This window comes from Pleurodeles waltl, chromosome 6, assembly GCF_031143425.1.
Source record: "Pleurodeles waltl isolate 20211129_DDA chromosome 6, aPleWal1.hap1.20221129, whole genome shotgun sequence".
In the NCBI taxonomy this organism is placed as follows: Eukaryota; Metazoa; Chordata; class Amphibia; order Caudata; family Salamandridae; genus Pleurodeles; species Pleurodeles waltl.
In genome coordinates this window covers 1,305,514,523-1,305,802,880 of record NC_090445.1, presented here as the reverse complement: position 1 = coordinate 1,305,802,880, position 288,358 = coordinate 1,305,514,523, and positions in this window count along the sequence as shown.

Here is a 288,358-nt window from a genome sequence, read left to right as displayed (position 1 = left end):
TTACCCAGAATACTTTACAAACCTCAAAATTTGGCTAAAAAAACACATTTTCCTCACATTTCGGTGACAGAAAGTTCTGGAATCTGAGAGGAGCCACAACTTTCCTTCCACCCAGCGTTCCCCTAAGTCTCCCGATAAAAATCGTACCTCACTTTTGTGTGTAGGCCTAGCGCCCGCGACAGGAAATGTCCCAAAACACAACGTGGACACATCCCATTTTTTGACAGAAGACAGAGGTGTTTTTTGCAAAGTGCCTAACTGTAGATTTTGGCCTATAGCTCGGCCGGCACCTAGGTAAACCTACCAAAACTGTGCAGTTTTGAAAACTAGAGACCTAGGGGAATCCAAGATGGGGTGACATGTGGGGCTCTGGCCAGGTTCTGTTACCCAGAATCCTTTGCAAACCTCAAAATTTGGCTAAATAAACACATTTTCCTCAAATTTCGGTGACAGTAAGTTCTGGAATCTGAGAGGAGCCACAAATTTCCTTCCGCCCAGCGTTCCCCCAAGTCTCCCGATAAAAATGATACCTCACTTGTGTGGGTAGGCCTAGCGCCTGCGACAGGAAGTGCCCCAAAACACAATGTGGACACATCCCATTTTTTGACAGAAAACAGAGGTGTTTTTTGCAAAGTGCCTACCTGTAGATTTTGGCATCTAGGTCAGCCGGCACCTAGGGAAACCTACCAAACCTGTGCATTTATGAAAACTAGAGACCTAGGGGAATCCAAGATGGCGTGACTTGTGGGGCTCTGACCAGGTTCTGTTACCCAGAATCCTTTGCAAACCTCAAAATTTGGCTAAAAAAAACACATTTTCCTCACATTTCGGTGACAGAAAGTTCTGGAATCTGAGAGGAGCCACAAATTTCCTTCCACCCAGCGTTCCCCCAAGTCTCCCGATAGAAATGATACCTCACTTGTTTGTGTAGGCCTAGCGCCCGCGACTGGAAATGCCCCAAAACACAACGTGGGCACATCCCATTTTTTTGACAGAAAACAGAGGTGTTTAATGCAAAGTGACTACCTGTAGATTTTGGCCTCTAGCTCAGCCGGGTACCTAGGGAAACCTTCAAACCTGTGCATTTTTGAAAACTAGAGTCCTAGGGGAATCCAAGATGGGGTGACTTGTGGGGCTCTGACCAGGTTCTGTTACCCAAAATCCTTTGCAAACCTCAAAATGTGGCTAAAAAACAAATTTTCCTCACATTTCGGTGACAGAAAGTTCTGGAATCTGAGAGGAGCCACAACTTTCCTTCCACCCAGCGTTCCCCCAAGTCTCCTGATAAAAATCGTACCTCACTTTTGTGTGTAGGCCTAGCGCCCGCGATAAGAAATGCTCCAAAACACAACATGGACACATCCCATTTTTTGACAGAAGACAGAGGTGTTATTTGCAAAGTGCCTAACTGTAGATTTTGGCCTATAGCTCAGCCGGCACCTAGGTAAACCTACCAAACCTGTGCATTTTTGAAAACTAGAGACCTAGGGGAATCCAAGATGGGGTGACATGTGGGGCTCTGGCCATGTTCTGTTACCCAGAATCCTTTGCAAACCTCAAAATTTAGCTAAAAAAACAAATTTTCCTCACATTTCGGTGACTGAAAGTTCTGGAATCTGAGAAGAGCCACAAATTTCATTCCACCTAGCGTTCCCCTTAAGTCTCCTGATAAAAATGATACCTCACTTGTGTGGGGAGGCCTAGCGCCCGCAACAGGAAATGCCCCATAACACAACGTGGACACATCCCATTTTTTGACAGAAAACAGAGGTGTTTTATGCAAAGTGCCTACCTGTAGATTTTGCCATCTAGCTCAGCCGGTACCTAGGCAAACCTACCAAACCTGTGCATTTTTGAAAACTATAGACCTAGGGGAATCCAAGATGGGGTGACATGTGGGGCTCTGGCCAGGTTCTGTTACCCAGAATCCTTTGCAAACCTCAAAATTAGGCTAAAAAAACACATTTTCCTCACATTTCGGTGACAGAAAGTTCTGGAATCTGAGAGGAGCCACAACTTTCCTTCCACCCAGCGTTTCCCCAAGTCTCCCGATAAAAAATGATACCTCACTTGTGTGGGTAGGCCTAGCGCCCGGGACAGGAAATGCCCCAAAACACAACATGGACACATCCCATTTTTTGGCAGAAAACAGAGGTGTTTTTTGCAAAGTGCCTATCTGTAGATTTTGGCCTCTAGCTCAGCGGGCACCTAGAGAAACCTACCAAACCTGTGCATTTTTTTAAACTAGAGACCTAGGGGAATCCAAGATTGGGTGACTTGTGGGGCTCTGACCAGGTTCTGTTACCCAGAATCCTTTGCAAACCTCAAAATTTGGCTAAAAAAACACATTTTCCTCACATTTCGGTGACAGAAAGTTCTGGAATCTGAGAGGAGCCACAAATTTCCTTCCATCCAGCGCTCCCCCAAGTCTCCAGATAGAAAAGATATTTCACTTGTTTGTGTAGGCCTAGCGCCCGCGACAGGAAATGCCCCAAAACACAACATGGACACATCCCATTTTTTGACAGAAACCAGAGGTGTTTTTTGCAAAGTGCCTACCTGTAGATTTTAGCCTATAGCTCAGCCGGCACCAGGGAAACCTACCAAACCTGTGCATTTTTGAAAACTATAGACCTAGGGGAATCCAAGATGGGATGACATGTGGGGCTCTGGCCAGGTTCTGTTACCCAGAATCCTTTGCAAACCTCAAAATTAGGCTAAAAAAACACATTTTCCTCACATTTCGGTGACAGAAAGTTCTGGAATCTGAGAGGAGCCACAAATTTTCTTCCACCCAGCATTCCCCCAAGTCTCCCGATAAAAATGATACCTCACTTGTGTGAGTAGGCCTAGCGCCCGGGACAGGAAATGCCCCAAAACACAACATGGACACATCCCATTTTTTTGACAGAAAACAGAGGTGTTTTTTGCAAAGTGCCTACCTGTAGATTTTGGCCTCTAGCTCAGCCGGCACCTTGGGAAACCTACCAAACCTGTGCATTTTTGAAAACTAGAGACCTATGGGAATCCAAGATGGGGTGACTTGTGGGGCTCTGACCAGGTTCTGTTATCCAGAATCCTTTGCAAACCTCAAAATTTGGCCAAAAAAAACACATTTTCCTCACATTTCGGTGACAGAATGTTCTGGAATCTGAGAGGAGCCACAAATTTCCTTCCACCGAGCATTCCCCCAAGTCTCCCGATAGAAATTATACCTCACTTGTGTGTGTAGGCCTAGCGCCCGCGACAGGAATTGCCCCAAAACACAACATGGACACATCCCATTTTTTGACAGAAAACAGAGGTGATTTTTGCAAAGTGCCTACCTGTAGATTTTGGCCTCTAGCTCAGCCGGCACCTAGGTAAACCTACCAAACCTGTGCATTTTTGAAAACTAGAGACCTAGGGGAATCCAAGATGGGGGTGACATGTGGGGCTCTGGCCAGGTTCTGTTACCCAGAATACTTTGCAAACCTCAAAATTTGGCTAAAAAAAACACATTTTCCTCACATTTCGGTGTCAGGGAAGTTCTGGAATCTGAGAGGAGCCACAATTTTCCTTCCTCCCAGCGTTCCCCCAAGTCTCCCGATAAAAATCGTACCTCACTTTTGTGTGTAGGCCTAGAGCCCGCGACAGGAAATGCCCCAAAACACAACGTGGACACATCCCATTTTTTGACAGAAGACAGAGGTGTTTTTTTGCAAAGTGCCCTAACTGTAGATTTTGGCCTATAGCTCAGCCGGCACCTAGGTAAACCTACCAAACCTGTGCATTTTTGAAAACTAGAGACCTAGGGGAATCCAAGATGGGGTGACATGTGGGGCTCTGGCCAGGTTCTGTTACCCAGAATCCTTTGCAAACCTCAAAATTTGGCTAAATAAACACATTTTCCTCAAATTTCGTTGACAGTAAGTTCTGGAATCTGAGAGGAGCCACAAATTTCCTTCCGCCCAGCGTTCCCCCAAGTCTCCCGATAAAAATGATACCTCACTTGTGTGGGTATGCGTAGCGCCTGCGACAGGAAGTGCCCCAAAACACAACGTGGACACATCCCATTTTTTGACAGAAAACAGAGGTGTTTTTTGCAAAGTGCCTACCTGTAGATTTTGGCATCTAGCTCAGCCGGCACCTAGGGAAACCTACCAAACCTGTGCATTTATGAAAACTAGAGACCTAGGGGAATCCAAGATGGCGTGACTTGTGGGGCTCTGACCAGGTTCAGTTACCCAGAATCCTTTGCAAACCTCAAAATTTGGCTAAAAAAACACATTTTCCTCACATTTCGGTGACAGAAAGTTCTGGAATCTGAGAGGAGCCACACATTTCCTTCCACCCAGCGTTCCCCCAAGTCTCCCGATAGAAATGATACCTCACTTGTTTGTGTAGGCCTAGCGCCCGCGACAGGAAATGCCCAAAAACACAACGTGGACACATCCCATTTTTTGACAGAAAACAGAGGTGTTTAATGCAAAGTGACTACCTGTAGATTTTGGCCTCTAGCTCAGCCGGTACCTAGGGAAACCTTCCAAACCTGTGCATTTTTGAAAACTAGAGACCTAGGGGAATCCAGGATGGGGTGACTTGTGGGGCTCTGACCAGGTTCTGTTACCCAAAATCCTTTGCAAACCTCAAAATGTGGCTAAAAAACACATTTTCCTCACATTTCGGTGACAGAAAGTTCTGGAATCTGAGAGGAGCCACAACTTTCCTTCCACCCAGCGTTCCCCCAAGTCTCCCGATAAAAATCGTACCTCACTTTTGTGTGTGGGCCTAGCGCCCGCGACAGGAAATGCCCCAAAACACAACGTGAACCCATCCCATTTTTTGACAGAAGACAGAGGTGTTTTTTGCAAAGTGCCTAACTGTAGATTTTGGCCTATAGTTCAGCCGGCACCTAGGTAAACCTACCAAACCTGTGCATTTTTGAAAACTATAGACCTAGGGGAATCCAAGATGGGGTGAGATGTGGGGCTCTGGCCAGGTTCTGTTACCCAGAATCCTTTGCAAACCTCAAAATTAGGCTAAAAAAACACATTTTCCTCACATTTCGGTGACAGAAAGTTCTGGAATCTGAGAGGAGCCACATCTTTCCTTCCACCCAGCGTTTCCCCAAGTCTACCGATAAAAATGATACCTCACTTGTGTGGGTAGGCCTAGCGCCCGCGACAGGAAATGCCCCAAAACACAACATGGACACATCCCATTTTTTGACAGAAAACAGAGGTGTTTTTTGCAAAGTGCCTACCTGTAGATTTTAGCCTATAGCTCAGCCGGCACCTAGGGAAACCTACCAAACCTGTGCATTTTTGAAAACTATAGACCTAGGGGAATCTAAGATGGGGTGACATGTGGGGCTCTGGCCAGGTTCTGTTACCCAGAATCCTTTGCAAACCTCAAAATTAGGCTAAAAAAACACATTTTCCTCACATTTCGGTGACAGAAAGTTCTGGAATCTGAGAGGAGCCACAAATTTCCTTCCACCCAGCATTCCCCAAGTCTCCCGATAAAAATCATACCTCACTTTTGAGTGTAGGCCTAGCGCCCGCGACAGGAAATGCCCCAAAACACAACGTGGACACATCCCATTTTTTGGCAGAAAACAGAGGTGTTTTTTGCAAAGTGCCTACCTGTAGATTTTGGCTTCTAGCTCAGCGGGGCACCTAGAGAAACCTACCTAACTTGTGCATTTTTCTAAACTAGAGACCTAGGGGAATCCAAGATGGGGTGAATTGTGGGGCTCTGACCAGGTTCTGTTACCCAGAATACTTTACAAACCTCAAAATTTGGCTAAAAAAACACATTTTCCTCACATTTCGGTGACAGAAAGTTCTGGAATCTGAGAGGAGCCACAACTTTCCTTCCACCCAGCGTTTCCCCAAGTCTACCGATAAAAATGATACCTCACTTGTGTGGGTAGGCCTAGCGCCCGCGACAGGAAATGCCCCAAAACACAACATGGACACATCCCATTTTTTGACAGAAAACAGAGGTGTTTTTTGCAAAGTGCCTACCTGTAGATTTTAGCCTATAGCTCAGCCGGCACCTAGGGAAACCTACCAAACCTTTGCATTTTTGAAAACTATAGACCTAGGGGAATCTAAGATGGGGTGACATGTGGGGCTCTGGCCAGGTTCTGTTACCCAGAATCCTTTGCAAACCTCAAAATGAGGCTAAAAAAAACACATTTTCCTCACATTTCGGTGACAGAAAGTTCTGGAATCTGAGAGGAGCCACAAATTTCCTTCCACCCAGCATTCCCCCAAGTCTCCCGATAAAAATCATACCTCACTTTTGAGTGTAGGCCTATCGCCCGCGACAGGAAATGCCCCAAAACACAACGTGGACACATCCCATTTTTTGGCAGAAAACAGAGGTGTTTTTTGCAAAGTGCCTACCTGTAGATTTTGGCTTCTAGCTCAGCGGGCACCTAGAGAAACCTACCTAACTTGTGCATTTTTCTAAACTAGAGACCTAGGGGAATCCAAGATGGGGTGACTTGTGGGGCTCTGACCAGGTTCTGTTACCCAGAATACTTTACAAACCTCAAAATTTGGCTAAAAAAAACACATTTTCCTCACATTTCGGTGACAGAAAGTTCTGGGAATCTGAGAGGAACCACAACTTTCCTTCCACCCAGCGTTCCCCTAAGTCTCCCGATAAAAATCGTACCTCACTTTTGTGTGTAGGCCTAGCGCCCGCGACAGGAAATGTCCCAAAACACAACGTGGACACATCCCATTTTTTGACAGAAGACAGAGGTGTTTTTTGCAAAGTGCCTAACTGTAGATTTTGGCCTATAGCTCGGCCGGCACCTAGGTAAACCTACCAAAACTGTGCAGTTTTGAAAACTAGAGACCTAGGGGAATCCAAGATGGGGTGACATGTGGGGCTCTGGCCAGGTTCTGTTACCCAGAATCCTTTGCAAACCTCAAAATTTGGCTAAATAAACACATTTTCCTCAAATTTCGGTGACAGTAAGTTCTGGAATCTGAGAGGAGCCACAAATTTCCTTCCGCCCAGCGTTCCCCCAAGTCTCCCGATAAAAATGATACCTCACTTGTGTGGGTAGGCCTAGCGCCTGCGACAGGAAGTGCCCCAAAACACAATGTGGACACATCCCATTTTTTGACAGAAAACAGAGGTGTTTTTTGCAAAGTGCCTACCTGTAGATTTTGGCATCTAGGTCAGCCGGCACCTAGGGAAACCTACCAAACCTGTGCATTTATGAAAACTAGAGACCTAGGGGAATCCAAGATGGCGTGACTTGTGGGGCTCTGACCAGGTTCTGTTACCCAGAATCCTTTGCAAACCTCAAAATTTGGCTAAAAAAACACATTTTCCTCACATTTCGGTGACAGAAAGTTCTGGAATCTGAGAGGAGCCACAAATTTCCGTTCCACCCAGCGTTCCCCCAAGTCTCCCGATAGAAATTATACCTCACTTGTTTGTGTAGGCCTAGCGCCCGCGACTGGAAATGCCCCCAAAACACAACGTGGGCACATCCCATTTTTTTGACAGAAAACAGAGGTGTTTAATGCAAAGTGACTACCTGTAGATTTTGGCCTCTAGCTCAGCCGGGTACCTAGGGAAACCTTCAAACCTGTGCATTTTTGAAAACTAGAGTCCTAGGGGAATCCAAGATGGGGTGACTTGTGGGGCTCTGACCAGGTTCTGTTACCCAAAATCCTTTGCAAACCTCAAAATGTGGCTAAAAAAACAAATTTTCCTCACATTTCGGTGACAGAAAGTTCTGGAATCTGAGAGGAGCCACAACTTTCCTTCCACCCAGCGTTCCCCCAAGTCTCCTGATAAAAATCGTACCTCACTTTTGTGTGTAGGCCTAGCGCCCGCGATAAGAAATGCTCCAAAACACAACATGGACACATCCCATTTTTTGACAGAAGACAGAGGTCTTATTTGCAAAGTGCCTAACTGTAGATTTTGGCCTATAGCTCAGCCGGCACCTAGGTAAACCTACCAAACCTGTGCATTTTTGAAAACTAGAGACCTAGGGGAATCCAAGATGGGGTGACATGTGGGGCTCTGGCCATGTTCTGTTACCCAGAATCCTTTGCAAACCTCAAAATTTAGCTAAAAAAACAAATTTTCCTCACATTTCGGTGACTGAAAGTTCTGGAATCTGAGAAGAGCCACAAATTTCATTCCACCTAGCGTTCCCCTTAAGTCTCCTGATAAAAATGATACCTCACTTGTGTGGGGGAGGCCTAGCGCCCGCAACAGGAAATGCCCCATAACACAACGTGGACACATCCCATTTTTTGACAGAAAACAGAGGTGTTTTATGCAAAGTGCCTACCTGTAGATTTTGCCCTCTAGCTCAGCCGGTACCTAGGGAAACCTACCAAACCTGTGCATTTTTGAAAACTATAGACCTAGGGGAATCCAAGATGGGGTGACATGTGGGGCTCTGGCCAGGTTCTGTTACCCAGAATCCTTTGCAAACCTCAAAATTAGGCTAAAAAAACACATTTTCCTCACATTTCGGTGACAGAAAGTTCTGGAATCTGAGAGGAGCCACAACTTTCCTTCCACCCAGCGTTTCCCCAAGTCTCCCGATAAAAATGATACCTCACTTGTGTGGGTAGGCCTAGCGCCCGGGACAGGAAATGCCCCAAAACACAACATGGACACATCCCATTTTTTGGCAGAAAACAGAGGTGTTTTTTGCAAAGTGCCTATCTGTAGATTTTGGCCTCTAGCTCAGCGGGCACCTAGAGAAACCTACCAAACCTGTGCATTTTTTTAAACTAGAGACCTAGGGGAATCCAAGATTGGGTGACTTGTGGGGCTCTGACCAGGTTCTGTTACCCAGAATCCTTTGCAAACCTCAAAATTTGGCTAAAAAAACACATTTTCCTCACATTTCGGTGACAGAAAGTTCTGGAATCTGAGAGGAGCCACAAATTTCCTTCCATCCAGCGCTCCCCCAAGTCTCCAGATAGAAAAGATATTTCACTTGTTTGTGTAGGCCTAGCGCCCGCGACAGGAAATGCCCCAAAACACAACATGGACACATCCCATTTTTTGACAGAAACCAGAGGTGTTTTTTGCAAAGTGCCTACCTGTAGATTTTAGCCTATAGCTCAGCCGGCACCAGGGAAACCTACCAAACCTGTGCATTTTTGAAAACTATAGACCTAGGGGAATCCAAGATGGGATGACATGTGGGGCTCTGGCCAGGTTCTGTTACCCAGAATCCTTTGCAAACCTCAAAATTAGGCTAAAAAAACACATTTTCCTCACATTTCGGTGACAGAATGTTCTGGAATCTGAGAGGAGCCACAAATTTCCTTCCACCGAGCATTCCCCCAAGTCTCCCGATAGAAATTATACCTCACTTGTGTGTGTAGGCCTAGCGCCCGCGACAGGAATTGCCCCAAAACACAACATGGACACATCCCATTTTTTGACAGAAAACAGAGGTGTTTTTTGCAAAGTGCCTACCTGTAGATTTTGGCCTCTAGCTCAGCCGGCACCTAGGTAAACCTACCAAACCTGTGCATTTTTTAAAACTAGAGACCTAGGGGAATCCAAGATGGGGTGACATGTGGGGCTCTGGCCAGGTTCTGTTACCCAGAATACTTTGCAAACCTCAAAATTTGGCTAAAAAAACACATTTTCCTCACATTTCGGTGTCAGGAAGTTCTGGAATCTGAGAGGAGCCACAATTTTCCTTCCTCCCAGCGTTCCCCCAAGTCTCCCGATAAAAATCGTACCTCACTTTTGTGTGTAGGCCTAGAGCCCGCGACAGGAAATGCCCCAAAACACAACGTGGACACATCCCATTTTTTGACAGAAGACAGAGGTGTTTTTTGCAAAGTGCCTAACTGTAGATTTTGGCCTATAGCTCAGCCGGCACCTAGGTAAACCTACCAAACCTGTGCATTTTTGAAAACTAGAGACCTAGGGGAATCCAAGATGGGGTGACATGTGGGGCTCTGGCCAGGTTCTGTTACCCAGAATCCTTTGCAAACCTCAAAATTTGGCTAAATAAACACATTTTCCTCAAATTTCGTTGACAGTAAGTTCTGGAATCTGAGAGGAGCCACAAATTTCCTTCTGCCCAGCGTTCCCCCAAGTCTCCCGATAAAAATGATACCTCACTTGTGTGGGTATGCCTAGCGCCTGCGACAGGAAGTGCCCCAAAACACAACGTGGACACATCCCATTTTTTGACAGAAAACAGAGGTGTTTTTTGCAAAGTGCCTACCTGTAGATTTTGGCATCTAGCTCAGCCGGCACCTAGGGAAACCTACCAAACCTGTGCATTTATGAAAACTAGAGACCTAGGGGAATCCAAGATGGCGTGACTTGTGGGGCTCTGACCAGGTTCAGTTACCCAGAATCCTTTGCAAACCTCAAAATTTGGCTAAAAAAACACATTTTCCTCACATTTCGGTGACAGAAAGTTCTGGAATCTGAGAGGAGCCACACATTTCCTTCCACCCAGCGTTCCCCCAAGTCTCCCGATAGAAATGATACCTCACTTGTTTGTGTAGGCCTAGCGCCCGCGACAGGAAATGCCCAAAAACACAACGTGGACACATCCCATTTTTTGACAGAAAACAGAGGTGTTTAATGCAAAGTGACTACCTGTAGATTTTGGCCTCTAGCTCAGCCGGTACCTAGGGAAACCTTCCAAACCTGTGCATTTTTGAAAACTTGAGACCTAGGGGAATCCAGGATGGGGTGACTTGTGGGGCTCTGACCAGGTTCTGTTACCCAAAATCCTTTGCAAACCTCAAAATGTGGCTAAAAAACACATTTTCCTCACATTTCGGTGACAGAAAGTTCTGGAATCTGAGAGGAGCCACAACTTTCCTTCCACCCAGCGTTCCCCCAAGTCTCCCGATAAAAATCGTACCTCACTTTTGTGTGTAGGCCTAGCGCCCGCGACAGGAAATGCCCCAAAACACAACGTGAACACATCCCATTTTTTGAAAGAAGACAGAGGTGTTTTTTGCAAAGTGCCTAACTGTAGATTTTGGCCTATAGCTCAGCCGGCACCTAGGTAAACCTACCAAACCTGTGCATTTTTGAAAACTAGAGACCTAGTTGAATCCAAGATGGGGTGACATGTGGGGCTCTGGCCAGGTTCTGTTACCCAAAATCCTTTGCAAACCTCAAAATGTGGCTAAAAAACACATTTTCCTCACATTTCGGTGACAGAAAGTTCTGGAATCTGAGAGGAGCCACAACTTTCCTTCCACCCAGCGTTCCCCCAAGTCTCCCGATAAAAATCGTACCTCACTTGTTTGTGTAGGCCTAGCGCCCGCGACAGGAAATGCCCCAAAACACAACATGGACACATCCCATTTTTTTACAGAAAACAGAGGTGTTTCTTGCAAAGTGCCTACCTGTAGATTTTAGCCTATAGCTCAGCCGGCACCTAGGGAAACCTACCATACCTGTGCATTTTTGAAAACTATAGACCTAGGGGAATCCAAGATGGGGTGAGATGTGGGGCTCTGGCCAGGTTCTGTTACCCAGAATCCTTTGCAAACCTCAAAATTAGGCTAAAAAAACACATTTTCCTCACATTTCGGTGACAGAAAGTTCTGGAATCTGCGAGGAGCCACAACTTTCCTTCCACCCAGCGTTTCCCCAAGTCTACCGATAAAAATGATACCTCACTTGTGTGGGTAGGCATAGCGCCCGTGACAGGAAATGCCCCAAAACACAACATGGACACATCCCATTTTTTGACAGAAAACAGAGGTGTTTTTTGCAAAGTGCCTACCTGTAGATTTTAGCCTATAGCTCAGCCGGCACCTAGGGAAACCTACCAAACCTGTGCATTTTTGAAAACTATAGACCTAGGGGAATCTAAGATGGGGTGACATGTGGGGCTCTGGCCAGGTTCTGTTACCCAGAATCCTTTGCAAACCTCAAAATTAGGCTAAAAAAACACATTTTCCTCACATTTCGGTGACAGAAAGTTCTGGAATCTGAGAGGAGCCACAAATTTCCTTCCACCCAGCATTCCCCAAGTCTCCCGATAAAAATCATACCTCACTTTTGAGTGTAGGCCTAGGGCCCGCGACAGGAAATGCCCCAAAACACAACGTGGACTCATCCCATTTTTTGGCAGAAAACAGAGGTGTTTTTTGCAAAGTGCCTACCTGTAGATTTTGGCTTCTAGCTCAGCGGGCACCTAGAGAAACTTACCTAACTTGTGCATTTTTCTAAACTAGAGACCTAGGGGAATCCAAGATGGGGTGACTTGTGGGGCTCTGACCAGGTTCTGTTACCCAGAATACTTTACAAACCTCAAAATTTGGCTAAAAAAACACATTTTCCTCACATTTCGGTGACAGAAAGTTCTGGAATCTGAGAGGAGCCACAACTTTCCTTCCACCCAGCGTTCCCCTAAGTCTCCCGATAAAAATCGTACCTCACTTTTGTGTGTAGGCGTAGCGCCCGTGACAGGAAATGTCCCAAAACACAACGTGGACACATCCCATTTTTTGACAGAAGACAGAGGTGTTTTTTGCAAAGTGCCTAACTGTAGATTTTAGCCTATAGCTCAGCCGGCACCTAGGTAAACCTACCATACCTGTGCATTTTTGAAAACTATAGACCTAGGGGAATCCAAGATGGGGTGAGATGTGGGGCTCTGGCCAGGTTCTGTTACCCAGAATCCTTTGCAAACCTCAAAATTAGGCTAAAAAAACACATTTTCCTCACATTTCGGTGACAGAAAGTTCTGGAATCTGAGAGGAGCCACAACTTTCCTTCCACCCAGCGTTTCCCCAAGTCTACCGATAAAAATGATACCTCACTTGTGTGGGTAGGCCTAGCGCCCGTGACAGGAAATGCCCCAAAACACAACATGGACACATCCCATTTTTTGACAGAAAACAGAGGTGTTTTTTGCAAAGTGCCTACCTGTAGATTTTAGCCTATAGCTCAGCCGGCACCTAGGGAAACCTACCAAACCTGTGCATTTTTGAAAACTATAGACCTAGGGGAATCTAAGATGGGGTGACATGTGGGGCTCTGGCCAGGTTCTGTTACCCAGAATCCTTTGCAAACCTCAAAATTAGGCTAAAAAAACACATTTTCCTCACATTTCGGTGACAGAAAGTTCTGGAATCTGAGAGGAGCCACAAATTTCCTTCCACCCAGCATTCCCCAAGTCTCCCGATAAAAATCATACCTCACTTTTGAGTGTAGGCCTAGGGCCCGCGACAGGAAATGCCCCAAAACACAACGTGGACTCATCCCATTTTTTGGCAGAAAACAGAGGTGTTTTTTGCAAAGTGCCTACCTGTAGATTTTGGCTTCTAGCTCAGCGGGCACCTAGAGAAACCTACCTAACTTGTGCATTTTTCTAAACTAGAGACCTAGGGGAATTCAAGATGGGGTGACTTGTGGGGCTCTGACCAGGTTCTGTTACCCAGAATACTTTACAAACCTCAAAATTTGGCTAAAAAAACACATTTTCCTCACATTTCGGTGACAGAAAGTTCTGGAATCTGAGAGGAGCCACAACTTTCCTTCCACCCAGCGTTCCCCTAAGTCTCCCGATAAAAATCGTACCTCACTTTTGTGTGTAGGCGTAGCGCCCGTGACAGGAAATGTCCCAAAACACAACGTGGACACATCCCATTTTTTGACAGAAGACAGAGGTGTTTTTTGCAAAGTGCCTAACTGTAGATTTTAGCCTATAGCTCAGCCGGCACCTAGGGAAACCTACCATACCTGTGCATTTTTGAAAACTATAGACCTAGGGGAATCCAAGATGGGGTGAGATGTGGGGCTCTGGCCAGGTTCTGTTACCCAGAATCCTTTGCAAACCTCAAAATTAGGCTAAAAAAACACATTTTCCTCACATTTCGGTGACAGAAAGTTCTGGAATCTGAGAGGAGCCACAACTTTCCTTCCACCCAGCGTTTCCCCAAGTCTACCGATAAAAATGATACCTCACTTGTGTGGGTAGGCCTAGCGCCCGCGACAGGAAATGCCCCAAAACACAACATGGACACATCCCATTTTTTGACAGAAAACAGAGGTGTTTTTTGCAAAGTGCCTACCTGTAGATTTTAGCCTATAGCTCAGCCGGCACCTAGGGAAACCTACCAAACCTGTGCATTTTTGAAAACTATAGACGTAGGGGAATCTAAGATGGGGTGACATGTGGGGCTCTGGCCAGGTTCTGTTACCCAGAATCCTTTGCAAACCTCAAAATGAGGCTAAAAAAAACACATTTTCCTCACATTTCGGTGACAGAAAGTTCTGGAATCTGAGAGGAGCCACAAATTTCCTTCCACCCAGCATTCCCCAAGTCTCCCGATAAAAATCATACCTCACTTTTGAGTGTAGGCCTAGCGCCCGCGACAGGAAATGCCCCAAAACACAACGTGGACTCATCCCATTTTTTGGCAGAAAACAGAGGTGTTTTTTGCAAAGTGCCTACCTGTAGATTTTGGCTTCTAGCTCAGCGGGCACCTAGAGAAACCTACCTAACTTGTGCATTTTTCTAAACTAGAGACCTAGGGGAATCCAAGATGGGGTGACTTGTGGGGCTCTGACCAGGTTCTGTTACCCAGAATACTTTACAAACCTCAAAATTTGGCTAAAAAAACACATTTTCCTCACATTTCGGTGACAGAAAGTTCTGGAATCTGAGAGGAGCCACAACTTTCCTTCCACCCAGCGTTCCCCTAAGTCTCCCGATAAAAATCGTACCTCACTTTTGTGTGTAGGCCTAGCGCCCGTGACAGGAAATGTCCCAAAACACAACGTGGACACATCCCATTTTTTGACAGAAGACAGAGGTGTTTTTTGCAAAGTGCCTAACTGTAGATTTTGGCCTATAGCTCGGCCGGCACCTAGGTAAACCTACCAAAACTGTGCAGTTTTGAAAACTAGAGACCTAGGGGAATCCAAGATGGGGTGACATGTGGGGCTCTGGCCAGGTTCTGTTACCCAGAATCCTTTGCAAACCTCAAAATTTGGCTAAATAAACACATTTTCCTCAAATTTCGGTGACAATAAGTTCTGGAATCTGAGAGGAGCCACAAATTTCCTTCCGCCCAGCGTTCCCCCAAGTCTCCCGATAAAAATGATACCTCACTTGTGTGGGTAGGCCTAGCGCCTGCGACAGGAAGTGCCCCAAAACACAATGTGGACACATCCCATTTTTTGACAGAAAACAGAGGTGTTTTTTGCAAAGTGCCTACCTGTAGATTTTGGCATCTAGGTCAGCCGGCACCTAGGGAAACCTACCAAACCTGTGCATTTATGAAAACTAGAGACCTAGGGGAATCCAAGATGGCGTGACTTGTGGGGCTCTGACCAGGTTCAGTTACCCAGAATCCTTTGCAAACCTCAAAATTTGGCTAAAAAAACACATTTTCCTCACATTTCGGTGACAGAAAGTTCTGGAATCTGAGAGGAGCCACAAATTTCCTTCCACCCAGCGTTCCCCCAAGTGTCCCGATAGAAATGATACCTCACTTGTTTGTGTAGGCCTAGCGCCCGCGACTGGAAATGCCCCAAAACACAACGTGGACACATCCCATTTTTTTGACAGAAAACAGAGGTGTTTAATGCAAAGTGACTACCTGTAGATTTTGGCCTCTAGCTCAGCCGGTACCTAGGGAAACCTTCAAACCTGTGCATTTTTGAAAACTAGAGTCCTAGGGGAATCCAAGATGGGGTGACTTGTGGGGCTCTGACCAGGTTCTGTTACCCAAAATCCTTTGCAAACCTCAAAATGTGGCTAAAAAACAAATTTTCCTCACATTTCGGTGACAGAAAGTTCTGGAATCTGAGAGGAGCCACAACTTTCCTTCCACCCAGCGTTCCCCCAAGTCTCCCGATAAAAATCGTACCTCACTTTTGTGTGTAGGCCTAGCGCCCGCGATAAGAAATGCCCCAAAACACAACATGGACACATCCCATTTCTTGACAGAAGACAGAGGTGTTTTTTGCAAAGTGCCTAACTGTAGATTTTGGCCTATAGCTCAGCCGGCACCTAGGTAAACCTACCAAACCTGTGCATTTTTGAAAACTAGAGACCTAGGGGAATCCAAGATGGGGTGACATGTGGGGCTCTGGCCATGTTCTGTTACCCAGAATCCTTTGCAAACCTCAAAATTTAGCTAAAAAAACAAATTTTCCTCACATTTCGGTGACTGAAAGTTCTGGAATCTGAGAAGAGCCACAAATTTCATTCCATCTAGCGTTCCACTTAAGTCTCCTGATAAAAATGATACCTCACTTGTGTGGGGAGGCCTAGCGCCCGCAACAGGAAATGCCCCAAAACACAACGTGGACACATCTCATTTTTTGACAGAAAACAGAGGTGTTTTATGCAAAGTGCCTACCTGTATATTTTGCCCTCTAGCTCAGCCGGTACCTAGGGAAACCTACCAAACCTGTGCATTTTTGAAAACTAGAGACCTAGGGGAATTCAAGATGGGGTGACTTGTGGGGCTCTGACCAGGTTCTGTTACCCAGAATCCTTTGCAAACCTCAGAATTTGGCTAAAAAAACACATTTTTCTCACATTTCGGTGACAGAAAGTTCTGGAATCTGAGAGGAGCCACAAATTTCCTTCCATCCAGCGTTCCCCCAAGTCTCCCGATAGAAAAGATACCTCACTTGTTTGTGTAGGCCTAGCGCCCGCGACAGGAAGTGCCCCAAAACACAACATGGACACATCCCATTTTTTGACAGAAACAGAGGTGTTTCTTGCAAAGTGCCTACCTGTAGATTTTAGCCTATAGCTCAGCCGGCACCTATGGAAACCTACCAAACCTGTGCATTTTTGAAAACTATAGACCTAGGGGAATCCAAGATGGGGTGACATGTGGGGCTCTGGCCAGGTTCTGTTATCCAGAATCCTTTGCAAACCTCAAAATTAGGCTAAAAAAACACATTTTCCTCACATTTCGGTGACAGAAAGTTCTGGAATCTGAGAGGAGCCACAACTTTCCTTCCACCCAGCGTTTCCCCAAGTCTCCCGATAAAAATGATACCTCACTTGTGTGGGTAGGCCTAGCGTCCGCGACAGGAAATGCCACAAAACACAACATGGACACATCCCATTTTTTGACAGAAAACAGAGGTGTTTTTAGCAAAGTGCCTACCTGAAGATTTTGGCCTCTAGCTCAGCCGGCACCTAGGGAAACCTACCAAACCTGTGCATTTCTCAAAACAAGAGACCTAGGGGAATCCAAGATGGGGTGACTTGTGGGGCTCTGACCAGGTTCTGTTACCCAGAATCCTTTGCAAACCTCAACATTTGGCTAAAAAACACATTTTCTTCACATTTCGGTGACAGAAAGTTCTGGAATCTGAGAGGAGCCACAAATTTCCTTCCACCCAGCGTTCCCCCAAGTCTCCCGATACAAATTATACCTCACTTGTGTGGGTAGGCTTAGCGACCGCTACAGGAAATGCCCCAAAATACAACGTGGACACATACCATTTTTTGACAGAAAACAGAGGTGTTTTATGCAAAGTGCCTACCTGTATATTTTGGCCTCTAGCTCAGCCGGTACCTAGGGAAACCTACCAAACCTATGCATTTCTGAAAACTAGAGACCTAGGGGAAGTGTGTACTTTGATTAGAGAGAAAATGTTTCCCACGTCTTCTCACATCGTGGATATCAATGCTACGCAACGTGTCAGGTCTAAATCGATAGAAGAGAGAATGTCATCTCGCTGGATCACTTGCTCCTTCTAAGTCGCCATCTGCTGTTATCCGCCAGGACCACCTTGGCTACTCTGGCAGTGGTCGTTGCAATGGGCGCCCTACCTCACGGTGGCTCTAAAGTAAGACAGAGTGGATTGTGCTCACTGTCTAATTGGGTCCCGACTACCATATCATCTACCAAGTGCCAGTCCATCAGTATATAATCGTTGCAGATCTTCTCCTGTGTGCCAGTGAACGTGTGGGTGGCATGCTTATCAAATTTGGTTCTTCCATTTACAGCCCTCAGGCCATGGACGAGGGTCAGGGCAGCCGAGTGCCACTTCTTGACGTGGAAAGCTCCAGCCTAGTATGTGCCATATATTATCTTCTTCCCTGAAATCGCCCATGTGTTCCAGACCAAGGGGTTCGAAGGTGGTATTGAAGTCCCCCCCTACAATGAGGGCATGTTTGGAGGGTCTTTCACCCAATTGGGTCTCTAGAGACTGCAAGGTGACAGAGTGGTTGGGCTTCATTGTCCCTCTGACATAGGTGTTAAAAATGTCGGTGACAGTGGACCCTGTTCCCTTGAGACTGATACCAAGAATATCAGGGCTATCAGTGGGTATCGGTGGGTATCAGTTTCACTACACACTGTAGTGCGATTTTCACCCTTATTAGGAGGCCCCCCGATGTGCGGCCTGCCTTGCTGGGAACAGCAGGTATGTGGTAGTGCATGGCCATGTTTGTGGGCAGGTTTAATTAGCCAGGTCTCCTGAAAGATACATATGTTGTGGTGGTTGATTAAGGTGTTCCAGTGAGGCAAAGGGAGTTTGGATTTGATACCTGCCCCATTCCAGAAGGCAATCTTTATTTTCCAACTGATGGTCATGGGGTTGGGCGATGGGAGCGGGTTTGCCTGGAGATCTAGGGTGACTGGTGTCACAATATTGAGAGAAGTGGTGGGGGCCATCCTAATTCTCTGATCTGAGATGTCCGCTGGGTGGCTGATTGTGCGGAGGCAATTGTTAGAGCTTGGGCCTCTATCAAGTCTATCATTGGAAGCCTGCGCCTTGATCTCTGTTGGTTAATCTATCTTGGAACAGACTGTGTCATCATCTAAAGCCACTTGGGATAGTGGCACACAAAATGGGGTGGGTGACTCGAGTTTGAACTGTATAGTGGACCCGTCCGGGGGGTTAGTTCTTTGGTCTAGGGCTACTAAGTCATAGGATAGCTGCCCGTTGTCTAGGAGAAGCTCGTTGTAGTCAAACAGAGTGCTCAGAGACCTGTGACGCATGACCCTAACAATATCTTTCCTAACTACTGAGAGACATTCTCTACTGTGTTGAATCCAGTGTGTGACTTTTTTAATCACAGAGTCTACCCCTTCCCTCCCCCCCTGAGAGTTAGATCTGGGCATGTTGGTCATAAAGATTTTCCGAGGAGGAAGAGTGGTGGTCTTGGGAACATGTGTATTGCAAAGGTTACAATCCACCCCTAGTGTGAGAGGTGTGAAATTGAAACTTTTGTTCTGGGAGTTGGTGAAGGGCGATTCAATTTGCACACCTACTGGTGTATGGGGACCCGATGTACGGTCTCCTACTGAGGTCCTAGAAAAGGAGTCCTCATGTGATAGACGTGAGTGGCCTCCATGGTATTTTGTATGATGGAGCATGGTGGAAACAGATGGTGCCAGAGCAGCGATGTTGGTCAGAACTGAGGTGGCCGCACTTTCCCTAGTTATTCTCGCTCTCTCTTCCATAAGATGCCCCACTGTAACCGCAAGTTCACCTATCATAAACTTAAGGGCAGCTATTTCTGCCGTGAGTGTTTGTATGCAACTTACCAAGTTGTCATTTGGGTGGGTGGCTGGTTACTTGGGAAACCGCCTGCCCTAGCCTCAACAGGTGAAGTTTTGAGATCCTGAGTTGTGGGTGGGCCTGAGAGACGTGAAAACAGAAGAAAGCGATTGGTACAGGGGATGGGTGAGAGAGGATGCACCATTGCTGAGTCATGAGGGGAGCTAGGAACTGAGTCTGCTTGGTTGTGGGGTGCTGTGCTGATCTTGGTCCTCATCCTTACCCTGGCTTTGTTAAACAGATTCAATATGCTTTCCTGCTTGCTGGTCGATGATTGGGTTGCAGGGCAAGGTTTGGGACTCAATGGTTGGTCTGCACCAGATGGTAGAACTAATATTTCCCCGCAATCAACTAGGAGGTCATCATTGCGGTCAAGTACTTTGTTGCATCCTGACTTTTTGGAATTTTTCTTATGCTTTTTCCCCTCAACCACAGCCCCGCCCTTGGTTGCTTTTCTTTTTCCAATATCTATTGTAATGTATTGGGCGGGACAAGGGGCCTGGGATGGTGTTAGGGGAAGAGCTGGAGGGGGACAAAACTATTCGGGTTGCAGAACAAGAGAGTCAGACTCAAGGGGGTGGCCCTGCCAGGCCTCAGTCGGACACAGACGGGTCTGCCCTTGGCCCGGGCTTTGCCGGGACGTGGCCTGCGAGAGTCCCATGCTGTGGTATGCCCCCTCACGCTTTACAGCAAGTGGGAGCAGGTGATGCACAAGATGGCCACCTCCTGAGGTAACAAAGCAGTCAGGGATATGGAGTCCCTCTGGTCCTGGTAAGCGCGACCCGCATATAGTGTTTGAGTGGTAGATTCTGATGTTTCATTGCCTAGGGAACACGCTCCTTGTCAGGTATCTGGCATCATCATTTTATTACCGAGATGTGTCTTCAGGACACCACATTTGTCCCTCTATGTAGTTTGCTGGGGAAGAACTCACACCTGTAGCCCACCGTGAATCAAACACACCAGGTCTCCTTCCTCAGAGTTGGAGTTGGGACTGAGCGTCAGCCGAGCATCATGACGTTTAATGTCCTTGGCAACGCGAAGTACGTCCTCGTGTTGGAATTCTTGCACGTATGGCACCATGCGGTTCCGATGGGCGTGACCACCTTGTTTTTTTTACTTGTTATGGTGCTTGGGCCTACTTTTCTATCCCTCTACATCTCTCCCATCCCTCTGTTTTAAAATCGATTTTCCCTAGTTTCTTTTTCTTACATTACCTTTTCCCTTTCTCTGTTTATATTTTAACTTCACATTTTTTGGTTCTTTTTTGCAACTTTTTTAATTTTTCATTTTTTTGCTTGACTTTTTTTCCCTTCATTTTTCTTCATCCTTCCTTATCTCTTCCTCACCAAATCCCCAGTGCCATGGCACAGAAGGGGAGCGGCAGCACCACGACCCTTAACCACAAGCGTCAGCCGCCTTTCTTTGGGGGCGGCGGTGGCATCAAGGGGTTCAGCCCGCGCCATATTTTATGAGTTGGCTGTCTTGGTGTTCTATGTGCAGGGCCACCTTTCCTCCACCTTGGCAGCAGGCAACAGGCCTGGTCTGAGTATGAGCTCCTGGAATGCCTTCAACGATGTACTCCGCAGCTCTGTGGTCCAGCGCACCCAGCAACAGCTGACACACTGGTGGACAGACAACCTAGATCAGGAGATGGACATGCTCGACCTGTTAGGTGTCGAGGTTGCAGGGCTCAGTTTAGTTGTGTTCTATGCTAATAGTTTATTCACAAATAGCAAGGTACGTTAACTTTATGCTACAAATATAATATTATTTGATTATTATCTAGACAGGTGCCCGGCGCTACCTAATTGTACCTGTTTTTAGCACTGGCATAGGCTGATTAAGAAGTAATGCAGATACCCCTCCTGTGCCCTGTCTAAGATAGTCATTGTTAATATGTTAGTACTCATTTGTGAGTTTTCATGTTCTCTCACATGTCTGTGCCTTTACTTTTTGTAGCTTGTACAGTGCCAACTACCAAGCAATTTCCCAGTGAGGTGTAGTAGTTTTGCATGAATCCAATCTATGCATTGAGAAATTGAGAATTGAGAATGAGATGAGAACTGTAGAAATTATTCATTGCAATTTATTAGTAATTACACAATGTAATTTAGGAAATTTGGAATAGGATGGTCCATGATAGTAGTATTATTATTATACAGGCGTGCTGAACCTCTGATGTAGAAATGTTAATACTTTTGCCTTTTCCTTTAAAAATAATTAATATTCTTGGAGAGATTATTTATTAATAGTGCCAGTAATAGTTTCTATTTTTTTTTCTTACATCATCCAGCAACCTGGGGCAGGACGATGGCTGGTGGTGACAAGGCAGGCGAAGCAGCTGAAGGTGGACTCTTCACAAGTGCTGGGGCAGATGGCTCTGCTAGCCCCAGTAAGCCCTCCTGTCTTTGCTAATATAGATATATATATTTCCCTAACTTTTACCGCTCCACAAATATTTTCTACCTTTTTACTGTGCTTCTCTCCTAATTTTTCTAACTCCACTTCGATTTAACTGTTTCTTAAATTCTTCTTATTCCTGCATTATCCTATTTACGTATTTTCTATATTTCACATTTCTTTACTTCAAACTGCCTGGCTGTACTAGTCTGTCTGCAGCTGCCTTTCTTCTGATTTGTCAGTGCGCTTTCCCTCTCCCCTTATGTAGCTTATCTTGTGGAGTGGTGGTAAGGCTCAGAGAACACATGTACTGAAGATTGCATGCCTATGTAAGCTATTCTACACATGTTTCGTGAGAAGGCTTTCTTTTTCATGCTCCGGGCTCCAACTCAATCATTAAAGAAAAAAAGTTGTTTTTGAACATGGTCATGTAATTGTTTGTACTCTCAAATGTTGTCTATGTGTTCTTAGGGGCATTTTTATACCCCATTTGCACCAAATTTGTGTCATTTTATTTTTACACAAATTCAGCACAAACGTAACTCAAAATTTATACTTTGGTGCTAGACCCGTCTAGCGCCAAATTTTTTGAGTTAAAGTCATTTTTTGTCTGCGGGAAACTACCTTGCATCAATGAGATGCAAGGCAGCGTTCCGGGGGAAAAAATGACAAAGTGGCCTTAGCACCATATCTATCCCCCTGTGCTAAAATCAAGCACAGGGGCCTCAAATAATGGTGCTAAGCTTGCTTAGCGCCATTATTTAACGCCTGGGTCGGGCAGGCGTTAGGGGACCTGTGGGCCTATTTGCATGGTCAGAGACCATGGAATGGGCCCACAGATGCCCTTCCCTAGCCCCAGAGACACTCCATCCGACACCAGAGTGATGCCAGAGGGTGGGGGGACCACATCCTCTGGTGAGTAAGGTAAGTACATATGTCCCGTGGGCATGTCCATTAGGGTGGTGGGCATGACTCCTGTCTTTACTATGATAGGAGTCATGTCCATGGGGGTTGTGTGTCAAAGGATGACGCTAGTCTGGTTAGAGGCATTATTTATGTTTCTGCCCATGCTAGCGTCATCCTTTGATGCACAACCTCCTGTTCCCCCTACACCCTCCCCACCCGGCCAGCATCCTTTTTTATGACACTAGCCGGCCCTTATCGCCGGCTACCGTCATACCATAAATATGACGACTGGCCGGCGTCTGGGGATGGCGCTAGACGGCGGTATACTTTTTCAAACAAAACTGCATTAGCACAGTTTTGCGTGAAAAGTATAAATCAGGGCCTTAGTATTCTAGCAGTTGATGACTGTGCACCATGGTTGGAAGTGTGAGGAGGATGGCCCCATTGCATTAGCCAAACATGACCATATGTCCTTCATTGACCAATTCGTGCACCCTTTTATTTCTCTAGCAAAACTTAGGTTCATCAATAGCTAGTTCTGCCCCTCCATTACAATTTTTTGTACTTGACTTCCTGGCTTTTAAAAAGTTGGCAACCAACAGAAGGCCCAATTGATATTTTGACAGAAGAGAATTTGTGACTGAAATATAGTGATTTATTGCAGTTGTATTTTGCTATTACAAAAAAACAATAGGGGGGAGGATGCGTTGCATCTAAACTGTTTAATGTTTTTTTCTAGCCGCACCGACCACCAGTGCTGGGTAAGCAGTGACAGCGCCAGCACCAACACGGATTGGGAGCAGATAGGGGGGAATCTCCTTGGCAGCAGTGGCGGGCGGTGGTAAGTCCTATTGCTTGCTTATTGACAATTAGTAATATAGTCACTGCAAGGGTGTACAAGTGTTGTTGACTCACTTGCCACCACCCTGCTTTTGCAGATGCATTGAGAGTTAAATATGTTTTGCCCTCTTCTCTCTGCAACTCAGCAGACTAAGGTTTATAAAATTATCTTGAACTATGATGTGTTTTGGAAAATTGAAAGAAGGATGGAAGTCAAATGGATGGGTGAAATATAATATGAGTGAAGGGATGTGTGTGTGTATGAAGGAGTGCATAATTATGATCATATAGGTGGGTGATGAGGAGGATGATAAGATGAATGAGTGGGTGAAGGAAGGATGAAAGGATATATGGGTGAATAATGCCAGCCCAGGTGGGTGAAAGGGTGTCTATCAAGCGCAAGGGTGAAAAATAAGAGTACTAGAAGAACACATTTGCAATGATTAATAGATAAATGCTTGGAATGAAGAAACAAGGGAACGCTTCTGAATACGGATGTTCTTTACTTGGAATGTTTTTTTATCAAAGGCAGATGCAAAGGTTTGGATGGTATTTCTGAATATCCACTTGAGTTAATGTGTCAAACACTTTTTGATGCATGACAATGCAAAACAAGGTGTATTTCCCTTTCCTCCAAGTGCCACTGTGACAGTCACTTCCTATTACTTCACTCCTTTAATCTTTCATAAGTTCTGTCCCAAACTTCTAAATTATTTGAAAAATCCAATCTTTGCTTGTGCCATATTTTTCAAGCCAAGTAACAAATATAATTCATTATGGCTTGCATAATGGATTTACTTCTGTTCTAATTTTTCCCTCTCAACATTTATCAACCACAGTGAGTCACACTACTAGCCAAACCTTAGGCACATGATGATGATGATGAGAAATTGATTGATCTGTAAAGTGTTTACTCTACCTACCCATCCTGACCCCCTCTACCCTACCCTGCAATTGAGTATGTTAAGACAATTCCTTTCCGTACTGCAAAGCAAATGTATTATTTTGGAACAAAAGTAGTTATTACAAATTGTGGTGGAGGAGGGGTATAAGAACAGTGAGTAAAGTGGCCCATAAGTAAGTGCCTTGATTTTCCTGATTGGATAGTCTGTGACGATGTGAGTGCGCCAAATGCAATCTATATCCCATTCCTTTATCTTTTCCCTATACTTCAGTGCATTGCTTTTCCCACTGCCTACTTGTGGTAGACAGGATGTCTGCATGATTGCATATATTATACCATGTGTCGTGTTTCCTTCTTAGTATTCACCTGACATTTAGTCCAGGTACAAAGAAGAACAGGGCCATTGGAATAAAATAATTTTCTAGTACAGCTGCCCCAGCTGCAGATAGTAACGCGTATGACTAGGGTGCCAGCTGAGCTAGCAATGTCACCATTAATTTAGCACAACAGGAGAGAGAAGAATACTTGTACTCCATAGTACATATTATGGCTGTGACAGTGGTCACCTTAAAATTGAAGGTCCTGAGGTTACCACCAAATGTGCTGCTACTGTGCCACTACTTGATTTTAGACAAGTGTTTTACTCAGAGCATTGTTTACATTTTCTCTTTTTTCTTTCTTGATATAGCTATTCCTGATGGTCCACCATCAAGGCAGGAAAAAGCGGCCCAGCTGTGGTGGATGAAGCTGGAGGCAATGCGGGCTGAGTACCAGGGGCCGGTAAGTTCTTGCTGCCAGTACTCAGGGTCGCAGACACGACACAGCACCTCCAACAAAACAACACCTCCGCCGCAGAGCCAGGGCAGCAGCCCGCTGTTGTATAATCATCCCTGCTGCCTCCCCCTTGGAGACCGTGTACCAACACTGTGTCCTCTGGAGCCTGGTGCAGTTAGAGGCCCATCAGGCATGTGTAGAGGGACTCCTGAGGAGAATCCTGGCCCACCTTTAGTGCCCTCCTCTTCCCCTTTTTTAACCTTTTATTTTGGTGTGTTGGACTTCTTGTGGGTGGAGAGGGTGGGAGTGGTTTCTGCGGGACTTTTAACTATTTATTTTTTCTTCTTCTTCAAGTAAACGTGGATATTTTTTTGGGGAACATTGGTTGGGGAAAGGGACACTTGTTTGGAGATAGAGGTGGCCTGTTGTGGGTGGAAAGGATGGGTATGTATTCTTTTTGTTAGGGACAGCGTAAAATAAATAGTTATTTACAGTTTTTTATGCCTAAAATCTTTTTTGTGGTGTTTTCAAAATCTGCTGATAGTGTATTTCTTTTCGCACAGCATGTTTTACAAATCTGCTGATAGTGTATAACAATTATTTATGCAGTTAGGTAACCTTGTCCTAAAAGTCTTCAGGTCTCTGCAGTGCATTTTGCAAAATGTGACGCATAGGAGTGGGGCAGAGAGATTTGACATTGCCATTTATATTACCTAAATTAAAGGTACAACAATGCTCCATAAATCTCTTACCTGAATGGATGAAGCAAGGGCTGCATGGTTTCTCAAGGTACAATGGTGATGTAGTAGTAGTAGCATGCTAGCGCACTAACAATGAAGGCATCAGAAGTGAGGTCCCACTCCACATAGGTGAACTCACATGAAGATCCTGCACACTGAGTTGGGGTTGTTTCTATCACATCTGTCCCACCAAGTGTGTGATTAATCAGTGGGCTAAATTATTAAATACCTCTTCAATTAATCACACAACCCATGGGAAGAAGGTTAGGGATTTCATGAAGGGATGAGAAAGGGATTTTGGTAAAAGGTGTGACAAAAAGACAAACACAACACAAACACAATTTTCATCTGGGAAATGATCAGAAGCCTGTTATGGGAAGAATAGGAAAACATAAATATGTATGACACAGATAACTTTACATTCTATCAGCCCCGGTGAGATCCAAGTTGTATATATCTAAAAATGTTCAGTCAGTTATGTTTGAAAAATAGTACATATAATCAATCTTGGGGTGAAGCTAACACAGTTCTAAAAAAGAATATTGAAAGAAAAATGATAGTATTCTGTATTGCCAAGTTGAGTGGCGCATCTGCAGTCTTCTTAGAATGCCTCATCAATCTTCTTGGGTGCCTGCCTGAAGTGGTCCGATAAGGTAAGCATGAGTGTTAAGGTGCAGGAGAAAAGAAGGCCTGTGGATTGTAAAACAGAAATGATTATCATTATATTGTAAAATCAAAAAGAATGTAATGGAATGTAAGCTTCATGAGAAGTGGTGTGCCAAGTTGACTCAAAGGTGGCATAGCAAGAGCATTGAACTTTGCGATCATCCATCAACAATCACAGAGAAGTGTCAGCATGTATCAGGATGATCAAACTCGCAAGCATCATGCTCATCATAGCATTTAGTCTAGAGTACTGCATAATGTGATATTATCATCCATCACATCCCTGTCTCCTCTAGTTTCCTACAACAGACCCCCCCACCCAACCACATAGTTTCAAGTTTGGACCAGACACCCACAGCAGAATTACAATTCCCAAATCAATTAATTGACACACCTCTCACCATCAGTCCACAGATGGAGTAGGACTCTTAGGCTCATCCTCACATCACCCATGTTGATTTCCGTGAATTTGAAAACATCCTTCTTCTAGCAAATGTTTATGTTGTCAAATCACTCTCTGATTCCTTTCACCATTCTCCAGACTCTGATTAAAGATTATTATGTCCAAATCCATACCAACTGCTCCTGAGAGTCACATTCTCACTACCCATTTGAGATAGAGCTACCTGTAACTGTTTAATAACAAGCGTAACATTGAGCTTTTTTTTCTGGACTAGAATTTTGTTTGTTAGCTAAATGTACTGGCCTTGTCTTCTTTGACAAATGTGAACCAGAAAGCAGAGCACCAGATATCAAAGCAATGTGAAAACACTGGCAAACAAATTTCGGTAAGTGTCAAATGGAAAGGGGAAAAATCATCTTCAGGAAAAAAATTACCACCCATTATTTTTTTTATGGTACCAACATTGTAAATCGATCACAACACAAACACAAACCAGCGTAATATACTTAACAACAACAACATAAACACCCACTCTCACTATCTGCCACCACTAGACATGAGTCACACGAACCATCTCAATTATCAAAATTGAAACAAGTATTTTCATATCAATCGTTGAGGTATATATGTATATATATATATATATATATATATATATATATATAAAACATTACTTACCTGTTCCAACCAAGTGTAGTGGCACATTGCTGATCCTCTTCGATTCAGGAAAGGAAACACACATTGGCCAGTAAGTTGGAAAGCAGGTATCTGGGGCAGTCCTGCTAGGGGACAAAAGAAAGGATAGGCACAGAATGGAGGTAGGCACTGTTTCTCAATTCTCATTGAAGTTATTTTGGGGTTTTGGGGCCTTTTTCAATGCACACTAGTCCAACTACAATATTGGCCATACATATGCCTAAAACAGCTGCAGTTCATTAGTCACTTAGACAGAAACAAATATGCAGTAATAAGGTTCCCACAGTTAATACTTTTTTCCTCAAAGCAGTTCATAGTAGAAAGGAGAAAGTTCTATGGTGCCCCTGGTCTAGTCAGGGAAGTAGAGTTTGTCCTCAAACTCAGATAGTTCACCCAGAGGTTGGTCAGCTAACACACTACATGGCCTGAGTCCAACCAATCATCACCCTCATCCACCTCCTGTTACATTTCAAGTATGCTGTAATTCGATGGTTTAAAGTGCTGATTCATTTTGATCATGGTCAATCTCTTGATCTTTTGGGGTGAGAGACTAGTCCTTCTCACTGTCACACTGCACCAGCTGCACTGAACACATGCTCAGCAGACACACTGGCTACAGGGCAAGCCAGATATGTTATTGCCGGCCTGCTGAGCACTATCCATTGGCGCTTCTTACTATACCAATACACCAATGGGCTTTCTTCCAGGTAGATCCCTGTTGGGTCATCCAGGCAGACTTTGACCATCCGCTCAATAGTCATTGGTTCTCCACCTTGCTCCAGCTCCTTTGCCTGCGCCTCTGCAGTAAATTTGAGCCCTGCCTTTGGAAATCAATCAAATGTAAATTTTGGGGCTAATGTTCCTGTTCCTGTTGTTGTTGCTGGTGTTGATTTTGGATGCTGTGATCCAACAGTACTGTCCACAGGCTCTATAGAAGTTGTAGACTGCACTCCAGAACTACTGCCCGTGACTGGGCCTCTAATTTACAGTTGTTCTTTTTCTAGGTCTCTGGCTTTCCCAGCAATCCATTTCTTGTAGTTTGAAACATCCCCATCTGAAAAAGGAATGAAATTGGGCAGTAATTGTTTGTACTGTGGGTCAAGAATTGTGGCACAGATGTAATGTTTGGATTACACAATGTCTCTTCGAAGCCTTGTATTAACAAAGAAACAAAGGATTAAGCTCTCTCCCAACTCTTGCACATTTATTTTTTCATTCACACCTGTGTTCACTAGAATACCCACTCCATCCACAAACAAAAAGGTAGGAGGTCTAACTAACATTTTAGCCAACTTCCCATTGTACAAACATGCCATTGGGTGGTTGCATTTGTACTACCCCTCCTGGCTAAACATGTCAGTCATAGTAGCCTGAATTTCTTTCTTTGTTGGTGTCACTGATGCAGGAAACTTAGAAGGTGGTGGTAGGCTCAGAGTGTGTCTCAGGGAGGCAGCCACTGTAGGTTCTTGGCTTGGTGTTTCAACCTGACTCTGAGTCTTCCTGTGCCATTGCGATGTTGCTGATATGGGGTACAAAACTACTGCACTGCTAGGGACAGGGACGATTTGTATCAGAAATGTCACCCTCTTTTTTACCTTCACCTTCCACCATGATTGGATCAGATTCCCTGCTTTCAACACCTTCATTAACACCACTTGCCGGCTTTTCCTTTTGGCAGCTAAGGTGTGCCTCCTAGAGGATTGTGTGGTGTTTTCTCAAATGGGTTGTTTGTCCTCCATAGTTTGTACCAAGCTTAACCCAGCTAACACTTGTTCTGTAAATGGAGCATATGGCAATGTTTGGCTCCTTTTCACTAACCGTAACAACGTCTCAAGCTGGGAATGTCAACTTTTTAACACTGGTGCCACTGCCAATGTCTGAAGAATTGGAGGTAGGTGGATGTTGTTTTGATGACATTTGCCTCGCTGCTGTACCTTCTTCTACTGAGGTGGGTGTGGATGTAGGTCACACCTGGGACCTTGTAAATGTGGAGTCTGGTGGAGGTGGTGGTATTGGTGTCACATCTCTTAGAGCAGGCTGAGAAGGTGGGGTAATGTATGACTCCACTGGGGCTGGGCTAACATCCATGATGACCAGCTCATCCTGAGACTTGTCATCCTCCTCTTCTTCATCCATAACTCTAAGGGTTTCAGGATCCTTCCTTTTCACTCCTTGCCTCTCCTGGCATGTTTCAGACTGAGATGACATCCAAGTGGAGTATTCATCCTCAGAAGAGGGGCTTCAGGCAGAAGATGGCAGAGATCTGGAAGACAGTGGATCTTGTGAAGAGGGGCTTCTTCAGCTTTCTCTGCACGAAGCTCAACATCCTGGTGTGCTCCTACTTCGGGAGGAACTGCTATAGTATGCTGTGGCTGTTGTTGTTTACTGGCCTGAGTTTCCGCCAATGATTGGGTACTACTTTGAGAAAGAGATATGTCCAATTGAAAGTGACTGCTCATTTGTGTACCTGTGTTTAGAAAGGCTGCCTCTGTGCCAGACTTGGGCCTACTTTGGAACAGGATCACTGATGCAGGAGTGGTGCTCCCAGCTTGCTCCCCAGAGGCTGGTGCGGCAGGCACAAGTCTTTGCCATAAAAAGTTCGGAGGCAACATACCAGTGGTGGGAAGCTCCTTCTTATCACTGGCCGCTTTCTTGATTGCAGCTTTCTTTAGCGCAAATGCCTGCACCAAAGTCCAGTCGACAGCGTAGGCTTGTTTTACCGCTTCTGGAACAAGATCTGAGAAAGAAGGCAAAATTACATTTCCCCCATGTGGGAGCTTATGGAAATGATCAGGTGCCCAGTCTCTTTCTGCCAATAGGATGTCACAATTACGTTTTTCGAAAAAAAATAACACAAATATTAACCATGTCAGGTGGGAGAACATGCCCTTGCAAAAGTCTCTACTGCAAGAAAGTCATCAGCTGCCGTCGCATCCAGATGATTTTTCAAATTCTTGTGACATATTGTGACTTCTGCCACGCTGTTCAGCAGGGTCACTGCCCACGTCTTGTTCTTCAGCAATGTTCTCGAGTTTGCTGGCATCTTTAATTGAAATTGCTGCCACCTTTTTCTTTTTGAATTGTGGCTTTTGTTGTGGGGATATGTTTTCTTTCTTGTCTGAAGACTGCTGTGAGTCTTTCCTCTGTTTCATGTAGGCAGGATATTGCACTGACCCACCCACTCTCTTGCTTGTTGCATCCACTGTGTCCTGAAAGGAAAGAGGGGGATGTGAATCAGTATATCTGTCAGAAGACTTTAAAGTTTCTCTATTTCTGAGATTATCTCTCCTTTCAGAGCTCTCCGGATGCAGAGAATCTGCTGTCTGACTTTTTCTCTCTTTATTTTGTTTTTGTTTATCCCCACATTTTTTAGAACCCTTTTGTGCTTGTTTAGAACCATTGGTAGGGGTGGTACTCTGAAATTCACGTTTCATTTGGCTTGACTCCCAAACTATCCAATACTATACTAGTATAGGTGTCAGAAATAATTTTCAGTAGTAGGCGCACCTGTTCCAACTGTGGAATCTCCCAGAGCCGCTGGGATATGGCCAATGCTACTGCTTCCCCTTTAATATTACTGAGTATTATTGATGAAACTGTGTTGAAGTTGCATATCAGTTTCATCTGCAAATCCAGGGCTGGAGCAGCCCAGTGATCATTTTTTATTTGTTTTAATACTTCTGGTAAATTGGCAAGTGTCAGCACCATGTGTGGTGTTGTAAACTGCAGCGAAGACTGTACCCCATGTGGTGCAGTCATCCACTGAGGGAACCATTCCAAATAGCAAGCACATTGTGAGAATTCTATGTTTATTAGTGAATTGTACTAATTGTCTGTACATCTGTACTAGCTGTGCTCTGTTTGTGGCAACATGGGCCACATTGGTCTGTCATTGCTTAAGGACCTAATCTCATGGGTTGTATTACATGTGGTAGGGCATCATTGAACCAATTTTGATGTTCTTGGTAAGAGAGCAGTATTTCTAAATATCGCTAAGCTTGGTACTGCTGTGGAACGTTTGTTACTTTGTCTGTGTGGAATGTATGTGTTCTGTCATTTTTTTTCAGGAATAGAATGTTTCTGTTTGGTAAGCTTCATGAGCTTCCACAATAAATGTGACATCCCCGTCCTCATCTCTTAAGCCATGGGCTTCTAAGTGTTGTGTTAATGCATGTCTGACATTTTCAGAAATTTCTTTGGCAGTAGCCATGTTGAGTAAAGGGTGCAGAGATGGAACACCAAATAGGGAGAAAATATTTTAAAGAGTTAAAGCTTGAACAACCTACAGCCTAGTTAAGTGTCCCCTGTTCAATTGAGGAGGATTATCCCTAAGGCCACACATGTCTCCGTATAACTGTACTTAGGGTACCTGCTGTGTGTGAGACAGAGATACTCAGGATATCTGTAAAGTAGTGCCAAAACACCATCGTTGGTGGCACCATGTCAGAGTTGGACTCTCGCTCCTAGGCGAGACTGATGATTTAGGGATGACAGCACTTTTGTTGGTAGGCAACTGAGTCACTCCTACAACAAATTGCAAATGTTGGCCCACCTCTCCTGGCTCTCTAGCAGTACTTCACCAAATACCCAAACAGCAAAAGGTGATTTCTAGCAGCTTTTACGTATGGACTGTAGATTGTGACATCTCAGGGGAGTCGTGGTGGGATGGAGATTTCCCATTTCTCTTGTTAGCAACAAGTCTCAGTCACACAAAGGCAATGAAGGAGATGCAGGAAAGTTTTCAATATATTTATTGAAAAGACTGCAATCTATGGTAAAATGCACAAGCTGCAATGATTAGGAAAATGAACAATAAAAGAAGCATAATTGTGAAGATGAGAGTTGTGAATACAAATACCCTGTAGGAGGCCGGTATCGTAAAGAATTAAGGGTAACATGGACTGTAATTGGGATTTCAAAGCATTTTGGTTTTATTTCTTATGAATGTTTATAGAGATATGATTATTTCACTCTACTAAAGTTCTTTCTTCCTGCTTTTCTTTTCCTAGTTTGTTTCTTCAGTCCTCTGGATTACCTTGGGTTGGAACTGGTGAGCCTCAGGTCAAGCACCTGACCGATGTGCCTCAGAGGGAAGAGATGGAAACGAGGTATCAGTTAGGTGATTTTTATAGAAATATAGGGTAGGGTTCACTAGGGAGTGAGTGAGTGGAGGATGTGACATTAGGATCACTTCAGGTGCATCACGCGTGCTTTGCATGCATAGGTGGTTTTATGGTGCCTTCCTTTTCCCACCTGACCCACCGTATTTATGAAGTTATTCCCCCTCGTTGTTTCCTGACGCTCCATTTGTGTCCCATAATCAAAAAATAGGAGTTCTTTTACTCAAATATAATCGTACTTGGTGTAGCCACGTTCCTCCAGGAAGTGGCGGGGTCTTCCCGAGTTGGGCTCCTCTCTGGGTGGTTCCCGGTCTGTCTCTGCCTCTGTTGATGTGTCTTTTTCTGTTCTCGGTTTTCCTCTCTTCTCCCCTCCATCTTCACTCTTCTTTGTGGTGTCTTCCACTACTCTGTTTTATTCCCTCTCCTCCTTTTCTCCTGTCTCTGTCTCCTCGTTCTTCTTCGAGTCTTCTCTCTCCATCACCTGCCACATCTCCGTGTCTTTGCTCCGGTTCTTGATCTTCTGACCCCGGAAGTGGTCTGTTGTCGATGGTTCTCTCCCTATTGAAGCGCCCACGGGGTACTTCTTTGCTAAGGCATCTGTGGTTGCCCTGGCAATAGTTGCTGTAGGGCGTAGCCCTGTAACGGGACTCCCATTGCATAATACCCCTCCCAGGATGGCCGATCGGGCCATGATGAATCTGGAGTGTGGGACAAATAGTCTGCCATGACCAGTAGAAGCCCGGAAGATAGGTTGCCTAGAAGGAGAAAGGTTGAAGAGCTAAGAACAAATGAAGGATCCTAGGATTTGTGTCCTTGTGCTGGGACAGCCGGATTAGCGGAGCATGGTCAATGAGGATGGAAACATGACAACCCAATAGATAATATTGAAAAGTTTCTACTGCCCATCTTATGGCCAAGCATTCCTTTTCTATGGTCGGATACTTCTGTTCACGAGGCAACAGTTTATGACTAATATAGACCACTGGGTGGGGTTCATTGTGGTCATCAGGTTGCAGTATTACTGCGCCTAACCCTTGATCAGAGGCATCTGTCTGAAGCAAAAAGGGCTTGGTGAAATCCGGACAACATAACACTGGATGGGTGCATAGACTCTGTTGCAGAGTTTCAAAACTAGTCATTTGTTGAGCCGTTAGGGCAAGAATGTGATTGGGGTTTCTCCCTTGCAACAAATTGGTCAATGGGGCACCCTTCTCTGCAAAGTGGGGTTAAATCTCTGGTAATATCCAACCAATCCCAAAAACAGAGTGTATTTGTTTTTTTGTCATGGGGTATGGATGTCTTGTATCGCTTGTATTTTGGCTACCTTTGGGCAGATGGTACCCTGTCCAATATCATACCCGAAGTATTGGATGGAACCCTGGGCTAGTTTACATTTACTGGGATTCGCAGTGAGATTTGTTTCCCTAAGTGTTCTCAGTACCCTGTCCAAATGCAACAAATGGGTATCACAAGAGGGACTGAATATTACAATGTCATCTAGAAATGCATCTGCATGTTCTTTGTGTTTTAAAAGCAGCCTATCCATAAGCCTTTGTAAGGCGGCAGGGGCTCCATGTTATCCAAATGGCATTACCTTGAATTGATACAGACCCGAGAGCGTAGAGAAGGCTGTTTTGCATCTGTCCTCTTGAGATATGGGTATCTGCCAATAACCTTTTGTGAGATCCACAGTGGACATATTCTTTGCTGCACCTAGTTGTTCTGTCATTTCATCTACCATAGGCATGGGGAAAGTATCAAAGGTCGAAACTGCGTTTAATTGTTGGAAATCTATGCAGAACCGGAGGCTGTTGTCCGGTTTCAGTACCAAGACAATGCGAGAACAATTATGACTTGTGGAAGGGTTCTATAATATCGGGATCTAGCATTTTGATCACTTCTTCCTCTAAAGCTTTTCTCCAGGCCTAGGGAATACAATAGGGTTTCAGACGGACATATTTTCTGGGTTCTGGGTGAATGTGGTGTTGTGCTAGTGTCATTCGTCCTGGTTTAGGGGAAATACATAATGATGACGATTGACGAGGGACAGTACTTGTTCCTTTTGATTTGGCATAAGATCCATACCAAGGGCGGGAAGGGTTCCTACTTCCCGCCATTTAAGGGGAGAAACTGAATATTTAGTGTCTGTGAGTTGGTAATGAAGGACACAGGGGTCGGCGTTTCTGTGTCTTTCCACTCTTTTAACATATAAATATGATATATCTGTTCACAGTTTTTTGCATTTGGCACTGCCACTCTATAAGTGACCCGGGTAACTTTTCCTGTGATCATTAAGGGTCCTAGCCATTTTGCTAACAACTTATTTTCAGAGGACGGGAGTAAAATAAGTGCTTTACTTCCAACTTGCAGATCACTTATTTTACAATTCTGATCGTAATATTGTTTTTGTTTCTTTTGGGTGTTCGCCATCTGTTCATGTACTGTTGCAAATAGTGCCCATAGTGTATGCAAAGTGTCTTTAAGACTTAGGGTATACTCTAAGAGGTCTCTCCCTTCATCGTCTTCCTCCTCCCACTCTTCTGCTGCCATGTCCAATAGACTTCTGGGAAGTATACCAAAGACAAGTTCAAAAGGGCAGTATCCGGTGGAGGATTGTACATGACTCTGAATAGCATAAAGGGCTAGAGGTAGCTTCTTATACCAATCCCTACCTGCCTCAGTAATGGTTTTCTTTAGTAGTGACTAAATGGTGCGGTTATATCTTTCCACCAGGTCATCCGTTTGAGGATGATAAACAGATGTCCCCAACTGTTTAATACCTAATAAGTCACAAATCTGTTTCATTAGCTTTGACATGAGGTGGGCCTCTTGGTCGGTTAATATTTCTTTGGGGAATCCTACTCTTGCAAAGAACTCAATCATCAATTGGGCCACCAATCTGGTGGTCATGTTTCTTAAAGGGATGGCCTCAGGATATTTGGTGGCGTAGTCCACTAATACCAAAATGTACCAATAATCTCTAAAGGATGTTACCAAAGGTCCTACTGAGTCCAAACCCACCCGGGTAAATGGGACATCAATAATCAGTAAGGGATATAGTTGGGCTTTGGGCTATTGTGGGAGATTGGTAAGTTGACACCTGGTACAGGTGGCATAAACATTTCTAATGTCAGAAAAGACACCTGGCCAATAGAAGCAGTTTGGCAGATAGGCTTCTGTTTTTTCTCGACCATAGTGCCCTCCACCACATTGACTACATGCCGAGTGTAATACCTGAGACCTAAAGGGGCTCGGTACCAGCAATTGGGTTTTCACTTGACCTTGGGTTTTTACATTTCTAGAGAGCAAACCTTGTTTAACAGAAAAGAAGATTCCTACCTTGTCTGGTGTTTCTGGAATAAACTGTTCCCAGGTGTTTTAAAAGGTGAGATCTGCTCTTTGACAGGTGCGGAAGCTCCCTGTTTGGCTACTCTGGGAAGGTACTGTGGGAGAGAAGGAAACAATATGAGATAAGGCTCATTAATAATGCTGTTTGCTAATCTCTCTCTTTTGTTTTCAAGTTAGCTTCCCCTTCGCCTTACCTGGCTCTAAAGCCTCCCCAGGGAAAGGTCCCTCTAACAACCATTGAGAGGACTTTTCTTCGGTGATAGCCTTATCCAGCAAATAAGACAAAATCAGGGTAATCGGTTCCAATAATAAGCTCCTGTATTAAGCCTGATATCCTTCCCACCTTAAGTATTTCTATGCTACCTCCTCATTCAAGGGTTACTTGGGCAAGGGGATATGCACGGGTCTCTCCATGTTCACAGGTTATGGCCGGTTTCTGGTTGTGGATCCATTGCTCAGGTGCTACTCTTTCGGCTTTGATAATGGTTTGGCAACACCCTGAGTTTATTAATACTTGGATGGATTGTCCATTGAGTTTAATAACAATGTCATATTTCGTAGGGATTCCCTCTAGGCATAGAACCCTTCCTTTAGTAAACCAGATTTCCATGGGTTCTGGACTCTGTACCTGCCGGGGGAAATTCCAGGCGATGTGACCCCGCTCGGCACAATTATAGCAATGGGGATGGGTTCCGATCTCTCTTCCCCCGGGTCTTGGGAGCCTAGTAGTAGATGGTATTTCTACAGTTGGCTTCCCTGTTGGAAGCAGGGCTCAGCTGTTCCGGGGAGGATAGCATTTATAGTCAATGGTTCTATAATATGCGTTAGCTAATTCAATACCCCTCGGTAGTAGTTACATTTGGGTGTTGTTTTATTGAATGTCTAGTGGTGCTGGATAGAGCTTCCAAATATTGTTCTAGTAATATCTTTTGTATTATTTCCTCCTTAGTGGACTCATCAGGTTTTAACCATCTTAACCCCAGATCTTGAACTCGGAAAAATAAAGCTCTGGCATTGTCTTGGGAAACCCATTTCTCCCGTTAAAACTTTACCCTGTAGTGCTCACTATCATATTCTAATCTTTTGAGTATAGCCTTTTTGATCTTGTCACAGAGAGTAGTCCCACCTGGGATGGCTGCCTGATAGGCGTTTTGCAATTCGCCTGTCAAGAGGGGCGCAACATACTGATCCCAACATTTGTTGGGCCACGTAGCAGAGAGGGCAACCCTCTAAAAAGTTAGTAAAGAAAGAGCCAGAGTCTTCTCCTGGCACATATTTCTGTAGGACCGAGCTGGTAACAGTTGGGTGTACCGTGGAAGTTGAAATTATCTCTGTCAGCTTTTGTATGGCTGTTTCATGAACTAACTGATTGTTAGTGGTTATTGTTGCCTGGCTTTTTAATGCCACCTGCAATTATTCCCGGTCCTTTTCACCATTCTTCACTTGTTCTTTGAAAACTAACTGTAAATGTCTCTGTAATTCAGCTAATTGGCGTATCATATCCACTAGACTGGTATCGGTGTCCATTTTCTAGTAGGTAATGACCTAATATCAACAACGGCCAATTTAAAATCCCACTACTGACACCACTGTAGGAGGCCGGTATCGTAAAGAAATATGGGTAACTTGGACTGTAATTGGGATTTTAAAGCATATTTGTTTTATTTCTTTTGAGTGTTTATAGAGATATGATTATTTCACTCTATTAAAGTGTTTTCTTCCTGCTTTTCTTTTCCTAGATTGTTTCTTCAGTCCTCTGGATTGCCTTGGGTTGGAACTGGTGAGCCTTGGGTCAAACTCCTGACTGATGTGCCTCAGAGGAAAGAGATGGAAACCAGGTATCAGGTAGGTGATTTTTATAGGAATATAGGGTAGGGTTCACTAGGGAGGGAGTGAGGTTAGGATCACTTCAGGTGCATCACACGTGCTTTGCATGCATAGGTTGTTTTATGGCGTCTTTCTTTTCCCACCTGACCCACCGTATTTATGAAGTTATTCCCCCTCGTTGTTTCTTGACCCTCAGTTTGTGTCCCCTAATCCCAATAGAAGTTCTTTTACTAACATATGATCATACCCGGTGTAGCCACGTTCCTCCAGGAACGTGGTGGGGTCTTCCCGAGTTGGGTTCCTCTCCGGGAGGTTCCCGGTCCGTCTCTGCCTCTGTTGTTGCATCTTTTTCTGTTCTCGTTATCCTCTCCGCTCCCCTATGTCATCACTCTTCTCTGTGTCATCTTTCGCTACTACGTTTTCTTCCCTCTCCGTCTCTTCTCTCGCCTCCAACTCCTCATTCTTCTTCACGTCTTCTCTCCCCGTCATCTGCCACATCTCTGCATTTTCTCTATGATTCTTGACCTTCTGAACCCGGAAGAGGTCTGTTGTCGAAGGTTCTCTCCCTGTCGAAGTGCCCCCATGGTACTTCCTTTCAAAGGCGTCTGTGGTTGCCCTGGCAACAGTTGCTGTCAGGCATAGCCCTCTAACGGGACTCCCAATACAGACCCCGCCTTCTTGGAATAACATGAGATGTACAATCGCTAGCACAGAGAACCTAATTTCTAACCCAACGAGAGCTAGGTGTGATAAACCTAATCTGCCAGTACCATGTCCATGAGAAGCGCCCCCCCCAACACTTGTTATCTTGGAATGGGATCTTTAGGTCAGACCCCCTGGTAACACTAAGGCTGGGATCTGCAGCAAAGTGACGTGCAGCATAGATGGCTTTGATGGGATCTGGTTGGAATCCTTTTGATAACCTTATCTGTGTGAGATATAGTTATACAGATCGTGTAGGACTGATGACACAAGTATGTTCCCAAACAATAGACAAGGAGGCATAATTGTGGTGACAATTGTGTAAGCAATTCCCAAAAGTGTGCATTTTGTTCCTGTCACACGTAAGTGACAAAAGGACATGATATGAATACCCGTGTACATCACTTGACTATGACGCTGATAGTGACGCCTTCACAGAGTAGCACTGATAATGCAAATCAAAACAACTCACTAACTATAAACAATAACAGCTATCTTAAAATAAATAATAAAATAAATGGGCTAAAACAGAGCACACTAAGCAGGTTAAAAGTCACTAGGTGATGGGTGCACAGGCCTGCAAGCAAAAAGGCTGAGCTAACCTTCTGAGTCCCAATAAACTACTAGGATCCACAACACTCAAACTTAACAAGAGACAATGCGAAGCAACTGCCACTATGGGAGGAGAAAAGGATTAGAACAGTGGGGAATTTTTAGGACAACAATAGATTTAGACAGAATATTGCGAACAACACATTCACATAGATTAGTTCTTGCTTTACTAAGTCATACTTAAATTATTAAAAGAAGTGTGCGGCAAGGGAGAGGCCTTGCCACCTACCCACAATAGTCTACTCATGATATTCAGACTAGGATAAGGGAAAAAGGGAGTGTGCGGTACTACATCAAGCACTTCTAGATATGTTGAAGTGCCCTCTAAATGATCTCAGAGAGAGGTGGGCAATGGATATTGGAAGAGAAACTGGGAAAGAAGAATGAAACTAAATATTTAAAAAAATACTCTGAATCTGTAGAAATGTCTTATTTAAAGCCGATCAAAAATTAACATTGTTCACAGAACTAATTTCATGTGTTCATGCTACGGAGTCTTTGCTGACGTAACGAGATGTGGCTCTACGCTGTGCGCAGAGACCGCGGAGCGAGGATTGAGGCAGCAGGGTAGCAGGGCCCCTGGGCTTCTGGGCCACTGGATCACAGAGCCGTATGGAGGCCGCTGGGAGGCCGAAAGCTGTGGTGGCATGAAGTGTGGTGCTGGGCCGCGGCAGAGGAGTCAGAGGAGTCACTAGGGAGCTGAGAGTAGCAGCGTCTGGGCTCGTGGAGCAGGAGAACGGGAGAGGGAGAGGTGAGCAGCTTCAGCCTTTTGATTCAAATCAGCTGAGTGCCAGTCAGGCTTCGATTGCGCTACTTGCCCTGGCTGGTCTTCGCAAATCTCATTCTACTCTCCCTTCCTCACCACTGTTTACCTACATGCTGGCCAACCCACCTGTCTACCTGCCTGACTGCGCACCTGCCTGCCTCTCTGCCTATCTACTTATCTGCCTTCTGACCTGTCTCCCCGACTGCCTGCCTCCTATTCCACCTACCTGGTCTGCTTTTACACTCTTCACTCTGCTCTGCCCTGATGCTGGAGGCAGGGTTAGACACGGAACCGGACATTCTACCCAGCACAAGGCACAACGACCTCGATGTGGGGCAAGTAAGTATGAGAGCTCTTCACGCCCTCAGAGCTTGGAGCTTGGAGTCTGGAGCCTGGGTCTGGAGCCCGTAGCTTGTTGTTTGGTTTGCATGTAGCAAGCGGGATGCATTAGACAGAGGGCAGCTTGTTAGGAGCAGAAGTAGCAGGAATAAGGCCAGTGCGGCTTGCCACACATTGCTGTCCTGCTCCGCTGTGCTCAACCAAGGACTTCAACAATTATATCTGCTGGACGCAAATGCAGGGGAGCGCTTTGGAAAGTGCCCTAAGAGTGCATTGTCTGTGGTTTACCCTGTTTAGCTTGCTTTCTGAGATCAGCGATTTGGGTCCATCTCAGAGAAGAACGTGGGAGGTCGGGCCCCTAAGTCCACATTGGAATATCGGAATTAGTACCCTATAATAACGGGGGAGTCTACAACTTTTCCCCTCCTGTTTGTTTTGGTGCCAGTGGCTCATCATTGAGGCAAAATTATGACCTTAAAGAAGTTATGTTTAGGGCATTTGCTCCCAGGAAGATCATGTGTAAAAACTAAATCTAATCCTCTACGGAATAAGGTCAATCCGGGCTTTCAGTTGAAGGGCCAGAAGGAAATATTCACTGTCTGGGCTAAAGAAAAAATCTACCATGAGGAGTCAAAGCGAGTCCCTCCTCCCCTGGTAGGACAGATGGTATGGAACTAAGTGGTACTCCATCCAAGGGGGTCTCAAAGGAGGCCTACTCCATCGATGAAAGCCAGGGGAGGGGAGTAGAGGAATTGGCCCTACTGGAGTCCCCCTTAGAGATCATTCAGAACATTCAGAGCACTCAGAGTTTGTCCAGGACACAGTCTCATCCTCCTTTTCCCTCCTCACCCTTTTGGCTAGTTAGCCCTCCTTCACCAGTCGAGTCCATCAGAAGACTCTTTACATCAGCAGAAGTCCCCCAAGAATTCTGTGACCATCTGAAGGCTACAGAGACCCCAGCTGCCAGTCCTCAAGACTTTACCTTGCCTGATTTGTCTTTAGATCTTTGCCGGAGGTATGGTTATCAGCCTAAAGATTACTCTCGACCTCCTGAGGATTCCATGCCCATGCTTCCATCCACAGGTCTACATCTGTTTAATAGTACTCCGTCCTTACAAGACTCTGTGTACTCTCATCTATCTGTGACTCCAGCTCAAGAAATAAGCGGTATCCTGCCCATATAACCTCCTGACCAGGAGGTCAGGCTTTCTGCCTCTTTGAACAGATTGGAAAATCTACTCTCATCAATTTGAAAACTTATGGAGAAATTCGTAGGAGGGTTGGACTGTATTCTATACTCTGTGACAGCCATTTTAAAAGAATTGACTAAAGATAACAAAAATGGGAGTCTGAGCATAGATCCATCGGGGACACAGGCTGTCCCCTTGCAGTTATTAAATGATCAAGTGACCCCCAGGGTGTGTTCAAGAGTGGAGGTGAACACACAAGCTGGCAAACCCCAGTGTAATAGGACTTGTGATAAAAGGGCACCGTTGGATAGCCCAGTGGACTTTATCCAATTTATTTTTGACACTCATCCAGTCAAGTGTAAATGATAAGTAAAGCCTAAACAACCTGCACAAGAGGTATTCCCAATTTTTTAAATCTCGTCTGACCAAAGAAATTGTCCCAAATAGTCACCTGCTCTCTCGGTAAGAGGAGGAGAGAAAAATAAGGGCAACAAATCTAAACGTCTGAAAAGACTGAAAAGATCAATTCGGCCGATCAACAAGAATGGTAAAAGGAAAGTAAATTTCCCTGAGATGACAGATTCCTCGCAAATATGCCCGGAGACACCGAACATGACCCCTCATTCTACCCTGGTGTCACGGCCTGCACCTGGGTTAATTGGTGCATTCTCTAGGGAGCTTGAAAGGGAGCACAAGAATTAACTTGCCCCCACTCTCCCTCTTAGATTGCCTTCAGCTTTGGACCCAACAGCTCTGATATTTTTGCCTCCCAGGCCGGTGGGAGACTTTAATGACTTTAATGACTTCTTATCTTGGAAGGGCACTTCTGCAATAGGTCACTCATATAGTAGACTTTATTCCAAACTTAGATGCAGATTTAATTTTGAACTGATCTACTTTGCTAAACTGTTTCTCAGAGCGCAGTTTATTGAAGTCAATCCAAAGTCATGATATTGCTCTTGTTTTTCTATTGGACTCTAATGTCGGACGTAAGTCTAGGATCACATTTCGCTCTAACCGCTTGGCAAACTTGGTCCTTCAAAATGCTGATGTTTTGCAATGTCGTGGGATTGATGTGGTTGCTGGGGAAAGGGTAGTAGAACAGACCATAGATTGTTGCTCATATTCTGAGTCTTCCAATGATACCGACCAGTATGTGTTTGACCCAGCACAGATTTTCAGGCCCTCAAAGTTTCCCTAGTAGGGAATGGTAGGCAGGTTCTAAGGCGGAAAACATGATTCGCACCTGAGCAAAAAAATATTAATGATCTGGACAGGTGAGGTTGGCTCCTGAGTGCCCTAAATCAGGTGGAAGGGTCTAGGTTCCTGACTCAACCGTCTAACTAGTGTAGGCCTAAACATTATTTCCTGGAATGCAGCAGGGGTAAAACAAAGGAGGGAAAAATTATCCGGTCTTAGGCCCTCATTATGAACTTGGCGGTCATCACCGCCGACCGCTGTGGCAACTGTGAACAGAAGACCACCAGTGGCTGTGGACTGCACACCGCCGAATAATGATGCTAAAAAGTCAAACTTCCCAAAAGTTTGCAACCTCCACCCACTGCCAGGGCCTATAATGGCAGAAAGGCAGTACACCCCACCCCGCCACTGCCATGGAGACAAATCCTCCGCCCACCAAATAATGATGCGCAAATCAACGTGGCAGATAGTGAAGGCCAAACGACCATTGGCAGTATGCACTGCCATAGCCAGTAATGGGACCCACCAACAACGAATGCACACATTGGCAAGTCTGAAACCCACACACCTGACACACATCCACAACAATATAAAACACTCCCATACACACCCCACAATCCTTTGCATTGCCAATAGCATGACTGAGATTGACAACACAACACGCATACACTGAACCCAACATCACACAAGTCACACACACAAATACACCAACAAAACACACATATACCCCAAACATCATCACAAGCCACACACACAACCATACAACAACACCCTCACCTATACACCTACAACACACCACCCACAACACACACCATGACACCCCGCTTCACAGACAGGGAGCTAAGGACCATGGCATGGTGGACGAAATACTCAGGGTCGAGCCGCAACTATTCGAGGCACAGGTGCAGCGGACACCCGTGGCCAGAAAGATGGAGCTATAGCAGCAGATAGTCAACAAGGTCAACGCCGTGGGAAAGCATCCGCTCACTAGGGACGACATCCGAAAGAGATGGAACGACCTGTGCTGGAAGGTTTGGTCAATGGCATTCAAGCACAACATTGGCGTACAGAAGACTGGTAGTGGTACCCCACCTACTCCTCGCAAATACACCAACTAGGAGGAGAAGGTCCTGGCTATCCTGTACCTGGAAAGCCTCACTGGACTCCCTGGAGGAATGGACTCGGGTAAGTCAACTACAATACCTTAACAATCACCACACCTATAATGCAAGTATCACCCCACCCCTCTCACTACCACCAGGACCCTATTCCCTACTCAGTCCACAACACCCACATCCAAGTTCCCTGCACGCCCACAATCTCACAAACAGATCTCCATCCAGTCCCCTGTGCACAGTCACCTACCCCTGCACAGAACCCTAGTGGCACTACAGCACCCATAATGCACCTCCACCCCCCACACAAAATGCAACTAAATGTACACGAAGGGACCTGGCATGCCACAACAGGGGAATATAACCATCAAATAGTGCAGAGCAGTGCAGCAATTGCTGATAAAGTACCTGACACCCACCTGTCTATTCCCCCACACACAGGCACTACCACCCATGCCACCTGGATGGAGACATCAAGGAGTGCCAGCCCTCCAACTGAAGAAAGAGGCCCCACTCAGGAGAGTGCAAATGGATTTCTGGAAATAGATGAACTCCCTGGCCCATCACACAGTCCTGGACTGTCACCCTCCAGAAGCCCCACCCAGGATACCACTGACACCCCTACCACCCAGCCAACATCATCAGCTCAGGCCAAATGACCCCACACCACTGCCTCATTGCCACGAACTGGCGGCCCACATGTACCGAGGCCAAAGTCTCCACCCACCGACAGACAGGATGATGAAGGGCCAACTACAAGGACTGCCAGACCTCTGCAGGGGACACAGCCACAGGGGGCTAGGGCCAGTCAGAGGGCATCAGTTGCCCAGGGATGTGGCCAAAGGATGGATGCTGCAGCCCAGGAGGTGATATCTGAGGTCCTGGGAGCAACCACCATACCCAGGACAGGATGGGCCAGACCCTGGCCACCCTGGAGCAGAATCAAAGCCTGCAGATAGCATACCACCAGGAGGCCATGGAGCAATGGAAACAGCTCAATGCCACCATGGCCTCCATTGCAGGGGTGCTGCAGCACTAGTACCACAACCAGCCTGAGTCCTCCACCCACCTCTAAGCCTCTTCCACTAGCCAGGACACTGCCCCGCCATCTACATCTGCAGCAGCTTCTGGATTGGTGGCACTGCCAGAGGACACACAGGAAACCAGCACACCTAACACTACAGCCTAGTTGTACCTTCACAAACATGCCCTCAGACCCAGATATGCCACTGAAACACCAGCCAAGACCTATCCCACCGCCAGGAAGTGACTCTTCCCTGAACTGCCTCCTTTGTGTGCCACTGAGCTATCTTTTTGACATGCCACTGCCATCACACCATCTTCCAGTGGCCACATGGACCAAATCCCAGTGCTACCAACAGCTGAGCATGTGTACCTGAGGAGGTATTCGCACCATGTGCCCACTCCCTTTCACTGTCCCAACACTTATGTATATTTTGCGATACAATAAATACACCTATGCACTCAAATCATGTGTCCCTCGTCAATATGAGATATGAATTGTGAGTGTGCATGCATTAGCCAGTTAATATCATAATCACATCCTTATTACAGGAGGGGATCCAATGGCCTGTATTGTCTGAAGTATTTCACACTGTACATAATATTGGGTTCCCTGGCACATTCCACTTCAGTTATCATTTAGCACTGTCACTGACAAAAGACACCACAGTGCTTATTACATGAGTCAGACTGTAAGTATGCAGTAAATACTTTAGCATCATTTAACAGTACCTTAGAGTCACTAGAAGTATAGGCAGATTAGCTGGGTCCTGGAGTTGAGATCTTCTCTTTCTTCTTCATCCCCATCACTCTCATCCCCTCTCTGAGGTTGCAGGGCTGGTTGGACAGCACCCTCCTCTTCCAGAAGTGGGATAGCTTTACCCACAGCCAAGTTGTGCAGCATGCAGCAGACCAACACTATCTTACACACCTTGTCAGGGGCATAGCACAGGGATCCCCCTGAGAGATGGAGGCAACAAGATCTAGACTTCAGGAGACCTATAGTACGCTCAATCACCCTCCTAGTACGTCCATGGGCCTCATGATAATTCTTCTTTGCATCTGTCCTGGGATTCCTCACAGGTGTCAGGAGCCATTGCAAGTTGGGGTAGCCAGAATCACCTGCAAAAGTTTCTGAAAGAGAACTTGAACAAACTGCCTTTACTTGCATACAGCCTGTCTGTCAACTATGTACTGTGTCTTACATACTCACCTAAGAGCCAACCTCTCTCCCCTTGTAGTTTTACCATACTTTGTGGCACACTGCTGTTTCTCAGGACAAATGAATGATGGACTGAGCCTGGGACCCTGGCATTGACATGTGATATGTACTGATCAGCAGTACACATCAATTGTACATTCATGGAGTGATAGTTCTTACGATTCCTATAAACATGTTCATTCACTCTTGGGGGTATGAGAGCTATGTGGGTTCCATCAATGGCACCTATCCCATGGGGGATATTAGCGAAAGAATAAAATCCAGATTTGATGACAGGGAGTTCAGCCCTTTGGGGAAACTGGGCATATGTTTGCAGGTGTTGAACGTAAGCGTCCAGGAATTTGGACAGGATTTGGCTGAACATTGGCTGTGTGACCCCTGCACCCATGCCCACTGTCACCTGAAATGAGCCCGTAGGCAAAAAATGGAGCACAGATAGCACTTGCCCACTTGTAGGAATGGCATGCTGATTTCGATTTGTTTCAGAACGAACAGGATCCATTAATGCGCAGAGGTCATGGATTGTAGCTCTATTGAGTCTGTAGGTAATAATGATGTGACGTTCCTCCATAGTTTCCAGATCTACCAGGGGTCTGTATACAGATGGGGCCCTCTCTCACCACAAGGGACTGTACCTGTGGGAGAGGAAAGAGCACATTCTGAGTGTCAACTTACACTTGCATCCCATGATGTCACTGTATTTTTCAAAATGCAACACGTAGGTAACACACACAAACGGAAAGAATGAGGTACAATGTCAGGCAAATGTGTGCTGAGTTAACTCTATCATAATGGCATAACAGTGTGGATATATTTCCAAAGATGGGTACTTGTGAAGATTATAGAATGATGTCAGCAAGTGACAAAGGGGAGAGAGATTGGGGCCCTGGATGAGGCCCCTGGCCAGGCTATGGAGACGTGTTGGTAGCAAAATGGCAGCCTCCTGCCATCCAGGTATAATAGAGTGGAAGTGACTTCATTCCACTGGCGTTAGTCGTCATGGTGGAAGGTGGTGTTTACCACCGTGCACCTGATCATTGGATTACATGGTTGTCAATAGGGAACCTGGGCCAATCACGATCCCTGCCGGGTGGTGAAGGAGCACACCGCCTCGGTACCTATGCCATTTTATGAGACCGTTGACACTTGACTCCTGATTCCTGTGAAGGGTAGTACTTCACTGCGTTTGCTGCTATGTCCTGACTCTAGTTCATGAGATGGCGCGTGTTACATGGGTACGGGACCCGGCCTTCACCGCGGAGGAGCTGGAGAAGCTGCTGAAGGGGGTCTTACCCCTGTATGTGAAGTTTTATGGGTGACCAGAGGAGCAGGTGAGTTGGCATCTATCATCCTTATATGTATGTGATTGTGGCGGATGCCTGTATGCATGTGGGTTTGATGTGTTACTTCCCAGCTGCAGTTTGTCTGGCACATTCTGCCTGTGAGTGGAAACCATGCATGTCAACAATGTCCATTCCATATGGAGCGACATGGCATTTTTTTCAGTACACACTTACTGACATCTGTTTCTTTGCTCTGTGTGTCCCATGCAGGTCAGCGCCCATCAAAAGAAAGGCCTGTGGCAAGCCATCGCCAAGGAGGACCCCGGGGGGTCTACAACTGGCGGAGCACCCACTGCAGGAAACGGTGGGAGGACCTGAGGCGCTGGGCCAGGAAGACTGGAGAAGCCCAGCTGGGGAAGGCCTCCCAATAAGGAAGGGGTACCCGTCGGACCCTGGCCCCTCTAATGGCCCGCATCCAGCACAGCAGCCGCAAGGGAGTGAGTTGCAACACTGTTGTGATACCACTTTGATTAATGTATTTGGCTGCAGTGGGATGTATGCATTGTAGTGCCAGGCACTTAGACAGGTGTGTCCCTGCAGTCCTTCCCCCTCCAAGTCCTTGGGATGGTGTAAGGGCTAGTATTGGCAGGCTCTATAGGCCTATGAGGTGTCCCCTTTCTGTCATCTGGTATTAGTTGTGGCCTTATGGACTTGTAAGTGCATTGACTGGGCATGGTCTCTCATGGGTGTAGGTCACACAGTGTATCAGGTCTGTGTTTCATGAGAGTTATTTGGTGTATTCCGGGGTCATGCCCACTAGTCAGGGGCACATTCATTACGTATGTTGTGTGTGCTGAGGGTACGTGCATGACCTGGGTGGGAATGTGTGAGAGTCAAAATGAACATATATTCAGGATTTGACATAGTTCTCACTTGTTCTGTTTCCCCACCCCTGTGCTCTTGTGTCCCTTGTTTCGTTTCCCCACCCCTGTGCTAGCCAGACAATGGAGCTGTGCCAGTGCCTCAGCTCCTTCGTCTGACGAGGGAGCTGATGCACTGGCGAGTGGGGATGTAGTAGCCCACTGTTGCAAAGAAGCAGAGTTGAGTGATGCCAAGGGGACCAGTGTGTTGGAGGATGAGGGGAGTACCATGGGGAAGCAACTACCACTGGAGGTAGTGACTCTGATACCTCCTCCGATGGCAGCTCCCTGGTGGTGGTGGACCCTACTGGGCCCACCCATTCTTTGCCATCTTCCGTCACCACCCACACCTTCAACGCCCTCCCAGTTGCTCCCCACCCCGTTGCCCGTGCCCGTTTACCCAGAAGGGTGGGCGTCTCCTTCGCCCCAGGCACCTCATCCCCTGCCTCAGTCATCCCTGCTGCCTTCAAGGAGGAGGCTATTGAGCTCCTGAGAACCATCTCTGTAGGGCAGACAACCATTGTGAATGCCATCCAGGGGCTAGCATCCCAGATACAGTAATGCAATTCAAACCTGGAAGGCATTCACGGTGCCATGTCTGGCCTACAGAAATCTTTTCAGGCTCTGACCTCTTCTTTGATGGCAGCCAGTGTCCCTGGTCTTTCTCTCCCCCCTCCCACCACCTCTACCCCTTCTAGCACCCCACTCCCTTCACCCATCCCAAGCACATATACAGACAGCCATGCACACAGATCAACACACAAGAAGCACACTGAAAAACGCAAGCACCACACTTTCCACCCTGTTATGCTGCACACAACCAACATACAAAAGCACACACAACAACATCCACTTCTCCCAGTGTGTCGACCTCCCCCGCCACCCTGTCTGTCACCTCGCCATGCACACCCACATGCACTGCACCCTCAGTCACTGCTGCTGCCCCCATTCATGCAGTCACAACATCTGACATCCAGACATGCACCCCAGATACCACACCTGGACTCACCACGACTATATTGACAGACACTTGCAGCACACTCACCAGACCTGCAGACACCCAGACAACATCCATGTACACTGGCAGCCTGTTTTCTCCCACTGTGTCCAGCCCTCCAAAAAAAACACAAAATAAATTCGCACACATCCACACCACACACATCCACCACAGATAAGTATACTTTACAGGCACCTGTATCCACGTCCGGCACACCTACACCTGGTACGAGCACACCATCAACCTCCACTCCCAGACCTGCCTCCAAATCCTCTCCAACTACACCTAAGAAGCTTTTCCAACTGTGTTGACCTGTTTGAACTCACTGGCCCACCACGTCTTGTCCCTGAATGTGCCCATGTCCTTGCCCAGTTCACTCCTTCCTCGTCCAAGTCTGCCCCAGTCCACCCTTCCCATTCCTGTGCCACTTCCCCAGGGAGGAAGAGACCCTGTGTTGTCCCAGGTCCCTCTGCCACCCCCCTGGTCCAAGCCCTCTCCCCCTTCTTCCATGGGCAAGCCCAAACCCCCACCACCTCCCAAACCTAAGCCCAAGCCCCCCATTCCAGACTTAAGTACCCACCCCACCTCCCCCTGCCCCTGTTCCCTGAGGTGCCTGGCTGCCCCATTGTGGCCCCTTTTGAGTGGAGTAACCTTTGCACATGTGGGAATCAAGTTCAGCCTATATTGGCCCTTCAGGGACTTTCAAATAGACTGGCCAATGGCCTTATTTGGACATTACTTTTTTTCATGTAAATAACATTTCAGTGCCCAGTAGTGCTGTTGGCACAATATAGTGACATTGTTCAGCATTTCACTGTGTGGGGGGGGGTGTGTGTGTGCACATGTGTGTACTTTTGTGCAGTTCTTCGTTGTCTTGTGTCTGGTAAGTACATCTTGTTTTGATATGTCTGGCTTAGGATGCGGGAGAGGTTAGGAGTGCGTTGCAGGGTTGGTGGGGTGATTTGTGTAACTGTGCCCTTTCTTCCCATGTGTACTAGGCTGCTGTACTGGCATTATTTTCAACTCTCGCTCCATTTCTGCGTCAGGGTTTTCTGTGTGCCTCCGGTGAGTGTTTCCTTTTATATTGTTCATTTCTGCCACGCTTTGCCTGGTGGTGGTTCCCACCCCGGGAACTGCTGGCGGTCTGGTGTTCCATTATTTGGTAGGCGGTATGTCCTTTCTGCCGGCCTGTGGGCGGCCCTCTCAGTCCTCATTGGGACTACAAAGATGGCGGTGTGTGGATGGACCACTACTTGTTTTTCATATGCTTCATTATTTGGTGGTCCGGACCGCCAGCCTGGTAGCGGTAGTTACTGCCATGTTCATAATGACCGCCTTAGTTCTTTAAATCCCAATTTGTTCTGCCTCCAGGAGAGTTCGTCCAATATGAATTTATTGGGGATTACTATTTAGTTATTGACTGTAAGGTCACCCCCTCTAGAAGGGGCCATGCTAAAGGGGGAGTTGCTTGTTTGTTGTCAACTGAACTTAAGTAGAATTTTGATTGCTATAAAGAGCCCAGTAACCACTTTATGGTCTTAACCCTTCAGATGCATAATACTCCTCGGGGTTCTACCCCCCTGCTAACTGTTAATGCTTATATTCCCCCTAAACTGCCTTATGAGGCCTTATTGCAGAAGGTTTTTGCCTATGTAGAGAAGGCATTAGACATTGAGTTCCCTCCCTTTATAGTATTAGTAGTAGATCTAAATTGTAAGATATCCAACCATGCCCTGTGCCAAGTTCGTGAAGCTGAGAGAGATGCAGCCCTGTGAATTCCAGCCTGCATCTTACCCCCTCCGATAAGAACAAATAAAAGAGGGAAACTCCTGCTTAACCTTCATAGGAAAAACAACTGTATTATTGCCAACGGAAGGTCCCCCTCTGATTCTCCTGACTCCTTTATGCATACTTCCTCTGGGGGAAAGGCAATATTAGACATTTTGGTGTGAGGTTACTCCGCTTATTTTTGGGCTGGAGATTTAAAGATTATAAATAATTCTGTCAGTGACCATAACCCGCTTCTCTTTACATTAGAAGTGAACTTGCCAATGATGGGGTCTTGGGAATGGGGTGGGTCAATCCCGATCTTTGATAAAAAGACAGGGAGATCCCAGTGGGATCTCAGAAGGATTTCAGGTGTATTGGAGATTTTAGAGACTGTGGTCACAGACCTGGATAATTGAAAGGGGAATGAATTGCAAAACTATTCGAAATTCATGAAGCAGTTGTTAATCAACTCTTCTTCCAGAGCTCCTAAATATAGCCTGAGGGTGATTCCTTGCCCATTACTTGACCTGAATAGGGAAATAAATAGTTTGGTCGGGACCCAGTATTTAGACTATTCAATTGAAAGGAATTCCAGGGTGGCTTTGTTAAAAAGGAAGAGGAGGTGCTTGAAGACCTGCCTTGCAAGAGACTCTTGGGATAGGCTATGGACCCACCTTAGGGAAGCAGTGGTAAAGGGTCAGGCCAGGTGTTTTTGGTCAGTGGTGGGTGAAGGCTGAGGTTCTAGAGTTCGATTGTCCCCCATTGTCATAGCTGAAGCCCCTTGGTCTGAATTTGTCACCTCCCTGTATGCTTCAAATGGGGTAGAACTATTTTGCCCCCCTGATAGTAATGGGATACATTCCTTCACCTCCCTCTCAGTAAAGGAGATAGAATTGGCCACACGCTTTATGCCTCTTTCTGCCACAATGGGCCCTGATGGACTCCCCATTTCTGTAAAAAAACAAGACATTTTATCTTATTTGTGGTCTTTAGAAGGTGCTCTGTCTCCAGAAGCATTCCACCCTCCTGGGTTGCTAGTATTATCGTGCCTTTATATAAGAAGGATGATTGTAATTGTTCTGCCAATTATCAGCAGATCGTCCTTCTGGGCGCAGTTGGGAAATCTTTACTAAATGTCTGATTTCCAGACTTACTGCTTGGGTATGGGAGAACAAAATGTTTCCCCTGGAGCAAACGGGGTTTAGGCGCAATCAGAATACTCTTGATAATATTGCAGAGATACAAGTTATTACTGAAAAGTATGTGAAATTAAGAGGTGGAGTGGTCTAAGCCACATTCATCGACTTTTCAACAGTGTTTGACAAAGTGGTAGAGATTTGTTATGGAGAAAGCTGGCCAATTTGGGTATCCCTACTATTCTTCTTGAGTTAGTGATAGCACTTCACTCCTCTACTTGGTGTAGTATTCTTCAAGGGGATGATAATAGCTTACCCCAAGAGATATTCACTAAGAATGGACTAAAGCAAGGATGTCTCCTGCTGCCTTTGTAGTGAATCCTAGTTTATTTTAGCGGGATAACAGGAGTTAGCTTAGCCGTAGGCTTGTGAACTCGTGCCCCCGTCACCCAGTGACTTTTAACCTACTTAGCTTGCTCTGTCTTAGTCCATTTTATTATTTATTTCCTTTAAAATGGCGGCCTTGTTTATAGTTAGGCCACTTGTTATGGGTTCTATTATCAGTGTCATTGCGCCAAGGCGTCAAGATCAAGCACGAAAGACAAACATACAGTAGGCATTCACACTTAGGGATTTTCCATCTCTATACTTTCGAGGGATTGTTGATATTAATTGCCGTCCCAAGCATGCCTGTTATCTATTGCTGTGAATAACACTTATGTCAGGGGACCTTGTAGATCTGTATAAATACAACACACTTTTAGACAGATAATCAGAGGGATTCCGACCAGAGGGCATTACCACCATCGCTGATACCGATGCTGCAGTCATCTTGACGCTGAGCCAGTCTTCGTGTCCCTGCGGAGTCTGAGATAGAAACCTCATTCCAAGGTAACGAGGGTTGGGGGCTCCTCTCATGGACACGGTTTTGGCAGATTAGGTTTAACGAACCCAGCTCTCCTTCTTTATGTAGGAGGTTAGACCTACTCTCCTTAGGGTATTAGGGCTTATTACATTTTCATACCTATACATATATTCCTGTTATATATTGCATAATGGTAGGGGTCTTTATAACAACGACTCTCCTCTTCACAATACTGTTGCTTGGTATATTCATTATCGTAATCATTGCAATTCATGCAACTTATAACAAATTGCAGTTATGTTAAATAAAAAACTATTATAACTTCACTGCATCTGTGTTATTGCCTTTGTTTGTATGAGACATAATAATCTGTGAGAAAAGGGTAATTTCCGTTTAACCACGACAACCCTGAGAGATCTTATTTTGAGTCCATGCGTAAGCGACTGCTACAAATCACCTCTTTACTATTGTGTTTCTGGTGAAGTACTGCTAGTAAGCCGGTAAGGTTTGGACAACAGTTACAACTAGTTGTAGGAAGAAACTTAGTCACCTACAAACCAAAGTACTGTCATCCTGAGACCAGCAGTCTTGCTCAAAGCAAGAGTCCAAACTACGACATGGCGCCACCAACGATGGTGTTTAGGCACTAATTTACGGTTACCCTGATTATCGCTGTCTCACAGACAACAGGTACCCTCAGTACCATTATACGGAGACGTCCGTGGTCTTTGGGAGAATCCTCCTCGGCCAAACAGGTAACTCCTGTAGGCTGTAGGTTGTTCGAGCTCGCTTCCCCTATTTTGGTGTTCCGCTTCTCTAAACAACTATGGCTAATACCATAGACATTCCTGCGAATGCTAGACATGCACTTACACAACATTTATTAGCACATGGCCTTACAGAAGAGTGAGGGGAAGTTACTTTGATTATAGAAGCAACTGAAGCATACCAAACGGAAACATTTTACTGTTGGGTTGCCTTTCCTAAGGCTGACCAACGAACGCACACGTTTCACACTTATGACATTGCGGACGTACCCGTAAGGTACGAAGCATACCAGTATCATGAAATATCGCTCACATATCAGGAGCATCAAAACTGGTTTGAAGGTGCCCTACCACATATACTGCGGCGGGTGAGGCTAGGTCCTTTAAGTAATGAAGGGCCTACGTGGCCCATGTTTGCCACATATACACCTTTACCCAGGCATACAGACTATGCCGCTTGTAGAGTTAAGGATATTATATAATGAATTAGTGGCATTATATAGACGATTGGTCCAGTTCGTAATGCGAACATTGAATACTACACCAGCGCGTCCAGCACCGCCAGTAGCTGGTGGATATCAATTGGCCACTGGGATTAATCCACAAACGGTGCATACCATTATGGGTAAAGTGCCCTCGGATCGAGAAAAAATACCGTTCTGGATTGCTCAGAAAACAAATCAGCTGGAAGCTGTGTTCCCCCATACGGGGCCACAGGAGAAACATAGATTGCTCACTATGTGCTTGCCGTTCGGGATGGTTCCCTCGGTGGATGAATGTGCCACTTGGGGTACAGTCTTCGCTGCCGTTTATACAACCACGCATGGTCAATTTACCGGAAGTGTTGAAACAAATACAAAATGAGCATGGGCTGCACCGGCCCTAGATCTGGGGATGAAATTGATGCGTAACTTTGACGCCGTCTCCTCGATAATATTAAGTAATATTAAAGGGGAAGCAGTAGCACTGGCGATACGCCAGCGTCTCCGGGAAACTCCACACCAGGAACAAGAGAGACAGCTACCGAAAATAATCTCTGATACCTATACTAGTATAGGACAGGATGGGCTGGGAGCCAAACCTAAAAAATTGGACATACCAAGTACCACCCATAAGGAAGGTACAAGGCAGGCACTAGAGGGGTCTAAAAAGCGCTGGGACAAACAAAAGGATTTCAAGGATAGGAGAATTAAAAGAGCTGATTCTCCGCATCCGGAGTACTCCGACAGGAGATATAATTTCAGGAATAGGGATAACATTAGAACTCCAGACAGATATACTGATTCACGTCCTTCTCGTTCTTTTCAGGATGCACCGGATAAACGTAGCGAGAGAGGGGGGCGTCAAGATCGACGTCCGGAATACGTGAAAGAAAAGAAAGACTTGCTGCAGTCTACCATTAAAAAAGAAGAAAAGACTCCTCAGCAAAAGCCACAGTTTAAAAAGAAGAAAGTGGCAGCACTGACAGTTAAAAATGCCAGTAGTATTGAGAACACTGTTGAGGAACAAGAGGTGGGCAGTGACTCTGTTGGACAGCGCGGCAGAGATCACGATATGTCGCCAGAGTCTGAAAGATCATCTGGATGCGACAGCAACTAGCGATTTTATCGCAGTTGAAACGGCGGATGGCCGCGTCCTCCCACCCGATCGGGTTTATGATTTAACAATTCAGATAGAGGGAGACGTGGAACGCATTATTAGTGTAATATTCTGGGATGAACTTACTAGTGATATCCTGTTGGCCGAGAGAGACTGGCCACCTGAACATGTCCTCAAGCTCCCACATGGGGAAGATGTCATTTTGCCTTCTTTCTCCGATCTTGTTCCGGAGGCGGACAAAAGAACCTATGCTGCGGATTGGGCTTTAGCGCAGGCACCTGCATTATACCGTAATCATGTAGGTTGGGACAAGGACTCTCCTTGTCATGTTATTCCCGTTAGGTCTACACCACACCCGCAGCCACAGTACCCTGTTAAACATGAAGCAAAAGCTCCAGTGACGGAGATACTGTCACAACTTGAATACCAGGGAGTAATTGAGCCCTGTACATCGGCAATTAATAATCCGCTATTTCCCGTTACAAAACCTGATCATTCATATAGAATAGTGGTTGATTATAGACACTTAAATAGTCATGCACGCACTTATGCTATACAAAATTCACACAGCACAGCGCTGATTAATAATATAGTGCGTAAAAAATACAAAACTACGTTGGATATATTTAATGGATTTTTCTGCCAGAATTTAGCTTTTCACTTTGGCTCTCAGAAACGCTTTTGTCGTTTACCACAAGGCTATAAAAACAGCTCAGGACTGTTTTCGGCCCGTGTCACATCAATCTTACAGGAACTTGATTCCGAAGCGTTATCATATGTGGATGATATCTATCTCACTGATGACACCCTTGACATTCATCTTGCAAGGGTCGATCGGATAATTTTGGGATTTGCCGCCTTCGGATATAAATTTAATTTTAAGAAAAGCAAGATAGCCTTTCTTAGTGTATTGTTCCTAGGATATGAACTATCACGCGAGGGGAAGAGCCTGACCCCGCACTTCTTAGAGAAGTGTGCTCAGCTACAGCCTCCAAACACGCTTAAGAAATTACAGTCATTACTGGGTTTCTTTAATTTTGGCAGAACATACATTCCAGATTACGCCGAACAGGTCAAGCCACTATATGACTTAATTCAGCCCAATTTTTCTAGCAGGCGATGGACAATTGCACACACACACATCCTTAGGGATATACAACGGGACATGCTGGAGGCTAGACACTTGTACACACATGACAATAAAACGAATTTGGTCATCAGAATAATAGCTGGTGCCCTTGGGTTTACCTATGTCACCTTTAATGAGGGTGACACGGTGCCGATAGCATACAAATCACATTTGTACTCCAATGCAGAGAAACGTTTTGCTCCTACTGAAAAAATTCTGACAGCAGTTCAGATGGCCGTCATAAAGGAGAGGCCACTTGCCCAAGGGAAGCGCATTATTGTTGTCTCCCCGGTACCGGCCTTAGAGGCTGTCACCAAAGCGAGCGTTCCAAACGCTAAGGCATTACATCCACGCTGGATTCAATGGGCAACATCTCTGACCGCCACTGATGTAGATTATGTGTTTGACCCAAGACTTCAGACACAAGAATTTCTCCAGTATGAACAGGAGTACCCCGCTCCCTTACATATATTGCCAATAGACAGTTATGATACCATCATTTACACTGACGGATCGGCACAACCGGCTGTGGGTACTAAACATCAATACTCGGCAGCTTGCGCAGCCGTGTGCGGGGTAATGGAAGACGGAGTTTTCCACCCTCATAATACCTACACTCAGACCTTAGGGGACTGCACAGCCCAGTTGGCAGAGCTTAAGGCTCTTCTTCTAGCGCTCGAACATTCAGAGCCAGGAACACAGACTTTGATCGTCTGTGATTCATATTACTGCGTCCAGTCATACAATGAATACCTCAATCATTGGATACTGAACAGGTTTAGAGATTCTAAAGGGAACACCATTAAACACAAAATATTGTGGGGAAGGGTGGCTGATCTTAAGGATAAGCTGCCATGTGTCCATGTAGTTCATACATTGGGGCACCAACGTGTAGGAATACATGTTGCCGGTAATACATTGGCTGACGAAGCAGCCAAAGCTTCAGTAGCTACGGCTTCTGTGGCTGCAGTGACTCGTTCTCGGACGAGGTTGGATAGTGAAATACTGATTGCCGTTAAAGCCTCGGCTGCAGGCAAGCCCCCTCTGAAAGGATACCCTGCCAACTATACATATCATATCAGTGCACAGAATGTTGCTTTTGCAACAATTCCTGATGTTGGTGATCGAGTGATCCCAAATGAAGATCAAAGATTGGGGCTGATTACAGCTGCACATGAGGGTGTCGCTTCTGCACATGCTGGTATACAGGCCACTATCACCATTCTACAACAATGGTATTGGTGGCCTGGTCTATGCAGACGGACTAAAACGTATGTCCTTTGCTGTGATATTTGTCAGCAGATTAAGGGCTCAAATATCAGACGCCCTCCGCAGACATCTCTCTTAGTGTCAGACAAGCCACTCCATTGTGTGTACCTGGACCACTGTGGTCCCTTGCAACCTGATGGTGCATACAAATACATTTTAGTGGCTGTAGATTCCTGTTCTAGATTCCTGTGGGTATGGCCACAGCGGTCGGCTGACGCCCGGACTGTTATAAAAGATTTGCTGATCTTTATCGGTACATATGCGGTTGCAGCATTCCATTTGGACCAGGGCCCTGCATTTGCCTCTAAGGCTTTCAGGGACACCATGAGGACGATGGGTGTTGAACTCCATTACTCCTCACCATACCATCCCGAGGGAAATTCGGTCGTGGAGAGGCGGAATCGTGATCTAAAGCAGTCCTTAACAGCTCGAGTATTAGGTTCAGGCCGCAGTTGGTTACATCACCTATATGGGGTCCAGAGAGCACTGAATAATCTGCCAAGACGGTCCTTGGGGGGAAAGTCTCCATATGAGGTTCTCTTTGGGTCGACTATGTATGTCCCCGATCTTGATGCCCCTGGTATGGTGGCAGCAGAAACACCATTTGACATAAAAGAACGTCTCGCTGTTTTGCAGGAGCTTCAACAATTCAGTGATGATAAATCATCTGCAAGTGCTGCCACCTTGGGAATAAGGGACTTGGCGAAAACTTCGACTGGCTGGATTCCTAACATTGGGGATCTGGTTCGTGAGAAGATCGCTGTGAAAAAAGAGTTTGGTCCATCATACAGAGCGCCTGTACCGGTCTTGGGGATAAAAGGCACCAGGACTGTCATCCTTCCACCGTTGTCTGGTTCCAAATCCAACAGATTTATCTCCATTGATGACATCAAATTACACCATGTGGCCGATTCTTCACAGTAGACCAGGAGGTCCCTTGGGTAGTTCCCGATCCCCTCTCACTACCCAACAGGACGTCCCTCTACATGGTAGGATGACCATCGCTACTTCTGACTATGCAACTATGTCAGCTGTTGTTCCGAACACTTCCTCAACAATGGGGAGGGCGGACAATGAACTTTTGTTGGTTCCAGTAACACCTTCGGAGGACTCCCCGCTGCAGGATTTGGCTGTATTTTACACGAACACTTCCACGACTAACAACGTTGTCTATCAAGAACTTCCACGAGCAGTGGATGAGCGTTCCATGGGTCCTGTGTTTGCGGAGACTTCCTCTGGCTATTTTATAGACATAGATGATTTTTCTTCTGATTCATCCTCTACTGAGACTGGAAAATGTTCGAGAGGTGGCCAATTCTATCGATGGCTTAAGCAGAACTATTTGATATATCCATGGAACTGTCTCTGGTTTTGTTTGACATTTATTGCATTGTTTTTATGGATTGGGTTTGTGACTGTTTTCTTTTAACTAATTAATGGTCACTATATTGCTGATCGCTCCTCAGTGGAGCCTGTTGATGTAATTTTAACACCACATCGTTCATCACATAAGGTCCGTCGTGATTTGTCCCCTGTCAATATTACGGCTATTCCAATTCCTGATGGGATTGTCTGGGATAAAGTTCCGTTCGATATCTACGGGCCTACAGAGATAATTCAAATACCATACGTGTTCAAGATTTCTATGTCTGATGTTATTACACCTAATGTTGTCTCTGATGATTGGGAAGTCCAAACAGTTGATTCTATGCTAACTGAGATGAAGGACTACTCCGCTTTTGGGAGTGATGATGTATATGATTATACAATGAATTATGGGGAAATGTTCTGCTATAACAATTGGGGACATCACTACCTGCACCGTGCAACTAGATATAGGCCTCTCTTTAACTACACACAATGGGAACACTGTTCAACAACACGGGTGGGGAGTCCAAAGTATTACAGTGACAAATTCACATACTTTTCTGGGCATGATACGAAGAAAGCTGAATCATATTATTTTAAATTAACTACAACACAATTTAGAAAACTCTTGCTAACAGATACAAAACTGATTTATTCAGACCCCTTTGTTTCCCGACTCTCGATTGAAGGATATGAATATTGGAAGAACACTATCGATTTGAAGAGTGTATGGGGAACACAAGATTGGCAAATTCAGGGTAGAGAAGCTTTGTTTTGAGCTTGCTTGATTTCTGTACAAATGATTTTCTTGAATGACACTGTTGAGCAGACATTGGGGGTCATTCTGACCCCGGCGGTCTTAGACCGCCGGGGCCAGGGTCGGCGGGAGCACCGCCGACAGGCCGGCGGTGCCCCGCAGGGCATTCTGACCGCGGCGGTAAAGCCGCGGTCAGACCGGCAACACTGGCGGTCTCCCGCCAGTGTACCACTGCCCTTTTGAATCCTCCAAGGCGGCGCAGCTAGCTGCGTCGCCGAGGGGATTCCGACCCCCCCTACCGCCATCCAGTTCCCGGCGGTCCGCCCGCCGGGAACCGGATGGCGGTAGGGGGGTCGCGGGGCCCCTGGGGGCCCCTACGAGTATTTCACTGTCTGCTTGGCAGACAGTGAAATACGCGACGGGTGCAACAGCACCCGTCGCACCTTCCCACTCCGCCGGCTCGATTACGAGCCGGCATCCTCGTGGGAAGGGAGTTTTTCCCTGGGCTGGCGGGCGGTCTTTTGGCGACCGCCCGCCAGCCCAGGGAAAAACTTAGAATACCCTCCGCGGTCTTTCGACCGCGGAGCGGTATTTCGGAGGGGGGAACTCTGGCTGGCGGCCTCCGCCGCCCGTCAGGGTCAGAATGACCCCCATTGTGTCTGGGGTTAGCAAAAATTAAAGATTTAAACACGCCCAATATTCCGACACCGACGAAATTTGGAGATTGGCAACACTTTCTTAATGTTTCAGAGGACAGGCTAGATGCATTGGTTAGGACTGGTAATTATAATTCTTCACTTTCCCGTCCCGGGGGATGGTTGGTATGGCCCACGGACACTGATGAGTGTCAGAAGCGGTTTTTAAACTCTTCACGGGGTTTTTCCATTCATAGGCCTGACCCTCGCTTTCTATCAGGTCAACATACTGGTATCATTACAACATACAGTGTGGGCAAGCTGTGTCAGCAATGGGTGCAGACAAACACTTTAACAGCGGTTAAACAACACCTGAACACTCTTTCAGAAAGTATAGATTTACAAGATTTCCTATTGGGTCCTAGGAAGCAGCGCTCGAAACGGTTTTTATATGCTATGTATAATGAAATTTGGAAACTTTCTCAAATTGAGGCTGCTGCACGTTTACGGCAACTTGATAAAGAGAATTTGGAAAAAACATTGGCTGTTGTCGATAATGGCATGAACACCCTATCCAACAGGATATACTCACTGTCGAATATAGTGTCATCTGCTATTGATATCACTCAGACTGATTTGTCCCGCTTATATCATGGGCAAACACAGCTACGTTCCATCATGCAGCTGGGTTGGGCATTGCAGACACTGAGAAGTGGCCACATTCCATGGAAATACATTGATGGAAGCGAACTGTTCGCTGCTTTGAATTTTTCCAGGGAACAAGAGACAATGGCTAAAAGGGAGGCTCGTTTTACATTGCTTCAAGTAGAAAAATTAGATAAGTTGCCCTTCACAGTAGCAGAAAGTCCTTCAACTATCTGGCTCCTACACGGCATTATTAATTTACCGTTTTCGACCTTTCGTTTCTCGAACTGCCTGAAACATCTTGCATTGGGACGTTATGAACAGCTAGGAGATAGCTTTATTAAGGAAGAGTGGGAGTTACCCTTTGAGTATCGATGTCTGAACGGCGAACAGGAGGTCTTTCTTAGCGGAAGTGAATGTGAGACTAATGTTCGTCATTCCATGATATGCAAACAGGTGTCTCTTCACGGTCTTTGCAATGCGGGGGTCACAAATTTGGCCTGTTTTCTGAAGGGTACTCCTGTCCCCTTGATTCGTTCAGTGTTTCATGTACTTTCTAATGGGAGTTATGTTCTACTGAGCGATGACAGCTGTTGCGGCTTGCGACCTGGAATTGCCTACGCAATCTCAGTCACGAAGGTCGTTACGTGTTGTGGCCATGTTTTGTTTCCCCCCACACGAGAGATACACATATCTGTAATGTGGCCCCACATTGATACTATTAATGTGAACTATGAAAAGTTGAGTAGACTGAAGGCGCTCTTGTTTCAAAAACAGGTCACCTTGACATCCGCAAAAGAGACGTATGCTCTCCAGGTTTGTGAGATCATCAGCCGAGATACAATCCCTTTTAAATACCGATTTCCCCATACACTTTGGAGAGTTGGTATCCAGAATATTTAATGCTTCATGCACCACTGGGATTGTTCATTTCTTTAAGGCTGTCGGGTCTGGTTTCGTGTCCATCTTCCAGACTGTCTTCGGAGTCATCCCATCAGCCATCCATTCTCTCTTTTCCAGTGTGTTTGGTGGCTTACCAATTATTTTGGCTTTAATTGGCGGACTACTACTGCTATTTTTTCTGATTCGCAGTGGTTGTTTTTTTCCAGCGACACAGAGCAATGGAGCCGCTCCCGTCAACCCCGCTGTGCTGTGAACGCATGGTTCGGATCTTCGGTACACCTTTGCTGGTGGAACTAGAGTTTGACTGGTCATTGTCATTCCGGCCTCTACTCTGGTGTGTACAACCGGTGTTCCGGTGCATATGGTGTCTCTTTGAACATCTGCCTATGGTCTGTCTTGCTGTTGCACCAACATCTCCTGTGGACCACGAACTGCTGATGTCCCCGATGAGGGTTCATACACGGTCATGCCCCTTGAGACTGAGGTTGCTCCGCGAGGCCACCTATGAGCCTTCTGTTATTCAAACTAACATGGATGAGGACGCTGCAGCGAGTGTCGATACACCGATGAATATGGCTCACTTCTGCTCTGTGGATCCGTTTGTCCGTCCAGCTCTCAATTTCACTTCAGACGATGTTGACTCATTTTTAAGATCCTTGAATGGTGACTTCGATGACATTCTTCAAGATCCTGCATATAGCACATAATTTGGTGAATTCGCTTGCCAGTTCCTGGTTCTAAAAACTAGCAATTTAACTGTAAGTTTGCTATACTTGTCATAGTTGATATTAACATCTCTGAATGTTTTTTTAAACGTATTTTAATACACAGCATTTATTTTTGTCATTACGTACATTTTTTTAGCTTGAGTTTTCATTTTCGTTTTTTGGCTTTTTGGTTCAGTAGCAGCTTTTTTAGCGCTTGGGTTTCCTTACCTTCATCATACCTGTTACGGCAATGGGGAGGGTGTAGTGAATCCTAGTTTGTTTTAGCGGGATAACAGGAGTTAGCTTAGCCGTAGGCTTGTGAACTCGTGCCCCCGTCACCCAGTGACTTTTAACCTACTTAGCTTGCTCTGTCTTAGTCCATTTAATTATTTATTTCCTTTAAAATGGCGGCCTTGTTTATAGTTAGGCCACTTGTTATGGGTTCTATTATCAGTGTCATTGCGCCAAGGCGTCAAGATCAAGCACGAAAGACAAACTTACAGTAGGCATTCACACTTAGGGATTTTCCCTCTCTATACTTTCGAGGGATTGTTGATATTAATTGCCGTCCCAAGCATGCCTGTTATCTATTGTTATGAATAACACTTATGTCAGGGGACCTTGTAGATCTGTATAAATACAACACACTTTTAGACAGATAATCAGAGGGATTCCGACCAGAGGGCATCACCACCATCGCTGATACCGATGCTGCAGTCATCTTGACGCTGAGCCAGTCTTCGTGTCCCTGCGGAGTCTGAGATAGAAACCTCATTCCAAGGTAACGAGGGTTGGGGGCTCCTCTCATGGACACGGTTTTGGCAGATTAGGTTTAACGAACCCAGCTCTCCTTCTTTATGTAGGAGGTTAGACCTACTCTCCTTAGGGTATTAGGGCTTATTACATTTTCATACCTATACATATATTCCTGTTATATATTGCATAATGGTAGGGGTCTTTATAACAACGACTCTCCTCTTCACAATACTGTTGCTTGGTATATTCATTATCGTAATCATTGCAATTCATGCAACTTATAACAAATTGCAGTTATGTTAAATAAAAAACTATTATAACTTCACTGCATCTGTGTTATTGCCTTTGTTTGTATGAGACATAATAATCTGTGAGAAAAGGGTAATTTCCGTTTAACCACGACAACCCCGAGAGATCTTATTTTGAGTCCATGCGTAAGCGACTGCTACAAATCACCTCTTTACTATTGTGTTTCTGGTGAAGTACTGCTAGTAAGCCGGTAAGGTTTGGACAACAGTTACAACTAGTTGTAGGAAGAAACTTAGTCACCTACAAACCAAAGTACTGTCATCCTGAGACCAGCAGTCTTGCTCAAAGCAAGAGTTCAAACTACGACACCTTTGCTTTTCGCCCTATACATCTCAGATTTTCCCTATTTTCTTTCTCAGAGTAAGGGCTTTCCCCTGTAAATAGGCAGGCACTCTGTTTGTTATCTACTACATGCCAATGACATTATAATCTTCGACTTAACTCTTAAAGGCCTCCAGAACCATCTCCAGTCTTTGTCAAAGTATTCTGAGTCCCACTTTTTGAAAGGTTAACACCTCGAAAAGCAAGGTTCTATGCTTTCATTGGAATAAAAAGATGAAGTTTACTAATTTCCTTTGGTCATTAGAAAATCAAAAACTGGACATCTTGAACTCATGGACCTTCTTATGGTAAATAGTCAACGGGAATCTTAGTGACACAGCTCAAATATCTTCCAACAAATCGAAAGTCACTTGTCAAGCAAGAGGCTTAGAGGCTGTGTATGTGCCCACGGGAAGAAAGCATTTTGTACACCTCTTAGCAGTCTACCAAGCTAAAATTCCTGCATCCCTTCTCTATGGTTTGGAATTCCTTGATGCCTCTAAACAGGGGGTTTTGAATCAGCTGGAAGGTAAAATCCTTAGAAATATTTGTCTGTTAATACAGCTGCCTCCGTGGTGGCATTAAGGCTGGAAATGGGTCTAAGAAGTGTATTTGTCCAGGGATTAGCTGGGGCTATACGTTGGGCCACTCCCTCACAAGGAGCGAGGATAATACTCCAAGGTCTGTGTCAAGGAAAGACATTTTTGAAGATAATAATAACGTCAGGTACTCCTTTTGCAAGAACGTTTACTATGCTCTAGAAAGGTTGGAATTAGACTGCAGTCAGGTCTTGGCAATATCCCCCTTGCAATTCAACAAGCAGACTTTATTTGGCTTTCAACCAGCCATAAAAGTATCAGATAATAGCACATTTAGTATTAAATAAATATATATAAATTAAATAAGTAGTAAAAAGAGGGATCAATAATAAAACACATTCTAAATTAATTCAATACAGGTATATAAACCCCTAATATATTTACACAAATGCCAGATCAAGTATCCTTGCAGTTTTTTGTGTTTTTTCCTTTTTGTGTTGTCCATAAAATACAAAATTCCAAACAATCCAATAAAATTAGTAAAGAACTCCCATAGACTTCCTTGCAGTTAGTACTGAGCATAAAAAATTTGCTAAAATTCCACACATTTCAATTGAGGATAAAAGCTGTAAGCTAAAATACGCGTCGCGGCACCGACGCAAATTAATCAACCTTAAAAAGGGCAGTAAGATCCGTTTTCTTTGTGAGTGGTAGAATTTGCAGAAAAGGACCACATTCATTGTAGTTTAGGGGGCCTTCGCATCACAAGAACAAACTCAGCAGTTATACTCCAATCATTCATGGTTGGGAAAGTTACTAACCGATGGAAGATATCTAGACGGAGTCTTGTAAGAACAAATCAGTGTCGAGGATTTGCCACGCTTACAAGGTAAGGCTGGATGGCATCCGTAGACAAAATTAGTTGATTAGACATTACGGTGGATTTTCTTGATTCCTCATCCCACCTCTGATCTTCCAAATGCTTCAATGACAAGGCCCTCAGTTCTCTCCTGGTTATTTTTTCCAATGATTGTGGATTTAGATAATAATCTTTGCAACCCATTTTTTAAAAAAAGGTCATGATGTAACTCAGCCAGGGAACTCTGAGTGAGTGTGTTAGTCTTGTACAATCAGATAGAATAGCCTTGTTTAGACCAGTATGCTCGGTGGTCCACACCTGGTGCCGTAATAATAATGACTGAATTTTTATCAGATCAATTACATAGTGGACCCCAAGTTCAGCATGACTAATGCAAGATGATGTGCTATTTGGTATCATTAGCAAGTGTCTAAGGAAATCGTTTTCCACTATCTGAATGCCATTGCAGTTAGTATACCCCCAAATACTTGCTCCGTAAGTGGCTGCCGGAATGCACTTGGCCTTGTAGATCTTTACCATATTTGTCGGGGTAATCCCCCATATCTTTTTAGAGTAGATCTTCAGGGCCGCCGTTGTTTTAATAAGCTGATCTTTTTTTGTTTTCACACAGTGTGCCCAAGTGACCTGTTTGTCAAACATTATGCCCAGATATGAAAAGGTAGGGGCTATCTTCACCTTCTCCTCGTGAATGGTAATATTATAGGACTTACTCAGTTTCCTGCGACAGTTCATTATAAAGGTTTTTGAGCGGTTAACTGTGAGTCCCAAGTCTGTCATGTAGTTTATGCAAGTGGTTAAGAGTTTCTGGAGGGCTAGCGGTGTCCTGGCCATAAGTACTGCATCATCAGCATAAAGAAGTGTAGGGACGGAGCGATTACCTATTTGGGGAAGGTCTTTGCAGTTATTTATGTATAAAGAGAATAGAAGTGGAGCAAGAACGCAGCCTTGATGCACCCCTCTGTGTATTCCAAAGGACCTGGTACATTCCCCTCTCATCCCATACCTTACTCTTGCTGTACACCCTGTATACAAATCCCTTATAAAATGAACTATTGTTTGTTCGACCCCCATTCTTGTTAGAATGTCCCATACCTTCTCGTGCAGGACGCAGTCAAATGCTGACGATAGATCTATAAAGGCCAGGTGCAAGTTACCCTCTCGGATCTTCGTATACTTCCCCACTAAGATGGTTAAATTCAGAGCCTGTTCAACGGTGCCTAGTCCTGTACGGAATCCATACTGCACTGGAGATAAAATATTGTTTTCTTCCGCCCATGTTTGGAGTCTGTTTCAAATTATTCTCCCTGCTAATTTAGCTGATGTATCAAGGAGAGAATTAGGCCTATAACAGGCTGGATTGAGGTGATCGCCTTTTTTGTATATGGGTATAATAATAGAGTCGCGCCAGGTCGGTGGAAGGCCTTGTGAACAGAAAGCCCTCAATACCTGCGTCAATAGTGGGCCCCATACGTGATTGTTAGCTTTGTATAAATCAATTGGAACCTCATCGGGCCCCGGCGATTTCCCAGCTTTGCTTATGTTTATGGCTTCCGCTACCTCCTCTAAAGTAAACTGAGGTGATACTGCTGAGTATAAGACCTCCTGGGAGTGTGAGGCCTTTAAAGGGTCCAGGGGGTCTCTGTCGTTGGATTGACAGAATATCTTAGAAAAATACATAATCCAGTCCTCCTCCAGGATTGCGATTTCCATTCTCTGAATATCACTGTTACCTAGAACAGGTGTATTTATTATCTTCCAGAAGAGGACATTGTCTTTCATAAGGCTTGCTCTGTGTAGGTTGTCCCATAACTCCCCTCTCAGAGCAAGTTTCCTCTTTTTTATGGCTGTTTTGTATGCCTGTCTGCAGGGTAGTATTTCAGTCGAGCATCTTATAAGAGCACTTAGGGCTTTTTAAGTCTTGTATGGGCTTTCGTGCAGTCGTGGTCAAACCAGCCAATTTCCTTTTTTTTCCTTCCCCCTGCCCCTCCCATCCTGGTTATAAGAGTTTCTTTCACGGCTTGCGTTATCTGTAGGAAAGCACTTATGCATTTTCTGGGGCCGTATCTTCGCCGAGGCAATCAATGAACGCTTGATTATGTTCACTTAGTATATGTTTCAGTACTATCTGTGAATCAATCCGAGTCCATCTTAGTGTATAGCCATTACCCGGAGTTAGTTCAATATCGTTTGCCATCGTTACCTTTACATCCTTGGACTCTAGGGCAGGGGTTAGTAACAGATCCAAACTTTGGGGGTAGTGGTCACTTATTGCAATATCGTGAATTGTGTAGTTAGAAAAATAATGTGCAAAATGATTTGACATTAGGATGTAGTCAATCACTGTATTGGCACCCCTTCCATTGAAGGTAGGTTTAAACTGTAGCTCTTTTGAGGGTAAATCATATACAAGGGACAAGTTGTGTTTTTGGGATACTAAGTTCATTGCGTCTCCTTGTATACTGTGTGAAAAGTGCAGCCCTGTGCAAAGGTATCCCAACCACACACCCTTCCCGTGGGTTCCTTACAAAGATGTACATTAAAATCACCCCCCCATATGATCAGAGTCTCACATCTGTTACTTGCACATATTCTCTCTAAATTCTCGCTCATCTCTGTTAGGATTTTAGAAACTTCTCTTGGCAGTGCGTTATTATAGAAGTTAATAAGTACTAAGTGAGTATTCTGATCGAGGTTAGACTCTATCAGTTGGTAATAAGGTTTCATAATTTGCATTTTTGGGTTGTGTAACCACGCCTTGTTAGAGATATATGTACATAAGCCTCCTTTTGGCCTGCCATGATTGGTCTGTACAGCTGGTGTATGAAATGTCTTATAGCCATTTATGTGGACAGGATTTAATGTCCAAGTCTCCTGGAGACATATGCAAGGAAACTCCTCAATGAAGTTCACCCAGAGTTCGTTATTAATCTTATTAGTTAAACCTGCCACATTCCAATAGAGTATAGCTGTTTTCATATGTTGGAGGGGTTGAGGACACTCCTTCTCTATGCTTGATGTGGATAATCCATCATCTAGAGTGTAAATTATTGGAGGGGGAAGATTTCCCGGGTTCAAATGGATGTCTGTGATGTTCCTGTCAGGTTCCGTCTCACGGAATACGTCTCCCCTATACTTGGTAGGCTTTTCTATTTTTGCGACCGGAGCCTCCTCATGTGGGGAATCTCTCTTGATCTTAATTAGTCAATCCAAGTCTTCTAGCGTGTTAAGTGATTGAAATCTGTTGCTAAGGGGAATAGGGTCCTGGGCGTTTAATGCTTGGTCATTTACAGATAGCAAATTCCTTGAATTACGCCCCCAGGGTCTTGGGTAAAAGAACCCCAGGGGTAGTAGTGAGATTCCTTGACAGGTGGCTTGCCTGACGCCTAGTTTATGGATAATACTGTGCACCAGTTCAGGGGTCTTGAATGAAAGGACCACACAGTCTCCTTCCACTGCTTTCTCTCTATTTCCTACCCACTTGACTCTTCTGGTCATTTTTATGTCATCGAAAAGGGCCCCAACCCTCCCAGGACCCAGGCGTGTTCCTATCCAATTCAGGGCCTTGTTCCTCAAAGCCGGCCACGTTTGCCGATATTGGTCGCCTATGGGAGGGACGTTTGCCAGGACCACAACGTATGGAATTGCCTCTGGAGGAAGATGTAGAAGGTCACTTGGTAAATGTATAGGCTTCAGGGTCTTGTTCCAGTACAATGGGTCCTCCCTTTGACTGTCTGGGGGTGCTTTGTCCTAATTGGTGGTGGAATATTAGGTGTTGTTGTAGCTGATTTGTGATTAATGGTTGATGCTTGTGGGAATGATTGTGCTCTAATCGGAGGCTTGTGAGTCAAATGTGTATGAATACTGCTTGAAGATATAAGTGGTATCTGTGGATTAATCAAGATCTTTGGGATCAAGGGTAAGTCATCGGCCCTATCCTGAGGGAAGGGTTGAGAATTACACTCTGAAGTTTGAATCAGCTGCATTGCCCTAAAGTCTTGTTTAGAATCATGTAAGGGCTCTGTGTTTAGGGACTTGATAATTCCCACACCTGCATCGACCTTGCACTCCACCGCTTTTAAGCGTTCCGACAAGGAGTCCAGTGTGGCCCCAATTGCTGATTTCATACTATTTATCAGGTCATAATGGTTTACGAGGAGGGTTTGGGTCGTATCAACTGGTTTGATCGAAAGTTTCTTTCAAGATGATTTCTTTAAGGGCTTTCGGTCAAATGTGGGTACCAGATCGTTCTTGGGAGATTTTTTAGAGATATTATCTACCTTCTCTGGGGGCGGCTTTCTTCGGTGTTGGGGAGCAGGTGAGAGGTCATCCAATATAAATATTGAATCTGAAGTATTTTGGATGCATCCATTTTTATCTAAGGCGTCTCTATTCAGTGTATCATTATTACATTGAGTAGAGTCGTCAATTGTCACCATGTTCGTTGGTGATTGTGTGGTATGATCTTTGGATGTCAGGATTTTCTCCTCTACATTGGCGATTTGTTTGTCTATCATCCCCATAGCCCCAGAGATGTACTTTAGTATGGAAGTACTATCTTTTAAATTTGAGGGATGGCTCAATGTTGAATGCTTCCTTTTCCCCATATTTAGTGTGGTGTTGGTCTAAGTATAGTATAGGGGGATGAGGGTGTGTAAGGTGTACTGATTGATTATGTTACCTGCGCCGGAATAGTGCCACCCCAACTAGGTTAATTAAATGGCTGTCCAGGGTAAGGTACAAAGAGAAAGCACTTTACCACCAAGTAACAGACTACTCAGATTTCAAGACAGGATATGAGAGATAAATAATAAAAAAGAAAAAGAAAAGAGAAAATTGTCACTTGGGTATCCAGCGTATGGTAGATCCTAGGGTATTCCTGAGGCTGAATCCCGCCAGGGGTAGAAGTAAGTTCCAAAGCTTCCCAAAGGGGCCACCGTCCAGCCCAAGACAGGCAGTAGTTCTTTTGACTTATCAGGTTAAGATGTATTTCTCTTCTCCTTTGTGGCCGGATGATCCTCAATGGCAAATGAAAGAGGGGGGGCCCAGCCCAGCCTCCTCCTGGCGATGACGGGCGAAGGACGGGCCCGCCAGGTTATATTTACAAAATAAATTTAAAAAAAAACTGAAATTCACATTCTGAAAAAAGGCAATAACACAAGCTTGATATTCACCGAGGGGCACCCTTCTTGATCCTTCAGCTCCTGCAGCCCCTTCCAGCCGGAGGAACTCCTCCTGAAAGCAGGGCCTCTCACCGGCATCTGTTTGGACCAATTAAAAATTGGCATGAAACAGGCAACGTGGTCCTTAAGCCTTCGACTGGACTTAGACAGTTGTGTAAAAAAGAGGTCCTTCTCAAATTTAGCAAATTCCTTAATAGTAAAAAAAAGCACAACCATACATTACATGGAATATCCCACATAGGGTTAGTCGTTTTTGGATGCTGCTTCACCAAGGATTGCTACCCTTGGATGTTCTTTTGGTGAAATTACATGACTCAGCTAAAGAGCGTAAGTTTTGCCTTGTCAAAACCCAAGATTTAAACCATGTTTTATTTGTTTGTCCATCCCTTGCCCCACTTCAGAGTAAATGGCTATAGCCTATTTGTCTTCAGCTCTCTTTGCTGTCTGCACCAGAGTTTATTCTAAGTACATGCATTGTAAAGTTGGTGTACTGGTCTCTAAGGAAGCTGGGTAAGGGGAGTTGTACAACTTTTTTAATGCAAGTAGGTGGATCTCCTGTTATGATGCACTTTATTATAATTGCACTTTATGGGCAGATGGGCAAGGTATGTGTGTGCTTTTCAATATATTTTATTATGTGTTTTTACGGGTGGATGGGCAAGGTATTTGACGGTTTTTGCATATATTTAATCTTATTGTCTTTTATATGTAGATCTCGTTTTGATACACTTTATTATAATGCACTTTATGGGTGGATGGACAAGGTATGTGAGTACTTTTTCATGCATATTTAATGCTATGTTTTTATGGGTGGATGGGTAAAGTACTTGATTGCCTATGTACATAATTTATCCTTTTTGTTTTTATATGTGGACCTCGTTTTGAGTTCCTAATCCTATATAAAACTTGACTTGATTTGACTTGACTTATTTCACCCCTCAAAAGATTGGCAACTTCTTTTAGAGGCAAACACATCTTGCTAAGATCTAAGACCACAGATGTTGGATTTTTTAATGGAAGTGTACATTTACCTGGCTGCCGGACAAATAGTATAAAATCTCTGCTATTTACCCAGTGGCTGGCAAAATAGTAAATAATCTCTGCTATTTAGCCAGCCATAGACTAAATAGTAGTGATGATGTACAATTAGCCCAGAGGTTAGATAAATAGTGTGAATGACACCCTTAATTAGCAGGCCACAAAGAGAAAAGGACTCAAGGCAACAGTAGCATAGTGGCCATCTTCTAATACATGAAGCATTGGAAAGTGCATATACAAAATTACAATAGTTTGTTAAAATGTAAGTGCACAAATTAAGCTAAGCTTTTTTGCAGACAAAAAAAATTATTTAAATTTTGAATAAAAACATTTAGGTTGTTTTAATCTTTAAATAAGGCATGTAGAAATCAAACAGAAGCGTCAGGATATGACACACAGACTGCACTTCTGTCAGGGGTACTTGGCCATTAACAAATTCTGAGTATGGGTTTAAAGCGTGATACATAAACGTTTTATTCACACATGCAAATATATTGTTTTTAAATATTCAAGGTGCTCCTTTTGCGGTTTTTTGAGGGCTGGGCTCTTTTTGGACTTCTTACGGAAGGCCTTGTTCTAGGTTTAGGCTTCTGTTTACGAGGGGTTGTTTTGGTTAGTATTTCAAATCTGGCAACACAGCAGCAGTCAACGCGCAGGGGTAAACAGAAGGAGGGATATGTACAGTAGGTCTTGATGTTTGGTAGCACAGTGCTTTGGGACACTTGCAGGAGGTAACTGAGTTAGTCACTGTAATGGGGCTTCTATCCAATGCGTAAGTGAAAGCAAGATACAGGTAAATAATACATCTGGGTAATTCACAGGAGAAGTCCACTGTGTTGCCTGTGAATTCACACACTATTAATTGGGCAAGGTCCTGTTTCTAGGGAGTCCTCATTTCTGTACTTGATAGTTCTGTCACAGAAATTTGGAAGCAAAAAAAATAAATACATACAAATCGGTGTGACAGGCTTGGAAGCTGCACCTGACCAAAGTCATTATGAAGGGGTTGCTGAGGAAGGAAGCAGCAGGAGGAGGATGATGAAAAGTAGGACAATAATGGCCAAGAGTTGGACCACTAAGAGGGCCAGGGTGACCAGAGTCAGGAGGACCAAGATAAGAAGGTTTAGGACCAAAGAAACCTCATCTATCAGGACCCGGGTTACTAATGCCTGAGGGGAACGGCAACAAGTAGACAATGAAACAATGAACAAGGTCAATGTAAACCAACACTGGGGTACCGGGAACAGGGTGAGAAGGATCAGGAGAATCAGGAGGATGTGGAACAGGGGGATCTGGACCCAGTGGACAAGGGCCTGAAGAATCGGAAGGACCAGAAGTAAAAGGAGAAGAGAAGGCTCTAGACATACAACAAGAAGAGTTATGAGGGTGTATGCACACTGACCAGGACCAGAGGGACAAGGACAACCAGGGCCAGGAATAGTAGACCAAAGTAGACAGATGAAAAAAGACCAGTACCAGGAGAACAATGGAGAGAAGGACCAGTGGCAGGAGAGCCAAGATCACAGACCTCACATCAAGGAGGACTAAGGTGCCAGAAGCAAAAGGACTGGGACCGGGAGGATCACATCCAGAAAAAAACAGGGCTAATTGATGTGGTGACCATCAATTAGAATGACCAGGGGGTTATAAATTACAGGAAAATCTAGATCCAGTAGGACAAAGATCTGGAAGCCCAGGAGTGTGAGACCCAAAGGGATCCTAAGCCAGGGTGAAAAAACTACAAGAATCAGGCTAACCCACAACATAGGAATTGGGGGGGACCAGTGCCAGAGGGATCAGGAATAAAGGCAAACCAGGACACAATAAGGACTCGTAGGAGTAGGGTCCAACAGTGGGAAGGAGGACCGGGGATTAGAAGGGCTTAGAAAACCAAGGCCAGTGGAACTTGCATCAGAAGACCTGATACATGAGGGCCAGACAAAGAAGTACCAGAACTAAGACCAGGACTATATGGACTAAGGTCACCAGGATCAGAAGGATTAGAAACAGGTGAATGAAGGGACTAGATAAACCAGGGGAGCTGGGCCAGGAGGGTTGATCAATGAGAATTAGAGTGAGAAGGATGAAAAGGTCCAGGACTGGGAGCTTATGAAACATGAAACATAAGATACAGACAACTAGGGGGCTGGAGTACATGGGAGCAATACCCAGTGAAGCCTGGAAGTACATGGCCAGGAAATTCTTAGATTAGCATGAGCTGGAGGTCCAGGAAAATCAGAACTAGAAAAAGCTAGGTTGATCTGCAGGACATGATAGTTATTGAAGAGCCATCTGCTCAAGAAGTAGGAGGAAGTGGACCAGGAGGACCAGGACTAGATTGAAGAGGACTATGAATATTACGACTTGATTGGCAATGGCCAGTATGTCTGGTATACTAGGATAAGCAGCACAGAGACTAGGTAGTCTTAGGGGGCAGTACCAAGAGCACCCAAAAGACCAGAGCAAGAGAACTAGGAAATCTAAAAGGTTCATGACCAGGAGGACCAGAAACGGGGCTAAGGGGGTCATGAAGATCAGGACCCAGAGGACCAGGTCTTGGACTACAAAGTGAGACAGGTGAATCATTTTACAAGTAAGAAGAACAGGGTGAGGATAATCTGAGGTAAGTAGGTCAACCAGCACCTGGACGACCAAATGGAATGGATAGTGGTGGGCTGAAGGGCCTGGATCAAAATGACCAGGCTCAGGCAGATTCAAACAAAGGGAACCCAGATGAAAAGGACCTGTATCAATGGCTGAGTGTCAGTAGGACTAAATGGACAAGGGGTGGATCCAGGAGAACATGGAGAGCCCAAAACACTAAGGCGGTCATTCTGACCGCGCCCGCCATGCGGTCAACGCCATTTGGCCGCTCCGCGGTCAAAAGACGGCGGAGTCCATTCTGGCTTTCCCGCTGGGCTGGCGGGCGCCCGCCAAAGGAGCGCCCGCCGGCCCAGCGGGAAAGGCCCTGCAACACAGAGGCCGGCTCCGAATGGAGCCGGCGGTGTTGCAGGGGTGCGACGGGTGCAGTTGCACCCGTCGCGATTTTCACTGTCTGCTATGCAGACAGTGAAAATCATGCTGGGGCCCTGTTAGGGGGCCCATGCCAGTGGCATGGGCAGTGCAGGGGCCCCCAGGGGCCCCACGACACCCGTTCCCGCCATCCTGTTCCTGGCGGTAAAAACCGCCAGAAACAGGATGGCGGGAAGGGGTCGGAATCCCCATGACGGTGCTGCTTGCAGCGCCGCCATGGAGGATTCTCCCAGACAGGGGAAATCCGGCGGGAAACCACCGGACCCGGCTGGGCGACCGCGGCTGGGTTGGAATGACCCCCTAATAGTGTCAAGAAACAATTAGATGGACCTGCACCTGTGGTACGAGGGGCTAGGAGTTTCATAGTGTGGAGAACCAAGGCATGTTAATGAGGACCAAGAGGACCACAAGGCAACAGGTCCAGATTGGGGTACCAGAAAGGCGTATAATGACCAAAAAAGGCAAGTTTTATTTTAACAAGTACAATAGAACAAGGACCTGGATAATCAGGACCAAAGAGATCCCAACTATGATGGCAGGCAGGTCACGTCCAGGACGACTATGTCCAGGAGAATGTTTCAAAGAAAGGGAAAACACTGCCTACACTACAGCAACAAACACTTGCTGCACCTACTAAGGTGAAAAACTACAGTTTACTTTAGGATTAAAACAAACTTTGACTGCATTTACCATGACACATTGGGGCTGACTGCATGCTGGAGTGTGAGGCAGGGTGCTCCCTTTCTGGTTTTCCTGTTTAAGAAGGTTCCCTTGAGCCAACAAGCTGATGAGCTCTGGTTGAGCAGCTGTGTGCCAGTGAGTGGTACATAAACCTGAGAGGACTTTTGCAGCATTTCCAGCAACCCCACAGACAAAGCTGCTCTCTGCTGATGAAGAAACACATGTCCAGAATTTTACAGCACTTGCTGCACCTTCTAAGGTGAAAAACTACAGTCTACTTTATAGATAAAAAACCAACTTTGACTGAATTTACAACGATGCATTGTGGCTGAGTGCATGCTGCATTGTGAGGCAAGGTGCTCCCTTTCTGGTTTTCCTTTTTTATGTCATGGAGAACACAAACTATGAGGAATGGGACCAAGAGGATCAGGGACAATGGGCACAGAATTTGGAAAAGGGCAGGGACTATACAGAACAAGAATAACATGACATTAGCTAGTATTGCCAGGTAGCTGAGAGGAAGGACACAGACAGCCCGAGTCAGAAGGAAAAGTTCTAGGAGGACCAGGAAACAAAGGACTAGGTGAAACATGAATATCAGAGCAAACAGGATAAGGAACTTGAGGAACAGGGCCAGGGGCCTCAGATTAAGGTAGAAAGGGGGGATAAGAGAAAGGAACATTAGGACCAGGATATTCACAGCCCGGAGGACCAAGCCACAGGATGGCCAGGAAGATTAGCATCAGGGTGTCTAGGCCTAGGAAGAACAGATAGAGGAGGACCATGATGAAATTGTATAGGAGCATTAGTACAAGCAGCAGGAAGAGCAGGGCTAAGATAATCAGAACCAGATCTAGAGCAATAGGACCGGATTACTGACATAATATCAGAAAAAAAAATATTGTGATCAAAAATATTGATTACGAAAATATGGTTTTCCTATACTTACAATGGTAAGCACAAAAAGATCAGAAACAAATATAGTTTTACACTAATATCTATACAAAACATGAACAAATATCATTTTTAAATATATATATATATAGTTCAAAATACTAAGTCTTCACTATTTTAATATATAACATCAAAATTATGTTAATTTACAAAATTTAACTAATGATAAATAATATATAAAAATAGTTATTTATGTAAACACACACATGTGTAAACACACACATGTATAGTTACACTATTACTTTTTAATTGTTTAACCACTTCGCAGCCAGGCCTTTTCCCCCTCAGGTGGCAGGCCTTTTTTTCGCTATTTGGAGCAGTTCGTGCTTAGGCCCTCATAGGCCCTCATAACTTTTTGTCCACATAAGCTTCCCACACTAAATTTACTTCCTTTTTTTCCAACATCATAAGGATTCTAGAGGTACCTAGTGGGTTCTCCTGAAGGAGACCAAGAAATTAGCCAAAAGACAGCAACAATTTCATTATTATTTTTTTTTAATTGGGAAAAGGGCTGTAGAAGAAGGCTTGTGATTTTTTCCCTAAAAATGGCATCAACAAATGTTCTGCGGTGATAAAATCACCATCTTCTCAGCGTTCAGGAACAGGCAGACGTGATTCAGAAAACCACATTTTTCTACACAATTTGGGCATTTTACTGGGACATACCTCATTTTTTAAAAAAAAATTGTGCTTTTAGCCTCCTTCCAGTTAGAGACAGGAATGGGTATGAAACCAATGCTGGATCCCAGGAAGCTAAACATTTCTGAAAAGTAGACAAAAATCTGAATTCAGCAAGAGGTCATGTGTGTAGATCCTACAAGGCTTTTCTAAAGAAAATAATTTAAATTGAGTTAAAAAAACAGCAATTTTTCTCCAAATTTGTGGGAATCCAATGGGTAGCTCTAGACCGAGGCCTAAGTCTGGCAGTGTTGTCCCTCAAATACTGCTACATATACAAATTAGTCTGCTCAACAATCTCTTCCAAAAATACAGTGTCCATAAACAAATCAAAGAAATTGACAGGCAAAATGTTTCTGTATTTACTCTACACCCTGGGAGACTAGTAAAGGCAGGCAAATGTGGCTCCTCCATGTTTGGGGCAACCCAGGTGTCAGGTCTTCCAATGGGAAGCCGTTCAGCTGGTGGCTGCTGCACCATTGGCACGTCAGTGTCCTCCTCGAAAACAGGCCCTTCATCTGCACTGAGAGTGGCTTCCTCATCAGAAGACTCCTCTTGAACAGAAATACCAATGCTGGAATCTCTCTATTCATCCTCTGCCTCAGCTGCAGGGTCCGTCTCATAATCATGATCAGAAGATGACTTAAAAAGCATGCCAGAAACCTGATGAGTGGTCACTGCGGCTAGCCATGATCCTTTCTAAGAAGTGTAACGTGACAAATGAACCAACAACAACCAAGCACTGTCTAAAATAAGTAATAAACAAAGTCTGGCTTTATCACAAAGAGTTATGTACTCAAAAACTATACCACTCACTTGCCTGAAAAAGCCAGACTCACCAGCAACTAATCTGCACAGACACAGCAATCACCAATGATATCCCACTAAAAAGAAAAAAAGAAAAAAGAAAGGCATAGTAGACATGAGACAACACAAATGTCATTGAGCGCAAATCTAAGGACAAATTCAAACACAATCCTGCATATAGTACACCACCTACAAACATGTCATTCATGCTTGGCAACAATACTCCTTTGGAGTAAATTTACTTACCTAAAACATGCAACTGTGCAAACCGCAGTTCAACCACTGCCAAAACGGGCCACAGCAAAAGAAGCAAAAGCTTTGAACTAGAACAAAAAGAGAAATAAACCGTTATAATCACAAATGCAAATACTTTGGCAGTTGAGAAACACCCTGCCACCAAACATTTAGAAATTTTCCCTGGTGCCTAGTGGTCTCCTGGGGAGATGGGCCTAAGAAAAGTACTAGGCAGATCTGCCCCCAAGGGGGCAGAAATGGCCACCAGTTCTGTGCTGAATCCTTTGCCCAAGGGCCACCCCCCCCACACAAAGCACACACACAAGATCCCTGGTGTGAAGTGGATTCTGCCCAAAAGTGTTTCTCTGCCTTTGGTGGGCGACCCTTGCCCAAGGGGCTGCCCCCCCACACAATAAAACGCAGAACATCCCTGGTGCCATTGTGGCTTCTTCCTCCCCTAGAGGCAGATCGGCTTAAAAAAAATGAGCCGATGTGCCCCCAAGGGGGACATAAATGGCATAAAGTACTATGCCCCCTTGGGGGATCGGCCCTTGCCGAAGGGGCCACCCACCACACAAAACACACACACACACAAAGAAAATCCCTTGTGCCTAGTAGATTCTGCCCCCATTGGGGGCAGAAGGACCCAAAAAAAAGGCTGATCAGCCCAAAAGTGTTTCTCCCCCTTTCCGCTCCACACACAATAAAAACAAACAGCAGCAGATCCCTGGTGCCATTGTGGCTTCTACCCCCTCTGGGGGCAGATCTGCTTAAAATAATGAGCCGATCTGCCCCCGGGGGGCAGAAATGGCATAAAATATTATGTCCCCTTGGGGGAGCGGCCCTTGCCCATGCGGCCGTCCCCCGCACAAAAAACATACACACACACAAAGAAAATCCCTGGTGCCTAGTGGATTCTGCCCCCCTCCCCCAAGGAAAGATGGGCCAAAAAAATAAAGGCTGAACTTCCCCCAAGGGGGCAGAATGCCCAAAAGTGTTTCTCTCCCTCTGGGGGGGCGACTCTTGCCCAAGGGGCCAGACCCCACAGAAAACACACACGCATACAAACAAAATCCCTGGTGCCTAGTGGGCATTCCTGCTGCCCGATCGCATCGAAGTCAGGCAGCAGGAATGCTAAAAGAGGCATTGAGGGAACCGAAAAACCCTTTCCTTTCCCCCAATGCCTCTTTTGAAGCAATCCCCCCTCCGCCCGGAGGAGAAACTTACCTTCTTTTCTGTAGACGCGATGGAAGCAAATGACTTCCAGCGCATCGGATGGCCTCTAATGATGTCAGCGCGCAATCGCGTGCTGACGTCATTAGATGGGTCAGGGGTGGGAGTGGAAGGGAAAGCGATTCCCCTTCCTGCCGTGCCGGGGAGGTGGGAGGGAGGCTCTCGGGGGGAGCGCCAGCGCATCCCCAGAGGGCCGGGTGCAGTACGTAACGGTTACGTCGTGGACACCCGAATGGAGCTGCCCAGGACGTAACGGTCACATCCCAGGCACCCAAGGCATTAATGTACTGTTATACAAACATATATATATATATATATATATATATATATATATATATATATATATATATATATATATATTTATGATACAAAATATTAAATGTACTGTTACAAAACATTACCAAATTATTAAAATATAAAATAAAATAAAAATTACATTAAAATCCAGAAAAAAACTTTACTTTAAAATATATATATATATATATAATACTAATATATGTATGTATATACATATATATATATAGATATATATCTACCTATCTACATTTATATGTGTATTTGTATGTGTGTATATATATATATATATGTATATATGTATATATATATATATATATATATATATTGTATGATTTAAAAGTGAAAAATAAATTAATAATAATAACAATAATGGATATATTTTGACAACATTAGGAAAAGTCTAACAATAGTAGATGTACTATTCCCACTCCACACTGTAGAACATTAAGGAACGTGTTGGACTTCGAAGGGGTAAGATATACTATTCACACTCCAAGGAAAATTTGGGACTTCAGAGACTACAATTTACTATTCCAACTGCATTCTGTATAACAGTAGATAAAATGTTTGACTTTGGAGGAATTAGATTTACTATTCCCACTGCAGTCAATCAACAGTGTGAAAGCATGGGACTTTGGTGGGGTAAAATGTACTATTGTCTCGCTAGTTGCTGCAACAGTAGGGAAAGTGTTATACTTCGGAGGGTGAAATTTACTAATCCCTCTCCAGTCTGTGCAAAAGTAGTGCCAGTGTTGGACTTTTGAGGGGTCAAATTTACTATTCTCGCTATCATTCGTCACTTTTAGTGACGCTCCTGTGGCGCTAAGCACAGTGCTGTATTTACAACGTGGTGTTAAGCCACTTTTTGTGACTTAACGCAGCTTGTAAATACGGCCCTTTCCCACACGGCACTGTGCGTGGAAGGTGCATGCAATGAGTGTTGCTGTGGTGCACCCACAGCAACACCCATTGCATTTTGATGCTGCCTCTGATGAATGAATTTTCGTAAACCTGAGGCAGCACTAAAATCTAACGCCACCAACAGGGGTGGCATTAGCAGGGCGCAACGAGGAGGAATACTTAGATTCCTCCTTGTTTTTTGCTTTTCCTGTGTGTGCTGCCTGCTGCCGCACGCATAGAAAAAAGCAAAATGGCAGAAATGATTGTTCATGTGTGGGAAGGTGTCCCTTCCTGCACATAAACAATCATTTGAAAATGATGCTTTGGCACCTCTGTGTGTGCTGCAGTGTGCAGCACACACAGAAGTGCCAAAGTGCTATCAGTGATTGTTTATGTACAGGAAGGAACACCTTCCCGCACATAAACAATTACACCCCTCATCACAGACCTCTTTGCACGATGGTGCAAGAATGCCTGCGTTGGCAGCTAAATTTAGCGCCAGCTCAGGGGGAAACACAGAAGGGTATATTCCGTTAAACAAGGTGCATTCCTGCATTTCAAAAGTAACAAAGCATGGTGCTGCCAATTTTGGTGCAGCACTGCGCTGCAGCACTTTTCTTTAAGTCTGGCCCTATGTGCCTTATGAGAGCGTATTATTCTTAGCCAATGACAACAGTCATCGAATCCAGGTGAAAATCATTTGAACACAAAATATTTGGCCCCTAAGGACTTTTGTTTGTATTAATATAGGCTGTAGAACCTGCAGGTGATTATTATTCTAAAATATGATGCTTAGATGTGACTGTAAAATTGAACTAATCCATGACATCCTCACTCGACGATAAGAGTGTATTAATGAGTATTCTTCATTAATATTGTCATTTATTGTTTTAGATGTCTGTTCCTCCTCATCATCACTATTAGCGAAAACCTCTATTTCAGTAGTCGAACAGCTTATGAAGCACGTTGTCTTACACAGTAAGTCCCTTCCCAGTAGGGATACTGGACTTGAGTCACAGACTACAAACCTATGCAGTCCCTGGAAGTTACTATTTTCAACCTCTACTGGATCTGTGATTGGATTTGTCAACTGTCTGTTCTCTACTCCCACAACCTGAACTGTTCTGCCTGAAAGAGGTAAATTCGGAACGTCTGCACTTCTCACTGTAGAGCGTGTAGCTCCTGTGTCCACTAAAAATGAGACTTTGTAACCCATCACCTTTCCCTTCACAAAAGGTCCTCTCTGATCTACTTCTAAGGACGCTGCAAACATACACGGTCCTTCATCTGAACTGGTACTCATCCATTCATCGTTTATTTGATCCTCACAATGACATGGGACTTGGTGCACTGTGTCATTACTTCTGTTTTGTCTCTGACCTGTGACCTGCTGAGTAAGCATCATCTGTTGCTGTTCCATTGGGGCTTGAGGTATCTGCATTTGATGTCTAGGTACTATGGGAACCTGCTGCTGCATTAGTTGCAACTGTGTCAATTGTGCACACAGCACTTGCACCTGCTGAATGGGTTGGAAATTCTGCACTTGGTTTTGGACGTTCAGAATAGGTCCCCTCATTCTTGGGACTTTCGCAGTTTAAAATGTATTGACATCACCACTTTGCTGAACAATACCATCCTGTACCATCAACGGACACTCCTGCTTCCAGTGTCCCACGTTTCCACACAGTTGACATGGTAACATCTTTTTCATCCCCTGCATATCATTCTGAACCACTACAGTACTCAAATCCGGACCATGAGTCAGGTTGACTCCACGACCCCAGCCTCTCATTTGAGGTTGGAACATGACAGTTCCCTGCTGTTGCGGCATCTGTTGAACCAAAGCGCTTTGCACTCCTGTTTGAGCTGCCTTAAATTGCAGCACCATCTCTTTATCTTTCAACTTCTTCTGCTTCAATTACATTTCATCACTACAGTATTTTGTGTACTGCAACACCTCATCAATCGGCTTTGCTTGCAAACAAATCAAATGACTCTTAATCATCTGTCCTATTTATGGTCTCAATCCTTCAACGAACCTGAACACAAAGTGCAACATGTCTTTCGGCTCAATTGCTTCCTTGCCGCTGTACTCCTTGAATGCTTTCAGCAATCTCTCATAGTAGGTATGTACCGACTCTTTAGTTTCTTGCACTGTCCTGTCAATTCTCTGCCAATCGATATTTTCAGGAGAAGTTCTTGTCTTCAGGAATTCAATCACCTTATAATAATGTTTCATCACTTCAGGTGATGGTGCACCTTTAACTCTATCCCTTTCCGGTTCACTCATTGGCCAATCCACTGCTCTGTTACATTCAACCCACAAATCAGCTGGAACCACTATTTCCAACAAAGTATTCAAGTCTTCCCACAGACATTTAGAAATCTACACAAATCTATCTGTCTGCTGATACCACTCAACTGGTTTTTCCCTCAGTTTCGGATAATCATTTGTGAATGACAGTATATCACTCCTGTGCCATGGAACATGAACAAACTTCCCTCCTGAAATTTCTCTCATCAGTAACATTTTTACTGGATCTTTTTCTTTCTGAACACCTTCAGACCCTTCTTGTGAATCCCGTTTCCATTTATCCTTCTTCTTTGCCCATCTACCTTCCTACTTCTCTAGTGCTCCCCAAATGTAAGCGCTCTGCAACAACTCTTTCAGGTGAGCCTTCATCCCTGCTGAACTCATGTGCTAAAAATCCTTTGACTCAAAATCTAACCTGTAACTTTGTTTCAAATGTTTTGTTCTCTCAATCACTATGTCATGTTTGTCTGCCAGCTCTGCCAATTTCTGATGTATCTTACTCACTTCCTTTGTAATCCTTGGGCACAAGTACCTCAGCTCTTCTTCTGTGTAGGATTCTAACCTGTTTACTCCCATCGTTCACTGAACTAGCTCAGTTACTTCTGTAGCTAGTCTTACGCGATTTATCTGCTCTTCATTCTTGGATGTAACTAAATGTTACTTGCATTTGGCAATGGCACTTGTTGCATCACTGCACCTGGAGTTTGCGGCATCCAAAGTTTCAAACTTTGACTTACACTCAGGCCATTTACTGCATCTGGAAGTGCAACAAGTGGACTAAGATCCATTAATGGTCTAGATCCATCAAAGGTCTGATCCATAGATGATACTACCTGCACATGATCACTCACTCCCCTCCTCATGAGGCTCTGTGACATTTCATCCTGATCTCCTGCAACTGTTTTCTTTTGCGCAAATAATGGTACCACTGGTCTAACAGTAATCAGTAGCGATATTGTATCTGGAGCAGTCCTGATACTCGCATTTTGTGGAAGAGCTTCTCCCATAGTCTGATTCATTACTGGTGTCACATCTGACTTTGTCCCTGTCATTAGGGTAAACTTCTGCAAACCCTGTGACTGTGCCTGAGGCAACAACATTGTAGTCAGCTCAGTCTGAACTAACATTGGAATCAGAAGCATTTACTCCGACGGCACCACTAAGTTCAAAGTTGTCTCAAGAACTGGTACATCTGGATAAATTCTCTGTATCAACGGTGGGTGCACCTGAGCTTGGACCACGGAAGTAGTCACTGCATTAGGAGTACTCTGCACTACCCCTTGTACCTGTCCATTATTTGGCTGCACTGGTTCCACTGTTCCCGATGCTTGCGCTGGAGCAGTTGGGTCAGAACTAGTACCTGGACCCCCTACATGCGCCACATATGGCGGAAGTCGGTCCCTCAACAATTGTGTGATACGATCCCCAACATCTGAATCTTCTTCTACATAGGTCTTTTTCCTCTTCTTAGTCCCTGAATTCTTATCACTCTTAGCAACATCTTCTTTTTCTGACTCATCTTCCTCTGTAATTGCAGGAAACAACTTAATACCCTGTAATGTCTCTGTTCTCCACCTTTTCTGTTCCCAATCCCACCTTGCTTCTGCAAAGGACTTTTCTACTTTTGTTATTCTCCTCTGAAATTTCATCTCTTGTTGCTGTATGGCTACTAGCTCCCAAACCGCTAAAGCCTCAAACTGTGCTGGCCTCGGTAATGGCTTTGTCTCATGTAATGTAATTCACAATTCGTCCAAAACTCTTGAATTAAATGTTCCATGCTCTGGAAATTCTAGAGATGCCAATTTATTTGTCATCTTGCACCACTGCTTTAACCAAAGACATGGCACGACACCTCACTCCTCCATCACAATATATGCCGGAGGATTTTCCGGTGGTGTCGGTTCCCCCACTGTCACCTCAATGTAATGATGACCCTTCATGGCACTTCTAAACGCTTTGAAAAAGTTCATTTTCTCAGTTGTATTTATTTTGATTCAATAATGAAATGGCTTTTACTCCCAACATTCCTTTCACCTGCTTACTCAACCAATTGCATCTTATGGACGGCTGCCAATCCGCTCGCGACTCTTCTCACTAACCAACCTATCCCAGCCCAGCACACTTCTGACGTCACACTCACACACTGTGGCTGACAAAGTCTTGGGGCTTGTCCTCCTAATCTCCAATTCACATGGAACGAATGCAAAATTATTGCGAGCACTTAACTTAAACCCAATAACCAAAGACAAACCTGCTCGATTACTACAGGAAGGTACACAATCGCTTCAGAGACCTTACGGATTTTCACTAATGGCCCTTTTGCTCATGTAGCTATTCCTTGTTCTCAGTCTCCCACATTCACAAGCAAAATTTGACCCGCAAATTTCACTCTCAATTGATGAATGGGTCTGTCCTGGTGCACATAGGACTCCCCTAATCTTAGTCGAAAAATTTCTCTTACTCACACACCGACTTGTTGACCATGCCCGATCAACCTACTAAACCGGACAGATTATGACATATAACCAAGTGTCTCCTGCACTTGTCAATATACTTCGGAGTCTTAGACTACATAGGGTCCGTACATCATCAACAACCATCTGGACTATTTTTTAGCACAAAGCGCCACACACATATGAAGTTCGCGACTTTCCTACTTTCCTACTGCGGAGTACACAAACTCCTACTAAACCTCATCTGGAGTACGCAAACTCCCTACTTTATCTCACAAACATCACAATTCACCTTCGATTTGCTTAAGCCTTTGCAAGCGCAATCCTACCACTTCACACCATCATAAAACACGCTGAGAACATACCCAACTTTACTAGTGGGATCCAGGATCTCGGAAAGTCATTTCTGGGCTTAAGGGGACATCCTCTTTGCTAAAATTGCCATTTCAAAAAAACAAAATTCAAACTCATAAAATATGAACAACTAGCACTGACTGAAACTTCTAGCATAACCACTAATCACCACATAACTAGTCTTCCAAGGAAACTGACCATCAAGCTGCTACAAAAAAACTGCTAGCGCGCCTGGTCCTTGGTAAGTAAACTTACAAGGGGACGTGTATAGGCCGATGAACCTTTGGAATCGCATGGAATGTCCTAATTATGTAGCGACTAATGACATCAATAATTAGCATAACCCATGAATAACATTAAAATCAAAACAACTATAACCATCAATTCATAAATAACCACAACTCGATAAAGCGTTTTAACAATTTTTATTTCCCTATTAGTTACAATACTAAGTCATCAAGTTAGATCAAACTTCATTTAATCCACAGAGAATTAGTTCATTAATCACCATCAATACCATAAACTAATCAGAAACTGAGAAAACCTATGCTAGAATACTTCAACATAAGCCAATAAAGATGAATACAACGACATTTGTAGCAGACTTCAGCATGCAGTTCATCAGTCATTTGTCACTATCAAACGTCACCCTTAGAAGTCTACCTAACCCAGATTAGCATCAGCATGTTGGGCTTCATGCAAAACAATTTAGAAAACATGAATTTGGAAAAACATCTTGCTATGAGAAAAACTATAAAACAGCGCAGTTGGTACCTAGAAGAAAAGGCACAAGTTAATCAGTCACATTGTCATAGCTACCTATCCACGGAATGGATCAGCAACAAAGTCAGTCTTGGTCTTCAGGTCAGCATTAGGTCAGCAATGCATTAGGCTCTCAAGAGTATGAGCCCAACAACAGAATCTTGAACCGCATCTCCTGATGTCATCAAAGTCTCACCCCTATTATCCTGCATCTGCCTAAATTCTGAAGTTTTAGCCCCTTGTCATGACTTTTTATTAGAGTCTTCCAGTCCATCCCCCTAATTCCCAGTTGGTCAGTCAGACAGCAGATACGACTCTAACGTATAATACAAATTCTTTGAATCTATGAATTTTAATAGTGCTCCTTTCACAGCACATGGATTGGTTCACTATATGATGTCCTCATTGTCCGTCTCTTCAGGTATCGAAAATGTTGCATGTTTCTCTTCACTTAGTGCTCTCATTGTTCGAGTCCTGGGAAAGTATGTTTAGCCTACTCTACTCATGATTGTATCAAATTGACTTCATCATCTCCTGTTCGCCGGTACATTGCAGAAAATTCTAGCCAAGCAACCTTCACATCAGGTGGTTCAGGGTCAGGTTATGCACCAGCTTCTCTGCAGTGCCTTAGAAATCCAGTTGCATGTGTGAGGCCTGGAAAGAACTAGGCCTTAACCTTAGCTAAGTTAATTCTACAAATGTATGCAAAACATATGTTATACATCTTAATATGACATATTATTACATTATTCTTTCACATTTTCATTATTTCACACATCTTTTAGTTATTTTAGTGCAACTTGGTATAAGTGGCTGCCACTTCCCGCGGTCACAATTTCAAATGTGCACTTTATTTTCTCTACAATTAATTTCTCTACAAACTTTTTATTAATCAAAACACAAACATTCATTAATAATCTTTAATTAGCATTTTTGTGTCAGTCTCGAACAAATGCCAGAAGCTTATCTCAAATTTAGAAGGAATAATGAAAGAGTAGGTTTCTCACTTTTAAAAAGTATTTTATAATCAGTAAAAAAGTGACTACTGTGAGGCCTAGGTTCCACATCTGGGTGTACACATATATTTATTACGACAGTATGGATTTCCTTCTGATTTATCCGGTTGAGTTAAAGGAAGCAATGAAAGTAATATATTTATATATATATTTTTTTCTTTTTGTAGATTTGTATAATAGTGACCTGTTGGGTTTTCAGAATTCTATTACTAGGCATAGTTAGTAATTTTTCTGAGTTTTTCCAAATCTTAATTCCATCTTATTCAATTCTGTCAAAAAAACATTATCATTGCTACAATTCTGTCTTAGTCTGCAAATTTCCCCAAATGAAACGGCTTGATTTTGGGAAACAGGCAGTGAACTAGAGGCATGTAAAATTGCATTGCAACCTCGTGTATTTTCTAAATAATTTGGAATACATTCTATTGCCTTCTATGAACAAAATAATATCAAGAAAATCAATTTGATATTTGTCGTTGTGGTGAGAAACAGATATGTTAAACCTATTGGTATTGAGATTTTGTATAAATAGCTTCATTTGGGATTTATTACCTGACTAGAACATCATAACATCATCTACTTAACAACCCCAATAAATGATATATTCAATTCAATGGGCAGTTTGACCAACTATGAGTTTCTTCATCGTGAATGAAGATGTTTATTACCCAAAGCCAAATTGATCAAGTCATCAACAATTCAGTGTGCTCATAGAGTGTGACATCTCTTGTATCAAAAAACAGTTGTACAACCAAGAGTTCTTTGTCCTTGGGGATGCAAGTGTAAAGGAATTAATGTCTAGTGTCACCAAGAGACCATCGGCTGACCATTCAAAGTCTGTCAACTTGTTCAATAAGTCTTTAGTGTATTTTATGTAGGCTGGCAAGTTCTGTACAAAGGATCACAAGAATAGATCTATATACTCAGAAATTTTCTATGTGGGTTAACTTATACCTAATATGGAGGTTCTACATGGGGGATAGTTGTAGCTCTCCTTATGAATCTTAGGTAAAACATACATGTGTGGTATCCTAGGTGTAGGGTTAAAGAGATATTGATATTCTGCTTCAGAGGTTAAACAGAGATCCTTCCATGCCTCTAATTTTTGTTTGATAAGTTTGTCACCTAGGATTTCCTGTCAGTTTCAAACACGCTTTATCATCTAAGAGTTGTCTCTTTACCTCTGATGTATACTCCGAGGAATTTGTAACAACAATATTACCTTTGACCTAGATTTTGCAACTAGGTCTGGCCATGTATCTTACCTCTGTAGCACATTCAAAGTTCCAGTTATAGCATTATCACTAACATTCATGCAACCTCTTTCACCTTTTAAGTGTCTACCCCTACTCTCATACCTTTTGCTTTTGTGAACCATGTTCTCATTGTCCTTCTATGTTCTGTCCCATTCTGTGTAATTTGTGACCCCTGTATGAGTGTGGCTTCATTGCTGATGTCAATACTTAAATTATGAATTGCTTATCTTACTTTGCAGCTCTACTCATGCAACATCAATACATCCGTCACCACCACTATCTGGGGGTACTTGTGATTTAAAAGGGGCTAGCCATGCTTCACTAGCAGGGTCAAGTACATTTCTCAATGTCATGGTACCACCCACACCATCTCCGTTGTAATCCCACACCTGTGCATGACACTTTTTTTCCACAAAAGACATGCTCACAGGTAATGTCTTCCCTATCATAATACTACACTGTTGAAACTAGGTAGTCCGCTTCAGAATGTGTATGTGTCACTAATCATACAACCATTGTGTATCTAAATTAGTAGCTTTAGTCTTGCATATTGTACTGTAAATTGCCTTCTCCTCTAGTGGGAGTTTAACGATAGCCTGAAATCTGTGGCTGAGCCAGCTAGTTACCATAGTTTCATGACATTACCTACATTCCGTGTATCCTTTCTTGTTGGAAAGTGGATTATTGGTAAGGGCAGGTAAGTACCTCTACTTAGCAATAGGCCACTAACCCCTACTAGGTCCAGTAAGGTCTCAATAAATGAATCCCAGATCAACCCTTGGTAGCTTGGCAACGAGCAACAAGGCTCAACTTGGGAGACAGGTGTGTAAAGAATTTAAAAATCACAAAACAGTAAATAAGTAAAACACAAAACACAATAAAAATCCAACACCAATTTAAAGCCATGGAAAGGCTGGAGGTAAGGGGAGTCGAAATCCCCAGGGCAGCGCTGCCCTGGCGGATTAAGACCGCCAGGACCACCATGGTGGTATTCTGCCGGTCCCTGCGGTATGACTGTGGCTCTTTCGCCACAATCAAAATACGCAGTGTAATACCACCAGCCTGTTAGCGGTACTACCGTCACATTTCCCCTGGCGGTCACTGACCACCAGGGTTGAAATAAGGGCCGAAATATTTTTAGCACATTGAAACTAAAAGTGCCACTCGGGATATCTGGTCACACCTCGACCGGGGCAAAGCCAAAAGTTGAAGCTGACTGCGATGGAGCCCTGCTTGGCTACAGCAAGCGGGAGGCCTAGGTCAAAAGTTTGGTCTTTTTCTTGAAGATTTTTCTCACTGGGACAAAGTCACTAATCCGGTAGGACCTCCCTCGAGCCCTCTTTGGAAATGCGGCACTGGAGACCTCGGTGAAGAATTCTACTTTCGGATTTAGACAGTTTTTCAGGACGGAAATCTTCATTGAGGCCGAAGTTGAATTTGGATCCAACGTCCCTGGAACCCTCCTAGGATATCCTGTGTGGGAAGTCCCGGTCAACTTTCTATGTTCTGACTTTTTCACTTATTTGGAGCTTTTTCTCTCTGATGGCGGATGACCCTTCACAGCAAGAGGATTTTGAGTCAACATTGTCGACGTTGTTGGATTGCCTTTCCAGGAGCCCCTGGTGAAATCCTGGAAGTCTGGGGCTCTGGAGCTTTTCAGTGGGACAAACTTGCAAGTCAAGCCGGATCGACGTCGACATTGGTCGGCTTGGCTCATGACGTCAGGTCGGTCCCTTTATGGAGCTTTTTTCAAACGTTCTCCAATCTTCTCTAAACTTCTGGATCTCATCCCAAGGTTCCAGAAGCTCTGAGTTGCTCCTTGAGATTTAGGACTAAAACTCCAAGAATGCACCTGGTTCAAATCCAAATATGACCAGTGGACAGTGGTCAGCTGCTCAGTTTCTTCAGGTTTTGTTGTAGGGAACTCTGGTTAGCTGTTTTTCACCTGTAGCAAGTGGGGAGTCCCTTCTTGAACCAGTTGAAGCCTGGCTAAGTCCTTTTTGTGGTGAAACTCAATTGAGCAGCTGGTGCAGTCCTTCAGAGTACAGTGTCCAGGTGCAGGTCAGGGGTCCAGCAGGACAGTCCTTCTTCTTCTGCCGTTGTTCCTTGTAGGGATCTGAGGTGTGGGTGCAGCTCTGCCAGATTTATCCTTGTTCCTTGGGTGGGAAGCAGGGGGGGCACCTGTCCAATCACATGCAGTCCACCACCCTCCTGGATGACCACTTCCTGGGAAGTAGGGTAAACATCGATTCCATGGAGCAACATTCTTTAAACATCCAAAATGGTAGAATCTGAATTTTGGAGGTTAGGTCTGACAGAGTCCACCCTCTGGTTTGGCTAAGATTCCTTAACACACCCATTTTCTACCCTCTCTTAATCTAATCAAGGAGGTACCTGGTTGTTTGGGTTTCCAGGAAATGGGGAGGTCCTGAGCAGCTCCAAGTGTCCTTCCCTCCTTCGAAGACCAGTTTGGCGGCTCTCCCTCATACTGTTTCACCATCTGCTGAGGCAGATCTCTTCCCACAGGCACTTACATTGTCCTCAGCCCAGGCCGCTTCACACCTCATCAAGGCAACCTGACCAGGCTGCCGGAGGCTGGCCAATCAGAGAAAGGCACTACAGAGTTGTAGTTGGCAGCATTAAGGTAGCGTTCTAAAACTCTTTCCCGGAATTAGTTATTTTAAATTCAACAATGATAAATTGTTGGATTTATTAGAACAATTTAAAGAAACTGTTTAAAGCAACAAAATTGGAACATTGCTATTCTTTCTTCTTCTTTGCTTTTCAGCTTACAATCACAACCAGAGGCAACATTTTTAGAAATGGATTCTTTGGTTGGCAGTCAGGTTACCCCCATCCAAGCAAGAACCCTCACTCTAGATAGGGTAAGTCACACACAATCCAAATTATCCTGTGCCCATCCTCTGGTAGCATGGCATTGAGTAGTCAGGCTTAACTTAGAAGGCAATATGTAAAGTATTTGTGCAATAAATCATGCATAAACACAGTAGAACACCACAAAAGTACAAAGCACAGTGTTGAGAAAAATATATAATATTTATCCGGTAAGATGGAAGTCAAACGATTAATATGCAATAAGTACATTTTGAAATATCACTGTAAAAAAATGACATAAAGGCGGTCATTACAACATTGGCGGTAAAAGGTGCTTACCGCCGTGCAGAAGACCGCCAATACACCGCCGCGGCCGCAGAATTCCGCCACAGCTATTATGACACACATCTCGGAATCCGCCAAAAATCAGTCACCCACACAAGTCCGCCACACCAAAGGTCAGTGTTAAACTGTCAAAAACAAAACCTCCACCTCCACGCCAACAGAAACACCCCCATGCTATTACGACCCACGAATCCACGCGGCGGTCTTTCAACTGCGGTATTCCATTGGCGGTACACACCGCCGCGCTCAAAATACACACACATCTCCAAAACACCGCCACATTGGACAATCAAAATACACACACCTGATACACATACACACACTACCCCCACACACCCAATTCAATATAAAACACACACCCACATCACCCACAAACCCCTACGACCAACAATTAGAGCCAGAGGCCAGAGAGACAGCACTGATTAGACAATCCCACCACACAGAGGCACACAACACCATCACCCACACAACATTCACGCACAAAACACCACACACCACAACACATCACTACACTCATCACCACATACACCACCTCACACATCACACACACCACCCCATGGCACGCCAAAGACACCCCCGCTTTTAAGATGAGGAGCTCAGGGTCATGGTGGAGGAAATCGTCCGGGTAGAGCCACAGCTATTTGGCTCACAGGTGCAGCACACATCCATAGCCAGGAAGATGGAGCTATGGCGCAGAATAGTCGACAGGGTCAATGCAGTGGGACAGCACCCAAGAAATCGGGAGGACATTAGGAAGAGGTGGAACGACCTACGGGGGAAGGTGCGTTCAGCGGTCTCCAGGCACAACATCGCGGTACAGCGGACTGGCGGCGGACCCCCACCTTCTCCCCCCAACTAACAACATGGGAGGAGCAAGTCTTGACCATCATGCATCCAGAGGGCCTCGGAGGAGTCGGTGGAGGAATGGACACTGGTAAGACAAATCTTAACTATCATATCCCCCACCCTACCTGCATGCTATCACACACCCCCACCCTCACACCCTCCCCTATCACCCCAAATCCTCAATAATGTACTAATAACACAAACCACTCATCCCAACACCAAGCCCTGCATGACACAACTAAGCATGGTCACCCCTCACCAAAGCATGCTCACTGCACATACCCAGAACAACCCCCTAACCATCATCACACAAGCCCCCACACAGGAATGATAGCACTGGGGTACACAAACACCCACCTATTGCACACCATCGCACACATACATGCAATAATCATGCTCTTATGCCCCTGCAGGATCACGAAGGACCGTCACCACAACGGAGGGTCCAGACATCTCCACTCCACCCACAGAAGAGGCCCACAGTGACGATAGCAGCTCTGCCCTACTGGAGCCTGATGACCAGCCCGGACCATCGTGGGCCTCGGGACAGTCGGTTCCCCTCGCACAGGCACAGGCCAACACTGACCTTCCACCCTCTGGTAACATCAGCACAGCACCCACCCAGCGGGCCCAAACCTCCGTACCCAGGACAGGTCAATCAGCTGTGTGTCCACCACTACAGGGAACCCAGGATAACCCACCCCCCCAACAACAACAGGGACCTGGGGACAGTGGTATTGGGCACATGGTCCAGGGGACAGAGGCACAGGAACACAGGGGAACTGGGAGGGCTGCTGTGCGACAGGGGGCGGACAGGCCAAGGGAACCCACTCTCCACGAGGCCCTCTCCTCCATCATGGGAGCATACCACCACTCCCAGGAGACGATGGCGACGGTCCTGGACAAGTTTCAGGAGACCCAGTGCATGCAGGACGAACTGTATTTGGGGTTCAGGGGGCAGCTCAGGACCATAAGCTCCGCCTTGGGCACCATCGTAGGGGTGCTGAAGGACATACACCAGACCTTGAGGGACACCGTGGCACTCCAAGGGGCCCCTGACACTAGCCAGGACAATGAACTGCCCACCACCTCCGCCGGCGCTAGTGGACAGGACGCCCCGCCACAGGACCACCACACCAGCACCCCACCCCCTGCAGACAGACAACCACCCCGCAAGCGGTCCCTGAGATCCAGGAACAGGACAGAGCAAGATGGCATGACCCCACCAGGAAATGAGACCACCCTGATTGTCCCCCCACTGTCTCACTTTGTTACCCTGTCCACACTTAAACTGCCCCAGCTCCACTTCCTATGCCCAGATGGGCAGTGCACCTGTGAGACTAATAAACTGGACTCTGCCATGGACATTCCTCCACCATCACCCCTCACCATTTTAGAACCCCTTTCCATTTTTGAGCACTTAAATAAACAACCTTGAACCACAAAACATTCTGGAGCCAGTCTATGATATTGTAAAATGTATTATCAATGACATTGTCAAAATGCTTTTATAGTTGTTAAGGCAACATACCAATGTCACACATCACAAGTCCTTGAAGGATGCATGCAGATGACACACGTTGGTAACCACACCTGTGAAACCGTAATGGAAAGGAACAACTCAGTTACCAAATAATCCCAGTAAATTACACACAAGATAGAGTTAGACGTGTGACAGTGAAGTAATGTAAAAAATGAAAATGTTCTCATCTGTGTGTCACTGGAAATATTGCTGTATGACTGACTCCCTGTTGTCATTGTCTTCTTCCTCAGCTTCCTCCTCATCGCTGTCCACAGGCTCCACAGGCTCCACAGCTGCCACAACACCGTCATCTGGACCATCCTCCTGCAGAAAAGGCACCTGGCGTCGCAAAGCAAGATTGTGAAGTATCGAGCAGGTGATGATGATCTGGCACACCTTCTTCGGTGAGTAGAATAGGGAACCACCTGTCATACGGAGGCACCTGAACCTGGCCTTCAGGAGGCCGAAGGTCCACTCGATCACCCTCCTAGTCCGCCCATGGGCCTCATTGTAGCGTTCCTCTGCCCTGGTCCTGGGATTCCTCACTGGGGTCAATAGCCAGGAAAGGTTGGGGTATCCAGAGTCCCCTAATAGCCACACACGGTGCCTCTGGAGTTGACCCATCATATCAGGGATGCTGCTATTCCGCAGGATGAAGGAGTCATGCACTGAGCCAGGGAACATAGCATTTACCTGGGAGATGTACTGGTCTGCCAAACAGACCATCTGTACATTCATCGAATGATAACTCTTACGGTTCCTGTACACCTGTTCACTCCTGTGGGGGGGGACCAGAGCTACATGGGTCCCATCAATAGCACCTATGACGTTGGGGATATGTCCAAGGGCATAGAAGTCACCTTTCACTGTAGCCAAATCTTCCACCTCAGGGAAAATGATGTATCTCCTTACGTGTTTCAGCAGGGCAGCCAACACTCTGGACAGCACGTTGGAAAACATAGGCTGGGACATCCCTGATGTCATGGCCACTGTTGACTGAAAAGACCCACTTGCAAGAAAATGGAGCACTGACAGCACCTGCACGTCAGGGGGATTCCAGTGGGATGGCGGATTGGTGACATCAGGTCTGACTCCAACTGGGTACACAGTTCATGGATTGTGGCACAGTCAAACCTGTAGGTCACGATTAGATGTCTCTCCTCCATTGTCAACAGGTCCACCAGCGGTCGGTACACTGGAGGATTCCGCCATCTTCTCAAATGTCCAAGCTGACGGCGCCTAGGAAGGACAACAGCGAGGATTGGGTCAACTTTTTTCCAGGTATGTACCCACTGTTACACAGAACACGACACCAAACACAAAACCCTTCCTGTATGTGTGTTGAGTGTAGGCCTAGCTATGTGTGACGCAGAAGTAAATGAAGACATGTGGGCCCCTGAAATGGCGGCTGCCTGACCTCTAAACTGGGACAATGGGATTGTGGGGAACTGCGTTGCTGTTTCACACCGTCGCGGTAGACGGTCGTAGACCACGGCGCAATGCTGCATTGGTTAACATTGGACCCCATGGGTCCCACGAGCCAATGAGGAAGTGCGCCGGCGGTGATGATACGCACCGCCGCGGACGTCACCGCCATTTTCTATCTGTTGAATCACTAGATACCTGATCTTCGACAGGAGAGGACCTACACTGCAAGTGCTGCTGTGACCTCGGTCTGGAAGAGACAATGGCTGCTGCGTCTGGGGAAAGGGCCCCTGCCTTCACTGCTCAGGAGTTGGAGAGACTGGTAGACAGAGTCCTCCCCCAGTACACGCTACTCTACGGTCCTCCAGACCAACAGGTTAGTACACAGGTAGCACGTTGTATGGGCTAGGCCTGGGTGGAGAGGGCTGGTTGTAAGAGGGAAGGGGGCAGAGTTCAGGGAACATTAATGCATGTGAATGAATGTGCCACATGGCTAGGGTAGGGAGGGGGGCCATGCCCATTGACGGTGCGGTTGTTAATGACTTCTCTTCTTCCCTTGTGCATGTCATGTAGGTCAGCGCCCACCAGAAGAAGGACATTTGGCATGCCATCGCCAACGACGTCCGGACCCTGGGGGTCCACCAGAGACGGGGCACCCACTGCCGGAAAAGATGGGAGGACATTCGCCGCTGGAGCAAGTAGACGGCGGAGGCTCAGCTGGGGATGGCCTCCCAACGTGGGAGGGGTGCCCGTCGCCCGATGACCCCCCTGATGTTCAGGATCCTGGCGGTGGCCTACCTTCAGTTGGATGGGCGCTTGAGGGCATCACAGCAGACACAAGGGGGTGAGTACAACATCATTCTGCGGACTTTGCGCGCAGTGGAGGGGTCTGGGTGGGGGAGGAGGCCTGTGTGTGTACCTAGGCCAGGCAGAAATAGGTAGACTAGGCCCCTCCGTAATGCAGGCCATGTGGCACCCTACCCCACCACAGTAGAGTGCCATGTACAGGGATAGATGCCCCTGTGGCATCCATGTGTGCAGATGTCCACCACAGCCATGTAGGCCAGATCCCAGGAATTGCATCTGTAGAGGCCAGGAGCACGGCGTAGTGCAGGGGGCTGCTGTGTCTGTATTGTCTGCCAACGGTCGCGGTATGCCATGCACTCAACCTGTCTTTCTTCTGTCTCCCCCCCTTTTTGTGCTCTCCCTGTTCTTTTGTGCATCAGCATCATCAGGCGGAGGTACAGTGGTACCGGGGCACGAGGGAGCTGCATTCCACATGGCCATGGAGGGCCACACCACGGACTCAGAATGCACCAGTGGGACGGAGGGTGAGGGGAGCTTCACGTCGGCCACCGGATCACCAAGCAGCGACACAGACTTGTCCGCCGATGGGAGCTCCCTTGTGGTGGCGGCACCATCTGTGAGCTCCACTTCTACAGGTACAACCGCCACCTCCCCTACCAGCACCGCCCTCCCAGCAGCCCCTCAGCGTTCGCCCCGTGCCCGCTCACCCAGGAGGGTGGGCATCACCTTCGCCCCAGGCACCTCAGGCCCTGCCCCAGTCACCCCTGCTGCCCTCAGTGAGGAGGCCATTGACCTCCTCAGGTCACTCACTGTTGGGCAGTCTACCATTGTGAATGCCAACCAGGGTGTATAAAGGGAGTTGCAACATGGTAATGCATTCCTGGAGGGCATTTATTCTGGTCAGGCTGTCCTTCAGCGAACCCTGCAATCTCTGGCCTCAGCACTGATGGCAGCCATTGTCCCTGTCTCTAGCCTCCCCCCTCCAACATCCTCCACCCAGACCCAGTCCCCTGTACCCCAGCCTATCCCAAGCACACCATCAGACCAGCATGCACACACCTCAACACACAAAAGTAGCTCAGGCAAACATAGGCACCACACAACCCACAGACACACACACAAGCATCACGCACGTGCAGACACAGCAAAATCCACTGCCTCCACTGTGTCCTCCTCCTCGTCATCTCCCTCCTCCCTCCCAGTGTCGTCTACACTCTCACCTGCATGCACTACATCTACAGGCACTAGGACTCGCAGCAGAACACCCAGCACTACACCCCGCTCACCTGCACTCACCACCCCCACTCCCATTTACACGTCCCCTGTGTCCTCTCCCAGTGTGTCTGTGACGCCCCCTCCCAAAGTACACAAACGCAGCCACCCACACACCCAACATCCATCCACCTCACACCAGCCTCCAGTCCCTGCACCTGCACCCAAAACACCTAAAGTGACACCTCCTCTTCCTCCACTCCCAGACCCCCTCCAAGTAGCCACCCCAGTGTTCGTCAGAAACTGTCCCTGTGTAAAGTTGACCTTTTTGCCCCCCCCCCTCCAATTCATCAGTCGCGTCGTAGCGCCTCAGCCAAAAAGCCTCCAAAACCAGTGGTGCCTGTTCAAGGTGTATGGAGTGCACCGGCCACCAGGGCAGGCAGTGTGACCTGGGGCCAAGGCACTGGCAGCCCACCCCCTGTAAAGGCTCTGAAATTGGAAAGTGGGCGACTGGACCCTGTGAAGACTCCTGGAGGCAAAACAACTCACAGGGGCTCCAGGGGGATTGCAGAGTCAGCTGTGACTCCTCCAAAGGTGGGGAAGGGCCAGAGGAAGTCTGCACAGCCTAGTGTGAGCAGCACAGCGTAGAAGGGCGGCATCCTTCCCGGCGGTCGGGACACCACCGCCAGCACCGTCCTCACTGGTCAGGAGACCACCGCCACCGCTGGAGTCAGTGCCCAGGAGGGCCCTAGTATTGTCACAGGTCAGGAGACCACCGCCAGAGTCAGTGCCCAGGAGGGCCCAAGTATCGTCACTGGTCAGGAGACCACCGCCGGAGTCAGTGCCCAGGAGGGCCCCGGCTGCCACAGCCCCACTAGGCAATGAGGGAACGTCATGCCACACACCAATGCCCAGTCCAGAGAACGTCATGCCACACACCAATGCCCAGTCCAGAGAACGTCATGCCACACACCAATGCTGTAAAGCACCGCTGAACAGTCCAGACACCGCCATGGCAAAGCACCACTGAACAGTCCAGAACCACCATGGCAAAGCACCGCTGAACAGTCCAGAACCGCCATGGCAAAGCACCCCTGAACAGTCCAGACACCGCAATAGCAAAGCACTGCTGAACAGCCCAGAACCGCCATGGCAAAGCACCGCTGAACAGTCCAGAACCGCCATGGCAAAGCACCGCTGAACAATCCAGACACCGCCATGGCAAAGCACCGCTGAACAGTCGAGACACCGCCATGGCAAAGCACCACTGAACAGTCCAGACACCGCCATGGCAAAGCACCGCTGAACAGTCCAGAACCGCCATGGCAAAGCACCGCTGAACAGTCCAGACACCGCCATGGCAAAGCACCGCTGAACAGTCCAGTCACCGCCATGGCAAAGCACCACTGATCAGTCCAGAACCGCCGTGGAAAAGCACCGCTGAACAGGGCATGCACCGGGGAAGAATGAAAAGGCTGCCACTTCAAGCATCGTTATCCCATGTGCAGGTGGGACAGTGACGGGACAGGAACTTCCACAGGGAGACCAATCCAGTCTGGGCACCAGTCCCCCTCCAGAACCAGTGGAGGCTGTTATCTACTTGCAAAACTGTGGCTTTGCACTCCCCGAATTGGTACAGTGGGCACACCACCCACTGTAGAGACTTGAGAGACTGTGGCTTAGCACTCCCCAGGATGTAACAGTGGGCAACCCACCCACTTGTGAGACTTGAGAGACTGTGGCTTTGCACTCCCCAGGATGTAACAGTGGGCAACCCACCCACTGTAGAGACTTGAGAGACTGTGGCTTTGCACTCCCCAGGATGGAACAGTGGGCAACCCACTCACTGTAGAGACTTGAGAGACTGTGGCTTTGCACTCCCCAGGATGAAACAGTGGGAAAACCACCCACTGTAGAGACTTGAGAGACTGTGGCTTTGCACTCCCCAGGATACATCAATGGGCATGGAGCCCCAACGTGGATCTGGCTTTGCACTCCTCTGGCTGAGGTGCCCCCCCTTCCCTTCCCCCTGAGGTGACTGTAGTATTTCGATCTGATGCCCCGGCAGTGTTCTCTCCGTGTGTGGACAGGTATCTTTTGTGGGCCTCGCCCATGCATTTTTGGACTAGTGGTGCACTACTGTATTGTAATATATCTGCACTACTTCTCGGAATGTATATACTTTTTTATGAATTTCTAATATATGTGTATATTTTTGAGACATGTATATTGATACATTACAATGTTTGGACTGATTTTGTTTTGTCTTTGCATTCTTACGGGGGGGTTGTGGGTTGTTACTGTGATTTTTTTTAATGCATTGGTGTGTGTGTTGTAATATGCGAGGGTGGGGGTGGGGGTGTTACGTGTGTGTCCCCCTGACTTTTGCCTCCCCCCTCCCCTATGTCATAGGTGCAGTACTCACCGTTGTCTTCGGTGCCTACGTAGATGGTGATCGTAGAGGAGCAGAAAGACAAGCGCAGGGAGTATTTGGAGTTCCGGCTCCATGGAATCCTCCTTCCTTGTGGGATGTGTTCAGGTGAGCGTTTTCACATTGAAATGGCTGTTTCCGCCGTGTTTTTATCCACGGTGAATCCGCCCCGGAAAAGGTGGCGGATTGGCGGGTTGTGATACTATGGGCGGTACATTGTCTTCCGCCTGTCTGTTGGCGGTGACCGCCGCACTGCTTGTCTGTACCGCCGTGGCGGGCGGTGTGTTAAAGTGGCTGTCTTTGTTGGCGGTTTCCACCAGGGTCATGATTCCCTTTTTTGGTCCGCCGGCCTGTTTGCGGTATTACCGCACCTTTAACACCGTCCGCCAGGGTTGTAATGACCCCCAAAGTGTCTTTAGTATCTTATAACCAACAGATGTCTCTCGCAAGCAAAAAGTACCTAGTTTGGGTTAAAAATATCCGCAAGGAACCGCAGAGGAGGAGATGCTTGGAAAACAGGGAGGTGTGCATCGATTTCTCTGGCCGCACACAGCAATGTGTCATTTATTTTTCACGCAGGGAAGGCTTTGCGTTGATTTCCAGAGCTCGGACTTGGATCCTCTTTGGGTTGCGGGGTTTTCAGACACCCCGGGTCTGATGTGTTGAAATCCGGCACTGGCAGGACGAAGTCACAGGAACTGCGTCGATCCGGTGGGCGTTTCGTGGAATTTTCTACTGCATGGCAGGCGCTGCATCGATTCCTCTCAGGAAGTCAGGCTGCATCATTCTGGCTTGGCTTTGCGTAGATCCAGTGGACGGTGCATCGAATTTCCAGTCGCTACGCTGGCGCTGCATCGATCTTCTCCTTGCGAAGTCGGGCTATGTCATTCTGGATCAGCGTGCAGTGATTTTCTCACCATGATGCAAGCTGTGCTTTGTTTCTGGCAGGCTGTGCATTGATTTTCGCCGCACAGGGAGTTCTTCTTGCAGGAATGAAGTCTTTTTGGTCCTGAGATTTCAGGGAACAGGAGGCAAGCTGTATCCAAGCCGTTGGAGAGCACTTCTAAGCACAGCCTGAGAGCAGCAAGGCAACAGGGCAACAGCAAGGCAGCAGTCCTTCTCAGAAAGCAGTCAGGTGAGTCCGTTGGGCAGACAGGCAGTTCTTCTTGGCAGGTTGTAGGTTCTGGTTCAGGTTCTCTTCTCCAGGAAGTGTCTGAGTTGGTAGGGGCAGAGGCCCTGTCTAAATACCCAAATGTGCCTTTGAAGTGGGGGAGACTTCAAAGAGTGGCTTAGAAGTACACAAGGTCCCCTTTCAGTTCAATCCTGTCTGCCAGGGTCCCAGTAGAGGGTGTGGCAGTCCTTTGTGTGAGGGTAGGCTACTGTCCTTTGACATGTAAGTGTCAGGGCCTCCACTCTCCCAGCCCAGGAAGACTCATTCAATATGCAGATGTATGCAAGTGAGGTTGAGCAGCCTGTGTTTGTCTGAGTGAATGCACACGGGAGCTGTCAACTGAACCTAGCCAGACGTGGATTGTAAGGCACAGAAGGATTTAAGTGCAGAGAAAGGCTAACTTTCTAAAAGTGGCATTTCTAAAATAGTAATATTAAATCCAACTTCTCCAGGCAGCAGGATTTTGTATTACCATTCTGGCCATACTAAATATGACCTTGTTACTCCTTTCAGATCAGAAGCTACCACTCAAACAGTATATGAGGGTAGCCGTAATGTTACCCTATGAAAGGAGCGGGCCTCACAGAAGTGCAAAATGAATTTAGGAGTTTTACAATACCAGGACATGTAAACAACACAGGTACCCGTCCTGCCTTTTGTCTACACAGCACCCTGCCCTATGGGTTACCTAGAACCTTCTTTAGCGGTGACATATATAGAGAAAAGGGGGAGTTTTAGGCTTGGCAAGTACTTTTAAATGCCAAGTTGAATTGCCAGTGGAACTGCACAGACAGGCCTTGCAATGGGATACCTGAGACATGGTTAAGGGGCTACTTAAGTGGGTGGCACAAGCAGTGCTGCAGGCCCACTAGTAGCATTTAATCTACAGGCCCTGAGCACATATAGGGGGTCATTCTAACTCTGGCGGGCGGCGGAGGCCGCCCGCCAGAGTTTCCCCCTCCGAAATTCCGCACCGCGGTAAGTAGACCGCGGAGGGTATTCTAAGTTTTTCCCTGGGCTGGCGGGCGGTCGCCAAAAGACCGCCCGCCAGCCCAGGGAAAAACTCCCTTCCCACGAGGATGCCGGCTCGTAATCGAGCAGGCGGAGTGGGAAGGTGCGACGGGTGTTGTTGCACCCGTCGCGTATTTCACTGTCTGCCAAGCAGACAGTGAAATACTTGTAGGGGCCCTCTTACGGGGGCCCCTGCAGTGCCCATGCCAGTGGCATGGGCACTGCAGGGGCCCCCAGGGGCCCCGCGACCCCCCCTACCGCCATCCGGTTCCCAGCGAGCGGACCGCCGGGAACTGGATGGCGGTAGGGGGGGTCGGAATCCCCTCGGCGGCGCAGCTAGCTGCGCCGCCTTGGAGGATTCCAGAGGGCGGCGGTACACTGGCGGGAGACCGCCAGTGTTGCCGGTCCGACCGCGGCTTTACCGCCGCGGTCAGAATGCCCTTGGGAGCACCGCCGGCCTGTCGGCGGTGCTCCCGCCGACCCTGGCCCCGGCGGTCTTAGACCGCCGGGGTCAGAATGACCCCCATAGTGCACTTTACTAGGGACTTATAAGTAAATTAAATAAGCCAATTGGGTATGATCCAACATCACCATGTTTCAAAGGAGAGAGCATGTGCACTTTAGCACTGGTTAGCAGCGGTAACGTGTGCAGAGTCCTAAAACCAGCAAAAACAGTTTCCAAAAAGTGGAGGGAGGCAGGCAAAAAGTTAGGGGTGACCACCCTAAGGCTGTCAGGTCGAACAAACATGTTTAGTTTTTACACTCATTAGATAGAGAAAAACTAAAATCTTGCTGTATGTTTCTACAAATTCTGAGCTATTGCAACTTTTTTTTTTAAATGACTTCTGTTGAACTGTTTCTAATATCTGTTTGCTCTGAATAACTAATGTTTTTTTGATGTGCCTAGTTTTGCTCTAGGGGTTTTATTTTTGTTCTTCATGTTTGAGAACATGCTCGCTGTTTCATATGAAAGAGCTACCCACCAAGGTTTTAAGTGAGGGTTGCGCTAAAGGTGATAGTGTGACCATGTATTATATGGGATAATGCAAACCGTGTTGTACATTGGGTCAACACCAGAGCAGTACGCGCTCTATTGGCGACTAGAATGCAAAAACCCAGCACTCTCAAAACAACGTAATTTATGCATTGTGCTGATATGTTGTGGTTTAAACTTTTGCATTGCAGAGTTCAATCCTGAAAACTTATTTTGAATATGTTTACAAATACTGTTCCTTTGCAATGTATTGCTGCAGGTTTTCAGAGTGAGTTAAGGTGTGGCCCCTTTCCAGGGCCTTCCAGAGACTTTCCCTGCAACATGCCTGGGCGTGGTTGTGGGCTGGGCCAAGACTCTATTAAAAGAGCCAGCCCAACTCCCAGTGCTCACTATTCAGAGGTCCTGGTGCAGAGCAGCAGCTTCTTCTTGAGCTCCTGTCCCGGCGGCCTATTGGATCTTCCAGGCTTCTGCCCTTCATCCTTTATTGGTGATCATTGTTCCAGGCGGTAAGACGGTGGTTGGACTGTCCCAACACCGTTATCAAGAATTTTCATATTCTTGGATTAATTCTTTAAATGATTAACAGATTACTTGCGCGCTACCATTTCTTGACATTTATATGGTGATTTACAAATCGGCAAGACGCGCGATTTGTTTCATAAAGGACTGACTTTGTTATTCATTGCGCGCTACAATTTTTTGACATTTGTGTGGTGGCTTACGAATTGGCAAGACGCGCAATTCGTTTTATGGTGTTTTAACATAGTTGGCTATTGCGTGCTACTATTTCTTGGTATTTACATGATGTCTTATGAATCGGCAAGACGGGCGATTCATTTCATGAGGATTTAACTTTGGTGTTCATTGCGCGCTACCATTTCTTGACACTTACTTGGTGGCATAAGAATCGGCAAAAGACACGTGATTCGTTTCATTGTACTTTGATCTTGTTATTCATTGTGAACTGTTATTCCTTGGCATTCACATCGTGGTTTACGAATCGGCAAGACGCACGATTTGTTGAATGATGATTTGACTTTAATATTCATTGCGTGCTACCATTTCTTGGCATTTTACATGGTGACACTCGAATCGGCAAGACGCATGATTCTCTCCTCAAGTTTAATTCATGTTGTTTATTGTATGTCACTATTCTAAGATGTTTATTATGTAATATTCGAATTGACAAGTTATGTGATTTGTTTCCTGAATCCATATTGTGTTATTCATGGTGCACAATCCTTTTATGGTGTTTACTATATATATATATATATATATATATATATAAATCTGCAATATGCGCAATTTGTGTTGAAACATTTTAAGAGTACACAGAAGGCCAGAGTTTCTAGATGCAATATTGTATGGTCATAGTATGCATTCTCAAAAAAAGGATTTATATGGCTGGTTTAAAATTTAGTCAGAATGTTTTTCTGATTCTCATGTAAAGGAAAGTACTTGAATAAGAAAGTTTTGATTTAATCCATCTTGATTCCTTTGCAGGTATCCGGCCATCTTGAAACTTAGTCATTTTAAGCTTAATTCTTAGATTGTTCATGTTTTCAGAATGTCTAGGCTTAGAATCATAGTCTAGTACTAATTTCAGGAGATATAATTTTCATATTGTGTGTTCAAACCTTTTTCTTACTACAGGTCTCCTTCCCAGCTGTTCCCTTCCTAATCCCCTCTTCCGCTCTTGAACTCTCTTAGCCTCTGTGATTTATCTATCAGAGTCTTGGAGCTGTTCAGTGGTGGAAGTGTTGGGAACGTGCGCAGACCCTGAGGATCTGGTGACTCTGACACATTGCAAGGGTATTGCAAGTCACCTCCAAGTTCCATAACCTTATCAAGGAACTCAGGCTTCTGACTCATTCCTTTATATGGTTATAGAACTTCTTAGTGACTTGCAATATCCTTATAATGTACAACAGGGGATACATTATCCCTTATATATTGTCTCTCACTTTAAAAAAAAATATATATTTACCTAGAATTTATATTTATGACAACAAGAACTTAAACATACTAAAGCAATCCAGACTAATCAGTTAACATCATTGTTGGATAACTATTACATTTTCTTAAAAAAATATTTGAGTAGAACATGGTAAGATAGAATATATTTTTTACATTTTTTAAAGTGTCTAGTTAACAACCCTATTGATAGTCAAGACAGTGTTAATAGATCATCATTTACTATCAAAATACAGCAGTCTGTTTCTAGCAGTGAAGGTGTTTTTTTTCTGATATGCTAATAGATACATTTCATTAACTTTTGCAAAACCATCATGTTTCTAAACAGAATTATTTTTGCCAGTCGGAATTCTTTTCTGAATCCTGAGTCACTGTGATGATTGGTTATTTGCATTCTGGATGTATCGTTATTATTGTTGTGCTTTTTATACACTTATGTATGTTCTCCGAGAATATGTGTTATCTTATTTGCAGCTTGGTCCCAAACAAATGCTGCTTTGGGAAATACCAATAGCATATGCTATTAGTCTCCCACACATTTATATACTTACAAAATGTATCTGATGCCATTGAGTTCAATTTCTATATTTGTAATGTTGTACAATATATTTACAGCATTTTTATTGCCTAGATAACCTAATAGGCATATTTACCAATGCTTCAGGAGTAAATGGCAGAAAGCTACCCCATTCCTGTTTGTTAAATTCACTCTTAATGCCACAGATCAAACCACACAAGATTTTGAAAATAACTAAATTACTATTACTCATGTCATTATATGAGCTGGAGATTGGCTATAAAAAAGTTTCACACTTAAATATCCATTTGATGATTAAATTATATATGTTAGTTTTGAGATCAATGAATTGAGCACTCCACAGTTTCTTATATCAGTTTTATTTTGTGTTCTCTTGCTTTCTCAATTTCTTCCTGCTTTTCTTTTAGTTTTAATTCAGAAAAGGGCTTTATTTGTGACTTTTTTGTATTTCAATAATATGAATGAATATCATAGCACTTCAACTATCCAAATGTATTACCACACTTTACAGGACGATCTCAGGGATATTCCAGATTGGTAAGATGCCTCTTCTTAATATTCTCTCTACTAGATTGCACTACTGAATATGGACATAAAGAATACTGACATACAAAATATTGCATACAGGGAGGTATAGATTTACTTACCCGTCGATGTTTGTTTTTCAATATTTTGTCCTCAATATTTAGTCCCCTCGACATTTCGAATTTGGTCAATAAATTGAGCACTCCAAAGGTTTCTAATATCCGTTTTATTTTGAGGTCTCTTGCTTTCTAAATTTTTTCCTGCTTTTGTTTTAAGTTTATTTCAGAGAAGGGCTTTGATGGTGACTTTTTTGTATTTGATTAATGTGAATGAATATCATAGCACTTCACCCATCCAAATGTATTGCCTCACTTTACAGGGCGGTATCAGGGCTATTCCAGATTGGTAAGGGGCCTCTTCTTAATATTCTCTCTACTAGATTGCACTACTGAATATGGACATAAAGAATACTGACATACAAAGTATTGCATATAGGGAAGTAAAGATTTACTTACCTGTCGATGTTTGTTTTTCAGTATTTTGTCCTCAATATTTAGTCCCCTCGACATTCCGAATTTGATATTTAGTATGTACACAGCTCCACTCATATAATATGTTATAAAGTACATGTTTCATAGAAATTAAAACTGAATGCAGTTAACCATCTTTTTTGGACATAGACTTTTACCAAGAAACTGGTTGACAACCTATATTTTTTACAGTTAATCATGTAGTAATCTTTGCACCATGTGCTGCACATTTTTTACTTTTGCTTTATTTTTTTAATATATATATATATATATATATACACACATTTCACATCATTGGACAACATCTAAATGTTATGAAAATCATAAATCATCAATACTAAAATAAGCACCACTAATCAACTCAAATATAGTTGAGTAATAAACATATTTAAAAGTAATATTAAGTGTTTACCAGACCGCTATCTTTATATAGAACTTTATCTGCATCTATCACAGGGGGGAAAGTGTGAGGAGACACAAGGGTCTAAGTTTGTTTCTGGTATGTTATTCATAGCTGGTTGTTTTAGAAATCAGGGGCTTGATTTAGAGTTTACCACATTGGTACTTCATCACAAGCATGCCGAAAATCTTGTCTACCTTATTGTAAGTGCCATAACATATAATGTGCTTGTAATAAGGCAAACAGGATTTCCATCACACTTGTGACAGAATAAACTGTTTGCCACCATCTAAATCAAACCGTTAGTAGATAGAAATCCTTTTTACCTAAAAGGCCAGTTGATTCCTTCCAGTATGTAGATTTTGTGAGGTAATCATTCCCACCGTTGCATACCAATCCACAGTGAAACCTGATCATTTCCTAAAACAAAAACACTAGGACATAAATGAATTGGCTCAGATATTAACAGGAGCATATCATCTGCATAATAAAACGATTTGCCACATTATTACTATAATTGAAACCTTTAAAATGTGCATGCCTTTGCAATGTATTAGGTGGAAACTCTTGTGCAGTATAAATAGTAGAAGAGATAAACAATATCCTTGTATTGTATGTTATGGACTGTAAAGGATTTGAAGTTGTTCCATTTATTACTGAGCAAGCTCAAGAGCCTATGTATAACACAGCAATTACATTAATGAGCTTTTGACTTAAGCCCACTTTCTTCAAATTTGTATGTAGGAAATTACAATTTACATTGTCCAAGGCCTTTTCATCTTCAATAGATATTGCCATAATTTTGTTATAACTTATTCCTAATATGAACTGAAATTAAATGAAGGTTATCATGGTCAGATCATCTTTTTATAAAACCTACTTAGCAATTGTTAAGTAAATGTTTGAGAATTGGTTCTAACCTGAAATCCAGCGTTTAGTTAATAATCTGCCTTCTAGTTATAATATTGATGTGGGCCTATAATTCATAAAACACTAAGGATCCCTAGCTTGTCTTGTCACTAAGGGCAATGAGAAATTATTTGATATTTAGTAGGGAACTTTGTGTTTGTCATGCTAAATTAATAGACTTTGATAAGTGTAGGTATTACCTCTTTGAAAGTGAAATCATCCAAATGGGGTGACCCCCACTTGAAGTTTCTAATTAAATCTCTTATTTCTATTTCTGCACTTTTGGCTACTGTATCTTCTCTACTTAGTTCATTGCCAGTAGTAGAAGAAGTCAGATTCATAACATAGGTATCAACTGCATTCTGTCTTGGCTATTTTGATGTTTTTAGATTATTAAAAAGGCATGAATGCATCACAAATGCCTTTGTTTGTTCCCAATGTCCATTCTCCTTTGTTGCCCTAAACGCCCAACACAGATTTTCCTAGTCCTGCTTTTTTAATACTCTATGCAAAGGGCATTTCACATCTCTCTCTGCGAATCCAATATTTCAGATTTAAGATGAACACAATTAACTCAGCTGATCTTCTATAGTGTATGTTTAATTGATATTTTAGTTTGACTACTTGCTTCCACATCCTTTGGGTCCTCTTATCTCTGAATCGCTTCTTTTTAAAATGTTCTTAGATCCATCTCTAACATTCAGAGTTCTTGTGTTTGTTCCTTTTGTCTGCTATGATGTTTTTGCTATGATAATACTTCTGAAGTAAGAATTCAGAGTTTGCCATAATGCATTTGGCACATTCACAGAGTGTTCATGTTTGTTCATACATTCTTGGGTTTCTGCTTTTAATTATTCTACAAATGTGTAGTTCTTTAGCAGTGATTCGCTAAGTTTCTATAGACACAGTTGTTTACCACATGGAGTCATGCTTTCCATTGGGAAACAGGGGCATGATTAGACATGTTGATACTACTATGCGTTACAATAATCATGTCTTCCAAAACTGTGATAGACTTAGAGGTAATCCATAAAATACCAAAACTCTCCCCCTATTAAATTAATTGGGTAACTATTTATGGGAATTTTCGTGGACTACTAGACTGATAATCCATTAACAGCAAAAGGTGCCAGGATAAGGAAGAAGCTTGAAAATCAACTACAGCCTCAAGAGGCTTATATAATGCTCATAAGATACTCAGGGCCCAATTCATGATGGAGTCTCTGCACTAATGGCAAAGTCTCTGAACTCATGGTTGAATCTCTGTAATAAGAAACTGCAATACGGAGATTCTGCTGCTAGTGTGGAGGCTCCTCAGCCATGATTGTGGAGCCTACATCATGACTGAGGAGAGTCTTTTTGAATTGGGCCCTCAGTGAAGGGTTTTTGAGTCGGATATACAGTACTGTTTTGCTGTTGCAAACACTTTGATTCCGATTGTGAAGTAGCAAAGATGTTTTCAACCATATATCAATGCCACTTTAGAAGTCGATAAATATTTACCCACTCCTTAAATGGGATTGTAGCTGAATACTGATTACGTTTTTGGAAGGGCTGTGCTTTATCATCACTTACAAATGCTTAAACATTACCAGCTACAACAATGGCTTGCAACCATACTTCCAGCAGGAAAACATTGGAAACTAACTGACTGCTAAATTGGGATGGAAACCTATTCACACAACAGAAGGAGTCCCCCTTGCACCCTTCCACTTTTGTGAATTGCAAAAACAAATTTAAGAGAAGTAGGCAGAGGTCCAAGGGACCACTCTAAGCTATCATTGAAATATTTTTAAAACAATTTTTAAAAACAGCCCTATTTACTCTGTCACATAATTCCAGTGGCCCTGTTTATTGTTAGGTGAATGTCAGTTAAAAAATACCATTTTAAACCTATTACTTTTGCCCCTGCCATGCACTGCTTATGACCAAAGATATTACATCAGTCATGACATGATTAATGAAATCATCAATGATCTCTCTGATGGCATCTCAAATGGTATCATGTTTGACATCACTGAGGATTGTGGGTCTCTTTAAACTACATCTCTTTACAAACATCCCCAGCTAGGACAATCTTTGCAGACTCAAAACTTTAATAACCTGACTTATATGGGGTGGTAGTGTGCCCCATTTGGCTTTGCGGTCCTCGACCATGAATAACACTATTTTGCAGCACAGGCCCATTATTTCATTTAATGTATTAGCACTAATTGCACAGCCCCCATCTCCTGATTCAGACGTACCCGGACAGCCTTGTCTTGACTCTAAGGCCCATATTTATACTTTTTGACGCAAACCAGCACCGGCACTGGTTTGTGTCAAAAATGTTACCGCGGCTAACGCCATTCCTACGCGTCATGCGGGGGCCTTTTTTAAGGAATGACATTAGCCGGCGCTGCGGACTGGTCTGAGTAAAAAAAAATGACTCAAACCAGGCAGCGCTGGCGTAGGGTAAAATGGGGGTTGTATGTCAAAAAATGGTGCAAGTCAGGTCTGAGGTAAAAATCAGCCTTCAAACCTGACTTGCGCCATTTTTTGATGCACAACCCCCATTGACATGACTCCTGTCTTAGTAAAGACAGGAGGCATGACCCTTGCCCAATGGCCATGCCCAGGGGACTTCTGTCCCCTGGGCATGGTCATTGGGCACAGTGGCATGTGGGGGGGCCCACATTAGGCCCCCCAAAGCCACTTTAAAAAATGTTTTTAAATACTTACCTGAACTTACCTGTACTTACCTGGGATGGGTCCCCCCATCTATGGGTGTCCTCCAGGGGTGGGTGAGGGTGGCAGGGGGTGCCCCTGGGGGCAGGAAAGGGCACCTCAGGACTCCTTCCGAGCCCACAGGTCCCTTAACGCCTGCCCTGACCCAGACGTTACAAAATAGCGCACATCAGGCTGTGCACCATTTTTTAAGGCCCACCCCTTCCTGTGCGTCAAAATGACGCTGGAGTACAAATAAGGCGCACAGGCCTTAAAGTAATTTTTTGGGTGGGAACCCCTACCTTGCATATCATTAACGTAAGGCAGTTTCCCACATCCAAAAAATGACGCACACAGTGGAATTTTGACGTCCGCGGGCTCGGGTGTCAAAGTTTAAATACGGGGCACGGTTTGCGCCGAATGTGCGTCAAAATGTTTGACGCACATTTGGCGCAGACGGAGTATAAATATGCCCCTAACTACCTTATTTCCTCTTTTTCACTTTGTCAGCCTCACCTTCCTCTAAGTACCATTTTCCTCACATCTAACCTTCACCGTGAGTCATTCTCCATCCTTTCATCATCTTTTACTCTCTCTCTAGTGCTCTTTCTCTTAACTCATCCCTTGTTGACTCTCACACTTTTCCAATGTACTGAAAACTCACCATTTTCCCGATTGATCACTCCTTTCGTCTTCCTCTGTCTATTGCACTCCTTAGCACACATCTAGCTCAGCCCACCTCTCGCCATCCCACCTCCCCAGTAATTTCACCTTTCGCAAAACCCAACCTCTGCTTCACTTTCTTATTTTCATTTTTCTCAAACACCACATTTTCTCCACCTTTGCCCTCTTTCCCTTTCTCACACTCTCTTCTTCATACCTAATGCACACCTCTCTCTCGCTTACCTGCTTGACCACCTCTTGGTGTTCCAGAACACCCCAATTTTTCATCCCCATCACTATTGCTTTCCCTTCCCCCATGAACCTGTCACAGGCCTCTCTTTGATTCTTCCTCCTATCCAGCCTCTCACCCTCCATTTCCCCACTCACTCTCGTTTCTTGCTGTTCCACAGCCCGCATTTCATTTGCTTAGCTGAGTGCCTTCACAGAATTGTTTGTATAATTGGTAAACAGATACCCTAATTGTTCCAACAAACAATTTAAAAAAGAATACATTTAGAAGGTACAGAAAACACAGAAAGAAGTGCAGAGGACATGGAGTTGCATGTGCTCCCACAATGCCAGGTGTCAAACCCAACAAGGCTGGCAGAGAATAAATTACACAATGCTAGATTTAGAAGCATTAAGTCAAAGAAAGCTAACATTTTTCTAATGACCAAAAAATATAATAAAAATGTTCTGTTCTTGATTATAACTACCAAGCATTATTTGAGGAACTGATTTACTAGTAATATTTCGGAGCTGACTAAAAACCTATGCAAGTGCTGTTGAAAGTACGTGCATTTTGAGTGATTCTTGTTCAGAGGGTTCAATCTCACAGACAAGAAATGGCTCTGTTGCAAGGCATGCCAAAATACCTAGTGAAGCAGTCAAACTAACACATGCTCATAAAGAGATAGGAAAACAAAGAGGCTGTGTTTTGGCTATGGATCTGGATTTAACCCCAAGACTTTGGCCCATATTTATACTTTTTGACGCAAAACTGCGCCAATGCAGTTTTGCGTCAAAAAAATTAGCGCCGGCAAACGCCATTCTGAAGCGCCATGCGGGCGCCGTATTTATTGAATGACGTTAGCCGGCGTTAGCCGCCGGCGCCGTCTGGTGTGCGTTAAAAAAAACGACATACACCAGGCAGCGCCGGCGTAGGGGAAAATGGAGCTTGGGCGTCAAGAAATGGGGCAAGTCAGGTTGAGGCAATTTTTGAGCCTCAACCCGATTTGCGCCATTTTTTTTCCACTCCCAACCCCCATAGAAATGACTCCTGTCTTAGCAAAGACAGGAGTCATGCCCCCTTTCCCAATGGCCATGCCCAGGGGACTTCTGTCCCCTGGGCATGGTCATTGGGCATAGTGGCATGTAGGGGGGCACAAATCAGGCCCCCCTATGCCACAAAAAAAAAAAAAATACTTACCTGAACTTACCTTAATGTCCCTGGGATGGGTCCCTCCAGCCTTGGGTGTCCTCCTGGGGTGGGCAAGGGTGACAGGGGGGTCCCTGGGGGCATGGGAGGGCACCTCTGGGCTCCTTCAGAGCCCACAGGTCCCTTAACGCCTGCCTTTTGCAGGCGCTAAAAAACGGCGCAAAAGCGGCCGTACGTCATTTTTTTTGACCCGCCCACTCCCGGGTGTGATTTTTGCCCGGGAGTATAAATCCGACGCACATGCCTCAGAGTCGATTTTTTAGACGGGAACGCCTACCTTACATCTCATTAACGCAAAGTAGGTGTCCACCCTAAAAAATGACGCTAACTCCATGGACTTTGGCGCTAGACGCGTCTAACGCCAAAGTATAAATATGGAGTTAGTTTTGCGTCGAAATTGCATCAAAAAAACCGACGCAACTCCGGCGCAAACGGAGTATAAATATGCCCCTTCGTTTTTTAATGTGAATTGAATAAAAGAAAATTGATGAGGCTAAGAATATCGACTCTAAGTGAAATACCTCCTTTGAAGTATTTAATGCTTGTATTACCTTGTGTCAGGCGTAACATGGGTGGAGCATTGGAGTTCCCATGGAGACGCCTATGTATTTTTACACAAATCCATATTCACGAAAGTCAGTACACATCAGTTTGCATCAACATGGTGCACCTTCCAGAGGCTGGTGTAATAAGAAGAAATATCTTTATTTCTCCTTTTCGCTTCCTCTGCATGTGTGCTGCAGTACACATGCAAAGATAAATTGTTCTATAAAAATAGCTTTTGTGTAGGAAGGTATTTCCTTCCTGCACAAAAACGATTCTGACAACAATGCAGGCCCCCTTGTGTAGTGTCCCAAGGGTGCCTGCATTGGCCATAAACAAACAGAAGTGCACCAGGACTTCGAGAGAGCAGAACTGTGCTATATCTTATTAGAAATGACGTATTTTTGCTCCTTCTTTGATGCAACGTAGCGCAGCAAATTCCATTGCTGTTTTACGTTGCTCTAAACTTTAGCAAATATGCACTTCCTTACACACTGCATTTAATAACAAGAACCAACGAGATGTTATTTCTGAGGCTCTCAATTGAAAATCACAGGTTTCGGAAAATAGCTAATTAAGAGGCATTTATGCTTCTGTAAAAATTGAATATGCAAGAAAAGAGTAAAACAATAGAAACACAACAGCTCTACAGGGTGACTATATTTAAAACTTTGATTCACTACGCAGAACAAATAAGGTAAGACAAGTACTAGAACGTAAGCATTCATGCAATAACTATCTAAATGCCCAATTTGTGTATAGTAGCTAAAACTGTTAGCCTGATTCTGTGCACTCTCAATTTTATCGTATTAGGTAACACAGGCAGAGAGGGAAACCTCACATATTGCCCAAGATCACACCAGCTGGTAAGGGAAGCTGGGATTAGAATTCAGCTCTCTTTGTTTAAATCCGCTGTCTAATCACAACAGAAGATCCACCCTCTCTTAAATGAATATCTATAGTACATGAGTGGTTTAGTCATTCATCGGCCGGCCAAGTAGTACATTATCTATTTTGTTTGGCCATGACTTTACAACAGTTAAGCTGCATGCAAGTCCTAGCATGGTCTCTTCTCCGTGAATCGAGCTTCCAAACCCGGGGAGTCTGCTTACCAATTAAATGGTTTACGTTTTACAGGTTGACCCTTCCAACATACGTGTCTGAATAACAATGACTTGCTGCTCCGAGAGTTCAATCCGTTTTCCTATGAATAGCGCATTCCGCTTCTTGTAATTTCCCTGCTTCCTTTTCACTCATTGATTCAAAATCTCTGTGGGGCATATTTATACTCTGTTTGCGCCGGAATTGCGTCGTTTTTTTTTTACGCAATTCCGACGCAAAACTATCTCCATATTTATACTTTGCCGTTAGACGCGTCTAGCGCCAAAGTCCATGGAGTTTGCGTCATTTTTTAGCGTGGACACCTACTTTGCGTTAATGATATGCAAGGTAGGCGTTCCCGTCTAAAAAATTGACTCCGAGGCATGTGCGCCGTATTTACACTCCCGGGCAAAACTTACGCCCGGGAGTGGGCGGGTCAAAAAAAATGACGTCCAGCCGCTTTTGCGCCGTTTTTTAGCGCCTGGACAAGGCAGGCGTTAAGGGACCTGTGGGCTCGGAAGGAGCCCAGAGGTGCCCTCCCATGCCCCCAGGGACACCCCCTGCCACCCTTGCCCACCCCAGGAGGACACCCAAGGATGGAGGGACCCATCCCAGGGACATTAAGGTAAGTTCAGGTAAGTTTTTATTTTTTATTTTTTTGTGGCATAGGGGGGCCTGATTTGTGCCCCCCTACATGCCACTATGCCCAATGACCATGCCCAGGGGACAGAAGTCCCCTGGGCATGGCCATTGGGCAAGGGGGCATGACTCCTGTCTTTGCTAAGACAGGAGTCATTTCAATGGGGGTTGGGAGTCGAAAAAAAGGGCGCAAATCGGGTTGAGGTGAAAAATTTGCCTCAGCCTGACGCCCCATTTTTTGGCGCCCAAGCTCCATATTCCCCTACGCCAGCGCTGCCTGGTGTAGATCTTTTTTTTTCACGCACACCAGGCAGCGCCGGCGGCTAACGCCGGCTAACGTCATTGAATAAATACTGCGCCCGCTTGGTGCTTCAGAATGGCGTTAGCCGGCGCTAATTTTTATGACGCAAAACTGCGTTAGCGCAGTTTTGCGTCAAAAAGTATAAATATGGCCCTTAGTGTATATCACTGTCATCCACTTCTCTGAAGTTTTTTATTTGAAAGCCTTCGAGGAATTGCAAATTGAATTTTATATGACAACATAATCTCACACATTTTTTACGACATACTGGGGCCAGGGGTCGCAAGAAAAAGTATTCTGGGTCACAACATGTTGCCTAGGGTTCGCAGATGTGACCCCATGGCGACCACCAATTGACGCCCATGCCTGGCACGTCAGAAATATGTGGCTGGAGCCCTATCATTCACAACCTTCCTCCATAGTCATTTTAGTCGAAGGTGTGATGTGGCAATAATGAGGGGGATTTTGCTGTTCCCTCTAGTGCATTATGCAGCAATAGGTTTATCGCTGAGCTATTTTTTTTATTTAATCCATATGTTGAGAAACATAGGGGGATATTTACAAGCGTCTTGCACCATTTAGCGCTGGCGTAGCATCATATTTTTTACGCTACAGCAGCGCTAATTTACAAAGCGCTAATTTGCAAAGTGGCACAATTCTAGCATTGCGCCACTTTGCAAACTCTTGCACCAGATTATACCTGCCCCTGATATAATGTGTGCAAGGGGGCGTTCCCCCGAATGGAGGCCCAAAAACAGTGTGCAGTGAAATTTACAAGATTTCACTGCACCATTCTAGCGTCAATTATTAATGCCTGTCCAGAGCAGGCATTAAAGTGACGCTAGGCTATTTCCTATGGGCCTCCCCGAGCGTGGCTAGACTCATGTCAACATTTTTGGCGCTAGTCTAGCAAAGTGCCACAATAACATCAAAAATATTTATGCTATTGTGCTAACGTGCGCCATGGTCGCTGTATTGTAGATACAGTGCTATCATGGTGTTGTTGGTGGGGAGCAGGGTGACACAAGGAAAAAAGGTGCTCTTATCCAAAAACAAACATGAAACACTGTTTCGACCATTTTGATTGGTGTAGCAGTGTTTGCGTCGACGGAATGACATCTCATTTCCTTTGATCCTTTTCCTTGCTTCTGAACATTTTCATGATCACAATCATATGTCATGGGATCAAGTTAACTGTTTTCAATACCATTAACCAATATCCTTTACTTCAGGATTGGCCAAAGAAGATGTACATGGGCAAGATTACTAACCCCATACGAAGTTTTAATTAGAACTTTGCAATTTGCGTAATTTTCAGTATTTCCCATAATTGTAGGTCCTCAGGTAAAAATACTATAGAGGAGAAAAACACGATCAGCCAAAACATAAGTGGCTCGTCTTCATGGCACTTGTTTTTTTTACTTATAATTAAAGGATGAAGAGCATACTTGTGTAAATTTTTGATGCAACAAAGCATGTTGAACTAAAAAAACACAAAATGTCAGATGTACATTTAGCATATTTCCACAGAATTTTTCTGAAATTTCTTATAAATATGCAAAAGGAAATTACACAATTTACAAATTAATCTTTATTCAAACAATCCAGTGATCATGAAAGGGTCTTTGATTGACAGTCAGGTTACCCCCTGTTCAAGCAAGGACCCTCACTCTAGTCATGGTAAAGGAGAATCACCTTCAGCTAACCCCTGCTTACCCCCTTGGTGGCTTGGCAGAGCAGTAGGCTTAACTTCGGAGTGCTAGGTGTAAAGTATTTGTACCAACACACACAGTAACTTAATGAAAACACTACAAAATGACACAACACAGGTTTAGAAAAATAGGAAATATTTCTCTAAACCAAACAAGACCAAAACAACAAAAATCCACCATACACAAGTCAAGTTATGAATTTAGAAAGATTAAATCCCAAAATAGCGCTTAAAAACACAAAATGCTTCCATGAGGTGTTAACACGGCGTCGTGATGGAGTCGTTCACAACAATCCGACACCAGCGGCGCTGGCCACGGAGTCACATAGACCCCCAGGTACAGTACCTTGGTGAAGAATGGAAACAAGCCGATGCGCAAAGTCGGGGATCACGGTGTCTGTGGGAAACATTGAATCTGCGCACTTCGAGTGGCATCAGTCACAGCGTGATGCAGTGACTTCCACGGAGTCACGGACTTCGGCGGGACTGCAGTGATGTTGGGCCTGCGAAGGTTGTCACGTTCCAGCGAAGATCACAGAGTTGGTTGCAGGCAGCGTCACCGGATTCAGCAGCGGCATCGGTCCGGATTCGTCTGAAGTCGATTTCCTTGAATTTTCACCAGCTTTTCCTTTCAAGGGCCCAGGGACTGGATAGGGCACTACTTGTCAGGGCAGGAGTCTCAGCAGAGAGTTCAGGTGCTGTTAAGGGAAGTCTTTGATGGCCCTGGGACTTCAGAACAAGGGGCAAGCTCAGTCCAAGCCCTTTGAGATTCCTTCTCAAGCAGGAATATACCACAAAGTCCAGTCTTTGTCCCCTTGCACAGGCAGAAGCAGCAACTGCAGGGTAGCTCCACAAAGCACAGGCAAGGCAGCACTTCTCCTCAGCTCTTCAGCTCTTCTCCAGGCAGAGGTTCCTCTTGATATCCAGAAGTGATCTAAAGTCTGTGGTTTTGGGTGCCCTTCTTATACCCATTTTCTCCTTTGAAGTAGGCCTACTTCAAAGTAAAGTCTCTTTTGAATGTGAAATCCTGCCTTGACCAGGCTAGGCCCCAGACACTCACCAGGGGGTTGGAGACTGCATTGTGTGAGGGCAGGCACAGCCCTTTCAGGTGTGAGTGACCACTCCTCCCCTCCCTCCTAGCACAGATGGCTCATCAGGATATTCAGGCTACACCCCAGCTCCCTTTGTGTCACTGTCTAGTGTGAGGTGTAACCAGCCCAACTGTCAGACTGACTCAGACAGGGAATCCACAAACAGGCAGAGTCACAGAAATGGTATAAGCAAGAAAACGCTCACTTTCTAAAAGTGGCATTTTCAAACACCCAATCTTAAAATCAACTTTACTAAAAGATGTGTTTTTAAGTTGTGAGCTCAGAGACCCCAAACTCCACATGTCCATCCGCTCCCAAAGGGAATCTACACTTTAATCAGATTTAAATGTAGCCCCACATGTTAACCTATGAGAGGGACAGGCCTTGCAACAGTGAAAACTAATTTAGCAATATTTCAATGTCAGGACATATAAAACACATTACTATATGTCCGACCTTAACCATGCACTGCACCCTGCCCTGGGGGCTACCTAGGTCCTACCTTAGGGGTGTGTGACATGTAAGAAAAGGGAAGGTGTAGGCCTGGCAAGTGGGTACACTTACCAATTCGAATTTACAGTTAATACTGCACACACAGACACTGCAATGGCAGGTCTGAGACATGATTACTGAGCTACCTATGTGGGTGGCACAACCAGTGCTGCAGGCCCTCTAGTAGCATTTGATTTTCAGGCCCTGGCACCTCGAGTGCACTTTACTAGGGACTTACCAGTAAATCAAATATGCCAATCATGGATAAGCCAATTACATACACATTTTGTAAAGGAGCACTTGCACTTTAGCACTGGTTAGCAGTGGTAAAGTGCCCAGAGTTACAAAAACAGCAAAATCAGAGTCCTGCCCACATCAACAACCTGGGGAACAGAGGCAAAAAGTTAAGGGAGACCACGCCAAGGATGAAAAGTCTAACACGTGTCCCCCCCAGCTGAAAGTGGGGAGCAAGTTCCCAACCTCATGGGAGTTCTCATCACTAAGGCGTAAGAACCTGGACAGACCATCAGCATTGGTGTGCTCTGTACCAGGACGGTGTTCCACCGTAAAGTCCATCCCCTGAAGGAAAATGGACCACCTGAACAGTTTTGGATTCTCACCCCTCATCTGCATTAACCATGATAACGCGTCAGAACCTTGATAAGTAAACTTACAAGGAGACACGTCTAGGCCAATGAACCTTTTGACCATGTTTGGAGATATCCCTTGACATCAAAATCAATATATTAATAACCCCATCAATATTTCACAATCACTAATCATTTAAGCTAATCAATAACATTTAATATAGATCAATACAACAAACGCACCATGACCTTTCAGCCATGAATAACCACACAAATCTAGTAAGTGTTAGGATATTTATTCCCTATTAGTTACAATCTAAAATCATATTTATTAGTTTCAATAGCAACAAGCACATCAAAACCACTATGACTTGGTAATAAGAGCAAAACTTTACCAAAGAATAGATCATGAACATTTAGAATAAACAGTATTATGAGTCAACTTTAGCAGAGTAACATTAGTACATTATTCAACAAAGCAAGATCTTAGTCATTTGTCTATTTGCATCCGGTATTAGTGAACTCCTTAACTAACCTCAAATTAGCATCAGCATGTTGGGATTCATGCAAAACAATTTAGCAACACAAATTTGGAAAAACATCCAACTATGGCATCTATCAAAAGAGCAGTTGGTACCTAGAAAGAAAAGGCAAACAGACAATTACAATTATCACCAGATAGATACCCATCCAAATGAGTCAGCAAACAGCATCAGACTTCGTCCTCAGGACATCAGTCGGTTCAGCATCAGCAAGGATAGAACAGAGCAAAGTCTCAGTATGGCATAGCTAAGAATAGGCCCTTTCCTCATAAGGAGGAGAAGTCAGTATTAGGTAAGGATTCAAAAGAGGATGGTTAAGATATCAGAACGGCAAAGTCTCAAATTAGAATGGCAAAATTATAGCTTGATCGAATGTTCGGTAATGGCTCGCTTCTCCTTGAGTGATTCGATTATATTAAAACAGTCGAACTAGCCCATAATTCCCCATTGGATCAATTTTGGTGCATCATTATCTCTGTCCAATAATCCTCCAAGCACCTTAGTAGAATTTTCACCTGACACAGTTCTCAGGCAGTTTATTGGCTCCTTTGATTGACATCTTCATCGGGTGGAATGTCAGGTAAGAAAAGTTACACTTTACGCTCCAGATAGTAGTTCTATTGTATTCTCCTAGTCCAGGCGACCTTGCACCTGTTGCGAATTACACTGTTGCATTCGTCAAGAATGTCTCCTTGAGCAAGTCGGGTCCCATGAGAAAGAATTTACTACGGCTACACACACATCTCTAGCTTCTGGAAAAGTACAGCTTCGTGTCCTTCATGAAAGCAGCACATTACACGTTAGAAAAACACAGTTAATATGAGACCAGGCAGCTAGGCCCAGACCTTTGCTAACTAAGGTCTAGTGATTAATTTAGCGAAACCTAATACATAATTCTTAATGCCAATACAAAGTCATACAATAGTACATTGTTAATTCATCATTAGTCAGTTTCATTTATCATCATATACATTGCTTGCCCCTCTGCGTGGGCACATTTCAAACGCATACATTATTCCCTAGGTTAACACATTTTCTATGCGGTTTCACTACACATTATATTGCAAGATTCTCATGTTAATATTAATTTTAAAATCACAATCTAACAATCCCTCCTCTGATGACTCTTGTCATCACACAAACCTTTTCCCTTACAATTTACATCCTAGAATTCCCTCATTTCTATTTCTTCTCCCAATCGTTCCCCTTCTAATTTTGCCCTGAACAATTTTTCCCTTTTCCTTTCTTCCCTCCTCTTATTATTTTCAACCATTTTCTATTTAATTATTTTCCTAATTATGCATGACAGCTATATTCCAAATAAGCAAGCTATAAGAATCAATATTCCCTGTATTATTTTTGCCAATATCCCATGCCAAATTCTACTAAACCAACCCCCCACTTTAGCAAGTCCCTTTCCAACCTTTTCCCAAACTCCTGCCTCTTTCAGTTCCTTCAAATCTGTACTATCTCTTGTTAAGTTAGTAAGCATACTTCTAATTTTGTTACTATTATCAGGTATATAGGCACAGCAATGACGCTCATTAAGCATCTTACAGACTCTGCTACTTTTCACTAAAAGAATGTCTAAAGCAAGCCTGTTTTGAAGAGTCATAGCCCACTCTTCAGTATCCATCAGGAGCATAGCCCCTGTGAAATTTGTCAGCATGTTATCCACAATAGTAGACAACTTTCGAATCTTTATGGAGTTCAAGATAACTCCCACTAAAGGAATTATCACCCCAAATATGTCTCCTACTACACCAGAAGCAGTCTCTCTCCTTTGTCTAGTGCGATGTAATTCAGACAATTTCGGAAACCTCTTCAGATCATCCAGTTGATATATCTTTGAGAGAACTATCCCCAAATAACATGTCCCATACCATCCCTTTGGAAGACGGTAATAAGCATTAAGTCCACATATATAATAGATCCCAGGGATCGCTGGATCCTGTCCATTTAACATGAACGTCCACTTACTCTGAGACAAAAACACATGCTTACATTCACTCGTTCCCACAAACACATTGTCATAATATGACTTTGGTCGTGTTATGCAAAGCTTACCTACGTGTAGTGCGTCTAAAGCTAATTTCCCTTGTTCACTAATTATACTATATCTCTCACTACTAACAAAAGCTTGCTGCTGCAATCCTTTCTCCAATTTCCCTTTCAGAGCCCTTCTTCTATCTTCCGTGTGATCTAAAAAGCTTTTCTCTACGGGTGTAAGCAAACATGTCAAATTACTGTGGTGTGCATAAGATGTACTAATGGTTAATGTTGCCTCAAAGAACCCCTTAACTAACTTTATGCTATAGTATTTAGCCACACTATTCAAATCCTCTATGATAGGCACATAAGAAAACACAAGGTCATGATTTGAATACAAATATTGAGGGGGTCATTCTAACCCTGGCGGTCGACGACCGACATTGCTAAAATGACGGGAGCACCGCCAACAGGCTGGCGGTGCTCCCATGGGCATTCTGACCGCGGCGGTACAGCCGCGGTCAGAAACGGGAAACCGGCGGTGTCCCGCTGGTTTCCTGCTGCCCTAGGGAATTCTCCATGGCGGCGCTGCTTGCAGCGCCGCCATGGGTATTCCGACCCCCTTACCGCCATCCTGTTCCTGGCGGTTTTCCCCGCCAGGAACAGGATGGCGGTAACGGGTGTTGTGGGGCACCCTAACAGGGCCCCACTAAGATTTTCAGTGTCTGCATAGCTGACACTGAAAATCGCGACGGGTGCAACGGAGCCGGCATCCTCGTGGAAGGGGTTTTCCCGCTGGGCGGGCGGGCGGCCTTCTGGCGGTCGCCAGCCCGCCAAGCTCAGAATCACCCCCTGAATCTCTTCCTGGTTATAGAATCTTGTTAGTAACACACTACAGCTTATCCCATATGTTAGAGGCAAGCTATGATAGGTAACTTCCTCTTGCACCGAAACAGGAATCTGTGTACACACAGAACAATCTTTCACATCCATGGTGTCAACATACTCACTTAGCAAGCGATAGAAAACATTAGTCGATAATTCCCCTTTAGCATTAGTTCCCTCATGCAAATACTTCGTATCTTGCTCAAACCTCTCCCAAGCTGTTAGTGCAGCGGCAGTCTCAGGAATTGTAGCATTGTTAGTTCCACTTTTATCCACAAATGGCATTCCCACAATCACAACTATGATGAATATCACCCCTTCGACACCCAAACCAACACCAAACATTTACAATGCCTACTTCCCCTATTATCATCTCTAGTGTTAGCCATTATCTGTAAAGAATCAGAAAGTGAAGTAATATTAGTTCAAACAACAACCAACAGAGGATGGTTGAAACTTATTAGTAATAAAGTATATATATTTTTTTTTCTTCAGCAACTTTAAGCAAGCAAAGTCTTTATTCCGCAATTATTTACAGCTTTCACATTCACTTCTAAGATCCTTGTCAATTCAGGTTAGCAGCCTGTCAAAATCTGGTTAACAGTGTCACATCCGGTAAGATATCAGGCTCCTTTTCTCAATTTCTCTTAACACAGTTTCGCGTCAACACAGTCTTTCGACCAGACTCAGGTACCAAAGTACTGACCTGGGACCTCTCGATCAAAACAGAATGCTAAGAATTCTTGTTGCCATTCAGCTGACGTTGGGTATGCCCATTCAGGACCTGCATACCTTCTGTTTGCTACTCTCTTTCTTTTCAACTTGCGATCACCTTGCAACCCTCCTTCACTCAGATCTTCTCTCCTTGTTGTAACCACCTCTTCCTCTATTGCATCCTCGACAACCACTTTTCCCTTAGTCACTTGCAATTCTGGCCACTTATCTCCTTTCAGTGTCTCTTTAGTCTCTGCTCTTCCTTGTGGCAACTCGTCACCCTCCTCTGACTCTATTGTGTTCTCTCTTGATGGACCTGCAATTCGCTCAGGAGGAGTCTGGACAGTCTGACTCTCTTCTGCCTCAACTCCTTCGCCTTCTGGGTCTGTCAGGTACTCTATTTCATTTCCATATTCGTCTGCTTCTGGGAGAACCTCCTTCTGACTCGGTCCTCCTGGCGCCTCAGTTGAGATAGGCTCACCGTCACCCTTCTGGGTCTAGTCTCCTTCGTCTCTTACTGGAGTGACCAAGCCGTCCTCAACGGGCTCTCCTTCTGTCTCAGTTCCCCTTTGATCCCTCTCTGGTCCTGAGACTTCCTTCTCTGTTGTTGGTACTTTTAACAACTGAACTTCCTCGTTAGTTGGACACGTCCCCTTTTTCGTGTGACTGGCATAGATCCAGTTCGGAATTCCCGCACACTTCACAGCAGTAGTAGTCGTTAGTATTACTTGATATGGCCCCTTCCAAAGTGGCTCCAAACACGACTTCCTTACGTGTTTCTTGATGACAACACAGTCACCAGCTTTCAGGTTGTGACCTGGATCATTTATCGGTGGCAGTGTGGTAGCTTCCACCTGGTGAGAGAAAGACAATGCATCAGGCCATTTCAAATTTGTGGCTGCACACATCTTTGCCATTCTCGACTTCAGGGTACCATTCATCTGCTCCACCAGTCCTGATGCTTCAGGGCGGTAACTACAATGCAACTTCTGTTCAGTGTTCAATGCTGCACCCAATAGCTTAACCACCTCATTGTTGAAGTGACTTCCCCTATCTGATTCTAAAGAGATCCGAAACCCGAAACGTGCTATCAATTCCCTAAGCAGCAGCTTCGCTACTGTGAGGCTGTCATTTCTACGTGTGGGGTAAGCTTCAATCCAGTGACTAAATATGCACACAATCACTAACACATACCTCAAACCTCCACACACAGGCATCTCAATAAAATCCAACTGCATTATGCTAAATGGACCGCCTGCCCTCCCAATGTGGCTCAAATTCACCACTGTCCCTTTCCCCACATTCATCTGTTGACAGATGATACACCTATGACAGATCACTTCTGCGGCTTGTCTGAACTTCGGATTAAACCAGTCAATTTTGAACAGCCTGATCATGGCGTCTCTCCCAATATGTGCTTGCCTATGGTAAAATCTTGCAAACTGTGACAGGAGACTGTTCGGCAAAACCATTTTACCCTCATCTGAAACCCACAATTTATCTGGTCGTTGTACACATTGCATCCTAACCCAAGAACGTTTCTCATCTTTGCTGACACGTCCCTGCAACAGTCTTAATTCCTCCAACGTGTCAACCACCCTCAAAGCGTAACCTGTGCATGTCTCATTTTCTGTTTTAGGTAACAATTCCCACTGATCCTTAAACGATATACAGTTCAATGCGCAAAACCTTGGGACTTGATCCGCATACCCATTTCCCATTGAAACAAAGTCTTGTGATTTCAAATGAGCGCTGCGTTTCACCATGGCAATTTCATGAGGTAACTGAATTGCGTGCAACAACTCCTTAATTCTTTCACCATTTTTCACTGGCAAGACAGAAGAGCTCAGGAAACCCCTCTGTGACCATAGTTGGCCAAAATCATTAACAATTCCAAATCCGTATCTGCTATGAGTATAGATAGTGACTCTTAGCTGGGCAGCAGCATGGCAAGCCCTAGTAAGAGCAACCAATTCAGCCACTTGAGCAGAATATACTCTCTCAAGCCAAGACGCTTCCAGGATACCAGAGATTGCACATACAGCGTATCCAGCTCTCAGCACTCCTATTGAGTCTCTTAAACATGAGCCATCAACAAAGATAATTTTGTCATTTTCCTCCAATTGGGTATCTTTAATATCAGGCCCCGGTTTGGTGCACATTTCTGTTACCTCAAGACAATCATGTTCTACATCTTCAGCATCCTCAACTTCTGTGTTTTCATTTGGGAGCAAAGTTGCCGGGTTCAGCACTGTACATCTTTTCAATGTTACATTTGGTGACCCCCAATATAATCGTTTCATATTTTGTCAGTCTTGCATTTGTCATGTGCTGCGTCTTTGTTTGTGTTAGCAAGATCTCAACTGAGTGAGGGACCATGACTGTTAAAGGATGTCCCATCATCAAGACTTCACATTGGGCAAGGCTCTGACCAACTGCTGCACGCAGACAAAACGGTAAGGCTGCTGCAACTGGGTCCAAAGTAGCTGAAAAATATGCTACTGGTCAGTTTACACCTTAATGGACCGGTGTCAGGACAGACAAAGAACATGCATCACGTTCATGACAAAACAGAACAAAAGGCTTCGTGTAATCAGGCATACCTAAAGCTGGAGCCCTGCACATTCACTCCCTTAGCTCGGTAAACATCTTAATTTCTTTCTCTGACAAAGTTATGACACCTGGCCCATCCTTAACAGTCAGTCTCACCAATGGCTTGGAGATGACTGAATAATTCGGGATCCACTGACGACAGTAGCCCACCATTCCCAGAAACATCCTAACATCTCCCTGTGTCATTGGGGGATTCATCTGTAACAGGGCGGTCACTCTTTCCCTGGACAACTTCCTCGACCCTTTCTCAATTTGATGACCCAAATATTTTACCTCCTTCTGGCAATATTGCAGCTTCTTTGGGGACACCTTCTGCCCGTTCTTTCCTAAGTGGTTCAGTAAGGCAATTGAATCATACTTGCAGTTATCCTTTGTCTTGGATATGATCAACGAATCATCAATGTACTGCACCAGAGTCGATTGAAAAGGCAACTCCAATGACTCCAGATCCTTCTTCAGTATCTGATTGAAAATGGAAGGTGATTCCGAAAACCCTTGAGGAATTCAACACCAATTGTAAACCTTATCCAGGAATTTGAAACTGAAAAGAAATTGGCTGTACTCATGAAGAGGCACAGAAAAGAACGTTTGGGACAAATCTACTACTGTAAACCACTCTGCATCACATGGAACCTGGAACATGATCACAGCTGGGTTTGGCACTACTGGGCAACATTTCACCACTATGTTGTTAATCTTTCTCAAGTCTTGGACAATGCGGACCTTCCCATAAGGCTTTCTCAGTCCCATTATTGGTGAATTACATGGACTGCTCATCATTTCTTTCAAAACTCCCTGCTTCATTAATTGCACCACTTTTATAAGGACAGCTCGCGCCATGTGGTACTGCGGTACCTGGGGGAACACAACATTTGGCTTCACACTGACTTTGACTGGTTCCACTCCTTTTATCAACCCTACTTCTTTCCCTGTCAAGTCCCACATTTTGTATTTGACTGTCCCCTGCAAATCTGCTGGCAGATCAGTCACAGTGAACATTGGGAAGAAGTTAATCAGAGGATACTCCTAATCTGTTGTTTCTGTTTCAGGCTCTGAAACCTGCCCTTCATCTCCTTCATCGTCACTGTTTGTCTGCACCTCAATCCCCTCATTTGAGCAGGTGATCGAACATCTTGTCTTGCATAGTAAGTCTCTCTCCAGTACGGACACGGAACTTGAATCACAAACCACAAACCTGTGCAACCCCTGGAAAGTGCCAAGCTCAACGTGAACTGGATCAGTGATCGGGTTAGTCAAGAGTTGATTCGCCATTCCTACTACTTTGACTGTACGTCCCGAAAGGAGCAATTTCGGAACCTCTGCACATCTGACGTAGAGCGTGTAGCTCCTGTGTCAACCAAGAATGAAACCTTGTGACCCATCACTTTCCCTTGCACATAGGGTCCCCTTTGATCTACCGCTAAGGACGCTGCAAGCCTACACTCCTCACTGTCTGAGCTTTCACCCAACCATTCGTCATTTATTCCATTCTCACCACGCAATGGGAACTGTTGTACTGTGTTATTTTGACTCATTCTTTGACCTGTGACTTGTTGAGGAAGCATCACCTGTTGCTGTTCCATTGGTGCTAAGGGCAACTGCATTTGCTGTCTAGGTACCCTAGGGAACCTGCTGTTGCATCTGCTGCATCTGCACCGGTTGTACACGTGGCATCTGCACTTGTTGCATGGGTTGAAGACCCTGCATCTGAACCATGTTATTCCCGAAGTTCGGATTTGGACCTCTCATCCTTGGCCCTTTAACATTTTGGAATGCATTAACATCATTGCTTTGTTGAACAACACCTTCCTGCACCATCATCGGGCATTCCCGCTTCCAATGTCCGACGCCCCCGCAAGCATGACAAGGTAACACCTTTTTCATTCCCTGCACATCATTTTGGACTATTACGGTATTCAAATCTGGACCACGGTTCACAAAACCTCCTCGACCTCTGGCTCTTATTTGTGCCTGAAACATCCCATTTCCTTATGGTTGTTGCACCATCTGCTGTAGACTACCTCCTTGCAATCCTGACTAAGCTGCCTTAATTTGCATCACCATCACCTTTTCCTTCAACTTTCTCTGCTTCAACTCAATCTCGTCACTGCAGTACTTTGCGTACTGCAACACCTCGTCAATCGGCTTTGCTTGCCAACAGATCAAATGATTCTTAATCATCTGACTAATCTCAGGTCTCAATCCTTCAACAAATCTGAACACAAGGTGATTGATGTCCTTCGCCTCTATAACCTCTGTACCACTGTAGTGCTTGAACGCCTTCAACAACCTCTCATAGTAGGCATGTATCGACTCCTTGGCCTATTGCGCTGTACAATCAATCTTTTGCCAATCAATATTTTGCGGCGATACCTTCTGTTTTAAGAACTCAATCACCTTATAGTAGTATTTCATCACCTCAGGCGACGGTGCTCCTGTGACTCAATCTCTTGCTGGTTCCGCAGCCGGCCAATCCACACTCCTCTTGCACTCAAGCCACAAATCAGCTGGAACTATGATCTCAAAAAGAGTATTCAGGTCTTCCCAAAGACACTTCGCAAGCTTCACGAACCTATCTGTCTGCTGATACCAATCTATTGGCTTCTCCCTCAGCCTGGGGAAGTCATTCGTGAATGACAGAATATCACCTCTGGACCACGGTACATGGACAAGAACCCCTCCGGCCATTTCTCTCATTGGCAGCATCTTTATTGTACCGGTATCCGGCACGGCTTTCGCCTGCTGCTCTGTGCCGTCACTCTTCCTTTTATCTCTTTTCTTCGCCCATCTGCCTTCCCGCTTCTCTAATGCTCCCCAAACTTGTGCACTCTGCAGTATCTCTTTGAGGTGTGCCTTCATCCCAGTAGACCTCATGTGTTCAAAATCTTTAGGTTCAAAATCTAACCTATAACTTCTCTTCAGATGTTTGGTATTTTCTCTATTCCATATTTATCTGCCAGGTTCGCCAACTTCTGGTGCACCCTGCCACTTCTTTGGTTATTTTTGGGCACAAATACCTCAATTCTGCTTCAGTGTAAGACTCTACCCTGTTCACTCCCATGCTCCCTTTAATTAGTTAATTTGTCTCCATGCCCAACCTCACAAAACTCAGGTATTCTTCTCTTTCTGACCGCTCTGCTGTCGCAGGAGTGGTCTGTTGTGAATTTAACTTGTCTAACCATTCATTCAGTTGTTGCACAGTTAAACCTTGCAAAGAGATATTTCCAGCCTGCATCATCGTTGTTTGCGGTACATTTGTACTTGGGATCTGCGGAGTCAGCAGTCCCAAACCTGATTGTCTCATGGTATCTGGAGGAACCCCAATCGGACTGAAGTCTAATAGAGATCTAGGGGCCAGATGTAGCAACTTCCCAAATTGCGACTTGCAATTTGCGAGTCACTGCGACTCGCAAATTGCAAGTCGCAATTTGGGATGCAGAAAGGTGTCTCAGACACCTTCTGCGAGTCGCTATGGGGTCGCAAAGACCCACCTCATTAATATTAATGAGGTGGGTCGCAATTTGCGACCCCATAGCGAGTCAGGGCACTCACGGACATGGAGGCCTGCTGGGAACAGCAGACCTCCATGTCCGTGACTGCTTTTAAATAAAGCAGTTTTTTTTTTCAAAGTGCAACCCATTTTCCTTAAAGGAAAACGAGCTGCACTTTGAAAAATAAACCGAAACCTTTTGTTTCGGTATTTTTCAGGGCAGGTAGTGGTCCATTGGACCACTGCCTGCTCTGAAAAATTAATTTTTGGTCCAGTCACAAAGGGGAAGGGGTCCCATGGGGACCCCTTCCCGTTTGCGACTGGGTTACCATCCACTTCAAGTGGATGGTAACTGCGAGTCCAATTGCGACCGCTTTCGCGGTCGCAAATGGAATTGCATACCAGTGCGACTCGCAAATAGGAAGGGAACACCCCTTCCTATTTGCAACTCGGAAATGCATTTTGCGAGTCGGTTACGACTCGCAAAATGCATTTCTACATACCAGATGTGCTTTAGCGACTCGCAAACTGCGTTTTTCGCCGTTTGCGAGTGGCTAAAGCTTTCCTACATCTTGCCCTAGATCTTTTGAATGTCGGTTCCACTGGAGTCACCCCTTGAGAGCTCCCTACGAACCCTCCTCTAGTCACCTTTTGTGTCATAACTCTCTGTTCACATACAGTAGGCTTCGCCTGTGCATACATTGGTACTGGTGAACCAACTGTAATAGGCAAGGATATGGCGGATGGCGTCTGCCTGATTCCCAAAACTTGTGGAGCATTAACTCCCACATTCTGATTCATTACCGGTGCTGTTGCTGACTGCGGTCCTGTGACCGAAGTATAATTTGGAACCATCTGTTGCGGTGTCTGGGGCAGTAAAAGTGTTGTTGGCTCAGTCTGTATCAGCTTTGGTCTCGTATATGCCTGATCAGACGGTACCATCAAATTTGTGGTGGTCTCTAGTACTAGGACCTCAGGGTAGAGCCTGTGAACCTGTGGTGGCTGCAGCTGTGTTTGCATCTCTGGAGCAGTGGACACACTGACACTATTCTGACCCGGAACTGGTCTCGCATCGGTATTAACCTGTATTGTATTCGTTGTCCCCTGGTTTTGGGTTGAATTTATCGGACCTGCACTAGTACTTGGTCTATTGTCATCTAGGGCATATGGTGGTGGTTGATCATTTAGTAACTGATTAAGGAACTCATCATCATCTGAGTCATCTGCTTCTGCCCAGGACTTCTTAGTCTCCTTCTCTTTGCTAGAACCATTATCCGTCTTACAAGTGGCTTTCCCTCCTTGGGTTTCGCCTTCTTGAGTTATTGCTGGAAACATCCTAACTCCATCTATTATTTCTCTTCTCCAGACTCTCTGCTCACTGTCCCACCTAGCCTTCACTAGTGTCTTTTCTGCTTTCCTCATTCTCCTTTCAAATGTCTGTAGCTGTTGTCGTATTGCCATCAGTTCCCAAATTGCTAGCGCCTCAAACTGTGCTGGCCTCGGAGGTGGCTTTAGCTCATTTAACACCCTCCGCAAATTCTCTAAAATCCTTATATTGAACGTTCCATGTTCCGGATATGCCAAACATCCTTCTTTCTCTGTCTTTTTACACCATTGCTTTATCCAAAGACATGGCGCTACTCCCCTCTCCTCCATTACGGCATAAGCTGGTGTATCTTCTGGCAGTGTAGGCTCCCCTACACTCGTGGTAATGTATATGTCTCCCCTCAAAGCACTCTTTAAAGCCTTGAAAAACTTAATTTTTGCGTCTTTTATTTTGTTCACAATCGAATCAGGAACTGACTTTAAGTCCCAGAACTCTCTTTGCTCACTTTCTCAACCAATTGCCTCTCACGGATGGCTGCCAATCCGTGCGCGAACCTTCTCACTAACCGACCTATCCCAGCGCGGCTCCAATGACGTCACACTCACACACACTGCGGCTGACAAAGTCTTGCGGCTTGTCTTCCTCACCCTCAATTCAACACAAAATTAATGCAATATATTGGGGGCACTATCGAAACTCAAATTTGCCAGTTTACTACAGGAAAGGGTAACACAATCGCTTCAGAACTTAACAGAGATTTTGCTTAGCCTCGGTCACTACTCTCTCCTTCTCAGATCCCGCACTCGCAAGCAAAATTTTAACCACAAATTCTACTCTCGACTTGTCAATGGTTTGTTCTAGTGCACTTTAGAACTCACCAAATCTCCATCGAAGTTTTCATTCACTCACTTTGACTCAAACTTGACTCATCAACCACGCCCAATTGACCTATTAAACTGCACAAATTACAACATAAACCAAGTGTCTCATACACTTATCAATATACTCCGGAGTCTTAAACCACGAAGGGTCCATACATCACCAACAACCACGTGGATAATTTTTTAGCACAAAGTGCCACACTCACATGAAGTTTGCGGACTTCCCTACTCTCATACTGCGGAGTACGCACACTCCTACTGAAACATTAGCTGGCCTAAAATTCTCACAAACTTCACAATTCACCTGTGATATGCATAAGCTGTGCAAGCGCAAAACCCTATTTCATTCACACTATCACTAGAACGCCGAGAACATACCCAACTCATTTCAGCAAGCTCCAAGATTCCGGGAAAGTCATTTGGGACATAGGGGCACATCATCTCTCCAATTTGCACTACGTTAAAACAATGTTCAAACAGTGGTCCCTCGTCCTGGGGCCCCAAAGGGCCAAACCATCCTCTGCTACCAAAACTGATAATGCGTCAGAACCTTGATAAGTAAATTTACAAGGAGACACTTCTAGACCACTGAACCTTTTGACCACGTTTGGAGACTTCCCAGAACGAGATATCCCTTGACATCACAATCAATATATTAATAACCCCATCATTATTCCCAATCACTAACCATTTAAGCTAATCAATAATATTTAATATAGATCAATACAACGAACACAACATGACCTTTCAGCCATGAATAACCACACATATCTAGTAATTGTTAGGATATTTATTCCCTATTAGTTACATTCTAAAATTATATTTATTAGTTTCAATCGCAACAAGCACATCAAAACCACTAGGACTTGGTAATCAGAGCAAAACTTTATCAAAGCATAGATCATGAACATTTAGAATAAACACAGCAGTGTTATGTGTCAACTTTAGCAGAGTAACATTAGTACATTATTCAAAAAAGCAAGATCTTAGTCATTTGTCTATTTGCATCCGGTATTAGTGAACTCCTTAACTAACCTCAAATTAGCATCAGCATGTTGGGATTCATACAAAACAACTTAGCAACACAAATTTGGAAAACATCTAACTATGGCCTCCATCAAAAGAGCAGTTGGTACCTAGAAAGAAAAGGCATACAGACAATTACAATTATCATCCGATAGTTACCCATCCGAATGAGTCAGCAAACAGCGTCAGTCTTCGTCCTCAGGACATCAGTCGGTTCAGCATCAGCAAGGATAGAACAGAGCAAAGTCTCCTTATGGCATAGTTAAGAATAGGCCCTTCCCTCATAAGGAGGAGAAGTCAGTATTAGGTAAGGATTCAAAAGAGGATGGTTAAGATATCAGAACGGCAAAGTCTCAAAGTAGAATGGCAAAAGTATAGCTCAATGGAATGTTCGGTAATGGCTCGCTTCTCCTTGATTCATGCGATTATATTAAAACAGTCGAACTAGCCCATAATTCCCCATTGGATCAATTTTGGTGCATCGTTATCTCTGTCCAATAATTCTCCACGCACCTTAGTAGAATTCTCACCTGACACAGTTCTCAGGCAGTTTATTGGCTCCTGTGATTGACGTCTTCATCGGGTGGAATGTCAGGTAAGAAAAGTTACACTTTACGCTCCAGTTAGTAGTTCCATTGTCTTCTCCTAGTCCAGGCGACCTTGCACCTGTTACGAATTACACTGTTGCATTCGGCAAGAATGTCTCCTTGAGCAAGTCTGGTCCCATGAGAAAGAATTTACTATGGCTACACACACATCTCTAGCTTCTGGAAAAGTACGGCTTTGTGTCCTTTAGGAAAGCAGCACATTGCATGTTAGAAAAACACAGTTAATATGAGACCAGACAGCTAGACCCATACCTTTGCTAACTAAGGCCTAGTGAATAATTTAGCAAAACCTAATACATAATTCTTAATGCTAATACAAAGTCATACATTAGTAAATTGTTAATTCAGCATTAGTCAGTTTCATTAATCATCGTATACATTGGTGGCCACTCCCCGTAGGCACATTTCAAACGTGCACTTAATTCCCTAGGTTAACACATTTTCTATGCAGTTTCACTACACATTATATTGCAAGCTTCTCATGTTAATATTAATTTTAAAATCACACTCCAACAACCATCTGAGGGGCCTGTGGTCGGTCTAGACTCGGAAGTGAGTCCCGAACAAGTAGGGTCTTAGCTTCTTCAGTGCCAAGACCACAGCAAACGCTTCCCCTTCTATAGCACTCCACCTACGTTCCCTGGGTAGTAACCTCCTGCTAATAAAGGCTACCGGTTGATCTAGGCCCTCTTCCTTAAGCTGTGAGAGTACTGCTCCAATATCATGCCCTGAGGTGTCTGTTTGCACAACATACTCCTTGGAGTAGTCAGGTGCCTTCAGCACAGGTGCTGTGCACATGGCCACTTTTAGGGCATCAAAAGCGTTTTGGCAAGCCTCTGTCCAGATCACTTTCCTGGTTGCTTCTTAGAAGTCAACTCGGTACCATCCCTTAACAAATCTCCTGTAATATCTTGTGAGACCTAAAAAGGCTCTCACTTCAGTCTGGGTCTTGGGAGGATCCCAAGCCAGAATTGTATCAATCTTAGGCTGTAGGGGTGCCACCTGGGCACTCCCCACCTTGTGTCCTAAGTACACCACAGATCCCTGCCCTATTTGGCACTTGCTCGCCTTAATAGTGAGGCCTGCCTTCTGCAGGGCCTCTAACACTCTCCAGAGGTGTTGCATGTGTTTCTCCCATGTGGAACTAAACACAGAAATGTCATCCAGGTAGGTGGCACTGAACTCATCCAGTCAGGGAAAACAGTGAGGAAAACTGTCCCAACACGTGGCAAGTCACCTAGCTGCTCCTCAGTCAGGGAGGGTGAGAGGATCACTCCTTCCACTGACCCATCTTTTTCTCCTGCCGACAGGTGGTCAGGAAGAGGCTCGCTCTCCTCCTCTACCCCATCATCTGATGCAAGGAGCATTGACAGCTCAGTCCGCTCAAAGTGTGGCTTGAGGCGGTTGACATGTGGGACCCTTAAAGGGTTCCTTGGAGACCGCAAATCCACCAGGAAGGTGACTTCACACTTGCATTCCACCACCTCAAATAGCCCAGTCCACTTATCCTGGAGCACCCTAAGCTCCACTGGTGCCATCACCCACACTTTTTGTCCTGGTTCAAACTCGACTAGAGTGGCATTCTGGTCATACCAGCGTTTCATGTCCTCCTGGATTGCATCCAGTTTCTCCTGAGCGAGACTCCTGAAGCGGGCAGTCTGGTTTCTCAAAGCCAGCATGTACTGAATACATCCTGGGGGGTTTACTAGGAGCTTTCTCCAAATCTTCTTTAACCAGACTCAAAGGTCCCCTCACAGTGTGGCCATAATTCAGCTCAAAGGGACTAAACCCAAGTCCCTTTTGATGCACCTCCATGTAGGCAAACAAAAGGCATGCTGGGAGGATGTCCCACTTCTGCCTCAAGGGCTCTGACAGGCCCATGATCATCCCTTTTAAGGAGTGGTTGAATCTCTCAACCAGACCATTACTTTGGGGGTGGTAAGGGGTGGTGAACTTGTAGGTTACCCCACACTCCTTCCACAGAGACTTCACATATGTGGATATGAAGTTGGTACCCCTATCAGATACCACTTCCTGGGGGAACCTCATGCGGGTAAAAAAAAACATCAAAGCACGACCCACCACAGGGGAAGTGATTGATCTCAAAGGAATGGCTTCTGGGTACCGGGTGGCATGGTCCCCTAAGACCAGGATAAACCTGTTGCCCATGGCTGTCTTGGGATCCAGAGGCCCCACAATGTCAACGCCTGCCCTCTCAAAGGGAGTACTGACAACAGGCAAAGGCTGGAGGGGAGCCTTACATTTCCTCCCACTCCTGCCACTTGCCTGACAAGTCTGACAAGACCTGCAATGTGCATCTGAGTGCCTGCGCATTAGGGCCAATAAAAGTGGGTGACAAGCCTCTCAAAGGTCTGGTCCTGCCCCAAATGTCCAGCTAAAGGTACATCATGAGCCAACCCCAGTAGGAAGGCCCTGAAGCACGGGGGTACCACCAGCACACGGGCTGACCCAGGCTCAGGAACCTTAGGCTCTCTATACAGGAGGTCATCCTCCCAATAAATCAGGTGTGATCCTGGCTCTTTGCCAGCTGCCTGGTCTGCAGCCTGCTGCAGCAAACCCTCCAAAGTAGGGCATGTCTTCTGTGCTGCACAGAATGCTTCCTTGGTGGGCCCCCCTTCCTGCTGCCACTGCGACAGCTCAGGGTCCTCCCCCAGTTCAGCCACCTGTTCCCCTGTAGGTTCTGGGGCATCAACCTCAGGCTCCGCCTCCTCCCAGACCGTGGGAAGTTCTGGGGCCGGTTTCCCAAGCTCTCTGCCCTTCTTCTTCTTGGCGGTCCGCTGGGCCACTGTTTCAGACTCCATGGGCTCTTGATTACCCTGAGGGGCTGCCATTGACGGGGTGGATATGCATACCCACCCAGGCAGACTCAACATCTCCAAGTGAGACCTGTGTTCCACCTCTTTCCAAGGGGAATCCTCCAGGTCCTTGCCTAGCAAACAATCAACAGGCATGGTTGGACTCACAGCTACCTTCAAGGAACCTGAGACCCCCCCATTCAAAGGGAACCTGCACCACTCTGCACAGGTGTTCTGAGTTGTCCACTGCAACTACTTGGTGAAGTACACAGAGATCAATCTGCTCTTCAGACACCAGTTGACTCCTCACTGTAGTCACACTGGCTCCTGTGTCTCTCAGAGCCTCCACCCTCTGTCCATTAATGGTCACCCACTGCCTGTACTTCTTAGTGTTTTCAGGCACTAGGGTTCTCTGGACCATCTCACTGTCCCATAGTGAGACAAGGGTCATCTCAGCTGGTTTCTACCCACCTGAAACCAACTCCTCCCAAGCGCTACACTGGCCAAACCCTGGGATGGCACACCAGTGGGTGCTGGTGTACTTTTGGGGCATTTGGGGTCCCCCCTCACATGACCCACCTGGTTACATGCATTGCACTTATGTGGAAGACCACCTGCCACTGGCTTCCCTTTGGAGAACTATGGCTTCTTTTCACTGGGGGGGTTGGAAATCCTTACCTTGGGAATCAGTTTGGGGCCCTTTAGAGAACTCACGCTGTTTACCCTTACCCACCCCTTTCTTCTGAGAGGGACCCTGCCCACCCTTGGTGTGGTCTCCCCAATACCTCTTTTGGACCCTGGCGCTCTCCCAGCAGTCCGCTTCCTGCGCAAGCTTCCTGGGGTCAGTCAGCTTGCTGTCAATCAGGTGTTGGCGCAGTTCTGGAAAACATAAACTGTACAACTGCTCCCAAGCAATCAGATTGTAAAGCCCCTCATACGTAGTTACCTTACGGCCCTTCACCCAACCATCCAGTGACCTGCAATAAGAATCAACGCATTCCAACCATGTTTGGGATTCCTTCTTTTTGTAGGATCTAAACTTATCCTTGTACTGCTCAGAGGTAAGACCATACTTTGTAAGCAACCATCCTTTATGCTAGAGTTGGTGAGATTCCTAGCATCCCCTAAGGCTATCAGGGTATCCCTACCCTATACCTCAAAGTGCTTCCACAGACCCGCCTCCCAATGAGCTTCAGGGACCAGATTCATATGGAGAGCAGACTCACACGCCTTAAACCACAAGTATATGTTGTCCTCCCTTTTATAATCCTTCACAAGATCTTTGGGAATGTGCACCCTCATTTCAGGCTGCACTGTGATGTGGCTGCCACCATCTCTACTAGACTGGCTCCTCTGATCCAGCTCCTTCAAGCTAAGCTCATGAGCCAACAACAGCTTTTTCCCTTTAATGGCCATCCTGATGTTCTCCAACTCCCTCTGGTACTCCCTCTCTGCCTGTCTGTCCTGCAATTCATCAGGGGTCTGACCCACTGTTGAGACACTGCTAACTGCCCTGGAGACTGTCTCCCTGGAAATAACAGGCCCACCCACAATACCATTGTGTATGGACTGCCCTTCCTCCTCCTAATCCTCTGTGTGCCCGTCAGTGCTCTTGGCTGTCACCCAGGCCCTCAGCGCCTTTTGCAGTTTCTCCTTCTTGGATGAGCTCTTAATGGGACAGTCAAAACTTTTACAGAACTACTTTAGCTGAGCCTTGGTATAGCTATCCAATTTCTCCAGGTCAAAAGCAGCTCTAACTGATGCATCTCCAGATTGGGACATGATGAAAAGTAACAAAAAAAGTGCAAGGTTCCAAAAAGCAGAAAAGTTCCCAAATGAAGTTCAGAAGTCAATCAAAGATTACCACAAAAATGGATGTAGGGAAAAATCCAAACAAAAAGAGAAAAATCAAAGATAACCAAACAAGTAGTATGTGGTCACGTAGTGGTCTGCACTCAAAATAGTAGTGTACACTTAATCACTGGATGTCAAGTACAAATACAAGTCCAAATCCCAACCGCTGATCACCAATTTTAGGAATGGGGTCTTTGGTTGACAGTCAGGTTACTACCTGTTCAAGCAAGGACCCTCACTCTAGTCAGGGTAAAAGAGAATCACCCTCAGCTAACCCCAGCTTACCCCCTTGGTAGCTTGGCAGAGCAGTAGGCTTAACTTCAGAGTGCTAGGTGTAAAGTATTTGTACCAACACACACAGTAACTTAATGAAAACACTACAAAATGACACAACACAGGTTTAGGAAAATAGGAAATATTTATCTAAACAAAACAAGACCAACAACAAAAATCCACCACACACAAGTCAAGTTATGAATTTATAAAGATTAAATCCAAAAATATCGCTTAGAAATACAAAATGCTTCAGTGAGGTGTTAACACGGCGTCGTGTCGGAGTTGTTCCCAACAGTCCGACACCAGTGCGCCGGCCACGGAGTCACATAGACCCCCAGGTACAGTACCTTGGTGAAGAATGGAAACAAGCCGATGCCCGAGGTCGGGGATCGCGGTGTCTGTGCGAAACGTTGAATCTGTGCACTTTGAGTGGCGTTGGTCATGGCGTGTTGCAGTGACTTCCACACAGTCGCGGACTTCGGTGAGGCTGCAGCAATGTTGGGCCTGCGAAGGTCATCACATTCCAGCGAAGATCACGGTGTCGTTTGCAGGTGGCATCATCGGATTCAGCAGCGGCGTGAGTCCGAAGTCATCCAAAGTCGATTTCCTTGAAATTTCACCAGCTTTTCCTTTCAAGGGCCCAGGGACTGGATAGGGCACCACTTGTCAGGGCAGGAGTCTCAGCAGAGAGTCCAGGTGCTGGTAAGTGAAGTCTTTGATGGCCCTGAAACTTCAGAACAGGGGACAAGCTCAGTCAAAGCCCTTGGAGAGTCCTTCTCAAGCAGGAATATACCACAAAGTTCTTTCTTTGTCCCCTTGAACAGGCAGAAGTAGCAAAAGCAGGATAGCTCCACAAAGCACAGTCACAGGCAGGGCAGCACTTCTCCTCAGCTCTTCTCCAGGCAGAGGTTCCTCTTGATGTCCAGAAGTGATCTAAAGTCTGTGGTTTTGGGTGCCCTTCTTATTCCCAATTTCTCCTTTGAAGTAGGCCTACTTCAAAGTAAAGTCTCTTTTGAATGTGAAATCCTGCCTTGCCCAGGCCAGGCCCCAGGCACTCACCAGGGGGTTGGAGACTGCATTGTGTGAGGGCAGGCACAGCCCTTTCAGGTGTGAGTGACCACTCCTCCCCTCCCTCCTAGCACAGATGGCTCATCAGGATATGCAGGCTACACCCCAGCTCCCTTTGTGTCACTGTCTAGTGTGAGGTGCAACCAGCCCAACTGTCAAACTGACCCAGAGAGGGAATCCACAAACAGGCAGAGTCACAGAAATGGTATAAGCAAGAAATGCTCACTTTCTAAAAGTGGCATTTTCAAACACCCATTCTTAAAATCAACTTTACTAAAAGATGTGTTTTTAAATTGTGAGCTCAGTGACCCCAAACTCCACATGCCCACCCGCTCCCAAAAGGAATCTACACTTTAATCAGATTTAAAGGTAGCCCCAATGTAAACCTATGAGAGGGACTGGCCTTACAACATTGAAAAACAAATTTAGCAATATTTCCCTGTCAGGACATATAAAACACAGTACTATATGTCCTACCTTAATCATACACTGCACCATGCCCTGGGGGCTACCTAGTGCCTACCTTAGGGGTGTCTGACATGTAAGAAAAGGGAATGTTTTAGGCCTGGCAAGTGGGTACAGTTGCCAAGTCGAATTTACAGTTAAACCTGCACACACAGACACTGCAATGGCAGGTCTGAGACATGATTACAGAGCTACTTATGTGGGTGGTACAACTAGTGTGGCAGGCCCACTAGTTGCATTCGATTTGCAGGCCCTGGCACCTTAGGTGCACTTTATTAGGGGCGTACCAGTAAATCAAATATGACAATCATGGATAAGCCAATTACATACACATTTTGTAAAGGAGCACTTGCACTTTAGCACTGGTTAGCAGTGGTAAAGTGCCAGAGTAACAAAAACACCAAAATCAGAGTCCAGCCCATATCAACAACCTGGAGAACAGAGGCAAAAAGTTATGGGAGACCACGCCAAGGATGAAAAGACTAACAGTCATAAAACCAAAAAAACTTAAAAACATTCAATTTATATACATTTATAAAGGAAAATTTGTCATCAAATAAAACAGATGCCCTCTGTCATATTGCACATTGAATAGAAGGTGAAGTTAAAAAGCAGATCCACTCTGTTGTCAGTAGTTGCCAAATTGCTAAAGCGGCCGCACAGCACCTTATAATAACTGTTTTAAAAAAAGGTAAAATGTACAGCTCTCTCAGTTGCACAGAGAAAATTACACACATTTTTATATATCCATAAAAATAACCACAGCCTATGAGAATTCATTCTATAGATTCATTTGTTGCAAATATATTGTTTGTTGTTACCCTAAAAATGGCATCAAACTATGCCTCTGTTGCCAAATATGGGTGACTTAGTGTTAGAAATGGGGTCTTTAGTTGGCAGTCAGGTTAACCCCTGTCTAACGTTACCACCCAAGTCAGAAAAAAGGAGAAACACACCTGATTAGCCCCTCCTTACCCCATTGGTAGCTTGGCACGAGCAGACAGGCTTAACCCAGAACCAACGTGTAAAGTATTTGTAACAACGCAACAGTGAAAACACAATAAAATGGACACCACACCAGTTTAGAAATATACGTAATGTTTATCTAAATCAGACAAGGCCAAAATGACAAAAACCCAGCATACACAATTAAGACATGAATTTTCAAAAGAATAAGATTCTTACTCCATAGAAAACAATCGCGAGCGTGTGTTGGAAAAGTCAGTGAAGTGTTAATTTCTCAGTCGCAAGTGAGGCAGTGCATTGTTTCTTCTCTGGTTCTCTGGTCGGGTAGGCGATGCGTTGTTTTTCTCCCTCTCAAGATAGCGATGTGTTAATTTCCGGACAGGGCAGGGCAATTTGCGCAGGTTCATGATGACTTTGATGCCCATGGATAATGTGTGAGAAATTGGGTCACACACTGTTAGAAACACTCACTGTGTGGAGTTTGCATAGTTGTCAGCAGCCGCAAGTGGGTGTTGCGTTGTTTCTCCAGCTGCGATGCTTCGATCTCCCAACTGCGATGAAGGTGGAGCATTGATTTCAGCAGCGAAGCGGATGGCGCTTCGTATATGAGCTGTGTTGCAGATGGTGCATCGGAAATTTTCCCGCACGGCGTTCTCTGCATGAATTTCAGTTCTTGTTCTGCCAACTTCACCTTTCAAGGGCCGAGGGACTGGATAGGGCACCACTTGGCAGGGTAGAAGTCTCAGCAGAGAGTACAGTTGCTAGCAGAGGAAGTGTTTGATGGCCTTGAGACTTCAAAACAGGAAGCAAGTTCAATTCAAGCCCTTGGAGATTCTTCTTCAAACAGGAATGCACAACAAAGTCCAGTGTTTGTCCCCTTTCACAGGAGGATGCAGCAACTGCAGGATAGCCCAACAAAGCACAGTCGCAGATAAGGGCATCACTTCTCCTTAGCTCTTCAGCTCTTCTCCTTGGCAGAGGTTCCTCTTGGTTCCAGAAGTGATTCAAAGTCAGGGGTTTTGGATCAACTACTTCTTCCCCTTTCTGCCTTTGAAGTAGGCAAACTTCAAAGGAAAGTCTCTGTTGTTCACAAGATCCTGCCTTGCACAGGCCAGACATTAGACACACACCAGAGAGTTGGAGACTGCATTGTGTGAGGGCAGGCACAGCCCATTCGGGTGTAAGTGACCACTCCTCCCTCCACTCTAGTTCAGATGGCTCATCAGGGTATGTAGGCTACACGCCAGCTCCCTTTGTTTTCACAAACAGCCCAACTGTCAGTCTGTCCCAGACAGGGAATCCACAAACAGGCAGAGTCGCAGAATGGTTAAAGCAAGAACATGCCTACTTTCTAAAAGTGGCATTTTCAAACTAACAATGTAAAAAACAACTTCAGTACAAGATGTATTTTTAAACTGCTCTCAAAGGGAATCTACACTTTAAGGATGTTTAAAGGCAGCCCTCATGTTAACCTATCATAGAGATAGTAGTTGCACAGTGAAAAACGAATTTGGCAGTATTGCACTGTTAGAACATCAGTACATGTCCCACCTTTAACATACACTGCACCCTGCCCCTTGGGCTAACTAGGGCCGACCTTAGGGGTGCCTTACATGTATAAGAGTTTATGCCTGTCAAGTGGGTGCACTTGCCAAGTTGAACTGTCAGTTTAAAACTGCACACACAGACACTGCAGTGTCAGGCCTGAGCCATGTTTACATGGCTCCTAATGTGGGTGGCACAACCAGTGCTGCAGGCCCACTAGTAGCATTTCTATTTACAGGCCCTGTGCACCTCTAGTGCACTTTACTAGGAACTTACTAGTAAATCAAATATGCCTGTCATAGAAAAGCCAATTATACATACACTTTACACAGGAGGACTTGCACATTAGCACTGGTCAGCAGTGGTAAAGTGCCCAGGGTACCAAAAGCCACAAAAACAGAGTCCAACACACAGTCAAAACATGGGAAGCAGTGGCAAAAACGACAGGGGAGACCGCTCCAAGGATTCCAGGTCTAACAGTAACTATAGATATAGAGGCTATGAAATAACTCAAGTTTTGCCTCATGTTATGTTCAAATCAGTGCTAATCACACAGACATTACAAGCTGAGAGCTGACATGTTTTTTTTTATTAAATGCACTACACTAGGGCTTTATGCTTAGTGCTCTGCCATTGCAAAGAATGCATCAGACCCTCCCACAAACCTATATGAATAACTTGAGAAGCAGGCATCAGTGATTTTTTTAAATATATATTGAATTCATAAACTGCTGTTGTTGTGCTAATCTCTAAATTAGAGAAACAGAACCACCATGTGGCAAACTGTCTTAAGTGCTAATGTTGACAAATAAGTTCTGATGACGAGCAGGACAAACACTGTCTCAAATTTAGCACTGCTTTCAAGGCATCCAGACGATCACTCCACTTCTTATACCCGTGAATGTATATGTCTGGGCGCTGACCAAGTCTTCACACATCCAATTAATTTCATGGCTGGGGAGAAATATATTTTAAATGGTGTTTGAAATGTGGCTGCCCTTGCCGTGCACTGCTTCATACTTTGGCTGGCAGGGGCTCAGCACCTGATTCCTTTGCCTAATCATGACATTTTTTACGCAAGGGAACCATTAGGGCAGTTGGGGTGGGGGTGTCATCAGGTCTCCTCTGGGATTGGCTTTAGTGCTGCAGAGACGCATATATACCTACCACTTGTTGCCCCATCCTCTTTTCTGGTTTTCAATGTCTATATAGGAAAGGCAGGCATGCAAAATTGCCAAACACTGCCATATGCATTCCAGAAATTAGCAGCAAGGCTAGGTGTCTCTCCAACTCCTGAGAAGACTGAAGTCCTTTCCAGGGATGTAAACAGACACAAATAGGAGTATCTTCAGAATGCCAGACAAGAAAGTCAAAGCACCAAGGTGAAAGATTGAGTTGGTTCGGGCAGGTGAAAAGGCATCTCTAGGGATAGTCCAAAGTCTGTTGAGAAAGCTAAATTTTGCAGCCAAGAATATCTTTGAGAGGATAGATGTCCTGTTGTAGGAGGCTGGCCTGGTTTGTAGTGGGTACCTTGGGTACTTACACCTTACACCAGGTCCAGTTATCCCTTATTAGTGTAATGTAGTGGTGTTGTACCAGCTCAGGCTGATGGAGGTAGCTATAGCAGAGCAGCTTAGGCTGAACTAGGAGACATGCAAAGCTCCTGCAATACCACTTATAGTCACACAGTACTTATACACAAGTAAACACAATACTCAGTGTTACCAAAAATAAAGGTAGTTTATTTGGGTGACACAGTACCAAAAATATTTTAGAGGCAATACTCCTTCTGGAGGTAAGTATTATACACAATATATACACTAGACACCAAAATAAGGCAAGTAATTAGACATAGGATAGTGCAAACAATAGGAAATGCTATAGAATGCAATGGGAGAAAATAGGTCTAGGGGCAACACAAACCATATACTAAGAAAGTGGAATGCAAATCACGAATTTCCCCCTAGACAAGTGCAGTGTGTGCAGAGTTGCTGGGAGAGTAAGAATACAGTAAAGGTAGGTAAATTACCGCACCCAGAGCCCAGAAAAGCAGGAGTAAAGTACTGCAAGTTTCCTTAGGACACACTAAACGTTGTGATTAGAGTTATTGCAAGAACCAACCAAGTCTGCAAACAACAAATGGTGAATTCCTGGACCTGAAGACCTGCAATGGGAGAAGACCAAGTCCAGAAGTCGAAAGAAGTTCCAGGAAGGACAGGAGCCCCGCCAACCCAGAAGAGGGTGCAAAAGAAGAGTCCCCGGTTGGATGAAGAGTGCAGAAATGCACCCTAGGAAGATGTCAGTGGGTTCCTGCATGATGCACTGGATGTCTCACGTCGTGAAGTTGGATGCAGGTGAGTTTTGGCACTGGATTCCTCCAACAAACCTTGGTTCTGTCAAAGTTGTTGTTTTGTGTCAAGTAGGTGCTACCTGGACCCAGGAGAGACCTGGGGGCCTCATCTCTGGGTGAGGAGAAATAAAGGCTCTCAGCACTTCAGAGAGCCCTCAGAGCACCAGATAGCCCCCACGGGAGTCCCAGGACATGGGGACAAAGGAGGTCCAAAATGCAGTTGATTCAGCATTACAAAGGAAGGTCCTACGCTGCCAGAGAACAACTCAGCGAGTTGAGCGTCACAGGATAGAGTGCTGGGGACCTGGGCTAGGCTGTGCACAAAGGAATTCTGAAAATAGTGCACAGAGGCCTCAGGAGGTGAAGAAGATGCAGTGCACAGGGATACTGTCGTTCTGGGGGAAGGCAAGGTCTTACCTCCTCCAAATTGGGACAGCAGGACCTCAGGACAACTTGTGTTGATGGGGTCCACACTCTGTGCTCCAAGGAGCATGCTTGTCACCAGGAGAGGAGTCCAAGAGAACCGGTTGTCAACTTAGAAGGTGCCTGCTTCAGCAGGGGAGTGACTTTGTTACCCCACGGGAGATTTCTTCGGTCCTTCTGGTGCAGGGTGAAGACAGGGAGTCCTCAGAGTGTGCACACCATGGAAAATGTTGCAGTTGCTGGCTGGAGCTGAAGTTGCTGAGGAAAAGTATCCCTTCTGGAAACTTTGTTGCTGTTATAGCTATTCCTGGAGTAGGCTGCGGTTGATCCGAGGTCAGAGGATGAAGTAGTAGTTGCAGTGGATTCCTGCTGGAAACTTGCAAATAGAATCTGAAGAAGGAGAGACCCTAAATGGCCCTGAGAGGGGGATTGGCTATCAGGAGGGGTCTCTCACGTCACCTGCTGGCACTGGCCACTCAGAGGCCTTCAGAGTGCCCCCATACCTTGCAAAGCAAGATGGCTGAGGTCTGGACACACTGGAGGAGCTCTGGACACCAACCCTGGGGTGGTGATGGTCAGGGGAGTAGTCACTCCCCTTTCTTTTGTCCAGTTTCATGCCAGAGCAGGGACACTGAAGTGGTGTAGACTGGCTTATGCAAGGAGGGCACCACCTCTGCCCTTCAGAGCACTTCCAGAGGCTGGGGAAGGCTACCCCTCCCTAGCCTGTAACACCTATTTGCAAAGGGAGAGGGTGTAACACCCTCCTCCCAAAGGAAATGCTTTGTTCTGCCTTCCTGGGACTGAGCTGCTCAGACCCCAGGAGGGCAGAACCCTGTCTGTGAGGTGGCAGCAGTTGTAGCTGCAGTGCAAGCCTCAGAGAGCTGGTTTGGCAGTATTGGGGCTCCATGGTGGAGCCCCCAGGATGCATGGAATTGGCTCCCCAATACCAATTCCATGATCTTAGACACCTTACATGGCCATATTTTAAGTTACCATTGTGAAGCTACATATAGGTATTGACCTATATATAGTGCACACGTTTAATGGCGACCCCGCACTCACAAAGTTCAGGAAATTGGCCCTGAACAATGTGGGGGCACCTTTTCTAGTGCAAGGGTGCCCTCGCACTTAGTAACTTTTGCACCTAGCCTTCATTAAGGCCCTCATTACAACCCTGGCATTAAATGCCACCTACCGCTGTGCTGACGGGCACCAACATACCGTGACCGCTGCGGTATACTGCTACGGGTATTATGACCAACACAGAGAAATCCGCCACTATACAGACCCCCACACAAGTCTGCTTGACCAAAGGTCAGTGATAAATTGGCGGTACCACACCATTATGCCAACAGGAATGCGCCCACAGTATCAGGACCCACGAATCACCACAGCGGTCTTTCAACCGCAGTAAACCATTGGCGGTACACACTGCCCCGCTCAAAACACACACACACACAACAACAAAACTACACCACATTGGACAATTCAAAATACACACACCTGACACACATACACACATCACACCCACAACACTATAAAACACACACCCACATTACCCGCAACCCTTTCAAAGAAAAAACAGATTGCCAACAGAGAGAGAGACAAGCCAGGATCACCCACCCAATCTGAGTCACAGAACACCATCCCCATACACTATCCACGCACCTCACAGCACACACCACAACACATCACCCCACACATCACCCAACACATCCTCACACATATCACTCACATCACATCCATGGCACCCCATAGACGTCCCAGGTTTTCAGAGGAGGAGTTTGTGGAGGAAATCATCTGGGTAGAACCACAGCTATTCTGATCACAGGTGCAGCAGACGTCCATTGCAAGGAAGATGGAGCTATAGCGGAGAGTCGTGGACAGGGTCAACGCCATGGGACAGCACCCCAGAACAAGGGATGACATCAGGAAGAGGTGGAACGACCTTCGGGGGAAGGTACGTTCCGTGGTTGCAAGACTCCTGGTAGCTGTACAAAGGACTGGCAGTGGACCCCCACCTCCTCCCCCACAACTAACAACATGGGAGGAGCAAGTCTTGGCAATCATGCATCCTGAGGGCCTGGCAGGAGTAGCGGGAGGACTGGACTCTGGTAAGTCAAATCTTTACTACTTTATCCCCTCTACCTGTATGCCATCACAACCTCCTACCCCTACCCTCACCCCCATCACTCCACCACCTCAAATATACCCCACTATCACAACCCACCAAACCCAATACCAAGCCCTGCATGCCACGCCAATCCATGGACCCCCATCACAGACCAGCATGGACACCCATCACCATAGCATGCCCATTAGAGAGAATCACCTAGCCCACAAAATAACCACTCACACAAAGCAAAGCTGACAGGGCAATCACAACCATACAAGGAAACACACCCATGCACATGATGGCACACACAGATACAATAACACTGCATTTGCATCCCAACAGGACCCATACTCACCATCACCGGAGAGGAGTTGCCAGCTGAATCCAGCCTCCCCAGAAGAGGCCCACGGTGATTACAGCAGCTCTGCATGCCTGAATCACGATGACCAACCTGGCCCATCAGGGACCTCTGGACAGTCGGTTACCCTGCCACGGTCCCATACCACCACAGAGCCTCCTCCCTCAGGAAACACCAGCACAGCACCCACCCAGCGGGCCCATGCTACTGTCCCCAGAACACATCAATCAGCAGTGGGTCCACCACTACAGGGACCCCAGGCAACCCCATAAACCCAAAACCATCAGGGACCTGGGATCAGTGACAGTGGGCACACGGTTCAGGGGACAGAGGCACAGGAGAACAGGGAAGCTGGGAGGACTGCTGTGCGACAAGGGGAGGACAGGCCCAGGGAACCCACTCTCCAGGAGGCACTCACAAACATCCTGGGAGCATACCACCATTCCCAGGAGATGATGGGCCAGATCCTGGCCAAGTTGCAGGAGACCCAGCAGCTGCAGGAGGGACAGTACCAGGGGATCAGGGAGGACCTCAAACACATCTACACCATCCTGGTCACCATTGCAGGGGTGCTGGCTGACATGACCAACATCATGAGGGAGGCAGTGGCACACCAACGGGCTCCTGACACTAACCACACCGATGAACAGCCGTCCACCTCCGCCGGCTCTGGTGGCTGGAGGCCCTGCCACAGGACCAACAGGCCACCAGCACCCCACCCCCTGCAGATGGAGAACCACCTCGAAAACGGTCCCTGCGATCCAGTCTGAAGACAGAGAACATTGGCAAGACCCCCGCCAGGAAATAAGACTCTCCTGATTGTCACCCTTGTGTCCCACTCTGTCACCCTGTCCACCTTGAACTGCCATTATTCCCCTACCTCTGCCCCATTGTACAATGCACCTGTGATACCAAGAGACTGGACTCTATCCTGGACATTCTTCCACCATCACCGCAGCCCATTGCACATCCGCCTCTACTTATTAGCACTTAAATAAACACCCTTGGAACAAATACAAATCTGGAGTCTGTCAATTGATTGAAATATGTATTAGTGCAACATTCTGAAAACATTGAAATTCATATGTACAGTAATAATACATTGGTATGACCTTTAGTGGGCAGCAGTAAACATACCAGGAGTCAGAGTAGGCCACATAGATCTGAAAATAGAGATGCCAAATGGTACAGTAAGTGGCCATAGACATAGGGAAATCAGGCTGCCATGTACAATGTCCAACAGAAAACTGAAAAGTAAAGTGAAGTTACAGTGTCTTACCTGTGTGTCACTGGAAGTACTGCTGTATGATATTACTTCTGTTATCCACATCTTCTTCCTCTGCCTCCTCTTCCTCACTGTCTACAGGCTCCACTGCTGCCACAAGACCATCTCCAGGCTCATCCTCCTGCAGAAAAGGCACCTGGCGTCTCAAGGCCAGGTTGTGCAACATGCAACATGCAACGATGATCTGGCACACCTTCTTGGGTAAGTAGTATAGGGATCCACCTGTCAGATGGAGACACTGGAACCTGGCCTTCAGGAGGCTGAATGTTTGCTCAATTATCCTCCTTGTTCGTCAATGTGCCTCATTGTAAAGTTCCTCTGCCCTTGTCCTGGCATTCCTCACTGGGGTCAGTAGCCATGAGAGGTTGGGGTAACCAGAGTCACCTGAAAACAATGAGGGACAAATGTTAGACACACACTAACCCTTAGGGACAACCTATACCCAGACACCAAGATATACTGGGTGGGGACCTCAGGCTCACCTATTAGCCACACCCGGTGCCTCTGGAGTTAAGCCATCACATATGGAATGCTGCTATTCTTCAAGATAAAGGCGTCATGCACAGAGCCAGGATACTTGGCATTCACATGGGAGATGTACTGGTCAGACAAACACTCCATCTGCATATTCAGAGAGTGATAGCTTTCCCTATTCCTGAACACCTGTTGATTTCTCCGGGTGGGGGGGACAAATGCTACATGTGTACCATCAATGGCACCAATGATGTTGGGGATATGTCTCAGGGCATAAAAGTCAGCTTTCACTGTGGCCAAATCCTCCACCTGGGGGAATACTGTGTAGCTGAGCATGTGTTTCAGCAGGGCAGACAACACTCTGGTCAACACTTTGGAGAACATTGGCTGAGACATCCCTGATGCCATGGCCACTGTTGTTCGGAAGGAACCACTTGCCAGGAAATGGAGCACTGACAGGACCTGCAATAGAGGGGGGATACCTGTGGGCTGGAGGATAGTTGACATCAGGTTTGGCTCCAATTGGGCACACAGTTCTTGGATTGTGGCCTGACCAAGTCTGTATGTTTGTATGATGCGTCTGTCCTCCATTGTCGCCGGGTCCAAAAGAGGTCTGTACACTGGAGGATGTCTCAATCTCATATTCATCCTCAGCGGTTGAAGCCTATGGAGGAAAAAGGTGAGCAGAGGGTCATATTCACACATCCATTGCAATAATGATGCATTTCTTCATTTACAGAACCAGTATGTGAATCCGAGAGTAAATTGCTGTGCCAATGTCTGCTGTGATTCAGTTAGGTGCTATGGCCTGTGCCCACCTGAAATGGTGGCTGCTTGACCTGTGAGGAGGGACAAGTGGAAATTAGATAATTCCACTTGCGTTGTGTGCTGTTGTGGTAGGTGATCGACCGCCGTACAGCTTCACATTGCTTATCATTGGCCCTATGGGTTCCAGGAGCCAATGACGATGTGCGCCGGCAGTGACGGTACGCACCGCCGTGGACGTGACCGCCATTTTCTATCAATTCACTCACTCACTTGCGACCTGACCTTCAACAGGAGAGGACCTATACTGCAAGTGCTGCTGTGACCTGTGTCTGGAAGCGACAATGGTTCATGTGTCTGGGGAAAGGGCCCCTACCTTTACATCAGAGGAGTCGGAGAGACTGGTGGATGGGGTCCTACCCCAGTACGCTTTACTCTACGGTCCTCCAGACAAACAGGTGAGTACACTGTGAGCATGATGCGTGGGCCATGAATGTATAGAGTGCTGTGTGTGTAATCCACATGTAGGGGGGGCAGAGGCATCCTGGGCAGAGCGCTGCATGTATGGTGGTCAATGTATGTGCATCAGGGGATGGAAGGGATATGGTGGTCCATGAGTATGACGGTCCAGACGGTTAAGTAATCCCTTTTCTGCTGTATCATTCCTGCAGGTCAGTGCCCATCAGAAAAAGGGTATTTGGAGTTCCATCGCCAATGAGGTGCAGACCCTGGGGGTCTTTGACAGGCAGAGAACCCACTGCCGCAAACGGTGGGAGTACCTGCGCCGCTGGGCAAGGAAGGTGGCAGAGGCCCAGCTGGGGCTGGCCTCCTAACGAGGAACGGGTGCCCGTCGTACCCTAACCACCCTGATGTTCTGCATCCTGGCAGTGGCCTATCCGGAGTTGGATGGGCGCTTGAGGGCATCACAGCAGCCACAAGGGGGTGAGTACAGATTCAGATTCTTGACTTAGCGCGCGTTAAGGGGTTACCTGGGTGGGGGATGTGGGCTGGGGTGCCCCTAGGCCAGAGCAAACATGGCAGGGTAGGTCCCTTGTTGGTCAGGCTCTGATGCACTCCAAACCCAATGGTATTAGTGGGCATCTACTACTGGGCAGGGTCCTGTGGGTTTCAGGTGTGCAGCTGATGGCGTTCTGCCATGTCCCCCAGGGGCTGGTGACTAGATTTGTAACTGGTAGTGCATGGCCTAGTGCACAGGGCAGCTCACTGTGTGTTGTGTACGCCAACAGTAGTGTTGTTGCTGGCATTGACCAAGTGTTATCCACTGTCTCTGCCACCCCCTTTTTGTTTTGTTACCCTGTCCTTGTGTGCATTAGCATCATCTGGCAGAGGAGCAGAGGCACCGCGACGGAGGGAGCTGCATCCAACATGGGCCTGGAGTCCGAATCCACCCACTTGAGGATCCCAGTGACACAGTAAAAACACACTGACACACACTCAGAAACAGGCCAAAAGTGGGGGTAACCATGCTAGAAAGAGGCTACTTTCTCACACCTGTCATGTGGTCTCATTCTTGGAGCAATTCAACAGTTCTGTTTTCTGGTGATCGTCATCGATCTGATTTGAGCTTATCTATGGATGACTCGGGCAGAAAAGGCATTGGGGCAGATTTATGTACCTAGTGCAGCGCCACTTCTCTTGCGCCACTTAGCACCCCCCTAATACCACCATGTGTGCGCCATATTTAAAATACGGCACACCATGGCGGTATGCAGGGGTAGCTAATTTTTTACGCTAGTCCAGCCTTTTGCAGGATCAGCGTCAAAATGTTTGACGCTAATCCTGCAAAGCACTCAGAGGCCCATTGTAAACAATGAAGCCTCTCTTTAATGCCTGATCTTAGCCAACCTTAAAAATGCTGATAAAAATGACGCAAAGAAATCTCTTAGATTTATTTGCGCCATTATTTCTGCCCCCTTAGCTCCGGAACTCCCCCCTTGCATACATTATGCCTGGTGCAGGCATAATGTATGCAAGGGGTTACAAAGTGGTGCAATGCAAGCATTGTGTCACTTTGTAAAAATGGCACAGCGTTTTTTGCCTTCCAACACCGCGTTAACGTAAAAATAAATTAAGCTAATGTGGCGTTGGAATGGGGCAAGGCCCTCTGAAATCTGGGCCTTTGTTTTTTATATCTTTATATAGATTTAAAAATACAGTGCAAAAATACAGAGCAATACAATAGCGGAACAACACAAAGAGTCCCAATCTGAAAACAGTACACAGTAAAAGGAAACAACATAGGACATAGTAAGGCAGGACGGCACTCAGAAGCAGAGAAAACGTCACATCTATCAGGTACAAAGACTACAACCAGAAGAGTCCTCTTGGTTCAGAGTGCTGTTCGCAGGGGGAATATGAATTTAAAGAAACAAGAAGAATAGGAATGATAAAGGGAGAGGTTGCCCACATTGTCAACAATGTGAATGGTGCAGCAATCCTTCATGTTCCAGTTTTACGGGGATCCAGTATCAGTCTTGGAAAGTACTAAAGAGACAAAATTTCATTCTAGTCTCCCTCACCCCACGGTCCAAATGATCCAGAATCTCAGTCCAGGCTACCTCTGTATAGTCTATTGGAGTCTATCGTGCCACATGCCTTGTAATCTTGGTGTCTGGGGTTGAGAGCGTAGATCTTGTATCAGCATTTTGAAAAAAACAGACATTACCCCCTTACACAGCCCTGCAATGGAGATAGGAAACTACCAGGGAGGATGGTACCACCCATGATGATGAACTCAGTCTGCTGAAAAGGTCGGAGTTGTAGAAATCTCTAATCCTAACTTTACAGGATAGGGAACTCCTCCTTCAGCTCATCAAAGGGTTTGAAAGTATCTTGTTCCTGTCTATTGAGCACATGAGCAACATAAGGGCCAGAAGAAGAAGCATGACTAAAATATATCTAAATCTAGGGAGTACCAACATTTTGACAGCTTGTGTCCTTCCCCAGTGTGACAGATCGAGCTGCGATAACTTGGCATAGTCAGCCTTGGCTTGTAATATGAGCGGATCAAGGCTATCTAATACCATGCTTTCCAACCCTCTGTTAACCCCTTCGCTGCCAGGCCTTTTCCCCCTCAGGTGCCAGGACTTTTTTTAGCTATTTGAGGCAGGGCGCTCTTAGGCCCTCATAACTTTTTTTCCACATAAGCTACCCATGCCAAATTTGCATTTTTTTCCCCAACATCATAGGGATTCTAGAGATACCCAGACTTTGTGGGTTCTCCTGAAGGAGACCAGGAAATTAGCCAAAATACTGTAAAAATTTTGGGGGTGATTCTAAACACATCACATTTTCTCAAAGAAAACAGAGGTGTTTTTTACAAAGTGCCTACCAGTGGATATTGGCCTCTAGCTCAGCCGCCACCTAGGGAAACCTACCAAACCTGTGCATGTTTGAAAACTAGACACCTAGGGGAATCCATGATGGGGTGAGTTATGGGGCTCTCACCAGATTCTGTTACCCAGAATCCTTTGCAAACCTCAAAATGTGGCTAAAAAAAGTTTTTCCTCACATTTCAGTGACAGAAAGTTCTGGAATCTGAGAGGAGTCACAAATTTCATTCCACCCAGCATTCCTCCAAGTCTCCCTATAAAAATGGTACCTCACTTGTGTGGGTAGGCCTAGTGCCCGCGACGGGAAATGCCCCAAAACACTATCTGGACACATCAACATTTTCTAATAGAAAACTACCTGGTTTTGCAGGGGGGCACCTGCATTTTTGGTCCTGGGCTCAGCAGCCATCTAGGGAAACCTACCAAACCGAGACATTTCTGCAAACTAAACACCTGAGGGATTCAAGGGAGGTGTGACTTGCGTGGATCCCCCAATGTTTTCTTACCCAGAATCCTCAGCAAACCTCAAATTTAGCTAAAAAATAAAATTGTTCCCACAATTCTGTGTGGGATCACCGCACCGGGACAAATTTCCTACCACCCAATGTTCCCCTTAGTCTCCCAGTAAAAATGATACCTCCCTTGTGTAGGTAGGCCAAGTGTTTGTGACAGGGAAGAACAAAAAACACGTTGAAATTGAGGGGAACCAGAGTGGGTCCAAAAGGACAGTTTGAAACAAAACATTTTTAGGCTGACAAGTGCAGCAGAAATTTTTATCGGTATAGATGAGAGAATGCTGGGTGGTAGGAATTTTGTGGATTCCTGCAGATTCCAGAATGTTCCATCACAAAAATGTGGGAAAAATGTGTGCTTTCCAGCAAAGTTGCAGGTTTGCAGGGCATTGTGGGTAAGGAAATGGTGCAGGGTCCATGTGAAGCACACTACCCTGGAATCAACTAGATGTTAAGTTTTCAGATGTGTGTAGGTCTTGTAGATTTTTCTACATAGCAGCATCCCAAAGTAAAAAAAAGTGCAGCCCTCACCATTCCAAGTGGGATGATTTTGAGAGTTACCAAGCTCTCATGGCCCAAATGTAAAACAAAAACCAAAAACATCAAATGTCTTCTTGCTTGCCCTGGGATAAGATATTTTAGTGTGCAGGAAAGAGCTGAATGACTGCTAGCCCCTTCAGTTCGGGTGAGGGCATAACCAGGCACAGACTGGTTGGTAGTCACCACCCTACTATTTTTTTATTTTTTTATTTCATGGCGTCTAGTAGACTTTCTGCCCCCCGGGGTGTGGATCGGAGTAATTGCCCCATCTGCCCACTGGTGGGCAGAACAACTTTGGCCCCATTTATTTGGGGTGGGGGATGGCCATAACCCCACCCTCTCATTTTGAAAAAAAACTCTTCCCCAGTCTCTGGTGAGCTTTCTGCCCACCATGGGGGCAGATGGGCCTTCCAAAAATATGCCAATATGCCCCTAACAGGGGCAGATATGGCCAACAGTAATATGTCCCCATGTGGAGCGACCCTTGCCCAAGGAGCTGCCCCCCCAAACAAAACACACACATACACACAAACCAATCCCTGGTGTCTAGTGGTTTCTGCCCCCCTTGGGGGCAGGTTGGCCTAACAAAAGGGGGCAGAAATGGCCTAAATACAATTTGCCCCCCAGGGGAGTGACCCTTGCCTAAGGGTCGCTCCCCATACATAAAAACATAAAGTAACTAAAAATATAAATATATCCCTGGTGACTAGAGGTTTCTGCCACCCACCGGAGGCAGATCTGCCTAATTATATTAGGCTGATCTGCCTCAGGGGGGCAGAAATGGCCCAATAATAATATGGCCCCCTAGGGAGTGACCCTTGCCCAAGGGGCCGCTCCCTTTATTAGAAAACACAAAGAAAAGAAAAATCCCTGGTGTCTAGTGGGCATTTCTGCCCCCCTGGGGGCAGATCAGCTTAATTATAGTAGGCTGATCTGCCCCCGGGGGGCAGAAATGGCCTAAGCACAATTTGGTCCCCCGGGGACCGACCTTTGCCTAAGGGGTTGTTCCCTGCACATAAAAGAAAAAAATTAATAACAACAAAAAAAAATCCCTGGTGTGTAGTGGTCAGAAATGACCTACAAATTATTTGCCCCCCTAGGGAGTGACCCTTGCCCAAGGGCCCACTCCTTTTATCACAAAACACAAAGAAACAAAAATCCCTGGTGTCTAGTGGCCATTTCTGCCACCCCTGGGGGCAGAAACGGCCTAAGCTCAATTTGGCCCACCAGTGACCGACCCTTGCCTAGGGGATCGCTCCCTGCTCATACAAGAAAAAAAAAACTAAAAAAATGATTCCCTGGTGTCTAGTGGGCATTTCTGCCCCCCCTGGTGGCAGATCAGCCTAATTTTATTAGGCCGATCTGCCCCCTGGGGGCAGAAATGACCTAAAAATTATTTGCCCCCCTAGGGAGCGACCCTTGCCCAAGGGGACGCTCCCTTTATCACCAAACACAAGAAAACAAAAATCCCTGGTGTCTAGTGGGCATTTCTGCCCCCCCCTGGGGGCAGAAATGGCCTAAGCACATTGTGGCCCCCCAGGAAGTGACCCTTGCCTAAGTGGTCGCTCCCTGCACATAAAAGAAAAAAAAAGAAGAAAAAAAATCCCTGGGGTCTAGTGGGCTTTTCTGCCCCCCCATGGCGCAGATCGACCGAATTATTTTAGGCCGATCTGCCTCCAGGGGAGGCAGAAATGACCTAAAAATTATTTGCCCCCCTAGGGAGCGACCATTGCCCAAGGGGCCGCTCCCCTCATGTAAATTTTTTAAAGAAATGAAATTACCTGGTGTCTAATGGGCATTTCTGCTGCGATCGGGAATGCTCAGAAATGCTCAGAAATGCTCAGAATGACATCGGAAGAAAGGAAAAGCCTTTCCTTTCTTCCGATGCCTCTCCCACCCCCCCTCCTCCCTGAGCGGAAGAGAAATGCTAAGCATTTCTCTTCCGCATCGCGCTGGAAGCAAGCTTCCAGCGCAATGGGAGGCGACCTCTGGTGAGGTCAGCACGCAATTGTGTGCTGACGTCATCAGACGTCACAGGGATCGGGGGATCGGGAGGTCGGGGGTGAAAGGGTAAGTGATTCCCCTTTCATCCCTGATGGGCGGTGTGGGTGGGGGGGGCCACAGGGGGAGCACTAGCGCTTCCCCCATGGGCCCGGTGCAGGACGAGGTGGTCACGGGAACCGTGTGCTGGGACGAGACCACCTCATCCAAGGCACCCAAGGGGTTAATATACATGCCTAGTATTTAAGGTGGATAGTTTCCATTGAAACTGATAGCCCAGGATGGCCACCTTTGTTGTTGTCAGTGACATGGGCAGACCTTCGCTTTCTCCTTCTTGACCCTGTATGTGGCTATCGCCACCCAGGCAGCAATAAGCCTCATAAGGGCTGAGAGAAAGGTTGCCTCTACAATTCACTTGGGCTGTGGGGGAATCTTACAGTCATTTGATCATGGCAATTAAATCATCATTGAGTCCAAATCTGTGGAATGTGCCATTTGATGAGGTCAAATGCCTATTTGTCTTTGAGAGATAAGGTTAGCACATCCTCTGGCATATCCTTGGTGAGCCATAATAAGTGGGCCTGAGTGTGGAGGTGGTTAACGAAGCCCACCTGTGTATGATGCATGATGGTCAGAATGGCCTGCTTAAGAGAGGGTGCTAGTATCCTGGCCAGGATTTGATATCACCATTGAGCAGGGATATGGGTCTGCAACTGCTGCAGAACAGTGGATCCTTACCTGGTTTGGGAATCACAGTTATCAGAGCCCTGTTGGGGATTGGGTCCAGACAGTCTGTCTCGTTCACTTCCCTTGTATTCGGCATACAGGGAATCTTTGATTTTGGTCTTAGTCCATTTGTGAAATTCTTCTGGGAAGCCATCTTCCCCTGGGGCTTTGTTGTAAAGCAAGCTGTGAATAGCTAGCTCTATATATTTTTTTTAATCTCACCCACGAGCCTTGACCGACCCTTCGTGATAAGGCTGTTTAATAACCTGTCAATTCTAGGATCATCTGAGGAGATTTCCAGGGTATAGAGGTCCCTGTAGTATGAAGAGAATGTGTCCCCTATTCCCTATGGGTGTCTAAAAAAGTGACCAGTCTGGTTTCTTATGGGTGTGATGACTATTGTGGTCTACCAGTGCCTGAGCTCCACTGGAAGTAATCTAACAGCATTCTCGACTTGCTCATAATAAGTCTTAAGCATATGAGGTTCTACCCTTCAGTGGAAGTGAAAAGTGTGTTCAGCTCCAATTTTGCTATTTTGAGTTGTTACCTGAGGGCATTGGAGGGGCAGAGTGGGTATAGCCCATCTGTTCCCTAATCGCTGTGTCAAGGGAGACCTGTTGTGCTGCTCTATGTCTGTTATTAAGAGCAGCATTGTGCTTGAGTTTCCCCCTGATTGTGGCTTTTGCCCATAACATCTGTGTGGACTAGACCAACCCTCCATTGTGATTCAGATATGTCTTAAAATGTGTTTTAAGGAGCTCTTTCTCAGCAGGCATCTTGTGATGGGAGGTGTTAAGGTACCGGGGCTTGTGAATCAGCTTCACCAACCCCAGATTAACTGGTAAACATGCCAGAGAGTAGTCTGAGAGTGCACTTTTAGGGACCATGGCATCCTGGGCCAGCCTAGTCAGGGATTAGAAAATAAGAAAGTAGTCCAATCTAGACTGGGTACCATGGACGAGAGAGATAAAAGAATAATCCCTTTCAGATGGATGAAGAGGGCACCAGACATCAAGGAGGCCTTGGCCCCTCAAGATGTCACATATAGTCGTACTGTCAGGATTATTGCCCACGTTGATCAGGCCTCTATGTTCAAGATAGCTTCAAATGCCAGATTACATTCAACTACAATACACATCAGCATGGTGCCTAGTTCTGTCCGACGGTGATTGAGTCAGAGGAAGAGTGTGCCTTTGATTCCAGTCAGTGTGTAGAATGAATCTGCACTTGCTACCTTGACATCTATTTGGAGCCTTGCAAACACATACTTACCTTTAGTGTAGGTACATATTTTAAGCACTGTGCAAGAGAGTGTTTTCGGCAAAAGAATGCTTAACTTGCGTTTCCCAGGTGAGGGAATGCCACCTTCTCCCAACTGAGATGCTTGGCTGCTATGAATGACCTTGCCCACCCTTTCACATTTGAGCTTGCCTGCTTCAACACTGGTGAGGTGGATTTCCTCCAATAGGATCATGTCAGAATGCTTGGAATTCAGATATATTAAGGATTTCTTATGCTTAATAAATTGTATTAGGCCATGCACGTTCCACAACAGGATGATCAAAGGCCTCACTGCCAGTACACAGAAATAATGGGCGTAACCAGCAGGAGGAGATGCAAATGTTGGTGCTCCTGTACGTACTAAGCACAGATCAGAACAAAAAGTAGAGGGGGCATGGACGTGAGGAGGGGTGGGTGGAATAGGCATATGTGTGGGACCTAAGTATCAGTGGGTATGGAGCTGAAACTCCTGTCAATGTGAATCGGCTGCATATCTTAGGCCAATGTAAGGGGGGTAACACTCTGGCCAACTTATAAAATTGAAGAGTAGATGTAGAAAGGGGGTAGGATATGTGGGTGTGTTAAGAGGGGTGTCTATATGGGGGAGTGAAGAAGTAGGAGGAAGGAGAAAGGACAGGATGTCTGAATGGTGGATATATTGGGAGTGCATTAGAATAGTAAAGAGAGCAAATCATAAAGGATAAGGTGGATGTGTTGCAAGTGGGTGGGAATTGCCAACAGAGACTTTCCCTTGGCATGGCAGAAACATCTGAATAGTACAGAGTGAAGGTGCATGCCCTTGGTCCTACCTCCCAGGAGTACCAGCACATGTTAGGACTCTCTGCGAGTCCACGGTAGCGCATGCAGGAATGGAGAATAACGTGGGGTATAGGGGGGATGCATGCAAACAACAGGCGGGATTCAGATCAAATGGAGCAAAACACAATATAAATTGAATCAGTCAAACATTATGAACAGTACAAATTACAAATGCTCATCTGCTGGTTCAGGACACAGGTATCACCAGTGGTTGTCTTTGCATCAGTCCAAGTCAAGGCCGGTCTTTAGCAGAGAGTGACATTTGTCTGAGCCTGTGCCTTTTGTGAGGTCCACCACCACTCTGATCATGCTGTTCTTCCTGATTTAGGATCTGAGTGCTCTGACCTGCAGTCAGTCTGCACAGTGAGACTTCTCATAGTCTCAGGGGGTGGTGGTGTGCATGGCAGAGGTGGTAGGTATTTCCAGAACGATTCGAAGCGCTCCAAGATACAATAACTCATTGGATTTGCAGTAAAGTGTGATCCAGGTCCATGCAGGCTCAAGTAGCCCATGTTTAATTTCCCATTTTTGCAGCATTCGCCCAAGGGAGAGAAAGGTTTTCCATTTATCACTTGCTTCTCTGGAGAAGTCAGTTGATATGGGAATCTTGTACTCATCATAATCAGTAATCATAGGGTCTGTGCTTAAAGACCGCAGTCGAGACCTCGCAAACCTGATTGTGTCACAGGAAGCATGATCAACTGAGCTTGATCCCTGTTGTCAGGTCTTCATGGGTCCAGTGATGGCGAGAGAGTGAGGCCCACGGGGAAGAAGGTCACGGAGGAAGCCCTTGACATCAACCCTTTCAACCTGTTCGGGAAACCAAAGATGTAGACATTGCCCCAGTGGCCCCTGTCCTGAAGGTTGATAATTGTATTCCGTAGATGCTAGATCTTTGTGTTCCAAGAGTCTGAGTAAACCATTTGAGTTTGAATTGTGAGACCATTGTCTATGCCATAAAGTTGACTGAAAGTCTCCACTCTCTTCTTGGATGGATTTGAACTTGGTGGTACTGTCTATTTTCTTAGTGTTCATTGTTTCTAGTCATTGCTGGACTGCAGTCAGTCCCTTGAGGACCAGATCCATCATAGACTCCTGATATGTAGTTGCTGATGTTGCAGCAGATTTGCTTTGCGCCACAACCTCTGTGAAGAGCAGTTGTCTGAAAGGCTTCCCAGACACAATATGCAAGAGTAATAGAGGGCATCTGGGAAAAAAGTCCTGTCCTAGCAGGGTGCATCAAGTGTAGCAGCGGTTAGGCAGACCAATGTCAGGCTCACTCAGGTTTGCAGAATAAGTTGAGAGGGCAGACATCAATATGCCTCATGGTCTCACTCATCCTTGAATCACTCAGTCCGCGCCTAATTCACCACTTGTTTTTTGATCTCAGGTTCCCAGTGCCTGCCCCTCCTGTAATGAGGGGGTGTTCCTGTGAAAAAAGCTATTAAATGAAGTAAGAGAAGCAGCCCCCCCATCAGATGTGAGCATTGCTGGTGCTAGGGTTCATGGTCTACAGGCCAAAGAGGGCTTCCTAGTCCAGGCAGTATGAAGGGGATGGGGAGGGTGGGGAAGCCCCCCTATCGTGGACTAGAGAGCTAAGGCTGATGTCCAGAGTCTAAAACTGAGGACCAGACTCCCAGGTCACTGTGGTCGAAAGCACATAGGTTATACAGGGTCCCCCCGGATAGCAATGTTGCAGCACTGGTCAAGAATTAAGCATCCAGGGTCTATGTGTATTGCAGAGACATCAAGCAATAAAGTCCAGAGCTCAGTCAAGCATCGCTGTTGCCCACAGTTGTTGTCTTGTTCTGTGGGTTCGGATACCCATGTTCCTGTGGGGGCAGCACCTAGTGCCTTCCCGCAGTGAAAGGCAGGTCGCAATCCTGATTAGGGCAGGCCACAGAGGCTCCATGCCATGTGAAGTAATGGAAGGAGGTAGGGATTCACTCTGTGCCTCTTTCAATCCACTATGGTGCATAAGGGGTGGCCCCACTTGCAGTCCTTCCAAGGCCTAGGACAGCACCCCATCCACCTCCATTGTTCAGTGGAGTAGGGCATGTCTCATTGTCATGCTGGGTCCCGGGTGCTAGGACCAGGCTGTCACATCTAGTCTCATGGAGCCTCAATGGGAGTATGTAGTGGCATCTGGTCGTACCCTCAAAGGTTACCTTGCTATCATCATAAGGTGAGCAGGCACTCACCATGGATCATTCCTTCAGTTCTCTCTAGGCCTCGTGGATCTCTGGAGCCTCAGCATTACAGGCCAGACTCATCTGCAGAGAACACTCTGGGGTAGCACTGGTAAAGTAATGATGTGTGCAGAAGTGGCCCAATGTTTGCTGGATATAGAAGGGCACAGTGTTTCCAAGGTGATATGATTTTATCTACACACCACAGTTTGCCTGATTAGAGGATCTGACTGTGGTCTGATAACATAGAGGCGGTACAATCCATTAATTCCCCATCTGCTCCCTGCTCTTTAGTAAGGTGTCTTTTGAGATGGCTGGTCCGGGTGTGCTCCTATAGGAACAGATCCCAGGATATAGAGGGCTTCAAAAACAAGCAGCTGATGTATTATTTTCTTTCCATTGGGAGTGCTTCCTAGTACCATGACCACTAGCAAGTCCATTGATGACACCTTTCCCTCCACATCTCTGGCACCTACTGCATTGGACCCATAGCACTCGGAACTACGTGAGCTATCGCTTGCCTTGGCAACATGGATTCATTACACATTATAGTTGCTATGTCCACACATTTCAGAGAGTGTCTTCCACTAGAAGTAACCATGTCTAGCCCTTGGAAGTAAAAGTTTAACATTTTGCCATATGGAATGGGTATAAGAGAAATGCTTGATTTTTTTTTTTTTTTTAAAGGAGGAGTGCCAGTACCTAAAGCTCTGATCAGAAGTCTGCTTCTGGAGCACTGAATACCAAAGCTGAGTATCCATGAGTCAACCCTAGGCCTTGTTAATCCACTGCCAGACATTCCTGTATCTCAATACTCTGGGCTCCTGCTTTCTCCCTTTGTGACAGTTTACACTTCTTTCTCGACTTCCCTCTGTCCCTCTCTTGCTCTTTGAAAATGAGTGAAGAGGAAAAATAAGTACTGGTCCCTAAAAATGAGTTACTGTGGCTGCAGCCAAAGGGCTGCTGCAGTGCATGTACCTCATCAAATGTACCTGGCCTATTGCACATGTATGTTAAAGATGAAAGTGCCTCTAGGCAGTTTTCCTCACACTCTGTCTTGTATCTTAGGGCGAAATAAATGTATATAACTGTCATTCAACATTTCTTTGTCAAAGTCTTGTGCTCGTCCCTACAATACAAAGAGAAGAAAATCACATTGTTAATGGTAAGGAAGTATGTCTGTACCATTTGAGTGAAATCTTTCCATAGATGGAAGTTGTTATTTTATGTTTTTAACATAGCGCAGTGGTTCCCAACCATTTTGACTTTTGTGGTCCACACTTTTTTCATTACTGGAACCCCGGGAGCCCCACTGAATCATTATTGGAATCCGGGGACCACACACAGAGTCATTATTAAAAGTTGGCGACCTAATCTGTTAATATCTATCTTTCTAAGCAATGCGCCACTTTAGAAACCCAGGGATGCAACTTACTTCTAAAATACTGCACAACCCTGTGTTTCCCCCTATACCTGAGCTAAATTTAGCTGCCAATGCAGGCACCCTTGCACTATTGTATTGAGGGGAATGATTGTTCATGTGGAGGAAGGAGTTCCTTCCCGCACAAAAACAATCTACAATGGTGATTTGACACTTCTATGTGTGCTACAGAATGCCGCACACATAGAAGTAGCAAATCGTCATTTTTATAAATGTGTCGCACTGCACAGCGCCACCGGAGCGTTGCAAAAAGTGATGCTCTGGTGGCGCTCGGGCCTTGTAAATCTGGTGCATTGTGTCTCTAGCTGAGCCTAATCACCTGTTTTCAACTATACATTTAATGTGTTTCTAACCCAGAATAGCTGAACAAGATATGCATCTAGGCACTCACAGCTTACCCTCCTGTATTATCAAGTAGTATATTACCAAGGGCTGTACTCCTGCAGAAGCATTACATTCGATTTTTTCCAGGAATTGGCCACCTGCGATATAGTATTATATATTTCACCTATTATTTAGGAGTCCACTGCCAACACTTTTAAAATACAGGGTTTCCAAATTCCACGTTTATTAGGCTCGTGTTTTCTTTTTCATCCCTGCTTTCTGTTGTCACTGATTCTTATCTTCCCTTTTACTGTTTTCCGTTTTTCTCTCAAGCTCTTATGACAAAATATAACTTCGGATCCCACAATAAGTGTCAGTGTCCACCACTTGCAATCACCGGATCAAATTAATCACAAATTCTTGCCTGGATCCTGAAGCACTTCCTGAGATCCCAAACTGTAGGGTTTGTACTCTTCCCTGTTCTCAGCACTGCGCTTATTACTGTGCATGAACCTGGCAGGATCTGACAGCTTTGAGAAATATCATGCAGCAGTTTGGTAATGAGCATCTGGTGTGTGAAAGCAGTGACAGTGAGGTAAGGAAGCCCACTTCTGCAAAAGGCCTTCGCTTGCGTGCTTTACGAGTGGGTGTTTTTGAAAGTCATTTAGTGAACGAACGCGGCTTACTAGCGACGGATGCCTTGCAAGAAACAGGTACAAATTGCAGCCAACCATACGCTGCACTGTGAAAGCTTTGGTCATGAAAGTGATTCACAACAGTATCAGTAGAAGAGCACTTGGCATTTTTGAGACAACAAGCTTATGTGTCTGCCTAGGTGCTTATTTGTAAAATGTTCTTTCTGACAACGTTCTCCATACTGCAACAGATACTTTTCCATCGCATATCAGTGCCTCCCTGGTAAACACACGGGCCAAAGAATGTCAGTCATATGTGTCATATCTGGAAGGCGTGGCAGTGAAGAAATGGACACCAGGTATGGTACGACCTTCTTTACTTTCACCCTCATATATTGTGCTGTGTCTCCCAACATTTGCTGCTTTTCCTGTATTTATATTTGTATTTATTAAGCGCATGCCTGCAGTAAGCATCGAAGAACTAATACGTGGATTAAGCAGAACACAGTGAATATCATCGTAATTTATTGGGAGAAAAGCCAGGTTTTAAGTTGTTAACGAAAAGATATATGAACATTCAGCCTCCTAATCACTCCTGTCACTTCTCGTTTCCTGTCCCCCAAACTTTTCAGTCGGCATGGTTCTAGATCCCTGTTAGACCTGTCAGTTCTTGGCGTGGTTTTTCCTATCTTTTTGTATTCTGTCCTCCTGTTTTGATGGTGTGCTGAATTACATTTTTGCTGGCTTTAGGACACTGGCACTTTACCACTGCTGACCAGTGCTAAAGTGCAAATTCTCTCTGTCTAAATGGTATTGGTGATGGTTTATCCATGATTGGGATATTTGTAGTTTCTAGTAAGTACTTTGTTCAGTGCACCATTTGTGCCCATGGCCTGTAAAACGCTTCACCACCAATGCCTCAGGCCCTCCCATGCATCCATAAGGAATCAATGCCTCATCTCCCCTGCCTCACAGTAAGAACGAACACCTCACCTCCCCGGCAGCAGTAAGAAACTGATGGTGCACTGGCTCCAGCGACACCTCTCCTCCCCGACTCCGTGCAACATCTCTGTTTCATCATTTCCAAAAGGGACTGTGCCTGGGGTAACATTGGTGGTAGCTGTGGGAAAGGACTTGTATGTGAACTTGGCATACAGTGATTGGTGTACACTATTTCCATATCGTAGACCATTACGCAACCACATACTGTTTTTCTCTTGGCCTTCTATTCTTTTTGCCTTCTTGAAACTTTGCAGCGTCTGGATTATCCGCAATAATATCTCAGTCTGGGTAGACGTCAGCAGTTGCTGCTGATTTGGTATTTGAGCAGGAGAGAGTGGAAACCTATTCTGAGCCTCATCTCAAAAAGTTATTTTAAGGTGGCTCAAGTGTCCTGTTAAAGACCTCACTAGAAAGGAGGAGCTGCAAAAAGCACTCAGAGCCTGGTTGGCAGCAAAGGAGGCTGATGAAAACACAGAGGAAGAGAAGGTTGTTGAGGAGGGAGAGGAGGAGAACCTGCATGAGGATTTGATGGATAATCAGGATCTGCCTGGGAGGAGGGCACCTTAAAGGGCAAGCAGCAGTGTCTTCACAAGAGGTCTGACCACAGAGGAGCTGGAGGACAGGCAGGAGGCTAGACTGCTCCAGATGGAGTTGGAGAAGCTCAAGCTGAAGTGTTAGATGGCACTTCATTTGGAACTAGCCCGGTTCAAAAGGGAAGCAGAGAAGGAGAACCATGCCATAGAGGAGAAGAAAACACTTTTAGCTCAAGAGCTGAGCTTGAAGGAGCTGTTTCTGAAGAGCAGGTCCAGCATAGAACGGGGCAGCAGTAATACAGTGGGATCTAAGGGGAAGGTGCATATACCAAAGGGTGTGGTAAAGGATTTTGTTGTGGCGGGTGACATAGAGCAGTGGTTCCAGGGTTGTGAGGTGGTGCTGAGGATGCACAGGGTCTCTGAAACATATAGGGGGCAGGCCTGGTGAAGTAATTCTAAGTAGAGGGGAGAGAGGGTGGGGACACCTTGTTGGCCTTTGAAGTAGAGGATCAGATGTAAAACCCTGCCATGAAGGATGCCCTGACCAGAAGTTATGGTCTCAACCTGGAGAGTTACCGGGTAAAGTTTAGGGAGAGTGCTAAACTTGGTTTTCAAACTTGGGTGGAATATGTTGATTCTTTCTGCAGAGCACTGGATGGTTTGGTGAAGGACAGTGAGGTAACCGAAAATCAGGGGCTGTACAATTTGATTGCATGTGAGTACTTGTCTAGTCGTTGTTTTCCAGAGCTGCACCAGCACGTGATTGACATCAAGCTTACTGACCCCAGGAAACTTGCCAAGGAGGTGGACCGCTGGCTCAGCACCAAGATCCAAAAGAAGTTGTATGTGGGAGACTCAGCCAAGGGTGTGCAGGGTTCCTAATGGAAGAAGGAGTAGGGGGACAAGAATAAAAGTAAAGAGTTCTCAAAAGGAAAGGGCCCCAAACCAGTTCCCAGTGTAAGAGTTCCCAACCCCCTGTTGAAAAAGTTGGTTCCCTTCAGGAAATCCTGCAGGGAAGGAACCCCTGAAGTGTTTTGCCTGTGCAAGGAAGGACATTTCAGGGGGAGTTCCAAGTGTACCTAAGCACACACAGCCCCCCACAAGTGTAGCGCTTCAGGAGGAGTTGGCCCCAGTTAGTGATATGGAACCTTCTGAGGTGACCCTAGTCTCCCTGGGTGAGGGTGATATAGACCAGAGAACCCTCATGCCTGACAATACAAAGGAGTAAAGGAAGTTGGTGACCATCAATGGGATGCAGGTGGAGGCGCTGAGAGACACAGGAGCCAGTATGACAACTCTCCACTGTCATCTGGTGTCTCAGGTGCAGGTGGTCCCTAATGCGGACCACCAGGTTGTAGCCGTAGATAACAGTGAGTGCCAATGCTCGGTAGCTCAGAATCCCCTTTGTATGGAGGGGTCTCCGGTTCCTTGTGGGTAGCTGTGAGTCCATCCATGCCTGCTGACTGTCTGCTAGAAAATGACCTGGAGCATACAACTTGGAAGGAGGTGAAGCTCAAGTTGCACTTGTAGATGTTGGGATTGTCAAAGTGGGTGTGCATTACCACGTGGTCCATGGCCACCAGAGAGGGTGATCAGAAGGACCTAGAGCCTGAAACAGTGGCCCAGGTGCCTGCCCAGAGAAGGAGGGGCAAGGGGGGGTGGGAAACCTGCTCCTGAGATTCTACGGTCCGGGAGGAGGTTGACCCAGAGTGGGGTGCCCTGAAACCTACAAGGGAAGAAGTGGCGGAAATAGGGGACCTACCTGAGCAGACCCAATAGCAGCAGGAAGGAGGGCCCACCAGAGGGGAGTTCTGCGCAGTGCAGAAAATGTGTCCCACTCTTGAGGGTCTTTGGAAACAGACTGAAGCACATGCAGCTGGTGATACCTCTGGATCTGACCTGATTTACTGGGACAACAAACTCCTGTAGAGCGAGCTTAAGGTTTCTAAGCCTGGGGCAGCCTGTGTGCTGTGGGTACCCCTGTGTTTCAGAGCCTTCCTGGGTCTGGCTCATGATGTGCCACTGGCAGGTCATTTGGGGCCATAACAATACCTTTGACAGGCTTGTCACCAACTCTTATTGTCCATATGCGGATGGCCTCAGATGCATTCTGCAGGACTGGTCAAACCTGCCAAGTGAGTGGCAAATCTGCGAAGAGGTGGAAGAATCCTCTTTAACAATTTCCTGGCATGAGTACCCCTTTCAAGTGGGTGGGCATTAACATTGTGGGGCCTCTGGATCCCAAGACTGCTGTGGGCAACAGGTTTATCCTAGTCTTGGTGGACCATGCCACCTGTTATCTGAAAGCTATCCCTCGGAGGACAGTGACTGTGCCCACTGTGGCCATGTCACTTATGGGGATCTTTACCCTTGTGGGTTTCCCCAAGGAGGTGATATATGGCCAGCGTACCAATTTCATGCTGTTGAACATGAAAGTCATGTAGAAGATGTGTGGTGTTACTTACAAATTCACCATGCCATACCACCCCCAAAGCAATAGGTTGGTTGAATATTACCCTAAAGGGCATGATTATGAGTCTCTCAGAACCCATGAGGAGTAAGTGGGATGTTCTGTTACCATGTCTGTTGTTCCCCTACAGGGAGGTACTTCAGCAGGGGGTTGGCTTCAACCCTTTCAAACTTCTGTATGTGCACCCTGTGAGAGGGCCTATCAGTTTGGTGAAGGAGGGCAGATACCAAGCTCCCACGAAGCCACCCCAGTATGTATTCACTTTCATGCTGTCCTTCAGGAACCAGACAGCCTGCTTCCAGAAACCCACCTAAGAGAATCTTGAAGCTAGCCAGGAGGACATGAAATATTGGTACAACCAGAATACCACTCTGGTTGAGTTTCAGCCTGCCCAAGTAATGGTGATGGCCCCAGTAGAGCGCCATGCTCTTCAAGACTGGTGGTGTGTTGAGGTGAAGTGCGCAAGAGCAATTTCACTGCATGCTGGACATGCAGACTCCTAGGAAGCCTTTGAGGGTCCCTCATGTGAACCATCTAAAGCCACTTTTTGAGAGGTCTGAATTGACCATACTCTTGGCCACCGATGATGAGGTGGAAGAGGAGAGTGAGCCTCTCCCCGACTTCCTGTCTGCCAAAAAGCAGGATGGGTCAGTAGAGAGTGTGAACCTCTCCCCTACACTGACCCTAGAACAGCAGAGGGACTATCCCTAATTGCTGGGACTGTAGTGGATCCTATTTAGTTTTAATTGGAATCAGGAGTTTAGCTTAGCCTTCTGGCTTGTAAGCCTGTGCCACTGTCACCTAGTGACTTTTAACCTACTTAGGCCTTCATTATAACCCTGGTGGTCGATGATAAAGCAGCGGTAATACCGCCAACAGGCCGTCTGTAAGAAATATGAAATTATGACCATGGAGGAAACCGCTCAGACAGACAGCTACTTTAACACACTGACCACCAGGGCGAAATCAACAGGCAACCACGGTGGTTACCACCAACAGCTAGGCTGAAGAAAAAGTACTGCCCACAGTAATATGGCCCACCTGTCCGCCACGTTTTGCGGGGCGGTACCAACGACATCAAAAGCCTGGCGGAAACACTGCACAGAAGGGAAACGACTCACCTCTGGACACTCAAGGAAGAACCACGCCGCCATGGCGCCCGAGTTGCATGTCTTCCCCATGCTCTTCTACCTTCTGCTCCACTATGAACACCAACACTGGCGAAGACAACCACAGTGAGTACTTCCACCTAGAACACAGGGGAGGGGGAGGAAAAAGAGATTGACACACACACACGCAACACCCCAACACCACACACACAATCAGATGCAATAACAAAACAAATTCACCCCGTACCCCTCAGGAATAATGCAAGGACAACCACAATAGAGTAAAAAGAGGGTAATAAAACAAATATATTAGCAATACGTGCATCCCAAACAAAAAGTATTTACATATTTACAATGCAAGGGACACTGCCCAGTCCTCAATGTCCGTGGGCCACAGGGCCACATCACAAATTTCAAGGCCCAGCCTCACTCCTGCAACAACACGGAGAAAACACTGCAGGGGCATCAGGTCGAAAATAGACAGGCAACTCAGGGGGAAGGGGAATGGGGGGGCACCTCAGCCGGAATATGGTACAACGCCACTAGTCCTGGAGGGGGCAACATGCCCATCACTCTGTCCTGGGGAGTGCAATGCCACAGTCTCTCAAGTGGGTGACTTACCCACTGCTTGGTCCTGGGGAGTGCAAAGCCACAATCTCTCAAGTGGGTAGTTTGCCCACTGCTTGGTCCAGGGGAGTGCAAGGCCACAGTCTCTCAAGTGGGTGATTTGCCCAATGCTTGGTCCTGGGGAGGGCAAGGCCACAGTCTCTCAAGTGGGTGATTTGCCCACTGCTTGGTCCTGGGGAGTGCAAGGCCGCAGTCTCTCTAGTAGATGGCTTCTCCACTGGTTCTGGAGGTGGCATTGTGCCCAATTATCTTCATTCTGGGGAGGATGTGGTGAGTGGATGGTTTCTCCACTGGTTCTGGAGGGGGCATTGTGCCCAGTGTGCTTCATCCTGGGAAGGATGTGGTGAGTGGATGGCTTCTCCACTGGTTCTGGAGGGGGCATTGTGCCCAGTGTGCTTCGTTCTGGAGGGGGCATTGTGACCAGTGTGCTTCATCATGGGAAGGATGCGGTGAGTGGATGGCTTCTCCACTGGTTCTGGAGGGGGCATTGTGGCCAGTGTGCTTCATCCCGGGAAGGATGCGGTGAGTGGATGGCTTCTCCACTGGTTCTGGAGGGAGCATTATGCCCAGTGTGCTTTATCCCGGGAAGGATGCGGTGAGTGGATGGCTTCTCCACTGGTTCTGGAGGGGGCATTGTGCCCAGTGTGCTTCATCCTGGGAGGGATGCGGTGAGTGGATGGCTTCTCCACTGGTTCTGGAGGGGGCATTGTGCCCAGTGTGCTTCTTCCTGGGAAGGATGCAGGGAGGAGATGGCTTCTCCACTGGTCCTGGAGGGGGCATTGTGCCCTGTGATGCAGATCTTAGAGAGTGCAATGTCACAGTCTCTCACCTGGGTGTCAGACCCACAGGATTTGCAGGGACCAGGCCGCACAACAGTCCATGGATGCAGGACTACACACTGTCCGCCGGCGGTGACGGCTGCTCAATGGTGGCAGTGGCGGTGCTGGTGTCAGTGCTAGCAATGGTGGGGAGATGCTCCAGGCCTTCCCCTACAGCCTCGGACGACTGCTCACTAGGGCTGCTGCTGCTGCTGGTAGTGGTGCTGGTGGCAGTGCTGGCAGTGATGGGCGAAGGCTCCAACCCTTCCCCTGCAGCCTCGGATGGCTGACCCAACATCATTGGTGGAGGGGGCTATGACTGAGTCAGAGCACCAGGCCTCTTGTCCTTTTTGCCTGCTGGTGCAGGCCCCTTGCCCTTCCTACCAGCAGTGTGGTATGGCTCCGTGCTCCTCTGGGCAACAGCTGGGGACTGCTCCTTGCCCTTCCTTTTACCAGCTGGGGGTGCCTCCTTGCCCTTCTTTGCAGCAGCTGGGGGTGCCTCCTTGCCCTTCCTTGCAGCACTTGGTGCAGGCACCCTATCAATGTGGCTGCCTGGTGCCCCGGATCCTCTCCCACCTGGTGTAGCTGTGGACACTACTGTGCCCCTGGACTGGGTGGCTAAGGTCCTCGTCTGTGTTCTGACCACCCTGGCCTGACGTGAGGGACCGGGTGGGGGAGGGCTAGGGAAGAGGTCAAAGGAGGAGAGGAAAAGCTTCTTAGGGACATTGGGGTGGGACGAGGGAGATGGCCTGGGAGTGGAGGAAGAGGGAGTGGTTTTAGGAGGTGTCTGTCTGCTGTTATTGGGTGCAGATGCATGGGCTGTATGCTGTTGTGAGGTGGATGGCTGTTGGATGTCTGAGTGCTTGCATTTGTGTACTTTGGGAGGAGGGGGCACAGACACAGTGGGAGAGGACACAGGGGATGTGTGCATGGATGTGGGGCTGGTGACTGCCAGTGAGGGGCGTGTGCTGATAGGTGTGCTGGTGATGGGGGTAGTGGATGAGGATGTAGTACATGCAGGTTTGAGTGTAGATGCAACTGGAAGGGACGGAGGAGGACAATGAAGAGTAGAGGACCACAGTGGAGGCACTGGATGGTGTTTGTGTGAGTGCCTGTGGGATGAAGTGTGGTGCTTGTGTTTGCCATGTCCACTCTTGTATGTTGTCCTGGGTGCATGCTTGTCTGACTGTGTGCTTGGGATAGGCTGGGGTTGAGGGGAATGGGACTGGGTAGAGGAAGTTGGAGGGGGGAGACTAGAAACAGGGACAATGGCTGCCATCATAGAGGAGGCTAGAGCCTGGGTTGATCTATGTTGGGCCGCCATGCCAGTGTAAATGCCCCCGGGAATGCATTTGTCTGTTGTAATTGGGCTGCCAGCCCCTGGATGGCATTCAAAATGGATGACTGCCCAACAGAGATGGATCGCAGGAGGTCAATAGCCTCCTCACTCCAGGCAGCAGGGCTAACTGGGGCAGGGCCTGAGGTGCCTGGGGCGAAGGAGATGCCCACCCTCCTGCGTGAGCGGACACGGGAAACATGCTGAGGGGCTGCTGGGAGGGCGGCGCTGGAACGGGGGTGGCTGCTGTACCTGTAGCTGGGGTGGGCAGAGAAGTGTCTGCCACCACCAGCGAGCTTCCCTCGGAGGAGGAATCCGTGTCAGTACTGTCCCCTCCTGTCTACGCCTTGGTGCTCCCCTTGCCCTCCGTCCCACTGGTGACCTCACTGTCGGTGGATTTGGGCTTCTGGGTCCTGTGGGATGCAGCTCCCTCCATCGCCAGTGCCTCAGATCCTCTGCCACATGATGCTAATGCACATAAGGACAGGGTGACAAAACAAAAGGGGGTGTGAGACAAAGGATACACTTGGTCAATGGCGCAAAAAACACCAACGTTGGCGTACACGACACACACACACACACACAGGGAACAGCCCTACGCACTATGCAATGCACTAGTTGCAATGCTAGTCACCAGCCCAGGGATAGGGACACCTAACGCCACTTGCAGCATACCTGAGACCCACAGACCCCTGCCCAATAGTGGATGCTTACTAGCTTGTTTGGAGGACTTTCACATCTGAACCCTGCCCAACATGGGACCTACGCTGCAATGTCAGGCCTGTCCTACGGGCACCCACAGGCCCACATCCCACAACCGGATACCACCCCACCATGCCCAAGTTGTATATTGGGGCACAGTACTCACCCCCTTGTGGCTGCTGTGATGCTCCCAAGCGCCCATCCAGCTCCAGATAGGCCACTGCCGGTATGCAGGCCATCGGGGGGGTCAGGGTTCGATGGGGACCCCTTCCTCATTAAGCGGCCACCCCCAGCTGGGCCTCCGCCGTCTTCCGTGCCCAGTGTCTCAGGTCCTCCCACCATCTGGGACAGTAGGTGCTCCGCCTGCCGTAGACTCCCAGGGTCCGCACATCCTTGGCGAAGGCACACCCTAAGCCCTTTTTCTGATGGGCGCTGACCTGCAGGAAAATGGACACAGGGAAAGATATTAGTCCAACCGTCCTGCCTGTTACACTCATGGCCCACCATGCCGCTTCCCATCCCCATTAGCACAGACATCGCCCACAATACATGCAGCACGCTGCCCAGGGCTCATCCACCAACCCAACCTACATGAGGCCTTCACACACAGCACTCCATGCATTCACTCCCCATGCATCATACTCACGGTGAATTCACCTGTTTGTCTGGAGGCCCATACAGCATTCAGTACTGGGGGAGGACCCCATCCACCAGTCTCTGCAACTTCGCTGAGGTGAATGCAGGGGCCATTTCCCCAGTGACACGAGCCATGGTCAGTTCCAGACACAGGTCACAGCAGCACTTGCAGTGTAGGTCTTCTCCTGTTGAAGGTCAGGTAGCAAGTGAGTGAACAGATAGAAAATGGCGGTCACGTCCGCGGTGGTGCATACCATCACCGCCAGCGTACATCACCATTGATCACTGTAACCCATAGGGCCCAATGTTAACCAATGAGGAGTTGCACTGCAGTTTTCGACCGCCTCCCGCAACGGCGCAAAATGTCAGCGGAATTACCTCATTTACACCTGTCCCTCCAAACAGGACAGGTCGGAAGCTATTTCAGAGGGGGGGGCAGGCCATGGCTACTTACTGCGTCACAATACACATATGCACCATTTGGACCTCTCCAACAAAATACTGTTACAATCACAACATGCATTGAAGTGTAGTGGTTGGAAATAAGAGATACTAACCAGCTCCTCACCATTTTGCCCAATAGTTTGCAACCGCTGCGGATGAATAGGAGATGGAGACGTACCCCTGTTTACAGACCCCTGGTGGACTTGGCAACAATGGAGGACAGGCACATTATCCTCTCCGATAGACTGGACAGGGCCACAATCACAGAGTTGTGTGTCCAATTTGAGCCTGACCTGATATCTGCTATTCATCACCCCACTGGGATCACCCCCTATTGTGCAAGTGCTATCAGTGCTCCATTTCCTGGCAACTGGCTCCTTCCAAGTGACAGTGGGCTTGGCAGCAGGAATGTCTCAGCCAATGTTCTCAATAGTACTGACCAGAGTGTTGTCTGCCCTTATTAAACACATGCACACCTTTGTTGTTTTCCCCCAGGTGGAGGATTTGGCCACAGTGAAAGCTGACTTCAATGCAATGGGACATATTCCCAACATTATTGGGGCAATTGATGGTACACAAATAGCATTTGTCCCCCCTCCGGCGAAATGAACAGGTGTTCAGAAATCGAAAGAGATTTCACTCCATAAATGTGCAGATGGTGTGCCTGGAGGACCAGTACATCTCCCACATCAATGCAAAATATACTGGGTCTGTGCATGAAGCCTTTGTACTGAGGAATAGAAGCACCCCATATGTGATGGCTCAACTCCAGAGGCACAGGGAGTGAATAATAGGTGAGCCCTGGTTCCAACCCAGTGGGTGTTGGTGTATGGGTATGGTATGGGCCCTAAGGGTTGGTGTGTGGCTTACAGTTGTCCCTCGATATTTGCAGGTGACTCTGGTTACCCCAACCTCTCATGGCTGCTGACCCGTGAGGAATCCCAGGACAAGGGCAGAGGAGCATTACAATGAGGCACATGGCCGAAAAAGAAGAATTATAGAGAGGACCTTCTGCCTCCTGAAGGCCAGGTTTCATTGCCTCCATCTAACAAGTGGATCCCTGTACTACTCACCCAAGAAGGTGTGCCATATCATCGTGGCATGCTGCATGTTGCACAACCTTGCCTTACGTCGACAGGTGCCTTTTCTGCAGGAGTATGAGGCTGGAGATGGCCGTGTGGCAACATTGGACCCTGTGGACAGTGAAGATGAGGAGGCAGAGGATGAGGACAACAGAAGTGCAATAATTTGTCAATACTTCCAATGACACACAGGTAAGAAATTGTAACTTGACATTTAATTGGCATTTTTGTGTTTTACATTGATGTTTTTCTCACTTCTATGGCCACTCACTGTAGCCTTTGGCATCTCTATTTGCCGATATTTGTGCCCCACTGTCGGTACTGGTGTGTTGACTGCAGCCAACTACAGTTCGTTCCTATGTTTACATTTCTGTAAGGTTGATTTTCAATGTTTAAACCTTGTTGAACTAATACATACTTAAATCATTTGACATACTCCAAACTTGTATTTTTTCAAAGGGTGTTTTTTTCAGTTGTAAGAGGTGGAAGGGGATGTGCAATGGGATGGGGTGATGATGGAGGAAAGTCAAGGGTATAGTTCCAGTCTATTTGTATCACAGGTGCATTGTCCAAGGGGGCATAGGAAGGGGAGCAATGACAGTTCAAGGTGGACAGGGTGACGGAGTGGGGCACAAGGGTGACAATCAGGAGAGTCTTATTTCCTGGCAGGGTCTTGGCAATAGTCTCTGGCTTCTCCCTGGATCACAGGGAACATTTGCGGGGTGGTTCTCCTTCTGCAGGGGGAGGGGTGCTGGTGGCCTGTTGGTCTTGTGGCGGGGCCTCCTGTCCGCTAGCGGCAGCGGAGGGCCGTTCATCAGTTTGGCTAGTGGCAGAGGCCCGATGGGGTGCCACTGCCTCCCTCATTGTGTTGCCCATGTCTGCCAGCATCCCTGCAATGGAGACCAGGGTGATGTTAATGTTCTTCAAGTCCTCGCTGATCCCCAGGTACTGTCCCTCCTGAAGCTGCATGTTCTCCTGCAGCTTGTCCAGTATCTGGCCCATTGTCACCTGGGAATGGTGGTATGCTCCCAGGATCGTGGTGAGTGCCTCCTGGAGAGTCAGTTCCCTGGGCCTGTCCTCCCCCTGTCACAAAGCAGTCCTCCCAGCTTCCCTGTTGTCCTGTGCCTCTGTCCCCTGAACAGTGTGTCCACCGCCACTGACCCCAGGTCCCTGATCGTCCTGTGTTTGTGGGGTGGCCTGGGGTCCCTGTAGTGGTGGACACACTGCTAATTGATATTTCCTGGGGACAGAGGTATGGGTACCTTCCTGCACATTAACAATCATTAAATAGTGACGATTTGCTACTTCTATGTGTGTTGCCGAATGCAGCACACATAAAAAAAGCAAAAATGAGGAGAAATAAAAGTATTTCTCCTTGTTCTGCCACTCTAACACTACCCCTGGAGTGGCATTAGCTTTTGGTGCTGCCTCAGAATTACGATTTCTCATAAATATGGGCCAGTGTCAAAAGCAATGGGTGTTACATGGAAACGTCCATGGCAACATCTACTGCACACCCCCCTGCTGCAGAATACTGCATCAGGGTGGCCCATATTTACAATGCGATGTTAAGCCACGCAAAGTGGATTGGCTCCACCTTGCAAATGTGGAAATAGGCACAGCGCCACTGGTGCGTCACTGAAAGTGATGCTCCGGTAGCACTAGGGGCTTGTAAAGAAGCCCCCAAGTGTATCAACTCCAGAGTGATTTCAGAACTGGCACCGGTGTCTGACTCCATGCTGCTGCCGGCACCAGTGCAAGAACTATGACCAACACTCTAGGCCAGATCCCATTGCAGTGCCTCTGAAGTCCTGCCACAGCATGAGTCTTGCGTGCTGTGTCCCTGACATCTGGGACATCACTGACTGACTCTGCCACAGCACCTGTGGCCCCGTGGTGTGATCATGACACTACAAAGTCAATACCTTGTGTCTTGACTTGATGGAGTCATCCAGCATGCCGAATCATAGAGAACGGAGCCTTGCCATTGATGCCGAATCACCTCCCCTGCAACTCTAAAGAACAACCCCTCACCTCCCCTGCCTTGCAGTAAGGAACCAATGCCTCATCTCTCTGTCAGCAGGGATCAGAATATGCCACGGCTTCTTATATTGCAGTCTTGATGGTACTGAAGCTTTGTTTGCATCCCAGTTATCACTTGAAGTTAGTGTTTTGTTTTATTAAGTCTCTGACAGGTGCGCTCAGGGTGGCGTAGTCTTTAATATAATGAGCACAGTAGCTGACCATACCCAGGAAGCATCTCAGTCTGCTTACATCTTGGACTTGCAGTGGTTAGTCTCTTGACTTTGTCTCGTTTTCTGAGAAGATGTTTCCAATAAAACTTCAGTCTGGTCTTTCAAAATTCGCATTTCCCAGTGTTGAAGATGTCTCTGAAGCCCACCTGGGAATTGCCATACTAGATATAGCACAAGGTTATGTGTATTTGTGGTGCTCCGAACAAAAGTATGTCACTGCTGTAACTGAGTGCATTTGCCACTGGTTGGACAGTCTGCCAAATTACTTCTTGAAAGATTTCTGCAGCCGATAAGATGCCAAAGTTTAGTCGCTAGTAAAAGAAAAGTCCAAGGTGTGTGGAAAACATTGGCATGTGGCAACATCCATCTTTCAGCCCTATCTGATGTTACCCTTTGAAAGGTTTGAGCGTTGAAAAGAGCTTTGATCCACTTAGTTGTGTGATCATGTTTAAAATGTGTGGGCAAGGCTGTCTATCTCATTTAACCACATTGCTTGATTGGCACATGTTGACACAGATTTGCACATCTTCTTTTTTGTCTTTCTTTGGCCCCACCATGAATGGAAACACCCCGGGACGATTCTTTGCAATCATTAATGATGTTTACTTTCAGCAGGCTCCTGATTTCCTTTCCAGCACTTCAAGGAGGTGAAACGTCACTTTACTGTGGCCGTGTGCAACCAGTTGAAGAGTTTAATCTATGTGCAGTTTTATGCAGATGTCTTTCATTTTTCCTCGTTCTCTGAAGAGTGTGTGGAAATGCTGTGTCACCACAAATCTGTCCTATAGTTGATAATTAACCAATATCAGCCCCATTTTTGCTGCTGTTGCAAAGCTGAGGATGCATGCTCCTGACACATTTCCTTGTAGCACGTGGATAGTTGCTTCAGTGGTTGTCTTTTTCCTACAGCTGTATAATGGCTTTGATGCAGCCCACATTTAGATCTGTACATCAGTTTAATTTAGGGCTAGGGCTGGCTTGTTCTGTCTGGATTTCTTTACTACATGGTATTGATCAAGGCTCCACTGTCAAGAAGGAATGTTGTTGGGTTGTTGTTCACTTTCATGTGGGCTATTGGGGATTTGCTTTCTGCCCCTCTTGATTTCAGTAAGTAGGTCTTCCCTTGACTAAGTTACAAAGAAGGAGGGAAAAGAAAAATAGAGAAGGGGAATGATACAAGGGAGGGGAAAAACTAATAGGAAACAGAAGCTAAAAAGGAATGAGATCGAGCAAAAAGGTAATGTAAACAATTTAGAATGAACGTCAGGAGCAGGAACTAATAAGAAATGGGTAAAACAGAAAAGTGTAGAAATAGAGGCAAAGTGAATGAAGAAATTAAATAAAGAAAGGGAAGAAACGAAAAATAATAGAACAGAGAACTACAGAAATATTAAGGAAATAAAAAATGGACTAAAGGAAATGAAAAGAGTAGAGCAACAATGATAGAGTATTTAATTTTAATTGTCTCAGCTTCATGCCTTACAATATATATGAGAAACATAGTACACACAATAATAAAAATCATCATTACATGAGATCATTGTTGATTCTTTAAAAACAAAAAACTTAAAAGCAGTCATCAGCTTCATCTAGGCGTAACTAATCCCCATGAAAAACCCACATACACTCATGCAAGTAAATAATTTACAGTTCCCACTCCTATTACATCTGGGGGGTGGAACATTTCCAGGTGATAACATCCTACACAAAGGGGCCTCAGAGAATGAAATGTGAATGCTCACAATGATTAATATTAACAACAATAATTTTGATAGCAAGCCATATTCGTTAATATTAGCCATCCTTATGCAAGTGCTAGTGCAGTTTTAGTGCAATTAACTCATTTATAAAGGGTTAAAAGGTGGAGTAGCCAGCTATTGCATGCTACAAAAAGTTTTTTTTACAAGACAAGGTGAAGTGAGCCATGGCATCCTATGCACAGGGCCTCAGGAAGAGTGAAGTGCAAGTACTCATGATGGTTAATATTAGCAGTGGTAGTTTTGATATATTTTTATATATTAAAAAGTAATACATTTATCTAATTTATGTAACAAAGAACTGGGTTTCTCACAGCAGCAACTATAACCCTATAGATCTTGTGAATCAAATGGATCTACTGGTCGGATCAGCCATAGTTTCATTGGTAACTCTCTCAGCCAGGGCCAAGCGTCCCATTTATATGAGGCTATCAAGTTGTGTTTGTTAATATTGGCCGGTCTTGTGCAAAGTGCTAGTGCATTTTTAAAACAATTAACTCCTTCAGACTTCAAAAGAGGGTGAAGCCATCTGCGCCTTGCTACAACAAATTTCTTGCAAAACAGGGTGAAGCGAGCCACGTTGTCCATCTCCCACAATGACAGAGTACACACGAGAAAGAAGAAAGTTAAGAAAAACTAAGAGGGAAAACACCAGAGAGAGAAGTGGGTAGAGCTGTGCAGATTAAGGTGTGTAAGGGAGTAGTTTTGGGAGGTCGACACTGAACAGGAAGAATGGAGAATACACTTTCACACCCACTTTGCAGACCCTGCTGGAAGACAGAAAGTAAGTCTGCTTGTGGAGGCTGGATGGAGAAATATCCTGGCTACAGTCTATATGCAGGCTTGAGCTGCCAAAGTATCTGTGGCTGAACTGAGAACTGGCCCTGTGACACAGATTAGTTAGTGTGGGCCATTTACAGACATCTGCCTGCTCACCCACTAGTGGCATGTGGCAACCAAGATGGAACACTTTGCAGCACATTGTTACTGACTCAGATACATAGCTTATCCACCCTAAACACGATGCAGAAATAATTGCTTTGTGGAGGGGATTAAAATGCTGTACACACAACTGGTTCAGTAAACTGCAACAAAATATTCTATTCTTCCCCTCCCAGATTCCCCTTTCCTTCCCCATCAGTTACCATTGGATATGTCTGTGTAGTAACTGCTGTTCTTTCTGCTACCTAATACTTATACACTGAAGTTTCATTTCTTTGTGTGTGAACTAGAAATACTCTTCCTAGGAGCTGGATTCAGACCACGGACTATGACAATGTGCTTCTCCATTCACTGAACAAATATGGGGGTAATTATGCCTTCCCTTTACCATCCTGCCCATTTCCTCTCTGGAGCTCATCCCCAGTCTACACCATCTTAATTGTTGATTTTGTAAATGAAATATTTCTTAATGTAATTCATCATATTGTCAAGGCACTACTTGCTTGTATCACCATCGCTGGAGATCATGGTTCACTATGAGAAAGGAAGGCCATGGTTCACTTTGTGAAAGGAAGAGTCAGCGAAACATTTAAATAGAAAGCATGATGAATGATAGAAGAACCAGTAATTCACGAATATTGAAGGGAAAACTGTACAATGTTGAGTCTGACTAGGATATATTAAGGTGACAACCCAAGAGAAGGAGAAGAAAGTAAAAATATGAATGTCACAGAACGTTTGGGACTGGATATGTGCATCTAGGTATCAGTATGTACGCACTGGTAAGGTTTGACTTGAACCCTGCACTAACATCCCAGTATTGGACGTTTCAGAAAGCTCTTGCAGTCAGTTCTTAAGTTGTAAAAGAAAAAATGTTGATCCCAAAGTTTTACTCAGAAGCCTGAAAACAGTGGTAATGAAGGTCAGTGTGCTAATACAACGGCTGGTAAGTTTTGATTCCACCTCATGGCTCTTTAATTCCCCAGCAAGACTTCCCTGTTTCTCTATCTCACTCTTGCAAGTCCTTTTTCACCTGTGCATTCTCATTTTGTCATTGGTTCTCTGCCTTTCTCTTCCTTCTTTCAATTGTATGTGAATTTCTCTCTCTTGCTCTTTATCAGAGTATGTAAAAATGTAAGTGCAGATCCCCAAAACGCAGTGCCAGTTGGCCTACCTGCAGCCATCAGCTCAAATTAAGCACTGCTTGTGGTTTATCACAACATTGGCCTGCACCAAACATCACTTTTAGAGTACTGAGGACTTAAGATAAGTTGGTAATTGCAAAATGACCTGATCATGTTGTGAAGAACTATTAATCTGCAGTGTACAAGTTAAATTCCAATGAAGTAGTTTGCAGGGTTAACTGTCAAGATTAAGAGATCTATGAGAACATTTACACGTGAGACACTGCAGTAAGAGTAAAATACCTTGTATGGTTAATTTGTCGACTGCTGAAATCTGCTAGTCCACAGCACACAAACATATACATAGCAATGTTATACCGAAATGCATTAACCCTTGCAGACGATTTACAGGTATTATATCCTCCCAACTGGAGGTTACACACAGAATCTATGTACTGCAAATTTAACCGTTCTAGCATATTGGGTAACCTACAAGTTGAGTCAAAAGGCTTTATTAATAGTTTATGATGCTGGTGTTTACTTAAATCAAAACAGATATGTGCTGTAAGAGCTCAGCGGATCTTTATTGCTATGTTTCTGTTGTATGAAAATCAGGACTGAGGGGCTTTTAAGGAACCGTTTACATATTTTGATACTATGATAATAGGGTGAACTGATAATTAAAGTATAGTTGCACTGTGAAAGCTATACTACGTTCTAATGTGTTGCTACAAATGTATTCTGTGGGATACAACACAGATTTTATAACTCATCAAGTCAGAATCAGAGACTAGAGCACAGTGCAAACTAAGGTGGATGAATTGCACGAGGTTTGCAAATGTCTTGGCACAGGTGATGCATGTCAGGATTGGGGTACTTTGTAATAACTCACTTGATGTGCTATTGGTAGGAAAAATTAAAATAGCTGTGCATAATAACAGCTCAAAATGGTCTCAAGACTGAAAATTAATACATGATACATGTCAAAATGAGATGGTTGTGTCTGGGCATTTGAGGCATTGTCTGCTATGTATAGACACTAATTAGGTATGTTTGCATATATGAACTTGTAACTGGACATATAATAGATAATCCTGGACATTTGAGATTTCACTTGTGTGTCAGTTTCTAATCAGGTATTAGGTTTCAGAAATTTAAGATTTAATTTGGGCATGTCAACTTCTAATCAGGCATTTACGTTTCTACAATTTTGCATCTGGACCTGGCCAGGATATTGATTTAGCTTTAGCATATATTTGCAGCTCTATTTGTAATGTTCAGCTTAACTACTCCCTTGTCTGTTTTAGTTTCATTTTCAGGTATAAAATATTTAATGGATTTGGAATTTGTTGTACTTTTTGCCAAATAGGTCACTTCATGTGATGGATTCATGAACAAATGCCATGCCATGACATCAGAGTTTAATGATGTTATTTCGCACATTCCGTGATGTTATCAGGTTCGAAGAGCATGTCATATCACTTCTGTTTCCACCAACATTTTGCTGACTTAATGTCCATGAGCTTAGATGACATTTCTGAGGGAACCTAGGATGGGGGGCACTAGGAGACAGCAGGAGAAGTTGGCAGGAACAGAACAGTTGCAGGCAAGAGGGCACTGCTGACAGGCATGCTCTTCCAGAATGGAGGAATGTAAAACACTGGTACACATGCAGCCAACACACCAGAAGTCAAGAGAGTCCATCGTGTTAGCAAAGGGAGCCATTCCATTGCTGCCTGGGGTCCTACCTAAGGCAAAAAAAGGCCATGTCCTGTATGATACCCATTCTACGTTCAGCAATGTGTAAGGGCTTTTGCCACATGTTGCTCACTTCCTCTTTCAGCAGGGTCATAGAGTATAGCCTGTAGTCTCCCAGCTTGCCATCTTATGCTGCACGTTGATGTCACAGTTTCTGCTGAAAATCTGCATCTTATCTTCATCTAAGTGGGGGGGAGTCCCAGCAGACCAATCGATCTCTTCTCCCACCTGTAGTACAGATATGGAGATCAGGTGTCCTTCCAGGCACTAGATAAGCAGATTGAGGGCTACCACTGCTATTGCTCTCATGTAGAAACTTAGTAGTGCAGGTAGGGATTTTAGACTCACTACTGTGACAGTATGGTGGGGATTTGTATTTGTTTAACTTTCCTAGTCACCACTCTAATGGTATTGTGTTTCCTGATAATCGCAATTCATGCCTTTTTACATAGATTTAAGTTGCCTTAGTAAACATACTGAACCAAATCCTGCTTCTTTTTGTCTGCATTTATCAGGCATGTATAACTGAGAGAAAGGGGTAAGATACGTTCCACCACAACATCCCTGAGGAATCATAGAGTGTTATGCGATAGGCTGCCACAAATATACTTTACTTTTTGGTTTGTGGTGAGGTGCTGCTAGCTAGCCGAAAGGGTTAGGCCAACAGCTGTCACATAGTATGGGATTAGACTCAGTCCACCACGCTCAGTGGTGCTGCCACCTAAAATACAGCAGTCTTGTTTGTACGACAGTCCTACAACCATATTTCTGCACCTAAACTGAAGCTATCACATATTAAGTTTAATACGGTAACCCTGTGCTAATCTTTTGGAGAGAGAGCCATACTACAGTGAAAATGTATTTGAGTATTTCTTTACTGTCAGGACATGTCAAACTTAAGCACACATGTCCTACTTTTTAAATTCAATGCACACTGCCCTATGAGCCTTTAGGGCTCATTACAGGGGTGACTTTTAACTATTAAAAAGAAAGGTTTAGATCCAGCTAAATGTTTATTAAGTCAGTCAGAAATGGCAGTTTAAAACTGCACTACAGGCTTCAGTGGCAGGCCTGAGACATATTCCTGCAATGCTACTTTAGTGGGTGGCACAAGGGGTGTGTCAATCCACTAGTAGCTAATACTTTGCAGGTCCTAGTAATTCAATAATTAGGTGTAGGGCAGTTTTGCCATGTTTAGAAGGGTGTACACAAGCACCTTACGTGCTGGTTAGAAGGAGTAAAGTGCACAGCATCTTAAAGGCAACGGAAACTGGTTCAGCAAAGGAAGGCAAAAATATGAGATGACTGTAGGAGGCTGGCCTGGTTTGTAGTGAGTACCTTGGGTACTTACACCTTACACCAGGTCCATTTATCCCCTGTCAGTGAATGTAGTAGTGTTCTAGCAGCTTAGCCTATTAGAGGTAGCTATAGCAGAGCAGCTTAGGGTGAACTAGGAGACATGCAAAGCTCATGAATTATCACTTATAGTTACACAGTGCTTATACACAAGTAAAGACAATACTCAGTGTTACCAAAAAAAAAGGTATTTATTTGGGTGTCACAGTACCAAAAATATCTTAGAGACAATACTCCTTCTGGAGGTAAGTATTAAACACAATATATACACTAGACACCAACATTCGACAAGTAAATATTCATAGAACAATGCAAGCAGTGGGAAATCCTACAGAATGCAATGGGAGAAAATAGGTCTAGGGGCACCACAAACCATATACTAAAAAAGTGGAATGTGAATCACAAATTCCCCCCTAGACAAGTGTAGGGTGTGCAGAATTGCTGGGAGAGTAAGAATACAGTAAAGGAAAGTAAATTACCCCACCCCAGAGCCCAGAAATGCAGGAGTAAAGTACGGCAAGTTTCCTTAGGACACACTACACCTCGTTTTTGGGATTTTGCAGCAGCCAACCAAATCTGTAAAGAACAACTGCTGGATTATTGGATCTGAAGACCTGCAAAGGAAGGGGACCAAGTCCAGAAGTCAAAAGAAGTCCAAGGAAGGACAGGAGCCCCTGCCAACACAGAAGAGGGTGCAAAAGAAGAGTCCCTGGTTAGTTGAAGACTGCAGAAATGCACCCTAGGAAGATGCCAGCAGGTTCCTGCATGATGCAAAAGATGGCCCAAGGCATGAAGACTGTTGCAGATGAGATTTCGTGTTGGAAGGCGCTGCAAAATGGTGCTGGATGAACCCAGGAGGGGCCTGGGGGCCTCAACTCTGTGTGAGGAGGACGAAGGGGCTCTCAGCACTTTAGAGAGCCCTCAGGATGTCAGCCAGCACCCCCGGAAGCCGCAGGATCCGGGTTCAAAAGAGGTGCAAATCCTGGTTGATGCAGCACTATGAAAGAAGGTTGCATGCCGCAGGAGAACAACTCAGCGAGTTGAGCGTTGCATCGTGGAGTGCTGGGGAGGGACCTGGGCCAGGCTGTGCACTAAGGAATTTTGCAAAGAGTGCACAGAGGCTACAGGAGGCGAAGAAGACACAAAACACAGGGATACCATCATTCTCGGGGAAGGCAAGGTCTTACCTCCTCCAAATTGTGTCAACAGGACCTCAGGATAGTCTATGTCGATGATGTCCACCCTCTGTGTCCTTAGGAGCAAGCTTGTCACCGTGAGAGGAGTCCCAGGGTACCAGTTGTAGCCTTGGAAGGTGCCTGCTCTCAGCAGGGGAGTGACTCCTTCACTCCACAGGAGATTTCTTCGGTCCTACTGGTGCAGGAAAAAAAAACAGGGAGTCCCCAGAGCATGCACACCATGGACGCTGTTGCAGTTGCTGACTTGGAGCTGAGGTTGCTGAAGAAAAGTGTCTCTTGTAGACACTTTGTTGCAGTTACAGTATTTCTTGGAGCAGGCTGTGGTTGATCCGAGGTCAGAGAATGCTGAAGTTGTTGCAGAGGATTCCTGAAGGAAATTTGCAAGCAGAATCTGAAGAGAACCCACAGGAGAGACCCTAAATAGCCCTGAGAAGAGAATTGGCTACCTTATCAGGTATGGGCCTATCAGGAGGGGTTTCTGATGTCACCTGCTGGCACTGGCAACTCAGAGCCCTCCAGAGAACCCCCACACATTGCAAAGCAAGATGGCTAAAGTCTGGGACACACTTGAGGAGCTCTGGGCACAACCCTTGGGGTGGTGATGGACAGGGGAGTGGTCACTCCCCTTTCCTTTGTCCAGTTTCCCGCCAGAGCAGGGGAGAAGCGGTCCCTGAACTGGTTTAAACTGGTTTATGCAAGGAGTGCACCATCTGTGCCCTTCAAAGCATTTGCAGAGACTGGGGGAGGCTACCCCTCCCCAGCATGTAACACTTATTTCCAAAGGGAGAGGGTGTAACACCCTGCTCTCAGAGGAAATGCTTTGTTCTGCCTTCCTGGGACTGGGCTGCCCAGACCCCAGGAGGGCAGAACCCTGTCTGTGAGGGGGTCCATGGTGGAGGCCCCAGGATGCATGGAATTGTCTCCCCAATACCAGATTTGGAATGGGGGACAATTCCATGATCTTAGACACGTTACATGGCCATATTCGGAGTTACCATTGTGAAGCTACATATGGGTATTGACCTATATGTAGTGCACGCATGTAATGGCATCCCTGCACTCACAAAGTCAGGGGAAATGGCCCTGAACTATGTGGGGCACCTTTGCTAGTGCAAGGGTGCCCTCACACTTAGTAACTTTGCACCTAACCTTCAGAAAGTGAAGGTTAGACATGTAGTTGACTTATAACTTACTTAAGTGCAGTGAAAATGGCTGTGAAATAGAGTGTGCAGTATTTCACGCAGGCTGCAGTGGCAATGCTGTGTAAGGGTTTGTCTGAGCTCCCTATGGATGGCAAAAGAAATGATGCAACCCATATGGATCTCCTGGAACCCCAATGACCTGGGTACCTAGGTCCCATACACAAGGGACTTATAAGGGGGATCCAGTGTGCCAATTGAAATTGGTAAATGAAGTCACTGGCCTACAGTGACACATTTAAAAGTAGAGAGAGCATAAGCACTGAGGTTCTGATTATAGGTTCTATAGCCATACCTAACCCTGAAAGTACTAGAATATGTTTCAGCCTCTTTGTACATGGCCTATGGCCTTTTAGCATGTTTACGTTATAATTGACCATTAAAATCCAATCTCTAATCCTAGTTTTTCAACAAAAAAAATCACAGAGGAAATCTACCCTAAACCTTCTTTGAGGAAGGAAGACACACGTTGCAATTCTGGCTGCAGGCAATGGCAGTGGTGGAGGAGGCCATACTTATGGAGGATGTTAACAGTACATTAGTGAAGCATATGTCAGTTTACTAAGAAAAAAATAGCGCGGGCAAAGGTATCACAGAGTCGCACCTGGTCAAAGGCAAGCATACAGTCAACTAGTGATAAAGGTGGTAGCTGGTTATTAGATTCTTACTGCATTTTGATGCAGTGTCTTATGGAGGTGTGTTTTCAATTCTTTCTTAAATTGGATCAGAATCAGCATTAGCTGCAATCCTTATGAATATGGGGATGTTGTTCCAAGACTTGTGTGCATATATGGAAAAGGCCTCCTACCTTGCTTTTTTTTCTTAAAACCTTTTAGTTTTCAGTCTGATGGTGACTGGTTGCAGTTGGACCAATAGATAATTGGGGGTACTGGCCATGATGACTTTGTAAATAATGCAGCTGGTTTTGAAGATAGTGCAGGCTGGCAATGAGAGACAATATATTAACATCAGGTTTGGGTTAATGTCATCCTATTTCTAGTGGCTCTGGAGGAGTCATGCTGGGGCATGTAGAATGCCTGTAGGTAGTTCCAGTATGGAGTTTGATAGGGCAAGGATCAGGGCATTATCACCATACAGATGAAAACATATGCGGTATTGAAAAGCAGTTCTGAAGTTGTGTTCTGGGAAAAACAGTTTCATTTTCTTCATAAGTGAGACCTAGTACCAGACCATGTTTGTTTTTGTGGCAATTTGCTCTTTGATGGCGAGGCTGGTAATCAGGTGAATACAAGTGACTTTGCTTTTGAGGAAAGTTGGAGTTGTCATCAAGGATCATGTTACTAAGAATTAGGCCTAGGCGAAGTTCATGGAGTTCTCCTAGCGGAACTCCACAAGTGACCAAAAAACTCTGCCACTCAATGTGAAGTTCTGCAAGTAGCAGTGTGTGTGAAGTCACGCCACTCACACTGATTTTTACCGCCGGTTGTTTGTCCAGTGCAATAAAATCAGAGTGAATGGTACCACATGCAGAGCAAGAGGGCGCTGCTTCTTTTCTGCTGCTTGAGTAGATTTTCTACTCAAAAGGCAGCTTCCTCAACGTGAACAGAAGGTTTCTCAACTCAAGCAGTAGGGACCATCGTGACTGCCGCATTGAGAAATCTCGCCGAGAGGTGGTCTGGAGTAATGTTTTCCTTGATCGCGGTTGCCAACTTAACAATGGTGAGCATGAATGAGGAAAAAACTTTGTTACGCTACGGGGAGATTTGCGCAAGTCCACGCTCTAAACGAAGATGAGTGGGAAAAAGCTCTGCAAACTCCGCGAGCGGATCAGAGTTTACAACCCACTGCTATTGTGTACTATTTCTTAGTGTTTTCTTGCCAAATACCATGAATTTCATCTTGAATAGTTTGGGGTTCATGTAGAGGCTGGACATCCTGATCTGGATAAGGTAAAAGCAGTGTCTAAGGTGTTGGATGTTTAGAGCGGAGGAGGCTTTGACACAGAGATGTGTATTAGTAGGTTGGTGAATCTTAATGCTGTGATCATTAGTAGGACCACAAGGGGCTTTATGTAGAGGTTGAAGATACCAGGAGAATGTATTGAGCCTCGGGGGAACTGAGCAGAAGATAGGAATTGTTTAGGGAACCAGAGGAAGGGATGTTTAGAAACTGGTGCTGTGGTCAGGAGGGAGTTGTTTAGGATGTGTTAGGTAGTGATCTCCATCCTGAAGTGTGATCTAAAGCCAGGTTGTAGTCATGCAGGAGATGGTTAGAATTGATATGATCTTGTAGTTGAGAGTAGGCAATGAAGGGTAGGTGAGTGACAAGGCGGTAGTTGGTGAGGTCATTAGGATCTAATGCAGGTTTCTTTTGGAGAAGTGGGATGATCTGGCTTTTCTTGAAAGCTTCTGTGAATATGCCTTAAGTGATGGAGGTGCTGACAGTTGTGTGTAGGGATAGCAGAGCTTTCCTGTAGAGAGTTTTAGTGAAGAATCTGGGCACAACATCATCTTTAAAGGAAGTAGCTTTGAGTGCACTGAGAATGTCAGCTGGATCTGTGAGAGACAGGGCTGGGAAGTGACCATTGTCAGATTCTATGAGAAGCTGTGGGAGTAAGAGGAGAAGCAGGCTTGGTGTTGTATTGTCTTTATTTATTTTTTTACCTAAATAAAGGTTGATAGCACCCTACATGTTTATGGAGTACAGAGTATGTATGTTGGGCAGGGGGTTGATGCAGTGGTTCATTGTCTTGAACTGTGTTCAGTTCTGTTGGTAACTACATTTATAGTGTTAGTATGGTTTTTTGCCATGTCCAATGTTATGAGCTGTCTGTATGCTGTGCAGCGGAACTTCAGTTTCATGAGGTCACCAGGAGTTTTGTTTTTCTTCCATTATTGCTCTGCAAATGGAAATTGTATTTTCAGAGAGGTCTTTAAAGTATCAGGGTGCTAAAGGATATGGCTTGCACTTGCATGGTTTTGTTGGATTCTGGATTGTCACAAAGTTTTCCAAAAAAAGCACTGATGCTTTTTAGTAGCGTGCAGACTTTGGACATGAAGTTGGGAGGGTGACAGTTTAGGTAATGCATTACGCTGTCAATGGAGCAGCCTGGGGGGCAAGATGGTGGCGTGTGATCTCGGCTTCTGATGGCTTCCTGATCAACCTCAACATGGAAGTGGTACAAATCATCCTTCCTCGCCTGGTGAATTACGAGATTGAGGATGGATTGAGCATGGTTTTTTTTTCATTCTTTTGTGTCGAGGCTGATGGTCGAATGTCAGAGGGATCAACTTGTAAACTTATTGGGACTCCTGGGGCTTCTTTCTCTGCACTGTGTTTATGGGCTTCCCATTGGCTAATCAGGAAGTGAGGTCAGCATACTACTCCTCAGCTGTATGTGGTGTCTTCTAAGCCCGAGAGAGGAGTGAAGGTTTGCAGGCTGGCTACACTGGATAACGCTGGAATGCAACACTGCACTACAGCTCCAGCAGGCAGGAAGCAGTGGGGGTGCTTTTCTCAGGCTGGTTGTGGCGGTAACAACATTGGAAAGAAGCTCAGCATAACAAAATTCCTCACCAGGCCCCCCCCAATGAACAGAGTTGGCTGCCAGTAATGCTGACAAGGTCAGTGAAAAAACACTGCAGCACTCTTTGCTAGACGATGTAGATGAGACCTTGGGGGGATTGGAGGAAGGACAGATATTGCCATTTTCCCTCAGCGAATGTATGCAGGCAGTGAATGATCCCAAAAGGGTAACTGACATGCTGGAGCCAACTGACGTGGCTGTGGAAATGAGAGAGGATTCTGGAATGGAGAAAAATAGGGATGTTGGGGATGCTTCTTAGAGCCCTTAAAAAGTGGTAATAAGTGGAACACTTATCCATCCAAATTGGAGTAATCACGACAAGCAACCCCTAGACTAATGCTGACTAATCCTGGAACTAGAGCAGGGGCTGAAACAGAGCCTTGAGAAAATATATTCTCTCTCTTGGACATACTGAGTTGGTCAGGGGGGATGAAATGTCGGACTCACGCAATCCAGTGATGAATATGGTCAGCATACCCCAGGTTCTAGTGTTCAAACCTTGAGGCTAGTCAGTCAGGTACAGACAGGAAGAAGAAAGGCCAGGAGGTTGATTCCACTGGTACGGGAGTCCCTGGTGGAAAGGTCCTGCTCTGGAATTACTCCACAAGCACTGCTTTGGGGCCCACTGACTCAGGTAGAAAACCAAAGAGTGTGCTGGATAGTGAAGCAACAGAGAGCATCTTATTAGGGACAATCTATTAAAGTATTATGACACATTGAGATGAAACTAGAACTGAGAGCCGGAAGACACAAGCTGCTTGCCACAAAATGTAGTCAGCTATCCCACAGGTAGCTAAATCTTGTGCAGAACTTGCGGAGTGGAATGGTGAGGGGGATATCTTCGCATTTCTAATGCAGAAGAACTAACTACCCAGAAGAAAGTTTCTAATTCATTAGGAGCACAAGTAGAAGACAAACAATGGAAACTCCAAGCATTTGAGAATAGACTGAGACTCAACAATGTTCATGTTCTTGATGTTATGGAAGGGGTTGAGGAGTTGGATACAATGCAGTTCATGGCGGAACTGTTTAAGGAGGCCTTTCCTGAACTCTCACAACGGTCTTGGGAAAATGAAATTCAAAAGTTGCACAGATTCCTCCTTATACGGAGGCCCAGAGCAGGCAAAGGATCAGATAAACCTAGAGCCATACTTATTTATGTGGGTAACCTTCTGTTGCGACAATCCCTGTATGACCTGGTGCAACCAGACAGGAAGAGATCTGCTAAGGGACAACATACCAAACTTTTGTCAAATAACTGTGGAGAGAAAGTGGCTGTTACACCTGACAACCTTAGGGTGCTCATCCATCAACTTTTCCCCTGCCTCCCTCCACTTTTCTGACACTGTTTTTGTTGGTTTCAGGACTCCTCACACTTTACTACTGCTAACTAGTGCTGAAGTGCATATGCTCTCTCCCATAAACATGGTAACATTGGATCATTCCCAATTGACATATTTGATTTACTTAGAAGTCCCTAGTAAAATGCACTACATGTGCGCAGAGCCTATAAATTGAAAGCTAGTAGTGGGCCAGCAGCACTGGTTGTGCCACCCACATAAGAAGCCCCTTAACCAAGTCTCACGCCTGCCATTGCCACTTCAACTTGGCATTTAAAAGTGCTCGCCAAGCCATAAACTCCCCTTTTTCTACCTATGTCACCCCTAAGGTAGGCCCTAGGTAACCCTAGGGCAGGGTGCTATGCAGGTGAAAGTCAGGACAAGTACATGCGTGGTTTATATGTCCTGGTAGTGGAAAACTCCTAACTTAGTTTTCCACTACTGTGAGGCCTGCTCCTTTCATAGGATAGCATTAGGACTCCCCTCATATACTGGTTGAGTGGTAGAGTCTCTCCCACATCAAAGGCATTTTTGGGTATGTAAACTGGGTCTCTGACCCCACCAACTCAGACACTTCTTGCCTGAACCTGCCACCTGTCAAGAGGAACTGCCTGGCTGCCAAAGGACTCATCTAGACTACCTTGTTGAGCAGGACTGCTACCCGGCTGCCCTCTGCCTTTGCTGAGACGTTCTCTCCAAGGGCTTGGATTGAGCTTGCCTCCTGTTTTATGAAGTTTCAGGACCAATAAGAATTCATCCCTTCAGAACAGCCATTTTGGACTGAGAAATCGCAGCAGAGCCAAGCCAGAACAATGCAGCCCGACTTCCTGAGTGAAAATTTGATGCAGCACCTGCCTTGGGACCATACATTCGACGCACAATCCTACCGGATCGGTACACAGCTGCACCAAAACGCACAGCCGATTCCCGAGTGGAAAATTTATGAAGTGCCTGCCGTGTGACATAAAATTCGATGTATCACCACACCCAATCAATACAACACTAGTGACTTCTTCCTGCACGCCCAGGATTTCCCCACATTGTTCCTGGGTGCCAAAAATATCCCCTTATCGCAGTAAGGGACCAAGACTGGGCACCGAAAAACGCTGCAAAGCCCCGTGCAGCGTGGAAAGAAATGACACATCATCTATGCCTCATCAGGAAATCTGAAGCTCACACTATTTTTCCACGCATCTCCTCCTCTGCGGTCTCCATTCATGTTGCCAGGTACTTTGTGTAATCAAGAGACAGCTGCTGATTTTTAAGATTTAAGACTCTTTTTAAACTTGCAAAAGTGCTATCTCAACTTGTGCTTATTGAATCCTTATAATTTTGACCTCAATTTAACCAGATAAATACCTTATATTTTTCTAAATCTGTGTGGTGTATTTTTGTGGTGTTTTCACTGTGTTACTGTATGATTTATTGCACAAATACTGTACACCTTGCCTTCTAAATTAAGCTTAACTGCTCAGTGCCAAGCTACCCAAGGGAGAGCACAGGATAATTTGAATTGTGTGTGACCTATCCTGATTAGGAGTGATCTCCCTATTTGGACAAAGGTGTATACCTCTACCAACTAGGGACCCCATTTCTAACATTGGTGGCAGCGGTGGGATAGGACTTGTATTTGTGCAGTGACATACAGTAGCTACGTGTACACTACCTACCCACAGTTAAAGGACAATTAGATTTATTTATCTTTTGCTGCAATTTTTCTGCTTGACATTTTAACCTAATCCTCTACAACATGTTTCTGGGTATGTCTCAAGGAGGAGCTGGATAGTTTGACCTAGTTAAGCTGGAGGCATACATTGTCAGCCAGCTGAAAGCATTCTCCAAGGGGATGAGAGTACCTACCTGGGGTGCCAACAGGAAGGAGGAGTACCAAAAGGTGCTGGGGGGCTGGGCAGAAGCCCGTTCACAAAAGAATGTTGGGTTGGGAGAGCAAGTGAATGGCTCCACTGGGGATTTGCCAACAGTAGTGGGGGATGACACCTCTGGATTTGTGACCCCTGAGAAAGCAGGGAGCAGTGTCTAAAGTCACGGCCTGCCTGCAGGGGAAAGGAGGGGTGAGAGAGAATTCAGGCTGCAGTTGATAAGGTTAAACATGGAAGGAGAGGAGAGGAAAGCTGAGAGAGAAGCCAAACAAGCTGAGGCTGTAGCTGAGAGGTCCTTGGCTGAAAAGAAACTACTTCTGGCTCATGAACTGAGTCTAAAAGAGCTGGACCTCAAGTCTAGACAGTATGAGTCCAGCAGTGATGGTGGCAGCATACATATAGTGCCTGTTGGAGACAAAAAGGTTTGCATACCCAATGATGTGGTGCCAAGTTATGTGGTGGGAGATGACATTGATAAGTGGTTTGCTGCATATGAAGTTGCACTAAGGTCTCATTGGCCTTCTGCAGGGCAATGGTAGGTGGGCTTGTGGAAACACATGCTAATACTTGGGAGGGACACACTTCTTACACTAGAGGTTGGGGATCTGAACAAGTATGTCCCTATGAAAGCCATTATGACTGCCAAATTTGAACTGACCCCTGAAAAGTATTTCCAAAGATTCAGGTACAGTACTGAGCTCCCCAACCAAACCTGTGTAGACATTTTCTTTACTTTTCTAGTAAGGCACTGAATGTTTAGGTGCAGGACAATAAAGTAAATGATTACATGGGTTTGTGCAATTTGATTCTGAGAGAGCATATGCTCAATATTTGCTTTACAGAGTTGCTCCAGCGTCTGATTGACAGTAAGCTGACTGATCTCAGGAAGCTTGCTGAGGAGGTTAACCACAGGGCTAACACCAGAGTGTCCAAGAAAGTATCTGGAGGGGGGACACACTTAGGTGGTCAGGGTTCCCACCAGAAGAAAGAGGGGGAAGAAAAACTTAAAAAATAAGGAGTTCTCAAAAGGCCCCCAAAATAATTCCCTAGGGAATAGTGCTAACCAGTCCCAGTCGGAGTTTAAGAAGAAAGGGTTCTTTGACAGTAAGAAAGGGAGGTTTGTACCTCACTGCATAGAGTGCACTAAGTATGTTCACTCTAAGGGTGACTCCAAGTGTCCCAAGAGGGCATAGCCCCCCCACTGGAGGGCAGACACCTGGGTTGGCTAGTGTAATGCTCAGGGAGGAGGTAGTCCCAGTTAGCTTTGGGGAACAGATGGAGGTAACCCTAGTGTCCTTGGGGTATTCAGAGGTGGTGCCAAAATCCCACGTGCCTGGAAATGCTTTCAAGCAGTGGGTCACCATTAATGGGCAATGGGTGGAGGCTCTGCGTGACAGAGGACCCAGCATCACTACTGTCAAGGGTCAGCTGGTGTCAGCAGAGCAGGTCCTCCCGAACACATTCCACCAAGTCATAGTCGCTGACAATTGTGAGCCACCTACTGGTAGGTCTGGTTTCCTTTAAGTGTGGGAGGGGTCTCTGGTACTCTAAAATTAGCTGTGAGTCCTGCCATGCCTGTAGATTGTCAGTTAGGCAATGACCCTGAGTACACTACTTGGAAGGAGGTAGAGCTAAGGTCTCACTTGGAAATGTTGGGTTTTGGTGAGCGGATCTGCATGACCACAAGGTCCATGGCTGCCCGGTAGGGGAGTCGAGTGCATCTGGACCCTGGAAGAATGGCCCAGACAGCTGCCAAGGAGAGGGGCAAGGGGTGTGGGAAACCAGTCTCAGAGGTTCCCGTAGTGGTTAACAGGGTCCCTGAGGAAGAAGCCCCTGAGCCAACTGTGGAGGACAATGCTGCCCTGGGTGACCTAACAGAACTTGCTGGCCAGCAAGTTAAGGGTGGGCCCACCAGGGAAGAATTCTGCAAAGTGCAGAAAAAGTGCCCCACACTTGAGTGTTTGAGGCAACAGGCCTCAGCTCGAGCAGCAGGTGAAGCTTTTGGTGAGCACCTTATCTATTGGGAGAATTATCTCCTTTACAGTGAGCCTAAGGTACCAGAGGCTGGGGCACCATTTGTGCTGGTCATTCCCCAATGTTACCGGGCCTTCCTACTGGGGCTGGCTCACGACATTCCCCTGGCAGAACATTTAGGGCAAGACAAGACATTTGCCAAACTTGTCACCCACTTTTATTGGCCCCGAATGCGGACAGCCTGAGATACATTCTGTAGGTCCTGTCCTACCTGCCAGGCCAGTGGGAAGACAGGAAAAATGATCAAGGCGCCCCTGATCCCACTCCCCGTCATTGGCACCCCCTTTGAAAGGGTGGACATCGACAAAATTGGTCAATTGGACCCCAAAACTGCCCTAGTCAACAGGTTTATCCTGGTTTTGGTAGACCATGCCACCCGCTACCCAGAGGCAATCCTTCTGAGGACGGTGACTGCACCGGTGGAAACCAGAACTCTGATGGGAATATTTACCCATGTGGGATTCCCAAAGGAGATTGTGTCTGACAGAGGCATAATCTTCATGTCTGCATACTTGAAGTCCATGTAGGATGCTTGTGGGATGAACTACAAGTTCACCAAACCATATCATCCTCAATCCAATGGTCTTGTGGAGAGAGTCAACAAGACCTTGAAAGGCATGATCACAGGCCTCCCTGAGGCCATGAGGTGTAAGTGGGACATCTTCTTACCATGCCTTGTCTTTGCTTACAGAGAGGTATCCCAGAAGGTGTAGGGTTCAGTCCCTTTGAACTTCTCTATTGGTACCCTGTCAGGGGACCCTTATGCACTGTGAAAGAGGGTTGGGAAAAAGCTCCCTAGGAACACCCTCAGCATGTTGTAAGCTACATGCTGGCCTTCCGCTACCAGATGCAACACTTCTGGAAAAAGGCCAAGAGCAACCTCAAGGCCAGTCAAGAGGTGATGAAATGCTGAAGACCATCCTCGTGGAGTTTCAGCCTGGAGACAAAGTTTGGGTAATGGAGCCAGAAACCTTAGGGTTCTCTAGGACCACTGGACTGGCCCATTTGAGACCAAGGAGGGTAAAGAGGAGGCCACTTACTTAGTGGACCTCCAGTCCCCTAGGAAACCCCTAAGGGTACTTCACCTGAATAGACTGAAGCCTCATTTTGGGACAACTGATGTCAACATGCTTTTGTGACAGATAAGGGTGTGGAAGAGGAGAGTGAACCTCTCCTCAACCTCCTCTCTCCCAAAGAAGGTGATGTGTCAATGGAGGATGTCAATCTCTCTGACTCCCTGACCCTGGACCAGCAAGGGGACTGCTACCAGCTATCTGAAGAAGTACTTCTCCCTGTTTTCCCTCACCCTGGACTCACACACTTGTATGTCCATGATATTGACATGGGAGACAGTCCCTCTGTAAAGAACAACATTTACAGGTTATCAGACATGGTGCAGGCCAGCATCAAGGAAGAAGCTGCCAAGATGCTGGCTCTTGGGGTGATTGAGAAGTCCAGCTGTCCCGGTCCAGCCCTGTGGTGCTGGTACCCAGGGCTGCCGCACCCAGTGCCAAGCCAGAACTTAGGTTCTACGTGGACTACCAGGGTCTCAATTCTGTCACAAAGTCAGAAGCTCATGCCAACCCCTGAGCTGATGAGCTCATAAACAGGCTATGCACAGTAAATTCCTCAATACGTTTGATCTCACATCAGGGTGCAGGCAGATTGCCTTGAATGAGTGGGTCAATAAGGGATCTGCTTTTTCTGCTCTTGAGGGACATTACCAGTTCACAGTAATGCCCTTTGGATTGAAAAATGCCCCGATACCTTCTAACGGTTGGTTCACGGGGTCCTAGCTGGTAAGGATGAGTTCTAAGCTGCCTACCTGGACGACATTGCTGACTACAGATCCAGCTGGGAGTTACAGTTGCTCCACCTCCTAAAGGTGCTCCAGGCCCTGCAACAGACTGGCCTGACAATCAAGGCCAGTAGGTGCCAGATTGGGCAGGGTTCTGTGGAGTACTTGGGACAACTTGTAGGTGGTGGCAAGGTGCAGCCCCTCCAGGCCAAGTTTGAGACAATCATGGCCTGGCAACCACTTAGAACCCAAACCAAAGTGAGATCCTTTTTAGGCCTCACTGGATACTACAGTAGGTTTGTTAAGGGTTATGGTGTCATAGTGGCCTCCTTAACAGAACTCGCATCCAAAAAGCAACCTATTTGGTGAATTATACAGAGGCTTGTCGAAAGCCTTTACCTCTCACCCGTGCTCAGGGCCCCTGACTAACAGAAACTTCAGAGCATGGCATAGGGGTAGTTCCAGAACAACTGAATGAGAAGAGCCTAGACCATCCAGTAACCTTTATTGGCAGAAGGCTATTACCACAGGAACAGAGGTGGAATTCTATTGAAATAGAAGCATTTGCTGTGGTCTGGGCACTGAAGAAGCTGAGACCATACTGTTTCAAACTCACTACCGGCTTCAGACAGACCACAGGCCCCTCAGATGGCTCATGCAGATGAGAGGTGAAAATCCTAAACTCTTGAGGTGGTCCATTTTTCTACAGGGGATGCACTTTACAGTGGAGCATCGCCCGGGGACTGACCACACCAATGCTGATGGTCTCTACAGATTCTTCTGCCTAAGCGATGAGACCTCCCAAGCAGTTGGGTAGTCTCCCCACTTTCAGCTGGGGGGGACACATGTTAGACCTGAAAACCTTAGGGTGCTCATTCCCCAACTTTTCACCTGCATCCCTCCACTTTTCTGACACCGTTTTTGCTGGTTTTAGGACTCTGCATACTTTATCACTGCTAACTAGTGCTAAACTACCTGTGCTTTCTCCCTTAAACATGCTAATATTGGGTCATTCCCAACTGGCATATTTGATTTACTTATAAATCCCTAGTAAAGTGCACTACATGTGCCCACAGCCTGTAAATTGAATGCTACTAGTGGGCCAGCAGCACTGGTTGTGCCACCCACATAAGAAGCCCCTTAACTATGTCTCACGCCTACCATTGCCATTTCAACTTGGCATTTAAAAGTACTCGCCAAGCCGCAAACTCCCCTTTTTCTACATGTAAGTCACCCCTAAGGTAGGCCCTAGGTAACCCATAGGGCAGGGTGCTTTGTAGGTAAAAAGCAGGACAAGTACATGTGTGGTTTATATGTCCTGATAGTGGAAAACTCCTAAGTTTATTTTCCACTTCTGTGAGGCCTGCTCCTTTCCTAGGATAGCATTAGGGCTACCCTCATATGCTGTTTGAGTGGTAGGTTCTGATCAGAAAGGGATAACCTTATTTACGTCATATTTAGTATGGCCATAATGGCGATAGAAAGTCCTGTTTATTGGTGAAGTTAGATTTCATATTACTATTTTAGAAATGCCACTTTTAGAAAGTGAGCATTTCTTTGCACCTAAGATCCATCTGTGCCTTACAGCCTGTCTCCAATCAATGTATGAGCTGGGCTGGTTGACAGCTTCCTTGTGCATTTCACCCAGACAACCACAAACACAGGACACTCAGTCACACCTGTACCCATCTGCATACTGAATGGCAGACCTGTCCTGAAAGGGGAACCTGTGCACTTCAAAACCACTCTTTGAAGTCTCACCCACTTCAAAGGCATTTTTGTGTATATAAACTGGGTCTCTGACCCCACCAACTCAGACACTTCTGGACCTGAACCTGCAACCTGTCAAGAGGAATTGCCTGGCTGCCTAAAGGACTCATCTGGACTGCTTTGCTCAGAAGGACTGCTGCCCTGCTGTTGCCCTGCTGCCCTCTGACTTTGCTGAGAAGTGCTCTCCAAGGGCTTGGATTGAGCTTCCCTCCTGCTTTCTGAAGTTTCAGGGCCAAAAAGACTTCATCTCTTCAGGAAACCTCTTGTGTGCTGAAAACCGATGCACAGCCTTCCGGAAATGATGCACAGCCGTCTTGTGACCGAGAAATCGCTGCACAGCCAAGCCGGTATGATGCAGCCTGACTTCCTGAGTGAAGATTCAACACAGTGCCTGCCTTGCGAGCAGAATTTTGATGCACACCGTCACCAGCTTGACACACAGTCGATCCAGAGCAATGCAGCTGATTCCTCGAGTGGAAAATTTATGCATCGCCTGCTGTGCAACAAAAAAATTCGGCGCATTACCACACCGGATTGACGCAACGCTTGTTACTTCTTCCTGCACACCCAGGATTTCCCCACATTGTCCCTGGGTGCCAAAAAGATCCCCGCTTTACAGTGAGAAACCAATACTGCGTGCTGAAAGACAACGCAAATCCCCATGCAGTGTGGAAAGAAACAATTCACACCCTATTTTTCCACACATCTCCTCCTCTGCAGTCTCTGTGCATGTTATTTTTGACGCAAACCAGGTACTTTGTGTAATCAAGAGACAACTGCTGATTTTTATATCTCAACTTGTGCTTATTGAGTCTTTAACGTTTTTACCTTAATTTAACCAGAAAGATATCCTATATTTTTCTAAACCTGTGTGGTGTATTTTTGTGGTGTTTTCACTGTATTACTCTATGATTTATTGCACAAATACTGCTACACATTGCCTTCTAAGTTAAGCCTGACTGCTCAGTGCCAAGCTAACAGATGGTGTGCATAGGATAATTTCGATTGTGTGTGACTTACCCTGACTAGGATTGTAGTCCCTATTTGGACAAGGGATTATACCTCTGCCAACTAGAGACCCCATTTCTAACAGTGGCGATTGTGCAAGCTGATCCGGCCCTTTAGGAGAAGGGCACTCAAGCATTTCCCCTTAATCCAGCCAAACCTAAAGTTATAGTAAAACATTGGTCATATTTCTTAATCTCTGAAACCAAGGCCAAGTAATTCTTGGAAGCTCTGACGTCTGACTGAGTGTGGCTTTAGGATGTTAAATTCTTAATGAATTGATGACATAGCATTGCTGAGTGGGGAGGTGAGGGGTAGGGGCAGAGAATCCACTGAGTGCACTGGGGGTGCAGGGATTGGGTTTTGGGAGGAGAGGAATGGGGCACAGGGACTGTGTAGGGACACTTGGGTATCGGGGGGAAGAGGGGTAAAAAAGCCCAATTGGAAATCTATTTGGACAAGTCAAGGTCAGTGCCTCTTGGAATGGTAGGGGTGGGCAAAAAAAGAGGAGGGATAAATAATCGATGATGGTTGAAAGTTGAAACCTAACTCGGAGAAGTATGTCATAATGAAGCTATTTTACAAGCTACATGATGATGGGGGATAAGCTCCGTATCTACACCGTTAACATCTGCGGTCTTAATGATAGGGAGAAGAGGCAACGTACCAGATTAGGGTTTAAGGTCATGCACACAGATAATTGTATGTATCCAGGAAACTCATATTCCTTGGGGGAAGTGCAAGGTTCTTAAGGACCTAGGCTTCTTGTTATTAGCTTGTTCAGAGCAGAGGATTACCGCTAGAGGGGTAGCAATTCTCGCCAAAAGCTCTCTCTGTATGCCTGGTCACTCATCTGTAGACAAGTTGGGACAATGGGCTATTGTGAAATGCATAATGGGGACTGCTCGGTTAACGCTTTGCACTATCCATGGGTCGCATGTAGATGAACCCACGGTCTGGGATACACTGAATGGCCTGATGTCTCAATGGCCCCTGCCTCTGGTTGTATATGGGGACTTCAATATTAATTTGGGGGTTAATGACCAGCCTTTTGGAGACCAGATCTATGTGGGGCAAAAGCCAAGAACTTTTAGAGCTCTAGGCCGATTGTTATCCGACCAGGGGCTGGTGAATATATGGGCTAGACAAAAGGCCCCTGACCCAGGGTTTACTTTCTATTCTGCACCACATAATACGTTGGTCCGGTTGGATTATATTTTCATGTCCCTCTCTGGAGTTGTGGGAACCAATAAAGAAAAATGCCCCTGAGTTTTATTGGATTGTAATCCTTTGGGACTTGCTTGCATGTGCAGAAGAAGAAGCAGAAAGAGCTGTGGCATCTTTATAGGGAGCTGGCCCGGGTTGAAGAAAAGTTAGCTAGGGAATTGTCGAAGGAAAATCTTGCTGGTGAAACTCAGGCACAAACAATAAAATGCAAGGCAAAAATTAATCAAGGTTTCAAAATGGTAATCGCACAGAAGTATCAGGTATTTAAGGCACAATGCTATGAGTATAGGGCAGCCAATGGTCAGCTACTAGGAATCACGATCAGACAAAAAGAGATGAGGTGGCTGATAACTGCAATCAAAGATTATAACGGCCACATCATAGAAGAGCTGCAAGGGCTTGTCAGGATTTTTTTAGACTATTATCAAGATCTCTATTCTGAGGAGGTGAGGACTTCACTGGTGGGTGTAGCGGAGTATCTTCAGGGGACAGACAGGGCTAAGTTGAGTGAGGAAGACCGGGAGCGATTGGAATCACCTAATACATCTGATAAAATACTTCAACAATAGGTTCCTTGGTGGTGTGGAAAGCAGCAGGCCCTGATATGGTACTGTTGGAGTTTTATAAAAAAGTTCTTCCTGGAACTATAATGGGATATGTGTCAAGTATTCTGCAAGGTTCAACAGGGTGTTGCCACAGCTTCCTGGGGCTTCGTAAATATAGTTATATTCAGGAAAAAAGAGAAGTGGCCCCTACTGTTTGGGTCTTAGAAGCCTGTATCTGTATTGAACGCGGATGGGAAAATCTATGCAAAGGTCCTCGCATCTAGACTGGGTAGTGTTATTTCCTCTCTAGTATCAAATAGACAACATGGATTCATACCAGGTAAAGGGACAATAGATCAATTCAGGAGAGTGGTCGCATTATTTGTTGCAGCAAGAGTTCATGAAACCCACCTGGGCCTGATTTTACTGGATGCAGAGAAAGCGTTAGATCAGGTAGCATGCCCGTTCCTTTGGCCAGTGATGAAGCATAAGGGCTTCTGGTGGATATATAGAAACCATAAGGACATTATACAAGAATCTGACAGCCAGGTTACGTATCACAGGAATAGGGTCGGAGCAGATACATGTTGCTAGAGGAACGAGGCAGCAGTGTCCTTGCTCACCTCTACTCTTTGTCCTGTATATTGACCCTTTTATTGCTAATTTAGAACAGACCCATGATGTTAAATCCATAATTCAATATCATATACAATATAAACTATTTACATGTGTCAACAATGTGGCAGTAGTTTCCACTGATCCGCGGCCATTATAGGAAATTGAATTCCTTACAGAGAAGTAAGGTGAATATTCATTGTACAAACTTAACACTGTTAAAACTCAGATTATCTAGAGAGCTACAGCGGGATCAGTGGATCTGCAGGTCACTTGTGAGGCTGTCTATCTGTTGATAAGAATCACTGCTATAGAGGATCATCTGGTAGACATCAATTTGGTTCCCATAATGAGTAATGTTATGTGAGAATTGGTAAGAATAAACTGTCTGCATCTCTCTCTTATGGGCAGGAGCAATGTGATCAGGATGGTGGTATTACCCGAGGTACTGCATCTATTTCAGGCCCCTAGAGATTGGGAAAGGGTGACTCAGGAAGCTGGAGTCAATATGCCTTAGCTTTGTGTGGGGCTAAAAAAAAACAAGGAGAGTGGGGCGGTATATGATGCTACCTCGGTGCTGAGGGGGTTGGGCGGTCCTGAATTTTACATTGTACTACTGGGGCTGTATGTTGCAATATATGGCTATATTGTTAACTGGGGACACGGTGGGGCTAAGCTTAGCAGAGGCCCCAACTATATACAAAATGGTGATAGGCGAAGAATCAAAGGCAAGTTTTTTGAAGATGCTAAGCCTAGTTATTACAAAAAACACTCTTTAAGGTTTTGAAGGCTGCCTATAAAGTGTGGAGCCAGGTTAAGCATAGACTAGCACTTAGGAAAGTTAATTACTATACACCTACTTCTGCATCGTACCTGCTGCCTCATATTTTTCAAGGTCCTGTTATGAATAAGAGGAGACAGAAAGGGCTGACTATGATAGGGGATCTATTTCATGATGCTCAGATTCCATCTTTCTCAGAATGTTATGATTTACTGAAAAGAGACTTTTTCAAATATTTACAAATTATTGACTTTTTTTTCAAGAATCCTAAAGTGTGGAATGACATGACTGAGTGGGTCATTATGAACACGGCTGGAAACCCCGCCGTGTTCATGCTGGCGTTTTTTTATAGACCGCCAGCCCCCTTGAGACCCCCCTGGCCGTATTATGGACCTTTTGCTGTGCCGGGGGGTGGAAACACTGTTTTTGCCCACCAGCCCAGCAGAATGCAGGGCCAGGACATTGCCGACGGCTCCACGTGGAGCCGAGGTCAATGCTGGAGTGCGGTGGGTGCAGCAGCACCCGTCGTGCAGATCACCGCCCATAAATCAGGCAGTGACCTTCCAATGGGGCACTGGATGGGGGCCCTGCACTGCACATGCCAAGTGCATGGGAAGTGCAGGGGCGTCCATGGGGTCCCCAGAGCACCCCTTCCACCAGCCTTTCCCTGGAGGGTTCCCCCACCAAAGAAAGACTGGAGGAACAAGGGTTCTTTATCCACAAGGCAGCGCTGCTTGCCTCGCTGCCCTGTTGGATAAAGTATTCTGCCATCGTCAGGCTGCCTGTCGGCGGTAGCCTGGCGGTGGAGGAGGGCCCCCACAGCCGGCCCTCCCTGTGTTCATAATATGGCGGTTCAGATCGCCATGCCAGTGGCGGTATTTTCCGCCACCGCTGGCATGGCGGTCTGAACCCCATGTTCGTAATGAGGGCCTGAGTGTCCACTGAGAGTCAGAAAACTAAATGGGCAGTTAGAGTTTGCAAGATCCAGGTGATAATACTTGATTCTCTGGCTCTTTGTGACAAGATCCTACTCACTGCTAGTGTGAGAAGTCAGTATTTTAAGACTATCTTTGATCTAAACTACATGCATGTAAGGCTGGCTAAATGGGGACGGGACACAGAGGGCAGATGGAAACTATTTGGTGTTAACTGGTTGGTATTGTACATATTTCTTTCACCTGTGCTAAACTGGAACCCCTCCTGCAGTCTATCGCAGGATTTGTGAGTGCTATTCTTGGGCAACCATTGCAGATAGACCCTCATATGCTTCTGCTAGGTTTGGTAGATGATAGCAATGCCCACACCGTAGCTAAGAATCACTCTTGGTTGATATTTATTTCAAAGGCAGTCACGTGTCTATACATAGTATGGGTTCATGTTTGTATAAACTTAAGGGCCCAAGAAGTCGCTTTCGGGGCAAAGCAATATGGGAACCAGTGGTAGGTGGTTAGCAAAAGGATAGCAGCCTGGCTGGGGAGCAGGGCTTGTTTTCTGTTTCCTTCACGGCAATTAATATACTAACTCAGTTGTGCAGTGAATAGCCTATAATCCGCTCTCTGTTTCCCACTGCTCATCTGCTACTATGTTATATATGAATTATCAAAATCATTTAATTCGACTATGACTCTGTCCAGATTTAATTTACTGTTTTTCTTTATTTCTAATGTAACTGGCTATGCTCTGTCTTGTATACCACTTATGTATATTTATGAATAAAGTGGCGAAAAATGTACAAAGATATTAAAAAACAAAAAAAAGGTTAAAGGTTGTCAATGGAGATGTCCTTGAAGTACCTAAAGGTTTGATCTTCTTTTTTGGGGAGACCTCCATTAGTTTGAAGGCTGCTGAACAGAAAAGATAGATGGCAAAGCGGTTGGTCCAGTCCAGGAGTATGGGTGGTTTGTATTGGATGATCAATGATGTTGAAAATATTAGATAAAAGATAAGATCTAAACTAGATCTGTGTTCGCTGTTTGACATGCTGAATCACATTGAGTCTGTTGATGAGCTTGAAGAGGGTGTTTGGTATCTTTCATGAGCTTGTGTAAAATGGTAGGTTAAAGAGGGTGGTGTGTGTGTTTTAGTTGGTGGTGAGGAGGAAGCGGTGAGGCGATTCTTGAATTCATCAGTGAAGCCCTTGTTCTTCACAGGAGGCCTGGAGGTGAGATACAATGTGTGAGTAGTGGCATGTCAGAAGCTCCATATAGTTACATTTCACTTGCCTGGCTAGGCTGCATCCCACACGGAGGATTGGAATATAGGCAGTTCAATGTGTTCTAAGGCTTGGATGGCCTTTGAAGTTTGCGAACACTCACAAACAAGTATATTTTCGAGCAGTCAAAACTCCATTCGGTCACCTTTCCAAACTGGAAAGTGTTAGATTTTTGTTCCAATCAAGGAAAGGTATAAATCCCTGTATAGAGTGGAAAGGAGAATGGATCACTCAGATTTGATGGAGATGTAGAGGAAGGGGTTGCTCCAAGGAAAAAGGTATTTACCCTGCTAAGAAAAAAAGTGTGTATTTGTCCAGTTTATCTTATTATCCTTGTTTGGAGTTCACTACTATGCAGAACTCTGCTAAGCAACATATGATCCTGAGGCGAATGTCACATGATTTTCCTAGGAACGCATCTTGTGAAGCTTTCCATGAGGATTGGTGACATTTATAAATACATTCTCACCACGCTCACCACACGGTACATCTGCTAGTGCCAATTCACAAATATCTTTGTGAATCAGTCCTTTCATTTCAAGATCTGAGGTTGCTTTTGTTCCCATTCAGGGAGATCTGGCCTGGGCAGTTTTGGAGGGATTCTTCCTGTTGGAGCAGTGTCAAGAATAATTTGTGCATGTCTGCTTTCTGTTTGAGGTGGTGTTAGAAATTGGGATGTTGGATGACAGGTGTGTGAACCCTAGTTAAGTAACTGCTAGAATCCTATGCAGGGTGACCCACAAAAATTCACTAAATTAACCTGTGATTAACCCTGGGTAGCTTGCCACAAAACAGGCAGGCTCAATAAGAGGCAATGTGTAAAGTAATTATGCAACACACAAACAGTAATAAAGTAAAATCACAACACAAGAAAAATCTCAAACCAATTTAGAAAACAATAGGGTAAATTTACCAAATTGATTGACTCTAAAACAGTGAACTTTCAACCAGTAGAGCCAGAGTAATTTTTTTTTTACATTTTGTAGTGAAAAATAGCACCTAAAATATCAAAGCGCTAAACAAGGATATCTAGTCGCATGAGACTAGGGCAAACATCAAAAAATATTGCTGACTGTGATGGAACATGGTTCAGATAAAAAAGTAGATTGGAACCAGTCTGCGCTTACCTCTGGACTTAGAAGAAATTCTGAGAAAAAGTGTCTGAGAAGGTAAAGTTCAGTGGTGAACGGAGGTGACCAAGGAGAGACCATCATTGTCTGATGATCTTGCAGTTGAAACCACAGTGAAGATTTCAACATTCAGGCTTAGTCATTGAAATGGAAATGGAAGTCAGAAAACTCCAGAGGGGTAATACAGAAAAACTTAAAGGGAGAAGCTGCAAAGTCAATCCAACCAGTGATGTACCAAGTGCCCAGGGTGGTCCAGTTCTCCTGGTTCTCTGAGCTATTTTTGGTCAAAAGTATCAGTTTGGGGATTTGGCTATCTGGGCACCTTTAGCACCACAATAAAGGGCTCAGGACTTGTCAGGCACCTCTTGGGGGTTCAGGACTCACTCAGGCAGGGCACAGATGTGGGTTCTAGTAATGTCCCTGTGGCTCTGAGCAGGAGGCTCAGCAGGGCTGGCTTCTTTGGGTTCAAGGCATGCTCCAGGCAGTAAAGCAGTCCTTCCAGGTAGAGCAGCAGTCTGACAGAGTGACACACAGGTCACAGCAGCAGGCAGTACTGTGAGAGTCCTTTCATAGCTCCAGAGGTGAATTGGAGAGTGGGTGCCAAGGACCTATTTTATACCCTAGTGCCCTTCTGGTACCGGTAAAGGGAGTTTATCATTACAATCCCATAGGTACTAACCTTGACTTAGCCACCTGCACCTAATTGAAAATTACTGCTTATTAAATGTAATACCAAGCACAAAACATTATTGTGCTCAGTCAAGATAGGAAACGACAATAAAATGCAACCTTGACATTAAAATACATAAAATGTTTTTGAGTTACAAAAGATAAAAATACAAATGCTCATTAGGAATTTTCAATTTGACAGATTACACAATCAAACCACGATCAAACCAAAGGTCAACCACACAATTATTGAAGGACATCAAACAGGTTAAAAAAGTTTGTTTGGTTCACAGCATTTTAGTACCACTAAAGTGCAGTTAAATCTTTAGAAGGCAGCAAAGGACACCAGGGTTTCAATATTTTTATAAGCAGGAAAAATAACTTCTTAGAGCTCAAAATTGGCACTCTTAAATATTCACCATTTTAATGCACTGCGTTAACATAAAGAGCATTAGGAAGATTTGTCTCCATTGCAGTAAAGCTTTACAACCATGTAATATAAACTGCTACAACCTAGGTCTTGAAGGAGGTATCTTAAAATTAAAGCTTTTATGTACCAGGGGCCAGATGTATCAAACATCGTTGTGATCGCAAATGGCCCAACAGGCCGTTTGCAATCGCAAAAATGCATTTTGGTATGTAACAAGTCCACTTTGTGATTCAGTAACTTGGTACTGAATTGCAAATTGGATTTGCGGCTACATACCGATTCGGTATTAGGAAGGGTCGTGTCAAGGACATCCCTTACTAATACCGAATCGCAGAGGTATGTATGATTGTTTTTTTATTGTGAATGCAGTCGCAAAACAATTGCAGTTACCACCAATTTCAAATTGATGGTAACCCATTCGCAAAGGAGAAGGGGTCCCCAAGAGACCCCTTCCCCTTTGTGAATGCATGCGGAAACATTTTTAAGAGCAGGCAGTGGTCCCATAGATCACTTGATATTCCAGGAGCACAGAGGTATCGTAGGTGTACCGGCAGTCGTGGGAGTCTGCTCAAACTACATGGACCACCCAAGCCTGTTGTTCTCCTCGATGGGGCCCATCTGTTAGTATATGGAGAGTTCCCATTGAGTAGTGATCCCCTAATATGGGCTGTATTTTATTTTAGGATTAGGTAGGTGTCATGGTCCTGATGAATAGCACTTGATCTATTTTGACTAATTAGCGAGAAACATGTTGACCGACGTCTAGTAGTAGCACAGGGGATCTTGTGTCTACTCCCACTAAAACTCTAATTTGGATATTTTAGTGGTATGTCCTTACAATAGTTATTGGGGAGTTTAAACATTGCTTTATTTTCTTCCCCCTTTTTTGTTTTTAATCATGACAGAGAGGAGGTATCCTAATAAACTGTGTTTCACCTCTAGTCATTTTTAACAGTTTTTTCATACCAATCCTAGTTTTGCTACTTTCATTGACCGGCTTCCTCTTATAAAAGATCTCCGGCAAAGAGCCCCTTTGTGGGGCCCGTCAGGCATTGCGGCGCCGGCCTGACGAGGAGCTGAGCCCTATGATGAAGCATGTCACCGTAAGGTGAGTGAGGGTTCTTGCTCTAAATATTTTACATTTTTTGGTCACAGAGATACATTCTACATGGAACTGTGTGTAGCCTTTTTTGATTAAGACCCAGAGATCACTGCCTACTCTTAAAAAATGAAAAGAAAACTTTTAATTTTACATTTTTAAACACATCCCATTTTCCTTCAACCCCTTGAGGGACATGGACGTAATGGTTACGTCCATGGCTGCGCCTCTCAGGCGTCATGGATGTAACCATTACGTCCATTTACCGGCCCTCGGGGGAAGCGCTAGTGCTCCCCCCGAGGGCCTACCCCCTAGGTCAAGGCTGGAAGGGGAATCGCTTCCCCTTCCACCCCCGCCCCCCCATGACGTCAGCACGTGATTGCACACTGACTTCATGAAAGGGTGCACAGACACGCTGGAAGCCATTTGCTTCCATTGCGCCTATGACGAAGGAGGTAAGTTTTACCACCAGGTGGGGGGGATCTCTCTGAAAGAGGGATCGAGGGAAAGGAAAGGGTTTTCCTTTCCCTCAATGTCTCTTTGAGCATTCCTGCCCAATAGACACCCACTAGGCGCCCACTAGACACCAGGGAATTAGTGTGTGTGTGTTTTTATTGCGTGTGAGAGCAACCCCTTGGGCAAGGGTCGCTCTCCTTTGGGGGCAATGTATTTTTTGCCATTTCTGCCCCCCGATTGGCCCTAAGGGGGGCAGAAAGCCACTAGAAACTAGGTATTGTTCTTTTGGTGCTGATTATATTGTGTTGGGGGCGGCCCCTTGGGCAAGGGTCACCCGCAAGGAGCAAAAAACACTATTGGGCTGTTCTGCCCCCCTTGGGGGCAGATCGGCCTATTTGTTTAGGCCTTTCTGCCCCCAAGGCAGGGCAGAATCCACTTAGTGTCAGGGATCATGTGTGTGTGTGCTTTGTGTGGGCGGGTGGCCCCTTGGGCAAGGGTCACCACCCAAAGGGGGCATTATAATCCATGCCATTTCTGCCCCCCTTGGGGACAGATTGGCCTATTTTTTGTAGGTCCTTCTGCCCCCGGGGAGGGGGCAGAAACCATGAAGACGCCAAGGATTTTTTTTTCTTTCTTTTGTTTTTATTGTGTTGGGGGGTGCCCCCTTGGGCAAGGGTCGCCCGCAAGGGCCAAAATGCACTATTGGGCAGTTCTATCCCCCTTGGGGGCAGATCGGCCTGTTTTTTTTTGGCCCACCTGCCCCCAAGGGAGGCAGAATCCACTTAGCGCCAGGGATCTTGTGTGTGTTTTGTGTGGGGGGGTGGCCCCTTGGACACGGGTCACCCCCCAAAGGGGGCAATATATTCTATGGCATTTCTGCCCCCTTGGAGTCAGATTGGCCTATATTTTTTGGGGCCCATCTGTCCCAAGCAGAGAACAATAGACACAAGGGAAAATTTTAAAATGGTTGGTGGCGGGGTGTTTGTCAGCTGGCAAAGTATTTGCATTTATGATAATAACAGTTTATTTCTCCTTTTTGTTCTAGTTCAAAGCTTTTGCTTCCTTTGCTGTGGCTTGTTGCAGTTTTGGCAGTGGTTGTCTTGTGGTTTGCGTAGTTGCATGTTTTAGGTAAATAAATAAATTAATGACATGTTTGTAGGTGGTGTACTGAATGCATGATTGTGTGTGAAATTGTCCTTAGATTTATGCACAATGATTATTGTATTGTATTATGTCTAATTTGCTTTTTTTATTCTTTTACAGAGATATCATTGGTGATTGCTGTGGCTGTGCAGAGTAGTTGCTGGTGAGTCAAGCTTTTTCAGGCAAGTGAGCAGTATAGTTTTTGAGTTTATAACTCTTAGTGATAAAGCTACACTTTGTTTGTTACTTATCTTACACAGTGCTGGTTGTGCATTTGTCCAGTTAATTTTTGTTGGAAGGATCATGGCTAGCCATAGGATGACCGCACAGCAGGCTTTTGGTGTGCTTTTACAGTCGTTTTCTGACCATGATTATGAGACTGCTTAGACAGAGGAGGAAGTGCAAGGTTCTGGAAGTGAATTTTCTGTCAGAGAGGAATCATCTGATGATGAAACCACTCTCAGTGCTGAGGAAGGGCCTGTTTTAGAAGAGGACACTGATGTGCCAATGGTGCAGGAGCCAGCGACTGAAAGGCTTCCCATTGGAAGACCTGACACGTTGGTTGCATGGAGCAGCAACAGTTGCCTGCGTTTACTGTTTTCCCAGGGTGTCGAGTTAATACGGAAAACTTTTTACCTTTCAACTTTTTTGACTTGTTTATGGACAATATATTTTGGAAGAGATTGTTGAGCAGACTAACTTGTATGCAGAGCAGTATTTGAGGGAAAATGCTGCCAGACTTAGGCCACACTCTAGAGCTAGCCGGTGGATTCCCACAAATCTGGAAGAGTTGAAAAAGTTCTGGGGGTTAACTTTTTTGATGGGGCTGATAAGGAACCCATCACTGTCTTCATATTGGTCTACTAGTCCCTTGATGGCAACTGCTATATCTACTGCAATCATGAGTCATAACCGGTATGAGCTTCTTCTTCGGATGTTGCATTTTGTAGATAAAGCTCTAGCCTTGCCACAAAATTACCCTGATTCTGAACGTCTTTTTAAGATTAGACCTGTCTTTGATCATTTGGTGGATCAGTTTTCAGAGGTCTATGTATCCAGGCAAAGAAATATCTGTGGCTGAGTCTTTGGTCCTGCTCAAGGGTCGTTTGGTTTTTAGGCAGTACATTCCTAGCAAGAGGGCAAGGTATGGAATTAAGATGTATATGCTGTCTAAAAGTAGTACAGGATATGTTTATAATTTCCGGCTCTACACTGGTAGGGATTACAATATTGACCCCCCTGGTTGCCCACTCCCTTTTGGAGTTGGTGGGAAAATTGTGTGGCAACTTGGTAGACAACTGTTTAACAAAGGTCACCATTTATATGTAGATAACTTCTACACTGGAGTTAAGTTGTTCAGAGTGGACACTGTTGCTTGTGGCACAATCCGCTCTAACCGTAAAGGCTTTCCAGGAGTACTTGTCTGTAAAAAACTTGAGAAAGGACAGTGCAGTGCCTTGCGGAATGATGAGCTGCTAGCTCTGAAATTTGTAGACAGGAGTGATGTTTATATGCTAACTACCATCCATGATGAGAGTACTTCACCTGTGGCTGTTTGGGGTCAAGTTGTAGAAGTGCGCAAACCGGTGTGCATTGTAGACTATAATAAGCACATGGGTGGTGTTGACAGAGTAGATCAAAGGTTGGAACCTTTCACTGCTGCTCGTAAGTCTTATGTTTGGTATAAGAAATTAGCGGTTCACCTATTCCAGTTGGCAACTTTTAATGCTTTCGTTGTGTTCAAAGATCGTTCTCCAGAGTCAAGGATGACATTTGTGAAATTTCAGGAGTCTATCATAGAATCCTTGTTGTGCTGGAACAGGCAAGAGTTCCTAGAGAAGCAGTGATGGAGGATGCAGCTAGATTAGAAGATCGTCACTTTGCTGAGCACATTCCTCCCACGGCCAAAAAAAAACTTTCCTGCTTAGAGATGTAGAGTCTATGCTCGAAGAGGTATTAGGAAGGAGACTAGGATGTACTGCCCTGAATGTCCTTCAAAGCCTGGGCTGTATGTGGGCGGCTGTTTCAGGAGCGACCACACACAGAAGAATTATTTGGAAATACAGTGAGCGTAAACTGCTGTTTTATATTTTCATATGTTCAGTTTCACGGTTGGCATTACTGTCATGTATTCAGTTAGAGCTTTTGTGTTTGTAGTTGTGTACTTATTTATAATTAGTGTTTTCTTTGTTATTGAAAAACAAAAAAAGTGATGGCAGTGTGCGTGGGGTGGCGCTTGGCTGGTGGTGTGCGTGGGGTGGCGCTTGGCTGGCAGGATGCGTGGGGTGGCACTTGGCTGGTGGGATGCGTGGGGTGGCGCTTGGTTAGTCTTGTGAGTGTGGTGGTGCTTGGCTGGTGGTGTGAGTGGGGTAGCGCTTGGCTGGCGGTCTGGGTGTGGTGGTGCTTGGCTGGTGGTGTGGGCGGAGTGGCGCTTGGCTGGCGGTACCAGCCAAACGCCAGTCCCCCCACTCTCATCGGCTGGTGTGATTGTTGCATCAAGCATGTGGGCATATGAAAGTGTTGGGCCCTTGAGTGTCGCTGTCTGTCAATACGAGTGTTGCAACATGCTGGGCCCGTGGCTGACGGTGTGAAAGGTCTTGTGCATGTCATGTATGAAAGGTGTGTGAATGGACTGCAAACCAGTTGGTGACTTCACAAGGCTTTACAGCTCACAAGATGTGAGTCATTGGTTCAGATTTTTGGCCTTTCAGTTATTAACAATGCATTTCATTTATGTGAAATCTCTTGTTAATAAAATTTGATCTACTGTACCATCACTCACCCCGATGATGAAGAATGCCACCAACTTGTTTGGTGGGTGAGGGATCTTTTTAACATCACCTAAGTGTGTTTCTTTTCACAATGTTAATGTTTGGAACATCACATAAGTAGGTGGACACATCAAAATTATATATTGCAAAACTACCTGTGTTTGGGGGGCCATCTATGTTTTTGGTCGCGGTTGAGGCCTTCATCTACGGAAACTTAACAAGCGCAGAAATGTTTTAAAACTAGACACCCCAAGGAGTCCAGAGAGGTGTGGCTTGCCTGTATCCCCAAACATTTTCTTTCCAAGACTCCTCTACAAACCTAAACATATTCTTTAAAAAGCATGTGTTCCTCACTTTTCTTTGTAGGATCAAAGCTTCGGCACAAATTTCCTACCACCTAGCTTTCCACTCAGTCTCCCAAGCAAACTGATATCTCACTTGTGTGGGTCCCCAAAGCAGAGTCAGCCTAAAAGATGTATAAAATACAAATATGTGCTTCTCAACTCACTGTGCAAAAACCTCAATCTCTACAGGCTTTTAGCATTTTTCTGTTGCAGGTACCTGGACCACCCACACAAGTGAAGTTTCATTTTTATTATGAGATTTGGGGGAATGCTGGGTGGAAAGAAATTTGTGGCTCATCTCAGATTCCAGAAATTTCTGGAACCAAATTTTGAGGGAAAAGTGTTTTTTTGCCAAATTTTGAGGTTTGCAGTGGATTCTGGGTAACAGAACCTGGTGAGAGCGCCACATGTCACCACATCTTGGATTCCACTAGGTGTCTAGTTTAAAAAATGCACAGTTTTTTTAGGTTTCCATAGGTGGCGGCTGAGCAAGAGGCCAAAATCCACAGGTAGGCACTTTGCAAAAAACACCTGCTTTTCTTTGGGAAAATGGGATGTGTCCACATTGTGTTTTGGGGCATTTCCTGTCATGAGCACTAGGCATTCAGACACAAGTGAGGTATCATTTTTATCAGGAAACTTGGGGGATGCTGGGTGGAAGGAAATTTGTGGCTCCTCTCAGATTCCGGAACTTTCTGTCACCAAAATGTGAGGAGAAAGTCTTTTTTAAGCCAAATTTTGCGGTTTGCAACCAATTCTGAGTAACAGAACCTGGTAAGAGCCCCACAAGTCGCCCCATCTTGGATTCCCCTAGGTGTCTAGTTTTAAAAAGTGCAGAGGCTTGGTAGGTTTACCTAGGTGCCGACTGAGCTAGAGGCCAAAATCCACATGTAGAAGCTTTGCAAAAAACACCTGCTTTTCTTTGGGAAAATGTGATGTGTCCACGTTGTGTTTTGGGGCATTTCCTGTCAAGGGCGCTAGGCCTTCAGACACAAGTGAGGCATCATTTTAATCGGGAGACTTGAGGGATGCTGGGTGGAAGGAAATTTGTGCTCCTCTCAGATTCCAGAACTTTCTGTCACCGAAATGTGAGGATAAAGTATTTTTTAGGCCAAATTTTGCGGTTTGCAAACGATTCTGGGTAACAGAACCTGGTGAGAGCCCCACAAGTCGCCCCATCTTGGATTCCCCTAGGTGTCTTAGTTTAAAAAATGCACAGGTTTGATAGGCTTCCCTAGGTGCCGGCTGACCTAGAACCAAAATCCACAGGTAGGCACTTTGCAAAAAACACCTCTGTTTTCTCTGGGAAAATGTGATGTATCCACATTGTATTTTGGGACATTTCCTGTTGTGGGCAATAGGCCTACCCACACAAGCGAGGTATCATTTTTATCTGAAGATTTGGAAGAATGCTGGGTAGAAGGAAATTTCTGACTGCTCTCAGATTCCAGAACATTCTGTCACCGAAATGTGAGGAGAATGTTTTTTTTTAGCCAAATGTTGAGGTTTGCAAAGGATTTTGGGTAACAAAACCTGGTGAGCGCCCCACAAGTCACCCCATCTTGGATTCCGCTAGGTGTCTAGTTTTAAAAAGTGCAGAGGTTTGGTAGGTTTCCCTAGGTGCCGGCTGAGCTAGAGGCCAAAATCCACAGGTTTTGCAAAAACGTTGCAAAAAACACCTGCTTTTCTCTGGGAAAATGTGATGTGTCCACTTTGCTTTTTGGGGCATTTGCTGTCATGGGCACTAGGCCTTCAGACACAAGTGAGGTATCATTTGTATCGGGAGACTTGGGGGATGCTGGGTGGAAGGAAATTTGTGGCTCCTCTCAGATTCCATAACTTTCTGTCACCGAAATGTGAGGAGAAAGTATTTTTTAGCCAAATTTTGAGGTTTGCAAAGGATTCTGAGTAACAGAACCTGGTGAGCGCCCCACAAGTCGCCCCATCTTTGATTTCCCTAGGTGTTTTAGTTTAAAAAATGCACAGGTTTGGTAGGTTTCCCTAGGTGCCGGCTGACCTAGAACCAAAATCCACAGGTAGGCACTTTGCAAAAAACACCTCTGTTTTCTCTGGGAAAATGTGATGTGTCCACGTTGTGTTTTGTGACATTTCCTGTCGTGGGCAATAGGCCTACCCACACAAGCGAGGTATCATTTTTATCGAGAGACTTGGGAGAATGCTGGGTAGAAGGACATTTCTGACTGCTCACAGATTCCAGAACTTTCTGTCACCGAAATGTGAGGAGAATGTGTTTTTTAGCCAAATTTTGAGGTTTGCAAAGGATTTTGGGTAATAAAACCTGGTGAGAGCCCCACAAGTCACCCCATCTTGGATTCCACTAGGTGACTTAGTTTAAAAAATACACAGGTTTGGTAGGTTTCCCTAGGTGCCGGTTGACCTAGAACCAAAATCCACTGGTAGGCACTTTGCAAAAAACACCTCTGTTTTCTCTGGGAAAATGTGATGTGTCCACGTTGTGTTTTGGGACATTTCGTGTCACGGGCAATAGGCCTACCCACACAAGCGAGGTATTATTTTTATTGAGAGACTTGGGAGAATGCTGGGTAGAAGGAAATTTCTGACTGCTCTCAGATTCCAGAACTTTCTGTCACCGAAATGTGAGGAGAATGTGTTTTTTTAGCCAAATTTTTAGGTTTGCAATGTGTTTTGGGTAACAACGTCTGGGGAGCGCCCCACAAGTCACCCCATCTTGGCTTCCCCTAGGTGTCTAGTTTTAAAAAATGCACAGGTTTTGTAGGTTTACCTAGGTTCCGGCTGAGCTAGAAGCCAAAATCCACACTTAGCCACTTTGCAAAAAACACCTCTGATTTCTTAGGGAAAATGTGATGTGTCCATGTTGTGTTTTGGGACATTCATTACCTGTCGCGGGCACTAGGCCTACCCACACAAGTGAGACACCATTTTTTATTGGGAGACGTGGGGGACTGCTTGCTGGAAAGAAATTTGTGGATCCTCTGAGATTCCAGAACTTTCTGTCACCGAAATGTGAGGAGGAAGTGTTTTTTTAGCCAACTTTTGAGGTTTGCAAAGGATTCTGGGTAACAGAACCTGGTGATAGCTCCACAAGTCACACCATCTTGGATTCCCCAAGGTGTCTAAGTTTAAAAAATGCACAGGTTTGGTAGGTTTCCCTAGGTGCTGTCTGACCTAGAGGTCAAAATCCACAGGTAGGCACTTTGCAAAAAACACCTCTGTTTTCTCTGGGAAAATGTGATGTGTCCACGTTGTGTTTTGGGACATTTCCTGTCACGGGCAATAGGCCTACCCACACAAGCGAGGTATCCTTTTTATCGAGAGACATGGGAGAATGCTGGGTAGGAGGACATTTCTGACTGCTCTCAGATTCCAGAACTTTCTGTCACCGAAATGTGAGGCGAAAATGTTTTTGTAGCCAAATTTTGAGGCCTGGAAAAGATTCTGGGTAACAGAACTTGGTGAGAGCTCCACAAGTCACACCATCTTGGATTCCCCTAGGTGTCTAAGTTAAAAAAATGCACAGGTTTGGTAGGTTTCCCTAGGTGCCGTCTAACCTAGAGGTAAAAATCCACAGGTAGGCAATTGCAAAAAACACCTCTGTTTTCTTAGGGAAAATGTGATGTGTCCATGTTGTGTTTTGGGACATTACCTGTCGCAGGCACTAGGCCTACCCACACAAGTGAGACACCATTTTTATTGGGAGACGTGGGGGACTGCTTGCTGGAAAGACATTTGTGGATCCTCTGAGATTCCAGAACTGTCTGTCACCGAAATGTGAGGAGGAAGTGTTTTTTAGCCAACTTTTGAGGTTTGCAAAGGATTCTGGGTAACAGAAACTGGTGATAGCTCCACAAGTCACACCATCTTGGATTCCCCTAGGCGTCTAAGTTGAAAAAATGAACAGGTTTGGTAGGTTTCCCTAGGTGCTGTCTGACCTAGAGGTCAAAATCCACAGGTAGGCACATTGCAAAAAACACCTCTGTTTTCTCTGGGAAAATGTGATGTGTCCACGTTGTGTTTTGGGACATTTCCTGTCGCGGGCAATAGGCCTACCCACACAAGCGAGGTATCCTTTTTATCGAGAGACATGGGAGAATGCTGGGTAGAAGGACATTTCTGACTGCTCTCAGATTCCAAAACTTTCTGTCACCGAAATGTGAAGAGAAAGTGCTTTTTCGATAAATTTTGAGGTTTGCAAAAGATTCTGTGTAACAAAACCTGATGAGAGCCCCACAAGTCACCCAATCTTAGATTCCCCTAGGTGTTTAATTTGAAAAAATGCACAGGTTTTGTAGGTTTCCCTAGGTGCCGGCTGAGCTAGAGGCCTAAATCCACAGTTAGGCACTTTGCAAAAAACACCTCTGTTTTCTCTGGGAAAATGTGATGTGTCCACATTGTGTGTTGGGACATTTCCTGTCGCAGGCAATAGGCCTACCCACACAAGTGAGGTATCGTTTTTATCGGGAGACTTGGGGGAACGCTGGGTAGAAAGACATTTGTGGCTCCTCTGATTCCAGAACCGCCTGTCACCGAAATTTGAGTAGAAAGTGCTTTTTCGAAAAAATTTTAGGTTTGCAAAAGATTCTGTGTAACAAAACCAGGTGAGAGCCCCATAAGACACCCCATCTTGGATTCCCCTCGGTTTCTAGTTCTAAAAAATGCACAGGTTTGGTAGGTTTCCCTAGGTGCTAGCTGAGCTAGAGGCCTAAATCCACAGGTAGGCACTTTGCAAAAAACACCTCTGTTTTCTTTGGGAAAATGGGATGTGTCCACGTTGTGTTTTGGGGCATTTCCTGTCGTGGGCACTAGGCCTACAGACACAAGTGAGGTATCATTCTTATCGGGAGACTTGGGGGAAGCTGGGTGGAAGGAAATTTGTGGCTACTCATAGATTCCAGAACTTTCTGTCACCAAAATGTGAGGAAAAAGTATTTGTTTAGCCAAATTTTGAGGTTTGCAAAGGATTCTGAGTAACAGACCCTGGGGAGAGCCCCACAAGTCACCCCATCTTAGATTTCCCTAGGTGTTTAATTTTAAAAAATGCACAGGTTTTGTAGGTTTCCCTAGGTGGCGGCTCAGCTAGAGGCCAAAATCCACAGGTAGCCACTTTGCAAAAAACACCTCTGTTTTTTTAGGGAAAATGTGATGTGTCCACATTGTGTTTTGGGACATTTCCTGTTGTGGGCAATAGGCCTACCCAAACAGGGAGGTATCATTTTTATCGAGAGACTTGGAAGAATGCTGGGTAGAAGGACATTTCTGACTGCTCTCAGATTCCAGAACATTCTGTCACCGAAATGTGAGGAGAATGTGTTTTTTTAGCCAAATTTTGAGGTTTGCAAAGGATTTTGGGTAACAAAACCTGGTGAGCGCCCCATAAGTCACCCCATCTTGGATTCCCCTAGGTCTCTAGTTTTAAAAAGTGCAGAGGTTTGGTAGCTTTACCTAGGTGCCGACTGAGCTAGTGGCCAACATCCACAGGTAGTCACTTTGCAAAAAACACCTGCTTTTCTTTGGGAGAATGTGATGTTTCCACATTGTGTTTTGGGTCATTTCCTGTCATGGGCACTAGGCCTTCAGACACAAGTGAGGTATTATTTTTATCGGGAGACTTAGGGGATGCTGGGTGGAAGGAAATTTGTGGCTCCTCTCAGATTCCAGAACTTTCTGTCACCGAAATGTGAGGAGAAAGTATGTTTTAGCCAAATTTTGAGGTTTGCAAAGAATTCTGAGTAACAGAACCTGGTGAGAGCCCCACAAGTCACCCCATCTTTGATTTCCCTTGGTGCTTTAGTTTAAAAAATGCACAGGTTTGGTAGGTTTACGTAGGTGCCGGCCGACCTAGAACCAAAATCCATAGGTGGGCACTTTGCAAAAAACACCTCTGTTTTCTCTGGGAAAATGTGATGTGTCCACATTGTGTTTTGGGACATTTCCTGTCGCGGGCAACAGGCCTACCCACACAAGCGAGGTATCATTTTTATCAAGAGACTTGGGAGAATGCTGGGTAGAAGGAAATTTCTGACTGCTCACAGATTCCAGAACTTTCTGTCACCGAAATGTGAGGAGAATGTTTTTTTTTAAGCCAAATTTTGAGGTTTGCAAAGGATTTTGGGTAACAAACCCTGGTAATAGCCCCACAAGTCACCCCATCTTGGATTCCCCTAGGTGTCTAGTTTTAAAAAATTCACAGGTTTTGTATTTTTCCCTAGGTGCAGGCTGAGCTAGAGGCCAAAATCCACAGGTAGGCACTTTACAAAAAACACCTCTGTTTTCTTCGGGAAAATGTGATGTGTCCAAGGTGTGTTTTGGAACATTACCTGTTGCTGGCACTAGGCCTACCCACACAAGAGAGGCACCAATTTTATCGGGAGACGTGGAGGACCGGTGGGTGGAAAGAAATTTGTGGATCCTCTGAGATTCCAAAACTTTCTGTCACCGAAATGTGAGGAGAAAGTGTTTTTTTAGCCAACTTTTGAGGTTTGCAAAGGATTCTGGGTAACAGAACCTGGTGAGAGCTTCACCAGTCACACCATCTTGGAATCCCCTAGGTGTCTAAGTTTAAAAAATGCACATGTTTGGTAGGTTTCCCTAGGTGCCGTCTGACCTAGAGGTCTAAATCCACAGGTAGGCACTTTGGAAAAAACACCTCTGTTTTCTTTGGGAAAATGTGATGTGTCCACGTTGTGTTTTGGGACATTTCCTGTCGCGGGCACTAGGCTTACCCACACAAGTGAGGCATCACTTTTATCGGGAGTCTTGGGGGAAGGCTGGGTGGAAGGAAATTTGTGGCTCCTCTCAGATTCCAGAACTTTCTGTTACCAAAATGTGAGGAGAAAGTTTTTTTTAGCCAAATGTTGAGGTTTGGAAAGGATTCTGGATAACAAAACCTGGCGAGAGCCCCACAAGTCACCCCATCTTGGATTCCCCTAGGTGTCTAGTTTTAAAAAGTGCAGAGGTTTGGTAGGTTTCCCTAGGTGCCGGCTGAGCTAGAGACCAAAATCCACAGGTAGGCACTTTGCAAAAAACACCTGCTTTTCTTTGGGAAAATGGGATGTGTCCACGTTGTGTTTTGGGGCATTTCCTGTCGTGGGCACTAGGCCTACAGACACAAGTGAGGTATCATTCTTATCGGGAGACTTGGGGGAAGCTGGGTGGAAGCAAATTTGTGGCTCCTCTCAGATTCCAGAACTTTCTGTCACCGAAATGTGAGGAGAAAGTATTTGTTTAGCCAAATTTTGAGGTTTGCAAAGGATTCTGAGTAACAGAACCTGGGGAGAGCCCCACAAGTCGCCCCATCTTGGATTCCCTTAGTTGTCTTAGTTTCAAAAATGCACATGTTTGGTAGGTTTCCCTAGGTGCCGGCTGACCTAGAGCCAAAATGCACTGGTAGGCACTTGCAAAAAACACCTCTGTTTTCTCTGGGAAAATGTGATGTGTCCACGTTGTGTTTTGGGATATTTCCTGTCACGGGTAATAGGCCTACCCACACAAGCAAGGTATTAATTTTATGGAGAGACTTCGGAGAATGCTGGGTAGGAAGAAATTTCTGACTGCTCTCAGATTCCAGAACTTTCTGTAACCGAAATGTGAGGAGATTGTGTTTTCTAAGCAAAATATTGATGTTTGCAAAGGATTTTGGCTAACAAAACCTGGTGAGCGCCCCACAAGTCACCCCATCTTGGATTCCCATAGGAGTCTAGTTTTTAAAAATGCACAGGTTTTGTAGGTTTCCCTTGGTTCCGGCTGAGCTAGAAGCCAAAATCCACAGGTAGCCACTTTGCAAAAAACACCACTGTTTTCTTAGGGAAAATGTGATGTGTCCACGTTGTGTTTTGGGACATTACCTGTCGCGGGCACAAGACCTACCCACACAAGTGAGGCACCATTTTTATTGGGAGACGTGGGGGACCGCTGGCTAGAAAGAATTTTGTGGATCCTCTGGGATTTCAGAACTTTCTGTCACCGAAATGTGAGGAGGAAGAGTTTTTTTAACCAACTTTTGAGGTTTGCAAAGGATTCTGGGTAACAGAACCTGGTGAGATCTCCACAAGTCACACCATCTTGGATTTCCCTAGGTGTCTAAGTTTAAAATATGCACAGGTTTGGTAGGTTTCCCTAGGTGCTGTCTGACCTAGAGGTCAAAATCCACAGGTAGGCACTTTGCAAAAAACACCTCTGTTTTCTCTGGGAAAATGTGATGTGTCCACGTTTTGTTTTGGGACATTTCCTGTCGCAGGCAATAGGCTTACCCACACAAGCGAGGTATCATTTTTATCGAGAGACTTGGGAAAATGCTGGGTAGAAGGACATTTCTGACTGCTCTCAGATTCCAGAACTTTCTGTCACCGAAATGTGAGGAGAAAATGTATTTTTAGCCACATTTTGAGGCTTGCAAAAGATTCTGGGTAACAGATCTTGGTGAGAGCTCCAGTAGTCACACCATCTTGGTTTCCCCTAGTTGTCTAAGTTTAAAAAATGCACAGGTTTGGTAGGTTTCCATAGGTGCCGTCTGACCTAGACGTCAAAATCCACAGGTAGGCACTTTGCAAAAAACACCTCTGTTTTGTTTGGGAAAATGTGATGTGTCCACGTTGTGTTTTGGGACATTTCCTGTCGCGAGCGCTAGGCCTACCCACAGAAGTGAGGTATAACTTTTATCAGGAAACTTGGGGGAATACTGGGTGGAAGGAAATGTGTGGCTCCTCTCAGATTCCAGAACTTTCTGTTTCCAAAATGTGAGGAGAATGTGTTTTTCAGCACAATTTTGAGGTTTGCAAAGGATTCTGTGTAACAAAATCAGGTGAGAGCCCCACAAGCCACCCCATCTTAGATTCCCATAGGTGTCTAGTTTTAAAAAGTGCAGACGTTTGATAGGTTTCCCTAGGTGCCGGCTGAGCTAGAGGCCAAAATCCACAGGTAGGCACTTTGCAAAAAGCACCTCTGTTTTCTCTGGGAAAATGTGATGTGTCCCTATTGTGTTTTGGGACATTTCCTGTCGCAGGCAATAGGCCTACCCACACAAGTGAGGTATCGTTTTTATCGGGAGACTTGGGGGAACGCTGGGCGGAATGAAATTTGTGGCTCCTCTGATTCCAGAACCTTCTGTCACCGAAACTGGAGTAGGAAGTGCTTTTTCGAAAGATTTTGAGGTTTGCAAAAGATTCTGTGTAACAAAACCTGATGAGAGCCCCATAAGTCACCCCATCTTAATTCCCCTAGGTGTTTAATTTGAAAAAATGAACAGGTTTTGTAGGTTTCCCTAGGTGCCGGCTGAGCTAGAGGCCAAAATCCACATGTAGCCACTTTGCAAAAAACACCTCTGTTTTCTTAAGGAAAATGTGATGTGTCCACATTGTGTCTTGGGACATTTCCTGTAGTGGGCAATAGGCCTAACCACACAGGGAGGTATCATTTTTATCAAGAGACTTGGAAGAATGCTGGGTAGAAGGACATTTCCGACTGCTCTCAGATTCCAGAACATTCTGTCACCGAAATGTGAGGAGAATGTGTTTTTTTAGCCAAATTTTGAGGTTTGCAAAGGATTTTGGATAACAAAACCTGGTGAGAGCCCCACAAGTCACCCCATCTTGGATTCCCCTAGGTGTCTAGTTTTAAAAACCGAAGACTGCAGAGGTTTGGTAGGTTTACCTAGGTGCCGGCTGAGCTAGAGGCCAAAATCCACAGGTAGGCACTTTGCAAAAAATACCTGCTTTTCTTTGGGAGAATGTGATGTTTCCACATTGTGTTTTGGGTCATTTCCTGTCATGGGCAATAGGCCTTCAGACACAAGTGAGGTATTATTTTTATCGGGAGACTTAGGGGATGCTGGGTGGAAGGAAAGTCGTGGCTCCTCTCAGATTCCAGAACTTTCTTTCACTGAAATGTGAGGAGAAAGTATTTTTTAGCCAAATTTTGAGGTTTGCAAAGGATTCTGAGTAACAGAACCTGGTGAGATCCCCACAAGTCGCCCCATCTTTGATTTCCCTAGGTGTTTTAGTTTAAAAAATGCACAGGTTTGGTAGGTTTCCGTAGGTGCCGGCTGACCTAGAACCAAAATCCACAGGTAGGCACTTTGCAAAAAACACCTCTGTTTTCTTTGGGAAAATGTGATGTCTCCATGTTGTGTTTAGGGGCGTTTTCTGTCACGGTCACTAGGCCTACCCACACAAGTGAGTTATAATTTTTAGCGGGAGACTTGGGGGAACGTTGGGTAGAAGGAAATTTGTGGATCCTCTCAGATTCCAGGAAATGTGAGGAGAATGTTTTTTTTTAGCCAAATTCAGAGGTTTGCAAAGGATTCTGTGTAACAAACCCTGGTGAGAGTCCCACAAGTCACCCCATCTTGGATTCCACTAGGAGTCTAGTATTAAAAAAATGCACAGATTTGGTCGATTTCTCTAGGTCCCGGCTGAGCTAGGTGCCAAAATCCAGAGGTAGGCACTTTGCAAAAAACACCTCTGTTTTCTTTGGTAAAATGTGAAGTATCCACATTGAGTTTTGAGACATTTCCTCTTGTGGGCACTATGCCTACCCACACAAGTTAGGTATCACTTTTATCGGAAGACTTGGGGGACCGCTGGGTGGAAGGAAATTCATGCCTCCTCTCCGATTCCAGAACTTTCTCTCACCGAAATGTGAGGTTAAATTGTATTTTTAGCCAAATTTTGAGGTTTGCAAAGGATTTTGGGTAACAAAACCCGGTGAGAGCCCTACAAGTCACCCCATCTTGGATTCCCCTAGGAGTCTAGTTTTAAAAAAAGCACAGGTTTGGTATGTTTCCCTAGGTGCCGGCTCAGCAAGAGGCCAAAATCCACAGGTAGGCACATTGCAAAAAACACCTCTGTTTTCTTTGGGAAAATGTGATGTGTCCACGTTGTGTTTTGGGACATTACCTTTCGCGGGCACTAGGCCTACCAACACAAGTGAGGTACCATTTTTATCAGGAGACTTGGGGGACTGCTGGGTGAAAAGAAATTTGTGGCTCCTCTCAGATTCCAGAACTTTCTGTCACCGAAATGTGAGGAGAATGTGTTTTTTTAGCCAACTTTTGAGGTTTGAAAAGGATTTTGGGTAACAGAACCTAGTGACAGCCGCACAAGTCACCCCATCTTGGATTCCCTTTGCTGTCTAGTTTTAAAAAATGCACAGGTTTGGTAGGTTTCCCTAGGTGCCGGATGAGCTAGAGGCCAAAGTCCACAGATAGCAACTTTGCAAAAAACACCTCTGTTTTCTTTGGGAAATTGTGATGTGTCCACGTTGTGTTTTGGGGCATTTCCTGTCGCGGACACTAGGGCTAGCCACACAAGTGAGGTTTCTTTTATATGGGGAGACTTGAGGAAATGCTGGGTGGAAGGAAATTTGTGGCTCCTCTCAGATTCCAGAACTCTCTGTCACCGAAATGTGAGGAGAAAGTGTTTTTTAATCCATATTTTGAGGTTTGCAAAGGATTTTGGATAAGGAAACTTGACGAGAGCCCCACTAGTCACTCGATCGTGGGTTCCCAAAGGTGTCTAGTTTTAAAAAATGCACAGGTTTGGTAGGTTTCCCTAGGTGCGGCTGAGATAGAGGCCAAAATCCACAGATAGGCACTTTTCAAAAAACACCTGTTTTCTTTGGGAAAATGTGATGTGTCCACATTGTTTTTTGAGGCATTATCTGTTATTGGCAAGTGAGGTATCATTTTTATTGGGAGACTTGGGGGAATGCTGGGTGAAAGAAAATGTGTTGCTCCTCTCAGATTCCAGAGCTCTCTCTCACCGAAATGTGAGGAGAAAGTGTTTTTTAATCCAAATTTTGAGGTTTGCAAAGGATTCTGTGTAAGAGAACCTAGAGAGAGCCCCACAAGTCACCCCATCTTGGATTCCCTTAGGTGTCTAATTTTCAAAAATGCTCAGGTTTCGTAGGTTTCCCTAGGTGCCGGCTGAGCTAGAGGCCAAAATCCACAGGTAGGCACTTTACAAAAAACACCTCTGTTTTCTTTGGGGAAATGTGATGTGTCCACATTGTGTTTTGGGGCATTTCCTGTTGAGGACACTAGGGCTACCCACACAAGTGAGGTTTCTTTTATTTTGGGAGACTTGGGGAAATGCTGGGTGGAAGGAAATTTCTGGCTCCTCTCAGATTCCAGAACTTTCAGTCACCGAAATGTGAGGAAAAAGTGTTTTTTTAGCCACATTTTGAGGTTTCCAAAGGATTTTGGATAAGAAAACCTGACGAGACCCCCACTAGTCACTCGATCGTGGGTTCCCAAAGGTGTCTAGTTTTCAAAAATGCACAGGTTTGGTAGATTTCCCTAGGCCAAAATCCACAGCTAGGCACTTTGCAAAAAACACCTGTTTTCTTTGGGAAAATGTGATGTGCCCACACTGTGTTTTGAGGCATTTCCTGTCGTTGGCACTAGGCCTACCCACACAAGTGAGGTATCATTTTTATCGGGAGACTTGGGGGAATGCTGAGTGGAAGAAAATTTGTTGCTCCTCTCAGATTCAAGAACATTCTGTCACCAAAATGTGAGGAGAAAGTTTGATTTTAAACACATTTTGAGGTTTGCAAAGGATTCTGGGTTAGAGAACCTAGAGAGAGCCACACAAGTCACCCCCATCTTGGATTCACCTAGGTGTCTAGTTTACTAAAATGCACAGGTTTGTTCGGTTTCCCTAGGTGCCAGCTGAGCTAATAGCCAACATCCACAGGTAGGCACTTTGCAAAAAACACCTCTGTTTTCTTTGTGAAAATGAGATGTGTCCACATTGTGTTTTGGGACATTTCCTGTCGCGGGCACTAGGCCTATCCACACTAGTGAGGCTTCACTTTTATCGGGAGACTTGGGGGAATGCTGGGTGGAAGGAAATGTGTTGCTCCTCTCAGATTCCAGAACTTTCTGTCACTGAAATGTGAGGAGAAAGTGTGTTTTTAACAAAATTTTGAGGTTTGCAAAGGATTCTGGGTAACAAAACCTGGTGAGAGCCCCACAAGTCACCCCATCTTGTATTCCCTTAGGTGTCTAGTTTTACAAAATGCACAGGTTTGGTAGGTTTCCCTAGGTGCCTGCTGAGCCAGAATCCACAGGTAGGCACTTTGCAAAAAATACCTCTGTTTTCTTTGGATAAATGAGATGTGTCTACATTGTGTTTTGGGGCACTTCCTCTTGTGGGCACTAGGCCTACCCAAACAAGTGAGGTATTATTTTTATCTGAAGACTTGAGGGACTGCTGGGTGGAAGGAAATACGTGGCTCCTCTCAGATTCCAGAACTTTCTGTTTCCGAAATGTGAGGAGAAAGTGATTTTATCCAAATTTTGAGGTATGCAAAGGATTCTGGGTAACAGAACCTGGCGAGAGCCCGATAACTCACCATATGATGGATTCCCCTAGCTTTCTAGTTTTAGAAAATGCACAGGTTTGTTCGTTTTCCCTAGGTGCCGGCTGAGCTAGAGGCCAAAATCCACAGTTAGGCACTTGGCAAAAAACACCTCTGTTTTCTTTGGGAAAAAGTGATGTGTCCACATTTAGTTTTGGGGCATTTCCTGTTGTGGCCACTAGGCATACCCACAGAAGTGAGGCTTCACTTTTATCGGGAGATTTGGGGGAATGCTGGGTGGAAGGAAATATGTTGCTCCTCTCAGATTCCAGAACTTTCTGTCACTGAAATGTGAGGAGAAAGTGTGTTTTTAACCACATTTTGAGGTTTGCAAAGGATTCTGTGTAACAAACCCTGGTGAGAGCCCCACAAGTCACCCCATCTTGTATTCCCCTAGGTGTCTAGATTTAAAAAATACACAGGTTTGGTAGGTTTCTCTAGGTGCCGGCTGAGCTAGAGGCCAAAATCCACAGGTAGGCACTTGGCAAAAAACACCTCTGTTTTCTTTGGGAAAAAGTGATGTGTCCACATTTAGTTTTGGGGCATTTCCTGTTGTGGCCACTAGGCATACCCACAGAAGTGAGGCTTCACTTTTATCACGAGACTTGGGGGAACGCTGGGTGGAAGGAAATTTGTTGCTCCGCACAGATTCCAGAACTTTCTGTCACCGAAATGTGAGGAGAAAGTGTGTTTTTAGCCAAATTTTGAGGTTTGCAAAGGATTCTTGGTAACAAAACCTGGTGAGAGCCCCACAAGTCACCCCATCTTGGATTCCCCTAGGTGTCTAGTTTTTTTTAAATTGCACAGGTTTGGTAGGTTTCCCTAGGTGCCTGCTGAGCTATAAGCCAAAATCTACAGGTAGGTACTTTGCAAAAAACACCACTTTTCTTTGGGAAAATTTGATGTGGTCACGTTTTGTTTTGGGACATTTCCTGTCGTGGGCACTAGGCCTACCCCCACAAATAAGGAATGATTTTTATCAGGAGACTTGGCTTGGGGGACTGCTGGGTGGAAGGAAATTTATGGCATCTCTCAGATTGCAGAACTTTCTGTCACCGAAATATGAGGAGAATATGTTTTTTAGACAAATTTTGAGGTTTGCAAAGGATTCTGGGTTACAAAACCTGGTGAGAGCCCCACAAGTCACCCCATCCAGGATTCCCCTAGGTGATTAGTTTTAAAAAATGCGCACGTTTGGTTGGTTTCCCTAGCTGCCGGCTGAGCTAGAGGCCAATCACAAAGAGGCACTTTGCAAAAAACACCTCTGTTTTTTTGGGAAAAATTAGATATGTCCATATTGTCTTTTGAGACATTTCCTGTCTCGGGCAACAGGCCTACCCACACAAGTGAGGTTTCACTCTTAACAGGAGACCTGGGGGAACGCTGGGTGGAAGGAAATGTGTTGCTCCTCTCAGACTCCAGTACTATCTGTCACTGAAATGTGAGGAGAAAGTGTGTTTTTGGCCACATTTTGAGGGTTGCAAAGGATTTTGTGCAACAAAACCTGGTGAGAGCCCCACAAGTCACCCCATCTTAGATTCCCCCAGGTGTCTAATTTTAAAAAATGCACAGGTTTGGTAGGTTTCCCTAGTTGCCGACTGAGCTAGAGGCTAAAATCCACTGGTAGGCTGTTTGCAAAAAACACCTCTGTTTTCTTTGGGAAAATGTGATGTGTCCACGTTGTGTTTTGGGACATTTCCTGTCGCTGGCACTATGCCTACCAACACAAGTGAGGTATCATTTTTACTGGGAGACTTGGGGGAACGCTGGGTGGAAGGAAATTTGTGGCTCCTCTCAGATTCTAGAACTTTCTGTCACCGAAATGTGAGGAGGACGTGTGTTTTTATCCAAATTCTGAGGTTTGCAAAGGATTCTGGGTAACAGAATGTTGTGAGAGCCGCACAAGTCACCCCATCTTGGATTCCCCGAAGTGTCTAATTTAAAAAAATGCACAGGTTTGGTTGGTTTTCCTAGGTGCAGACTGAGCTAGAGGCCAAAATACACAGGTAGGCACTTTGCAAAAAACACCTCTATTTAATTTGGGAAAATGTGTTGTGTCCATGTTGTGTTTTCGGGTATTTCATGTCGCGGGCACTAGGCCTACCCACATAAGTGAGGTATCATTTTTATCGGGAGACTGGGGGGAATGCTGGGTGGAAGGAAATCTGTGCCTCCACTCAGATTCCAGAACTTTCAGTTATCAAAATATGAGGAGAAAGTGTTTTTTTAGCCACATTTTGTGGTTTGCAAAGGATTCTGGATAACAAAACCTGGTGAGAGCTCCACAAGTCACCCCATCTTTTATTCCCCTAGGAGTCTAGTTTTAAAAAATGCACAGGTTTGGTAGGCTTCCCTAGGTGCAAGGCTGAGCTAGAGGCCAAAATCCACAGGTAGGCACTTTCCAAAAAACACCTCTGTTTTCTTTGGGAAAATGTGATGTATCCACATTGTGTTTTGGGGCATTTCCTGTTGTGGGCACTAGGCCTACCCTCTCAAGTGAGGTATCATTATTAGCGTAAGACTTGGGGGACAGCTGGGTGGAAAGAAATTTGTGGGTCCTCTCAGATTCCAGAACTTTCTGTCACCGAAATGTGAGGAGAACGTGTTTTTTAGCCAAATTCTGAGGTTTGCAAAGGATTCTGGGTAACAGAGCCTGGTGAGAGCCCCATAAGTCACCCCATCATGGATTCCCCTAAGTTTCTAGTTTTAAAAAAAAAACAGGTTTGGTAGGTTTCCCTAGCTGCCAACTGATCTAGAGGCCAAAATCCACAGGTAGGCACTTTAAAAAAAAAAAACCTCTATTTTCATTGTGAAAATGTGATGTGTCCATGTTGTGTTTTGGGGCATTTCCTATGGTGGGCACTAGGCCTACCAACACAAGTGAGGTGTCAAGTTTATTTGGAGACGTGGGGGAACGCTGGGTGGAAGGAAATTTGTGGCTCCTCTCAGATTCCAGAACTTTCTGTCACTGAAATGTGAGGAGGTGGTGTCTTTTTATCAAAATTCTGAGGTTTGCAAAGGATTCTGGGTAACAGAACGTGGTGGGAGCCGCACAAGTCACCCCATCTTGGATTCCCCTAGGTGTCTAATTTTAAAAAATGCACAGGTTTTTTAGGTTTCCCTAGGTGCCGGCTGAGCGAGAGGCCAAAATCCACAGGTAGGCTCTTTGCAAAAAACATCTCTGATTTCTTTGGGAAAATGTGATGTGTCCACGTTGTGTTTTGGTGCATTTCCTGTCGCAGGCAAGAGGCCTCCCAACACAGGTGAGGTATCATTTTTATTGGGAGACTTGGGGAAATGCTGGGTGGAAGAACATTTGTGGCTCCTCTCAGATTCCAGAACTTTCTGTCACCGAAATTTGAGGAGAAAGTGTTATTTTAGCCAAATCTTGAGGTTTGCAAAGCATTCTGGGTAACAGAACCTAGTGAAAGTCCCAAAACTCACTGTATCTTGGATTCCACTAGGTGTCTAGTTTTAAAAAATGCACAGGTTTGGTTGGTTTCCCTGGGTGCCGACTGAGCTAGAGGCCAAAATCCACAGGTAGGCACTTTACAAAAAACACCTCTGCTTTCTTTTTGAAAATGTGATGTGTCCATTTTGTGTTCTGGGGCATTTCCTGTTGTGGGCACTAGGCCTACCCACACAAGTGAGATATCATTTTTATCGGGAGATTGGGGGGAACGCCAGGTGGAAGGAAATTTGTGGCTTCTCGCAGATTCCAGAACTTTCTGTCACTGAAATGTGAGGAGAAAGTGTTTTTTTTGTCAAATTATGAGGTTTGCAAAGTATTCTGGGTAACAGAACCTAGTGAGAGCCCTAAAATTCACCCCATCTTGGATTCCCCTAGGTGTCTAAGTTTAAAAAATGCACAGGTTTGGATGGTTTCCCTAGGTGCCGACCGAGCTAGAGGCCAAAATCCACAGGTAGGCACTTTGCAAAAAACACCTCTGTTTTCTTTGGGAAAATGTGATGTGTCCACATTGTGTTTTGGCACATTTCCTGTCATGGGCACTAGGCCTACCTACACAAGTGAGGTATCATTTTTATTGGGAGACTTGGGAGAACGCTGGGTGGAAGGAAATCTGTGGCTCCTCTCAGATTCTAGAACTTTCTGTCACCGAAATGTGAGGAGGACGTGTGTTTTTATCCAAATTCTGAGGTTTGCAAAGGATTCTGGGTAACAGAATGTTGTGAGAGCCGCACAAGTCACCCCATCTTGGATTCCCCGAAGTGTCTAATTTTCAAAAATGCACAGGTTTGGTTGGTTTTCCTAGGTGCAGACTGAGCTAGAGGCCAAAATCCACAGGTAGGCACTTTGCAAAAAACACCTCTATTTAATTTGGGAAAATGTGTTGTGTCCACGTTGTGTTTTCGGGCATTTCATGTCGCGGGCACTAGGCCTACCCACATAAGTGAGGTATCATTTTTATCGGGAGACTGGGGGGAATGCTGGGTGGAAGGAAATCTGTGCCTCCACTCAGATTCCAGAACTTTCTGTTATCAAAATATGAGGAGAAAGTGTTTTTTTAGCCACATTTTGTGGTTTGCAAAGGATTCTGGATAACAAAACCTGGTGAGAGCTCCACAAGTCACCCCATCTTTTATTCCCCTAGGAGTCTAGTTTTAAAAAATGCACAGGTTTGGTAGGCTTCCCTAGGTGCCGGCTGAGCTAGAGGCCAAAATCCACAGGTAGGCACTTTCCAAAAAACACCTCTGTTTTCTTTGGGAAAATGTGATGTATCCACATTGTGTTTTGGGGCATTTCCTGTTGTGGGCACTAGGCCTACCCTCTCAAGTGAGGTATCATTATTAGCGGAAGACTTGGGGGACAGCTGGGTGGAAAGAAATTTGTGGGTCCTCTCAGATTCCAGAACTTTCTGTCACCGAAATGTGAGGAGAACGTGTTTTTTAGCCAAATTCTGAGGTTTGCAAAGGATTCTGGGTAACAGAGCCTGGTGAGAGCCCCATAAGTCACCCCATCATGGATTCCCCTAAGTTTCTAGTTTTAAAAAAAAAACAGGTTTGGTAGGTTTCCCTAGCTGCCAACTGATCTAGAGGCCAAAATCCACAGGTAGGCACTTTAAAAAAAAAAAAACTCTATTTTCATTGTGAAAATGTGATGTGTCCATGTTGTGTTTTGGGGCATTTCCTATGGTGGGCACTAGGCCTACCAACACAAGTGAGGTGTCAAGTTTATTTGGAGACGTGGGGGAACGCTGGGTTGAAGGAAATTTGTGGCTCCTCTCAGATTCCAGAACTTTCTGTCACTGAAATGTGAGGAGGTGGTGTCTTTTTATCAAAATTCTGAGGTTTGCAAAGGATTCTGGGTAACAGAACGTGGTGGGAGCCGCACAAGTCACCCCATCTTGGATTCCCATAGGTGTCTAATTTTAAAAAATGCACAGGTTTTTTAGGTTTCCCTAGGTGCCGGCTGAGCGAGAGGCCAAAATCCACAGGTAGGCTCTTTGCAAAAAACATCTCTGATTTCTTTGGGAAAATGTGATGTGTCCACGTTGTGTTTTGGTGCATTTCCTGTCGCAGGCAAGAGGCCTCCCAACACAGGTGAGGTATCATTTTTATTGGGAGACTTGGGAAAATGCTGGGTGGAAGAAAATTTGTGGCTCCTCTCAGATTCCAGAACTTTCTGTCACCGAAATGTGAGGAGAAAGTGTTATTTTAGCCAAATCTTGAGGTTTGCAAAGCATTCTGGGTAACAGAACCTAGTGAAAGTCCCAAAACTCACTGCATCTTGGATTCCACTAGGTGTCTAGTTTTAAAAAATGCACAGGTTTGGTTGGTTTCCCTGGGTGCCGACTGAGCTAGAGGCCAAAATCCACAGGTAGGCACTTTACAAAAAACACCTCTGCTTTCTTTTTGAAAATGTGATGTGTCCATTTTGTGTTCTGGGGCATTTCCTGTTGTGGGCACTAGGCCTACCCACACAAGTGAGATATCATTTTTATCGGGAGATTGGGGGGAACGCCAGGTGGAAGGAAATTTGTGGCTTCTCGCAGATTCCAGAACTTTCTGTCACTGAAATGTGAGGAGAAAGTGTTTTTTTTGTCAAATTATGAGGTTTGCAAAGTATTCTGGGTAACAGAACCTAGTGAGAGCCCTAAAATTCACCCCATCTTGGATTCCCCTAGGTGTCTAAGTTTAAAAAAATGCACAGGTTTGGATGGTTTCCCTAGGTGCCGACCGAGCTAGAGGCCAAAATCCACAGGTAGGCACTTTGCAAAAAACACCTCTGTTTTCTTTGGGAAAATGTGATGTGTCCACGTTGTGTTTTGGCACATTTCCTGTCATGGGCACTAGGCCTACCTACACAAGTGAGGTATCATTTTTATTGGGAGACTTGGGAGAACGCTGGGTGGAAGGAAATCTGTGGCTCCTCTCAGATTCTAGAACTTTCTGTCACCGAAATGTGAGGAGGACGTGTGTTTTTATCCAAATTCTGAGGTTTGCAAAGGATTCTGGGTAACAGAATGTTGTGAGAGCCGCACAAGTCACCCCATCTTGGATTCCCCGATGTGTCTAATTTTCAAAAATGCACAGGTTTGGTTGGTTTTCCTAGGTGCAGACTGAGCTAGAGGCCAAAATCCACAGGTAGGCACTTTGCAAAAAACACCTCTATTTAATTTGGGAAAATGTGTTGTGTCCACGTTGTGTTTTCGGGCATTTCATGTCGCGGGCACTAGGCCTACCCACATAAGTGAGGTATCATTTTTATCGGGAGACTGGGGGGAATGCTGGGTGGAAGGAAATCTGTGCCTCCACTCAGATTCCAGAACTTTCTGTTATCAAAATATGAGGAGAAAGTGTTTTTTTAGCCACATTTTGTGGTTTGCAAAGGATTCTGGATAACAAAACCTGGTGAGAGCTCCACAAGTCACCCCATCTTTTATTCCCCTAGGAGTCTAGTTTTAAAAAATGCACAGGTTTGGTAGGCTTCCCTAGGTGCCGGCTGAGCTAGAGGCCAAAATCCACAGGTAGGCACTTTCCAAAAAACACCTCTGTTTTCTTTGGGAAAATGTGATGTGTCCACATTGTGTTTTGGGGCATTTCCTGTTGTGGGCACTAGGCCTACCCTCTCAAGTGAGGTATCATTATTAGCGGAAGACTTGGGGGACAGCTGGGTGGAAATAAATTTGTGGGTCCTCTCAGATTCCAGAACTTTCTGTCACCGAAATGTGAGGAGAACGTGTTTGTTAGCCAAATTCTGAGGTTTGCAAAGGATTCTGGGTAACAGAGCCTGGTGAGAGCCCCATAAGTCCCCCCATCATGGATTCCCCTAAGTTTCTAGTTTAAAAAAAAAAACAGGTTTGGTAGGTTTCCCTAGCTGCCAACTGATCTAGAGGCCAAAATCCACAGCTAGGCACTTTTAAAAAAACAAACCTCTATTTTCATTGTGAAAATGTGATGTGTCCATGTTGTGTTTTGGGGCATTTCCTATGGTGGGCACTAGGCCTACCAACACAAGTGAGGTGTCAAGTTTATTTGGAGACGTGGGGGAACGCTGGGTGGAAGGAAATTTGTGGCTCCTCTCAGATTCCAGAACTTTCTGTCACTGAAATGTGAGGAGGTAGTGTCTTTTTATCAAAATTCTGAGGTTTGCAAAGGATTCTGGGTAACAGAACGTGGTGGGAGCCGCACAAGTCACCCCATCTTGGATTCCCCTAGGTGTCTAATTTTAAAAAATGCACAGGTTTTTTAGGTTTCCCTAGGTGCCGGCTGAGCGAGAGGCCAAAATCCACAGGTAGGCTCTTTGCAAAAAACATCTCTGATTTCTTTGGGAAAATGTGATGTGTCCACGTTGTGTTTTGGTGCATTTCCTGTCGCAGACAAGAGGCCTCCCAACACAGGTGAGGTATCATTTTTATTGGGAGACTTGGGGAAATGCTGGGTGGAAGAAAATTTCTGGCTCCTCTCAGATTCCAGAACTTTCTGTCACCGAAATGTGAGGAGAAAGTGTTATTTTAGCCAAATCTTGAGGTTTGCAAAGCATTCTGGGTAACAGAACCTAGTGAAAGTCCCAAAGCTCACTGCATCTTGGATTCCACTAGGTGTCTAGTTTTAAAAAATGCATAGGTTTGGTTGGTTTCCCTGGGTGCCGACTGAGCTAGAGGCCAAAATCCACAGGTAGGCACTTTACAAAAAACACCTCTGCTTTCTTATTGAAAATGTGATGTGTCCATTTTGTGTTCTGGGGCATTTCCTGTTGTTGGCACTAGGCCTACCCACACAAGTGAGATATCATTTTTATCGGGAGATTGTGGGGAACGCCAGGTGGAAGGAAATTTGTGGCTTTTCGCAGATTCCAGAACTTTCTGTCACCGAAATGTGAGGAGAAAGTGTTTTTTTTGTCAAATTATGAGGTTTGCAAAGTATTCTGGGTAACAGAACCTAGTGAGAGCCCTAAAATTCACCCCATCTTGGATTCCCCTAGGTGTCTAAGTTTAAAAAATGCACAGGTTTGGATGGTTTCCCTAGGTGCCGACCGAGCTAGAGGCCAAAATCCACAGGTAGGCACTTTGAAAAAACACCTCTGTTTTCTTTGGGAAAATGTGATGTGTCCACGTTGTGTTTTGGCACATTTCCTGTCATGGGCACTAGGCCTACCTACACAAGTGAGGTATCATTTTTATTGGGAGACTTGGGAGAACGCTGGGTGGAAGGAAATCTGTGGCTCCTCTCAGATTCCATAACTTTCTGTTATCAAAATATAAGGGAAAAGTGTTTTTTTAGCCATATTTTGAGGTTTGCAAAGGATTCTGGATTACAAAACCTGGTGAGAGCCCCATAAGTCCCCCCATCATGGATTCCCCTAGGTTTCTAGTTTTAAAAAATGGACAGGTTTGGTAGGTTTCCGTAGGTGCCAGTGAGCGAGAAGCTAAATCCACAGGTAGGCAGTTTGCAAAAAACACCTCTGTTTTCTTTGTGAAAATGAGATGTGTACATGGTCTGTTTTAGGATATTTCCTATCGCGGGCACTAGGCCTACCCACACAAGTGAGGCTTCACTCTTATCGGGAGAATTGGGGGAATGCTGGGTGGAAGGAAATTGGTTGCTCCTCTCAGATTCCAGTTCTTTCTGTAACTGAAATATGAGGAGAAAGTGTGTTTTTGGCCAAAATTTGAGGTTTGCAAAGGATTCTGTTTAACAAAACCTGGTGAGAGCCCCATTACTCACCACATCATGGATTCCCCTTGGTTTCTAGTTTTAAAAAAATGCAGAGGTTTGGTAGGTTTCCCAAGGTCTCGGCTGAGCTAGAGGCCAAAATCCACAGGTATGCACTTTGCAAAAAACACCTCTGTTTTCTTTGGGAAAATGTGATGTGTCCACATTGTGTTTTGGGGCATTTCCTATAGCGGGCACTAGGCCTAGCAACACAAGTAAGGTATCATTGTTATTGGGAGACTTGGGAAAATGCTGGGTGGAAGAAAATGTGTGGCTCCTCTCAGATTCCAGAACTTTCTGTCACCGAAATGTGAGGAAAAAGTATTTTTTTAGCCAAATCTTGAGGTTTGCAAAGGATTCTGGGTAACAGAACCTAGTGAAAGCCCCACAAGTAACACCATCTTGGATTCCCCTAGAAGTCTAGTATTAAAAAATGACAGGTTTGGATGGTTTCACTAGGTGCCGGCTGAGCGAGAGGCCAAAATCCACAGGTAGGCTCTTTGCAAAAAACACCTCTGATTTCTTTGGGAAAATGTGATGTGTCCACGTTGTGTTTTGGTGCATTTCCTGTCGCAGGCACTAGGCCTCCCAACACAGGTGAGGTATAATTTTTATTGGGAGACTTGGGGAAATGCTGGGTGGAAGAAAATTTGTGGCTCCTCTCAGATTCCAGAACTTTCTGTCACCGAAATGTGAGGAGAAAGTGTTATTTTTGCCAAATCTTGAGGTTTGCAAAGCATTCTGGGTAACAGAACCTAGTGAAAGCCCCAAAAGTCACTGCATCTTGGATTCCGCTAGGTGTCTAGTTTTCAAAAACGCACAGGTTTGGTTGGTTTCCCTAGGTGCCGACTGAGCTAGAGGCCAAAATCCACAGGTAGGCACTTTACAAAAAATACCTCTGCTTTCTTTTTGAAAATGTGATGTGTCCATTTTGTGTTCTGGGGCATTTCCTGTTGTGGGCACTAGGCCTACCCACACAAGTGAGATATGATTTTTATCGGGAGATTGAGGGGAACGCCAGGTGAAAGGAAATTTGTGGTTTCTCTCAGATTCCAGAACTTTCTGTCACCGAAATGTGAGGAGAAAGTGTTTTTTTTGTCAAATTATGAGGTTTGCAAAGTATTCTGGGTAACAGAACCTAGTGAGAGCCCTAAAATTCACCTCATCTTGGATTCCCCTAGGTGTCTAAGTTTAAAAAATGCACAGGTTTGGATGGTTTCCCTAGGTGCCGACTGAGCTAGAGGCCTAAATCCACAGGTAGGCACTTTGCAAAAAACACCTCTGTTTTCTTTGGGAAAATGTGATGTGTCCACGTTGTGTTTTTGCACATTTCCTGTCATGGGCACTAGGCCTACCTACACAAGTGAGGTATCATTTTTATTGGGAGACTTGGGAGAATGCTGGGTGGAAGGAAATCTGTGGCTCCTCTCAGATTCCATAACTTTCTGTTATCAAAATATAAGGGATAAGTGTTTTTTTAGCCATATTTTGAGGTTTGCAAAGGTTTCTGGATTACAAAACCTGGTGAGAGCCCCATAAGTCCCCTCATCATGGATTCCCCTAGGTTTCTTGTTTTAAAAAATGGACAGGTTTGGTAGGTTTCCGTAGGTGCCAGCTGAGCGAGAAGCTAAATCCACAGGAAGGCAGTTTGCAAAAAACACCTCTGTTTTCTTTGTGAAAATGAGATGTGTACATGGTCTGTTTTTAGGATATTTCCTATTGCGGGCACTAGGCCTACCCACACAAATGAGGCTTCACTCTTATCGGGAGAATTGGGGGAATGTTGGGTGGAAGGAAATTTGTTGCTCCTCTCAGATTCCAGTTCTTTCTGTAACTGAAATATGAGGAGAAAGTGTGTTTTTGGCCAAAATTTGAGGTTTGCAAAGGATTCTGTTTAACAAAACCTGGTGAGAGCCCCATTACTCACCCCATCATGTATTCCCCTTGGTTTCTAGTTTTTAAAACATGCACAGGTTTGGTAGGTTTCCCAAGGTCTCGGCTGAGCTAGAAGCCAAAATCCACAGGTAGGCACTTTGCAAAAAACACCTCTGTTTTCTTTGGGAAAATGTGATGTGTCCACATTGTGTTTTGGGGCATTTCCTTTAGCGGGCACTAGGCCTAGCAACACAAGTGAGGTATCATTTTTATAGGGAGACTTGGGAAAATGCTGGGTGGAAGAAAATGTGTGGCTCCTCTCAGATTCCAGAACTTTCTGTCACCGAAATGTGAGGAAAAAGTATTTTTTTAGAGAAATCTTGAGGTTTGCAAAGGATTCCGGGTAACAGAACCTAGTGAAAGCCCCACAAGTAACACCATCTTGGATTCCCCTAGAAATCTAGTATTAAAAAATTACAGGTTTGGTTGGTTTCAATAGGTGCCGACTGAGCTAGAGGTCAAAATCCACAGGTAGGTACTTTGCAAAAAACACCTCTGTTTTCTTTGGGAAAAAGTGACGTGTCCACAATGTGTTTTGGGACATTTCCTGTCATGGGCACTAGACCTACCCACACAAGTGAGGCATCATTTTTATTCGGAGACTTGGGGGACCACTGGGTGGAAAGAAATTTGTGGCTCCTCTCAGATTCCAGAACGTTCTGTCACCGAAATGTGAGGAGAAAGTGTTTTTTTATCCAACTTTTCAGGTTTGCAAAGGATTCTGTGTAACAGAACCTGGTGAGAGCCCGACACGTCACCCCATCTTGGATTCCTCTAGGTGTCTAATTTTCAAAAACGCAGAGGTTTGGTAGGTTTCCCTAGGTGCTGGCTGACCTAGAGGCCAAAATGCACAGGTAGGCACTTTGCAAAAAACACCTCTGTTTTCTTTGGGAAAATGTGATGTGTCCACGTTGTGTTTTGGGACTTTTCCTGTCACGGGCAAAAGGCCTACCCACACAAGTGATGTATCATTTTTATCGTGATACCTGGGAGAATGCTGGGTAGGAGGAAAATTGTGACTGCTCTCAGATTCCAGTACTTTCTGTCACCGAAATGTGAGGGGAATGTATTTTTTAGCCAAATTTTGAGGTTTGCAAAGGATTTTGGGTACCAAAACCCGGTGAGAGCCCCAGAAGTTACACCATCTTGGACTCCCCTAGGTGTCTAATTTTCAAAAATGCAAAGGGTTTTTAGGATTCCCTAGGTGCCGGCTGAGCGAGAGGCCAAAATCCACAGGTAGACATTTGCAAAAAACACCTCTGTTTTCTTTGGGAAAATGTGATGTGTCCATGTTGTGTTTAGGGGCGTTTTCTGTCGCTGGAACTAGGCCTACCCCCACAATTGATGTATACATTTTATCGGTAGACTTGGGGGACCGCTGGGTGGAAGGAAATATGTGGCTCCTCTCAGATTCCAGAACTTTCTGTCACAGAAATGTGAGGAGATCGTGTTTTTTTAGCCAAATTTTGAGGTTTGCAAAGGATTCTGTGGAACAAAACCTGGTGAGAGCCCCACAAGTCATCCCATCTTGGATTCCCCTAGGTGTCTAGGTTTAAAAAATGCAGAGGTTTTGCAGGTTTCCCTAGGTACCGGCTGAGCTAGAGGCCAAAATCCACAGGTAGCCACTTTGCAAAAAACACCTCTTCTTTCTTAGAGAAAATGTGATGTGTCCACATTGTGTTTTGGGACATTACCTGTCACGGGCAATAAGCCTACCCACACAAGTGAAGTACTGTTTTTATCGGGAGACTTGGGGGACCTCTGGGAGGAGAGAAATTTCTGGATCCTCTGAGATTCCAGAAGTTTCTGTCACCGAAATGTGAGGAGAAAGTGTTTTTTTAGCCAACTTTTGAGGTTTGCAAAGGATTCTGGGTAACAGAACCTGGTCAGAGGCCCAAAATTCACACAATATCTTGGATTCCCCTAGGTGTCTAGTTTTAAAAAATGCACTGTTTTTTTAGGATTCCCTAGGTGCCGGCTAAGCGAGAGGCCAAAATCCACAAGTAGGCACTTTCCAAAAACACCTCTGTTTTCGTTGGGTAAATGTGATGTGTCCATGTTGCGTTTTGGGACATTTCCTCTCGTGGGCACTAGGCCTGCCCACACAAGTGAGGTATCACTTATATCGGGACACATGGGGAAACGCTGGGTGGAAGGAAATTTGTGGCTCCTCTCAGATTCAAGAACTTTCTGTCCCTGAAATGTGAGGAGAAAGTGTTTTTTTACCCAAAGTTTAAGGTTTGTAATGGATTCTGGATAACAGAACCTGGTGAGAGCCCCACAAGTCACACCATCTTGGATTCCCCTAGGTGTCTAATTTAAAAAAATGCACAGGTTTTTTAGGATTCCCTAGGTGCCGGCTGAGCGAGAGGCCAAAATCCACAGGTAGGCACTTTGCAAAAAACACCTCTGTTTTCTTTGGGAAAATGTGATGTCTCCATGTTGTGTTTAGGGGCGTTTTCTGTCACAGGCACTAGGCCTACCCACACAAGTGAGTTACAATTTTTATCGGGCGACTTGGGAGAACGTTCGGTAGAAGGAAATTTGTGGATCCTCTCAGATTCCAGGACTTTCTGTCACAGAAATGTGTGGAAAATGTTTTTTTTAGCCAAATTTTGAGGTTTCCAAAGGATTCTGTGTAACAAAACCTGGTGAGAGCCCCACAAGTCACCCCATCTTGGATTCCCCTAGGAGTCTAGTTTTAAAAAAATTCACAGATTTGGTCGGTTTCTCTAGGTCCCGGCTGAGCTAGGTGCCAAAATCCACAGGTAGGCACTTTGCAAAAAACACCTCTGTTTTCTTTGGGAAAATGTGATGTGTCCACATTGAGTTTTGAGACATTTCCTCTCGTGGGCACTAGGCCTACCCACACAAGTTAGGTATCATTTTTATCGGAAGACTTGGGGGACTGCTGGGTGGAAGGAAATTCATGGCTCCTCTCAGATTCCAGAACTTTCTCTCACCGAAATGTGAGGTTAAATTTTATTTTTAGCCACATTTTGAGGTTTGCAAAGGATTTTGGGTAACAAAACCCAGTGAGAGCCCTACAAGTCACCCCATCTTGGATTCCCCTAGGAGTCTAGTTTTAAAAAATTCACAGGTTTGGTAGGTTTCCCTAGGTGTCGGCTGAGCAAGAGGCCAAAATCCACAGGTAGGCACATTGCAAAAAACACCTCTGTTTTCTTTGGGAAAATGTGACGTGTCCACGTTGTGTTTTGGGACATTTCCTGTTGCGGGCACTAGGCCTACTGACACAAGTGAGGTATAATGTTTATTGGGAGACTTGGGGGAACGTTGAGTAGAAGGAAATTTGTGGCTCCTCTCAGATTCCAGAACTTTCTGTCATAGAAATGTGAGGAGAAATTGTTTTTCAACCAAATTCTGAAGTTTGCAAAGGATTCTGGGTAGCAGAACCCCATCATGGATTCCCCTAGGTTTCTAGTTTTAAAAAATGAACATGTTTGGTTGGTTTCTCTAGGTAACAGATGAGCTAGAGGCCAAAATCCACAGGTAGGAACTTTGGAAAAAACACCTCTGTTTTCTTTGGGTAAATGTGATGTGTCCACGTTGCGTTTTGGGACATTTCCTCTCGTGGGCACTAGGCCTGCCCACACAAGTGAGGTATCACTTTTATCGGGACATATGGGGAAACGCTGGGTGGAAGGAAATTTGTGGCTCCTCTCAGATTCCAGAACTTTCTGTCCCTGAAATGTGAGGAGAAAGTGTTTTTTTACCCAAAGTTTAAGGTTTGTAATGGATTCTGGATAACAGAACCTGGTGAGAGCCCCACAAGTCACACCATCTTGGATTCCCCTAAGTGTCTAATTTTAAAAAATGCACAGGTTTTTTAGGATTCCCTAGGTGCCGGCTGAGCGAGAGGCCAAAATCCACAGGTAGGCACTTTGCAAAAAACACCTCTGTTTTCTTTGGGAAAATGTGATGTCTCCATGTCGTGTTTAGGGGCGTTTTCTGTCACAGGCACTAGGCCTACCTACACAAGTGAGTTACAATTTTTATCGGGAGACTTGGGGGAACGTTGGGTAGAAGGAAATTTGTGGATCCTCTCAGATTCCAGGACTTTCTGTCACAGAAATGTGAGGAGAATGTTTTTTTTAGCCACATTTTGAGGTTTGCAAAGGATTCTGTGTAACAAAACCTGGTGAGAGCCCCAAAAGTCACCCCATCTTGGATTCCCCTAGGAGTCTAGTTTTAAAAAAATGCACAGATTTGGTCGGTTTCTCTAGGTCCCGGCTGAGCTAGGTGCCAAAATCCACAGGTAGGCACTTTGCAAAAAACACCTCTGTTTTCTTTGGGAAAATGTGATGTGTCCACATTGAGTTTTGAGACATTTCCTCTTGTGGGCACTAGGCCTACCCACACAAGTTAGGTATAATTTTATCGGAAGACTTGGGGGACCGCTGGGTGGAAGGAAATTCATGGCTCCCCTCAGATTCCAGAACTTTCTCTCACCGAAATGTGAGGTAAAATTTTATTTTTAGCCACATTTTGAGGTTTGCAAAGGATTTTGGGTAACAAAACCCGGTGAGAGCCCTACAAGCCACCCCATCTTGGATTCCCCTAGGAGTCTAGTTTCAAAAAATGCACAGGTTTGGTATGTTTTCCTAGGTGCTGGCTGAGCAAGAGGCCAAAATCCACAGGTACGCACATTGCAAAAAACACCTCTGTTTTCTTTGGGAAAATGTGATGTGTCCACGTTGTGTTTTGGGACATTACCTTTCGCGGGCACTAAGCCTACCAACACAAGTGAGGTACCATTTTTATCAGGAGACTTGGGGGACTGCTGTGTGAAAAGAAATTTGTGGCTCCTCTCAGATTCCAGAACTTTCTGTCACCGAAATGTGAGGAGAATGTGTTTTTTTAGCCAACTTTTGAGGTTTGAAAAGGATTTTGGGTAACAGAACCTGGTGACAGCCGCACAAGTCACCCCATCTTGGATTCCCTTTGCTGTCTAGTTTTAAAAAATGCACAGGTTTGGTAGTTTTCCCTAGGTGCCGGATGAGCTAGAGGCCAAAGTCCACAGATAGCAACTTTGCAAAAAACACCTCTGTTTTCTTTGGGAAAATGTGATGTGTCCACATTGTGTTTTGGGGCATTTCCTGTCACGGACACTAGGGCTAGCCACACAAGTGAGGTTTCTTTTATATGGGGAGACTTGGGGAAATGCTGGGTGGAAGGAAATTTGTGGCTCCTCTCAGATTCCAGAACTCTCTGTAACTGAAATGTGAGGAGAAAGTGTTTTTTAATCCATATGTTGAGGTTTGCAAAGGATTTTGGATAAGAAAACCTGACGAAAGCCCCACTAGTCACTCGATCGTTGGTTCCCAAAGGTGTCTAGTTTTAAAAAATGCACAGGTTTGGTATGTTTCCCTAGGTGCTGGCTGAGCAAGAGGCCAAAATCCACAGGTACGTACATTGCAAAAAACACCTCTGTTTTCTTTGGGAAAATGTGATGTGTCCACGTTGTGTTTTGGGACATTACCTTTCGCGGGCACTAGGCCTACCAACACAAGTGAGGTACCATTTTTATCAGGAGACTTGGGGGACTGCTGGGTGAAAAGAAATTTGTGGCTCCTCTCAGATTCCAGAACTTTCTGTCACCTAAATGTGAGGAGAATGTGTTTTTTTAGCCAACTTTTGAGGTTTGAAAAGGATTTTGGGTAACAGAACCTGGTGACAGCCGCACAAGTCACCCCATCTTGGATTCCCTTTGCTGTCTAGTTTTAAAAAATGCACAGGTTTGGTAGTTTTCCCTAGGTGCCGGATGAGCTAGAGGCCAAAGTCCACAGATAGCAACTTTGCAAAAAACACCTCTGTTTTCTTTGGGAAAATGTGATGTGTCCACATTGTGTTTTGGGGCATTTCCTGTCACGGACACTAGGGCTAGCCACACAAGTGAGGTTTCTTTTATATGGGGAGACTTGGGGAAATGCTGGGTGGAAGGAAATTTGTGGCTCCTCTCAGATTCCAGAACTCTCTGTAACTGAAATGTGAGGAGAAAGTGTTTTTTAATCCATATGTTGAGGTTTGCAAAGGATTTTGGATAAGAAAACCTGACGAAAGCCCCACTAGTCACTCGATCGTTGGTTCCCAAAGGTGTCTAGTTTTAAAAAATGCACAGGTTTGGTAGGTTTCCCTAGGTGCCGGCTGAGATAGAGGCCAAAATCCACAGGTAGGCACTTTTCAAAAAACACATGTTTTCTTTGGGGAAATGTGATGTGTCCACATTGTTTTTTGAGGCATTTCCTGTCATTGGCACTAGGCCTACCCACACAAGTGAGGTATCATTTTTATTGGGAGACTTGGGGGAATGCTGGGTGAAAGAAAATGTGTTGCTCCTCTCAGATTCCAGAGCTCTCTGTCACCGAAATGTGAGGAGAATGTGTTTTTTAATCCAAATTTTGAGGTTTGCAAAGGATTCTGGGTAAGAGAACCTAGAGAGAGCCCCATAAGTCACCCCATCTTGGATTCCCCTAGGTGTCTAATTTTCAAAACTGCTCAGGTTTGGTAGGTTTCCCTAGGTGCCGGCTGAGCTAGAGGCCAAAATCCACAGGTAGGCACTTTACAAAAAAACACCTCTGTTTTCTTTGGGGAAATGTGATGTGTCCACATTGAGTTTTGGGGCATTTTCTGTTGTGGACACTATGGCTACCCACACAAGTGAGGTTTCTTTTATTTTGGGAGACTTGGGGGAATGCTGGGTGGAAGGAAATTTGTGGCTCCTCTCAGATTCCAGGACTTTCTGTCACAGAAATGTGAGGAGAATGTTTTTTTTAGCCACATTTTGAGGTTTGCAAAGGATTCTGTGTAACAAAACCTGGTGAGAGCCCCGCAAGTCACCCCATCTTGGATTCCCCTAGGAGTCTAGTTTTAAAAAAATGCACAGATTTGGTCGGTTTCTCTAGGTCCCGGCTGAGCTAGGTGCCAAAATCCACAGGTAGGCACTTTGCAAAAAACACCTCTGTTTTCTTTGGGAAAATGTGATGTGTCCACATTGAGTTTTGAGACATTTCCTCTCGTGGGCACTAGGCCTACCCACACAAGTTAGGTATCATTTTTATCGTAAGACTTGGGGGACCGCTGGGTGGAAGGAAATTCATGGCTCCTCTCAGATTCCAGAACTTTCTCTCACCGAAATGTGAGGTTAAATTTTATTTTTAGCCAAATTTTGAGGTTTGCAAAGGATTTTGGGTAACAAAACCCGGTGAGAGCCCTACAAGCCACCCCATCTTGGATTCCCCTAGGAGTCTAGTTTTAAAAAATGCACAGGTTTGGTATGTTTCCCTAGGTGCTGGCTGAGCAAGAGGCCAAAATCCACAGGTACGCACATTGCAAAAAACACCTCTGTTTTCTTTGGGAAAATGTGATGTGTCCACGTTGTGTTTTGGGACATTACCTTTCGCGGGCACTAGGCCTACCAACACAAGTGAGGTACCATTTTTATCAGGAGACTTGGGGGACTGCTGGGTGAAAGAAAATGTGTTGCTCCTCTCAGATTCCAGAGCTCTCTGTCACCGAAATGTGAGGAGAATGTGTTTTTTAATCCAAATTTTGAGGTTTGCAAAGGATTCTGGGTAAGAGAACCTAGAGAGAGCCCCATAAGTCACCCCATCTTGGATTCCCCTAGGTGTCTAATTTTCAAAACTGCTCAGGTTTGGTAGGTTTCCCTAGGTGCCGGCTGAGCTAGAGGCCAAAATCCACAGGTAGGCACTTTACAAAAAACACCTCTGTTTTCTTTGGGGAAATGTGATGTGTCCACATTGAGTTTTGGGGCATTTTCTGTTGTGGACACTATGGCTACCCACACAAGTGAGGTTTCTTTTATTTTGGGAGACTTGGGGGAATGCTGGGTGGAAGGAAATTTGTGCTCCTCTCAGATTCCAGAACTTTCAGTCACCGAAATGTGAGGAGAAAGTGTTTTTTTTAGCCAAATTTTGAGGTTTCCAAAGGATTTTGGATAAGAAAACCTGACAAGAGCCCCACTAGTCACTCGATCATGGGTTCCCAAAGGTGTCTAGTTTTAAACAATGCACAGGTTTGGTAGATTTCCCTAGGCCAAAATCCACAGCTAGGCACTTTGCAAAAAACGCCTGTTTTCTTTGGGAAAATGTGATGTGTCCACAATGTGTTTTGAGGCATTTCCTGTCGTTTTCACCAGGCCTACCCACACAAGTGAGGTATCATTTTTATCGGGAGACTTGGGGGAATGCTGAGTGGAAAAAAATTTGTTGCTCCTCTCAGATTCCAGAACATTCTGTCACCAAAATGTGAGGAGAAAGTTTGATTTTAACCAAATTTTGAGGTTTGCAAAGGATTCTGGTTAAGAGAACCTAGAGAGAGCCCCACAAGTCACCCCCATCTTGGATTCACCTAGGTGTCAAGTTTACTAAAATGCACAGGTTTGTTAGCTTTCCCTAGGTGCTGGCTGAGCTAATAGCCAAAATCCACAGGTAGGCACTTTGCAAAAAACACCTCGGTTTTCTTTGGGAAAATGAGATGTGTCCACATTGTGTTTTGGGACATTTCCTTTCGCGGGCACTAGGCCTATCCACACTAGTGAGGCTTCACTTTTATCGGGAGACTTGGGGAAATGCTGGGTGGAAGGAAATGTGTTGCTCCTCTCAGATTCCAGAACTTTCTGTCACTGAAATGTGAGGAGAAAGTGTGTTTTTAACAAAATTTTGAGGTTTGCAAAGGATTCTGGGTAACAAAACCTGGTGAGATCCCCGCAAGTCACCCCATCTTGTATTCCCCTAGGTGTCTAGTTTTACAAAATGCACAGGTTTGGTAGGTTTCCCCAGGTGCCTGCTGAGCCAGAATCCACAGGTAGGCACTTTGCAAAAAATACCTCTGTTTTCTTTGGATAAATGAGATGTGTCTACATTGTGTTTTGGGGAACTTCCTCTTGTGGGCACTAGGCCTACCCAAACAAGTGAGGTATTATTTTTATCTGAAGACTTGAGGGACTGCTGGATCGAAGATAATACGTGGCTCCTCTGAGATTTCAGAACTTTCTGTTTCCGAAATGTGAGGAGAAAGTGATTTTATCCAAATGTTGAGGTTTGCAAAGGATTCTGGGTAACAGAACCTGGCGAGAGCCTGATAACTCACCACATGATGGATTCCCCTAGCTTTCTAGTTTTAGAAAATGCACAGGTTTGTTAGTTTTCCCTAGGTGCCGGCTGAGCTAGAGGCCAAAATCCACAGGTAGGTACCTTGCAAAAAACACCTCTGTTTTCTTTGGGAAAATGAGATGTGTCAATGTTCTGTTTTGGGACATTTCCTGTTGCGGGCACTAGGCCTACCCACCCTAGTGAGGCTTCACTTTTATCGGGAGACTTGGGGGAATGCTGGGTGGAAGGAAATATGTTGCTCCTCTCAGATTCCAGAACTTTCTGTCATAGAAATGTGAGGAGAAATTGTTTTTTAGCCAAATTCTGAAGTTTGCAAAGGATTCTGGGTAGCAGAACCCCATCATGGATTCCCCTAGGTTTCTAGTTTTAAAAAATGAACATGTTTGGTAGGTTTCTCTAGGTACCAGATGAGCTAGAGGCCAAAATCCACAGGTAGGAACTTTGGAAAAAACACCTCTGTTTTCTTTGGGTAAATGTGATGTGTCCACGTTGCGTTTTGGGACATTTCCTCTCGTGGGCACTAGGCCTGCCCACACAAGTGAGGTATCACTTTTATCGGGACACATGGGGAAACGCTGGGTGGAAGGAAATTTGTGGCTCCTCTCAGATTCCAGACCTTTCTGTCCCTGAAATGTGAGGAGAAAGTGTTTTTTTACCCAAAGTTTAAGGTTTGTAATGGATTCTGGATAACAGAACCTGGTGAGAGCCCCACAAGTCACACCATCTTGGATTCCCCCAGGTGTCTAGTTTTAAAAAATACACAGGTTTGGTAGGTTTCTCTAGGTGCCGTCTAAGCTAGAGGCCAAAATCCACAGGTAGGCACTTGGCAAAAAAACCTCTGTTTTCTTTGGGAAAATGTGATGTGTCCACATTGAGTTTTGGGGCATTTCCTGTCGTGGCCACTAGGCATACCCACACAAGTGAGGCTTCACTTTTATCATGAGACTTGGGGGAACGCTGGGTGGAAGGAAATTTGTTGCTCCTCTCAGATTCCAGAACTTTCTGAAACCGAAATGTGAGGAGAAAGTGTGTTTTTAGCCAAATTTTGAGGTTTGCAAAGGATTCTTGGTAACAAAACCTGGTGAGAGCCCCACAAGTCACCCCATCTTGGATTCCCCTAGGTGATTAGTTTTAAAAAATGCACACGTTTGGTCGGTTTCCCCAGATGCCGGCTGAGCGAGAGGCCAAAATCCACAGGTAAGCTCTTTGCAAAAAACACCTCTGATTTCTTTGGGAAAATGTGATGTGTCCACGTTGTGTTTTGGTGCATTTCCTGTCGCAGGCACTAGGCCTCCCAACACAGGTGAGGTATCATTTTTATTGGGAGACTTGGGGAAATGCTGGGTGGAAGAAAATTTGTGGCTCCTCTCAGAACTTCTGTCACCGAAATGTGAGGAGAAAGTGTTATTTTAGCCAAATCTTGAGGTTTGCAAAGAATTCTGGGTAACAGAACCTAGTGAAAGCCCCAAAAGTCACTGCATCTTGGATTCCACTAGGTGTCTAGTTTTCAAAAATGCACAGGTTTGATTGGTTTCCCTAGGTGCCGACTGAGCTAGAGGCCAAAATCTACAGGTAGGCACTTTGAAAAAAACACCTTTGCTTTCTTTTTGAAAATGTGATGTGTCCATGTTGTGTTTAGGGGCATTTCCTGTTGTGGGCACTAGGCCTACCCACACAAGTGAGATATCATTTTTATCGGGAGATTGGGGGGAACACCAGGTGGAAGGAAATTTGTGGCTTCTCTCAGATTCCAGAACTTTCTGTCACCGAAATGTGAGGAGAAACAGTTTTTTTTGGTCAAATTATGAAGTTTGCAAAGTATTCTGGGTAACAGAACCTAGTGAGAGCCCCACAATTCACCCCATCTTAGATTCCCCTAGGTGTCTAAGTTTAAAAAATACAAAGGTTTGGATGGTTTCCCTAGGTGCCGACTGAGCTAGAGGCCAAAATCCACAGGTAGGCACTTTGCAAAAAACACCTCTGTTTTCTTTGGGAAAATGTGAAGTGTCCACGTTGTGTTTTGGGACATTTCCTGTCATGGACACTAGGCCTACCTACACAAGTGAGGTATAATTTTTATTGGGAGACTTGGAGGAACGCTGGGTGGAAGGAAATCTGTGGCTCCTCTCAGATTCCATAACTTTCTGTTATCAAAATATAAGGGAAAAGTGTTTTTGTAGCCATATTTTGAGGTTTGCAATGGATTCTGGATTACAAAACCTGGTGAGAGTCCCATAAGTCCCCCCATCATGTATTCCCCTAGGTTTCTAGTTTAAAAAAATGGACAGGTTTGGTAGGTTTCCGTAGGTGCCAGCTGAGCGAGAAGCTAAAATCCACAGGTAGGCAGTTTGCAAAAAACACCTCTGTTTTCTTTGTGAAAATGAGATGTGTACATGTTCTGATTTAGGATATTTCTTATCGCGGGCACTAGGCCTTGCCACACAAGTGAGGCTTCACTCTTATCGGGAGAATTGGGGGAATGCTGGGTGAAGGAAATTTGTTGCTCCTCTCAGATTCCATAACTTTCTGTCACTGAAATTTGAGGAGAAAGTGTGTTTTTGGCCAAAATTTGAGGTTTGCAAAGGATTCTGTTTAACAAAACCTGGTGAGAGCCCCATTACTCACCCCATCATGGATTCCCCTTGGTTTCTAGTTTTAAAAAATGCACAGGTTTGGTAGGTTTCCCTAGGTCTCGGTTGAGCTAGAGGCCAAATCCCCAGGTAGGCACTTTGCAAAAAACACCTCTGTTTTCTTTGGGAAAATGTGATGTGTCCACATTGTGTTTTGGGGCATTTCCTTTAGCGGGCACTAGGCCTAGCAACACAAGTGAGGTATCATTTTTATTGGGAGACTTGGGAAAATGCTGGGTGGAAGAAAATATGTGGCTCCTCTCAGATTCCAGAACTTTCTGTCACTGAAATTTGAGGAAAAAGTATTTTTTTAGCCAAATCTTGAGGTTTGCAAAGGATTCTGGGTAACAGAACCTAGTGAAAGCCCCACAAGTAACACCATCTTGGATTCCCCTAGAAGTCTAGTATTAAAAAATGCACAGGTTTGGTTGGTTTCACTAGGTGCCGACTGAGCTAGAGGCCAAAATCCACAGGTAGGCACTTTGCAAAAATCACCTCAGTTTTCTTTGGGAAAGTGTGATGTGTCCACATTGTGTTTTGGGGCATTTCCTGTGTGGGCACTAGGCCTACCCTCTCAAGTGAGGTATCAATTTTAGTGGAAGATTTGGGGGACAGCTGGGTGGAAGGAAATTTGTGGCTCCTGTAAGATTCCAGAACTTTCTGTCACCGAAACGTGAGGAGAAAGTGTTTAGCTAGCCAAATTTTGAGGTTTGCAAAGGATTTTGGGTAACAAAACCTGGTGAGAGCCCCACAAGTCACCGCATCATGGATTCCCCTAGATTTGTAGTTTTAAAAAATGCACAGGTTTTGTGGGTTTCCCTAGGTGCCGACTGAGCGAGAGGCCAAAATCCACAGGTAGACACTTTGCAAAAAACACCTCTGTTTTCATTGGGAAAATGTTATGTGTCTACGTTGTTTTTTTTGGCGTTTCCTTTGGCGGGCACTAGGCCTACCCACACAGGTGAGGTATCATTTTTATTTCGAGACTTGGGGGAACGCTGGGTGAAGAGAAATTTGTGGCTCCTCTCAGATTCCAGAACTTTCTGTCACAGAAATGTGAGGAGAAAGTGTTTTTTTTGTCAAATTCTGAGGTTTGCAAAGAATTCTGTGTAATAGAACGTGGTGAGAGCCGCACAAGTCACCCCATCTTGGATTCCCCTAGGTGTCTAATTTTAAAAAATGCACAGGTTTTTTTAGGACTCCCTAGGTGCCGGCTGAGAGAGAGGCCAAAATCCACAGGTAGCCACTTTGCAAAAAACACCTCTGTTTTCTTTGTGAAAATGTGACTTGCCCAAGTTGTGTTTTGGGGCATTTCCTTTGGCAGGAAATAGGCCTACCCACACAAGTGAGGTATCATTTTCATTGGGAGACGTGGGGGAACGCTGGATGGAAGGAAATCTGTGGCTCCTCTCAGATTCCAGAACTTTCTGTTATCAAAATATAAGGAGAAAGTGTTGTTTTCGCCAATGTTTGAGGTTTGTAAAGGTTTCTGGATAACAAAACCTGGTGAGAGCCCCACAAGTCACCCCATCTTGGATTCCCCTAGGAGTCTAGTTTTAAAAAATGCACAGGTTTATTAGGGTTCCCTAGGTGTCGGGCGAGCTAGAGGCCAAAATCCACAGGTAGGCACTTTGGAAAAATCACCTCAGTTTTCTTTGGGAAAATGTGATGTGTCCACATTGTGTTTTGGGGCATTTCCCGTTGTGGACACTAGGCATACCCTCTCAAGTGAGGTATCAATTTTAGTGGAAGATTTGGGGGACAGCTGGGTGGAAGGAAATTTGTGGCTCATCTCAGATTCCAGAACTTTCTGTCACCGAAACATGAGGAGAAAGTGTTTAGTTAGCCAAATTTTGAGGTTTGCAAAGAATTCTGGGTAACAAAACCTGGTGAGAGCCCCACAAGTCACCCCATCGTGGATTCCCCTAGATTTGTAGTTTTAAAAAATTCACAGCTTTTGTGGGTTTCCCTAGGTGCCGACTGAGCGAGAGGCCAAAATCCACAGGTAGACACTTTGCAAAAAACACCTCTGTTTTCATTGGGAAAATGTTATGTCTCTACGTTGCGTTTTGGGGCGTTTCCTTTGGCGGGCACTAGGCCTACCCGCACAAGTGAGGTATCATTTTTATTTTGAGACTTGGGGGAACGCTGGGTGAAGAGAAATTTGTGGCTCCTCTCAGATTCCAGAACTTTCTGTCAACGAAATGTGAGGAGAAAGTGTTTTTTTGTCAAATTCTGAGGTTTGCAAAGAATTCTGTGTAATAGAACGTGGTGAGAGCGGCACAAGTCACCCCATCTTGGATTCCCCTAGGTGTCTAATTTTAAAAAATGCCCAGGTTTTTTAGGACTCCCTAGGTGCCGGCTGAGAGAGAGGCCAAAATCCACAGGTAGGCACTTTGCAAAAAACGCCTCTGATTTCTTTGTGAAAATGTGATGTGTCCACATTGTGTTTTGGTGCATTTCCTGTTGCGGGCACTAGGCCTACCAACACAAGTGAGGTACAAATTTTATTGGGAGATTTGGGGAAATGCTGGGTGGAAGAAAATGAGTGGCTCCTCCCTGATTCCAGAACTTTCTGTCACCGAAATGTGAGGAGAAAGTGTTTTTTAGCCAAATTCTGAGGTTTGCAAAGGATTCTGGGTAACAGAAGCTGGTGAGAGCCCCATAAGTCACCCCATCATGGAGTCCCCTAGGTTTCTAGTTAAAAAAAATTAACAGGTTTGGTAGGTTTCCCTAGGCTGAGCGAGAGGCCAAAATCCACAGGCAGGCTCTTTGCAAAAAACACCTCTGATTTCTTTGGGAATATGTGATGTGTCCACGTTGTGTTTTGGTGCATTTCCTGTCGCAGGCACTAGGCCTCCCAACACAGGTGAGGTATCATTTTTATTGGGAGATTTGGGGAAATGCTGGATGGAAGAAAATGTGTGGCTCCTCTCAGATTCCAGAACTTTCTGTCACCGAAATGTGAGGAGAAAGTGTTATTTTAGTCAAATCTTGAGGTTTGCAAAGCATTCTGGGTAACAGAACCTAGTGAAAGCCCCAAAAGTCACTGCATCTTGGATTCCGCTAGGTGTCTAGTTTTCAAAAATGCACAGGTTTGGTTGGTTTCCCTAGGTACCGACTGAGCTAGAGGCCAGAATCCACAGGTAGGCACTTTACAAAAAACACCTCTGCTTTCTTTTTGAAAATGTGATGTGTCCATGTTGTGTTTTGGGGCATTTCCTTTGGTGGGCACTAGGCCTACCAACACAAGTGAGGTGTCATCTTTATTTGGAGACTTGGGGGAACGCTGGGTGGAAGGAAATTTGTGGCTCCTCTCAGATTCCAGAACTTTCTGTCACTGAAATATGAGGAGGTGGTGTCTTTTTATCAAAATTCTGAGGTTTGCAAAGGATTCTGGGTAACAGAACGTGGTGGGAGCCGCACAAGTCACCCCATCTTGGATTCCCCTAGGTGTCTAATTTTCAAAAATGCACAGGTTTTTTAGGTTTCCCTAGGTGCCGGCTGAGCGAGATGCCAAACTCCACAGGTAGGCTCTTTGCAAAAAACACCTCTGATTTCTTTGGGAAAATGTGATGTGTCCACGTTGTGTTTTGGTGCATTTCCTGTCGCAGGCACTAGGCCTCCCAACACAGGTGAGGTATCATTTTTATTGGGAGATTTGGGGAAATGCTGGGTGGAAGAAAATGTGTGGCTCCTCTCAGATTCCAGAACTTTCTGTCACCGAAATGTGAGGAGAAAGTGTTATTTTAGTCAAATCTTGAGGTTTGCAAAGCATTCTGGGTAACAGAACCTAGTGAAAGCCCCAAAAGTCACTGCATCTTGGATTCCGCTAGGTGTCTAGTTTTCAAAAATGCACAGGTTTGGTTGGTTTCCCTAGGTACCGACTGAGCTAGAGGCCAGAATCCACAGGTAGGCACTTTACAAAAAAAACCTCTGCTTTCTTTTTGAAAATGTGATGTGTCCATGTTGTGTTTTGGGGCATTTCCTTTGGTGGGCACTAGGCCTACCAACACAAGTGAGGTGTCATCTTTATTTGGAGACTTGGGGGAACGCTGGGTGGAAGGAAATTTGTGGCTCCTCTCAGATTCCAGAACTTTCTGTCACTGAAATATGAGGAGGTGGTGTCTTTTTATCAAAATTCTGAGGTTTGCAAAGGATTCTGGGTAACAGAACGTGGTGGGAGCCGCACAAGTCACCCCATCTTGGATTCCCCTAGGTGTCTAATTTTAAAAAATGCACAGGTTTTTTTAGGTTTCCCTAGGTGCCGGCTGAGCGAGATGCCAAACTCCACAGGTAGGCTCTTTGCAAATAACACCTCTGATTTCTTTGGGAAAATGTGATGTGTCCACGTTGTGTTTTGGGGCATTTCCTGTTGTGGGCACTAGGCCTACCCACACAAGTGAGATATCATTTTTATCGGGAGATTGGGGGGAACGCCAGGTGGAAGGAAATTTGTGGCTTCTCTCAGATTCCAGAACTTTCTGTCACCGAAATATGAGGAGAATGTTTTTTTTTTGTTGTCAAATTATGAGATTTGCAAAGTATTCTGGGTAACAGAACCTAGTGAGAGCCCCACAATTCACCCCACCTTGGATTCCCCTAGGTGTCTAAGTTTAAAAAATGCACAGGTTTGGATGGTTTCCCTAGGTGCCGACTGAGCTAGAGGCCAAAATCCACAGGTAGGCACTTTGCAAAAAACACCTCTGTTTTCTTTGGGAAAATGTGATGTGTCCACGTTGTGTTTTGGGACATTTCCTGTCATGGGCACTAGGCCTACCTACACAAGTGAGGTATCATTTTTATTGGGAGACTTGGGGGAACGCTGGGTGGAAGGAAATCTGTGGCTCCTCTCAGATTCCATAACTTTCTGTTGTCAAAATATAAGGGAAAAGTGTTTTTTTAGCCAAATTTTGAGGTTTGCAAAGGATTCTGGATTACAAAACCTGATGAGAGCCCCATAAGTCCCCCCATCATGGATTCCCCTAGGTTTCTAGTTTTAAAAAATGGACAGGTTTGGTAGGTTTCCATAGGTGCCAGCTGAGCGAGAAGCTAAAATCCACAGGTAGGCAGTTTGCAAAAAACACCTCTGTTTTCTTTGTGAAAATGAGATGTGTACATGTTCTGTTTTAGGATATTTCCTATCGCGGGCACTAGGCCTACCCACACAAGTGAGGCTTCACTCTTATCGGGAGAATTGGGGGAATGCTGGGTGGAAGGAAATGTGTTGCTCCTCTCAGATTCTAGTTCTTTCTGTCACTGAAATATGAGGAGAAAGTGTGTTTTTGGCCAAAATTTGAGGTTTGCAAAGGATTCTGTTTAACAAAACCTGGTGAGAGCCCCATTACTCACCCCATCCTGGATTCCCCTTGGTTTCTAGTTTTAAAAAATGCACAGGTTAGGTAGGTTTCCCTAGGTCTCGGCTGAGCTAGAGGCCAAAATCCACAGGTAGGCACTTTGCAAAAAACACCTCTGTTTTCTTTGGGAAAATGTGAAGTGTCCACGTTGTGTTTTGGGACATTTCCTGTCATGGACACTAGGCCTACCTACACAAGTGAGGTATAATTTTTATTGGGAGACTTGGGGGAACGCTGGGTGGAAGGAAATCTGTGGCTCCTCTCAGATTCCATAACTTTCTGTTATCAAAATATAAGGGAAAAGTGTTTTTGTAGCCATATTTTGAGGTTTGCAATGGATTCTGGATTACAAAACCTGGTGAGAGCCCCATAAGTCCCCCCATCATGGATTCCCCTAGGTTTCTAGTTCAAAAAAATTGACAGGTTTGGTAGGTTTCCGTAGGTGCCAGCTGAGCGAGAAGCTAAAATCCACAGGTAGGCAGTTTGCAAAAAACACCTCTGTTTTCTTTGTGAAAATGAGATGTGTACATGTTCTGTTTTAGGATATTTCTTATCGCGGGCACTAGGCCTTGCCACACAAGTGAGGCTTCACTCTTATCGGGAGAATTGGGGGAATGCAGGGTGAAGGAAATTTGTTGCTCCTCTCAGATTCCATAACTTTCTGTCACTGAAATTTGAGGAGAAAGTGTGTTTTTGGCCAAAATTTGAGGTTTGCAAAGGATTCTGTTTAACAAAACCTGGTGAGAGCCCCATTACTCACCCCATCATGGATTCCCCTTGGTTTCTAGTTTTAAAAAATGCACAGGTTTGGTAGGTTTCCCTAGGTCTCGGTTGAGCTAGAGGCCAAATCCCCAGGTAGGCACTTTGCAAAAAACACCTCTGTTTTCTTTGGGAAAATGTGATGTGTCCACGTTGTGTTTTGGGGCATTTCCTTTAGCTGGCACTAGGCCTAGCAACACAAGTGAGGTATCATTTTTATTGGGAGACTTGGGAAAATGCTGGGTGGAAGAAAATATGTGGCTCCTCTCAGATTCCAGAACTTTCTGTCACTGAAATTTGAGGAAAAAGTATTTTTTTAGCCAAATCTTGAGGTTTGCAATTGATTCTGGGTAACAGAACCTAGTGAGAGCCCCATAACTTACCACATCATGGATTCCGCTAGGTTTCTAGTTTTAAAAAATGCACAGGTTTATTAGGTTTCCCTAGGTGCCGGCTGAGCTAGAGGCCAAAATCCACAGGTAGGCACTTTGCAAAAAACACCTCTGTTTTCTTTGGGAAAATGAGATTTGTCCACGTTGTGTTTTGGGACATTTCCTGTCACGGGCACTAGACCCACCCACACAAGTGAGGCTTCACTTTTATCGGGAGACTTGGGGGAATGCTGGGTGGAAGGAAATTTGCTGCTCCTCTCAGAATCCAGAACCTTCTGTCACCGAAATGTGAGGAGAAAGTTTGATTTTAACCAAATTTTGAGGTTTGCAAAGGATTCTGGGTAACAAAACCTGGTGAGAGCCCCATAAGTCACCCCATCATGGATTCCCCTAGGTTTCCAATAAAAAAAAAATTCACAGGTTTGGTAGGTTTCCCTAGGTGCCGACTTAGCTAGAGGCCAAAATCCACAGGTAGACACTTTGCAAAAAACACCTCTCTTTTCTTTGGGAAAATGTGATGTGTCCATGTTGTGTTTTGGGGCATTTCCTTCGGCGGGCACTAGGCCTACACTCACAAGTGAGGGCTCATTTTTATTGGGAAACTTGGGAGAACGATCGTTGGAAGGAAATTTGTGGCTCCTCTCAGATTCCAGAACTTTCTGTCACCGAAATGTGAGGAGAAATTGTTTTTTAGCCAAATTATGAGGTTTGCAAAGGATTCTGGGTAACAGAAGCTGGTGAGAGCCCCTTAAGTCACCCCATCATGGAGTCCCCTAGGTTTCTAGTTAAAAAAAATTAACAGGTTTGGTAGGTTTCCCTAGGTGCCGGCTGAGCGAGAGGCCAAAATCCACAGGCAGGCTCTTTGCAAAAAACACCTCTGATTTATTTGGGAAAATGTGATGTGTCCACGTTGTGTTTTGGTGCATTTCCTGTCGCAGGCAGTAGGCCTCCCAACACAGGTGAGGTATCATTTTTATTGGGAGATTTGGGGAAATGCTGGGTGGAAGAAAATGTGTGGCTCCTCTCAGATTCCAGAACTTTCTGTCACCGAAATGTGAGGAGAAAGTGTTATTTTAGTCAAATCTTGAGGTTTGCAAAGCATTCTGGGTAACAGAACCTAGTGAAAGCCCCAAAAGTCACTGCATCTTGGTTTCCGCTAGGTGTCTAGTTTTCAAAAATGCACAGGTTTGGTTGGTTTCCCTAGGTACCGACTGAGCTAGAGGCCAAAATCCACAGGTAGGCACTTTACAAAAAACACCTCTGCTTTCTTTTTGAAAATGTGATGTGTCCATGTTGTGTTTTGGGGCATTTCCTTTGGTGGGCACTAGGCCTACCAACACAAGTGAGGTGTCATCTTTATTTGGAGACTTGGGGGAACGCTGGGTGGAAGGAAATTTGTGGCTCCTCTCAGATTCCAGAACTTTCTGTCACTGAAATATGAGAAGGTGGTGTCTTTTTATCAAAATTCTGAGGTTTGCAAAGGATTCTGGGTAACAGAACGTGGTGGGAGCCGCACAAGTCACCCCATCTTGGATTCCCCTAGGTGTCTAATTTTCAAAAATGCACAGGTTTTTTAGGTTTCCCTAGGTGCCGGCTGAGCGAGAGGCCAAACTCCACAGGTAGGCTCTTTGCAAAAAACACCTCTGATTTCTTTGGGAAAATGTGATGTGTCCACGTTGTGTTTTGGGGCATTTCCTGTTGTGGGCACTAGGCCTACCCACACAAGTGAGATATCATTTTTATCGGGAGTTTGGGGGGAACGCCAGGTGGAAGGAAATTTGTGGCTTCTCTCAGATTCCAGAACTTTCTGTCACCGAAATATGAGGAGAATGTTTTTTTTTTGTTGTCAAATTATGAGATTTGCAAAGTATTCTGGGTAACAGAACCTAGTGAGAGCCCCACAATTCACCCCACCTTGGATTCCCCTAGGTGTCTAAGTTTAAAAAATGCACAGGTTTGGATGGTTTCCCTAGGTGCCGACTGAGCTAGAGGCCAAAATCCACAGGTAGGCACTTTGCAAAAAACACCTCTGTTTTCTTTGGGAAAATGTGATGTGTCCACGTTGTGTTTTGGGACATTTCCTGTCATGGGCACTAGGCCTACCCACACAAGTGAGGTATCATTTTTATTGGGAGACTTGGGGAACGCTGGGTGGAAGGAATTTAGTGGCTCCTCTCAGATTCCAGAACATTCTGTCACCGAAATGTGAGGAGAAAATGTTTTTTATCCAAATTTTGAGGTTTGCAAACGATTCTGGGTAACATAACCTGGTTAGAGTCCCACAAGTCACACTATCTTGGATTCCCCTAGGTCTCTATTTTAAAAAAATGCAGGTTTGATAGGTCTCCCTAGGTACCGGCTGAGCTACAGGCCAAAATCTACAGGAAGGCACTTTGCATAAAAAACCTCTGTTTTCTGTCAAAAAATGGGATGTGTCCACGTTGTGTTTTGGGGTATTTCCTGTCACGGGAGCTAGGCCTACCCACACAAGTGAGGTATCATAATTATCGGGAGACTTGGCGGAATGCTGGGTGGAAGGAAATTTGTGGCTCCTGAAAGATTCCAGAACTTTTTGTCACCGAAATGTCAGTAGAAAGGTTTTTTTACCCACATTTTGAGGTTTGCAAAGGATTCTTGGTATCAAAACCTGGTGAAAACTCCACAAGTCACCCCATCTTGGATTCCTCTGGGTGACTAGTTTTAAACAATGCACAGGTTTGGTAGGTTTCCCTATGTGCCGGCTGAGCTAGAGGCCAAAAATCCACAGGTAGGCACTTTGCAAAAAACACCTCTCTTTTCTTTGGGGAAATGTGATGTGTCCACGTTATGTTTTGGGGCATTTCCTGTCGCGGACACTAGGTTTACAACTCAATTAAGGTATCACTTTTATCAGGAGACTTGGGGGTATGCTGGGTGGAAGGACATTTTTGGCTCCTCTCATATTCCAGAACTTTCTGTCACTGAAATTAGAGGAGAAAGTGTGTTTTTAACCAAATTTTGAGGTTTGCAAAGGATTCTAGGTAACAGAACCTGGTGAGAGCCCCACAAGCCAACCCATCATGAATTCCACTACCTGTCTAGTTTTAAAAAATGCACAGGTTTTATAGGTTTCCACAGGTAAGCACTTTGCAAAAAACACCTCTGTTTTCTTTGAGAAAATAGGATGGGTCCACATTGTGTTTTGGGGCATTTCCTGTCGTGGTCACTAGGCCTACTCACACAAGTGAGGTATAGATTTTTATCAGATACTTGGGGAAACACTGGATGGAAGGACATTTGTGGCTCCTCTCAGATTCCAGAACTTTCTGTCACCGAAATGTGAGGAGAAAGTGTTTTTTAGCCACATTTTGAGGATTGTAAAGGATTCTTGGCAACAGTACCTGGTGAGAGCCCTAATAGTCACCCCATCTTCGATTTCCCTAGGTGTCTAGTTTTATAAGATGCACAGGTTTTGTAGGTTTCCCTAGCTGCCGGCTGAGCTAGAGGCCCAAATCCACAGGAAGGCACTTTGCAAAAAACACCTCTGTTTCCTTTGGGAAAATGTGATGTGTCCACGTTGTGTTTTGGGGCAGTTCCTGTCGCGGGCAAAAGGTCTACCCACACAAGTGAGGTATCATTTTTATCGGGAGACTTGGGGAAATGCTGAGTGGAAGGAAATCTGGGGCTCCTCTCAGATTCCAGAACTTTCTGTCACCGAAATGTGAGGAGAAAGTGTTTTTTTAGCCACATTTTGAGGTTTGCCAAGGATTCTGGGAAACAAAACCTGGTGATCCCCAAAAGTCACCCCTTCTTGGATTCCCCTAGGTGTCTACTTTTATAAAATGCACAGGTTTGGTAGGTTTCCCTAGGTGCAGGCTGAGCTAGACGCCCAATTCCACAGGGAGGCACTTTGCAAAAGACACCTCTGTTTTATTTGGGAAAATGTGATGTGTTCACGTTGTGTTTTGGGACATTTTCCTGTCGCGGGCACTAGGCCTACCAACACAAGTGAGGTGTCAGTTTTATTAGGAGACGTCGGGCAACACTGGGTGGAAGGAAATGTGTTGCTCCTCTCAGATTCCAGAACTTTCTGTCACTGAAGTGTGAGGAGAAAGTTGTTTTTTAGCCAAATTTTGAGGTTTGCAAAGGATTCTGGATAAAAAAAACCTGGTGAGAGCCCTACAAGTCACCCCATCTTGGATTCCCATAGTTGTGTAGTTTTAAAAAAAATGCAGAGGTTTGGTAGGTTGGCCTAGGTGCCGGCTGAGCTAGAGGCCAAAATCCGCAGGTAGGCGCTTTGCAAAAAACACCTCTGTTTTCTTTGAGAAAATGTGATGTGGCCATGTTGTCTTTTGGGACATTTCTTGTCGCGGGCACTTTGCCTGCACACACAAGTTGTTGTAGTTTAGCAGCGATTAGATTACGCATTAGCAGAAGACATCTTGGGGCATATTTATACTCCGTTTGCGCCGAATGTGCGTCGTTTTTTTCAACGCAAATTCGGCGCAAAACTAACGCCATATTTATACTTTGGCGTTAGACGCGTCTAGCCCCAAAGTATGGGCAAATAGCGTCATTTTTTTGCGTGGACGCCTTCCTTGCGTTAATGAGATGCAAGGAAGGCGTTCGCGTCTAAAAAAATGACGGCGACGCAAATGCGTCGTATTTATACTCCCGGCCAAAAATCACGCCCGGGAGTGGGCGGGGCAAAAAACCCCGCATTTGCGCCTCTTTTTAACGCCTGGGTCAGGGTAGGCGTTAAGGGGCCTGTGGGCTCAAAATGAGCCCACAGGTGCCCTCCCCTGCCCCCAGGGACCCCCCCTGCCACCCTTGACCACCCCAGGATGACACCCAAGGATGGAGGGACCCATCCCAGGGACATTCAGGTAAGTTCAGGTAAGTATAAATGTTTTTTTTTTTTTTTTTGGGTGGCATAGGGGGGCCTTATTTGTGCCCCCCTACATGCCACTATGCCCAATGACCATGCCCAGGGGACATAAGTCCCCTGGGCATGGCCATTGGGCAAGGGGGCATGACTCCTGTCTTTACTAAGACAGGAGTCATGTAAATGGCGTCTGGGCGTCGTTAAAAATGGCGCAAATCGGGTGGAGGCGATTTTTTGCGTCAACCTGACTTGCACCATTTTTAAGACGCCCTAGCGCCACTTTTCCCAACGCCGGCGCTGCCTGGTGTACGTGTTTTTTTTCCACGCACACCAGGCAGCGCCGGTCTGCTTGCGCCGGCTAACGCCATTCAATAAATACGGCGCCCGCATGGCGCTTCAGAATGACGTTAGCCGGCGCAAGATTTTTTGACGCTAAACTGCGTCCCCTGGGCATGGCCATTGGGCAAGGGGGCATGACTCCTGTCTTTACTAAGACAGGAGTCATGAAATGGCGTCTGGGCGTCGTAAAAAAATGGCGCAAATCGGGTTGAGGCGATTTTTTTGCCTCAACCTGACTTGCCCCATTTTAAGACGCCCTAACGTCATTTTTTCCCAACGCCGGCGCTGCCTGGTCTACGTGGTTTTTTTCCACGCAAACCAGGCAGTGCCGGTCTGCTTGCGCCGGCTAACGCCATTCCATAAATACGGCACCCGCATGGCGCTTCAGAATGGCGTTAGACGGCGCTAAATTTTTTGACGCTAAACTGCGTTAGCGCAGTTTAGCGTCAAAAAGTATAAATATGGGCCTTTGTCTTTTATTTCAGTTTCTGTGCCAACTTCTTCCTATATGGTCTGAGGACTTTTTGCAGAGAAGGGTGATCCCCTTGCACTAGTAAGCCTTGCTGAAGCTTACTTCAACAAATTGGCGCCCAAACAGGGACTCATCGGCGACTCGGACGCCCAACGGATTGGTCGCGACGAAGGATTGGGATCTCGCCTGGACGATCAAAGCCTGAGGAGACCCGAGTCTTGGCAACCACGGCGTTTTTCCCTTCTTTCTGATTTGACCATCCAGGTGGCGCCGGTGCTCGACTGAGATCCTTTTTGTTAATTCGTCATGTAGTGACTGTTGGACTTTTGGCCATACGCATGGTCATCCCTAGTCTTTTTGCCTCCTTCCTCCTGGTTTTTCTGACCTCTCGCTGTTGGCTCTAGGACTCTGAGCACTTTATCACTGCTGACCAGTGCTAAAGTGCAGGTGCTCTCCCATCTAAAGTTGGTATGATTGGCTTATACCTAATTGGCATATTTAATTTACCTATAAGTCCCTTGTACAGTGGTATCTCTATACCCAGGGCCTGTAAATTAAATGCTACTAGTGGGCCTGCAGCGCTGCTTGCGCCACCCACTGAAGTAGACTTTCAAACCTGTCTCAGGCCTGCTAGCGCAGAGCCTGTGTGCGCAGTTTTCTGCCACAGGGACCTGGCATCTAAATTTACTTGCCAGGCCCAGAACTCCCCTTTTACTACATGTAAGTCACCCCTAAAGTATGCCCTAGCTAGCCCTATGGGCAGGGTGCCATGTGTGTAGAAAGGCAGGACATGTGCCATATTGCATGGCCTGTCCTGGTAGTGACAAACAGCCTAACTTGGTGTCTCACTGCTGTGAGTGCTGCCTTCTCATAGGATTGCATTAGAAATGCCCTGCCTTATGTGTAAGGGGTATTGTCTGATTTATGAGGGGTAGCGTAGGCGTGTTTGGTATGGTTGTGATGGTGATAATAAATACTGCTTACTGGTGTGGGTGTATTTTTTATTACTATCACAGAAATGCCACTTCTAGAAAGTGCGCATTTATCTGTGCTTATAATTCTGGTGTTTTGCAGCTTGACTCCAATCCACGTCTGGGCAGAGTGACAGTTGGGGCTTTGTGAATACTTTTCAGACAGCCTGTACACAGGGAGGGTGGAGGTGTCACTGAGGTGCATCTGCATACTGAATAGTCTTCCTGGGCTGAGAGAAGGGAGAGGCGGGGCACACCTGCATTTGTAAAGACTGTGCCCTGGCCTCACACAATAGGGTCGTTAACCCCCCACTGATGTTTGGAGCCTGTGCTGAAAGGAGAGAGGGGGCACTCCCAGAACCAGTTGTAACTGGCTGGAACCTCCTCTCCCTACCACTGTAAAACACTGTAAAAACTGACTATAAGTACAGGGGAATTTTCCCCACAATTTGGAGATGTTTTGAACTTACCTGGAACTGGACACAGACTACTGGAAGGACTCACCAGGAACCGCCATGGACTGCTGCTGCTGTGCTGACCTGTAACCTGCCTGGTGGCTGAGAAGGACTTGCACCTAGCCTGCACCCCCCTTTGTGCTGGCCTGTGTTGGGGCCTCCATCTGTGGCCCTGTTCTAGGGACTCTGCTCCCCAGGGGCAGGGTGCAGTGCCCCTGACCCCTGCATTGATCCTGAAACACAAGTAGTGTTTCAAAAGTTTGCCAAAATTAGCGCTTTGGAAAGTGCCTCTTCTTGGAGCTGAAAACACGCTCCTCCATACCGAAAGGAAATCACCGCCGCAACCCGGGCGTAAAGGAGGACCGTGGCGCCTTCCTACGGCGCTTTGTTGTCGGGTAAAATCACCGCCGCAACCCGGGCTTAGGGGAAGACCTTCGCGCCCTCTTCAGTGCTTTTATATGGTGCAGAATCACCGCCGCGGCCCGGGCGCCGCATTGAGAACGGTCGCAAGGACCGCGCTGCTCATTGTGCCCCCGGGGCACTTGCTGGAGTTGCAGAGAGGAGCAGGGCCGCTCCTGTCGTGCTCCCGGGTGACGCGCGCTCTACGGAGCACCCCCGGGGCACACGCCGGCACCCGCTCCCGAAACTGCCTCCCTCGTGGACGAGGGACGGCAGGGAAGCGGTCCGTGCACCAGGCCGGGTGCAGCTGCTGCAGGAAGCCGGCGAGGGACCTCAACGGAGGTCCCTGCTCCTTATAATTCCTTTTGGGGCAGCCGCACCGCGGACAAGGGTGGCTGCCCCCCTGGCACGCAGGACACGGGGAGGAACGGGAGTTCCCTTCTCCCCGGTCACTGCCCTAGGGGCACGATCGCCCCCTCCACCATTTAAACTTATTGGGCGACCTGGGCCCCCCTCAGGAGGGCCGGTGGAGGTCCATGGGGGGCCCCAGTGATTACGGGTCCCAGAAGGGGCCCGTCAAGAAGTCAGAGAGGGTGCGTGCCGCCCCTCTCGGTCTGCCATGATCAGGGAGGCCCCCGTTTTGCGCAGAAGAGCGCCGGGGGCCCCATTATTCGTTTTAGGCACTGGAAGTGCCTCCCCATCAAGACAGGTACTTGTTAAACGGACCAATATGATTATAATCTAAAGTTCTTTCGACAGACTTTGCCCTCATGATATATTGCCTACCTGTTCCATGATGCTTTTACATATGTGTGCACATGTTCCTTTTATGGACATGACTTGCTAATATGTTTGCTTAACTTGCCATAGATTTTCTAATGTTCCTACTATGGGCGTTTTATGATATTCTCATGACAAGTGTGCTAATGTGATAACGTTTTTCCTGACTACTGCTTATGTTGCAGAATACTGAGTAACCTGTGTGTTATGTGTGACTACTGCTAGTTTGCAGAGTAACTAATGTGTAACGTTCTGACAACTGCTAAGGTAGCAGGATAGTACTGTTATGTGATGTTGGTCTAACAATTACGTTGTGTACAATACAGTATATTTTCATATAATCTGGTGTTGTGTTTCCTTTGTGGTGGGGATATTGCGTCACATGTATGTGTGTGTTGTGCAAACGCTTTACACATTGCCTCCAGGTTAAGCCTGACTGCTCGTGCCAAGCTACCAAGGGGGTGAGCAGGGGTTATCTTGGACGTGTAACTCCCTTGCCCTGACTAGAGTGGGTAAGTTCTGCCTGGCTGAGGTGCATACCCTAGCCAACCAGAAACCCCATTTCTAACAGTGACCATTTGGTCGATTTTAGAACTTGGCAGTTGGAACCTGGACACCCTGTGATTGGTAAGAGCCGTTTTACGGCACTTGCTGTGGGTTTTGATGCCTTTGTTTGGTAATGAAGTTTAGCACTACTTACTGTGGCTCTCGTGTTTTGGGTGACTAGTCAATTTGTGTCCTTTAAATTGATATATAAATTGCAATTTATATAGGCAGGTAATGAGGCAAATTTTCTCCAATTTAATTTTCATTGGAACAGCACCTTAAGTGCTACTTTGATAATAATATTGCATATTCTGCACTATTTTTGGCATGCCTGTTTTTAGCGCACTTCGTAGGATGTGTTGCTTTTGTAATGGTACCAATTTGAGACTGGAAGAATCGCAACCGGCACCCCCAGAGGGGACGCCCAATAGAGATATGTATGTTAAACATGGTCTTTCTTCTATAATGTACAGCACATTATGGAATAAATACACTCGTGCGGATCCTGAGTTACGATGGACTATGCATGGGTCATTTGATTTGTGAAATATTGAGTATGTGGAACAATGGATGTGTAAGCGAAAGTCTAGGCAAGATATGTTTGACTGTGTACGAATGTGGGAGAAAGAAGTGCGTGGACGAGTGAAGCGTGAGCAAGCCTTGCTTCAGAAAGAGCAGCGGAAGAATGTATATGTGAAAGCATTGGAAATGAGAAATAAATAAATAAATGACTTAAAGGAGCTAGAAGAGAAAGAATGTAAATTACAGGTAACTGGTCAATACACCGTTAGGCAACCTCTCTATCCTATCCTTAATAAACCACATGATGATTTTTTGTTACCAGATCGCCCTCCACCTCCGTATGTCGTTCCTTCTGCCCCTCATGAGTTAGCTAAGGTCTCCAGTTCGGAGCAACAGAAGATGCAAGACAGTCGCTCTATGTTGCCTGCTGACCGTGCGTCTGAGCTTATATCTATTGCTCGTAAAACAATACGTAGCGTTGTCTCTGCTTCTGAACTTTTAGACAACATGAAAGGGTGGACAGAAAAGGAGCAGCTATATTTTACTGAGGCATTTGGCTCAGAAGTTATTGAACCATATCGGAAATATTCTGATGAGTCAGAGCCCGATGATGTAGCAGCTGATCATAAGCAAATGCGTGATGGTCTCCCAGGTGGCTGATGCAATCAGGCGTTTGGTGAAATTATGTGTTGTGGCAGTCCGTTTGCAAGAGGAGAAAAGGGCTGTGGACGTAGTTGCACGGACATCTCAGACCGGCGGGGTGCAAGCTTCCATCTTCAGAACAGATAAGACTATGATAGTTCACGTGAAACCAATGCGGGAGGCCGCGCCTTTGTATGTTCCTCCTAAAGGACTGGGTACAACTGATGATAAAACTTCTGTTGATGCTAAGGGTTATTTTATTTATAATTGGGTGTATACTCCTTGGAATAGGGCAGATGTAATGGCACTTAAAACAGCATTACCTGACCCGCGGAAAAATCCAGCCGCCTTTTATGAGGAAGTTGAGGAAGCAATTAGTTCTTGTTCTATGACTTTGGCTGACATTGATTTATATTTTGGATTGATATTACCGCCAGATATGTGGAGAACTGTTTGTAAAATTGATGATCGTGTAGTTTTTGGGGCATCATGGAAAGAATTAGAACAGATGGACGGGGTTAGGGAACCTGCGAAAAAGCCATATCAGTTGATTCTAGATCTTCCTGCAGCCATATTAGTTAAGTTAAAAACGATTATTCCCCCTAAAAAGAAAGATTGGACTGTTTTAGCGTCTTGTAAGCAAAAGGCAGATGAATCGATCTCTGATTTCATTACAAGCTTTGAAGAAGCATTTCATGATTTTAGTGGCCAGTTATTGTCAGATGATACGGGCAGACATTTGTTTGTCGATAAATATGTTGCAAATCTGTTACCAGGAATAGCTAGTCGTCTAAAAGCTAGTGAAAGTTCATGGACTACCTCTACTCCGGTTTCTCTTTTGACTATGGCTCAGTATGGTGAACGTCAGGAATTAGAAGCAAAAGGTAGCGAGGATAAAAAGATCAAAGAATTAAAGATGAAGGTTATGTTGGCTCAAGCTTATGGTCCGCCTTTTAGAGGTAGTGATAGAGGTGGACGTGGATCTTATGGTTCTTTTTACACTCGTTCGAATTTGTCTGTTGATCAGAGTGCGTATTGTAAGAAATGTGGGCATTGGGCTGCCGATTGTCCAGTACTACGTGTTCAGCAGTGTTCACGTGGTCGGGGACAAATGAGAAATCACTCAGGATATTCAGGACCTAGAAGAAGCATGAATGATCATGCTAGGGTTGATGCTAATGTACGAGGGCAGGATGGGTTTAACACTTTTGATAGACGGAACCAATACCAGATGTCTAACCATGTGCATCCTGATTTCCAAGATTCTGCTTATGCATAGGATTGCCTAGGATGGGGTAAGGAATCAGTTGACGTTCCAGTAGATCAGAGCTGTCCCTATGTTACAGCACATATTTTGGGTTCTACTGATCAGTTTCTGGTTGATACAGGAGTTACTTGTAGCGCCTTGTCTAAACAATTGATTCCAAGGGCTCCCCTGTCTGGCTTAACCATTACATCGATAGGTTTCGATGGAACACCTTCCCCTAGCCCATTGTCACAACCACTTGCATTCCATGTTGATAAATTTACTGCTCCATGTCCATTTTTGCTTTCTCCATATACACCATACAATATTGTGGGTCTTGATATGCTCAAGTATTTCAGGGCTACAATACGATGCTCTCCTAAAGGGGTGCGTGTTATTTTAAATGATAATCATCCTGTGATGGAAAGAGTTTGTCTTGTTAAAGAGGATATTGCATTAGCTTCACTCCCTAGTACTTTGTGGGCTACTTCAGATACTGATGTGGGACAAATGATTATTCCACCGGTATATATTAGTGTCAAGGAGGGAGCTGTATTGTCACGTTTGCCTCAATACAAAATTTCACAGGAGGGCGAAGAAGCACTCACACGAATTGTGCATGATCTTATTGCAGTTGGAGTTGTTGAGGAAGTTCTGTATAATGTTTGTAAAAGTCCGATTCTTCCTATTCTGAAAAAGGATACTGATACCAGGATTTACCGATTCATTATTGATTTATGAGAAGTCAATAATATTGTGATACCACAATATCCTGTGGTATCTGACATCACAACACTTCTTACTTTGGTTCCCCTGACAGCAACTACGTTCTCTGTGATAGACTTGAAGAATGCTTTCCTTTCGATCCCTATTCATCCTGACAGCCAATATTTGTTTGGTTTTACTTTGAATAAACGATCATATAGATTTTGCAGAGTTCCTTAAGGCTATCCTGAGAGTCCAAGTATTTATAGTCAAACGTTAAAACGACAACTTGATTCTTTTGTTTTGCCTGAAGGTGTGGCTCTCATACAATATGTTGATGATATTTTGTTGGCAGCTGATACCCCTGAGCAATGTGAAAAGTGCACTTTGTCCTTACTTTCTTTTCTTGCTTCACACCATCATAAAGTGTCACGAAAGAAATTGCAATATAATAGACCAAAGGTAACCTATTTAGGTCACCTTTTGTCTAAGGAGGGCTGTGCACTTACATCAGATCGTATTCAAGCAATTTTAGACACACCAGTACCCTCTACTCAGAAAGATGTTCGTGCATTCCTTGGTCTTACTTCTTTTTGTAGGCAATGGATATTAGGATTTTCACACATTGTCAAACCTTTGCTAGCACTTTTGACTAAAGATACTCCAATGCCCCTCCCATGGACAGATGAATGTGAGACTGCTTTCCGGTAGCTACGACAAGCCCTTTGTTCAGCACCAGTGTTAGTTACTCCAGATTACATGAAGCCTTTTGCACTTTACGTACATGAGAAAGATGGATGTGCATTGTCAGTTTTAGTACAGACACATGGCGATAAGCAGCGTCCCTGTGCATATTTTTCAGCAGTACTTGACCCTGTTGCTCGAGCTTTGCCTAGGTGTTTTTGTTCAGTTGCCGCAACAGCTGTGTGAATACGTCAGAGTGAAGGGATAGTTTTGTCACATAAGCTGTTGGTGTTAGTACCCCATGCGGTTGATGCTCTTTTAAATCAAACAAAGATACAACATTTAACTAGCGCTCGCATGACAGGATATGAATTGACATTGCTGGCTCCTCACATTACACTGAAGAGATGTGCAACACTAAGGGGGTCATTCTGACCCTGGCGGTAATTACTGCCATGGCGGAGGTTGGCGGTAGCACCGCCAACAGGCTGGCGGTGCACCGCTGGGCATTCTGACCGCGGCGGTTCAGCCGCGGCCAGAAACGGAAAGTCGGCGGTGTACCGCCGACTTTCCACTGCCCTTGAGAATCCTCCATGGCGGCGGAGCGCGCTCCGCCGCCATGGGGATTCTGACACCCCCTACCGCCATCCTGTTCCTGGCGGGTCTCCCGCCAGGAACAGGATGGCGGTAGGGGGTGCCGCGAGGCCCCTGGGGGCCCCTGCAGTGCCCATGCTAACGGCATGGGCACTGCAGGGGCCCCCGTAAGAGGGCCCCACAAAGTATTTCAGTGTCTGCTATGCAGACACTGAAATACGCGACGGGTGCCACTGCACCCGTCACACCTTCCCACTCCGCCGGCTCAATTCTGAGCCGGCGTCCTCGTGGGAAGGCTGTTTCCCACTGGGCTGGCGGGTGGCCTTTTGGCGGTCGCCCGCCAGCCCAGTGGGAAACCCAGAATGACCGCCGCGGTCTTTCGACCGCAGTACGGTCTTCTGGCGGTTCGCCCTTGGCGGGCGGCTCCCGCCGCCCGCCAATATCAGAATCACCCCCATAATCTGGCCACTTTGTTGCCATATCCTGTGACTCAGCCTCGGTCGCAAGAAACACATGATTGTATATTCCTTACCGAAGAACAGACAAACGGTCATATTGATTTACAAGATACGCCCCTTCCAGATGTAGAAGGGGAACTGTGGGTTGATGGGTCTTGTTTGAAGTTGTCAGACGGTACAACCTCAGCTGCATATGCAATCACCACAATACACACGGTAGTGGAGACAGCTCGTATACCACAGAAGTCAGCTCAAGCAGCTGAAATAATAGCTTTGACACGATCATGTGAGCATAGTACTGACTTATGTGTGAACATTTATACAGACAGCCGCTTAGCTTTTGAAGTGGCTCATGATTTTGGTTTGCTTTGGAAGGAGAGAGGCTTTCTCACATCCCATGGGATACAGATAATGCACGGAGAACTAGTGCATAACCTCTTGACTGCATTGCAATATCCAAAGAAACTAGCTATTGTGAAATGTAGTGTACACAAGAAAGTGACCGATAAGATAGGGCAAGATAATGCTCTTGCGGACCGCGTAGCACGTGAGACTGCGATGCAGCGAAGTACAACTTCTATGTATGTAGCGAAGTCACAAGATGAACATTGGCATAATGCTAGACAAGACGTATTAGATATACAGAAATCTGCTTCTGTGAAAGAACGTGAGCAATGGTCTTAAGAAGGAGAATTGGATGTTGAGGGCTGTTGGTGGAATAAGCAGATGGATAAATGGAAATTACCTATAGCTTTTGTACAACCTATGGTTCAGATGGCACATGGGCTGGCACATGTTGGAGCTTCAACAATAACAAAGTTGCTTACGCAAGTTTGGGAGCATCCAGAAATTTCCAGTACAGCTAAGAGAGTAGTACAGTCTTGTTTGATCTGTTTACAATACAATCCTGGAAAAGGGACACGTACTCCTGCGGGAGGGTTTGCTACACCAACTGCACCTTTTGAAGTTCTACAAATGGATCATATTCAGCTTGAACGGTGCAACAATTTAAAGTACGTCTTGGTGGTGGTATGTGCCTTCAGTAAATGGATAGAGGCGTACCCCACAAAGGATAATACTGCCATTACCACAGCGAAGGTGCTTTTGAAATAATTTTTCCCTAGGTTTGGTGTTTGCAGACTTTTATGGAATGATAACGGACCTCATTTTGTTGGGGAAGTTATTAAGTATGTCCTGAAAGGATTAGGGATTAAACAGAAGTTCCATGCGCTTTTCCACCCACAATCAGAAGAGTTGGTGGAAAGGTATAATGCTATTTTGAAGCTGAAGTTAGCGAAGATACAGGCTTCCACATCCTTAACTTGGCCGGATGCATTACCGTTGGCATTATTGTCTGTTAGGTCAGTGCCACACTCTCGAATCAGCCTTAGTCCTTATGAAGTGGTTTTTGGGAGGCCAATGAACATTTGGGGAGTTCCTAAGCCAAATTCTGTATATGATGTACCTTGGGTCCTGATAAATGATTATTTGGCACAGTTAACTGACAATTTGGTTTCTATTCATAAACAGGTTCGAGAAGCACTTCCTGACAGATCTACAGGTGAAGGCCATGAACTCCGACCTGGTGACCAGGTGATTATTAAGTCCTTTGAAAGATCAAGCAGCTTGGAACCAAGGTGGCGAGGCCCAGAACAAGTGCTCCTTGCGACAAGGACAGCAGTTTGAGTGACGAACCGAAAGAATTGGGTCCATAGTACTCACTGCAAGAAAGTGCTACCTACCTTGGTGGAACCTGCTGTGCTGACCGATCATCGAGACATTTTGACTACGGAGAAAGGCCGTGCTATATCACCTGACAAATCTGCAGAGGTCATCCCGGACCACACGACTTCTGGAGTGTTACGATATAATTTGAGACCGAGGAAAGAATCTGAATTAAAAAAAAAAAAAAATGGTTGAGCTACCGCCCTGGGTTAGTGAAACGGAGACCCAATGTGGCAAGGGGGGGGGATCACCCATGCATCAGAGTAGTGACACCCGTCTTGGCCCGTGGTGAAGAAATCAGCGGCTGCCCAGGGATAAGAGCTCCAAGGATTGTTTTTAATTCATTTCTGAAAGGGTCGATTATCACTGTTGCTAAAATGAATAACAAACTGATCATTAGTACTATAGGGTTTGTTGTTGTTTTGGTGATTATAGCAATAATCACTTGGTTTGTTGAAAAGAAGGCTCCTGCTCGTGAGTTTTTGTTGCCACTAATCCAGTATCAGAGGATCACTATTACTTTACGCTTCCCTATCAGGAGCAGAAGCACTGTCAATCATACTTCAATAATACTTTCATTCAGATGTTGCATCATACTCATAATGCTGCAAATACTACTAACTGTTGGGTATGTGGAATGATACCTGCGCATCAAAAGAAAGGAGGAACACCTTTCATTTCTCTTCCTTTTTCACACAATGGTTCTTGTCAAGCTTGGTATATGCTTTTGTTTGCATCTGGAACACGTACAGAGGGCAGACTTCTTTTTCGCCTTAATAAAGTATGCTACAGAGGTCTCATTTTTATTGGGAGAGTTGGGGGAACGCTGGGTGGAAGGAAATGTGTGGCTCCTCTCAGATTCCAGAACTTTCTGTGACCAAAATGTTAGGAGAAAGTTTTTTTTTAGCCAAATTTGTAGGTTTACAAAGGATTCTGGGTAACAAAACCTGGTGAGATACCCACAAGTCACCCCATCTTAGATTCCCCTAGGTTTCAAAGATACACATGTTTGGTAGGTTGCCCTAGGTGCCGGCTGAGCTAGAGGCCAAAATCCACAGGTAGGTAGTTTCCAAAAAACACCTCTGTTTTCTTTGGGAAAATGTATTGTGTCCACATTGTGTTTTGGGACATTTCCTGTCGCAGGCACAAGGCCTACACACACAAGTGAGCTATCATTTTTATTGGGAGAGTTGGGGGAACGATGGGTGGAAGGAAATATGTGGCTCCTCTCAGATTCCAGAACGTTTTGACACCGAAATGTGAGGAGAAAGTGTTTTTTAGACAAATGTTGAGGTTTGCAAAGGATTCTGGGAAACAAAACCTGGTGAGGGCCCCAATACTCACCCCTTCATGGATTCCCCTAGGTGTCTAGTTTTATAAAATGCACAGGTTTTGTAGGTTTCCCTAGGTGCCGGCTGAGCTAGAGGCCCAAATCTACAGGGAGGCACTTTCCAAAAAACACCTCTGTTTCCTTTGGGAAAATGTGATGTGTCCACGTTGTGTTTTGGGGCAGTTCCTGTCGCGGGCACAAGGTCTACCCCCACAAGTGAGATATCATTTTTATCGGGAGACTTGGGGAAATGCTGAGTGGAAGGATATCTGGGGCTCCTGTCAGATTCCAGAACTTTCTGTCACTGAAATGTGAGGAGAAAGTGTTTTTTTAGCCACATTTTGAGGTTTGCAAAGGATTCTGGGTAACAAAACCTGGTGAGAGCCCCACATGTCCCTCCATCTTGGATTCCCCTAGATGTCTAGTTTTAAAAAATACACAGGTTTGGTAGGTTGCCCTAGGTGCCGGCTGAGCTAGAGGCCAAAATCCACAGGTAGGCACTTTGCAAAAAACAACTCTATTTTTTTGGGAAAATGAGATGTGTCCATGTTGTGTTTTGGGCCATTTCCTGTCGCAGGCACTAGGCCTTCCCACACAAGTGAGGTATCATTTTTATCGGGAGACTTTAGGAAATGCTGGGTGGAAGGAAATTTGTGGCTCCTCTCAGGTTGCAGACCTTTCTGTGACTGAAATGTGAGGAGAAAGTGTTTTTTAGCCAAATTTTGAAGTTTGCAAAGGATTCTGGGTAACAAAACTTGGTGAGAGTCCGACAGGTCACCCCATCTTGAATTCCCGTTAGCTGTCTACTTTAAAAAAATGCACACGTTTAGGAGGTTTCCATAGGGCCGGCTGAGCAAAAGGCCGAAATCCACAGGTTGCCAAATTTTGAGGTTTGCGAAGGATTCGGGAAACAAAACCTGGTGAGAGCCCCAATAGGCACCCCTTCATGGATTCCCCTAGGTGTGTAGTTTTATAAAATGCACAGGTTTGGTAGGTTTCCCTAGGTGCTGGCTGAGCTAGAGGCCCAAATCCACAGGTAAGCACTTTGCAAAAAACACCTCGGTTTTCTTTGGGAAAATGTGATGTGTCCACGTTGTGTTTTGGGGCATTTTCTTTCGATGGCACTAGGTCAACCACACAAGTGAGGTATCACTTTTATCGGGAGGCTTGGGGAAACGCTGGGTGGAAGGAAATTTGTGGCTCCTCTCAGATTCCAGAACTTTCTGTCACCGAAATTTGATGAGAAAGTGTTTTTTTAGCCAAATTATGAGGTTTGCTAAGGATTCTGGGTAACAAAACCTGGTGAGATGCCCACAAGTCACCCCATCTTGGATTCCCACACGTGTCAAGTTTTCAAAAATGCATAGTTTTTTTAGGTTTCCCTAGGTGCCGGCTGAGCGAGAGGCCAAACTCCACAGGTAGGCACTTTGCAAAAAACACCTCTGTTTTCTTTGGGAAAATGTGATGTGTCCACGTTATGTTTTGGGGCATTTCGTTTCTCAGGCACTAGACCTACCCACACAAGTGAGGTATCATTTTTATCAGGAGACTTGGGAAAATGCTGGGTGGAAGGAAAGTTGTGGCTCCTCTCAGATTCCAGAACTTTCTGTTACCGAAATGTGAGGAGAAAGTGTTTTTATTAGCCAAATTTTGAGGTTTGCAAAGGATTATTGGTAACAAAACCTGGTGAGAGCCACACAAGTCACCCTATCTTGGATTCCCCTAGGTGTCTAGTTTTAAAAAATGCACAGATTTTTTAGGTTTCCCTAGGTGCCGGCTGATCTAGAGGCCAAAATATACAGCAGGGCACTTTACAAAAAACACGTCAGAGTTCAATTTAAAAATGTGATGTGTCTATGTTGTGTTTCCTGTCGCGAGCATTAGGCCTACCCACGCGAGTGAGGTACCATTTTTATTGGGAGTCTTGGAGGAACACAGAATAATAAAACAAGTGTTATTGCCCCTTGTCTTTCTCTTTATTTTTTCCTTCCAAATGTGAGACAGTGTGTAAAAAGACATTTAATTGAGACATGCTCTGTATTTCACATGCTAGTATGGGCACCCCGGAATTCAGAGATGTGCAAATAACACCTGCTTCTCAACACCCTATCTTGTGCTCATTTTGGAAATACAAAGATTTTTCTGATACCTATTTTTCACTCTTTATATTTCAGCAAATGAATTGCTGTATACCCGGCATAGAATGAAAACCCATTGCAAGGTGCAACTCTCTTATTGACTTTGGGTGCCCAAAACTGGTTGCATTTAAAAAGAAAAAGATTGCTCTATTGAAAAGAAAATCACAGACATAGTGGTCTGCTGATCCCAGGAGGCCACCATCCCTGTGATCGTAGCCATTCATAATGAGGTAGGTCTATTTGGTATCCCTTGCGAAATGCAGTTTGAAACTCCTGGAGTTTTAAACATTCCGATAGTGATTACTTAATTGCGATTCACAAAACATTGAAATTAGGAAATCACTATTGTTAAGAATGATACATCTGGCCCTACATCTCTTAAAGAAACAGAGGTAGATCTTGATAACAACATTTAAATACCGTTTTAAAACATGGGCAGTCATTTTCCAGCTCAAGTCCTACTTTTACAAGTGGCATAAGTATATGCTGATGCAGTAGATACAATTTTCCTGTCATCCATTATCCGTGAAAAAGGCTAGGGCTTCATTGCACAGTCTAATTGTATGCTTAAGGATGAGAGAACAGAGGTAACATTTCTGGATGCCTGATATGTGCTAGCATAAAAACAAGAAGTGGATAATTGTTTCTTGAGCTACCAAAGAGCATTGACACAATCCTCTTCCTTGGGTGGACTTTGATTACCATCTATTAACAGTTGATGCAAAGGATAAAATTCCCAGTCAAAATTTTAAATAAAGAAATATTTTCCACGTTGGAAAGATTTCATCCAAGTATGGCTCAAAGCATTGAACTTGTTTATAATCCATAAAGTTTTTTAGCAGGGGACCAACATGGCTTGTGTTTAATTGGTCTACATAGGACCTGGAGTTTTTTGTTACTAGTTCAATACTAACCATTCTGATGTTTTTCGGTCTTCCAGACCAATGTGATGGAGAACATATCATATGTAGGCAAACCAAGGTATACGACCATAGTTTTGTTTTTTCATAATGTCAAGTAGAGTGTGTTTATAAGAGCCAACCTCCTCTTTGGTCCAAATTTGAATCCAATACTTTAAAGGTGCTAATGAAGTGCAGTCCTAGATTTTTTTGACCCTCAGATATGCTTGCAGCACATCCATCGGTGCTCCACGACCCAGGTGCAATAGCCACCAAAATAAGTTATTCTCAGTGATCTGAACTGTTGGAATGTTTCTGTACCCCCAAATCTCTAAACCAGAAGTGCAAGCTCCCCCAGCTTTCATTTTATATGCCATGGGTAGCAGAACTTATCAAGTGGTCTCCTTCTGATTTTGCAAATCTCAGTACTGCACCTGCTTGTTGATCCAGAACAGTATTACTTTCAGATACATGGAAATCACAGAACACTTTGCTATCCAGACGGATACCCACATAATGGGACCAAGATGGACCTAAGATCCAATTGTTATAAACCCTAAAGTTCACTTTGAGTTTAGTTTTTGGGGTGAGAATCATATACTTGAATTTTCCAACGGTAATGGTGAGAATTCTGTAAGCACAAATTGACTTGAAACCTACAGAGTGACAGTGCATTGGTAATTCTGTTTGAGAAATTAGTACTGCATCATCCGTTAAAGCAATATTAGTATTCACTTATTGCTTATTTTTGGTATGTATAGGTCAAGGTTCATCAGTGTTTTTATGTCATTTATATCACAGTTGAATGATGTTGGTGCTAGCACACAGCCTTTCTTGAAGTCCTGTTTTATTGGTATCTCAGCACTAAGTTCTCCCCTTATGCTATGTTTCACTGGGGTAGTAGCACCAGCGTGCATTGCAACTAGAAGGTTTAAAAGCTTGCACTGGACTCCCTCTTGCTTTAAAATTAGCCATTGAATGGAGCAATCCACACTGTTGAATACAGTAATAAGGAATCCCCAATGTTACCCTAGGGGAAGGGTAGGCCTCACAGTAGTGAAAAATGAATTTGGGAGTTTATCACTACAGAAAATGTGAAGAATGATACTTCTGGCCCTAAGAGTGTTGAGCCATTAATGGACATGAAAGGAGCAGTTTGGTGAACACTCAATCAAAAACCTTCTTTTAATGGGAAAGAGTTTGAACTGCTGGTGTTGATAGAGTTTGTACCTCGGCAAGTTTGAGCAAGAAATGAGATGTAAAGTAAAGTTGAATATTGGTGGCATAGAGTTGATAAGTTATGTTTAAGTCTTTAAACATCTGCAAAGGATTGAATGTAGAAGACAAAGAATATGAGAAATAGGGTGCATGCTTAAGGCACCCCTTTTGAGATTAAATTCACATTTGTTGAGTACATTATATGGGCCATATCATGAACATGTGTGCTTGCAGAGAGCCCAGGTGAGTGTTGATGTTAAGGACTTTCAATTTCTGCAGCACATAAACGTAACTCAGAAATGCTCCGAGCAAGTGCGTGTACTGCTGTCATCACATTGTGAAAACAGGGGCCAGAGATTGTCATTCCCTGTTTCTGCTCCCTGCTGCCTGCATCTCATGTAATACCTCTGAACATTGCTACGTTAGGTGAAGTTCATGTCGTTTAGTAAAGCAGGGCTCTATGGACCAGATTGACAAGAATCTGATGCATTAGTACTGATGCCGCAGATTTCTTGAGCCCCCCTACCCTCACCTAATGACACCATGAGTGCACCATACCTACAATATGGCGCACCGTGGTGCATGTTAGGCCAATAGCATCAACATTTTGATGCTATTGCTGCCCTTTGTTCCACTAGCATCAAAAATGTGAACACTAGTGGACTAAAGTGCAAGGAGGCCGATTAATTTCAATGCTTTGAGCAGGCATTAAAATGACTCCAGAAATGGTGCATTGAAATCTTGTAAATTTTGTTGCGCCATTGTTGCTCGAACGCCCCCTTGCATTCATTATGCCTGGCCCAGGTATAATGTGGCACAAGGGATGGCAAAGTGGCACAATGCATGAATTGCACCACTTTGTAAATATGCCTGCGATTTTTGCCTCATTCAGTGACATTAGTGTAAAAAAAGACGCTAATGTGGCTCAAGGAGGAGCTAGGGCCTTGTAAATCTGGCCCTATATTTTCTACATCACTGTAAAGGAATTGTCCAATCCCTTGCAGCTCTTCTTGGACTTTTGAAATACATTCAGAGTTGAAGAGAGACAGTATGCTTCTTCTTTAATTCTGACAGCTTTTTAGAATTCTGTTTGCTTGATTTGTTTCGAAAGCTGGCATGGCCTCGAAAATCGATTATTCCAATTTTTTTTCGTTTTTCTTCAAACTACACTCGCTCTACAGCTGTGAGGTTTTTCCTTTTCTCTTTACATTCTAGTCTTTTTAGTTCTTGCTGTGAAAGGTAATCCATAATTTAAATGATTTAGTCATTTGTAACTATATCTTTGTATGACAGCCATGGAAGTCCTCATTCAGGGAACGGAAGTCTCAGCAACACCTTCTATTAAACAACCATTTCCAAATCCAGTAAGAAGGTCTGACCTTACTTGACGCTCTCTCCAGGACCAAAGCATTGCAACGCCTTTTTCCGTCCTGGAGTTATAAGTGGAAAGAAACTAGTATCCAAAATTATGCATTTCACTCACAAAATAAACGTTGAATTCTAAAAGCTGCACTGGCGAATGGTCCTGTGTTGCCAAAAACAAAACATCCCTCCTAAGTTGTCAATGTGACCTTGTATCCTTCAGGTATACCTTAATAAGCAGATATGAACTAATAATCTCAATCTATGCCACTAAACATGCTCTAATCAGAGTCGAAAGGTAATAAGATACATCACTGTCAAACTATCAAACCATCAAATCCCTTACAGAAAGTGAATATGAATGGTATAGACTCCCATCCACACTCCCTGGGATAGGCAAGCAAGGCATCACGACAGTCTAAAGATATTGTACCGTTCTGTGAGGCCTCAAATGGCCTGGAATGTGCGTCACCCAATCCATAAAGTGTTATCACAGGATCAGAACCAGAGACATTATGGAGGCACATGAACATCAATCAGTGTAGATGGAGCAGTTTAATAATACCAGCAATCGATGTGCTTTTAAGGGCAGCAAAAACGAAAAACAACAAATTGAAAAGTAACACATTATCACTATGAATTCGTGCTCTTTCATTAAAAAGAATTGTGTAGGGGCAGTGTACAGGAGCCTCTTGAATAAGAAAGGTGCTAAATGTGTAGTGATATTGTATATCATCATCACCCTGTATACAACGGCCCACATTACTAGTGACCCAGCTAGCTGAGATATTTGCTATTACTTCTACAGTTAGGTTTTGTTTAGACTTGCCCGTATTTACCCGTGGGAGATGCCCGTTTATTTCCTGGACCAAGCAAATTTTTTTGGTCCGCAAGCACTAAAAGCACTCTGTTATTCCTCGCAAACTAGCAATTGGGTGGTGTTTACCCACTTGTCAATTTCCGTTAAGCGGAGTCAGATGTCAGGTGCGATAAATATCATGATAAATATCATATAATGTACGGTGCCACTAGTAATGAGGACCAAAGTGTCAGTTTAGCCTAAATGTGTTAAAACGGTCTATACTCTTGTGTGATTACTTAGACCGGATTAGTAAGGCTAGACTCAAAAACAACAAGATGAAATTACGTTAGACCCAGTTGGCCAGAGGCTCTTGCTCTCTTTTTGGAGCACCAAATAATCGGGAATAACAAAATCAACAACATGATTGTAAATGATGCAATTAGTGTAAACATAGTCCAGACTGAGGGTCATATTCAAAAGGCTCTGGTGCAGGGCAGCGCAGCAAATACCTTGCTATGCCACTCTGTGCCACCGGGAAAGGCCAGTTATGTGATGTATCTACACATTACAGAGCATTTCTGTAGCCTCCAACTGCGCTGGCACGCAAATTGCTGCCGTGTGGCAAAGCAGGCACCCTTGCACCATGGTGCAAGGGTGCCTGCATTGTGGGGATGATTGTTTTTGTGCGGGAAGGGACACCTATCTGCCCAAAAACAATAACCGGAGTTGATTTCCTCCTTCATTCTGCAGCACACATAGAAAGAGGAAAAAACAGGTAGAAATAGTGTTATTTTTCCCCAATGTGCCACTCTTAGGCCACCCCTAAGAATGTGTAGACTTTTGACACATTCTCAGGTTTATGAAACCTTGTAAATCTGAGAATGCATCAAACTCCATAGGTGTTGCCTAGGAACACCCACACAACACCCATGAAAACACCTTGTTGGCCCAACATAAGGCAACACAATGACTTGTGCTGCTTTGGCTTAGTCCATATCTATGTTGCGTGGCCTTGTAGAAAAGGGTGCGCAGTATGCGCCGCAGGTGCGTAACAAAAACTGACTCACTGGCAGTGCAGACCGCTTGCATATATCAATCAATCAAGGATTTGTAAAGCTGGACTAATCACCCATAGGGTCTCAGGGCGCTGAATGTAGACGTGTTGCTCAGTCGAAAAACCAGGTCTTGAGGTCCTTCCTGAATTGCTTCAGCGATGCAGTCTGCCTGAGTTTGAGCGAAAGTGTGTTCCATGTCCGTGCTGCTAAGTAGGAGAAGGATCTTCCTCCTGAATTTCTTTCCAGGATCTTGGTGATGGCTGCAAGGGCGAGCTGGGAGGAATGGAGACGTCTGTTGGGTACATAGAATGTGAGGCAGTGGTTGAGGTATGCTGGTCCAATGTTGTGTGGATCAGGAGTTTGTATGTGATGCACTTGTCGGCCTGAGTTTTTGGGCTGGATTGTTCCCATAGCAGCAGGGTCACAGTTGAATTGCATATGGCATGGTCCAAACTGAGGCAGTATGGTGTGCAAAATAACAATGGACTGGGGTGGTACACTAGTAATACCGGCGGCTGAGATGAACTCCTTCGCTTTTTGGTATACTACAGTGAGATGCTCAAAATGTGACAGGTATGCTCAGACATGAGCCCCAACCTCACTGTGCCACTCAAAGCAAGGTGGACCCACCTAAGGAGCCACAGATGGACCAAAGACAGACTCAGTCATCAGGATGGACATCTCTACATGGTAAAGAACAGAGAAACATGAAAAATATATTTAACTTGAAAACAAATATTACAAATATGTTTATGTTGAATATTAATGTCCATTCCATTTTTATATTTGCTTTAAATGTAAAAAAATGTTACAGCACTATTACATTAATTTAGACTAAAAACTTACATTTGTGGAAATATATTAGATTGAATTCAATTATACTTCTTTATATTTTTAACTGTTTTCGGTAATATAATTTAATTCAATTGAAGATCATTTCCTAATCGATTTAAGTTACTGTGAATATTTATGAGGCCCTAGCACCACTGGAGCGTCACTTTTCGTGACCCTTCGGTGGCGCTATGCCCTGTACGGTATTTACAAGGTTGTGTTAAGCCACTTTTGTGGCTTAACACCACCTTGTACTTATGACCCCTTCACATGCAGCTCTTTGCACTGAAGGAGCGTGCCAAGGGTGTTACCGTGGGTGTGCCACAGCAACACTCATTGCATTTTGATGCTGCCTAAGATGTAAGAGTTTTCGTAAACCTGAGGCAGCACCAAGATCTAACGCCACCCCAGGGCTGCCGTTATCAAGGCGTAAAGAGGAGGAATACTTCTATTCCTCCTCATTTTTTGCTTTTTATGTGTGTGCTGCATTCTGCAGCATGCATTGAAAGAGCAAAATGCCAGAAATTATTGTTTATGTGCGGGAAGGGAAACCTTCCCACACATAAAGAATCAAACCCCCGAACGTAGACATCCTTGCACGATGGTGCAAGGATGCCTGCATTGGCGTTGACAGCTAAATTTAGCACCAGTGCAGGAGACAACACAGGGGTGCGCCCTAGTCAATGAAATATGGCGCATCCCTGTGTTGTGAAAATGACAGGGTGTGTCGCTGCCAATTTTGGCAGAGCATCACGTTCTGTCATTTTTCTTTAAATATGGTCCCATATCCTTTATTTTTAAGAAAGGTTATTGCAGTACCAGTAGTAATCCACTTATAGTGCTGGACTTTACAATTTTTTGCCAAGAGCTATTAATTTGCACAGCTTCAATTAGTATATAGAGTGTGCCTCATGAGTGATTCTGCTTATTATTAAGATCACCTTTTGTATTAAGACTGAATATTTCCTCTCATTCACTCATTTTTCGCCAATTTACCTCGGGACACATTGGTTGGCAGTGAGGTTTTCCTTCCATTTAACTTATTCCACTCCAGCCCCTCCTGACTTTCATTAACACAGTTCCCTTCTTTCTCATTAACAATTCTGATGTACTCCCAACTGCTTGTCCTGATGATGAGATGAAATATCAAGAGCTTTAATACAGTGAGACCCCTGGGCCCTTTTACTTGTTTCATTCTCTTTTATCTTTAAGATTATTTGTTTTTCATCTAAGAATAATCCCTTAAAAAGCAGAAGCCCTGAGTTGACTGTTTTATTCGTATATTATCATTTCATACTGTTCTCTCCACTTTTGCACTGTGTGACCACGTATGAACAAGGAAAACCTGTTCATGATCTTTCATTGGTTTGGTGGTAAACAAACACTCAATGGATTTTGCTAAGCTATAAATGACTGGTGTTTAAAATTCTTGCATGATTCATTATTTGTAGAATTGGCCTAAAGCAATGACCAGCTACTTGCTTATGGGGTGATTTATAGTTTGGGGGAAAGGGTACTCTGTTGCTGATCTATGGTGTGCAAAATAACGATGGACTGGGATATGGTCTGAGTAAATACCAGAAGCTGAGATTAATTCACACATTCCATTCATCACTTTTTGCATTCTTCAATATGTGGCCTTAGGTGGGGTGGGTATGCCCAAATGTGGGTCTTGTGCACACTGTTTTGCTAGTACCAAGCTATACCGTGCTGATGAACCCTAATCAGGATTGACTTGGTCCTATCTCAGTTGTGTTCTGGTATAGGGAGTACCTGGCCTTGCAGTCGGACTGGACTGTTCCAACTGAAGCGGAGTCAATAATGATTTGCATATGGCTGTGTCAAAACTGAGTGCAAAATAACAATGGACTGGGATGGTGCACGTGTAATTACCAGTGGCTGAGATTAACTCAAGGATTACCTCCATCACTTTCTGATATACTACAGTGAAATGCCCTAAATGTGAGAGGTATGCTCGGACGTGGGTCCCAACCTCACTGTGCTACTCGAAGAAAGCTGATCCCAACTGATGAGCCACAGATAGACCTCAATGAGAGTCCACAGTCAGGGTGGACATCTTCACTTGATAAAGAACAGAGAAACATGAAACACATATCTAACATGAAACACATTAAAACACATTTTATGTTGCATATTAGTGTTAGTTCAATCTATATATTTTCTTTAAATCTAACAATAATACTACAGCACTATTAAATGAATTTTGAATGAAAACCTTAATTACTGGAAATGTATTAGATAGAATTAATTTATATCTGATTTTATTTTTAACTGTTTTAAATAGTGTAAGTTAGTTTAGTAGAAGACTATTTCCTATGTGACTTTATTTAAATTCATGTCTCAGTCATTTTCAATGAAAGGGTATTGCAGTACCAGTGGTCAGCCATGTGTAGTGCTGGATTTAATATTATTTATCATAGTTTTTTTTTTTTTTTTAATGTTCTTTGGAAGTTACCATTCACTACTCCTTGCCTCATGTTCATTTTCATTACTGTATGCTGTGTGTTGGCCAGTTTCAGTATCACTGCAACAATAGGGTGTGCTTTCTATGACCGGACATTGTATGTCAGTAGCTATCTTTATTCTGCCATCTTTGGTGCTACGTTCTCTTTCTATTGTGTCCTGTTCAAGACAGAGACAGTTGCACTGCAGAGCCGTCCACATACTGATTTTGACAAGCCTGTCCAGGAACTTTTAGCAAGTTTCTCTTATGGCATACAACCACCCTGTGCGGCTTGGGTTGCTTGCCATAAATTAGTATTCTTTATCCCTTTTTTGCCCAGAGCTATTAATTTGTAGCACTTTGATTGGTATATACAGTGTACGTTATAAATCATTCAGCTTATCATCATCATCACTTTTTGTACTAATAGTGAATTATTCCTATTCTTCTGTCATTCTCTCTTTTTTCAGCATTTTCCATGGCACACATTGGCTGGTAGTTAGGTTTTCTTCTCTTTAATTTATTCCTCTCCAGCCCCTCCTGACTTTCATTAACACTGTTCCCTTGTTTGTCATTAACATTTCTGATGTATTCCCAACTGCTTTTCCTGATGATGACCACAAAATGTCAGATGAGGTGAAACATCAAGAACATGAATACTGTAAGACCCCTGGACCCTTTTACTTGGTACATTCTTTTTCATCTTTGAGACTTGTTTTTCATTTAAGAAAAATCCCTTTAGAATTGGAAGCCCTAAGTTGACTCTTAAAATCATATATAACAATGTTTCACACTGTTCACTCCACTTTTGCACTGTACGACCACTTATTAACAATGAAAATCTGTTCATGAAGTTTCATTTGTTTGGTAGTAAACAAACACTCAATCCACTTTGCTAAGATTTGAAAGGCTGGTGTTTACAATTATTGCATGCATCATTATTGTAGAATTGACCAAAAGTAATGACCAGCTAAATGCTTATGGGGATGATTTAGATTTTGTGGGAAAGGGTACCCTGTTGTAGCAGTATGGTGCACAAAATATTGATGGTCTGGGATATGGCCTGAGTAATTACCAATAGCTGAGATTAATTCACACATTCCATTCATCACTTTTTGCTTACTTCAATATGTAGCCCTAAATGGGATTGGTATGTCCAAATGTGGGTCTTGTGCACACTGTGTCACTAGAACCAAGCTAGTCCTAGCTGATGAGCCCTAATCAGAATGAAACCGGTCCTAGGTTGTTTGTGTTCCAGTTCGGGGAGTACCTAGCCATGCAGGTGGGTTGGACTGTAACAAATGGAGCAAAGTCAAGAATGATTTGCATATTGCTGGGTCAAATGCCAGGTGGCATGGTGTGCAAAATAAAAATAGACTAGGATGATGCACAAGTAATTACCAGTGGCTTAGATTAACTCAATAATTCCCTATATCACTTTTTGCTAATCAAAGCAAGCGGGACCCATCTGAAGAGCCACAGATATACCACAGTGAGACTTCACAGTCCGGGTGGACATCTCCACATCCTAAAGAACAGACAAACATGAAACATAGATTTACCTTGAAAACAAATAACAAAGATATGTTTCTGTTGAATATTAATGGCAATTCAATTTCTATATTTACTTTAAATGTAAAAAAAATGCTACAGCACTAGTAAATTAATTTTGAATAAAACTGTATTTACTTGAAAATGTACTAGATTTAATTAATTTATATTTGTTTACATTTTTAACTGTTTTAAACAATGTAATTTAATTTAACCCCTCAAGTGTCCAGGACGAGGTGCTCTCACCCTCGCCCATGTTTGCCAAGTGCCGAGGACGAGACCACTGTATCCTGGTACCGGCCCTTGGGGGAAGCGCTAACACTCCCTCTGAGAGCCTCGCACCCCTCTCCCATGGGCAAGGATGGAAGGGGAATCGCTTCCCCTTCCACCCCCGCCCCCCCAATCGCGCACTGACCTCGTCAGAGGCCGCTCCCGTTTCACTGGAAGCTCATCTTCTAGCGCGGATCGGAAGAGAAATGGTTTGCATTTCTCTTCTGCTCACGTTCTGGGGGCGGGAGAGGCATCAAATGAAAGGAAAGGCTTTTCCTTTCCTTTGTAGTCTCTCTGAGCATTTATGCAGCCCGATCGTGAATCAATCGTGCTGCAGAAGTGCCCACTAGACACCAGGGATTTTGTATTTGTTTGTTTTTTGTTGTGTTATTGGCATCAGGGGAGCAACCCCTTGAGCAAGGGTTGCTCCCCGGGCCGGGGCATCTTTTGTTCGGCCATTTCTGACTCCCCCCTAGGGCTGATCAGCCTATTTAAATTAGGCCAATCTGTCACCAGAGGTAGCAGAAGCCACTAGGCACTTGGGATTTTGTATTTGTTTATTTTTTGTAGATGGGGAGCAACCCCTTAGGCAAGGGTTAATCCCCTGGGGGGCAAATTCTTTTTAGGCCATTTCTGCCCCTCTTGGGGCAGATCGGCCTATTTGTTTGGGCCAACCTGCCTCCAAGGGGGGCAGAAACCACTTGACACCAGGGATTTTAATTTTACATCAGTTTCACACAAGGGGAGCGACCCCTTAGGCAAGGTTCGCTCCCCTTGGGGGGCAAATTTATTTTAGTCCACTTCTGCCCCCCTTGGGGGCAGATCGGCCCATTATAGTTAGGTCAATCTGCCCCAAGGGGTGGCAGTAAGCACTAGGCACCAGGGATATATATATATTTTTTTTCACAGATAAGGAGCGACCCCTTAGGTGAAGGTCGCTTCCATGGGGGGGAATTTATTTTAGGCCATTTCTTCCCCTCTTGGTGTTTTTGTTTTTATTTAGGGGAGCAACCCCTTGGGCAAGGGTTGCTCCCCATGGGTTCACATTACTGTTAGTCATTGCTGCCCCCTTTGGGGGCAGATCGGCCTATTTTTGTAAGGCCCATCTGCCCTCATGGGGGCAGAAAGCCCACCAAAGTGTGTGGCCATACCCCCACCCCCACCCCAAATAAATGGGGATAAAGTTGTTCTGCCCACCAGTGGGCGGTTGGGGCAATTACCCCTGATCCACTCCCCAGGGGGGCAGAAAGCCTACTAGATGCCAGGGATTAAAAGAAAATAGTGGGGTGGTGGCTAGCAACCAGTATGGTTATGCCCCCACCCCAACTGAAGGGGGTAACAGTCTTTCAGCTCTCCCCCGCACACGAAAACATCTTATCCCATGGCAAGCAAGAGGACATTTGATTATTTTGGGTTTGGGTTTTACATTTGGGCCATGAGAGCTTGTCTAACTCTCAAAATCATCCCACTTGGAATGGTGAAGGCTGCACTTTTTGGACTTTGGGAAGCTGCCATATAGAAAAATCTACAGGACCTAGACACATCTGAAAACAAAACATCTGGGTGAATCCAGGGTGGTGTGCTTCACATGCACCCGCACCAATTTCTTACTCACAATGCCCTGCAAACCTCCAATTTGGCTTGAAATCACACATTTTTTTCATACATTGTTGTGATGGAACCTTCCGGAATCTGCAGAAATCCACAACATTCCTACCACTTAGCATTGTTCCACCTATTACAATAATTCTGCCACATTTGTCAGCCTAAAAATGTTTTTTTCCAAACTGCCCTTTTGGACCCACCTTACTTCCCCCTTATTTTCAACATGTTTTTGGCTCTTCCCTGTTACAAGCACTTGGCCCACCTACACAAGTGAGGTCAACGTTGGGTGGTAGGAAATTTGTGCCGGTGGGGTGATCCCACACAGAAATGTGGGAAAATTAGATGTTTTAGCTAAATTTGAAGTTTGCTGAGGATTCTGGGCAAGAAAACACTGTGGGATCCACACAACTCACAGCTCCCTGGACTCCCTCGAGTGTCTAGCTTTCAGAAATGTTTGGGTTTGGTAGTTTTCCCTAGATGGCTGCTGAGCCCAGGACCAAAAACGCAGGTAACCCCCACAAAAAGATGTAGTTTTGTATTTGTAATTTTGTGTTGAAATTCTTTATTAACACTGCAAGATGACACAGAACTAAAGAAGGACCGAGTTCCCTTCATGAACAAGAAATGACACATAATGGATCACTCAGAAAATAAATCGAGTAAGACATAGTCAACCATCGATCTCATCGCAATAAAGGGACAATTGCAATAAAACAGAAGAAGAGAGAAAAATCAAAATCTCTAAAATGAGAGAGAAAAGAGAGAGGGAACTCGAATAGAGAGAAAAGGAAGTGGTTGGGGGGGAGATAGGGTGAGGTAAGTACATAGTAGCCAGATGACACAGTGTCAAAATGTCAAGTCTCACTGGAGTGAGGTGCAGGTCTGCATCATACTGTTTACCCTAAGACCCCAAAATGAATCATATTCCTTCATGTCATAGATCAGAATGTCAGAATATCAGAATATTGAAAAATCATAATTTCACAATATCAAATTAACAAAATAACTAGGGCCGTTTGCACCTAGGCGTTCATCCATCGTAGGTAGTAGTGGGCA